The sequence below is a fragment of the Salarias fasciatus genome, chromosome 17, assembly GCF_902148845.1.
Source record: "Salarias fasciatus chromosome 17, fSalaFa1.1, whole genome shotgun sequence".
Taxonomy (NCBI): domain Eukaryota; kingdom Metazoa; phylum Chordata; class Actinopteri; order Blenniiformes; family Blenniidae; genus Salarias; species Salarias fasciatus.
Window position 1 is genome coordinate 18,986,523 of NC_043761.1, and position 264,422 is coordinate 19,250,944.

Here is a 264,422-nt window from a genome sequence, read left to right on the forward strand (position 1 = left end):
CCATCCCTGGGTTACACTGTGCTGCTTGATGTGACCGGGCACAGCGCCAACATCTTTTATTGCTCCTTAACCAGTCTGTCAGTTGGTCCTTAGTCAGCCTGGATACCGCTGCACACTGACTACGGTAGTGGTCCTCGTTATTACAGTATGAACATTGAGGTTTGGCCTTGTTAGCTTTCGAGGGCCTCCCTGGCGATGAGGTCTCAGGTCTCTTCTCACCTTCATTGGCCCCATGAAGCACAGTGGTGACCCGGACTTCAGGCTTGGCCACTGGTGACGGCGTGACATATACACCTTTGTGAACAATAACCCCGTGACAAATACATTCACTCAACACACTGTACAAACTTTGTGGCCTTTTCTACAGGTAAATTAAGATGTGCTCATCAACAAAACAAAATACACACACAAGGTATTGTCTCAGAGGATGAATAAACACTAATAACTTCATACATGCAAGTATTGGATTGTTGTTGAAATAGTTATTTTCGAGAGTAAGCAATGGAATATAGAAATATTATGGACAAATCAACAACTGTTGGTGTCAATTGTGAGCTGAGTGAACAAGCTCAGGTCGTTTGGCTTTTTGTAGAGTCTTCACATATGGCTGTTGATGTTACAGTTCTTCCAAACTGTTACTCCTGAAACACAGACATAACAAGACAAGTTCAGTGGCAACTGTTGCTCGGATTGTGGCATGGTCACATCTCAGTTGCAAGGCTGCAGGTTAGATTGCCTATCTCTCCCTGTTCACATATCAAAGTGTCCTTGAGCAAGACACTGAACCCTAAACTGCTTCCAGTGGATGAACGGAGCACCTTTCATCATTCCATTTATAATTACCATTTTACCAGAGTCGGACATGAAAATGTTGACTATGTGCAAAAAAAAGTAATAAAACCAGAATGATCTTAAAATAATCACCTCATAAAATATTGCCATTCAAAAGTTTTATTACGTATGCACTTTATTTTTGTAAAGAAACAAGAGGACTCATCATTCAACCAACTTGATCATTCTAAAATTTTCTTTGATCATCAAATGTTTATATAACCAATACAACCCCACAACTAATATCATTAGTGATTCCTCTAACGTGAAACATAGTGGATATTCAAGAGTCTTATTATAAAAAGTATACTGTCAAATGTACTTGTGCAGCAATGAACAATCCTTCTTATATTAGGAACCCAATCATATTTCATAATGAAACTGCCAGCTATGCGATAATGTTTATACTCCTTGCAAGGGGCAGGCACAAAGAATCAAACAAAAATATAACAGAAAAAGGTTACATAAAGTTATAAAGATGGCAGAGCATGAATCTTAGTGGTTTGGTCTGACCTCTGAAGAACTAAAAGCCCACATCATGTTGCTTCATCTTCATAAGTGAACATTCATACAACACTCAGTAAGTTGTGATACTGTTGACACTGACAACAACAAGCTTCAGTTCTGTTTTCAGGTGTTAAATGTCAGTGTTTTTATTATCGCTATTTTCAGTCAAGCTCCATGTTGTGATTAAGGGCAAATTCCTGAATGCTATCATCTACTGAAGGAGAGTTGTTTTTCAGACCAGTGAGGAGCCGTCCCCCCACCCCATGCAAAACTCAGTGAAACTAGTGTGAACTGTTTGTCCTGCGTGGGTGCTGGTTTTTTACTGGTAAAAATATATTGTTTGTGCTGCTTTACTTTTTACGATTTTAAGAAATATTTTAAAGATCAATGTAAGTCAGTGGCAGAACTCTCGGATCCAGTTCCCAGCAAATGCATTTTGATGTATGGAAAGTGCTAAACTGTAAATAAAGATTGGTTCCCAGATAGTAAAATTATTCTGGCCCACATTTAGTATGGAATAATGGCACTTAGGTGGTCGACTCTCGTTTGCCAGGAGTAGGAGTGAGCCACAACCAAGCCATCGCATTGCCAGATGTAAACCAAAAGTGACCCAGCACTCAGCCAGACATGGACCAAATGTGCTACCTAATATGTGGGCCACATTAGACTCACATCTAGGAGACCAATGTCAAAAGTGGCAGTTTTTCAGCTAAAGGTGGGCCGTATTTGTTTTGTGATATTTTGTTCAAATGCATCATTCAGCACATGGGTTGGCTTAGGTTCACATTTGCTTTTCTTCTGGGCCAGATGAACACCTATAGTGCCAGATTTTTGCCGGAAGTGGCCCACATTCGTATCCTTCTCAACCACTGTAACTGCAAAGAAGTTATCAAATACTAAAATGAAACATGAACAACCAATTGCCAAAATCCAACTTACTGTAATAAAATTAATAAAAAATTTTGCATGCTGACTCACATTAACCATTCTGTCTCTCTCTCTCTCTCTCTCTCTCTCTCTCTCTCTCTCTCTCTCTCTCTCTGAGACACACGTGCAGGCATGCACACACACAACACAGAAATTAACCAATCAAGCGGGTGGAGGGGTGGGGGGGAGGGGGTGTTTGCTCATGCTTCAACTCACAGACTGGGAGCAAATATATAGTATACCGGGAGGGCAGACACGCACACGGGCCATGGGAGCAGGTGGGGGCGGCCGCTTGTGGCCGCTGGTCCGAAATACACCCCACCGGCCCGGAACACACCGGCTGTTTGGGAAATCTCCCGAACCTCCCGATGGCCACCCCGCCCCTGTTCGGAGGTGTTCGAGGGAGGAACAAGCCGCTTCTGCTTCTGCGATGGTCGCTCCCGCTGCATGTCACTTCCTAAACAATGCTCTGCGCATGCGCGGCTCGAAACCAGAGCGCGCACAGAGGCAGCGACTCGACATGATACGTCATCATGCAAACGCGTTCCCACACTGATTGGCATTATGACTGCCCAATCACGAGTTGGAACCATACAATTCTGATTGGTTCTAAGGATCCTCCAGTATACCTTTCATGGTAAAACTGGCCCATGCATGGGCTGCATGGTGCTGCAGCCGGTCTTGCCTCACAGCTAGAATGTCATGGGTTCAAGTACCGGCCGGGGCTCGGGGCCTTCGTGTGTGGAGTTTGCATGTACTCCCTGTGTGTGCACGTGGGTTCCCTCCGGGTACTCCGGCTTCCTCCCACGGTCCAAGAATATGCATGTCAGGTTAATTGGTCACCCTAAGTTGCCCCTAGGAGTGAATGGTTGTTGGTCTATGAGCCAGCCACCTGTGACCTTGAAAAGGAGAAGTGGTGTAGAAAATGGATGGCTCATGCATCATACTGAGTGGTGCATCAGGTGAATTTTAAAATTGAAATGGTTTGTGAAACACTGCCGATACCCACGAGATGAGTACCAACAAGATGCAGCCACTGACATCCTGGCATTCATACTCTGTGTGTAATTTAATGGCAAATAGCCACAAATTCAGATATGGGTCCGAAAGAAAACATACAGTGGCCAACGTCTGGTTGACTGCTGGGTCATTTGGTGCACTTTTAGTTTTCTTCTGGCAATGCAATAACTTGATTGTGGCCCACTTCTGACAAACAAGAGAAGACCTTGAAAAACGAACATATACAATGAAAAAGAAATCAGATGAATTTAAAGAGATTTGGAACCCCTTTCTGGCATTTTTGGAGAACTGTGGAGTTGAAGAGAGGCTTTGGGGCCTCAAAGGTGACATGTGATGTTAAGCTGTGTGTACATATGTGTGTGTGTCTGTGTGTGTGTCAATGGTGTCAATGCCCAGGTTTTTTTGTTTTTTTTGTTGTTTTTTTTTTGGGGGGGGGAGGATTATTTTTTTTCTTCTTTTTTTCTTTTTCTTTTTCAGTTGATTGAATATGTTTTGTTTTCTCAATACAATTTGTAAACTGATAAAATTAAATAAATAAATGTTATTAAAAAACACACAAAAAAACAAGCGTAGAAAAAAAAATAAATTTACATAATTGATAATTGTCCACATCTCTCACACTTAAATAATGTCCATACACTTAAAAAACTTCATCACGCTTAAATCATGTGTATTTATCTCTAGTGTTGGACAAGTTACTTTTGAAAAGTAATTAGTTAGTAGTTTCTTCTTTTAAAAAGTGACTTAGCTAGTAACTGAGTTACATTATTTTAAACTAACTAATTACAGGCAAAGTAACTACTGCCTTCCGTCAGAGAAGAGGTGAATGGTGACTATGTTGATAAACAAAAGGATGAACTGAGTCTGAACTGTGAATGAATGACATGTTTCCAAAAACTTTGCATTTATTCATTACATCACTTCTGTGATGTGATGTTTTATTTTATAAGCAAACCACACTGAAACCAGACGTTTAATATGTTTATTTGCACTCTAAAATTTGGCATTTTGAATGGGTTCCAATGGGACTCGGGTTCTTTTTGAAACCTACATCATTGCTCCCTGCTGGACCCCTCTGAAATTACAGCTTTTTTGAATTTCTGTATAGGCTTCATTTTTGAGCACTGGAGATGGCCACCTATGGAGCACCGAAACTTTTATAATGAAAAATAAATGCAGAAATATAAAAATGGGCTCAATATATACATTTACATGCAAATAAATTATCATGAAGAAATACAGTTTTTGTCCAAGAAAAACCTATAGAATGTGACTAAAAATGATTTTTTTATTTTTTTTTAATATATTGAAGTTTGAAGTTTATTAGTGGAATGCCCCTTGAGATGTAGCAGCCCGAGCGCGATTCATCACAGGATAACATGGACGTCTCTTTCTAGCCGTTGTATCACTGTAGTCAGCCGCCAGTTTAATTTGCTGACCACAGACCAGCACTGGTGTCTTCCTGGATTCGTTCAAGATGCGGTCTCTGTCAGTAAAGCGCAGGCATTTCACAATAATCGTTCTTGGAGAAGTTGACTGACGAGGGGGACCCAGGCGATGAGCTTTATTTCTGCATTATTTTCTTTCTTCTAGATTGCAATTGTCTGTACTCTATTTTCATTTTATTTGACTCTTTATCAAATTCACTGACAGAGTTCTCTCCATTATTTCCAATCTTACATTTTCTTCCTTGTTTTTTTAAGTGTGTTTATTTATCCCTCCATTTTACATTTCTGTATGCACTTCTGCCTCATTATGTAAATGATGTGTTTCAAGGGGGTAAGCGCCAATCTTTAGTTTTGTGTCACTAGAAGTTACAAGCAGAGATGATCATGATTCAATAGAGTAAAACAACTTAATTTCACAAGCAAACAATGGAAATGCATCATTTCAGCACAGGTGCTATCACATTGTCATTTCACAGTTTATTCAGGTTGTGGTCTGTCCACACCACTCATCTTAATTATGTTTAAGTATAGGTAACTGCAGTTTCTTCCTCTTATCTCTGAAGTTTGGTCACCTGGAACTGCTCTGCCTTCATCCATGATGGTGGCAAGGTGAAATAAGCACTGCACTTCACCACATTTAAATGTGACGGGCATGGTTTGTTAAATGCTGTATTTGACTGACCTGACTGAGTTTGTTGAAATGAGGAGAAAATGAGAGTCAGTAACAGCCTGCCGAATGAACACAACTATCTTCTCACAATTCAGCTTTTCCTGAATCAAACAGGATGCCACACCTACTACTGGTGATGCAAGATGTGAGGATTTTTTTTTAATATATATATTTTAAACACAGATGATTAGATTAACCTCGAGTGGCCAAATTTACCCCTCCCTCGGAGCAAGTTGTCTGATCGTTTCATTTGATAAGAAACATCCTGGAAAAAAGGTACATATTTTAATTATATTCCTTTGTTATTTTACCTTTTGTAGCAAGGTGGTGGATTCCTATTTTAAATGTGGGGGATTTTGCCCCAGGAAATTGGTGGGTGCACAATATGTTAACAGAAAAAAAAAAGAAAACGAACACAGGTCTCACACATTCATTTCACAAAAGAAGGGCCAGAGACATGATTACCATAAAGAAAAAAATCAAAAATTTTATTGAACAAATCCTTTAAAGGAAGTTTACCATCAAGTAAAATAAACAGTGTATACAAATCATCCAAAAATGCTGTTTAATCCAAAAAATATAGAAATGTACCAGGACTGAGGCTTACCAGGCAGTTGTGCACAAAAAGGGAAATCTACACTCCATTTGGCACCACAAACAAAGAGTGCACGTCACTGCACTAAAAAAGAATCACCACCACCAAGGGAACTTAGCTGGGGTATGGGCCAAGTTCCTGGTCAACAAAACAAGACAGAAAACATAGTCAAACATTTGCATAGAAGCCCCAATATTAGAATATTTATTAAAAGAGAAAATGGAAAAAAGTTGAAAATTTCCACAAAGAACATATAAAAAAAAGATTAAAAGGGATAGCAACTAATCTATCAGACTCATACACAAAATACAATGAAGAAACAGTGCAAGGACCTGCTCAATTTTAAAGAATAATCAAATAAATTCAGCCTGGTGGTCTACGGCATGTATTCAGGGCCGCTCAGAGCTCCAGTTGAGACAGAAAGAGTCAAGCTGGTAGGCGAAGCCACCGGTAGGCCAAAGCAGGACAAAAGTCAGTCGGTGCAAAACAGCGGACAAGCATCCAGAGGAACCCAAACCAGATCACACCAACAGCTGTAAACCCAGAGACAAATCCTCTGGCCCGCCACAGCGGGGGCAAAAAACCACAAAAACAGCAGCTCTGGAGCGAGTGGCGGCTAGAGTTTATGGAGTCGCACACCGTGGCTCTCAGCCTGTGAACAACAGTTAAAATCAGCAGTAGTAAAAGTGCTATATTTTTCATGGCCTAGGAGCCAATACTCACAGGTCAGCTGAGTGAGGGAGTCACAGAGTAAAAGGCTGCACAGCCACACAGAGAGCTGGACACGGCGAGCCAAAATATGTGATGTGCTGCACTTTTCAGTGGTGCAGGGCTCTCAGAGCACATCGAAAATTTCCTAACCCAACACGCAACACCACACCGCAGCCTGATGCCGCCTGATGAATGAGGAGGTGCAGGACAGGTGTGGGCCGGCAGGTAAATGCACACCGCCCTCTCAAGACACCACCCTCAAATCACACTATCCACCGTGTGGGAGAGACGGCAGGGAGGACAGAGCAGAGCTCATCCTGCTACACTTACCTCCAGGACAACAAATGTGAAAAGTGGCTGATCTCACCACACTGCCCCCTCCATTCATGACAGAAGGTGGTTCTTGCTGCGCTGCTGTCTGGGTCTGCCTCCATTCTCTTCTTTCACTTGAAGTTCAAACAAATTCTATCAGCGCGACAAACTCTTGGACTTCAGTGTTTTGGTTTCCACCAAGTTCAGCCAAGGTAACGCACACTGTATTCTTTTTCCCTCACAGATCTTGAAAATGAGTTGTTGCGTTCAGTGCTGTAAGGTTGTACTTTTATTTTTCGTGTTTTTGCACTTGAGATGAGTTCAACAACAGATCAGTTTCTTTTCTAAAACTTGACAATGGTGTCACAGATGCAGCTTGAACGAGCAGTAAATTTGTATTAATTTCACGGGATTTCAACACACACACACACACACACACACACACACACACACACACACACACACACACACACACACACACACACACTCACTCACAAGTAAAGCATTTCCTCCCGAGTCTTCATTTCTGTAGAGAACTGTGTGGCTGATCAGATATGCGCCTCCTTATCATTCTGGCTCGTGGCCAAGGGCGCTCCAAAATATTTCAGAAATGCCCCTGAATTTGGGCGCCAAGAAACCGTAGACTGACTATGAAGAACCAACTGATCTGAGACCATGGAGAAGACCTTTTTTTCCCCTCTAGTGCGGTGTGCCACTTTGTGGCCTGGGCAACTTTTTGCCCATATTGCCCAAAGCAAAAGGGTCCGTAGTCGGGCCCTGAGTAGAGTCTGCTTATAAAACAATACATCACAGAATCTTTTAAAAACGGGTATGTACAGCTAAATTCAATACACAAAAGTAGATGTAGTGACATTCTAATTGGTAATCTAAGGCTGAAACGTACCGAACACACTGAAATCAGCTTATTCACTGAAATCAGTCTTGAATTATAAGATAAGATGGAAGAATTGAAAAATCTTAAAGGTTTTCTCTTTTCAGTAAAAAACATCATGTAAAAGGAGCTTTCGATTAGTGAACAGTGCTCTTTCTGTTCTTTGATCGTGGATGTGAAGTGTAGTAATCCACAGTGGTGGGCCGTCAGGGCCTGCAGAGCCTTCTCTGCTGGCCTAAAAAGTTTCTGAATTACAGACTGATGTAAATTATATTTTGTCCATAAAAAATTAATAAATGATTCCAAATGGTATGTTCCAGTTCCTTTCATAGTTTTCCCGTGGTTGCGCTGCTTCCAGACATGTTTTTTTCATATTAAATCATTTAACCAATCAGATTTCAGGCATCATCTGTCGCTAGAAATCTGCCTGAGGCCTTCACTGTCCGTTCTGATAGCTCAGTAAAGTAACGTGAAGTGTCAAAAAGACAGTTGCTTCAGCCAATCAGATTTCGAGTTGGCGACTCAGTGCCTTCTAGCTAGCTACACTAACAACAGCACATCCAGGCCTTCTGATTTACATTCACCAAGAGATACAGTAGGGGGCGGTATGCACCTAAGTTTTTGGTCGCCTACCGCAATTATTCCAAAGAAGAAGAAGAAGAAGAAGAAGAAGAAGAAGAAGAAGAAGAAGAAGACCTGAAGAGAATTTAAAATTTACGCCAGAAATACCACAGGGCAAGCTGGACTTTCAGCCCTGGCTTTATGGAACTGAAACGCACGGATAATTTATATGACAGAGCAAATGAACTCTTTTTGAGGAAGGAAAGGATTTTGTTTACAATTAATCAGGATTTTGGTAAGTAAAATGCTCCTCTTTTCCTAAATAATATTGCTGTTTCATTAAGTTGTTGATGCTCATTGTATGTGCACAGATGTAGTAGGAGACTTGTGCACTTCAGCAAAGGCATTTATTCTGGCTGCACAAGTATCTATCTGCTATGCAACAGCTCTTTATGTGCATATCTGCATAATTTTTTTAATAGACATAAAATAGTTATTGAGAGGTGGATTGGTTCAGGCAGATCTGTTCTGAAGGCCTTAGTGTGAAATGCACGGTCCGCCACTGGTAATCCAGCAATACTGCGAACAGGCAGTGATGGGCAGATGAGGCCTCATGAACCACTGTCTTTATTTTCTGAAGCCACTAGATGGTGCTATCTGTTCAGCAAAAGTTTGAAAGCACACTTCATTGCCAGTCCTTCAGCCTCTATTATAAAGAGAGTGCCATCACGTTGCCAATCAGTCAAGCTCATCTGAAAGTAACAACCAGACCAGCACACTCCGCTGGCCCCCGTTTTGAAGCCTTGAACAGGATTTCTCTATGTGACGATGATGATGATGATGCACCAACTGTTATTCTAAAAGATCATGCCAGCATATTTAACAGAAAGACTGGTTGATTCAATTCTGGACATGCTGTGTGCCTTTTTGAAGCAGAACTTTGTAGAAAAAAGGGAAGCAGAGGCAGACCGACCGACGTCTAAAATCGATGTGCTAACTAAAAACAAAAAAAGGCTTTGAGCAGCATTTTAACAAGTGATAGGGGAGTGGTAGGTTTCTTTCTTTTAATTTTTACTCTCTCTAAATCAGATTGGTGCTGCTGTTGGGCTAGCATATGCTTTTGGTGCTGCTTCTATGTCAAAAATTTTCTCTGTTGTTTTGCGTTGTCATATGGTATGGGCATTGTAAAGTAGGGAGTGATCCGAAGGAAGAGGATCTGGTGATGTCTTGATGCCCTGTAGTTGTTGACCAGCTGTCATGCTGGTGTTGATTAAGTACCAAAATAATGTTGCGTAATAGTGACCTGATGTCACGGGTCCAAGGTGGAAGGACCCACACACAGCAGCACAGGTTGATCAAAAAAACCAAACAAACCTTTATTTCCAGAACATGAGGATCAGAAGAACAAGCAGGGTTGAGCAGGCACAGGAAACAGGAACACACAGACAGACCCACAAGGAGCTGACAAGACACACCACGGGAACAGGACTTAAATAGGGTGTACACACACACACACACACACACACACACACACACACACACACACACAGTACTACAATCAGGTTTTCTCAGTTTTTTTCTTTTCACAGTCGCACTCCTGATAGTCATCGTGTTATTGGAGCCCTATTAATGAGACATAGGGTTTTAATTCCATTTTGATCCTGACTTCTTTTCTGCACATCAGCTTCAGGATGATGTAAAAATTTTGTCAGCCCTAAATTTGCTCTCTACAGAAGAACTTGTTCTCAGGTAAGACTGTTGTCATTTTAGTCTAATGTTGTAGTCAACAAGACATTTTGCAAATCCTTTTTTTTTTTTCATGAACTCTGGAGAGATTACGTGTTTTATTTAGAGCAGGGTTCTGAAACTCCAGTCCTCGAGGGCCGCAGACCTGCATGTTTTCCATATCTCCCAGCTTCAACACACCTGAATCTCATGAAGATTCGTCACCAAGTTCAGCACAAAGCCTGATAACGAGCCTCATTGCAATCAGCTGTGTTGAAGCAGGGAGACATGGAAAACATGCAGGTTTGTGGCCCTTGAGGACTGGAGTTTGAGAACCCTGATTTAGAGTATTTTGAGCATCACTTAGTTCAAAATGTCACTTTTGAATGAAGGAAAAAAAAGTCAAGTAATCCTCTGCCAAAGCCCAGCAAACGACAGCACTGCCGTCTGCTGATTGGTAGTAACAAACGTCACTCTGGATAAATCGGGCATTTTTAAACAGTCCAACGGCTGTTTTCCAATCTGTATCACAGAGAATGGAGGCTCACGGCTTTGCCTTGGGCTGAGCAGGGCTACTGAGCAGTGACACTCAGAGAGTCGACAGGCCACAGATATATATGATATCTATCTATATCTACTAGTATGTCTTTATGGCCAGAAGAGCTGGAGTTGCAGCCGTGCTTCCTGTAGTGAAGACAAGCAACAGATACGCTGTGCGCGTACTGTACTGTTCATGACAAACCTTTACCGCACCACCAAAAGAGGTGCTATGGAAACACTTTTGTTTGGCTCATTGGATCCAGCCTTTGAAAACATTGCAGAATGTTGTCCTTGGTTGCTAAAACTTCAAATAGTCCAAATAATTCAAATATTGTCATTGCCTTGTATAGAGTGCTTGTCTTGGTTGTCATATGATTCGTGAAAGACATTCCAGGTTGACAAAATTATGGTTTTTACTTGAACTAAAAAGTCTTTTTCACTTTTTTGTACTGTGAGGATTTACCCCTTTCTTTTGTTTGCATTTTCTAGTCCTGCATCAGCTGAAGCGGTCGCAGTACTCCACTCTTCACCGAAGCCACCTATCATGGAGGTCAGACCTTTGAAAAGTCACAAAGTCAGCAGATTTTTTTACCATAAGTATGGGCGCATCTTCCTGTTCTTGATTGTTTTTGTTCTGATCTTCGTGCTGTTCTGCACCGACATCACAGAGGTGAGAGTTCGCTTCAGCATGAAAACAAGCATAAGATCAAATGTGAACCGTTCAATGTCTCTTTAACCAGAGTGTGATAAACTGAGTGGGGTGGAAGGGATATTTTCCAATATTCTAATTCGTGACAATTGATTCATTTGCAGAGGGAGACGAAAACATTTATCTGCTTCCTGCATAATATTTAAAGGAGCTATATCATACAAAATCCACCTTTTTAAGGTTTTAAGCATGGCACAAAGTTGATTTCCCTTTAAAACCACCCCCAAAAAGTTATTTGACTTCTACCATGTCTGAGTAATCTTTCTCAGTCTGCTGCTATTTACAGCAGCCCCTCCCTTTGGGTAGAAAACAGCTCGTTTGAAAGTCTTGAAACTCCTCCCCACCACTCTTCTCCCACCCCACCCCCATGCAGACAACACGTGCACTCTCCTCTGACCAGCACGTAGCATTTTCCACTGAGGCGACACCCCCCCCCCATCTCCAATTACGGAGATAAACTTTAACCATCGTCTGAAAGCAACAATCAAGCAAGAGCAAGAGTCTGAAGAGTCTGCTTTTGCGTGTCTTTGCGTTTAGAGAAGCTAAAGCTAAAGAGCTAGAGCTAACCTTTAGAGACACTAACGCATGACGATTTGTTTTGAAGCTCTGATTGGTTGAAGTAGCTGTCAGTCAAAGTCCACAGGGGGAGAGGCGGGATTTTCAGTGAAACGGAGCGTTTTCTCTTCCGGGTTTCAGAATTAGCCCCCGAAAATCTTTTATTTAACACAAAATGACTTTTCCTTAGCACCAAAAATAAACTATTACCATGTTAATGCCAATAATAGGGTTTGGACGAGCTAAAAAAGCAGGATACGGCCCCTGTAAAGCTACCTCACCAGCACACCAAGCAAAACCTTATAAACAAATATACAAAGGAATCAGGGTAAAGCACATCTATTGCCTCTTAACTATAGAGTTCTTAAGAAAGCAATGCATTTTAATTTATTGAAAATTGATTGTGATTTAAAAAGCAAGTGCAAGAAATTTGCTTCATAGAAGTTAGTGTTGCTCCGATACCGATACCAATATCAGCAGTGGCCCCAATATTGCTCTAAAACGCTGGTATCGGTATCGACGAATACTAACAAATACCACGCCGATGCCATTTACCCATTCTCATATTGCAGCGCTGTGTGTTTTCTCCTAGTATTCTCTCGCTGAAATTCATTGCTGTGTGATCTCTGTGCTCAGCTAATCACAGCAATGAATTTACATCCCAGTTAGGATGCAGGTCCTGTTACGGAGCTGGACCTGAGGCTCAAGTGCTGAAAAAGAGTTTCATTAGTAAAATGAGTCTTTATGAGTTGAAGCTGCACTCCAGCGGTGTCAATACAGTATGTCATAAATAGGGAGAAAATCAGCTGTCAGTGCAGCAGCCAGTAAACACCACCTCAACACCACCTGAGGAGAACAGAAAGGGAGTTGAAAGGAGGAAAAATGGGAACACTGCCCCTATGTGGTGGCCGAGGTGCAGGATGTGACAGTTCGGGAGAATTAGAAGAAAAAATGCTTTTCTGTTTTGTTTTTTCATACTGCGTGTTATGGTATCGGCATCGGCTGATACTACACACTACCTACAAGGGCTACACCAGGAAGGACCGAGAGAGAGTTTCATGTGGAGAGTTTCATGGACAGGAGACTACAGACGTCAGTGTGTTGTGTTGCCGAGATTGAAGCCGTAGAGGCTCTCCAGGCAGTGTGCTTTTTGTTTTGTTGGAACTCACAGTACTGAGAAACTCTGACCAGGCTGCATTGTCATGCTGCAGAACCCACAGTCATTGAGTGAGCTGTCACACCTCCCAATAATATTTCTCATAAAGAATCCATGCTCATGAGAGAGAACTCTCATGTTGGCAGGGTGCTCCTGCAGCCAATTGGCATTTTCCCAGCAAAGCAGAACTCCTCACTGTGCCGCTGTTGTTGTTGGCTCTGTCGATCTCGAGAGATCATGGACAAGTCAGGGCGAAGTTATGGAGGATCTGAGATGTCCTGTTGACAGATCCCCCTTCTCAGCCTCGCTGGGACCGGGCCATACGGTTGGTACCAACTTGGCTACAGCAGCTGTGGGGAGGTGCCGCAATGTGAGGACCAACCGCCTTCGGGGCTCCACTCCGGATTTTTCTGTAGGGGGATCTCCCTTAGCTTTTGTCACTCCCATGACAACCACAAGGCAGTGGTGCTATTTTACCCATAGCTGGGGGTTGCGACACGCAGACAGGGGGAGGCAGGAATCAAACCCACAACCTCTCATTTGCGAGATGACTGCTCTCCCCACTAATCCACTGTAACTCTTTAAAATCATAGCACTCTGGATGTCTTTGGCTCAGTGGTGGACTCCTCACACCCCGCTAGCATCCCACCTTGGCTGGTGTCCCTCTGTTGTCCCCCTCCTCTCTTGTGGGTAGCTTTTCATCATGTCTTGCCATCTCACACAGCGTGGGTGTTGAATGAGTTCACCTCTGAGACCTCAGAGCGTTCTTGGAAGAGCGTTCTTGGGAGCCTGCTCAGAACATCTAGGGTCCCTGCCTCTTCACCAGTTTTACTCATCACACCCTAACCTGCCTCCTGCTCTCTGGACCTTCTTACACTCGCCATGTCAAGCCACCGGTCATGTAGGCCTCTGGCAGCAGTGCTCCAGAGCTTGTCGGTGCCTGTCCGTTGCACTCCGGCAGCCTCTGCCACAACCACATCGGCCGTGTCTGTCAGCACCCCTCAGGGGACCCTACTGGCTGGAGAGTTAGAGAATGTTATCCTTGGACATGTTGTCACTGCGCCACTGAACAGGTGGTTGGACAGATTCTGCTTGGATGCCCAATGGCACCATTGCCGAAAACTCAGGGTGTTGTAGCAGTGCCTCCTGGCCCCGGCTCATGGAGGGACAGGACTTCCTGTCAAGGGGCATCCCATTGGGTGTGGCCCTGACTCACCAAGAGACTGTCACCACGGATGCTTGTCTCTCAAGGTGGGTTGACGTCTGGTGACACAGAGCAGTTCGGGGACAGCAGTCTGTATGGGGCAGCACAGATCACATCAGTGCACTGGAGCTGCAAGCAATACACTTGGCCCTTAAATATTTCTTACCATACCTGTGGGGAAGGCATGTACTCATCAGACAACACCTCGGCCATCTTCCACATCAAGCACCAGGACGGCATTAGGTCCACCTAGTTGTTATGGGCCTCCCAGCAACTTCTCAGCTGGGCTGTGACCTGTCTAGCCAGCCTATGGGCCAGGCATCTGCCAGACGCCTTAACCTGCTCCAGTGGTACTCCACCAGTGGGTGGGCTCTTTTTGGCAGAGTGGGAGTCACCTCAGAGGAACCAATCCACCGTCCTGAGGGAAACCACCAACCTCTGGACGAAGACACGCTAGCGCGCCCCTGGCCAGAGAGCCTCCGTTACGGAATGAATCAGGATTCATAGAATGTAGTTACATTCATAACTTTCATTTTAAATTACAGGAGATACTATGCTAAGTGAAAGGGAACATTGCTGAAGCTTTATTTCAACTCTTTGCAAGCCTTTCTGCCTGATTGACACCTCTGCCAGCTTCCAATATCACAGCCAATCTTCTCCTGGGACTTAGTAGTTTAATAGCTGAGATTCATGTGGAGCAGCAAACCAGCTTGGTTAACTGACCATACAAATGTTTTCACCATGACAAAAACAACCCACAGCAACTACTAGTGGCCCAACATGAAAACTGTATTGGTGTCAGGGTTTCTGCCATTTCAGTGGAAATGGAAATCTATTTCAAAGTGTTGCCACATGAATGTGAAATTTTGCTGAAATGCCAAATAACGATGCATTTTCACTTCAAATGTTATTGTGTAATAAGGTTGTCAATTTAGCAAGTTCAGAAAAAGATATTCTATTACTACAGTTCTCTGATGGTATTTCACACATTTCTGTGTCTGAGCCAAATGTGTTTTCAAAGAAATTGCATGAAATGTTCTGAAAAAAATTCAATGAACACAGTTTATAGCATTTTCTTGTTGTGTTTTTCTTTGAAGGTTCTTCAATTGTATCACACTGAGTTAGGACATGTTTATCAGTACCAGAATAAATCCAAGCCCAGTGTCAACATCTCAAGTGTCACTAGCCACCAAAGCTTCTGCAGCTTTCGACCTATTTCCCCTGAAGAGGCTGTCGAGGAAGAATTCATACTTGAGTCCATTGCTTGGCCAACATACCCATCAAAGAAACATTTTTATCCCTTGGCAAATATGAGTTACCCAGCCTGTGGCAAGTTCTCCATTCTCCCAAGAAGAGGAGGAGGAAGCTGGCGTATTGGGGATCAGCTTGAAGTCTTGATCCAAATACAGGACTACCACTGCCGCCCCAAGAAGTATGGGGGGGATGTCTTACTGGCTAGTCTTCACAATTCACCTCTTCAAGCTGGCGTGGTAGGACAAGTGGTGGATCATCTCAATGGAACGTACTCTGCTGTGTTCACCCTACTCTGGAAAGGAAGTGCAAAGATTGAGGTAAATCTGATGGAATGTAGATGTTGTCGTCCCTTACTAATGTAGTAGCTACACTTACACCAAAGCTCGTCAACAAATAAAGTTAAGCAACAAAATCACATATTTGGATCAGGCTGTGACTATGGTGTGGTTTCATTCCAGGAGAATGCACAAGAAATCACAGCAGGGTTCTCGTGGGGTCTTAAAAAGTCCTAAAAATGTTGAATTTACAAATGGGAATCTTATACCTTAAAAAAGTCTTAAAAGGTCTTAAATTTGATATTGTAAGTCTCAAATTATTTTGCCATAAATTTGTGGCAGTGGAACTACATCAATTTCATTATATAGAAGGGAAAACTTTGGACCTATGGGGAGAAAGAAAAAGTAAGGCTTTGGATCGTGTGGACAGGGAGAAGGAGGAAAAGATTTTAAACAAAGTAATTGGTCATGTGAGTGGATCAGTATCAGATAGTCTGGAACTCCTGGCATCACAACGTGAGACTGATTCTGGATGGGTGGAGGTGGTGTAGAGGGGGTTGTTGGTGTGTTGGGGTGATGTGGGTAGGTGGTGAATGTGGAAAAATACACTGAATGTCTACATCTGGGACACACCAATGATTACACATTTACATAGGACACTTAATGCAGAATTTACATTTTTGGCAACTAAATGTTGATTTTGGCTCCTAAAAATGTCTAAATTAATGAATATTGGAGCCTAAAAAAACCAATTGGGCCACCAGACCTCTCAGCCTTAAATCAAATGCTGGGAAGTGTAAATTTAAAAGGGCCTGGTTGGAGAAAAGCTCATAATGCAGCTGGTTCACACCAGTGGACACAAATGTGTTTGAAGGTCATTGTACCTTGTGCAAGAAATCAGTTCTGCTCTGAACAGTGGGAATAGAGTATACTTCTCATAGTGGAGAAAGTTACAGGTGCAAGAGGCTTGTACAACACAGGGGGATGCAAAAAATAATGTAAGGTGCAAATAAAGAGCAAGTAATGGTGTGAATAATAATAGAAAACTAAAACAAGGAAGATCTAACTGTATGTACAACATAAATCTTCAGCTATAACAGGAACTATAATATATGTACAATATGTTTTTAGTGCAGCAGAGTGAATTGGTTTCTAAAGTGTCATCAATTTCTTATTGGGGTTAAAGTGACCGTGGTTGTGGGGAAATATAGTGTCCATGGTTATTGCACAAAAAAAAAATCTATACATTGGAGTTGTAATGGAGGAAGGAGTTGTAAGGAGTTGAGTGTCATGAGAAATCATGGAAACACACAGCAGCCCAAGTATAACCCAGACAGCAAACTCCTGACGTCTGTGTTCATGCCTGCTTCAGGATTATCAGGTAACTGCAATTTTCTGATCCTTAAGAGACTAAACAGTATCAACATCCACAATGAAGCAGTGTTAGAGAAGCAGATCCTCACACTGTATACATTTTCCTACAGTCCAGGAGTTAATCATTTTGGCTGTCACACCTCCTGTGAAATAGGCTGTGCAATGGGCATTAAATTCAGTTCTAAATAGTCTTAAATTTGACTTGTAGGAACCTGTAGGAACCCTGCTCAGAGATCATTGAAAATCATATAGAATTCACAGATATTTTGTTGACATTTTTGTAAATGTTTTATACTACATTCAATTTGACAAACTCTTCAGCTGATTTCATCGGATCCCAAAATCCATTACGTTTCCCTATATCATCTTAATATCTGATTACTCTAATGAAAATATTTAGAACTTAGTTACATTAGGTATACTTTACAAGCACTTGTTACTTTTGTCATTCATGGAATTAAAGATGTAACAAGTAAGAAATTCAGTATGAAATTAGCTGAAATCATTCCCAATTTTCACCTTTAAATGAGGAAACATTCCCTTAAAACAGTCTGTTGTCTCAATCAACATCTCAATTGGTGTGGGACGGTGATTTGAGTTGGAACTCAAAGCATCTGATGTAACTTCAGATGGTCTTAAGGAGTGAATCAGACACTTTTTGGGGCTGGTTGTGTCTTTGAGATTAGAGAAGCAGACTTGGGATCAAAAGTTCGAATCCCATTGGGGAGAGTTCACTGCTGTGATTCCCTGAGCCTCACCCTTGACCCCAGTCAGCTCCATGGAGAACCCTAATGTGAGTGCCCACTGCATCCTACAAATAAGATAGGAAAATGCAGACAAAGAAATTTCACTAAAGGGATCAGTATGATTAGTTAGTTTTAATTAAACCAGACAATACAAAGTAACAAAAAATAGTTATAGATTTTCTAACATTTTTCCCATCATCAGATATAATTATTCATTATTTGGTTTTATACGGACTACGAAATGGTTTTTCAACTAAGTAAAGTGAAACAAAGGTCTGCATGTGGCCTGTTAGCTGTTATGAATATTCCATATTTCACCTTCTGTAGAATTTTCAATATTTTGCTGTTGTGCAGATTACCTCATGCTGAATGATTTTACCCGCCAGGTGACTCTGGTTCATTCCAGTGAGGCAGTTGAAGTGCTGCGCAGGCTGACCAGTGAACAGCCTGATAGGATATACTTTAAGAGCCTCTTCCGCTCGGGCTCCTACGCTGTCTTCGCCAACTGCAGCATCTGCCTGCGGCCGAGCCAGGCGCCATTGTGCAACTACACCGACATTCACACGGGTGAGCCGTGGTTCTGCTACAAGCCAAAGAACCTTAGCTGTGATGCCAGAATCAATCACTCCAAGGGAGGATTTGCACAAAATCTCAGGCCGAACGAAGTCAAACTCTTTGAAAGGTAAGTAATATTGTTGTATTTGTCTCAAAAGCAATTCTAATCAAAGAGAAGAGCACTAAATGCAGCTGTGAACTCAAAAACATATGTAGGTCATGAACATAAACTGGTAACTGTATGTAATTTACCTGCTTTTTCAGCTCAGTTATTTTGTATTAGGATGCAGCTGGTGGAGGGATCTGCTGTCTCAGCACGCAGACTGGCTGGGGCACCCCGCCCTCACCTTCTCTGTCTTTGTGCCTGGTAACTGAGGGGCCCGACTCGCTGCTGAGCAGCTGTCTGGAGCAGACCACCTTGACTGCTAGGGCGCTGTTGTCACGCCCTGTGCTCCTCCAGACATGTGGGGGCACTCTGGGCCGGTTTTGGTTTCGTTTTCCCATTTTTTGCATGCTCTGTCTCACCTTCTTGTCTGTTCCTCATGTTCTCCTGCCGGGTCTCCGCCTTTCAGTTCAGGAACCTTTTGAGTTTGTATCCCCCTGAGAGACTGGAGTTCCTGTTTCCCGTCCCACCCGTTGCTGTGCCGCGCTGGCTGCTGGGAGTGCAGCACACTTGTTCCTGTTTGGTCTGTTCGCCGTCTGCTCCTGAGTCCTGCGTCTGGTGTTCCCCGTCTGCTCCTGGGTCTGCCCCCGCCCGGGATGGTTGCCCTGTGGTGCACCCATTGAGAGGGGGGCTACTGTCACGCCCTGTGCCCCTCTGGCCATGTAGGGGCACTCTGGGCTGGTTTTGGTTCCGTTTTCCCATTTTTTGCGTGCCCTGTCTCACCTGCTTCTCTGTTCCTCATGTTGTCCTGCCTGGTCTCCGCCTCATTAGTGCCCTAATGTGCCCTAATGTGCCTCACCTGTGTCTACCCTATTTAAGCCTGCTTCCCTCACTTGTCTTGGTCGGTGCGTTGTGGGTTGTCCACGTCCTTCTGTGTCCCTGCCTGCACCTCAGCTCAGGTTGTCCTGCAATGAACAAGCTCAACTCTGCCTGGCTGCCTGAGTGTGGGTCCATCCTCGCACCCATGACAGCTGTCTACCGAGCTGCTGTATGATAATAGGTCGAGGCTGGTTGCACAGTAGTGCATTGGCCGTGGGGAGGACCCGGTGCTCTGCCCGGTCCCCGTGGTCCTGGACTCCTGGGTTCTGGACACCATTCCTATGTTATTGGTCTAGTTCAGGGCCATCGAGGTTCCAGTGTTATCCAGGGCGTGCATGTCAAACTGCCTGATACCTGAGATAAAAAAACAAACACAACTGATTAAACAGGAGTCAAAATTATACGACAGAGGCCCCATAACTACTATATTTATATATTTATATATTGATTTTATTTCAAAAACAAGCAACAGCAACAAGTCATGACTCAACAGGAAAACTACCATTCCTATCAGGCCACAGGCTGGTCTCTGCCCGAGGGTGTGCATTACCATTCCACCAGGGAGGTGTCCATGTCATGGGTCGCCCTGAAGGGGTTGCTCCTGGATGAACTATATCCTGCCGCTGTCTGGACAATGCCTGGCACCGCCTCTGGCGGTGAGTAAAGGCCACCACACATTGCAGGATGATTTTGCCCCGATCTTCTCCTCTCGATCGAAGCCGACAGGGTCCGATTGTCAGGAGTAGGCAAAAGAGTTTGAGTCCGATCTTCGTGTAGTGTGCGATGTGTTCCGAGAGATTTTTTCCGGTCTGAGCCGCTCGGGAGGCATCGGAAGGGGAGATCGTAGATAATGAACATGTTTAATATTTCCAATTGCAAATCCTGTACGTAGTGTGTAGTGCGCTCCGAGAGGAGCCGATCAGCTGAGAGCTGACCTGTCCAAACCCTCGGAATAAAGCTCCCTGATTGGCTGAACAGCTCCGTCTCACCAAGCTACTGCTTAAAAAAAATCCCCTCTCAGCTGTCAGAGCTGGGGACATGAATATATGTCAGAGAAATATATTCACTATATGACAGTGAAACAGAAAGCCAGAGCTCCTAAACTCAGTAATGCAGAAAGTGAGAGATTATTCCTCAATATCGCTCCTGAGTAAACTGTATTTCCTCCATTCAGACCCAAACTCCGATCTAATACATTCATCTGCATATCCGCCAGTCCTGCAATTATCCCAATGTTTTAATTTATCTCCATTATTAACCATCACGAAAGAATGGAGAAAAAAAATAGATAATGAAAAAAAACTTTTCGCTGACTCCTTGCCTTCAGAGAGCGGACATATATTGAAACTTACCTAATCAAAGCCCATTGAGTTTGTATTCTGGTTTAAAATATCAAATCTGGGGACATAAAGAATGATTTTAGATATTTGGTGGTTTAAAAAAGTACCTTTTATTTGTCATTTGTCTTCTAATTCTACTAGTACTAATTCTACTGCTCCACTTGGAGTCAAAAGTAAAAATAAAAAAGAAAAACACACATTAATAAACTGAATTATTAGCAAACTTACAGTTCCTGGGTCACCCAGGAGTCACGAGTGACATTGTAAGTATACATACTCACACTGCACATGCGCTAAGGGACCGTTCCAGTGCTTTAAGCACCGCCTCTGGTGGTAATCCAGGATTCATTGAACCATAGTTACATTTGTAACTTTCGTTTTTGTGGAAGCTAACATTGTTTTCAAAACAGTTTTTGGACACTCAAAAGAAAAGTAAAGAAAAAATCATAAACTATGGGCTCTATTTTAGTAGGTCAAGCACAACTCTGTGTTGCACCACATAATTTGAGCACTATGTGTTTTCACTCAAAAGCCCCGTCTTCACAGTGCCTCTTTTGGTGGTGCAGCATGGTACAGTAGGATTGCCGTATACAGTTAGCAACAAATATGTGTGTTTTCCTTCAGTGAGGTCAACATGAAAGTCCCCATTCGGACTTCAGGACCATCTGATGTCTTTGTGACGCCAAAAATACAAGGTAAAAACCAGACTTTAATCTATGTGTCTGATGTCTATGTTCGCGTTTCAAACTTGGAGTCACTCGCCACTAATGAATAGAAAAGGCAGGGTACACCGTGGACAGATTGATTCATTTAAGTGTAATATATTTTTCTATTTTTAATCTTTTATAGATGGACCCAATTCGGCAATAAGCAGTGGGAGGTGGAAACCTTCTGGTTTTTACTACAAAGGTGTGTGGAGGTCACTTGGTGGAGACGCAGTTCGGAAGTTCAACCCTAAGCAGATGACTCAGTGTCTTAAAGGCAAGCAGGTCCACATGTATGGAGACTCCACCATCCGGCAGTGGTTTGAGTACCTGAATGAAGTGTTGCCAGGTGAGATAAACATAGTGTTGTTTTTGGCGGCCTGTTTTTATTTTAGTTTCAGTGTAGTCTTTTTGTCAAACTGTCATTTTAGTTTTTAATCACCTTCATACTGTTTTTTTTTGTCTAGTCAAGATTTATTCGTCTAAAAATCGGAGCCTTTCAGTCTTATTTCAGTCAGAACAACCCAGGACTACTTCATATTCAGATATTTTAGTCTAGCTTCAATAAATGAAAATTGAATTTTCATCTCTTTTTTAGGAAAGTAATCCTATTTAATCAAATCAATATAGTACAATTTTAATAGTATATACAGAGCCATTTTTTTCTTTTAATCAAACCCATTTCACACGTCAAACATGTTCAACTTTCTATTACATTATTTTTACCTTCTAAACTCAAGAATACACCCATTCCAGTCATGGAAGGTGCTCTGGTCAGCATATTATTTTACCAACCAAACCTGTAGGTACTCGCACATAAATTTAAATAAAATGTATGCATAAAGTATCATCACAACTAAGAGAAAAAAAGGTAACATCTTCAAGTTTGAGCTACAGAGAAACAAAGTGCATTAATGCAATTATCACCACAAACATAAAATGTGCTCATGCGTGCGAGCATGTTCTTGTCTTGCTTGTAAACTGGAACTGATAAGAACAACACACAACAGATGAAACTGACTCCATATAACAGCAGCAACTATAAAAACTGTGACCTCCTGGTCCTCTTTTGAAACTGGTTACCACACATCCCAAAAATCGATAGAGTATCTCAATTACTGTCAAAATACAATGCAACATTATTCCATAAAACCCACATTTGTCAAGCTGTTGGGGCGGAGTGACCCTGGTTCTACCTGTGCGACAGAGATGCAATCCCCTTGTGACCAAAGTGAAGCTGCTCTGTGATTATCTCATTGTAAGAGGCCTCCAGCTGAAGCAGATGATTAAACTAGTCCATATCCATAACGAGTAAGTTTAAAATGCTCTGCTTGGCCACCCCGCTCTCCCCCACCCCGCCACCCACCCGCTGACTGCCCATGCTCCGCCGCCCCCTGCACCGCTGCCCATTTACATTTCGGCTCGTCTCACTTTTGCCACATGGCAAAGACTCGTTGACGAGGATATTTTTTTCATAATTGCATGGACAAAAACAACATTAGTTGCACAATTAATATTTAGCCCTGTTTACACAATGTTTTAAGGGAAAATGCATCTTTCTTGCATATGCTTTTCAGAAACATTATACATTTACATGGTAATGTTTTGAAAACGATGTCCATTAACATGTAAACAGAAATATGAAAACCGTGTAGTTTTCCTGTCATGACTTGTTGCTGTTGCTTGTTTTTGTAATGAAAACACACACACGCACGCACACACACACACACACACGCACACACACACACACACACACACACACACACACACACACACACACACACACACACACAGAGAACAATACTCTATCAACACTAATAATTGGAGGACATAGCCATTTGCACGGACAAACGATCAAGTTGGATGCTATTGCTGTTTATTCTCAACTATAAAACTCCCAAGTCCTTGAACATACCCTGGGAGTCATGCCACTGGAAGCTGCCAATGCTGTTATGTTGTTATTGTCCATCTATGATGGAGACACATGGAGACACATGTAGAAGAACTTTTCATGACAGTCATGATGTGCATGAGCAGTAGCAGCGTTTCCACCACCTAAACGGAAATGCAGTGTGAGCATTTTCTGAAAGTTCTACCTTGGAAATTGTTCTCAGAAAGTTGTGTTTTCAGTGGTTATGGGGCCTCTGTGGTATCATTTTGACTCCTGTCTTTTTTTTGTAATCTCAGGTATCAGGCCGTTTGGCCTATACACCTCGAAGCAGACTGGACCCTTGATGGCCCTGGACTACACCAACAAGATCATGGTGACGTACCGCTGTCACGGCCCTCCGATCCGTTTTAACAAGGTCTTGATCGGTGGACTGAGTTACATAGCCAACGAGCTGGAGAGTGTTATCGGAGGCCGTGACACCATCATAGTTCTTGGCATATGGTCGCACTTCAGCACTTTTCCAATGGAGGTCTACATCCGGCGGTTGATGAGCATCCGCAGGGCGGTTGTAAAGCTGCTGGCCAGAGCTCCGGAGACTCTGGTCATCGTCCGAACTGCAAACCTCAAGAATTTGACGCTCTACGAGACGCTAACCAACAGCGACTGGTACTCAATGCAGCGCGACAAGGCGCTCCGAGCCGTATTCAAAGGTACGAAGGTTCATCTAGTGGACGCCTGGGAGATGACACTCGCTCACAACCTGCCACACAAACTCCACCCCGATCGTCCCATCATTAAAAACATGATCAATGTGCTTTTATCATATGTCTGTCCAGCAAAAGGCGGCTAAATGCAGACACAATTAATAATAGTTAACAGTAATAATTATTAGTAACCAAAACTCTTTGGTGAAGAACACAGGGAAGGATTATACAAAAACTGTGATTTTTATTTTCTTCTTCAAAGGTCTTTTTTATTGGACATAGCATCAAAGAAAATATATTATATATAGAGTGAAAAGTGGCATTGTTATGCTTGCTGTATTTATAGTAAAAAAAAAACACAAAAACAAAAGAAAAACACACAAAAACAAAACAAAACAAAAAAAAGAAACAAAGACAAAGTGCAGCCAGCCAACTATCAAAGGGAGGGAAAAAGAAAATAACTACACATAACATGTTAATTTATAGAAATAATAATTTTAAAATAGAGGGGTGGGGTTGGGGGGGGGGGGGGGGGGGGGGGGGGGTAAGGGGGTCTAAGCTACTCAGAAGTTATAGTTGTAGATCTTTCAAAGTGGTTTAAAAAAGGTTGCCATACTTTACAAAATGTATTTTCAGAGCCACGAACTGTGTATCAAATTTTTTCCAGATCCATCTAAGACATGATGTCTTTAATCATTGTGAATGTGAAGGGGCCACATCATCCTTCCATTTAAGCAAGATGACTCGCCTGGCTAAAAAAAGGGAGAACGGTAACATTCCAAGCTTGGAATTGGGCAAGTTAAGGTCCGGAGCCACTCCAAACAGAGCACAAAGAGGGTCTGGTTTAACCTTATGTTGCAGAACTTCGGAAACTGTATGAAAGACAGAGTTCCAAAAAAGAACTAATGAAGGACAGGACCAGTACATGTGAAGCAATGTGCCAGGTGCGCTTCCACACTTGCTACAAGTCGGATCAACCCCTGGATATATGCATGACAAGATTGTACATCTTGGACAAATGTACACGATGTACAATCTTCAACTGAATAAGTGCATGTCGAGCACACATTGAAGTTGTGTGAACGAGACCTAGAATAGATTCCCACAGTTGATCTGTAATGGTAAAATTACGATCTTGTTCCCATTTAGACTTTATAACGTCAATAGGCGGACAATGCAGATTTGAGATTAAATTGTATAATACTGTTATTACTCCCTTAGAGGTTGGATTGACTAATAAAATTTGATCTAATGGATTGTATGAAGGTTTTTGAGGAAAATTTGTCACTATAGTTTGAACACAATGTCTGACTTGTAAAAAACGCAAAAACTGTGTAGAGGCAAAACCAAATTTGTCAGACAGCTCGGAAAAACTTGCAAATTGTCCATTCAAGTATAAATCAGCAAAACATTTCAGACCACTCCTGTGCCATGCATGAAAAGCGTTACCTGTTATTGAGGGAGCAAAAAGGTGATTTGCAGCAAGTGGACTCTGAAGTGAGAAAGACTGCAGACCGAATTTTTTCCTGAATTGGCACCATATTCTTAGAGATTACTTGGATTTTTATTTTCTAAATCAAACAAAGGCTAGGTATTTTTACTGAAAAATGGGACAAAAAGTACAAGACTCATTTCAACTAAAGTGAAAACACCTCTCATTGCTCACATAAAACATAATCACTAAGGCTATACTGAGCATCAACCCTCGTTTTTGCAGACACCAAAGATTTGGAATTTAAATAAAGGTTAGTCTTTGTTTAAATTCAAAACAATGGGACAATGAAAATCTCTACAATTAAGGTTAAGAAGTTTGTGCTTTATTGTCACAGCGAGTGTTGTGAGCTGTGAGATGTTTGAACACTATTCAAGCAGATAAAAATACACTGCTAGGCGCTGAGGACTGCTGACTGCAAAGCTAAAGATCAGAACATGAAAATTCCGTGAGAGCCCCTACATGCACATGTCACATATATGTCATACGTTTGGGAGGATGCCGCTCCAGCCGGGGCCCTCATATACGAGGATTGAAAGTGGATCACTTTTGGGTTTAATAATTGTTTTCAATCAGACTGAAAAAAAAAAAAAAACTCCATGTAACCTGGGCCAGTGGCAGCCATACAAATGGAAAAATGTCTTGCAAGTCTTGGCGTGTGGCGATATTTCTGTTGATGCATGACAGATATTTATCTATCACACACATGTCATCTTTCTTTCTCACCAGAGAAAACACAGCTGGTGATGTTTGTGATGTTGATGAGGTCCTGTTGCGCCATGTCATAAAGCTCGAATCATCTCAGACAGGTTTCTTGAACATGGCAATGAGTTCACTGTACTCAAATGGCCTCCACAGTCACCAGATCTCAATGTAATAGAGCACCTTTAGGATGTGGTGGAATGGGAGATTCGCATCATGGATGTGCAGCCGACAAATCTGCAGCAACTGCATAATTCCATCATGTCAGTATGGACCAAACTCTCTGAGGAATGTTTCCAGTACCTTGTTGAATCTATGCCACGAAGGATTAAGGCAGCTCTGAAGGCAAAAGGGGGTCCAACCCGGTACTAGCAAGGTGTACCTAATAAAGTGGCCCGTGAGTGTATAATCCCATGCATGCTGCTAGTTATTGTCTGACCAATATGGTATTGTTATGGTTGTAATCAGACATTATCAGCTTTTGCTAATAAGATTGCTTTTCTGCACATAAAGTTGAACAGGTTGTGGTGGGTTCGCTGCAGGTGGTGAACCAAATGTAACCTCGCGAGTTGATATCTTCTCCTGATGGTTGGTCTGAAGAGCTCACTTGCGATCCCACGTGGGCTGAAAGCATAAGGTTTCTTCAATATGTGTGTGTGTTTTTTTTTTTGAGAACTGAGGCTGAGGTTGGTTCCCTTGGTAACGAGACAGGAGCACGTGCGTCAGACCAGATAACGGATTGGAGAATATAAAAGCCCTGTTTTCCGGTGGGTGGCGTGCACACTCTCTTCCAAGAGGCTGTCGGAGCTTTGTGAACTTCCAATCTGACAAAGAAAAAGATTTTTGAACATTTCTGAAGCTAGAAAGAGTCAACCTTTGAGGTTAATGTAAATTAGACACCCAAATTTAGATTAAAAACAGATAATCAGGAGTGGCAAATTCTAAGCACTGCTCACCCAAATTACTCAGATCCAAATTTATACATGTCTGAAATTTAAGACGTGTAGGAACCAGCACAAAATGAGTTCTCTTTGGTTTTTTGTTAATTTATTCTGGTGTTTTACCTTATTACAAAAATGTTTGAAACCTGTAATCCTTTGACTCAATAAAAACTCATAAAAAGTTAAAAGGGCTCCAGTGGAGTGGTATTGTTCCTCTGAGTAAGACCTAGATAGGTATATGGGACAAGGTTTTTTCAGAAGCGATAGATGTTTCGGCCCCTGAGAGGGATAACCCTCACCACGGCACATGACTGACCGCATATACACACCTCATTAACAGGATAGGGAAAGCTTGAGGAAAACCCCTCACCGGGACCGACCAAGGGGATCAAGTGTTCTGGGAGAAGTTTTATGTCTAATTGGACAATCTCAGAGGAGATAAGATTCTTTAGTGACGAAGTTTGGTGGTACAGGTACTCATGCCCCTCCCCGGTCTCTTCAAAACTAGAATTTTACCGAAATAAGTGACCGTTGTTTTCTTAATAGTATACTTAAATTCTTTCTCAAGAGAAAATAAATTAATAAATAGATAAATATCGGTAACACTTTATTTGAAGCCCCCCTGTATAACACATTATAAGTACATTTATAAAGCATTATAATGTCATTATAACATGTGTAGCTGTAGTTATAAACATTCAAAGATGATCACAATGCCAGGACCTAAACCTAATCCTATGCTGTATAGTGCTGTATAGAGTTATAAAGCATTGTGATCATGTATGAGTGTTTATAACTACTTATAATGTGTTATACCGGGTGCTTAAAGTAAAGTGTTACCAAATATTGTTTAGGATTGAAATAGGTTACCTAAGATGGAACAAGTTCTACAAGAGCAGGTTGTAGTATGCGGTTGTTAAAGGGGGGGGCGGTCTCCCACGATAGGTTAAGAAAGTGACAGAAGCCATCGCAGTCACGTGGTAAGCCATTGGTTAGAATCATGTCAGAGAATCCTGTATGTCTGTCAGTTCCGCTTCTCTCCCCCTTTTCTGAGAGAGGTCCACAGTAGTGACTGAACACTTGTCCAACTGAACTGTGCTGCTGTCACCAGTGCAGCCTCAGTTCAGACTCGTCTGAGAAACAGCTGATGTAAAACCACAAGCAAGAGCTCAAGCTCGCTCCCTCCGGTCGGTTTGTAGACGAGCAGTGTTAGTGCTGAGCGACAGACAGTCTGGGTTCTCAGAGCAGTGAGTGAGGGACACACACACTGTCATAACAATTAGAAATTAAAATCCACTTTGGGCATCAATGATGCCCACCAGGGGACACACACACACACACACACACACACACACACACACACACACACACACACACACACACACACACACACCTGCTGTGTACACTGTTTTTGTCTGACATTGTATTTTGTAATGCAGTCAGGCAGTGCAATGCCCCTTATTATCATCCTTTTTGAGGACTGTATCGTTTTTTCAAGCTTCATGTGAAAACACAGTGAAGGAAAAGTGTTTTAAATCATCACTGCAGTGTCCTACTTTCATTTAGTGTCTTTGTGCTTTTTGAAAACAAATTTCTGATTTCAAAGTTCAAAGTGTGCAGTGTTGAAGTGTGAAATGGGCTGCAGTGTTTGGGGAAATGTGTGCTATTTTGCAGGGATAGTAAACCATTTCAGAAAAACTGTAAATTAAATAGTTCTGTAGTGTTAAATACATCATATTGAGGAATAATTTCATGTTGTGCTCCAGTGTAGAGATTATTCTGAAATGGGCTGTGGACAAATATGTTTCCATAGTTGAAGAACACTTTAAAAAATTTCATGACGCAGCTCTGTGGCATGTGTGGAATGTTTGATAGCAGATATCATCTCTGGCTGCTGCACTTGCAAACCTTGACCAGATCAGTCTGGATCAGATTAGACTCCTTTTTTTAGAGGTAGATGGACTCAGATGTTATGTCAAGCAAAAGGTTTGCAGGAGCTGAAGCTTGTAAAAGGTCATATAAGGTAAAGTTGAAACAGTTTGCAGATCCACCGTCCTAATAAGTATGTCTGTGAATTGTGGGAGCTCACTACAGCGTCTAAGAAAACTTCATGGACCAGTGCCTGGGTTTCTTACTTCAGTTATTCTAAAGTACATGTTTTCAGTCCGCAGGTAGCTGGTAAAAAATCTCTGCAGCATAGAGAATGACATTACCCACCGACTCAAACTGGGGATTTCATTGTTACAAAATGATTCATAGCTAAAATAATAAAATAGACCGATTTGATCTGATCATTCTGGTTTTGTAACATCATTACACTACAGTTAATATGAGTTTTTTTTTTTTTTAATTAAAATAAGTTAAATGATTTATATTAATCATTTAACAAATGTTACTCACACATTTCGCCCTTGGGATCAAGTTGACCCCAAATAAAGGAAAATGAACTGAAGACTGCATGCACCTTTGTGATTTGATTTGAACTTTTAAAATTTTAGTTTTAGATTTTTTTAGTTTAGTTTTAGATTTTTTTGATATTTTTATTTTTTAGAGTTTTTAGAGTTTTTTTTAGATTTAGATTTTAATTCGATAGTGCATAATAAACAGAAAAGTACAAAGACTTTGCCACATTTATTTGATTCTTCCTCTTTATCAGTGAACATTAATAAAATAGTCTTGTTTAAATTCTGACATTTAAAATGTGTTTGTCCTGATGTCAGGTGCTAAATTTTTTTCCTGTTTGAAAAAAAACATACAGGTTGCTCCGGTTGTTCAGGTTCCTTGGTGCCCATTGTAGGTACAATGTCATTCAGGAAGTCATCTCTGTAGTCAGTGATCTTTCTCATTGTGTTCATCCTCATCAGTTTTGACTTCTTTACTGTAGTTCTGTACTGCAAGGATGCAGTTAACAGGAAACCCCAGAGTCACACTCAGATGTTCCATCTAAGTTCCCCCAAAATAAATAAGTAGATAAATAACATTGAAGGTAAACCATGGCTAAGTGATAATGAGATACTGTATTCTTTGGCATTGAAAATGAGAAAGACTTAATGAATTTTTATTGAAATTATTGAAAAGCATCCTATCATGTCTTTGACTCCAAAGCGTCTGACACATCTTCAACCTTTTCCTTGTTTTTGTGCAAAGCAATGTTGTTTCTGTCTTGAACTTGACATGCAAGGCATGCAGGGAGGGGCAGGGAGAGCATGTAGGGAGGGGCGAGACTGGCAGTACAATTGCTCAGAGTGAGAAAGGCAGCATGCAGACAAGAAATAGTGAAACTTGGTGATTCTTGAAACTAATATCTAAATGCAAAAAGCCATATTAATAGAAATTACTATAGCTGGGCCGTTAACGGCATTAATGTGCTGCGTTATCGCGTGACAAAAAAAATGTCGCCGCTAATCTATGCGTTTCAAAGTTGGGTCTGGGAGCTGGGTCTACACATGCAGGCTATGAAATTCACTTTGATATATTTTAGTGTGGATGTACGCCTGGCCCAGCCTGGCTGAATAACGCTGTGGGGGGCGTGAACAAGCCGAACCTGTCCTGCGCCCCAGTCCCACACCGCGCTCCAGCTGACCGTCAAAAAAGCACACGCGCTTTTTGCGGTGAAACACGGTCCTTTCCTCATTATTTGATATACTGAACTTGGCCAAATTATCAGAAAAATCATGAGGAAAAGGCTGGTATAAGGCACAAACTGAAATAACGAGCGCCAATATGAAAAAAAATGAAAGTAAAACTTAAATCGCGTGTTTTGCTGGCGCAACGTTTCGGCCCGCTACGCCTTTTTCAGGTGCTGAAAACACGCAAAATAAAGTACATTTCCCTTCAACACACAATCTGGCTTAATAAAAGGTAAGTATGACGCACAATTTGGCGTGACTGAATTTAGTCTGTCTTCTCTGTCTGAGGGTTGGAGATAGAATGAAGTTTGAGGAAGTGAGCGCTCATTAGAAACTTCCATTTTTCATCTTCTATGCTCTTGGTGGTGTGTGTGTGTGTGTGTGTTGGGGGTGCAATCTTGGTAAAGACTTGGTATTTTAAGTTATTATAAATCATATTTCACGAATTGTAAAATTATCATGTAACACACACATTTTGAATGGCGTCAGCAGACTTCAAATGAGCCATTTTAATCGTGATTAACTCCTTGGATTGGGGTGCGGTTAATCGCAATTAAGAAATGTAATCGTTGCCCAGCTCCAGAAATTACATTATATTTTTCCGTATCAAATTTTTAGAAAATGTTGATCAATCATGCATTTTTGATATCTCGCCCAACCCTGTGTCAAACATACTGAAACTGTCAAACATTCAAAACATTCACAGAGTCCTACCTCCCACTAGATCGGTTCCCATGTGTCTTCTAACTGTGCATCAGAGATCACATTTCTAAAACAGTTGTAAAGACTCATTTAAAGCCTCGGCTTCGTCTTTGATCTCCTTTACCTGGGAAACAACCTCATCGTCCATCAGGTTTGTTGTGTTGACTTCAACAACACAAACCAGAACATAACTGTGGTCATTTCTGGTCAGAGTTTGATTGCAGTCGGATCAAGATGGGGTACTGCCAGGAAGGAGCCGAAAAATATAAAAGAGACATTTTCAAAATCACAATAACTCTTGCATAATTCCATACAGAGTTGTTCACTGTTATTGGCATCAAGTTATTTTTTAAATAACCTGTACAATATCTTCAGAAGAAAAGTTAAAGTATATCAATATTATATCATCAAGATCTTCTAAATGGAGGTCCAATCTCAGAAAATCAGTTTTTCAACGTCAATAGAGTAATTTCAAAGATGAAACAACAAAAACAGTTTGTGCATCAATAACAGCTCCCATCTTTCTTATTTGTTTACACAACCTTTGGCAATGATGACAGCCTCCAAATGTTTCTTGTAGCCATCTCAAAGCATCTATTATTTACTTTTCAATAATTTTTGTGTGTTTTTGGACCTTTATCTTGTTCGAGGACCCATGTTCTTCAACTCCAACCAAGTTTTCTTACCCTGAGTAGGACATTTCACTCTAACACCTCTTGATAATTCTCTGATTTTTGAGGACCATGGCCTCAGATTTGGAGATGCTGATTGCTTCACACCTGGGTGCAAACCGTCCCATTGCATGGTGGTGCAGATCCGATAAAGCCAACAGGACAACATCGTCTGCAAAAAGCAGAATGAAATCCTATGGCTACCAAACCGGACTCCCTCTGGCCCCTGGGAACCGGTGACAAAGGGCAGCCCTGCCGGAGTCCAACATGCACCGGGAACAGATCCAACTCACTATCGGCAATGCAGACCGAACTCCTGCTTCGGTCATACAGAGACCCGACAAAAGTTTTAAAAACTTTTTTTCCCCCAACATTCTTCAGCAAATATCGAAGAATTTTCTCTACTTTTCTCCTCGTCCAAGGAGGATCTTGAAAGTTATGTGCTTAACGAATTTCTAGACAAGTTTGAACACTGTTGAAACATGTTGAAAGAGGGATACCAAGTGCATATCATATTTTAGGGGAAAATCTGATAAAGTCTGGAGGTCTTGTGTATGCTAATAATATCTTTTCTGATGTGCTGACAACTTCTGTCTTCACCATATTCACAACGGAACAGTTAATAACTTTAGCTTTTTAAAACACATCATTTCACCATTCATTAGCTCATCCATGTCACATGGGCATAGATCATTCATCACAGATGAGCAGGGATCTCAACGCTCATGCACTGAGCGTGAGACTTTAAGGCGCCAGCCCCATCGAGCTGAGAGCCATGGGCCCAAGAGCCCAAGAGCTGACCCCACTCACTCAGACAGAGGGCAATGGCCATACCCAGGAGAACCAGCCCACACGAGGGGCTACCCGCCCCAGGCCAGCGCCCCCCCCCCAGCGCTCCAGCCGTGCTCCAAAACCTACCTGTCCCCCTCCCTCCCCGCTCATCCCAGCAACGCGCGGCCCACCCCCTCCCCCCTAACCCCCCCGAATTTGATACCTGGATCCTAAGCTTGCACGTCCCAGATAACTACCAGCTATGTTCTCTAGCAAAAGTCCGTAGAATGCTCTCTGTCATACGTATCTTTATGCAGTTGTAGAAGCCGACGGTCTGGAGTGTCGATACTAATTAGAGGATCGTCATATCTCGTCGCTCTCATCCTTCTCTTTACTCTTTTTTGTTCACTTGTTTGTTTCATTCAGTCTCTGCCTCTGTACCTGTCTTTCGGTTCCCCTTAGATCAGCGAGACCTCCATTCTGCTGCTTTGATGGTGGACTGGACAGGTTAAAATGAAATTAATAAAGAAAAAAAAGTCCATCAAGTTTCATTCTTTCTCACCTTTCGGGAACACTTTACTTGAAACACTGCAGTGTAATTTTCCTGAACATATGCTTTTACTGTACAACCTTGACATGCTACTTCCTGTTAAGAATCACCATGGACCTCTACAGATTGTGTAGACCAGGGGTCGGCAACCCTTGGCACGCGTGGCACGCGTGGCACTAACACTGGGCACGTTTACATGCCACCCATATAATGGCTTATAAGGCAGAGCGGATGTGTCATGTAGACGTCCGAGTGGATCTGCTTCACTCTGAGCGGATTGTATTTCGGAGCCGATTGTAGGAGGTGGTGTAGACCGATCGATAACCCGCTCCGTGTCTCATATAAAAGCTGCCTGACAGCGGAGCGAAAAAAACAGGGGATTATTTGTTCCGCGTGCGCGCCCCCGTACGTAGTGACGTGACGACGTGCGCAGTAAACGGGAAACAGGACTGTCAAAAACAAGCAGAAAAACATTGTTTTAATAAAAACCCCGAGAGAAAAAACACTGGAGAGAAGAAATGGAAGCAAATCGCGCAACAGCGAGTTGTTTAAAGAGCTCCATAGCAAAAAACGAGCGATCGCCCCGCCGGTGTTATGGATTAACTGGTTCCCGTGTTAACGAGTGACGGCGGACTTCTGTGTAAACACATGCTGATAACAGCAGCTGTTAAAGTAAGACTCATAAAAGACTTTAAACTTATAAATTCACTGTAACTGTAGAAAACCGACGTTTGCTAGATCGACTTCAAGTCTCATTCATCTATTGGTCACAAGTTAACACGGGCACCAGTTAATTCGAAACATGAGCATGCAGAGCACAAAACACAAAGTTTATGAAAGCACTTTTTGGAGTAACAGAAAAAATATCTTTAAAGATATGTTTGTATCTGCTTTATCTGAAAGGAATACATTTTTGTATTTTGTGTTAACTTGCGTTTTAGTTGATAATGGCACACACATTGATGAGAAAATTTTAAACTGGCACTCCATGACAAAAAGGTTGCCGACCCCTGGTGTAGACCAACGATAAACTGAAAAACTGTAACGTATTGCTGAGTATGTGTTTCACATAATAATGACAAGACATGCAGATGAACAAAACAACTTTTTTTATTTAATATCCTTATTTTTCAGAGACACCAATTCACCTTTCAAAGTTATCCAGCCCTTAAAGGGGCACAGCACAGTTTTAAATATTAAATTATCAATTATTCACACCCACACATGTTTTCACCTTTGCCTGATGGGCAGCAAGAGCTATTTTTGCAAGATCGCAGTTGCTCCTATTTTCCTGTGCAGGGCACTGAAGGCACAGCAGTATGAGTGATTCGGGTACAAATCGCTCTGAGCTTGACGTAATGCACGCTCCCACTGGCCTGGTAATCCTTAAAGGACCTGTATCATGCTTTTTTAGCTCGTCCAAACCCTATTATTGGCATTAACATGGTAATAGTTTATTTTTGGCGCTAAGGAAACGTGATTTTGTGTTAAATAAAAGATTTTCGGAGGTTAATTCTGAAACCCGGAAGAGAAAACGCTCTGTTTCACTGAAAATCCCGCCTCTCCCCCTGTGGACTTTGACTGACAGCATACTTCAGCCAATCGGAGCTTCAATACGTCATGCATTATCTTCTCTAAGGGTTAGCTTTAGCTCTTTAGCTCTAGCTTCTCTACACACAAAGACACGTGAAAACGTCTTTTCCTGTTAGAAACTCACCAAGCGCAGACCCTTCAGACTCTTGCTCTTGCTTGATTGTTGCTTTCAGACGATGGTTAAAGTTTATATCTGTAATCTGAGATATAAAAAGCGGCAACGCTGATTGAGGGCCTGCAGTGGTGTGGGGTGGGGGTGGGGGTTGGGGGGCTCCTCAGTGGAAAATGCAAATCAGCTGCTGCTGGTCAGAGGAGAGTGCAAGTTGTCTGCGCGGGGGTGGGGTGGGAGAAGAGTGGTGGGGAGGAGTTCAACTTTTGTGACGTACTTCTGTTTGAAGAGTTTCAAACAAGCTGTTTTCTACCCGAAGGGAGGGGCTGCTGTAGAGAGCAGCAGACTGAAAAAGATTACTCAGACATGCGTGGATGAAGGCAAATAACATTTTGGGGTGGTTTTAAAGGGAAATCAACTTTCTGGCATGCTGAAAACCTTAAAAAATTGGATTTTGCATGATATAGGTCCTTTAAGTGTCGTTTTGTCCGCCATCACTCCGCCAGATGCTTAGCAGCAACATCTGAGCAGTACTAAAGATGGAGCTTCCAGAAAGTAAGAACAGACCGGCTTCTAGCACTGCCACAACTCCAGCACAGACCCCACCAGGCAAAAGAAACTTACATTTTACTCGAGCGCTGCTAAAAGAGCGAAGAAGGAGTTCCCCTCTTCTGTGCACGTACATGGGCACTAGCCACAGACACGAGCTTTTCACTAAGCTACAGTTGCAGCCTAAGGCCTGCAGGGGTCGGTGTTTCGCATAAAACGAGCAAACTGCGCTGTGCTCCTTTAAGATCACCCTTGTCTTTCCTTACTGTCTAACTATACAGTACTTCCACTGCAACAACCCAGCACTTTACCTGCAACTACTGGTCAACAACTGGGAACTGGGCCGTATTCTAAAGTGAACCCTTGTGGGCTTTACTTACTGTGCAACTACTGAGTACTTCACCTGTAACTACCTTCTCTACCTATGCAGGTACCGGTAATTAGACTGTAAGTACCCCAGGCTTACCTGTAAGTACAATGGATTCTGTAATATTGTTTTTCATTATTGAAGACATTTATTTTGAAAGCAACCAAGTCACAGACCAGAAAAAAAAGAAATGCCACACAAACTCCACTAAAAGATAGAAAATTGCAACTCTAAACAATATGTTTTTCATTCACATGTTTTTCATTCACATAGTCTACTTTTTAGACTTCTTCTTTTATGATTGCTGCTTCTTCTTCTTTTTCTTGGGCCTCTTCTTCTTCTTCTTCTTCTTCTTCTTCTTCTTCTTCTTCCAATCATCCTCTGATGAGGAACTTGTTGACGATGACCTAGTTGAGAGGTCTTGCAGTTTTGCTGTTGTCAGTAGAAAAAAACAATACATTTTAATTAATGTCATTCATGTATTACAGCTTGATAAATGACCACATCAGATGTTCAAGGCTTACAAGTATATATGCTTCCAAATAGAGATTTGGCATGCTGAACTGTCAGTTTGCTCTGTCATAACTTAACAAGTAAAACAAAAAAAATGTTGCCTTCACAATAGCATCTTTTGTTTCTTGATTTTCCTTTTTACATCAGGCTGTTGCAACTCCAATAACACAGAAAACACAGGAGTGACTGTTACAAATCTAAAATACATTGTTGTGAATTCCCTTTTCGTTTTGCTACATAGACCTGTTCATATTAGTTAGGCACCTAGGTGCATCTTAGAGAATTCATACATATGTATGTAGGTAGGTTTTTGGTGATCCCGACAATTCCATCTATGCAGAAAAAGCATTAATGAAGACAATGACTTGTCAACACAGGGCAGAACATATAGTGGTTGATTGATGAAAAGGCATTTTTCTATTGGTGTGACTGGCTGTTAACCTTTATTAATATGAAATGTTGCTGCAGTTCTGACAGCTTATAGCCTTGATTAGACTACCTCAATCAATGAACTAATGCCAGTCCTTTGAATGAGAAACAATATAAATGTTTTCATCATGGCAGTTGATGAATCGTTACACCCTTAATGCACACACATGCAGAATGCACCAACCTAAGTGAACTGCTACTACAGCTGAATAAGATATTTGTCCACTTGCTGTTTTAGAAACTCACATTCCTCCTTCACATATGCAATCTCCACTTTCAGTTTCTCAACTTCGATTTTAGCTGGGGAAAAAAAGCAGTAAAGTAACATCAGTATATCTCAACAGTCACTACAAATTGTAATTGTACTCACAAATTGGCTTCTTTTCCACACTGAATGTAAAAGGCAACAGCAACAACCCAAAATCCAACATGCTAATAAAGATGTTTCTATTTCCATTTTCAATTTTCATTTTTGGAGTAAATAATTATATATAATGCTATTAATATTCTGTGATTTGAGTATGAATGACCACACCGTTTTTTTTTTAACCTCCGATCCTAAATAAAACGTGACATCTATTATTACAATGAAATAATTAAAAACAATTACGTAATTATCAATAATTAATGTAACATTCAGTAAGATATATATTAAGGAAACTCTGACTGTCTGTCCCCAGACCTCTTTCCGTGTCCTTTGAGGAACTGGATTCGGCCACATTGCTGTACTTTTGGGGAATACATTGTTTTCATTTTGGTCTTGACATAACTATGGACACAAATACAGAAAACAGAACAAACCCTGTTGTGGAATTTTTGGTGAATCAGAGGCAAAGATGACGAGTCAAGGTGTTGACGCTGCACAAGGAGGATTTATTGACGACTGCAGTGGAAGGACACACAAATCAGCTGATAGAGAGCAAGGCTGTTGCTCCGAGGAGAATCCAACCCGACTCTGGCATGACTTCCGGCCACGCCCTCTCATAAAGCTAGATCTCACGAGACTAGCAGACGCTGTTTCCAAGTGACTTCAGACAAAACAGAGCGGCCTTCACACTGTGTTCCTGAGAACGTTGAAAACAAAGCATTATTCCACATCAATCCCTCCTGTTGTTAAATTTCCATTTAAACAAAACCAAACACAAAATAAATTCGAATTTTAACAATAATCTAACTCACTATCAGAGACAGTAAAGCCAGACAAAGTAAAACCACTTTTCATTTGCATCACACGTCAATATTAATGTTTTCCATAAGCATCAATAAGATCAGTTCCTCCAAGTGCATTGTCATTTTTTATTCTATATGTCCTAAGTTAAATATATTTCAACGACCATTTCCAACTGATCCACTGTCACAAAAACACCAAGCAGCTCTCAGTCATGGATGCACAATTTAAACAAATCAGCACCATGGGACAGTGACAGCTGGAAATACCTTCATGCCAAACAACAATCCTGGTCCAGGCCGATCAACCAGGAAGGCAAAAGACAATCAGTGGTCGCGATGTGTCCAATCAAGCTAAACTAAGACTAAGCTAAGAAAAATCATTAAAATCAGCCACACATTGAACACAATAAAACACTGAACATCTGGTCGTTCTCAACGTCAGTCATCAATGTCAATATTAGTATGTTAGTAAGTTAGTTTGTCAGTCGTAACACAGTCATAGTCACATTCACCTATATTCAATTGAGCAGATATTTCCAAGGTAAAAGTAAAAACACAGAGCAATGGCTTCATAACCCGACCCCCCTGCTGACAGGCACTCTGTGCTTTATTCACCAGCAGCAGAATGTGACACATGTACCATGCATCTGCCGTCCTACACCAAAACCTGCTGCAGTGATAATCTCTGCTGGAGCATCAGCTGCTCACAGACTATTTAGGAGCCCAGGAACCCAGTCAGGAGTCTGCAAGAGAAATAAGCATCAGGGTGAAACCGTGATCCATGTGTCCGAACCGGAACACCTGTAGAGAACCGTCCTTTCTCTTGGAATAGAGGTGACAGGGCAGTCTGTAGCCAGGTAATCCCAGACCAGAGGCTGATGTTCAGTCTTCCTTCAGATGTTGACCCTCCTGTGACCTGGTCTCTGTTCACTCCAGTCCTGCAGAAACATCCTTGTGTGGTTGTTCCTAACACAGAGTCTACAGCTGAAACCAAAAATCCAGTGACAACAGCATTCTGCCAGACCTAGAAAAGACAAGGTCTCTTCTTTTAGCCTGTAGTGGCAGATTAGACCACAGTTCAGGTCTTCCTGAAGACAGGACCAGTTCTTCTCTTCAGAACATGAACAAGGAGCGTCACTTTCAGCTGCAGCTGGGCTCAGGATGCTCGACGGCCTCCCTCAGGAAAACGGTTCAGGAGTAGAACAGTGCCAGGCTCTTCAAGCTTCCTTCAACTTTTTGGTGTGAAAACATCATCCTCATACTGTATCAGATTTCCACCTGACAGGTCCAGATCCAGATCCCCTCACCGCCGATGCATAAACTCCCAGACCAGAGACAAAGTCCTGGGCCAAATGTGAAACATTATTTACCTTTTTAAGTGAATGCAGCAAATATTGCCTTTCAGGATCCAATCTGAGTGAAAATGATGCAGCAGACAGGTCAGACAGGTCAGCGACTGGACAGCAGCATGAGTCAGAGGTCCAAAAGACAAAATGATTTTAAAATCAGCAGATTTTGAAGTAGAAGATAGAACAGTTCAGTTGATTTCTATAAAATCTTGGAAAAATGTCCACCCATCTGGTCTTCCTCGTCTTGGTGTAGAAAGAGTTGGTATTAAACATCACTGAATCATTCATTGACTTCATAAGACATTCAATACCTCCCATGACTTCTGGACAAACATTCTATTGTCTCTCTGTAGCAGCTCGACATTTAGCTCCAGTGTGATTCTGTGAGGTTTAGCCGATGCTAAATCTGAGTAATCTCTTTATAGTTAGCTCACAAATACTCCAACTAAATCAAATAAAGGTGAAAATGTAATTCATTTCAGTAGATTTCAAAGTTAAGAATGTAGATTCATAGACAGTAGCAAATTCTTGTAGCACAGTCATGTAAAAACATTGTCGTGCTAGTTTTGTTATGTCGAAGGGGAATGTTGTGAATTCCCTGCTGTGAGGAGGACACGTCACAGCGAGCTGCTTCACGCAGCAGACTGAGGGACTGTTTGCGCATGCGCAGTGTTCTGCAACCCTTCGTGCAGTCAACAATCTGGACTGATCTGCCATCGTCAATGTTCATTCATCCTGTAAAACAGTGTGCGTCGGTGATGATGTAAGTTGCATTACGAGAAGCTGTTGTTTATATTTGTACGTGACGAGAGCTAATATTTCCGAGTCATTGGATTGTTTCGCTTGTTAGCTTAGCGCGTTAGCATGCCTTACTGATCCCCATAGAATATGGACGGCTCGGCTTGTAACTTCATTTATTAACACACGATTTATTTTCCCTGTCTCTGTTCAGTTAGTTTCATAGCTGTTGTTTCAATGAGGCTATTATGTCGCTGTTAAAGTGTGAGACTGACCAGATCGGTAGCCGACTGAGCCGTCCTCGTTTGGCTTGGTCACGTGATCAGCCATTACGTCAGGCTGTATGCCCAAGCTGTTTAATGATCCTGCACTGACACCTACTGGCGATTTTCAGTATGACATGTCACTAATTTCTATTGTGTCATGTTATTGTTATTGATGTCACTGTAGATTGTTTATTATTTTTATTATTGTTGTCTTCTGCAGACATCACAAACCACACACACACACGTGTACTCATACTGCAGTGAATGAATGCCCTGTTCAGTTGGAGGAGTTCAATTAAATTCATCTGCATCTGAAGCACAGAAGTTGCTGCGTCTTCTCTGACCGGAGGATTAGGCCAGTTATACACAGCCAGCATATCATCACCGCTACTGTTCCGTTACAAATGGTCCTTCGAGCCGGATCCTGTGTATAACTGCGTCATGGCAACTTCCAGTGACCAAGCAGATGAACAGCCTCCAGTCGTGTCCCGTCCAAGCCGGTCTCATCAACTCCCCAGGCACCTACATGACTTTGTCATGGATTACCCCGGCTATATGCATAGACGAGATGCAACACACCAACTGGCAGAAACGCACCAGGAAGAGCCTCCAGACCATACAGTGCTCACCGGGTCAGAAGAGTTGAAGCTGGAAGGAATGGAAGCCCGCATGAAAGACATCACTAGGCAGATGAGACAGCTACAGTCACAAATGGACAGTGTTAAAGGTAAAGCTCACCCTCATCAGCACTCATTCAACTCATCATATCCTCTCCGGAGCTCCAGCCTTCCCCATATCCATCACAGTGGAGTGACAGGGCCCAGAGCATCTCCCCTCATGGATAATCTGATGAGTTTGAAATCAGCTGATGGCGGCTATGGTCAGCTCGTAGACAGCAGCGAGCCTGACCCACCTACAACACAGCCTATACAGCAGGGAGCATTCAGCTCGATAACTCAGGCCACCACAGCTCTGCAGCCATCTGTCCAGGTAGCAGCACAACTGCTACACCCCAGCGAGTCTGCTCATCATTCAGCTACCCTAACAGGACCAGCATCAGAGTTTCTACCGCAGCCTGCAGTTCAGCCTGCTCACCGCACCTTGCCTGCCCAGCGAATGCACTCACCTTCTCTGGCCATCCAGGACGCAGGTCAGCATGTCCAGCTGGAACACCAACAAGCTCAACCAGCCCCGCCGACAGTATTTCTGTCATCTCGGCCTGCACCTTCACGGTCTCAAGGTATGTCACAGCCTTTCCTCACTACTGCACAACAGCATAATTACCCTCAGTACATCCAGCATCAGGGCACTCCTCAACCTGGACCACCACCAGGATTTCAGCCTGCTTCCCTCAACCTACAAGAGGTAAGAGCAAACTCTCGTTCTACCCCTGCACATCAGCCAGCTACTGGTTTAGGAGCAGCTTATGCACATCCACAGACTGGATATCCCCCTGTAGCTCAGCCACAGTTCTACCAGCCTGAGCTACTGTCAGCTGCTCACTACCCACAGTTCACACCCATGGCTGCTCCACCTACAGCACCAAGATACACCTCTCCCTACAGCAACCCTGCAACGCTCACCATGACAGAAATGGCTATTGCAGCCTCATATGGTATTCCAAAGCCCAAACTGCCCCTGTTCAGTTCTGGACGGGAGAGTGACTTCATCATGCTGAAAAGGGGGCTAGACAGTTTACTTGGTCCACACAGACACTTAACTGAAGATTACAAATACCAAGTATTACTTGATCATCTCAAACTGCCTAGCGCTTATCAGATGGCAAAGAGATACATCCATGATCCCACACCATACACCAGTGCAATGGATGCGCTGCAGCAACGCTATGGGCAACCAAGACAGCTGGTCCAGGGAGAGTTAAAGACCATACTGAACTCTCCTCCTGTGAAACCTGGTGATGTGAAGGGCTTTGAAGACTTCTCCTCAGCCGTAAACACACTAGTGGGGATGCTGAGTCGCATGGATGGTCCCGCCCAGTCTGAATTACAGTGCGGTTCCCATGTAGACACCCTTCTTGGAAAGCTGCCTGTCAACTACAGGGATAGCTTTGCTGAATTCTGCATTAAAAGAGGCATCATCCGCAGTGGGAGCGACCAGACATACACATTACCTGATTTCGCTGAATGGCTGGATATGAAGGTTCAGGTGCTCCAGGTGTCTCGACGTGCAGCAGAATTCAACCCAGCTGAGTCCAGTCGCATCACACAGCGAGAGAATAAAGCGGGTAAATCACAGTGGGCTAAGCCAGCCTCTGTTTACTTCAGCAGCGACTCCACAGCAGTCAAACATCAGCAGACGTCTTCACAGCGCCAATGGACCAATACCCAGTCAAGCCCAAATAAAGACCAGCCCACTGGCAAAAAGAGGGAGCGTTTTAAGCCCTATTGTCCATATTGCACTACCACCCAGGATCATTACCTCAACAGCTGCTCTGAGTTTGAGAAAATTACTACTGAGGAAAAAGCTGCCTGGATTAGAGACAAAGGGAAATGTTGGAGATGTGGGCGTGGCCACCCACCAGATAGCTGCACCCTAAAGAAACTGTGTGCCACGTGTAACAAACAGCACCTGTTGATACTCCACGATGTTGTGGCCCAAGATCCGCAGCTAAACATCCTCACCGTCAGCACCCCAACTAATGCAGTGTACCCGGATCATGCCAGCCACTCAGGGCGTGTCATGCTGAAGGTGGTACCAGTACTGCTCCGCCACGGCAAGAGAACTCTAAACACACATGCGGTGTTAGATGACGGCTCCGAGCGCACCGTTATTCTGGCTGCTGCGGTCAAACACCTGGGGTTGAGCGGAGATGTGGAGTCACTTAAGCTGAAGACCATCAGACAGGATGTACTAAAGCTCCAGGGAATGGCAGTGTCATTTGAGGTGTCCGCTAACACACAGCCACGCTCCTACCACTCCATCAGTCGAGCTTTCACAGCAACCGAACTCCAGCTGGCTGAGCAGACATGCCCTGGAGACAAACTGGCAAGGAAATACAACCACCTGAAAGGAGTTCCCCTTCACACTTTCATTAAGGTGCAGCCAATGCTACTGATCGGATCTGATCACCCTCACTTAATAACTCCAATCCACCCAGTACGTGCAGGACCCATCGGAGCACCAGTAGCAGTCCACACTCGACTCGGGTGGGCAGTGCAAGGACCTACTAACTTCCTTCAACATCCACCCGATGAGAGCTCCGTCCTTCACATGTCGGTGGATACACCTTGCTCCAACCTTCACAAAGATGTTCAACGCTTGTGGCAGCTTGACACTCTGCCGTATAAAACTGAAAGGGAGGTGACGCGATCCAAGCAAGACAAAGCAGCCCTCAACATGCTGGAAGAGAAGAGCACCACAGTAACAGTGGACGGTGTCCTGAGATACGCCACACCCCTCCTTTGGAAGCGAAAAGCGGCGCTGCCCTGCGCATCACCTGCTGCTGTGATGCCCCTCCTCCGCTCCACAGAACGCCGCCTATCTGCCAACCCTGAGCTTGCTAAAGTCTACAACCAGGAAATACACAAGCTGGTGGAGGCGGGCTATGCTGAGCGGATTACCAGTGAAGAAGCTAGCCGTTCTGCTGACTCCTGGTACATCCCGCATCACCTGGTACATCATAATGGAAAGGCAAGGGTGGTGTTCAACTGCTCCTTTCGTTACCAGGAGAGTGCGCTGAATGACGACCTACTACCAGGGCCCCCTCTTGGGCCATCACTACTGGGGGTTCTGCTCAGGTTCCGGGAACATGTGGTCGCCATCAGCGGGGACATACGAGCCATGTTCCACCAGATCAGACTTCTTCCTGAGGACCGCCCACTGGTCCGCTTCATCTGGCGCGATATGGACAGAGACAGACCTCCCGACATCTATGAATGGCGCGTCTTGCCATTTGGCACAGTTTGTAGCCCATGCTGCGCCATTTACGCTGTGCAGCGTCATGTCCGTGATCACCAGCATGGCAATGAGGACCTGTTGGAGGCAGTAACTACCTCATTCTATGTGGACAACTGTCTGAAATCACTCCACTCACCACAGCAGGCAAAGGATCTTCTCGACCGCCTGAGAGCGCTCCTAGCCAAGGGTGGATTTGAGATAAGGCTGTGGGCATCCAACAAGACAGAGGTAATCTCTCACCTCCCACCTGACGCACGATCGACGACATCTGAACTGTGGCTAACTGCTGATGGAGTCGACCCAAAGGAGTCCACTCTCGGCCTGGTTTGGCATTGCATGACAGACACACTGGGCTATAAATGTCAGCCTGTGTCATCAATACAGCCCACCATGAGGAACGTGTACAGGGTGCTTGCCTCACAATACGATCCGCTCGGATACATAATCCCCTTCACTACCCGGGCCAAGGTCCTGGTCCAGGCCTTGTGGGCAACAGGAAGACAGTGGGATGAGCCTATCGCAGATGAGCTACTTCCAGCGTGGCAGGCATGGGAAGGTGAGCTCCCTCTGTTGCAGAACATAGTTCTACCCCGTTGCTATGTTCCAGCAGCCGCTGACAATGATTCATCAGTGAGACAGATCCACATTTTTTGTGATGCCTCGGAGAAGGCGTACGGATCTATCGCTTATCTGCGAGTCGAGGATCCAGAGGGATGCATCACCGTGTCATTCATTATGGCCAGGTCGCGGGTTGCACCTAAACGACAACAGACGATGCCCCGACTGGAGTTATGTGCTGCACTCACAGGAGCTCAGCTGGCCAAGGTGCTACAGACTGAACTGACTCTGCCCATCCAATCCGTGGTGCTGTGGTCTGACTCAACGACTGTACTGAGCTGGATACAGTCAGAGTCTAACCAGTACAAAGTATTTGTCGGTACAAGAGTTACTGAGATACTGGACCTTACCAAGCCTGAGTCATGGAGATATGTCAACACAGACTCAAATCCTGCCGATGATATCACTCGCGGGAAGACTCTCCTCGAGCTGTCCCAACCATGCCGTTGGGGTCAGGGGCCCTCATTCCTGTACCAGTCCCCAGATCACTGGCCAGTGAACCCCTCAGTGTACGTTGAGGAACCCAATGAGTTGAGAGTCCAAACCTTCTGTGGTCACATCTCCGCTGTCAGCAGTGATGAGCCTGATCCTGCTAAATACAACACATGGGCTGAACTACTGACGGCCACATATCAGTCCCTTCATGGGGCGGCTGCTCCAGCTATGTCTGCTGCCGACCACATCGAGATGGAGACTGCTCTGCTGAGAAGGATACAATCCGACAGTTTCCCAGAAGAGCTTAAGGCACTTAAACAAGGCAAACCAGTCCATTCAGGCAGCCGTCTAAGCGCTCTCAGCCCCGAATACGACCAAGTATTAGGCCTCATTCGAGTCGGTGGTAGACTACGCAAAGCAGAGAGTCTAAGTGCCGACAGCCTTCATCCTGTTGTCATCAGCCCAGAACATCCAATCACACCGCTCCTGGTGAAGGATTATGACAACCGTCTGCACCATGCTGGCCCTGAGAGAATCTTCGCAGAGATCCGAAGAAACTACTGGATCCTACGTGGTCGACAGGTAATTAAGAAGCACCAGAACCACTGTGCAGATTGTCGTTTGTGGCGGGCCACCCCCGTGGCGCCAATGATGGCCGACCTGCCTGCCGCGCGGCTCCGGATCAACAAACCTCCATTCTGGTCCACTGGGGTTGACTGTTTTGGACCCTATACAGTGAAAGTTGGAAGAAGGCACGAGAAACGGTGGGGCATTATATTTAAATGCCTTACTTCAAGATGCGTCCACCTTGATCTGTTGCCACACATGGACACCGACTCATTCCTACTCGCCCTGCGCCGGTTTATCTCAAGACGAGGCAAGCCATACGAGATCTTATGCGACCGAGGCACCAACTTCCGGGGCGGAGACCGGGAGCTCAGAGAATCTCTGGAAAGACTCGAGCCATCATTAAAGCAACAGCTGGCTGGTCAGAGCATCACATTCAAGTTCAATCCTCCTCTTTCACCCCATTTCGGTGGTGCGTGGGAGAGAGAGGTAAGGTCAGTTAAAGCCTCCCTCCAGGTCGTGTTGCGAGATCAAGTTGTTTCAGAGGAGGTGCTGTCGACGGTCCTCGCAGAAGTAGAGGGTATTCTTAATTCTAAGCCCCTGGGATACTCCTCTTCGGACCTGGCTGACCCCGACCCTGTCACGCCAAACTTGCTGCTGATGGGGCGGCACGACGCATCGCTTCCCCAAGTTGCATATGGTTCCAGTGATCTTCTAGGCCGCCGTCATTGGAGGCATAGCCAGGTTCTGGCAGACCGATTCTGGAGTCATTTCACTCGCCAGTACCTTCCCGATCTTCAGCGCCGCCAGAAGTGGAGGAATCCTACTGCTGACCTTGCTACAGACCAAGTGGTTATGGTAGTGGATTCCCAGCTTCCTAGGGCACTCTGGCCCATAGGAAAGGTCACCAAAGTTCACCCCAGCGATGATGGGACAGTTCGCTCGGCGGACATTAACATCAAGGGGACTGTTTACACTCGTCTGGTCACCAAGTTGGTACTTCTCCCCAAGATGCCTGAGGACAACGCGGGCATTGGGGACTCTTCATAACAGCAGGGACTTGTGCTTCTTATACACATTCATGAATGAATGTGGGGGCGGCTGTTGTGAATTCCCTGCTGTGAGGAGGACACGTCACAGCGAGCTGCTTCACGCAGCAGACTGAGGGACTGTTTGCGCATGCGCAGTGTTCTGCAACCCTTCGTGCAGTCAACAATCTGGACTGATCTGCCATCGTCAATGTTCATTCATCCTGTAAAACAGTGTGCGTCGGTGATGATGTAAGTTGCATTACGAGAAGCTGTTGTTTATATTTGTACGTGACGAGAGCTAATATTTCCGAGTCATTGGATTGTTTCGCTTGTTAGCTTAGCGCGTTAGCATGCCTTACTGATCCCCATAGAATATGGACGGCTCGGCTTGTAACTTCATTTATTAACACACGATTTATTTTCCCTGTCTCTGTTCAGTTAGTTTCATAGCTGTTGTTTCAATGAGGCTATTATGTCGCTGTTAAAGTGTGAGACTGACCAGATCGGTAGCCGACTGAGCCGTCCTCGTTTGGCTTGGTCACGTGATCAGCCATTACGTCAGGCTGTATGCCCAAGCTGTTTAATGATCCTGCACTGACACCTACTGGCGATTTTCAGTATGACATGTCACTAATTTCTATTGTGTCATGTTATTGTTATTGATGTCACTGTAGATTGTTTATTATTTTTATTATTGTTGTCTTCTGCAGACATCACAAACCACACACACACACGTGTACTCATACTGCAGTGAATGAATGCCCTGTTCAGTTGGAGGAGTTCAATTAAATTCATCTGCATCTGAAGCACAGAAGTTGCTGCGTCTTCTCTGACCGGAGGATTAGGCCAGTTATACACAGCCAGCATATCATCACCGCTACTGTTCCGTTACAGGGAAGGTCAAGATAAACCTCTCGCTTCTGTCTCCCCCCTTCACTCAGTTTGAAACCCGGAATGTGACCTCCAAGTCATTTCATTGAAACTGTATTGAAACAAATTCATTTAATTAATTCACTTCAATTCTTCACCCAACTAAGCAATTGGTCGATAATTAAAACCACTAAAACTGGAAGCCCCGCCCCCTGTGTTCAGGTTACAGTGATGTGGGGGAGAAGTGACCATCATGGAGGATCCTGCTGCCTCTGGTTCAGCCTGATCAGGACTGTTCAGCTCGTCGACCCACTGATATCTTCCTAGTGACTTATAAAACAAACAAAAACACATAATTCATTCAAGAGTTCATAAAATAAGGAATTTAAAGCTTTTTAAAGTCTAATCTCTCTTCCCCCCAGTGTGCGTGTGTGTGTGTTCATGGCCCGACCTTGTCGCGGTCATGCTGCCTCATATTTTTCATCATGTTGCGGTACGCCGTTATCACGTCCGATGTTTTCACGTCCGATGTTTTCACGTCCGATGTTTTCACGTCGTAATCAAACCCACCGCCTCCACAGCCTCCTCCCAGCAGCCACCCAGCCACCAGGAGCAGCCGTCTCCAAGAATGCATCCACCGCTTCCACAGTCACAACACTCTCTCCTCTCCTGTATGGAAAGTCTCAGCAGAACAGAAGAACAGAGAATCGCCACACATGTCATCATCATAGAAAAACCAGTTTTCTTGCTAAAATCTGAGTTTCGTCACTCCTGTGTGTGTGTGTGTGTGTGTGTGTGTGTGTGTGTGTGTGTGTGTGTGTTCTCGTATTTCTATCCTTGTTGGGGCCAAATGTCCCCACAAGGATAGCAAAACGTGGAACGACGTGCCTTGTGGGGACCTTTTTCCGGTCCTAAGTAGGAGAAACAGTGTTTTCTTGACCATGTTGTTGTTACTGAAAAAAGTAAAAGTGCAAAAACATTTCTTTAGGGTTAGGCTTTGTTGTGGTGTGGGTTAGGGTTAGGGTAAGGGTCAGGGTTAGGGGCTAGACATGAATGGGAGTCAATGGAAGGTCCCCACGAGGATAGAAATACGAGACTGTGTGTGTGTGTGTGTGTGTGTGTGTGTGTGTGTGTGTGTGTGTGTGTGTGTGTGTGTGTGTGTCTGTACTTCCCGCTGCTGACAGAGCCTCTCCCTCCCGGTTGGCCGGTGCAGTGTAGCTGGCCGTGAGGATCGGGGCTGTGGATCGGAGCGGCGAGCACCTGCACAGGACTTTATAACAAAACAAACACTCAAGAGAGAAAAACACATTAGTATATGATCATATTTGTCTATCAAACAATGTGACTGGTGGACCTTCGTCTCCATTCTCTCACTAGTGCTGATATTTTCTCTGGATTGTTTTCTGTTCAGTGTCCTCGGCTCCTCAGCAGTCTGATAAGGAGAAACCACTGAAGAAACTGCTTTCTTCAGCTCACTTTGGAGAGTTTAAAATAGTTTGGAAATGCATGGGTTTTTCAAGTTGCAATCCCAACAAGTTGAACTCCAGTTTAAAAAAAAAAAACCAGACGCTTTTCGGGTTAACATTTTGTCAAAAAAAATTAGACTGCCTCTCAATTCCAGGTTGTCTTTTCTCTTTAACACAATCATGAACAATCATCCTGAGAGTTTGTCTTCAGGGAACCATCCTCAAACCTGTCAATAGCTCAAGCAGTGACCTCTGACCCTGCACACAGCTGGCAGTCTTGGAGAAATTAGTTTTCTCTCAAACAGGCCTGAATCACATGCTTTACAGCATTTTCCAGGAAATGATTCACAGGTGGCTCTCCTGGCCTCTGCCCACCTACTGAAGATGGAAAAAAAGAAATTTATTTTGACAAATTTCCAGAGGTGGAGGTTTCTGAAAATGTAGCACTGAAGTACAAATACTGCTACACTGATTAATGCTCAATTACACGTAAAAGTACTGGTGTCAGAAAAATACTCATGAGTACAAAGCATGTCTCTAAACAAACTGCTCACAGTATTATTACTTTTAACCAATGGATGTTTTATGTTGTCAGTAGCAGACATCTTATTTGATTCATCTGATAAAATACTGCATTTAAAGCTCTTTTCTCAGATGAACAATGAAAAACTATGCCAGACAGCTTGTCTTGTGACCACATGTAGATATAAGCAGGAATTTATTTCTATTAAATGAATTCCCTCTCTTTAGAAAAAGGTTACTTTTTTCCTTTATTTTGGTTATAATCTGCAGATCTATTTAAGTTTTAGATTAATCAAATTTTTAAGATTGCAGAGTGAATCTCTCTCAGAGAACCAATCATCAATCACATCATAGATTAATCAACCCCGTCATGATCAGACAGGCTATTAGATTGAAAGATGCAGATTGAAAGATTTGAATATAAATTCAAATCGTGGGTGTCCTCAGTAGATTTCAGGTTAAAAATAGTGGAGCAGATTACATGTTGTAAATTGTATTGAAGTATGAGTAAAATCACAAACTTGTAAAAATAAAGGTACAAAACTCACTTAATAACATTAACATGAGTATTTGTAATTTGTTACTTCCACCCCTGCAAATCTCCCGCTCAACGAGCAACTTTGTTGACTCGTTGATGGATTCCTTATTTGAAACATGTAAAAAACACGAAACAAAACAAACAGGTTGAAAACCTTTCCCTTTGGTTAAAACCCTGCTTATTTTTCTTAACTCCCTGTTCTTCTTCCCTGTCTGCTTCTCTCTCTCTCTGCCTGCTCTCTCTCTCTCTCTCTCTCTCTCTCTGCCTCTCTCTCTATTCTGTCTGTCTCTCTCTCTCTCTGCCTCTCTCTGTCTCTCTGCCTCTTCAGCATTTCTATCCTCACGCTTCTTTCAACAACCGGTTTTGTGGCACCACTGAGGAGTCACAATCAGTGTTTAACAGAGAACCAGCAAATCAAAACCACCATGCATTAAAGTAAACTTTAATCCTCTCGGTGTTCTCAGATCACTCAGTTGTCCGCGTACCCGCTTTAAGACCAGAGGAGCCCGATCATTCCAGGCCGTTGCTCCCAGGCTCTGGAACGATCTCCCGCTCTCTCTTCGATCAGTTGTGACTGTTGACACTTTTAAGTCACAACTTAAAACTTTTTTATTCTCTCAAGCATTTGCTTAGTTTTTCGGGCCTGTTTTTGATCACATTTTTAGTGCTGCTTATTTATGTATGTGTATTTAATTGTTGTCTTATTTATGTATGCTGTGAAGCACTTTGTGGCTTTTTGTCTGTGAAAGGTGCTATATAAATAAACTTTACTTACTTACTTACTTACTTACCCAGCCAAAAATCATCGCTCGGGCCGTAGATTGTGACTCTTCTAAACATTTCAATATCTTGGCCTGCCAACCACCCCGACCGGTGTGAACTTCTCAAATAGTTTCTGAAAACTCTCAACAGGATCAGACCACGCTGTGCTGTTCTACTTCCTGTCTCTTCTTTTCCTATGTTTAACACTTTGGTGTTCACCAAACAGATTAGCACAAACAATAACCGCACACAAAACAGCAACACAAACAGCAACACATGTCCTCTACAAACCTAAACAACCTCCCAGCATCATGACCTTCTTCTCTATTTACCCCTTTTTTATCGTGAAAGAGAGAGTCAGAGCCGTGAGGTGGCCTGCAGAATCACACTCACCAGGTTTTCAAAAAGTTTCACCAGTAGAAACTTCCACACGCGACGCCACCCACAGTTGCAACAGTGCAGGTCGGGACGTTAGGGAAATCATCAACCCTTCTGTCACATGCACCAGGCCCGCCCTGGTGAAGAGGCTATATTAAGATACCCCCCAAGCTCTGCGGAGCGTCAATCTCGGATCCAATCTGAGTGAAAACAAAGTCGCTTCAGGGACTCAGCCCTTCCACGCCAGTGGCCCCCAGGGCCGTCCAGACTCCAAGTCTAGAAACTCTTCCTAAGCTCTCTCAGCCACAGTTCCAAGTTAGAATTAAATTATTATTACAACCCAGTTGTTACTAATCAATGATTAGCAATTGATTGATAAGAATCAATCAAAAATTTAGGGACATCTTTGGCTCTTCATGTTTACAAATTTGCTTTTACAATTCCAATCAACTATGAAATAGTTCTTTTATCTAGTCAAACATCCCCACAGGTAAGGCATTACTTCCTGTGTTAAATATTTAACAGAGGAAACATTGGCACTCACCTCGTTTATGTTGTATTTAGATCTCGGACGAGCCCCCAAACTGTTGAGGAATTTTTGGTGAATCAGAGCCAAAGATGACGAGTCAAGGTGTTGACGCTGCACAAGGAGGATTCATTGAGGATTGCAGAGGAAGCACACACAAATCAGCTGATTGAGAGCAAGGCTGTTGCTCCGGGGAGAATCCAACCTGACTCTGGCATGACTTCCGGCCATGCCATAGCCAGATCTCACGAGACGAGCAGACGCTGTTTCCAAGTGACTTCAGACAAAACAGAGCGGCCTTCACACTGTGTTCCTGAGAACTTTGAAAACAAAGCTTTATTCCACATCAAACCATTTCAGCATGAGCAAGTGACATAACTTTAACGCTTACACAGCTACATATTCATACTAAAGCTACACATAGTTCATTTATGTCATAATTAACACGTTAGCATTAATGTTGGATAAGCTACCTCGTTGTTGTTGCTGCTGCTCAACGCAGACCTCAAACTCTTCTTCGCTTGAAACATGACATGGAATGGCGCCGACTACTGGACTGGAACCAACATTTCTTTCAGTAGTTTAAAGGTTAGATCACATTGACGTTATTTGGGGTATGAAATACCGTAAATCCTCTAATAATGATCTGTATTCCATTAAAAGCCCGTCTCCTTTAGTGAGCGGGTGCGTCTTTGAAGAAAGCTCCCATAATTGTAGCATGACATGATTTTTTCTGTCTTTTCTTTTTTTCTGTGAAGCGCTACGGCGCTGTACTGACAGTAGTCTGTGCTACAGTGCCAGTCCTCCTGGTATGGCCACTGTGTGTATTGCACGCGTCCGATAAAAATGGCGGAGGGACAGAAAACTTTAAACTCGATGTCGAGATCTAATTACATTCCATCAGAATCAAATTTGCTAATATCTGCACCAGTGTTCTCTTGATAGTAAAATATTTAACTCAATGTCAATATTGGGGAAAAAAAAATCATGACTCCATACCGAGATGCTTCCTCAACACTGTATATAAAGAATCGTGAACTATCTGAAAGTGTTCCAAAAATACTGTAAACAGAATTATTTTGAAACACCATTTCACACAAGCTTTTACAATGTAAAAGTTTAACCAATAGTGAACAGCTGCTCTGGAGACTGTTCGCTCTGGGGGCCAGCCACTCGCCGGAGAAAACAATGCGGTTCTCTTGTCAGTTTTAATCTTTTTAATGTATTCTTAATCTGCATCATTCTGTAGTATAGTAAAAGCCTGCTCTCCCATGCAGAATAATAAAAAAAAGACTTTAGCAATCACTTCTGGGGTGACGCTAGTTCACAATTTTTGTGGACAGAATTTCTAGGTGCAGCCAGGGATTGGAGTCGCCAGTTTGGGACCAGAAAATGTGGGGTGGTTTATTATTGCAACAACACATCATCAGTAGGGTAAAACTAACCTGTCTCACGACGGTCCGAACCCAGCTCACGTTCCCTATTAGAGAGTGTACTGTGTAGGGTGTACCAGCCCGTCCTGGCCCAGAGGGCTGGTGGGTTTCCCCAAGAAGAAACAAAGTGGATCTTGGTTTAAATCCTCTGAGGTGAAGTTATTGACCTCTGCCCTGCCGAAAAGACCCCGAATTGCGTGTACCACCTCTGGGTGGACATGCCACTGTCATGGTGGAGGACTTCAATGGGAGAGGGAGTCTGTGAGCTGGTTCAGATCCCCCAGAAGATACATGGCCTGCAGGCTGGCCATACAGGAGTCAGCCCACTTGAGAAGTTGCTGAGAGCTCTGTAGCAGCTAGACGGACTGGGGTTGATGTGGAAGACAGCCAAGGCGCCTTGTGACAATATGAGTAGGTACCTTCCCATCAGGCATGGCAAGAAAGATTGGTAGACCAGGTGTAGTGAAAAGTGTGAGGAGGTGAAGAACATCGTCCACCCTGTAAGAGGATAGCAGCTCTCATGGTCATTGGCTAATCGTACTGACTGTCAAAAAACATGGACAAATACAATCTATCATAAGTTTATCAGCCATGTTTCATACGCTCATTGAAGAAAATGTATTTCATATGTATCTTTGCTGTTTTTTATCACCCATGCCAACGTCCTTCCAGATCAGATCCCATTTTTCATCCAGCTGTGCATCAAAGATCAAATGGACATTTCAAAAACAGCTGTGATGACTCACTTAAGGTTTGATCTTTGATCTTCTTCCTTGATCTCCTTTATCTTGTTAACCACCTCATTCTCCATCAGGTTTATTCAGGGGTGAAAGTAAGATAAGATTCTTGCAGGAACTGTGCAACTCAAAAAAATGTTTTAGTTTGCGCGCAAAGCGTGTGAGCGTCGTACAAAACAGATATTGATAAAGCCTGCTTTTTCTGACATCCTTGAAAGCATAATGTCTTCTTTTTAACTGTTTTAATTTTATTTTGAATGTGTAAATATAATACATATTGTGATGGCGGCCTCTTCATGAATGAGGCAACAGTTGACGAGGACTGTTGCCCTGCTGCTCAACCAAGGCTTTTGTTATTGTAACAACAAGTATATACCGGGAGTGTATTGCTCACACCAAATAATGTCTGCACAGAGGCCAGGTCACTCTCACACCGACACTCACTGTTGGTCCAACATAACGTAAATGAAACTTAACATAAAAAGACCGGAAAAACTGCATCAACACATAGAAAAACAATAACTTAACACACCTACAACAAAACGAGGTACATTTTAACACATTTTAACACAAAATACATCTTGAAACGGCCCGAACAATCCCCTCCCATGATGCTTTGCGGCACCAAACAGTATGGTGGCCCCCTGCGGTGCCTGCCGCCACAACAATAATATTTATATACTGTATATATATGTATATGTATATATATATATATATATATATATGTTGTTTTTAGTTAAAAATTTTTTCTTTTCATTTTTGACCTGTCCTAGTTGTATCTTAAGACGGGGACGGGGGGAGTGTCCTTACATCACCTCGGCAACCAGCCATCCAATGAAAAGAACGCATTGAGTTTACCTCACTTCCACGTGTGCTTGTTTGCGGAAGGAGTGATGCTGCTCGCATGACAGAGAGACGACGCGTGAACCCTCACAATTTATTACTTGTGGATTTATATTTTTTTATTTTGCAAAAATGACTTCCCTGTTGTCTGCAAAAAACACACAACAGTGGACATTGGATTAACGTTACGCTGCAGCGAGAGACTGCCTCTACAAGCTGCAACCTGTCACGGTAAGCGAGTGCTCCAGTGCTCGTCAGGCGCATTAACCTTGTTCAACACGTCACAGAAGATGTAGTCTGGAGATGAGTTTTATGTATTCATCAATTTTACACTTATTTCGGTAAAATTTGCTTGGAAAAAAAAGGCCTCACTTTGTATGCATGAGGGAAAGTTGCTTTTCAGAGGCGTTCCGGGGCGTTCCTGGAGAAGAGGCCAGGATATTTCTTACCGGCACGGCATTCGGGTGCGTTCTGGCTTACTTTCACCTATGGGTTTATTATGTTGACTTTAACAACACAAACCAGGACATGAACTTTGTCCTTTATGGTTGGAGTTTAATTGTAGTTGGATCTGGCAGGGGTACTGCCAGGAACGAGCTGAAAAATCAAAAAAGGCCAACATTTTAAAAAATCACATCAACACAAATAATGTTATTTGTATAATTCGATACTGTGCTGCTCGCCATTATTGGCACATCTTCATTTTTTTAAAGACCTGTACAGTATCTTCAGAAATAAATGAAAATGTACAAATATCAAATCAAAAGACTCTTCAAATTGGCGGTTCTCTGTAAGAAAATAGGTTTTTCATCTATCATATCGGTATTTCAACGATAAAACAAGAAAACCATTTTTTTCAAAATTTAAATCCAAAATTAAATAACACATTTATGACTGTATTTATGACTAAATACAAGGTGAGAATTTGAATTGAAGCTGTTCATATTTGTTTTGATGTTCAGTACAACTATTTAAAAACACAATTCATGCTTTCTGTTTCTTTCAGGTTGCAAAATAACTTCTCGTTAGCATTCTGAAAATGCTGCTTGAGCTCTTCTCAGTTCTGCTGGCTGAGACTCAGCACCACTTGATGAAGCAACAAGTCCTCCAACTCAAACGACCACAGTGGTCGTTAATTATACCTAAATTACGACCATGGGTTACGTTTTAAAATCAAGCGCCCACTAGTGACCATGTAAATACTTTTTTTTTTATCTGTCTCTGTGTCTGTCCTGTCTCTCTGTCTCTGTCCCCTCACTCCAACCGAAATAGCAGAAAGCTGCCACCTCTGGGTCTGGTTCTACTTAGGTTTGTTCTTTTTAAAAGGGACTCTTTCCTTTCCACAGTCATCTGTGCTTGCTTATGTGGATCTGTTGGGTTCTCTCTGTAAAAGTGTCTAGAAATGACAATGATGCAATTGGTGCTTTATAAATAAAGCTGAATTGAATTGAATTCAATAGATATACATATATCCTAAAGCTCTGGCTCTCTAACTACTGGGGGTAAAGGGACCCCAGTTTGAGAACTGCAGCTGTAAACACACTGTTACTCTGCAAAGCTTTATTTGTAGTTGTGCTATGCTCATATTCACATCGTGTGCATCTCCTAAGGGCTAAGCCCCCCCCCCCCAACAAAAACCACCTGATGATGGACTGTTATGAAGGACCTGAAAGAGACAGTCTGTCATGGGACGGATCACAAGCCAAAGTTCAGTACAGGGATGGGTGGTGAAACATTTGTGTCTGATGTACCACATGGAACGAAGAGCTTGAGTGAGTGAATGATTTCATTCCAATGCAACAATCTCAACTGCACTAGATAAAAGTAATAAACCACCACACATTCGACAACAATGGCTTGTCTGCTGCCATGACGGCTCGCCAAAGTTCAACACATCAGCTCCTCTCCCAGAGCCCTTCTCAATACCCATAGTGTCGTTGAAGACAAGAGGATTAAAAAAAATACAGCATTTGCTTTCTGGATTTTATAAATTCTGTATTGCAAGTAAAAAAACAAAGTGATGACAGTGTTGACAATGTTAGCATTTCCTTTTAGCAGTAGGTAGTATTTCAATTGATCACTTTGTCTGTTTGACTCTCTGTTATTAATTTGTTGCAGTAAAAAGTAACTGTCCTGTGTTTAATTTGAAGAAAATACTGGAGGAAGTCCTGAATGTGTTTTGAACTGTACCTTTATTTAAATAATGAACAGTATCCAAGTTATAAGTTCTTCACACTTTTTTAGTGAATCACTGTCAGCAAAATTGGCGGCTGCTGAAGGTTGACTTTAAATTTTTCCTCATAGAGCACTGTCGACAGTTGATGAAGCTGGACTTTCCAGAGCCTGGTGGTCCAAACAGCAGAATCCTGAGACGCTGGGCTTCTGAAAGAGGTTTAAAGCCCTTCACATAATCAAAGTCTCCCTCTTTCTCTCTGTTCAAATAGATTGAATCGGATGAACAATAAACCTCTGGGCCACCTTTCAAAAGGAATAAATATTTCTTATTGTTGAGACATTAAGAAAGTGTCTCAACCAGGTATGGTCTCAACCCATGGCACATCTCAATGAACCACTGAAACAAGAGGTTCAAATTTCAAATGAAATCATTTTTTCAATAATTTACACAAACAAAAACATATCTTGATCATTACCCGCAACATTTTTTTTTTTTTAAACACGGTTAATAATAAAATGCAATGGTGTAGAATAATCCTACCTTATGCTTTGACGTCAAGAATTGTCTTTATTGAAGTAAATCCAAGTTGAAAGTTTCAAGTAATGCTGTGAAACGCATTTCATGTGACTGGTTACATTTGAAGTCAATGCTCGATACAACCATTCAGTCACTTGCTGGCATTTAAAAATAGTTTTCATGCTTTCAGTTAATTTCAGGTTACATGATTTATAGTTTAGAATTTCAAGGAATTATTTCTCTTTCCCGTTCGGGTGTGCATCATATGAAAAGATTGCCAGTAGATGCTGCTTGGTTTTTTTATTGACAGACTGAAACTTTGTTGTCTGTTCTTTACTCTGAACAGAAAATTGTCTTTAACACTGTTCAATCACACATGAAAAAAAAACAAAACAAAAAAAAACACTTATTTAAACAAACACAACCACAGAGAACAGTACATCTTATTTTCACCTGTTCAAAACAGTTATTACAGAGGGGATGAATGATTTCTTGCACAGTATAAATGTTTGTGTGTGTTGATGTATTTTCTTGCTCGGCTCTCGGAGGAGGCGGACACTTTTTCTGTCGCTCCTACTTTGATTCTCTCTTCCTGTTGTCTCTGCTTGCTGCTTCACTTTTGTCTCCTCTGTTTGACTGGAGCAATCACTTGACTTGGTTTCTTCGAACAAACCAAAATATCAACCATGGAATTGATCAGCTGGTCTCTCAAGCAATTGATACGATCATTTCAACAACGAGCACAGGAGCGGGGGATCCTTCCCGGACGGGACTCGGCATGCTGAGTATGTGATCGACACCCGGGGCAAGTGGAGGGGGGTTGCATCCCAGGCACCTGTCCGTGGAAGATGTCGAAGATGGGTATATTTTTGTATTTATGATAACTGGTCTGCTGCTGATTGGCTGGTGCTGCGGCCTGATCTTCTGGAAATTTAACAAGACTTCTAATCATGACTCCCCTCGGAACCGTGATCTGAATTGATGTGCCTTTATTTTTTGGGAGCGTGTTACAGCTCAACTTCATCCTACAAATAACAGATGAAATTTAAGGAAATAAAATCACCTCACAATTAAGAAGTCTGTTCATCTTAATTATTTTTTTCCTTGAGGAAACAACATGCCTACTCTTACTTTGAAGGGCAAATATACGACAAAACAACATCAATCATATTCTTAATGATTGGACGTTGAGGGTGGAGCTCATGCTTGAGGTAGTGAGCCAAAGTCATCTCCCAGGCATCCACGAAATAAACATTTATTCCTTTAAACATGGTCCTGAGTATCTTGTCACGTTGCAGTGAAGGCCAGTCACCACTGAGCTGTGCTAGAAAGCGTGTTGGAAATTGCTTCAGGTTTGCTGTCCGGATAATAATTCTCGTATCTGGAGCTCTGGCTAGCAGTCGAACAACTGCCTTGCGGATGCTCATAATCCGACGGATATAGACCTTGATGGGAAATGAGGTAAGATGTGCCCAGACACCGATAACTACAACTGTGTTCTTCCCTCCAGCTATTCCATTTAGTTCATTGGCAACATAATGTAGCTCTGTAACTGGTGAAGTGCCAGCACAAACTGGAAGGCCATGGCAGCGAAATGTCACATAGATGTTATTGACATGGTCCAGCGCCACAAATGGTCCAAACTGTGTCGTAATGTGCAGGTTATATACCCTGAGATCTGAAAGAATTAAAACAGAGAAAATTAAACTTAAGATAAACTGTTAAATTGAAATTGTGAAAAGTTATTTCAGGTGAATTACCTGCAAGCTCTTCTGAGAGGAAATCTAACCACTGCCTGATTGTAGAGTCTCCATACATGAGGACCACCTTGTCTTTGAGGCACTGGCTGATGGCAGAGGCGTTATTGAATTGTTGAACTCTGGTGCCACTCAGTGAACTCCACAGACCTTTGTAATAGTAACCAGCAGTTCCGGGTATGTCCTTGTTGCTCCTTGCTGCAAGTTGACCTGTCAAAAGGTTACATTGTGTTGACATATGGTTTTATCTTCATATTTTATTTCATTTCATCATTCAATCATTTCCAGGTGTTTTCATCAGCACCTGCATAAATTTTCCTCATGCCTCACGTGTCTTCAAGGAAAACTACCCTACATTTCTCTGTATAGGAATGATTAACTTTTAAAGGTTGTTATGACCCGGAGAGTCAAACATGTTTCTCAAGGACACAGGACAAACAGGATGAGGGTCCAGTCATTTATTTCACACTTTCTCCAGAGTCGGCGTCTTGAAGCTGGAACCTGACGAGGCTCTGGAGGAAAGAGAACCCTCATCACCCGTGCCCCAAAACTGTATTAAAAAAAAAAGAACAAAGTAGCAAACCAAGGAAGGCCCAGATGTGCCAGCCAAACTTAAGAAAAAGACGAGTTCACAGCCCAGCTGCTATGCAGCCGTCGAAGTTGATCCCTCGTCCAAACTAAAGACAAAACCCCACCTAAACCCGATCAAAAGAAAGGCAAAAACGGGATGGCTGGTCACACCTGGACAGAAAAAGACAGCGATCCAAAAGAAGGAAAAAATCGGAAAAAAGAGAACACAAAGCCGGCTAGTGGGCGAGCATGCCCTGCAGCAACATGCCTGCCTGTCGGAGCCGGAGTCCAAGGCGAGCCGGCGAGCGCACCTGGCGACAGGTGTAACGAGGTGAGTGAGCGAGCGAGAGAGAGAGACCGAACGACCCGACCAAGAGCGCCGCCTCCATGCTGCTATTTATAGCGCGGCGGCGCGTCTCGCTCCAATCAAAACCGAACAAAAAAAGAAGAAGATAATTACTTCAAAAAAAGTAACAAAACACAAAACAGGATAAATATTCCCTAAATATCTGAAGGGAAAAAAAAAACGAGAAACTGTCCGTAAAAAAAAACCACGATGTGCCCGCAGCACATCACAAAGGTGCAATAAGTAACATTACGTCACATAATGTTCTCCCCCCTCTCCCTTCTCCCCTTCATAGAGTGTTACGTGCGTTGCCATTTTTGGAGACTTTAAAGGGCAACTCTGGTTTTTTTTACACCTGGACCTTATTTCTAGGTGTGTGCATGCTCATATACTCACTCAGACAAACATCGTGCAGCTCGGAGTCCTTCAGAAGTTGTTTGGGTAGGGTGTCCCAATTGTCATTATAACGGAGGGGTAGGGCTAAGGGGGAGGGCTATACACCCGAGGCACACTCCAAATGGAGGGGTATGACAGATTTTCCAGAAAGCCTTGGAAGATCGGCAAGATGGCGGCGTCCGCAATGAAAGAAGTTCATAAATCTAAGTATTTTCTCAATGAATAAAGTTTTAAAATGTAAGAAAAACCTTCTTCGGCAAACTTCAGCCGAAGAAGGCCGAATACACCTGATCAATGAGGACTTCGGCAAATTGTCGCATCTGCCTACGTCATCGGCAGTGGCGACTACTGATGACGTATGCGATTGTCGAAGGGGTGTCCCAATTCGGAGGGATTTACTTTCGGCCCTACCCCTTAGCACTCCATTCCAAAGGGGTAGGTGCAATAGGTAGGGCTAAGGGGTAGGGACAGAAAGAGAAATGGGATTGGGTCTTAATGTGCAACTTAAGATGGAAAAGGCAAGACTAATTGTTGTTGTACATGGAATGAATGTAAATAGGATATCTTAATTGTAAATAGCACAAATGAAATAACTGATAAAGTAATTGAGCACAACCCTCTGCATTTCACATGGGTAGTTTGGTCCTATTTGGTTCCCTATTTAAGGGAAGTGGGTAGACACACCTGTGTCGCCTGTGGAAGGGAGATCCTGCCACTGTATCTTGGTGTGATACATGGAAGAACTGTGGAAAGACTTTGGGCTGTTTGTTTTCCATTCTGTGATGTGCTGGCCATCCTGGGCTTATAAGAGCCATCTTAACAACTGAAAGTCTTACACCATCACTCTGTCATGAAATGATGACCAGTACATAGAGAATTTGTTACTGCTGAACTCCTGACTGAAGCATCACTGCATGCTACTGATGACCAGCAAACAGAAAACTTTGCTTTACAGCTCAGCTCCCTCTTCATCATATCAGTGTGTTACGGTGGATTTATTACTAATAAATTAAATTAAATTAGAGACAACAAATTAGAGACAGTAAATGGGAAAACATTCAGGTTCTCTCTCCTCTGAAAGATTTTCTTCAGCATTAAAGGGTGCAGCAAATACATGACACATTGTCAGTTTTTGATATTGTTGACAGAGTGCCCAATACACATTTTGCAAAACATCAGGGGCCTGCTGCACAAAACCAAGACAAGGTATTAAGCCGGGATATCTTGGTTATCCTGGATGAATTAATTCATGATGCGATTGTTCTAAAGTAGGATAGGGTACGGTGAGATATGTTCTGACATAAGTTAGATTAGAGATTTATTCTGTGGAGCTGGTCTGTTCCAGAGCAGGAAAAGTTCCAGAATTTGTTAAATCTCATCATTTTTTTCAGTCAGAAGTCCACAAATGGAAACCAACATTTATTCTGTTGCTCACTATACATTGTTATCTCCGCCAGGAGGTTATGGAATCACGTCCGTTTGTTGGTTGGTTTGTTGGTTGGTTGGTTGATTGGTTGGTCTGTTAGCAAGATCCCGGAAAATGTAATGGACAGATTGCAATGAAACTTTGTGGAAAGGTGGGTCTTGGGCTAACTTAGAATCTATTACATTTTGGTGAAGATCCGCATCACTGTCTGGATCTAGGAATTTTTTAAAGGATTCTTTATCATTGACAGACACGGAGTCTTTCACATAGTTGAGGAGGCCCGCCGACAGGGGGCGACAAACGCCTGGTTCGCACAGGACGTGCCGCTTTCGACGCGGAAGTGGAAGCACCGCGCACCGACTGTCAGATCGGCGCCCCTGTTAACCTATCTGACGGTTCATACAGGAGGCGCGGGGAAGTGCCGCGTGCATAGCGACTTGCGCCGTGGACCACGGCCGCTCCGCTCTTCTCTATTTTCTCCGCGAGCCGCGTGCACCACCAGTTGTAAAGCTGGACAAAGCAGATCGCACCACACAGGAAGTCGGGAACAGAAAATACGAGAGAATCTGGTAAATTTTCAAATTTAAATGAAGTTAAATAACATAAACTTTGTGGCTTTTCGGTTTTCCTTTTCAGATAAACACACACACAGGGAGAGAGGGCGAGAGGGCGAGAGAGAGAGGCACCGCACGCCGTAGTGCTCCGCTCCGATCACACCCCTGATCACAATGTTTGATTACAAAAGGTGTTCTTATTGTTGTTGGTGACTGATCTGAGCTGTGGCGGAGGTCTGCACTCTCTGAGTGCCAATTTCTAGTTATCACATTCAACCAGACCCACTGTCAGGATTTAAACATTTCTGATCAGTAATTCAGTCATTTAAGATACATTATGAGCTTAGATTCTTTGTAATCATTAGGCAAGAGTTATATATACTATATATAGATGCACATTCCATATAACATAAAAAAAAGCACCATGACGTTCCTCAATTAAATAATAAATCAGGCTATTGGGTCTGTTGTCCGTGGTCCAGGTTGGGGGGTGAGGATGCTGGGATAGCCAAAGCATCTCCAAGAAATATGATTAAAAAAAACCCCAACAAAACAAAACAGTGGTTTGTTTTACGTTTTTTTACGTGCGTCGATATAATTAATTGCTGACTGGTAACCAGACTCCGGTTAATTAATAAATATATAAATCAAACTTGGATGTATTAATTAATTTTTTTTAAATGAAAAACCAGTGTTTTCTGAGTCAGCCTGTAGGGAAAGGTCATACAGTGACCTTTGAACTTGCCACTTTTGTCTGCTGCCTGCTGCACTTACTGACAGTAATGAAACATGGATGATTTTTGATCAAATATCCGCATATTGGAAAGTGATTGATGCCTTTAAATAACAGAGGAAACAAGAGCTCAACTGTCCTCATCTGCCTCCATGGGAACTTCCTGTTCTGGCGGAGAGAAGGACACCACTCTGGTTGTTATGGTGAATCAGTGATTCTGTGATCGGTGGAGGGGTCTCTTTAAGGAGTCACGTGCACGTGCTGATCCTGGATTGGTTTCACCTGACTTGATGAATCCATGTGTTCTCATCCTGGAATGGTCTTTTGTGCAACCAAGCAAGCCTGAACCCTCTTGTTTTGGATTGGATGAACCAGGCTCAGTCATTGATTCAAGATGTCTGAATCCTACTTTTGCACAATAGGCCAAAGGTCCAGAGCGATCCTGGCCAAATGAAAAAAACAAACAAACAAACCAAAAAAAACATCTTTCCGGACTTGTTTGGGATGGCCCTGGATGAAAATACATTGATTCTGCCTGTTTGGGTTGTCCTGGACCAACAGGAGAGATTTGTAGCGCAATGATCGGGAGTGACGTGCATGAAGCAGCTAACTGACGTGAGTAGCACAAAATGGACTGACAGGAGTGGCAACGCTAATATGCCAATAGCAGAATGATGTGACTGTAAATAGTCGGTAAGGTAAAATTACTTCTCATCAAAACAACATTTATGATACTATCATGGATGATATATGAATACACCTTTACTTAAAGGGCAACTCCGTTTTTTTTTATACCTGGACCTTATTTCTAGGTGTGTGCATGCTCATATACTCACTCAGACAAACATCGTGCAGCTCGGAGTCCTTCGGAAGTTATTTAGATCCAACCGGATTTAGCGGGGACCACGACAAGGGAGTTTCAGCGCGGGACATAATCTCTGCAAAATCGCTCATTTCTGCTATATTTTTTCATCCATCGCCAGTGTCATCATAAAGTCAGCTCATCTACCATCTTCAGGTGGGTCAGCTGACAGTTTTCGCTAACTTAGCCACAATTAGCTTGGATGGGAACATTGGCGCTCCTCTCCCCAGCAGAGAAGCACTTTGAGTCAGCCTCGGCTGTCACGGCGCCTGGGTGCCTGACTTCCAGGGGCCGAGTTGGGGCCGATTGGGTAAACAGCCCGGAGCTGCTCCACGGAGGCGACGGAAGAGCTCCAGCAGCCGCACCAGTTTCACGCGCCTCCGTGGTTATGCGGCGGGTCCCCGCGAACTCCACAACCGGCACGGAGTGCGTCTCCACCCGGGAGCGGAGATCCGGAGCTGCCGCGCCAGGGCTTGCTCCACGGGGGCACGTGAAGCAGGCCGCGGCTTCCAGGGGCCAATTCGGGGCCGATTGGGTAAACGGCCCAGAGCTGCTCCACGGAGGCTGACGGGAGAGCTCCGGATCTCTGCACCCGGGTGGAGACGCGCTCCGTGCCGGCCGTGGAGCGCGCGGGCACCCGTCGCATAACCACGGAGGCGAGCTAATTGTGGCTAAGTTAGCACGGTGTCAGAGAAGAGTGAAGCACAGCAAATCCCATCAGAGCAGAGCAGAGCAGAGCTTTGAGCATCCAACCCCGGGGCGCTCCTGGAAGTCTCTCCTCACTGAGAGTCTTTGGAGGTCTCCAAGCCGGGCGAGGTGCACTGTGCGCTCACCGTGGGGCAGCTGACAGGAGAGGCTCCAGCATCCGAGCTAATTGTGGCTAAGTTAGCACGGTGTCAGAGAAGAGCTATGTGCAGCAGATCCCATCAGAGCAGAGCAGAGCTTTGAGCATCCAACCCTAGACCGAAAGGCAACCCGGGGCGCCACGGGGGCCCCTCGCCCAGCACGGCGCCCAGTGGCCACTGCCGTTTGGACGGTTCCCCCGACCCAGCGGCCTCGCCTCCAGGCCCGGCTCCACAGGTAGGTGACCGGACACACGGCCCGGCTGCCCCTGGCCATCTGACCGTCTTCAGGTGGGTCAGCTGACCCACCTGAAGATGGTAGACAAGCTGACTTTACGATAACACTGGCGATGGATGAAAAAATATAGCCGATATAATCCCGTGCTGAAGCTCCCTTGCCGTGGCCCCCACTAAATCCGGATGGATCTAAATAACTTCTGAAGGACTCCGAGCTGCACGATGTTAGTCTGAGTGAGTATATGAGCATGCCCACACGTAGAAATAAGGTCCAGGTGTCAAAAACAGACACTCAAGTATTTAGCATTGATTGCTTCTGTGATTCAGTCTTTTTTGTTTTTAGGCATCAGATTGCATGTTGGTGGAAGTACATATTTGAATTTACCTTTCTTTTTCAGAAACGCGGTGACATGAGCAGGTCCTGAAGCCGGAATACGAACGTTCATGGTGACCCCACTGAAGCAAAGAAAACAAATGTAAAAATGTGGCAGCACAATATCAAAAACATTTTCCAACCACCTGTTCATTTTCGACTTTTTATCCAGGATCTGGTGATGGTGGTATAAGCAGGGATTTCCAGACTTCCCTGTCCCCACACACTTTGCCCAGCTCTTCAGAACGGATCCTGACGCATTCCCAGGCCAGCTAAGAGAGCAGCAGGTCTACACCCAACTCCTTCCTGGTAACTGAGCTCCTCACCCTGTCTTTAAGGAATGGTAAATGGTAAATGGACAACACTTATATAGCGCTTTTACACTGCATTGACAGAGTCCAAAGTGCTTTACACTGTATTATCACATTCACCCATTCACACACACATTCAAACACCAGTGGAGGTGGCTGCCATGCAAGGCGCTCAGTACATTCACTGGGGGCAATTTGGGGTTCAGTGTCTTGCCTCAGGAGACTTTGACATGCAGACAGGGGGAAACAGGAATCGAACTAACAACATCCCGATTGTAAGACAACTGCTCTCCCCACTGAACCACAGCCGCCCGAAGCACCTACCCACCCTGTGGAGGAAGTTCATTTCAGCCACTTGTATTTGGGATCTGGCTTTTTGGTCATGGCCCAAAGCCCATGACCATAGATGAGGGTGGGAACATAAACTATCCAGCAAATTCAGAGCTTCACCTTTCTTCTCAGCTCCTTTTTCATGATGACGGGCCAATACAACTATAGAACTGCCTAAGAAATACAGCAAGCTGTCCACAGCCGAGGCACTGGAGACTGCTAAGCAAAGACTCACAGCCCCAGCTACCCACTTAAAGAGATATACAAGAGAAGCGGAAGCCAGGAGAATAAGCACAACATTCTCCAAAAAACTTGGAAAGGTATACTCTCAATGGCAGACCACAGCAGGTCCACCCAGGGCAGAGGCTGAGCAATACTGGAAGAGTATCTGGGAGAAAGAGGTGCCACACAACGGCTAGCAGATCTGCAAACAGAACCCTGAAAACTCCCAGAACAAGAACCAGTAGTCATCAATACAGCAGACATCCAGAAAAGAGTGGCAAAAATGAAGAACTGGACAGTTCCAGGTCCTGATAGGATTCACACGTACTGGCTAACTGCACTCCATGAATGCCCTGCCAATGCAAATGACCCACCTGAAGGAAGAGAAGAGAACCACCCACAGTGGTTAACCCATGGTCAAACAGTGCTCATCATGAAGGATCTCCAGAAGGGAACAAAACCATCCAGCTACCGACCCAAAACCTGCCTCAGGACTACATGGAAGCTCCTACCTGGCATCATAGCTGCTAAGATGAACAGGCACATGGAGGTGCTAACATGAGCAGAGCCCAGGAAGGAATTGGCAATAAAAGCAGAGGAGCTAAGCACCAGTTACTGGTCGACAGGGTGATTGTACAAGACTGTAAGACCAGACACGCCAACCTTTGCACTGCTTGGATTGTTTTCAAGAAAGCCTTTGACTCAATGTCACACTCGTGCATACTGAAATGTCTGAAACTGTTCAACATCAAGTAACTGGGAACCTTGTTGGGAAACTCAATGAGGCTATGGAAGACAATTCTGGAAGCTAACTGAAAGCCAGTGGCAGAGGTGAGCATCAAATGTGGCACATACGAAGAAGACGCTCTGTGGCCCCTGCTGTTCTGTATAGGCCTGAGCCCCCTCAGCAAGATCATCACCAAGAGCGGATACGGGTACCAATTCTGCAGTGGAACAATCTTCAGCCACCTCCTATACATGGATGACATCAGGCTGTATGTCAGGAGTGCACGAGACATGAACTCCCTGATTCATGTCACCAGGATATACAGCAATGCCATTGTGATGTCATTTGGACTAAATCGGTCACTGAGACAGCGCAGGAGCACTGAGATGGCACAGCACTGATGCTTCTGGTCCTGAATGGAGCGGCAGCACCGAGGCGGAGCAGCGGGTACGAGTGGGGAGCCGGTAGCGGTAAACCAGGAGCGTCAAGGCAGCAAGATGGCGGCACGGTTACACCGGTACCCACGGGCACACACCTCTGGTGCCCGGTCCCTGGTGCCCGGTTTCACTACCGGTGTAACTTTGCCACCAGCCCAACATGGCCGCAGCTTTGCACCGCGGACCTCGCTTGCACCCCCTGGTCATTAAGGCAGACAGGATCGTCTCCGACCTGAGGGAGGACATCCGTCGGCTGTCGGAGGTAAAAGACGATCTACTGGAGCAGGCCCGGATGCTGGCCAAAGGACAATCTATGATCATCTCGTCCTACATGAACACCACCACCGCTCCAGCACCCTGGGCTCACTCCTGTTAGACACCGGACCATCAGCGCTCATGGGCAGAGGTGGTAATGCGGGGCCACAAGCCCAAGCCCACCATGGCTTCGCCTCCACTACCCCTCTCTAACCACTTCCATGCCCTGATGCAGTACGACAATGCCAGCTCAGCGGGTGGTGAGGGTCCCTGGCCTGCTGCAGCCTCTGCTGCCCCCGCATCCTCTGGCGGGTCCACCGTTCGCCGCCACAACAACCTGGAATTCATGCTGCCAGACACCACCAGGCCATGTCGTCGCTCCGCCACAGCCCTGGACTACAACACCTTAGCCCCGGAGATGGCCCTCTCCGCTGCGGTCCCGGCCGACTCCATCCAGGCCCCGGAGACGGATCTCTCCCCTGCAGCCCTGGATCAATCCGCCGCAGCCCTGGAGCCGGACCACTCCCCGCCGGTCCCGGAGCAGCGGCAATCGCCACGGACCTCGACCTCGCTGCCCGCTGATCAAGGAGGCGGTGAGGAGGCACACCAGGAGCCACCACTACCGCCGCGGGGAGAACCGGGACCACCACTCCGGGGAGAACCGGAACATGGACCGGGGCCAGGACCACCGCTCCAGCAGCGAGGTTGCTGCCGGTGGACGATGGTCACTACTGAAGGGGTTGAACTACCTGAAGGCAACAATAGAGATGTGGAAAACAGCGACAAATACCTGGGGATACCGCAAATGGCAACCACGATGAAGCAACCGAGTGGTGAAGTACAGCCAAATACCTACAGAGGGTGAGACAGGTCCTGAACAGTCAGCGGAATGGCAAGAATAAAATCCAGGCCATGAACATGTATGCCTAGCAGTAATCAGATATCCATGTGGAATAAAATCAGGACCACTGGAAGAGATGCAGGCCACCAATCTCAAGACAAGGAAACTCCTCACAATACACGGTATCCCGCCATGGAATCAGTTGCCCTGGGTCCATATTCTATGGGAGTGCATTTACAATCTTACACCAACAATGCAGAACAGAGTCCTAATGGGTCATCAAACTAAATTTCAGTTCGATTCACTTTTATTTATGTAACACAAAATACAACACAATCATTTATAGGCACTTTCAAAGAGAAATACAGAGATGGACGGCCCTTAACAAGGGGTCCCAGACTCTGTACTCCCAAAGAACTCCTGATAAGATACCTTATAGGATGCAGTCAAAGGCCTTCCCAAATGCCAAAAACACATGTGGACTGGTAGGGCTAACTCCCATGAACCCTCGAGCACCCGATGGAGGGAAGAGAACTGGTCCAGTATTTGAGGACCAGGACAAAAACTGCATTGTCCCTTCTCAATCCAAGGTTCAGCTATTACTGCAATTTTCCTCTCCACTATCCTGGAAGAGAGTTTCCCGGGGAGGCTGAAGAATGTGATTCCCCTGTAGTTGGAAAATACCCTCCAGGGACTTGAAGTTTGACATTTCAGGAGACTCTTGCCCAAAACTTTTAAATAGGGGGACCACCACCCCAGTCTGCAAATCCAGAGGTACTGTCTTCGACCGCCACGCAATGTTACAGAGACATGTTAACCGAGACAGTACACCTCAGTGACTTCAGCTTGTGTCATGGATGAGTCCACTTCTGAGACCTCAGCCTCTTCTTCCTCCAAGGATGACGTGCTGGGGCATTGGGGAAATCCAAGAAGCATTATTTCCACCGTTTGATAATATAGTCAAAGTCAGTAGCTTTGGTCTTCCAATGTAACCAGTGTTGGTGGAGACCTGCTCTTCCTTATTGAGGAATCGGATGGTTTGCCAGTACTTCTCCAAAGCTGACCAACAGTCCTCCTCCATGCCCTCTCCGAACTCCTTCCCAGACCTGAGTTTTTGTTGGTACCTGTCAGCTGCTTCGGGAGTCCCACGAGCCAGCAAGACTCAATAGGATTTCTTCTCCAGCTTGACGGCAGTCGTTATTTCCAGTGTCCACCACTGGGTTTGGGGGTTTCCAGATTTAGGATTGGGAGACACCACAGACCTTGCAACCCCAGTGCCAAACAGCTGCTTCAAACATTGGGGTGAGCTCGATGATATTTAGCTGGTACTTCTCAAGCTGTCTCACAAGCTCAGGTAACATTCCATGTCCCAAGAGCCAGCCTCTGTGTCCATGGATCTGGTCACTGGGCACCCTGCTTTTGGCTGCCACCCAATCTACACTGCACTCTGTGGGAGGTTGGGTTCAGCAGAAGTTGGGCCCACGTCATCAGTTTGAGCTGACTCCTGTGGATAAAGGCCTGGCCACTAGGTGCTCATATGTGAGCCCAAACCCCAGGCCTGCCTACAGGGTGGGGCCCCGACTACACCATACCAAGTGGTCCCTGATGTCTCTTTTCTAATGGGGGCTTACGATTTGCTCCTCGTCTGGCCCTATTTGCCATTTGAAACCCTACGAGGGGTATAAAGCCCCAGACAATATATATTGGCTACTGGGATCATGCAGGCCCTCACACTCTTCCACCATGTAAAGGTGGCAATTCAGTGGGGAGTAAAAAACAAAACTAAAATCACCTCAAAGGTTAGAATACTACTGTATTTAGCATGGAGCAGCTGTACATTGGTTGAGACAAATGCTGCAAAAATATAAAGTGAGATTTGACCTTTCAGGAGACTCCTGCCCAAAACTTTTTTGATTGTTCATTCATCTATTTTCAGTAATGGTACTAGCAGTTTAGCTTAAGAGTCATAGCCATGGTAACCACTTACGTTTAAAGAGTATGTCCTCCTCGGCCTTGATGGGTTTTCGGATTTTGTGGAAGTGTTTTATCCTGGTATCACAGCTCAGATTCTGTGGCTTGTAGCAGAACCAAAGTTCACCTGTATTGAGATCAGTGTAGTTGCACTGTGGCTGCTGGGTTGGAGGCAGGCATACATTGCACAGGGTAGTGTCTGTCAGTGAGCCTGATTGAAAAGTGCTGTAGTAGTCCATTCCATTAGGCCTTTCGCCAGAAAACCTTTGCAGGAATGGGATTGCTTCACTGGGATGTACCAATGTTACCTGATTGAACAAAGAACCAAAAAAAGGCCATTAAGAAACAATCACTGAGCTTTTGCTCTATAAGTGAAGCAATAAGCAATGAATGTTGCTTGAAATATTGCTTCCTGTCCCAGACCTGAATAAATAATAGTTGTGGTGTAATCTGACTAATACAACCACATCACCATATAACGACCACTTTTTCAATTTTTTCATTGCACATTTCTGCTACTACTCGCCTCAACTCAGCCTTGCTCATTTTCCATCACAATAGATTGTCATCTCTGCATGGGTGGAATCGTCATAGCGAGGTGAACCATAGGTTCTGAACACAGAACACACTGGATGCTTAAAATATAGGTGTAAACTACTTTCTTTTCTAAAAGCTTAGTTTATTTCATATATTGCAAAAATAAATATAATTCACAAATAATAATTGACAAAATAATTTGCCAATGCTGGAAATGACTTTTTTTTTGGGATCTGGTGTAAGATTAGAGAGATTTTCATTTCTCACGATTTACTATTGAGTGTCAATCATTCTGTGGTGAGTGCTGAAGAAGTGACCAGATCATAGCTCAATACCCATGGTCAGAGCTCACGAACTTGAGTTTCTGTTGTGTCAGGTTGCCAAGCAACTGGATCAAATGTCAGAATTTAATGCACCACTAAAGAAGGGTTTGTTACTCCTGGTCAGGTTGCATGACCTTGAGGTTGTGGGAAACTTACTCTCTCCCAACAAACCGAGCTGAGAGAATTTATTTATTATTTTTTTAAATTAATTAATTAATTATTTATTTATTTATTTATTTATTTGTTTATTTATTTTCGTATCTGCTGTAGGAGATGTTCTCACTATTTATCTGAAGGCTGAGTATTTAAGCGACCAGATGGCGGTTCATTACTCTCGGTCAGCTCTCACAACCCCAGAGGTTCGGTATTTGAGGTTCTGACGATCTGTCACCATGACATATTCACAGATGTCTTGATGTAGTCTCGTTTTCTTATGTAAACAGTCATAAACAGGGATGGTGTATGTGTGTGTGTGTGTGTGTGTGTGTGTGTGTGTGTGTGTGTGCATGCATGTGGCGAGGCAGGATTTCTTTTTTTTTTCATTTTTTCAATTAATTGAAATTTAATAATTTTGTATCTTATTATTCTCTCTGTTGGTGTTATTACAAATGCTATACGTGCGGTCACTAAAGTAGAACTAACCTCAAAATAGATTAAAGACCAGACTGAAGTTATTACCTCAACCTCTGACTTTCCTTCCCAGGGTAAGAAGAACACAGCAGAGTAGGTCCCATTGAGATGATCCACCACTTGACCTGCCACACCTGCTTGAAGAGCCCGGTTGTGCAGCCGAGCCAGGAAGAAATCTCCCCCATGATTCTTCGGATGACCCTTAAAGTCAAACATCTTGATCATGACCTCCAGCTGATCCCCCACGAGCCACGATCCACCTCCTGGCCTTGGGAGAATGACAAATTTGCTGCGGGCTGCATTGCTGGTGCCTTCCAGGGAAACAGGAGCTGGCACAGATGGAGTATTTGGCCAAGCTATGGAATCTAAAAGGATGTTTTCCTCATGGATCTCTTTGGGAGACAACCATCGGAAGGTGCAGGAGTTCTGATTTGAGCCTGGATCACTGGAGACACTCATGTTCTTGAATGGAGGCTTCGGTGTTTTCTGAAACTGGCAGAACCAAAGTGGGTATTCTCAGTTAATTGAGGTTTTTCCCTTTCTGCTTGATTTATGCACATTTTATCCAATGGTGTTGCTCTTAGATTCAGTAATATCACAGTGCAACATATCAAACAGGATCCTCAGTGCTTACTCAGTTCTCACCTCCAGAAAGTTGATGTGATAAAATATGTAGACAAACGAGCTCAAGAACAGAAGGATGATGCCAGACTTCAAAAATCCTTTCCAAGCTGTGTCCATGATGGATCGTATTTTCCTAGTTCATCTGATGAAAAGAAAAGAACAAATTTAAAGAAGACAAAACATGGGTGTACAAGGTGAAAATGAAAAGAAAAAAGTAAAATATATTTCAGAAAAGAAAGGGAACAGCTTCAACTGATTCCACATGATTTTCTTTTGAAATACAGTGCAGACCAATGTGTTTAGTACAGTTGAGGTAGGTCACTCACCTGTAACTACCTTTGTGGTTTCATGCTCGTTTTTAATTTGAATGGAAAAAAATCCAACTGAAAAACCTGTTCTCATACAAATGAGTTTCTCACTACTTCTGATTACTTCATTGAGTCAAGATGTAGCATGATTTCACTCTTCTTCATTTTTTGATACTGCTAAAATAATTCACAATAATTCACTTAAAAAGATGTGTTTTTTGAAGTGTCAGATAACAATTAACAATCCTCGAAAAAGCAAAACATACAACTTGAATCAACAAAATGAGAGTTCATGCATTCATGGTTTTTTATTATTAATATTAGGTTGTTAATATTAGTTTTTTTATTATTAATATTAGGTTGTGTGTGTGTGTGTGTGTGTGTGTGCGCACGGATGCTGCAAGGTTGAGTTTGGGTGTATGTATGTATATATATGTATAGGTATTTGTATATGTGTATGTGTATGTGTATGTGTATGTGTATGTGTATGGGCATATATATGTACATAGGAATGTACATACACATTCTTGTTTTTATTTTTTTTTTATCTTGTTTTTTGATAGTTTCGTTGGCACTTAGTGTGGGGACTCAACGTGCAATTTCGTTGTAGGGCTGCAACTATTACTCGAGTCACTCGAGTACAAAAAATGATTGAGGCAAATTTTATACCTCGAGGCTTCGTTTAATTAACATCACGTGGCGATGAGGTGTGCGCACACGTTTGTGTGTGAGGGAGAGAGAGAGAGAGAGAGATGTGGTGTGTGTGTGTCACCCAGATTGTTGTGACTGACAGACATATCCAAGCGATGCCGGACCGGGTACTGACACCTGTCCCGTCACAAATTTCTTTCTGCTGAGGTCCACGCGGATCGATCTGCGTGTGAACGCGTTGCGTGTACGTGCCGGTCGCGCCGGTATACACTTGCGTCAGAGCGCCACAGCAAACAAACCGTGCAGTAAAGTGACTCCGAAGCCATCAGGCTCTTGCTCCGTCGACAGAAACTTCCAGAGAATGGAAAACTGGTGGACGGAGAGAGCAGCCTCTGTCGGGAGGGACGAGAAGGTCTGCTGATAGAAATGAAAGTGAAAGTGCAATCGCTCGGGTGCTGCCCCACGATTCAGAAACAGAAAAGGCTAAATAAACTCTAATACTAAATGATAATAGACTAACAATGTATGAGCTTCATTTTCTATAAATATTCTGTAATAAAAGAGCAGATAAACAGTCTGGAGCAACAGAAAAGCTCCCCAAGGATGCGTGGATCAGTGTGCATGCGTGGAATGTGCACCACGTGACCCAAAATGTAGAGTACTGGAGTACTGGAAATAATCAACAGAGTACTCGATTCCAAAAATACTCGATAGTTGCAGCTCTATTTCGTTGTACTCGTTACAATGACAATAAAGACAATCTATTCTATTCTATTCTATTCTATTCTATTCTATTCTATTCTATTCTCAGACCAAGCTGATTTAAAGAGTTTCCAATGATCAGACATGACTCTGTTTAGCTAAATTTAACTCAGTTTAGCGTCATTTATCATCTGATTCAATGCAGTCCCTGCCTTCTGTGCCCTAGCGCGTGGAGCTGGGACCACAACCCAGAAGTCCTGCCAGGCTTCGTTGGTGGGCTTTGTTGTTGAATTCAACATAAAACACTCTCTTTAAGGCCCTTCAAAGGCTTCCCTCCTGTTAACAAAACCTGCAGTCTGCCAGGCTCCATGAAGACCTGCAGACCGTCCGTCATCTGCCTCAGTCTGTCTGTCCTCTTAGCATGAAAACAAGTTCCAGGAGTGATTCTACAAGAGAAGCCTCATCCCAAAATGAGCAAACAATGCACCCTGCAACCTCATCACATTTGAATGCAACTCCACAGAAAAAACAAGCCCAAATGTGTTGAGAATATCTTGACCTTGAAACATCATCCACACCTAATGCTCAGTTACCTCGTTGTTCGGATCAGTAAACATAAAACACACCTATACAGGTAGATAAAAACTAAAGCCCCGCCATCATTAACAGCATATCTGGCATTTAGAGAAGGATAATAAACATCTCTGTGTTACATACAAATATCAATAGTATGAGCAGTTTTTAACTTAATAGAAACTCTAAACCACAAGAACACAAAATACATACAGTCCCAATTAAAATCAACAGTTCATTTCAAGATCTATGAAGTGGGAAAAGAATGCAGTGTGTGTTACCTTGGCTGAACGTAGTGGAAAACAAAACAATGAAATCCAAGGGTTTATGGTGCTGATTGAATTTGAAGTTCAGGTGAAACAAGCCAGATGTAGAAATGGAGGCAGACACAGGAAGCAGGGCCGCAGGAGCCACCCTATGTCATTAAAGTCCTCCTCTTAGAGATAAAGGAGATGATCAAGAACTCCCAGGCATATAAATATAAAATACAAAATACAGTTGTTGTAAAAGCTCATGTTCAACAGTTTAATTTGTCCCACATATCAACCTCTATATTTATTCTCATGTATGATATGATTGTTGTTGATCATATTTTAAACGTTGATTGCTACATCATGCTTCGGTCTTATCTGATCATGTTCACATGGGTTCATGATGAGAACAAACCTGATAACATCAGATATGTTACACTAAACACAGAGGTCATCAAAGGTCAAAAAAGAGTAAGTGAAAGTATAAATTGATTAAATCTTTCTTCTGTGCAGTCAGCCTGTTTGCATCCTGTGATTTTTTTTCTCACCCAGATAACTGATAGATTTACTCCAGCTGTGCAGGAGAGCCCTCTTGTGGCTGGTACCCTTTAATGAAGAACTGACAAGGCAGGAGTTTAATTTGTTTATGAGCAGTTCTCCACAGTTGCCCTGTTGCTTGCTGCACATTCAGATATGTTGCACTGTAGGGATGTAGGGAGGCTGATGCGACTGCAGTCACTGCACATTTCTTGGCAATTCTGAATCCAGAGCTGAAGCTCCCGACAGCATCACTCCAGTTCACATTCACACAATGTTCTCCACCACCTCAAGGTGGCAATCCATGGACATCCGAAACCAATAAAACTGACTCAGTTCTGCATTACCTGCTACTTTTCTATGCGGCCACCAGTGAGACACCTTACCTCTTTGTATACTGTCGAGGACGGAGTTTTCTTCCCTCCGGTGCCGGGCTGGGCTCCCCTCCGATTGCTCCTCGTACCCTACAGATTCTTTCTTGGATCCCAAATAGAGTGCAGAAATAAAGAGTCCCAATGCAGATTTCCAACGCTGATTACAATTTATTTGTGCGAAGCCTCTAGACAGAATTCTGGTCCTCTGTGTCGAGTCTGTCCGCGAGCAGCCCTCACTGACAGAGTCAGAGCAAAAGGCGATGTCTAATCTAATGTGTGCGTTTTTATGAAGTCTTTCGCTCACAGGCGGGGTGATATTTTCATTCTTCTGGGTCACACATCCCTGGAGCTGGTTTGAGCTGGTTGGGCCTCTGCCTCGCTCACACTGATGTGGATAAGGTGTTCCTTCTGCTGTCCCAGCACAGCCGCTCTGCCTGATAAGGAGTTGTCTTTCTGCAGAGAGATACTCAAAGATTCCTTGCATGAACATTAGCGTATGTCTGATTAGGCGAGCAAGATTATGAGTCACAAGCTGCATTTCTCCATAATATTAAATAGGTCAGAAGACAGTAGAATATTAATAGAAGTTGTAAATTTCCACAATACACAGATATACACCTGGGGGATCCTTTGACCAAAGGGTTTACTTTGACAGTATTTGAGTTTTTAAAGGTGTACTGGATTAATTCAAAGCCGGTTTGAATCAATCATCCTTGAGACAACCATAAATTAAAATGTTGACTGGATAAAATGTTGATTGGAGACAACCATAAAATAAAATGTTGATTGGATAAATTCAAATTTATTAGAACCAGCAGAGATTTGTAAATTATTCCCAACATGATATTACAGGGTTAACTGAACAATTAGATACTACATCCCTCAATGTTTGGCAGAATAGGATCGTGCTTCTCTTGTAATGAATAGGAAAAGAGGGGTGGGTGTGAAAATAACTGTCACTATTGTTCTTTCATCTCCAGCAACATGGTTCAGATGGGTGTGTTCCTTGCTCTCTGGGAGGATTAACTTCTCTTGCTGATGAGCTTACAAAAAAACAAATCGATGACCGCTCAGTTGTATATCATCACCTGTCTGGTCCTCAATCCTTTTGATGAGGCTCAATTAAACAAACTTCTTTCCAGTCAGTAGACAGATATGTCAACAGGCTCATGCCACTGGGCTTTGGACACAGACAGAGTAGCAAAGTGAGAAAGTTGCTGAGGACAAACATCAATGGCAGCTGTTATTAACACAACTTGACCACCACTGAGGGCACTACAGGGACACCATTGATGATCTAAGAATGAAGATGAGCTCTGGGAGTTGCAGGCATCAACCTTGGCATTTGGTGAGAACTCCCTACTGCGCTTCTGTCGCAACAGACTGCAGCAACAAATGGTGGCACAGGATGTTCTAAATGGCCTCTCCACATAGTTCACATGCAGATTCATTCTCCGCCCCAATCATGGTCAAAGGGACAACCAATGATGTTCGCAATACCATGCAGTAAAAGCTCCTGGACACAGTAACCAAATGGTTTGGACTGAAATGAAGGAATATAGAAGTATATGACGTATGGTGGCACCCATTGCAATCTTGGTGACCTGAACTAACCTGTTGGGACCTGTGTATTTGCCATTTAGATGATATTGATATCTGCCTTTACTAATCCCATATTTGTTCAACTGAATATTTCTGCATATCCCTGGTTAATCAATACCCACATATCCAGGTGTGTATCCAAAAACCTGTCCTATATCTGAAACCACAATCTTCTGTCTGAGGTAGGACTCTCATGTGAATTAATGTGTGCTTAACATTCAGTTTTACATTCTGTATTTTTTTTCTTTTTTTATATTTATTAGCCATCGCCGCAACACGTAGTGTAACGGCGAAGGGTATTGTTCTTGCTCAGTTTCTTCTGTGTTATTATTATTATTCTTTGTCCCACAAGAATGCATTTTTGACCCCCTGAACATAGCTGAATGTGGGGTTTTTTGGTATCTATGCGACCGGCCCAGCAAAAAATTAGATAAAATTTATACCTCCACAGTAACAGATCAACACTGGCTCAACAGCGCCACCTACAATCAAACCCCTATGGCCCACAGAGTGGGCATATTTTGAAGTAGGAACACGAAATTCACACCAGTGACAGAGCATGAGGGGACAAACAGAAAACTCTCTTGGCTCAAATCTGTGGGACCAACAGGAAGGCTTCAAAACAGCTACAAATACCTGAGGATACCTAAATTAGGTATGGGAATTGTTAAGAATTAGCGATTTCGATTCCATTGTCGATACTGCTTAGCGATACGATTCCTTATCAATTCTCTTATCGATTCTCATTGAGTGAGAAATGAAACAACACAAATGGGGTGTTTGCATTAACTCTTTAATATCCTCATCCTGAACAGAAGAAAAAATATCCATGTCATGAAACACTTTGCAAGCTGCAAGTAGCCCCAGTTCATCTTTTCGTGTGAAATCCAGCCAAACTCTGGAGCTTCTTCCTGACGCCAGGCTGGAAAGCTCAAAACTAAATTACACTCGGATGCCTGTGCATGTCTGGTCCAGCTCCACAGCTCTGTCACTCACACAGTCTCGGTGTGTCTGCTGTCAGCTGATGGAGGTTGCCAGATCTGCCCTAAATATAATATTAAAACTGTCCAACAATAGAAAGCAATCCAAACCTCCATCTCTGTACAAAATGCATGTTAAAACGTAAAAAAACGGATTTTCATTTATAAAAGCACGTCACAAACACATAACCATTTCATCAACCCACCTCGGGTTCAAAAGAAGCTTGATTGTGCAGAAACCCGCCCAATCTGGCAACACAGCCGCTCCGGTCATAGAGCTTTGTTTTGTGCAATTTGGTGTCGTTTGACTTTCTACAGTGAGTAAGTACGACATCGTTCATTCTTCTAATGCAGCTAATGATTAGATCGCGTTGTTTGTTATATATTCTACCAGAAGAAGTACAAATGTTACTGCAAAAACGCGACACAGATTTTATTTGAAATCACAGATTTTGGAACACGTAACTAGTTTTACATCTGGCACCGACTTGTTTCTGTTTAGATTGAAGCAGCAGGGCTCCGGAGTGAGGAAAATAAGATTCTTGCTGGAGTTTCTGGTCCGCGACTCTGTAGCTGCAGTAGAGCAGACCACAGCTGCGCTGTGTGAGTGCATGCGCGCCGTGCATGATACGTCGTCACGCACACAGCGGAATCAATAGTGGAACCGTTAAGGAGACAGCCAAACGATTCCTTGGAATCGAGACATGAGGAACCGGTTCTACAAAAGAATCGGTTCTCGATTCCCATCCCTACCGAAAATGGCAACCATGATGAAGCAGCCTGGAGGTCAGCCACAGCCAAATACCTACAGAGGTTGAGACAGGTCCTGAATAGTCAGCTGAGTGGCAAGAATAAAATCCATGCATGAACATGTACAGCTAACAGCAATCAGATACCCAGCTAGTTTGAAATCATGACCACTGGAAGAGATGCAATCTACTGATATCAAGACAAGGAAACTCAAGGAAATAAAGAGACTGGACTGCCCTTAAGAAGGGGTCCCAGACTTCATACTCCCGAAGAACCCCTGATTAGACACCTTATGGGATGCAGTCGAAGGCCTTCCCAAATCCCAAAAACACATGTGAACTGGGAAGGCTAACTTCCATCAACCCTCGAGCACCCTATGGAGGGAGGAGAGCTGGTCCAGTGTTCGAGGACTAGGACAAAAACTGTATTGTTCCTTCTCGATCAAAGATTCTACTGTCGGTTGAATTCTCCTCTCCAGTATCCTGGAAGAGACTTCCCGGGGAGGCTGAAGAGTGTGCTTCCCCTACAGTTGGAGAACACCCTCCGGGGACTGGAAATTTGACTTTTCGTGAGACTCTTGCCCAAAACTTTTTAAAAAGGGAGACCACCTCACCAGTCTACCAATCCAAAGGTACTGTCTCCAACTGCCACGCAGTGTTACAAAGACATGTCAACCGAGACAGTCCCTGCACATCCAAAGATTTAAGGTACTCAAGGCAAATCTCATCCACCGGTTGGATTTGCACCCACCGGTGCAAATCTCATTCTCTGTGCCTTGCCACCGAGGAGCTTAACAACCACCTCAGTGACTTCAGCTTGGGTGATGGATGAGTGCACCTCTGAGACCTCAGCCTCTGCTTCCTCCAAGGATGACGTGGTGACAGATTGGAAAGATCCAAGAAGTATTCTTTCCACCGTTTGATAATATAGTAAAGGTCAGCATTTTTTGTCCTCCACTGTAACCAGTGTTGGTGGAGACGTGCTCTTCCCTACTGAGGTACTGAATGGCTTGCCAGTACTTCTTCGAGGCTGACCAATAGTCCTCCTCCATGCCCTCTCCGAACTCCTTCCCAGACCCGATTTTTTGTCGGTACCTATCAGCTGCTTCGGGAGTGCAACGAGCCAGCAAGACTCAATAGGACTTCTTCTCCAGCTTGACGGCAGTCCTAAATTCCAGTGTCCACCACAGGGTTTGGGGGTTTCCAGATTTGGGTTTTCGGGGGGCACCAGAGACCTTGCAATCACAGTGCCAAACAGCTGCTTAAAACATGGGGGTGAGCTCGATTATGTTTAGCTCGTACCCCTCAACCTCTTTCACCAGCTCAGGCTCCTTCCGCCTCAATGAGGTGACATTCCATGTCCCAGAGAGCCAGTCGCTGTGTCCATGGATCAATCCTTTCATGGCCTGCAACTGCAGAGGCATGAGGGGAACAGCCTCCACAACTCGGGTGAAAACCGTTGACAAGAGAGAAAAGCCCAAAGAGACAGGGTGTGGCATCAGAACTACCGCCTGTGCCCCTGGGTCAAAGTATAGCCACTCAGAGGCCTAGAGCATGGGCAGCCAAGACACTGGCATATCATAAGTCTATCAGCCATGTTTCATACGCCCATTGAGGGAAATTTATTTCATAATATGTATGCGTTGTTTTTTTTTTTTATCACCCATGCAAACCTCCTTCTAGATCAGATCCCATTGTTCATCCAGCTGCATCAAAGATCAAATGGACATTTCTAAAACAGCTGTAACGACTCACTTAAGGTTTGATCTTTGATCTCCTTTACCTTGTTAACCACCTCATCCTCCAAGCAGGTTTATTGTGTTGACTTTAACAACACAAACCAGGACATGAACTTTGTCCCTTATGGTTGGAGTATAATTGTAGTTGGACCTGGCAGGGGTACTGCCAGGAAGGAGTTGAAAAATTAAAAAAAAGGTCACCATTTACAAAATCACATCAACACTTGTAGTAAAATAATGGCATTTGTATAATTCCATACAGTGCTGCTCGCCATTATTGGAACATCTTCATTTTTTGAATGACCTGAAAAGTATCTTCAGAAATAAATGAAAATGTACAAATATCAAATCAACAGACTCTTTGAATTGGTGGTTCACTGTAAGAAAATAGGTTTTTCATCTTCCATAACGGTATTCCAATGGTGAAACAAGAAAATCATTTTTTTTCAAAATTTAAAGGGGAACGGTCGTTTTTACAATCTGGACCTTATTTCATATTCATAACAACAATATTTACTTACCCGTTTCACTTTCGTGTGATTTGCAGTTGGTTCGGAGATAATTAGATACTCTCATATTCATATAACGGCAGCGGGCAGGGCACCGACATGCAGCCGTTACAGACGCTCTTTTCTCTTATGTTTGTTGTGGTGTTGTACACCACAACAAACATTTAAGTCAGCATCACTTAAGCATCACTTAAGCATCACTTAATGCTATTGGGAATCCTGTAAACCGGCGAGATTGAGCAACTCTCCGGGAGCGCTGAAGTGATGATGTCATCACACTGTGCTGCGGCGCACATTCATTCTGTTTGTTTACATGGAAGTTGCTAGGTTAAACTGTTAGCAGAGTGATATGGGAGATTCGGAAGATTCAGACTTCGAGATTGAAGATATTTTCGAATATGATGGGCGTCCACATCGATTTGAACCCGAGTACACTGAAGAGGAGATTTTGGAAAGGAGATTACAGAGACAGGCAGAAGAACAGCGGGCAAGAGAAAGCAACGCATGTGCCTGTCCATGAACAGACAGTACCTGGTGGTGTGAATGTGGTCACTGTGCCAGTATGCCCATCGAGGAGGAATGCATATGTTGTCCAGTGGGATTTAAGCCCAGGAGTTGAACGACTGGGTGATTCTTCCAGCAATCGTTGTCTCTCAACTCTGGAGGATACGTGCCATGATCAACAGGGCAGTAATAGAAACTTTTTTCCGTGTACCGAAAAGGAATTGGAGCCAAAGCCTGCTGGACCAAATGGGCAACTTTCGAACGAGTAAGTAGTCTATACACACATATATTTGCAGTTCAAAGTTTGAACTTTGATGCTAGGGTCCATGTTGAGTGCGATTAGCCATAGCTTCAATAAATTCCGGTCACGAAGTGGGAGCCTGTGAAAGCTCAATGACGTCCAGCTTGTCATTTTACTTTCACAACCAGGATATATGCACACTCGAACCATTGTACCAAAGTTACAAACATTCATTTTCTGCCACTGGTCCCTTTCGGGGTCGCGGGTGGCTGGAGCTGATCCCAGCTGCTGTGGGCGAAGGCGGGGTACACCCTGGACAGGTTGCCAGTCTGTCGCAGGGCTGACATATAGAGACAGACAACCATTCACTCACGCATTCATACCTAGGGGTAATTTTCGGGTGACCAATTAACCTACCATGCATGTTTTTGGACCGTGGGAGGAAGCCGGAGTACCCGGAGAGAACCCACGCACACACGGGGAGAACATGCAAACTCCACACAGAAAGGCCCCAAGCCCCGGCCGGTATTTGAACCAAGTTACAAACAGCTGAAAATAAACTGTGACTGCCTAAAAAAGTCAATCGAGATGCCGTGGTCTGACTGCAGAGCAGAGACGCTATGACCTGTATCCTCTGATCTGTGACTTCCCTTGGCAGGGACTATGTTGTCATTGCCACTATCCCATCTCCACAATTGTATACAGGCACTTGAATGACCTTTCAGTAGGGCCTGATAAACTTTTATGATTTGAGAAGTGATCAGGTCCGAGTTATTTGGTAGAAACTTCCATGTAAACAAACAGAATGAATGTGCGCCACAGCGCAGTGTGATAACATCATCACTTCAGAGCTCCCGGACAGTTGCTCAATCTTGCCAGTTTACAGACTTCCCAATAGCATTAAGTGATGTTGACTTACTAAATTTAGATATATCTACCACACCACAACAAACATAAGAGAAATGAGCGTCTGTAATGGCTGCATGTCGGTGCCCCGCCCGCTGCCGTTATATGGATATGGGAGTATGTAATTGTCTCCGAACCAACTGCAACTCACACGAAAGTGAAACAGGTGAGTAAATGTTGTTGTTATGAATGTGAAATAAGGTCCAGATTGTAAAAACAACCGTTCCCCTTTAAATCCAAAATTAAACAACACATTTATGACTGTATTTATGACTAAATACAAGGTGAAAATTTGATTTGAAGCTGTTCATATTTGTTTTGATGTGCAGTACAACTATTTAAAAACACAATTCATGCTTTCGTTTTCTTTCAGGTTGCAAAATAACTTCTCGTTAGCATTCTGAAAATGCTGCTTGATCTCTTCTCAGTTCTGCTGGCTGAGACTCAGCACCACTTGATGAAGCAACAATCCTCCAACTCAAACAACCACAGTGGTTGTTAATTCATACCTAATATTACACCCATGGGGTACATTTTAAAATCAAACACCACTAGTGACCAACCAAAATAGCAGAAAGCTGCCACCTCTGGGTCTGGTTCTGCTTAGGTTTCTTCCTTTTAAAATGGACTCTTTCCTTTCCACAGTCATCTGTGCTTGCTCATGTGGATCTGTTGGGTTTTCTCTGTAAAAGTGTCTAGAAATGACCATGATGCAATTGGCGATATATAAATAAAGCTGAATTGAATTGAATTTAATAGATATACACCCCGAAGCTCTGGCTCGCTAACTACTGGAGGTAAAGGGACCCCAGTTTGAGAACTGCAGCTGCAAACACACTGTTACTCTGCAAAGCTTTATTTGTAGTTGTACTGCATTGAAAAATGAACTGAAATAACAATGAATAATATCTCAGTCTTTGTTAGCTGTTCGTGGAGTTTTGTCCTGGTGCGCTACATTCATATTCACATCCTGTGCATCTCCTAAGGGCTACTTACATTTTATGAAATGTAAGTAATATCAATTTTTTTTTTTTTTGCAGTTCTTGAGGTTGAAATGGAGAGCATTTTAGACCATTGAGACCATTTAGTTCAGGGGTGGGGAATCCTGGTCCTGGAGGGCCGCAGACCTGCATGTTTTCCATGTCTCCCTGCTTCAACACAGCTGACTGCAATGAGGCTCGTTATCTGGCTTTCTGCTGGACTTGGCCATGAATCTTGATTCGATTCAGGTGTTGAAGCAGGGAGACATGGAAAACATGCAGGTCTGCGGCCCTCCAGGACCAGGATTCCCCACCCCTGATTTAGTTGCTAGCGAAGTAATTATAAAGAAAGGGCTGCTGCACACTGTTTTGATGAAAATGAATTACCCTTTGTCAGCATGTTTTCAAGGTTTCGAACATGGCACAGACATTCCTTGCTCCAACATGGCCTCATGTCCAATCTCCCAACCTGGAGAGCCAGTTTCTGCTGTTCTGCCATCTGTCCTCGTCTCCCCTGTAACTGTTTGGTCCGGTTGAATCTGCCAGTAACTGAAGACCCTTATACATGACAGGATACCCAAAGTTTCCAAGGGATAGAAAAGAGCCTGTCATGGGACGGATCACAAGCCAAAGTTCAGTACAGGGATGGGTGGTGAAACATTTGTGTCTGATGTACCACATGGAATGAAGAGCTTGAGTGAGTGAATGGTTTTATTCCAAGCCAACAATCTCACCAGCACTAGATAAAAGTAATAAACCACCACACATTCGCCAACAATGGCTTGTCTGCTGCCATAACGGCTGACCAAAGTTCAACACATCAACTCCTCTCCCAGAGCCCTTCTCAATACCCATGGTGTTGTTGAAGACAAGAGGATTAAAAAAAAAAATCCAGCATTTGCTTTCTGGATTTTATAAAATCTGTATTGCAAGTTAAAAAAAAGTGATGACAATGTTGACAATGTTAGCATTTCCTTTTAGCAGTAGGTAGTATTTCAGCTGATCACTTTGTCTGTTTGACACTCTGTTATTAATTGGTTGCAGTAAAAAGTAGCTGTACTGTCTATAAGTTGAAGAAAATACTGGAGGAAGTCCTGAATAAGTTTTGATCTGTATCTTTATGTAAATAATGAACAGTATCCAAGTTATAAGTTCTCCACACTTCCTTAGTGAATCGCTGTCAGCATAATTGGCGGCTGCTGAAGCTTGAGTTTAAATTTTTCCTCATCAAGCGCTGTCGACAGTTGATGAAGCTGGATTTTCCAGAGCCTGGTGGTCCAAACAGCAGAATCCTGTGCCGCTGAGCTTCTGAAAGAGCACTTTTGTCTCCTCTGTTTGACTGGAACAGTCATTTGACTTGGTTTTTTCGAACAAACCAAAATATCAACCATGGAATTGATCAGCTGGTTCTCAATGCAATACGATCATTTCAACAAAGAGCACAGGAGTGGGGGATCCCATGTACCACAGACAAGCTGAGGCGCAGGGTTGATTAGAGTCACCTGGTGTGATACATGGTCAGAGCAAAAACATGGCATGGAGATGACTTGATCAGCTCCAATCTCCCACCCCTGCCGTGATCTGAATTGACGGGCCTTTATTTGTTGGGAGCGTTACAGCTCAAATTTATCCTACAAACAACAGATAAAATTTAAGGAAATAAAATCTTCTCACAATTAATAAGACTGCTCATTACAATTATTCTTTTCCTCGAGAAAACAACAGGCCACCTTTACTTTGAAGGGCAAATATATGACAAAACGACGTCAATCATATTCTTAATGATTGGACGTTGTGGGTGGAGATCATGCTGCAGGTAGTGAGCCAAAGTCATCTCCCAGGCATCAACGAAATAAACATTCATTCCTTTAAACATAGTCCTGAGTATCTTGTCACGTTGCAGTGAAGGCCAGTCACCACTGAGCTGTGCTAGAATGGGTGTTGGAGAATGTTTCAGGTTTGCTGTTCGGATAATAATTCTCGTATCTGGAGCTCTGGCTAGCAGTCGAACAACTGCTTTGCGGATGCTCATAATCCGACGGATATAGACCTTGATGGGGAATGAGGTAAGATGTGCCCAGACACCAATAACTACTATTGTGTTCTTCCCTCCAGCTATTCCATTTAGTTCATTGGCAACATAATGTAGCTCTGTAACTGGTGAAATGCCAATACGAATTGGAAGGCCATGGCTGCGAAATGTCACATAGATGTTATTGACATGGTCCAGTGCCACAAACGGTCCAAAGCGAGATGTGGTGTGCAGGTTATATACCTGGAGATCTAAAACAATTAGAAAAGAGAAAATTAAACTTGAGCTCAACTGTTAAATTGAAGTTATGACAAGTTCTTTCAGGTAAATTACCTGTGAGTTCTTCAGAGAGGAATTCTAACCACTGCCTGACTGTAGAGTCTCCATACATGAGGACCACCTTATTTTTGAGGCACTGGCTGATGGCAGAGGCGTTACTGAATCGTTGAACTGTGGTGCCACTCAGTGAACTCCACAGACCTTTGTAATAGTAACCAGCAGGTCCGGGTATGTCCTTGTTGCTCCTTGCTGCAAGTTGACCTGTCAGGTTACATTGTGTTGACATATGGTTTTATCTTCATATTTATTTTCATTGATCATTCAATCATTTTCAGGCATTTTCATCAGCACATACATCAATTTTCTCATGTCTCATGTGTTTTCAGGGGAAAACTATCCTATATTTTTCTGTACAGGAATGATTAAATTTTAGAGGTGCAATAAGTAACACTAAGCCACCCTCCCCCTCCTCCCCTTTAGAGAGTGTTATGCATGTTGCCATTTGGGAGACTTTAAGTGAGTTTAGATAGTTCAAGTGCATTGCATTAGCTGTGCACGATGTGCATGCTCATGGCTGGTGTCGCATGCACAGGTACTTTGGAGGTACTGATCGACATCCCAACTTTAACACACTCAATAACAAATTGTTCCAGTGAACTCCTGCCATTGTCTGCCAAACAAAGATGTCACCCTCCAGTCCCCCCATGTGATGCCCTCCTGGCCTTGGCTGCAGTTTGACACCCTTCTCGTCTAAATCATGAACAGAAGGGTGAAAAAAGTATGACCTTAGTGCCGTACCATTCCCACCTTGAACAAATCAGGCCTAATGCTGAGTATCAGGATGCAGCTCTCACAATGTAAGTACAAAGAAAGAGAGTCTGCGGCAGCAAGTTTCAGTCTTCTACACTCCCTGATCACCTCCCACAAGACATCTTAGGGGACATGGTCATTAGCATTCTTCAAGTCGACAAAGCACATGTACTTTTCATAATCTGTTAGAGAGTGAAGAGATGGTCTGTCGTTTTATGGTCCAGAAAAGATTCCATGCAGTTGGGTGAGGTTTGGTAGTGGGTCATAATTTCGGAAAATGAATTCATAATTTCAAAACACACACTCCTGTACAGTATTGATTGCTGCTATGATTCAGTCATTTTCATTTTTATGCATCAGATTACATGTTGGTGGAAGTAAAAATGTGAATTTACCTTTCTTTTTTCAGAAACACAGTGACATGAGCAGGTCTGTAGCTGGGATGCGAACATTCATGGTGACACCACTGAAAGCAAAGAAAACAAATTTAAAATGTGCCAGCACAATATTAAAAGCATTTTCCATCCATCCATCCATCCATTTTCGACTGTTTAGCCACGATCTGGTCATTGTGGTCTAAGCAGGGATTCCCAGACTTCCCTGCCCCCAGACACTTCCTCCAGCTCTTCCAGAAAGATCTCGAAGCATTCCCAGGCCAACTGACAGAGCAGCAGGTCTACTCCAAACCCTCCTGGTAACTGAGCTCCTCACCAATCTTTAAGGAAGTACCCTACCCACCCTGTGGAGGAAGCTCATTTCAGCCCTTTTTATTCAGGATCTTGTCTTTTTGGTCATGGCCCAAAGCCAATGACCATAGATGAGGGTCAGAACGTTCACTGAGCAGTAAATTTAGAGCTTCACCTCTTGTCTCAGCTCCTTTTTCATGATGACGGACCAATATAACTATAGAACTGCCGAAGAAATACAGCAAGCTGTCCACAGCCGAGGCGTGGAAACTGCGAAGCAAAAACTCACAGCCCCAGCTACTCACCTAAAGAGATATACAAGAGAAGTGGAAGGCAGGAGAATAAACACAACATTCTCCAAAAACCCAGCAAAGGTAATCTCTCAATGAGAGACCACAGCAGACCCACACAGGGCAGAGAATCCTGGAGCAATACTGGAAGAGTATCTGGGAGAAAGCGGTGCCACACAAAACTAATGCACAGTGGCTAGCCAGACCTGCAAGCAGAACAATGTAACCTCCCAGAACAAGAATTAGTATTCATCACTATAGCAGACATCCAGAAAAGAATGGTAAAAATGAACAAAAGGACAGCTCCAGATCCTGATAGGTTTCACACCTAATGGCTAACTGCACTCCATGAGCACCTGGCAGCCCAAAGACCCAGCTGCTAAGAGAAGGGAACCACCCACAGTGGTTAACCCATGGTCAAACAGTGCTCATCATGAAGGACCCCCATAAGGGAACAATACCATCCAGCTACCGGCCAATAACCTGCCTCAGAACTACTTGGAAACTCCTATCTGGCATCATAGCAGCTAAGATGAACAGCCACACAGAGCAATACATGAGCAGAGCCTAGGAAGGAATTGGCAATAACAGCAGAAGGAGCCAAGCACCAGTTACTGGTCGACAGGGTGATTGTACAAGACTGTAAGACCAGAAACACTAACCTGTGCACTGTCTGGATAGATCTCAAGAAAGCCTTTGACTTAATGCCACACTCATGCACACTGGAATGCCAGAAACAGAAACTGAGATCCTTCTTGGGAAACTCAATGAGGCTATGGAAGACAACTCTGGAAGCTAACTGAAAGCCAGTGGGCAGAGTGTGAGCATCAAATGTGGCACATACCAAGAAGACGCTCTGTGGCCCCTGCTGTTCTGTATAGACCTGAGCCCCCTCAGCCAGATCATCACCAAGAGTGGACACGGGTACCGATTCCACAGGTGGAAACAATTGACAGCCATCGCTACATGGATGACATCAAGTTGTATGGCAAGACTGTGAGCGGGACATCGACTCCTTCATTCACCTCACCGTGATATACAGCCCGACATTGGGATGTCATTCTGAATAAATAACTGTTGGTGGATTGTATCAAGGAGAGGGACTGAAGGGGTTGAACTACCTGGAGGCAACAATAGAGATATGGAAAACAGCTACAAATACCTGAGGATACCGAAAATGGCAACCACGATGAAGCAGCCTGGGGGTCAGCCACAGCCAAATACCGACAGAGGGTGACACAGGTCCTGAATAGTCAGCTGAGTGGCAAGAATAAAATCCAGGCATGAACATGTACAGTCAACATGTTGGACTCTGGCAGGGGTGCCCTTTGTCACCGGTTCTGTTCATAATCTTTATGGACAGAATTTCTAGGTGCAGCCAGCGGCCAGAGGGGGTTCGGTCCGGGGACCACATGATTTCATCTCTGCTTTTTGCAGATGATGTTGTCATGTTGGCCCTCATCGAACCGGGACCTACAGCATGCACTGGGGCGGTTTGCAGCCGAGTGTGAAGCGGCAGGGATGAGGATCAGCACCTCTAAATCTGAGGCCATGGTCCTCAACTGGAGAAAGGTGGCTTGCCCCCCTCCAGGTCGGTGGAGAGACTCTGGATCAAGTGGAGGAGTTTAAGTATCTTGGGGTCTTCTTCACGAGTGGGGGATGGATGGAGCGTGAGATTGACAGGCGGATCGGTGCAGCGGCTGCAGTGATGCGGTCGTTGTATTGGTCCGTTGTGGTGAAGAGGGAGCTGTGCTGAAAGGCCAAGCTCTCGATTTACCGGTCAATCTACGTTCCCACCCTCATCTATGGTCATGAGCTTTGGGTCATGACCAAAAGGACAAGATCCCGGATACAAGCGGCCGAAATGAGTTTCCTTCGTAGATAGATAGATAGATAAAACTTTATTAATCTCCCAAGGGAGAAATTCCGGTGTCCAGCAGCGCACAACATCATTCACACGCAAATGACAACAGAACAATAATAAAAGTGCTCGTAGTGTACTTAGTTTGCCTCAGGCACATCTGTTATACAGCCTGATTGCTGAGGGGATGACGACCTCTTGAAGCGCTCAGTTCTGCAGCGCAATGACAGGAGCCTGTTACTCCGCTCACTTTTTTGAGCTGCAACTGTGTCGTGCAGTGGATGTTTGGAGTTCCTCAAGATACTCTGAATTAGGGCCCTCATCCTCCTCTCCAAGACTGCTCCAACAGAGTCCACCTTCCTCCCCATCACAGACAACACCTCCCTGATCAGTCTGTCCAGCCGATTGCTGTCTCTTTTTGTCATACTGCCACCCCAACAGACAACCCCAAAGAAAACAGCACTTGCAACAACAGACTGGTAGAAAATGTACAGCATGTCACCACACACGTCAAAGGATTTAAGTCTCCTCAGGAAAAACAGCCTGCCTCTGTCCTTTCTTATACAGGGCCCGAGCCTGCTCCGACCAGTCCAGTTTGTAGAGTGGCTGGGCACTCCCTTAGAGATAGGGTGAGGAGCTCAGCCACCAGGGAGGAGCTCGGAGCCGCTACTCCTCCACATCGAGAGGAGCCAGCTGAGGTGACTCGGGCATCTGTTCAGAACGCCTCCTGGACGCCTCCCTTGAGAGGTGTTCCGGGCATGTCCCACCGGGAGGAGACCCGGGGAAGACCCAGGAACATGCTGGAGAGGACTATATCTCACGGCTGGCCTGGGAACGCCTTGGGATCCTCCCAGAGGAGCTGGAGGAAGTGTCTGGGGACAGGGAAGTCTGGGCATCCCTGCTGAGACTGCTGCCCCCGCAACCCTGGCCCCGGATAAGCGGGTAGAAAATGGATGGATGATGGATGGATGGAGGCTCCTTCCGCCTCAATGAGGTGATATTCCATGTCCCAAAGAGCCAGTCTCTGTGACAATGGATCAATTCACACTGCACTCTGTGGGAGTTTGGGTCCACCAGAAGTCGAGTCCACGTCATCCCCCTTGAGCTCAAAACCCAGGCCTGGCTACAGGGTGGCCCCCCAACTGCACCATACCAAGCAGACCCTGATGTCTCTTCTCTCATGGGAGCTTATGACTTGCTCTCCGTCTGGCCCTGTTTGCCATTTCAAAGCCCGGACAATATACAGTAGCGACTGGGATCATGCGGGACCTCACACTCCTCCACCACATTGAGGTGGCAGCTCAGGGGGGAGTAAAAAACAAAATTAAAATCAGTTCAAAAGTGTTGAATACTACTGCATTTAGCAAGGTGTAGCTGTACCTTGATTGAGACAAATGCTGCAAAAATATGAAGTGAAATTTGACCTTTCAAGAGTATCTTGCCCAAAACTTTTTTGATGTCCATTCATCCATTTTCATTAATAGTACTAGCAGTTTAGCTTAAGAGTCGTAGCCATGGCAACCACTTACATTTTAAAGAGTATGTCCTCCTTGGCCTTGATGGGTTTTTGGTTTTTGTGGAAGTGTTTGATCCTGGTATCACAGCTCAGATTCTGTGGCTTGTAGCAGAACCAAAGTTCACCTGTATTGAGGTCGGTGTAGTTGCACTGTGGCTGCTGGGTTGGAGGCAGGCATACATTGCACAGGGTAGTGTCAGTCAGTGAGCCTGATTGAAAAGTGCTGTAGAAGTCAATCCCATTAGGCTTTTCACCAGCAAACTTTTGCAGGAATGGGATTGCCTCACTGGGATGTACCAATGTTACCTGATTGACCAAAGAACCAAAAAGGCCATTAAGAAACAATGATAATAATAATAATAATAATGATAATAATAATAAACTTTATTTGTATAGCACCTTTCTAGATTATCGTGTCACAAAGTGCTTTACACACATAAGCAACAAGGGATAAAAACACTGAGCAGAAAACACAAAAACAGGAAAGAAAACAGAATCAGAGAAAGCAAGACGAAAGAGATGTGTCTGAAGCTGCTTTTTGAAGGAGTCAACAGAGTCCGCTGATCTCAGATTGATTGGGAGGGAGTTCCATAGAGTGGGTGCCACTTCCTCAAACGCGCGGTCACCTTTAGTTTTCAGTCTGGAGCGAGGGACTACCAGCAGGCCCTGATCGGAGGACCTCAGGGACCTGCTGGTAATGTAGGGCTGTAACAGATCTATGATGTACGCTGGTGCCTGGCCATGCAGAGCTCTGTACGTGACCACAAGGACTTTATATTGTATTCGGAACTTAATGGGGAGCCAGTGAAGAGCAAATGAGATTGGAGTTATGTGGGACCTCCTAGGGGTCCTGGTCAGCAGTCTAGCAGCGGCGTTTTGGATCACTTGCAGGCGATCCAGGGACGCTTTGCTAAGGGAGGTAAACAGCAAGTTGCAGTAATCCAGGCGTGATGATACAAATACATGGATTAGCATCTCCATCTCAGCTTGAGAGACAATGGGCTTGAGTCTGGCTTTGTTCCTCAACTGAAAAAAGCAAGAGAGAAACAGAAGTTTCACATGCTGATCCAGAGTCAGAGCCTGATCTACAGTGACACCTAGAATTTAACAGAAGATTTAATCACGGAGGTATGGAGACCTAAACCATTTATGATCCTAGGGACAAGACTTGGAGGAGCAGAGATAAAAATTAAGTTTTATCAGAATTTAGCTGTAGAAAGTTACTAGCCATCCAGTTTTTTATCGCTGTCACACAGTCACTTAGAACTGCCAGTGAGGCAATGTTGCGGGGTGTGAAAGAAAAATAAAGCTGGATATCATCAGCATAGCAGTGATAAGAGACACCTTTAAACTGATTAATTATATGCCCAAGAGGAAGCAAATACAAGGCAAACAGAACTGGACCAAGGACTGAGCCTTGGGGCACACCACAGCAGACAGGTTCAGATGAGGAGGCGAAGTTGCCAACTGAAACAGCACAGCTCCTGTCAGAAAGGTAGGAGGAGAACCACTGCAGGGCTGTCCCTGTCACACCCACACACTGATCAAGTCTCTCTATCAGTATGCTGTGGTCCACTGTATTAAATGCTGAGCTGAGATCCAACAGCACCACCACCGAACAGTCTCCTGCGTCACTACGCATCAGGAGGTCATTTGAGACTCTCAGAAGGCCCGTTTCAGTAGAGTGCAGTCTTTGAAAACCTGACTGAACTTATCAAAGATACCGTGCTCATCTAGAGCAGTTGTGAGCTGGATCGCGACCACTTTCTCCAAGATTTTTGACAAAAAAGGCAGCTTGGAGATGGGCCTGTAGTTTTGAGGCAGAGAAGAGGCCAGATTTGATTTCTTGAGCAGGGGTTGAATAACTGCATGTTTGAAACTAGCAGGAACACAACCAGATAACAGAGAGGTGTTGATTATAGAGAGCACCGCAGGACCAATTGACCCAAGAACATCTTTAAACAAAGATGTTGGAAGGACATCGAGAGAGCAGGAAGAGGTTTTTCATGTGATTAACCACGTCAGAGAATTGATGCAGGGTTACAGGGGAAAAACTCTCCAGGATGGACCGCCGAGAGAAACAACAGCCAGAGGGGGCCGGAGAGGGGACGATATCTGATCTAATATCATTAATCTTGCCCAAGAAAAAAGAAAGAAAATTGTCACAATCCTCATCAGAGAATATTGGTACCGAGGGTAGAGCTGGGGTAACAATATTACCAATAGTCTCAAATAACACTTTGGGATTACGCCGGTTATTTGACACAAGCCTGGAGAAATACGCAGCTCTGGCTTCCTTCACAGCATTATTAAAAGACATGAAAAGTTCTTTTAGAGAAAGATAGTGAACATGCAGTTGAGTGGATTTCCATAGGCGCTCAACCCTTTGACAGTCTCTCTTCAGCGAGCAAATACTGTCATTAATCCAGGGGGCGGGCTTGGTTGTGGGGGACCGTCTTGTTTTGAACGGGGCCACGTGATCCAGAACAGTATGACAATATTCATTAAAAGAGTGTACCAAGGTGTCAGCATCACAGTTCACATATGAATCAAACAAAATGCAGCAGCAAATTTTCCTGCAGAGAGGTGATTAAGGATGCGAGAGCGTAAGGTAGGTCGGTAGGGTAGGGAATCCAGATTAAAAGACAGATCAAATAAAATACAGCTATGATCAGTAATACAAAGATCCTCAAGAATTAAAGAATCAATATTCAACCCAAAGTAAAAACAAGGTCCAGAGTGTGCCCTGCATTATGTGTAGGGCATAAAACATGCTGTGTAAGGTTAAAAGACTATGTGATGTTAATAAAACTAGTGGCAAAATTATTTGAGACATCATCAACATGTATGTTAAAATCACAGAGAATGAGAACTCTGGATAGTTCGAGAATAGAAGATAAAAAGTCAGGCAAACAACCACAAACCTTTTGCTAAATAGGTGAAGCAATAAGCAACAATACTTGCTTCCCGTCCCAGACCGGAATCCATAATGGTTGTGGTGTAATCTAACCAATACAACCACATCAGCATATAACAATCATCTCTGTGTGGGTGGAGTCATTGCGAGGTGAACTGAATATCAAGTCATGTCTTAGGTTCTGCAGCACAGAACCTATGTGGTTCACTCTGTGTAGCTTCCACTGAATACGTCATCGGTCCTTGTGCCACAGAGTTGATTTCTGTGCACCAAGCTCTGATTATGAATGTTGAAGTTGATTGTATTTTAAAAATAGCGAGGTCGACTGTTATGGATGAGGCACTCTCCCAACACATGTCCTGACATCATGTCGTGGTGGATCAGTGGCCGTCAATCTGCCAACCTCACATTTTCAGCTCAACTCAGCTTGCCAAGTTGGAACCACAGCCAAGTAGGTCCTGGAGAAGCATGTGGTGTCAGGTGACAACACCCAGTGAAAATGCCCAAAAACGAGTCGATTCAAGCCAGGTAGAATCTAGTGGAAATGGGCTTACATGATCGCAGGCATTATTACGAATGTTATGTTTACGGTCACTAAAGTAAAGCTAACCTCAAAATAGATTAAAGACCAGACTGAACTTATTACCTCAACCAGTGACTTTCCTTCCCAGGGTAAGAAGAACACAGCAGAGTAGGTCCCATTGAGATGATCCACCACTTGACCTACCACACCTGCTCCAAGTGTCTGGTTGTGCAGCCGAGTCAGTAAGAGATCTCCCCCATGAGTCTTGGGACGACCCTTAAAGTCAAACATCTTGATCTGAAGACTGAGTATTTAAGCGACCAGATTGCGGTTCATTACTCCCGGTCAGCTCTCACAACCCCAGAGGTTCGGTATCTGAGGTTCTGACGATCTGTCACAATGACTGCCGGTCTGGGGGCGGGTGGAGTTGCTGCACATTGTTGTGTAGCGACTTCATCAATACACAGATGTCTTGATGTAGTCTCATTTTCCTATGTAAACAGTCATAAACAGGGATGGGATGTGTGTGTGTGTGTGTGTGTGTGTGTGTGTGTGTGTGTGTGTGTGTGTGTGTGTGTGTGTGTGTGTGTGTGCTTCTCCATGCATGTAGCGAGGCAGTATTTTTTTTTTCAGGGGGATGTTGACTCATTGACATTTTGTCATTTCTTATCTTATTATTCTCTCTGCTGGTGTTATTACAAATGTTATACGTACGGTCACTGAAATAAAGCTAACCTCAAAATAGATTAAAGACCAGACTGAAGTTATTACCTCAACCTGAATGAATGAATGAATGAATGAATGAATGAATGAATGAAGTTTATTGAATACATGTTTCCGTATTGGTACAGCCACTCTGTTGCACAATTGACATACATATAAAAATATATTCAAAAGGAATGGGAAGAAGTATAAACTTATAAGCCCCATCCCTTTCATATTTCATATTACATTTGTATACATCCAGTTCCGTTTTTTTTTTCTTTTCCCTTCACTGCTATATATACTTACATACATGAAGATATAAATACACAAGCATATCTATTACTGTTATTAATACCATGACTACCATTATTATTATTAATATTATTATCATTATAATTATTATATTTTTCTTCTTTATTGACGTATACTTACTAAGTAAGACATTGCATTGGTGTGGTCTGACTTTCCTTCCCAGGGTAAGAAGAACACAGCAGAGTAGGTCCCATTGAGATGATCCACCACTTGACCTGCCACACCTGCATGAAGAGCCTGGTTGTGCAGCCGAGCCAGGAAGAAATCTCCTCCATGATTCTTTGGATGACCCTTAAAGTCAAACATCTTGATCATGACCTCCAGCTGATCCCCCACGAGCCACGATCCACCTCCTGGCCTTGGGAGAATGACACATTTGCTGCGGGCTGCATTGCTGGTGCCTTCCAGGGAAACAGAAGTTGACACAGATGGAGTATTTGGCCAAGCTATGGAATCTAAAAGGATGTTTTCCTCTTGGATCTCTTTGGGGAGACAACCATCGGAAGGTGCAGGAGTTCTGATTCGAGCCTGGATCACTGGAGACACTTATGTTCTTGAATGGAGGCGCGGTGTTTTCTGAAACTGGCAAACCAAAGTGGGTATTCTCAGTTAATTGAGGCTTTTCCCTTTCTGCTTGATTTAAACACATTCAAACAGGATCCTCAATGCTTACTCGGTTCTCACCTCCAGAAAGTCGATATAATAAAATATGTAGACAAACAGACTCAAGAACAGAAGGATGATGCCAGACATCAAAAATCCTTTCCAAGCTCTGCCATGATGGATTGTATTTTCCTAGTGCATCTGATGAAAAGAAAAGAACAAATTTAAAGCAGACAAAACACGGGTATACAAGGTGAAAATGAAAAAAGTGTGAGTGTGAGCACAGGAAATCTGCAGGAGCAGCATCGTACCGAGTGCGAGGACACAGTTGAGCACGGACAGAGCAAATTTGAGTGCGAGAGCAGAGTTCTGAGAGACAATGTCACGAAATCCGAGAATGAAATAGATAAATGCTGCTCTCAAATCAATTTAAATGCTCTTGAATTTTGATAGGGATTTCATTCCATAGACCTGTGCCCTATGTTGTTGTCAGGTTCCTTTGCAGGTGATCCAGTATGCAGACCAAGCTGATTTAAAGAGTTTCCTATGATCTGACATGACTCTTTCAGCCCTCACTTTTATTAAATTTGCCTGCAGTTTAGCGTCATTCATCATCTGATTCAATGCAGTCCCTGGTCTGCTGCGCCCTACCGCATGGAGCTGGGACCGAAGGAATCACTTCTGGGGTGATGCCAGTGGGGACGGGGACCCTAACTGCCCATCTCTGCTGGGCTGTGGTCTGTCCTGCTCTCTTTCAGGACATCCTCTGCCAGCTGCCACTGCTCACCCGTTCCGTTTCCCCTCGGTGCTGCTGTCATAGTGGGGCGGACACTATATTGAAGTTGTATTGCTGACATTTATTTATTTATTTTTTTTTATTATTATTTTTTTTTTTTGCATTTTCGTGAAGAGAATATGTACGGGTCGGAACTGACCCATAACACTATAGATGTAGTGATTAATTTTTGATTGAAAAAATAAATCAAGCAAATTAATGTCAGAGATGTGTTCTGTATTCCTCAGTAATAATCAGGTAACAAAACAACCTTTTATTTAATTACATGATTCCCTTGAGTAAATTTTTTGTTTTTATTGAAATCGAGAGGTATTCTGATTTTACAAAAATGGCCCAGAAACCCACACCAAAACTATTAAACCCAACATTTTCATGGACAAGGAAGCCTATCAAGGTAACAAACAGATGACAAACATAACTGGATGATAGGTTGTTAGTGTATTTTAAAGCTGATTTAAGACACGGGTCGAAACTAACCCGTACACACCGGGGATGGTAACAGAAAGCTAACACAGGAGGAGGATTAAAGACCTGCAGACCGTCGGTCGTCTGCCTCTGTCTGTCTGTCCTCTTAACATGAAAACAAGTTCCAGGAGTGATTCTAAAAGAGAAGCCTCTTCCCAAAATGAGCAAACAACACACCCTGCAACCTCGTGACATTTGAATGCAACTCCACAGAAAAAACAAGCCCAAATGTGTTGAGAATATCTTGACCTTGAAACATCATCCAGACCTAATATTTCATTCAGTTACCTCATTGTTCTGATAAGTAAACATAAAACACACCTACACAGGCAGATAAAAAACTAAAGCCCCGCCATCATTAACACCATATCCGGTATTTACAGAAGGATAATGAAAAATCTCTAATAAAGTTTTCACTGTTATATAAAAAATATCAATGATATCAAAAGTCTTTAACTTGTTACATTGTTTGATTAGTACAATAGGTTAATCTTGATTATTTTAATGTCTGATTGTCCTTTGGACTGTGTTATATTAATCTGGCTTTTCATCAAGTTTAACACGGTTCATCTTTAGATTGCCATCAATAATGTTGCTATTTCTACTTTTCTGTATAGAAGACATCTGTACAAACTGTTTTTTTTAACAGATGATTCACTTCTGTGATGCTTAAATTTATACGCAAGTTTTGTACTTGTCCACCGACCAGCTTTTTTTTTCAGAAGGCATAAGAATCACACTTCAAATCCTGTAAAATTAATACAAATTTACTGTTTATTCAACCTACTTCTGCAACACTAGTGTCAAGTTTTAGAATAGAAACTCATCCAAACCACAAATTTCTTACAGGAAGAGGAAAAATTCACCAGGTCTTTCCAAAGTGATCTTGTCACTATGCTTTTATAAGGTCATGGGTGGATATACACCCACAAGCAGGGATGATTACCAGACAGACAAGAAACAGAAAAACTGAGCCTAAAAACTGTGTTTTATTCGAACATAAAAATACTCTCAAACAAAATACCAGCCACTCCTTCGAGCCCTCCTTGCAATACATTTAAAGAAAACGCCGCACAATGTGGTATGCCAAGCAACAAACCTAAAATGCTCGCTGGATGTCCAAATTCCCCCCCAAAGTTCCCCAAATCAGAGGCGCACATCCCCACAGGTGACCGACTGAGTGGGCCGGCGGTAGATCATTACTCACAATCCCAAATAATCCACAGTCCTCTGGTCCCTGATGTGTCTCCTCACCAGCCCAGCAGCTCTTTGGCAGATTGATCCAGTGGACCAAAATGGGCAACAAAGTTATAAATCCAAATGGCACAGCTCCCACTGGCAACAACTCCACGGCTTCATTCTTCCGACTGACGTCTTAAAGGTTGGCGTGTGACGTCACTACTCTCTGCCCCCCCAGGGCGTGTGCTGCACCCCCTTCTATAGCGTCCCCGAACTGGATACTAGGGTCCAAAGATCAAATATTGTTTTTTTTTTTTTTTTTTTTCAGTCACAACAACGTGACTTCAGATTACTTTAACCCAGTGACCCAAGTTTGACATCCAAAATGACAGCGAACAACAATAATTAATCACCCCTGCTGGGCAAAAAGAATGTAGGGACCTACCTGGTCTTTACAGCACAGTGAAAAGCAACAATTTCAGGATCTATGAAGTGGAAAAAGAATACAGTGTGTGTTGCCTTGGCTGAACCTGGTTAAAAACAAAACAATGAAATCCAAGAGTTTATCATGCTGATTGAATTTGAAGTTCAGTTGAAAGAAGCCATATATAGAATGGAGGCAGACACAGAAAGCAGTGCTGCAGGAACCACCCTCTGTCATTAAAGTCCTCCTCTCACTGATACAGCAGTAGGTCAACAACTCCCAGGCAATGAAACACACTCCGACAACTACATTCTCATAATATATAGTTGTTGCAACAGCTCATGTTCAGCAGTTTAACTGGTCCCACATATCACCCTCTACATGTATTCTCATGTATGATATGATTGTTGTTTGTCATATTTTTAAATTTTGATTGACATATCGCGCTTCAGTCTTATCTGATCATGTTCACCTGGGTTCATCAGGACACACCTGATAACATCAGATATGTCAGGGTAAGAACCAAGGTAATCGAAGGTCAAAAGGAGTAAGAGGAAGTATAAGCTGATTAAATCCTCCTCCTCTGCAGCCAGCATGTTTGCATCTTGTGATTTTTCTCACCTACATTACATACTCTCAAACTTTCCTAAATGGAAATAACCAAAATGCAAAGAAACAACCAATGAGTGAATTAAAAAGAAAAAAAAAAGCTGAACATCTTGTGCATATTTTCACATGTTTCACAAACATGTTTCTCATGTTCTGAAACTGGGTGATTTATATGTTTATTTGCACTCTGGAAATCAACATTTTTGAATGGGTTCCAAAGATACCTGGGCTTTTTTTGAAACATTATCTCCCCCTGCTGGAATGTGCCTGGAATGACAGATTTTTTTGCACTTCTGCAATATCTTCATTTTAAGAGTGGAGGTTGCCGCTTGGGTAAAACCCATTGTAATATTGGTGACCGGAACTAACCTGTTGGGGCCTGTGTTTTTGCTAAAATCAAATGCAGTGAAATTCTACCTTTACAAATCCCATATGTGTTCAACTGAATATTTCTCTATATCCAAGTTTGATCAATACCTGCATTTCCAGGTGTGGATCCATAGCGCAGTTCTTTATCCGATACCACAATTTCCTGTCTCATGTGAATCAATGTGTGCTTAACATTCAGTTTTACATTATTATGTTTTTTTTTCAATATATATCCAATGAGTTTTATAAAGTGTGTTTTAAATTTAGTTCAGTCGATCAGCAAAATGAATAAACACTGACATGCCACACGATGTATTAAAAGGATAACTAAGATAGGCAAGACAGAAGCATAAATGATGTGTTATTTCTGTTTTGATGCACCTAATAGCCCAGAAGAACGCTTAACTTTTTCTTCTATCCACTTACGAGTTTTTACTTCTCCCAGTGATCACATGGGGGCATACTTGAACCAAGACACTATCATGCACGCACGCTGTCCTGTTCTTATGTATGACAGAGACTCTCTCGCTCTCACAGACAGTCCCTAATGGAGTGGTGAAGCTACGTTTTGATGTGTCATTTACATATCTTTAATTGTCAAGCAGAGCCAGCTCTGCCCGATGTGGCCCTCGAAGCAACTTCATAAATGGTCCCTCCCTCATCAGCAATTTCCATACGCCAACAAAACAATGAATAGCATTATTTATAATTTATAATCTAACATGTTACCCACTGTTTAGATTGATCCCCCTAAATCTGAAATAAAATATACTGTTACCACAAAATGAAAATGCAGTAAATAGTTGAAAATAACAAACCCAATAGTAATGAACTATGCATAGAACAATCAGCATCAAACATCAAAGTTAAATAACCACACAGTTTACACAGAGTAAGTATCGTGTTGACTTCTGTTCCAAGATGTTTAAAAACTTTAACTTGCTGGACAGATAGACCCTGAATACTGAGGGATGTAAAACTGGATGTGAGAGATCCACCTGTGCTCCCACAGCACACTTCCCTTGTTTCTGAGATGTTAATCTCAATCGAATTTCTCATCAGAAACTTTGAGCAGGTTGTTGATTGTCTGCTGGTAACAGGCCAGAGCAGTACTGTCCAGCAGGTGAGCAACTGGAGTCATGTTGACGGCATGTTTTAAAAGAGTCATTCCTTCACTGTTACAGGAGATTTGTGTACACAGACAGAATGGGGGGTAAAATACAACCTTGAGGGATGTCTGTTTAAAGTTGTTCAAAAACATCTGCTGTGGTCAGTCATGTTGCCTATCATGAGACTATTAGAGAGAGAGAGAGAGAGAGAGAGAGAGAGACAGACAGACAGACAGACAGAGAGACAGAGAGAGAGAGAGAGAGCATAGACCAGGAGAGAGACAAAGGTCAGATGCACATAATCATGAAAAATAGTGAGTGAGAAAGGAAAGAAGCTCAGTGTAGGTACCCCAGCAGTCATTGTCCAATGGTAATGTGGACCTCGGGTCAACTTGATGGCAACTCCCTTGACCAATCGCAATTGAAGCAATTGAAGCATTTACTAATGGTTTCCTTCTTTCTCATGTCTATATTCTTGCTTGTGTTGTACGTCGCTTTGGACAAAAGCGTCTGCTAAATGAAATTGTAGAATTGTAGAATTGTAGAATATTCCATAGCAGAGTGTGAACTTGGGGATCCAATTTCTATAGAGGGGTGTTCATATTCCATAGTGGAATATGGACCTGGAGGCTCGGGATGAGCGAGTACACCACTATCTGTATCTGTTTACCCATCCAAATGATCTGTATTCGTATCTATACTCGGAGGGGGCGTGGCCGAAAACGGAAGTGGGCGTGGTTTAACCGGAAATGGGGTGGGGCAGAAATTGGCACACTATTTTCAGTCTGAAATTGATATGGATTGCTCAGAAGTTGCTATATGTGTTCTTTATTTGAAAACTATTTACAGAACCGTTTCAATGATACAATGTACAAGTTTTTATTTTAGTCAGAACATGAACATTTTTAAAGTTATATAAATTATTATTCATTCACACAACAGCGTCAGAATAAAGGTTGAATTTTTTTTTTTTTGTCACAATAGTAAAAGAACTATTTACAGAACAAGTATTTTTATTGAGGCAGAACATGAATATTCTTAAGTGTATGAATGAATTTACATAACAGCTTCTCTATAATTGTTGTCTGGACTCCAGCTGGAGTCCAAGGAAAGGAACAGGCCTTCCTGGGTTAGGACTGCCTCCCCCCACGGTCCCCGCCGGAATCTCCCCGGTGTCCCGGAAAATCTCTGATCCCCCCTGCTGAGCTTCCTGGTCATGTCCGCGGCTGCAGCACCGATCGTAGTGAACCTCGGTCCAGTTATCATCTCTCTCCCACAGATCACAGCCTCCCGGTGGAGCACAAGCCCAAATTAATATGAAAAATAAGAGAAAAAAGGAAAAACAAAACTGCGAGGGAAAACGAAACTTAAAACCCCCCGAAAAAAAAAAAAAAAAAAAACGAGCATGAACAGTCGTGCGACATTTTGACTTTAAAAGGTTTTCCTCAGGCAAAATGCATGCTACAACGAAATAAAAAAAACCTAATTTTTAATTTACCAGCACTGATTGGCTTCTCTGACAAGGATCCTGTCGTCTCAGTCGAGCATGGAGCAGAATGAAAGACCAATGAGGATCTCCGCATCAGCACGAGTACGAATAATGACTGACAATGCTCGGGTCATACTCGGATTCGAAAAAAATGCATTATCCATAACGAGTACTCGTTTAAAACGAGTGTTCGGCTCACCCCTACTTTAGGCCCACATTCCATAATTTAATTTGGACACTGGGCATATTCCAGAGGGCCCATTTACAATCTTACATCGACAGCAAGTCCAACCTGATTGCGGTGTTGGACTCTGGCAGGGCTGGCCTTTTTCATCAGCTCTGTTCACAATTTTCGTGGACAGAATTTCTAGGTGCAGTCAGGGGCTAGAGTCGTCCAGATCGGGACCACAAAATGTGGGGCGGATTATTATTGCAACAACAGATTATAGGTAGGGTAAAACTAACCTGTCTCGCAACGGTCTAAACCCAGCTCAAATTCCTTATTAGAGTGTATGGTGTCTCCCTGCTTCAACACAGCTGATTGCAATGAGGCTCATTATCTGGCTTTCTGCTGGACTTGGCCATGAATCATCATGAGATTCAGGTGTGTTGAAGCAGTGAGACTTGGAAAACATGCAGGACTGTGGCCCTCGAGGACCGACTTTGGACACCCCTGGTGTAGGGTGTACCAGCCTGTCCTGGCTGGTGGGTTCCCCCATGAAGAAACAAAGTGGATCTTGGGTTGAATTCCTCTGAGGGGAAGTTATTGACCTCTGCCCTGCCGAAAAGACCCCAAATTGCGTGTACCACCTCTGGGTGGACGTGCCACTGTCATGGTGGAGTACTTCAATGGGAGAGGGAGTCTGTGAGCTGGTTCAGGTCCCCCAGAAGATACATGGGCTGCAGGCTGGCCAGACAGGAGTCAGCCCACTTGAGAAGTTGCTGAGAGCTCTGTAGCAGCTGGGCGGACTGGGGACCACCCCGGTGTTTGATGTGGAAGACAGCCAAGGTGTTGTGTAACAAAATGAATAGGTACCTTCCCGTCAGGCATGGCAAGTAAGGTTGATCGACCAGGTGTACTGAAAAGTGTGAGGAGGTGAAGAACATCGTCCACCCTGCAAGAGGATAGCCGGGCTCCATGGGATGGCTTTGGACACCTCTTGTTGTCCAAAGTCATCCCAGTAAGGGATTCAGACAAGACCTCTGTGGATTGACTCTGAGGCCTAACTGAGCCACATAGGCAAGGAGCGGGAGGTATCCCAGATAATCTGAGCTTGTGATGGTGCACAAACCAGTCAGTTGTCCAGGTACAGCAGCACTTTCATGGCCTGCAACTGCAGAGGCATGAGGGGAACAGCCTCCACAACCCGGGTGAAAATCCTTGGTAAGAGAGAGAGAGCCCAAAGAGACAGGGTGTGGCATCACAACTACTGCCTGCACCCTTGGGTCAAAGTTGAGCCTCCCAGAGGCCTGGCGCATGGGTAGACAAGACACTGGGCTGCTGGTGGAAAAAATACCAACAACTGGATCACGCACCTCAGTCTCTGGCCCGTTGGCCCCTAGGGGCCCCAGAGAAAACCCTGACCGGACCTACAGCTCATCTCTGCCTGGGGAGTGGTAGACTACCATCCAGGCAAATGGGACTGTACCTCTGCCAAGTCTGTGATAAGACGAAGGAAGGGGGCACAGACAACGCCTACCCAGCAAATGCAAGACAGAGCACAGTAAAGTTTAGCTGAAGCTCCGTCCAAGAGAGGGAAAAAGCATTACAACGCTCTCTCTTCCTTCCACCCTTTCAATAGAGATGCCATGTGCTTAGAAAAGGGGGGTGCAAATGTCGCCTTCACCAGTCACTCGTCACCAAACAATGCTGATTACCGTAAATCCTCTTATAGTAACCGGGGCTTTTATTTCTCTCAACTGCAGCTGGCACCAGGCTTTTAATGGAAGGAGGCATGTATAAGAGAGAGGCTTGTATTTTAAAATTTTAAAAAAGAGCAGGAAGATCTTTTGTGTAATTTTGAACCCAGTAAAATGTACTGACCTAATTTATTCTTTTCAATTGATGTGAAAAATTAAATCTCAACATCCAGTTTAATGTTTTCTGTCCCTCCACCATTTTTACCGGATGTGTGTAATACACACAGTCGCCATACCAGGAGGACTGGCGCTGTAGCACAGACTACTGTCAGAACAGCACCATGCAGCTTCACAGAGAAAAAGAAAAGAAAAAAAAAACGGCTTGTATTTGGAGGCGGCTTTTACGAACTTTCTTCAAAGACACACCCGGTCATTAAAGGAGACGGGCTTTCAATGGAATACAGGTCATTATTAGAGGATTTACGGTATGTCATCAAACAGACAGGGTTGGTACCAATTCGCCGGGGGAAGAGCTTTCAAACACTGCCTTCACTAGCAGCGGCTACAAGGTAACCTAATTGCTGCCTTACAGGATTGGTACCCATAAACCAGGGGAAGAGCGTAAATTTGGTCTTCACCAACCATGGTCATGTCACCAACACAAAGGATAAGCACCAATAAGTCGGGAAAAGTCAGTGAACGCCCTTTTCCTCGGCAACAGCTACAGGCTAATGCTAATCACATTGCTAACAGCCACAGTTGGTATCAACAGGCCAGGCGGAGAGGGCACAAATGCTGTTTGACCTGGTAGGGAAAGCTTGGACTCAGTACATAACTGAGATGCCATGGAGAGTGTGGGCACGAATGCAGCCTCTACCAGTCACAGGCCCCAAGCTGACACTAAAGCCTTGTTTCCACAGCACCTCTTCTGGTGGTGCGGTACAGTACAAGTTGGTCGTGAACAGTACAGGTTCATGTACATGTTATCTGTAGCCTGTCCCCACTGCAGTTGGCATGGTTTGAATGTAGGTAGGGTTGTGAGCGGTCGCGTAAGGATGCAGGTACGTGACGTCATTACGCGACTGCAAACATGTCACTTCACTCTCCGGCAGTCACTCGTCAGTGGCTCTGCTCAGCCCAAAGTGAAGTTGTGAGCCTCCATTCTCTGTGATAAAGCTTGGAAAACTTTCTCATCCTGAACAGCACAGCCTAAAATTCTCCTCTCCTGTTCTGGAAAGAACTGTTTGCATGTCATCAGGAGACAAAAAAAAAAAAAAAAGAAAGAGCAAATAACTAGTGTGCCAGTGTGTGTAAAGCAGCCAACAATCTCGAGTGATGAACTATTCAAACCAAGCGGGTTCATCCAGAGTGATGATCGTTACCAACATCAGCAGGCGGCAGTGTTGTAGTTCCTACCTGTGATCAAATGGACATTTCTAAAACGGCTGTCACGACTCACTGAAGGCCCAGGCTTCCTCTTTGATCTCCTTTATCTTGTTAACCACTTCATCCTCCATCAGGTTTATTGTGTTGACTTTAACAACACAAACCAGGACATGAACTTTGTCCTTTATGGTTGGAGTTTAATTGTGGTTGGGTCTGGCACAGGTGCTGCCAGGGAGAAGCTGAAAATTAAAAAAGGTCAGCATTTACAAAACACATCAACACTTGTAGTAAAATAATGTTATTTGTATAATTCCATACAGTGCTGTTCACCATTATTGGCACATCTTCATTTTTTTAAAGACCTGTACAGTATCTTCAGAAATAAATGAAAATGTACAAATATCAAATCAACAGACTCTTCGAATTGGTGGTTCACTGAAAGAAAATAGGTTTTTCTATCTTCCCTATCGGTATTTCAAAGATGAAACAAGAAAACCATTTTTTTTCAAAATTTAAATCCAAAATTAAACAACATATTTATGACTAAATACAAGGTGAGAATTTGAATTGAAGCTGTTCATATTGGTTTTGATGTTCAGTACAACTATTTAAAAAGCACAATTCATGCTTTCGGTTTCTTTCAGGTTACAAAATAACTTCTCGTTAGCATTCTGAAAATGCTGCTTGAGCTCTTCTCAGTTCTGCTGGCTGAGACTCAGCACCACTTGATGAAGCAACAAGTCCTCCAACTCAAACAACCACAGTGGTCGTTAATTCATACCTAAATTACGACCATGGGGTACGTTTTAAAATCAAGCGCCCACTAGTGACCATGTAAATACTTTTTTTTTTTTAAATCTGTCTCTGTGTCTGTCTGTCCTGTCTCTCTGTCTTTGTCCCCTCACTCCAACCGAAATAGCAGAAAGCTGCCACCTCTGGGTCTGGTTCTGCTTAGGTTTGTTCTTTTTAAAAGGGACTCTTTCCTTTCCACAGTCATCTGTGCTTGCTCATGTGGATCTGTTGGGTTCTCTCTGTAAAAATGTCTAGAAATGACAATGATGCAATTGGCGCTTTATGAATAAAGCTGAATTGAATTGAATTCAATAGATATACATACATCCTAAAGCTCTGGCTCTCTAACTACTGGGGGTAAAGGGACCCCAGTTTGAGAACTGCAGCTGTAAACACATTGTTATTCTGCAAAGCTTTATTTGTAGTTGTACTGTATCAAAAAATGAATTGAAATAACAATGAGTAATATCTCAGTCTTTGCTAGCTGTTAATGGAGTTTTGTCCCGGGGCGCTATGCTCATATTCACATCCTGTACATCTCCTGGGGGCTTATCTCATATGTCCAATCTCCCAACCTGGAGAGCCAGGTTCTGCTGTTTTGCCATCTGTCCTAGTCTCCCCTGTAACCTGTTTGGTCTGGTTGAGTCTGCCAGTAACTGAAGCCCCTGTATACATGACAGGATACCCAAAGTTTCCATGGGAAAGAAAAGAGGCCAAAAACCACCTGATGATGGACTGTGATGAAGGACCTGAAAGAGACAGTCTGTCATGGGCAGTGGCGGCGCCAGAGTATTTTTTCTTGTGGGGCTGAGGTGGGGCTGACCCATATTGTGGCAGGGCTCCAAAAAATGCCAGAACTTCAATGTGAATGTATATTTAAAATAAAACAACATCCCGGCTCGATCTAGATGCAGTGAGAACACGGTCGCTCCCCGGGTTGAGCCAACTTTCCTCGTTTGCCGCACTTTTGTCCATGTGAGACTTCCGTAGCGCATGACACGACACGAACGAGCACGCACATCAAGCATGGCGGAGAGCTTGTCTTCCTTCTGAAAGTGAGCGATTTGTATGGCCTGCAGAAAAATCATAGACAACAGAACAACCGTTCTGGCTGCGTTCCGTCTCCGGTCCGGAATCACCGCAGCACCGCCTGCAGTGCCTCTGCAGTCTGCTGGAAGAGGTTGCCAGATCTATCATGAAACCTGTTTAACTCAATAGAAAGCAGCCCAAGCCGCCATCTCGGTTGAAAATACACGTTAAAACCGTATTTGTAAAATAAAAAAAAAACACGTCATAAACACATGATCATTTCATCAACCCGTCTGACATGTTCAATAAAGAAGCTTGATTTGGCAGAAACCCCACCCAATCTGGCAACACAGAGCCGCTCCACAGCCAAGAATCTAAACACAGCTCCAAAAAATTAAGAATGCAGGCAGCAAGAGCGCATCAAGGAGGCAAACCAAACGCAGCAGTCAGGAAAATAATATACAATATTAAACTCACCAGGCTGATTTTCACAGAAGTTCAATCCTCCGGTTTTTCTGACTGTAGGCAAAAATCACAGGTGCACAGGTCCGCTGCTCTGTCCCAAATCTCACTCCACGACTCTTCTGTTTGTCTGATAATGTCGCTGTGACTGACTCTGATAATTCTATTGTGGATGAAAGCTCAAGAGCGGGAGATTGGAGCTGGTCAGACATGAATTTTGTGACCCAGAAAAGCTCCTTGAAAACCATGAGAAGCAGGACAAACTGTTCATCAAAATGATGGACCATCCGGCGACGCTCAAAAACGAATCTGTCCATGTTTTGACCAGCTTACTCCCATTAACTTAATCACGGGTGACTATGGGCCAGGTTAGCTAAGTACCCCATTTATCCCAGGACCCCGATGAGTGACAGCTCAGCTGTCATTGCAGATGCCTGTCTTAATGTCGTTACATGCACCGCAGTGGCGCTGTTGGATTTAAAAGTTTATTTTTTCTTGGTTGGCTTTTGGTAGGGCTAATACAATTCTTGGTGGGGCTTTAGCCCAACCAAGCTCCACCCTGGCGCCGCCTATGGTCATGGGACAGATCATAAGCCAAAGTTCAGTACAGGGATGGGTGGTGAAATATTTGTGTCTGATGTACCACATGGAACGAAGAGCTTGAGTGAGTGAATGATTTCATTCCAATGCAACAATCTCACCAGCACTAGATAAAAGTAATAAACCACCACACATTCGCCAACAATGGCTTGTCTGCCGCCATAACGGCTGACCAAAGTTCAACACATCAACTCCTCTCCCAGAGCCCTTCTCAATACCCATAGTGTCGTTGAAGACAAGAGGATTAAAAAAATCCAGCATTTGTTTTCTGGATTTTCTAAATTCTGTATTGCAAGTAAAAAAAAAAAAAGTGATGACAATGTTAGCATTTCCTTTTAGCAGTAGGTAGTATTTCAATTGATCACTTTGTCTGTTTGACTCTCTGTTATTAATTGGTTGCAGTAAAAAGTAACTGTCCTGCCTTTAAGTTGAAGAAAATACTGGAGAAAGTCCTGAATGTGTTTTGATCTGTACCTTTATGTAAATAATGAACAGTATCCAAGTTATAAGTTCTTCACACTTTTTTAGTGAATCGCTGTCAGCATAATTGGCGGCTGCTGAAGGTTGACTTTAAATTTTCCTCGTAGAGCGCTGTCGACAGTTGATGAAGCTGGACTTTCCAGAGCCTGGTGGTCCAAACAGCAGAATCCTGAGACGCTGGGCTTCTGAAAGAGGTTTAAAGCCCTTCACATAATCAAAGTCTCTCTCTTTCTCTCTGTTCAAATAGATTGAATCGGATGAAGAATAAACCTCTGGGCCACCTTTCAAATGGAATAAATATTTCTTATTGTTGAGACATTAAGAAAGTGTCTCAACCAGGTACCCCCATGGCACATCTCAATGAACCACTGAAACAAGAGGTTCAAATCTCAAATGAAATCATTTTTTTCAATAGTTTACACAAACAAAAACATATCTTGATCATTACCCGCAACATTTTTTTTTTTTTTTAAACACGGTTAATAATAAAATGCAATGGTGTAGAATAATCCTACCTTATGCTTTGACGTCAAGAATTGTCTTTATTGAAGTAAATCCAAGGTGAAAGTTTCAAGTAATGCTGTGAGACGCATTTCATGTGTCTGGTTACATTTGAAGTCAATGCTCGATACAACCATTCAGTCACTTGCTGGCATTAAAAAATAGTTTTCATGCTTTCAGTTAATTTCAGGTTACATGATTTATAGTTTAGAATTTCAAGGAATTATTTCTCTTTCCCGTTAGGGTGTGCATCATATGAAAAGATTACCAGTAGATGCTGCTTGGTTTTTTTTATCATTGATACATTGATAGACTGAAACTTTGTTGTCTGTTCTTTACTCTGAACAGAAAATTGTCTTTAACCCTGTTCAATCACACATGAAAAAAAAACCAAAAAACAAAAACACTTATTTAAACAAACACAACCACAGAGAACAGTACATCTTATTTTGGCCTGTTCAAAACAGTTATTACAGAGGGGATGAATGATTTCTTGCACAGTATAAATGTTTGTGTGTGTTGATGTATTTTCTTGCTCGGCTCTCGGAGGAGGCGGACACTTTTTCTGTCACTCCTATTCTCCCTTCCTGTTGTCTCTGCTTGCTGCTGCACTTTTGTCTCCTCTGTTTGACTGGAGCAATCACTTGACTTGGTTTCTTCGAACAAACCAAAATATCAACCATGGAATTGATCAGCTGGTCTCTCAAGCAATTGATACGATCATTTCAGCCACGAGCACAGGAGCGAGGGATCCTTCCCGGACGGGACTCAGCATGCTGAGTATGTGATCGACACCCGGGGCAAGTGGAGGGGGGTTGCATCCCAGGCACCCGTCCGTGGAAGATGTCGAAGATGGGTATATTTTTAGATTTATGATGACTGGTCTGCTGCTGATTGGCTGGTGCTGCGGCTTGATTTTCTGGAGAATTAAGAAGACTTCTAATCATGACTCCCCTTGGAACCGTGATCTGAATTGATGCGCCTTTATTTTTTGGGAGCGTGTTACAGCTCAACTTCATCCTACAAATAACAGATAAAGTTTAAGGAAATAAAATCACCTCACAATTAAGAAGTCTGTTCATCTTAATTATTTTTTTCCTCGAGAAAACATCATGCCTACCCTTACTTTGAAGGGCAAATATATGACAAAACAACATCAATCATATTCTTAATGATTGGACGTTGCGGGTGGAGGTCATGCTTGAGGTAGTGAGCCAAAGTCATCTCCCAGGCATCCACGAAATAAACATTTATTCCTTTAAACATGGTCCTGAGTATCTTGTCACGTTGCAGTGAAGGCCAGTCACCACTGAGCTGTGCTAGAAAGCGTGTTGGAAATTGCTTCAGGTTTGCTGTCCGGATAATAATTTTAGTATCTGGAGCTCTGGCTAGCAGTCGAACAACTGCCTTGCGGATGCTCATTAACCGACGGATATAGACCTTGATGGGGAATGAGGTAAGATGTGCCCAGACACCGATAACTACAACTGTATTCTTCCCTCCAGCTACTCCATTTAGTTCATTGGCAACATAATGTAGCTCTGTAACTGGTGAAGTGCCAGCACAAACTGGAAGGCCATGGCAGCGAAATGTCACATAGATGTTATTGACATGGTCCAGCGCCACAAATGGTCCAAACTGCGCCGTGATGTGCAGGTTATGTACCCTGAGATCTGAAAGAATTAAAACAGAGAAAATTAAACTTAAGATCAACTGTTAAATGGAAATTGTGAAAAGTTATTTCAGGTGAATTACCTGCAAGCTCTTCTGAGAGGAAATCTAACCACTGCCTGATTGTAGAGTCTCCATACATGAGGACCACCTTGTTTTTGAGGCACTGGCTGATGGCAGAGGCGTTATTGAATTGTTTAACTGTGGAGCCTCTCAATGAATTCCACAGACCTTTGTAATAGTAACCAGCAGGTCCGGGTATGTCCTTGTTGCTCCTTGTTGCAATTTGACCTGTCAAAAGGTTACATTGTGTTGACATATGGTTTGTATCTTTGTATTTATTTTCATTTCATCATTCAATCATTTTCAGGTGTTTTCATCAGCACATGCATCAATTTTCCTCATGTCTCATGTGTCTTCAAGGAAAACTACCCCATATATCTCTGTATAGGAATGATTAAAATTTAAAGGTGGGATAAGTCACATTGTGTCACATAATGTTCTTCCCCCTCTCCCTCCTCTCCTTCAGAGAGTGATACATACGTTGCCATTTTGGAAGACTTTAAGTGAGTTTAGATAGTTCAAGTGCATTGCATTAGCAATAGCGAAAAAACAATATTTTGATATTTTTTTTAAAATATACGTAAGTTTGATAATGACATTCTCAAGAAATCCTTTAGAATGTGACCCCCCCCCAAAACAAAACAAAACAAAACAAAACAAAACAAAACAAAACAAAACAAAACAAAACAAATAAAGCTCTTAAAGTTCCCCTTGATCACCAGGACTTCCATGACTAAATGTTTCAGAACAGTAGCTCTTGTTTATTTTCTTTCAAAAAATGCATCCAGGAGACTCAACCTCCAAATTAGAGACAAAACATTCAGATTCTCTCTCCTCTGAAAGATTTTTACAGCATAAAAGGGTGCAGCAAATACATGACACAATGGCCCAGTTTGCATGGGTGTTTTTTCAATCCGATCAATCGTATTAAAGGTATACTAGAGGATTCTCTGCCGATTTCGTTTCGGGGGCGGGGGGCGCATGTGGCAGCCGGCCCGGAACACACCGGCCGTTCAGGAAACCTCCCGAACCTCCCGGTGGCCACCCTACCCCTGTTCAGAGGTGTTCACGGGAGGAACAAGCCGCTGCGGCTTCTGCTTCTGCGATGGGCATTCCCGCTGCATGTCACTTCCTAAACAATGCTCTGCGCATGCGCGGCTCGAAACAAGAGCGCGCATAGAGGCGGCAACTCGACATGATATGTCATCACGCAAACGCGTTCCCACATTGATTGACATTATGACTGGCCAATTACGAGTTGGAACCATCTAATTCTGATTGGTTCTAAGGATCCTCCAGTACACCTTTAAATGCCTGTGTATACATGGACAGCATACAAAGTGATCCACGATGAATCCTCGTTTACAAGGATCCTGGGTGAAGCGTATTATACAGCATTCTGACATGCGTACAAAGTCTCTCGACGAACTTTTAGGTCTTCCTCTCTGCAGCAGCAGTCCTCAGTGCCGAGCAGAGTGTTTTTATCTGCTGATATCTGCTCAAAAAATGTCCCAACATCTCCATGATGCAGTGCTCAAGGAGCGGGAGCTCCCCTGGCCGGAGCACTGTCCCGCTGAGCGACACATCTCGGTGTGTGCACCGGGGGGCTGTTCCGCATGCAGATGTTTCGAATTAACTGGTGCCCGTGGTAACTTGTGACCAATAGATGACTGAAACCTGTCGTTCTAGCGAACGTTGGTTATCTACAGTTACAGTAAATGTATAAGTTTGAAGTCTTTTGTGAGTCTTACTTTAACAACTGCTGCAGTCAGCATGTGTTTACACAGAATTCCGCCGTTATTCGTTAACACGGGAACCAGCTAAACCATAACACCGGCTGGGTGATAGCTCGTATTCTGCAACTCGCTGTTGCACGATGTGCTTCCATTTCACCTGTCCAGTGTTTTTTCTCTCCGGGTTTTTATTAAAAACGTGTTTTTTAACCACCGTTGTGTTTCTTCTGCTTGATTTTGACTGTCCTGCTTCCCGTTTAGTGCGTACATCATCACGTCACTACGTACCAGGGAACGCATGATGGAATAAATAATCTCCCGTTTCATCCGCTCAGGTCACCGGTACTTTGGAGCTATCTAGCAGTGCGAATGTGTAACGACAATCTAGTCTTCGATTATAGTACGACCCCATTTTTGAGAATACAATTTCTGGAAAAAAAATAGCGTTTTATATTCGGGCCAATACGGTACTATACATAAATGCAAATTCCATATAACTTTTAAAAAAAAATCAAAGAGCACCATCATGACGTTCCTCAATTAAATAATAATAAATCAAGCTATTGGGTCTGTTGTCCTGGGACCGGGGTGGGGGGTGAGGATGCTGGGATAGCCAAAGCACCCCCAAGAAATATGATTTAAAAAACAACAAAACAAAACAGTGGATTATGTAATAAATTGCTGTCTGGCAACCAGACCCCGCTTAATTAAAACAAATATAAATCAAACTTGGATACATTAAAATTAAAAACCAGTGTGTTCAGAGTCAGCTTGTAGGAGAAGGTCATACAGTGACTTTTGAACTTCCCATTTTGTCTGCTGCCTGCTTCACTAACTGACAGTGATGAAACATGGAGGATTTTTGATCAAATATCCACATATTGGAAAGTGATTGATGCCTTTGAAGAACCAAAGAAATGAGAGCTCAACTGTCCTCATCTGCCTCCATGAGAACTTCCTGTTCTGGCGGAAAGAGGGACACGACTCTGGTTGTTATGGTGAATCAGTGATTCTGTGATCGGTGGAGGGGGTCTCTTTAAGGAATCGCGTGCACATGCTGATCCTGGATTGGTTTCACCTGGCTTGATGAATCCATGTGTTCTCATCCTGGAATGGTCTTTTGTGCAACCAAGCAAGCCCAAACCCTCTTGTTTTGGATTGGATGAACCAGGCTCAGTCAATGGTTCAAGATGTCTGAATTCTACTTTTGCGCAATAGGCCCAAAGTCCAGAGTGATCCTGGCCATATTGAAAAAAAAAAAAAAGGGATGGCCCTGGGTAAAAATACATTGATCCTGTCTGTTTGAGCTCTCCTGGACCAGCAGGAGAGATTTGTAGCTCAATGACCAGGAGTAAGGTGCATGAAGCAGCTAACTGATGCAAGTAGCATACATGCTAACAATGGACTGACACGAGTAGCGATGCTAATATGCCAATAGCAGAATGATGTGACTGTAAATAGTAAGGTAAAATTACTCATCACCAAAACAACATTTACAATACTAGCATGGATGATATATGTATACACCTCTGCTTAAATTCCTCCACATGGAGAAGCGCCTCCTCCCTATCTGGAAAAGGCATGTCATCCTTTTCTATGAGAGAACCACAGATTTGGAGGTACTGATACATATCCCAACTTTAACACACTGAGCAACAAACTGTCCCAGTGAACACCTGCCCCATAAAGACAACATATCCACCAAAACAAAGATGTCCCCTTCCAGTGCCCCCCGTGTGATATTCTCCTGGCCTTGACTGCAGTTTGACACCAAATGCGTGTAAATCATGAGCAGAAGGATGAAAAGTGCAGTACTATTCCTACCTTAAACAAATCAGGCCTAATGCCGAGTATCAGGATGCAGCTCTCACAATGTAGGTACAAAGAAAGAGAGTCTACAGCAGAAGTTTTGGTCTTCTACACTCCCTGATCACCTCCCAAAAGATATCTTGGGGGACATGGTCATTGGCATTCTCCAAGTCTACAAAGTACATGTACTTTTCATAATCTGTGAGAGAGTGAAGACCTGGTCTGAAGTGTCAGAAAAGATTCCATGCTGTTGGGTGAGGTTTGGTCATGGGTCACGTTTTTGAAAAATGAATTTACAATCTCAAAACAGACACTCAAGTATTCAGCACTGATTGCTTCTGTGATTTTCTTTTTCAGTTTTAGGCATCAGATTGCATGTTGGTGGAAGTACATATTTGAATTTACCTTTCTTTTTTGGAAACACAGTGACATGAGCAGGTCCTGAAGATGGAATGCGAACATTCATGGTGACACCACTAAAGCAAAGAAAACAAATGTAAAAATGTGCCAGCACAATATTAAAAGCATTTTCCAACCATCCGTCCATTTTTGACTGTTTATCCAGGATCTGGTGGTCTTAGCAGGGATTCCCAGACTTCCCTGTCCCCAGACACTTCCTCCAGCTTTTCAGGACGGATCCTGAGGCATTCCCAGGCCAGTTAAGAAAGCAGCAGGTGTACTCCCAACTCCTACCTGGTAACTGAGCTCCTCACCCTATCTTTAAGGAAGCACCTACCTACCCTGTGGAGGAAGTTGATTTCAGCCACTTGTATTTGGGGTCTTGTCTTTTTGGTCATGGCCTAAAATCCATGACTATAGATGAGGGTCGGAACATAAATTGTCTTTAGAGCTTCATCGTTCGTCTCAGCTCCTTTTTCATGATGAAGGACCAATACAACTATAGAACTGCCGAAGAAATACAGCAAGCTGTCCACAGCCGAGCCACTGGAGACTGCTAAGCAAAGACTCACAGCCCCAACTACCCATCTAAAGAGATATACAAGAGAAGTGGAAGGCAGGAGAATAAGCACAACATTCTCCAAAAAACTAGCAAAGGTACACTCTCAATGGCAGACCACAGCAGGCCCGCCCAGGGCAGGGACTGAGCAATAGGCTACTAGAGGAGTGTGGAGAAAGAGGTGCCACATAACACTAACGCACAACGGCTAGCAGATCTGCAGGCAGAACCCTGCAACCTCCCAGAACAAGTACCAGTAGTCATCAATACAGCAGACATCCAGAAAAGAGTGGCAAAAATGAAGAACTGGACAGCTCCAGGTCCTGATAGGATTCACAACTACTGGCTAACTGCACTCCATGAATGCCTGCCAATGCAAATGACCCAGCTGAAGGAAGACAAAAGAACCACCCACAGTGGTTAACCCAAGGTAAAACAGTGGTCATCATGAAGGACCCCCAGAAGGGAACAACATCATCCAGTTACCGGCCTATAACCTGCCTCAGGACTACATGGAAGCTCCTACCTGGCATCATAGCTGCTAAGATGAACGGTCACATGGAAGTGCTAACATGACCAGAGCCCAGGAAGGAATTGGCAATAACAGAAGAGGAACCAAGCACCAGTTACTGGTCGACAGGGTGATTGCACAAGGCTGTAAGACCAGAAACACCAACCTTTGCCCTGCCTGGATTGTTTTCAAGAAAGCCTTTGACTCAACGTCATACTCATGCACACTGGAATGCTATCAACAAGGAACTGAGAACCTTGCTGGGAAACTCAATGAGGCTATGGAAGACAACTCTGGAAGCTAACTGAAAGCCAGCGGCAGAGGTGAGCATCAAATGTGGCATATACCAAGAAGACGCTCTGTGGCCCCCGCTGTTCTGTATAGACCTGAGCCCCCTCAGCCAGATCATCACCAAGAGTGGATACGGGTACCGATTCCACAGTGGAAGAATCGACAACCACCTCCTATACATGGATGGCATCAAGCTGTATGCCAGGAGTGCTCGAGACATGGACTCCCTGATTCATCTCATCAGGATATATAGCAATGCCATTGGGATATCATTTGGACTAAAGTGTGGGTGGATGGTATCAAGGAGAGGCAAGATGGTCACTACTGAAGGGGTTGAACTACCTGAAGGCAACAATATAGATGTGGAAAACAGCTACAAATACCTGGGGACCTGAAGCGCGGACATCTGGCCCTTCTTAAACCACCCGAACCACTCATGGACCTGAGTCTTCCCCAGAGCATCGTCCTTGTAGGCTTGCTGCAACAAGCTGAGTGTTTCTGCTGCTGTTTTTCCCAGCAACAAGCAGAAATTAATGGTTGCGCGCTGCTCTAACAATGTCACCATTTTGGAAAAATCACAGACGGGACAGGCGCCAACCTCCGCTCATAAATCATGAAGATAATGCGGAAGTGCAAAATAGCTGTAATTACAGAGAGATTCCAGCTGGGGGTGATGATGCTGGTTTCAAAAAGAGCCCCGGTCTCACTAGAACCCATTCAAAAATGCCGATTTTCAGAGTGCAAATAAATATGTAAAGCGCCCGGTTTCAGGACATATTTTGGTCTCTATCACTAGTTTCTACAACCGTGTTGGCTTCACCAGACTCTGATTTTCACATAAATCATCTGTTGATTTTATATTACGAGTTAAAGTTTTGCATAAATCGCACTATCACAGCGCCTCCTCTGTCCACGTGATGCGGTCACGTGACGGGCTGCACCAATCACATTTACATCCGGTTCACTTTACATCACACCATTCACTGTGGAGGCGTCCTGCTGGACTCGCTTGTAGTCTTCAGAACGGCAGTTGAGAACTCTATGGGTGACGTCACGAAAGGTCTGTCCATTTATTTACTGTCTATGAGACGGGAGCTGCACTCTGTTACTTTAAATAGCGCGTGACAGACGTCAGTGTCAGTCTGGGAGCTCAGATTTTTCACAGATATGCATGAGGCTTACCTGTAGCCCATCTGATGGCCAGAAGTCGGAACTCATTATTATTATTATTTTCTGACCAAATTCCAGTTTCTTTTGGGTACCCCCTCGTATAACACAAAATACAACACAATCATTTGTAGGCACTTTCAAAGAGAAATACAGAGACGGACGGCCCTTAACAAGGGGCCCCAGACTCCGTACTCCCAAAGAACTCCTGATAAGATACCTTATAGGATGCAGTCGAAGGTTTTCCCAAATGCCAAAAACATATGTGGACTGGTCGGACAAACTCCCACAAACCCCTGAGCACCCTATATAAGGTAGAGAGCTGGTCCAGGACAAAAACTGAATCATTCTTTCTCGATCCAAGGTTCGGCTGAGGATTGTGATTTCCCTATAGTTGGAGAATACCCTCCAGGGACTGGAAATTTGACATTTCAGGAGACTCTTGCCCAACATTTTTAAAAAAGGGGGACCACCACCTCAGTCTGCCAATCCAGAAGTACTGTTTCCGACTGCCACACAATGTTACAAAGACATGTTAACCGAGACAATACCACCTCATTGACTTCAGCTTGGGTAATGGATGAGTCCACTCTGAGACCTCATCCTCTGCTTCCTCCAAGGGTGACATGCTGACGGGTTGGGGGAATCTAAGATGTATTCTTTCCACCATTTGATAATATAGTCAAGGTTAGCAGCTTTAGTCTTCCACTGTAACCAGTGTTGGAGACCTGCTCTTCCTTATTGAGGCATAGGATGGTTTGCTAGTACTTCTTCAAGGCTAACCAATAGTCCTCCTCCATGCCAACTCCGAACTCCTTCCCAGACCCGAGTTTTCGTCTGTAGCTGTCAGCTGCTTCGGGAGTCCCACGAACCAGCAAGACTCGATAGGACTTCTTCTCCAGCTAGACGGCAGTTGTTATTTCCAGTGTCCACCACTGGGTTTAGGGGTTTCCAGATTTAGGATTGGGAGACACCACAGACCTTGCAACCACAGCTTCGAACAGCTGCTTCAAAAATGAGGGTAGGCATGATTATGTTTAACTGGTACCTCTCAAGCTGTCTTCCAAGCTCAGACTACTTCCGCCTCAATGAGGTGACATTCCATTTCCCAAGAGCCAGCCTCTGTGTCCATGGATCAGATCATTGGGCACCCTGCTTTTGGTTGCCACCCAATCCACACTGCACTCTGTGGGAGGTTAGGTCGTGCAGAAGTTGGGCCGATGTCATTCGCTTGAGCTGAGCCCTGTGGATAAAGGCCTGGCCACTAGGTGCTCGTATGTGAGCCCAAATCCCAGGCCTGCCTACAGGGTGGGGCCCCGACTACACCATACCAAGTGGTCCCTGATATCTCTTTTCTCAAGGGGGCTTATGAATTGCTCTTTGTCAGGCCCTATTTGCCATTTGAAACCCTACGAGGGGCATAAAGCCCCTGCCCAAAACTTTTTTGATTGTTCATTCATCTATTTTCAGTAATGGTACTAGCAGTTTAGCTTAAGAGTCATAGCCATGGTAACCACTTACGTTTTAAAGAGTATGTCCTCCTCGGCCTTGATGGGTTTTCGGATTTTGTGGAAGTGTTTTATCCTGGTATCACAGCTCAGATTCTGTGGCTTGTAGCAGAACCAAAGTTCTCCTGTATTGAGATCAGTGTAGTTACACTGTGGCTGCTGGGTTGAAGGCAGGCATACATTGCACAGGGTAGTGTCTGTCAGTGAGCCTGATTGAAAAGTGCTGTAGTAGTCCACTCCATTAGGCCTTTCACCAGAAAAACTTTGCAGGAATGGGATTGCTTCACTGGGATGTACCAATGTTACCTGATTGAACAAAGAACCAAAAAAAGGCCATTAAGAAACAATCACTAAGCTTTTGCTCAATAAGTGAAGCAATAGGCAATGAATGTTGCTTGAAATATTGCTTTCTGTCCCAGACCTGAATAAATAATAGTTGTGGTGTAATCTAACCAATACACACATCACCATATAACGATCACTTTTTCTATTTTTCCATTGCACATTTCTGGTACTGCTCGCCTCAACTCAGCCTTGCTCATTTTCCATCACACTAGATTGTCAGCTCTGCATGGGTAGAATCATCATAGTGAGGTGAACCAAATGTCAAGGGATGTCATAGATTCTGCAACACAGAACACACTGGATGCTTAAAATATAGGTGTAAACTACTTGTTTGTTTTTTTTTTAAGCTTAGTTTTTTTTTCATATATTGTAAAAAATAAAAACAATTCACAAAATAATTTGCCAATGCTGGAAATGACTTTTTTTTTTGGATTTGGTGTAGGAGATTTTCATTTCTCACGATTTACTATTGAGTGTCAATCGTTCTGTGGTGAGTGCTGACTAAAGGTGTTTTCACACCTACCCACTTTAGCTCGACCTAACAGAGTTTCTGGACCGAACACGGCGCAACTGGGTTGGTGTGAAAGCGCCACTCGCTCTAGTTGTCGCTCTAACTCGCCTGCTCCGAGAGCGGCTGAATGGGGGGATCTCGGAGCGGCTTGGGTTGACCTGGGATGCGGCGTGGCAGATGTATGAAAGCACACCGGCTTTATCTCGACCCAAAGTCTCGACACTGTGCTTTTTAGAACTACACAGGTATCCGTAACCAGCTCAGTCCCGGGAAAAATGATCACCTGTCAAAATGGCAGAAAGAATAAAGTGTCTGCTGCTCACTCTCTGGCAGACTGGCGTGATAACAATGCTTATTTTTCCACTGGTTGTAGCGCGATTTTAGCCCCGCCCCTTTCTTTGTTTGATTGACAAGTAAATGACAGGCTTGCACACATGTTTGATTCTCTGCAGATCCATAGCAGCAGCGCACCATACTAATTTAGTAGGGGTGGGACGAGACACAAATTTCACGGGACGAGATGTCTCGCGAGATTGAGTCCACGAGATTGAGACGACACGAGACCGGGGGGGGGGGGGGGGGGGGGGGGGGGTGCTGAGGTTGTGGGGGGTCAGCGCGGTACTCACATGCAGCATCGGAGCATGGAGTGTCGGGTCGGAGCGCCCCTTGTACGGCCACGTTGCCCTCCGCTCTACACTGCGCCCGAGGCGGCCGCCGAGTTCGCCTATTCCCGTTCAAACTGCGGCGCACAGACGACGCCATGACTGCATTTGCACTTCATGCCACTAGGTGCGCTGTTTGCATGTTCAACCTTATTTTACACAGACACCACAGAGGAAGAAGGGCGCCGCAGCCGCTGCAGGCTCTCTCTGCATGCTGTTAGAAACAGAGTGTGAGCCGGTAAGACGTGGTAAAATGTTCATTGATGTGATGCACCGTTTTTTCAATAAAAGAGAAGGACTGAACGACCGTTTCCGCACATTTTCTTTACGTCGTATCAATTAAACTGTATCACAAGTAGTTTGTGTACTCAAAAGACCAAGATTCCTTGCAGATAGAACATGCGCAGAACAGTATTTCATGTCCTTTTCGACCGGGTTTTTAAATATGAATATGAGCATATTCAGGGTTTTGCACGTGCTTATATGGCTGTGCGCCATGTAATGTATCATTCTGTCAATATTCCAGTTAATAAAGAGTTTTTGTCTTTATATAAACGTACTTAATCTCGCGGCATTCGATCTCGCGAGATCTCGTGACACGAGATCTCGTCCCATCCCTATAATTTAGCAGTATTTTTTTTTCAGCGTGAAAAATCTAATGTGTGGCGTGAGTGCGTGACAAAAGACCGAAATGCACGAGCCCTGAGCAAGACTGCTGTTTTGGTTTTACACCAACTTCTGCCTGGTTGTCACGGATACCCCACACTTCCCTTGTTTAGAGCGGCTACTCTGCATGGTCATGAAAAGCATATTTGAAAATTGAAAATTGAAAATTTTTTTCTTTTTTACTGGTGCGGCTGCCTTTGGCTCGACCCATATATGTGAAAACAGCCTCTGTGACCAGATCATAGTTCAATACCCATGGTTATGGGGGTAAATTTGTTTCTTTATTTCCAATCGAAAAAAAAAAAAGTTGCTCCAATCGCCAAATACGTTTTCAATCAGAAAAAAACTTCACTTCGATAAAAAAACAACAACAAAAAAATGTTTTCAATCAAAGACAATACTTGTTCAAACCCATAAACAATATTTGGTACCCCAGAAAATTGCATATAAACATGTTTTTTTATTATTTAAATTTTTCTCATGATTGAATTCAGTTTTTATTTGATTGAAAATATATTTTCTGATTGAAGTCTTATTTTTGGATTTAAGCCATAAAATGAAAAGGACGTTTGTTTCTTTATTACTAAATCAAAGATATAACTTCAATCAAAAAAAAATTTTTCAATCAAAGCAAAAAAAAAAAAATGTTCAGAGTGGTTCGACTTTGTTTTGACATTCAAACACCTTTTTTTCCGATGGAAGCGAAAAAAGTTTTGAAGCCTGTTTTTTGAAGCGTCTTTTTTGAAGCCTGTTTTTTGAATGAATCATTTTGACACAAACGTCTGCAGTGGGCGGATTCTAAACTCACTTACTTGCCTTTATGAAAATGGCGAGAGCAAACAAGCATGTTGTCAGATATGGAGTTGAAAGTGATGCTCTTCCTTCATGTCGCTGCTGCGAACCACGCCATCTGACGCCTCTTTCTCAGTCTGCTCTCCGTAACTTCTTTTCCACTTGGGAAACTGGAAAAAACATAGATTGTCGTCTGTCCTGCTCCCATTCCATCGATGTGACCGATTGTGGCCGCCTTTCACGCAACAGGATCTTCCCGTTTTGAAGAAATACTGCCGCACTCAGAAACGTGGATCACAGAAAGTAGCTCGCAAGTGAGACCTGGCCATGGAAATGGTGATTCAATCCCTCAATGCAACAGCGTGACGTCTTCTGCAAAGGACCAAAATAGAAACTGACTTCCCCACACACACACAAGCAGCTAGCTTCCAGCTTCTACCTTCTTCTGGAGAGATTCGTCATGGGTGTGGACACCTGTCACTCAAACATGCCCGACCAATGGAGAAGCATCTGCCCACTGCAGGACGCTTGTGTCAAAATGATTCAATCAAAAAACAGGCCTCAAAACTTATTTCCCTTCGATCGGAAAAAAAGGTGTTTGAATGTCAAAACAAGGTCAAAACTACGGTGGCCCTGAGGTGCAAAACACAACGGCAAATGAGAAAACACAACAGCAAAAGAGAAAACGCAACACAAAAAGACAAAACACAACAGCAAAAGAGAAAACGCAACACAAACACAGAAAACACAACAGCAAATCAAAAAACACAACACAAAAACAAAACACAACGCCAAATCAGAAAACACAACACGAAAAGAGAAAACACAACGGCAAAGAGAAAACAGAAATCGGGTGATATCAGTCTTCTTCTTCTACTGATTTCCGGCAGGCTGTACGCTTGTTTAGCGCAATGCTGCCCCTTCAGGTTAAGTAGTGGGTGACATCAGTCGTCGCTGATTGGACGAAAGAACTGGTCCGTCCTTTGAACCGGAGAGAGTCACAATTCGCCACTAATCCAATGCTTCGGATTCGCAGTAAAAAACGCCTGTTTTTAAAGTGCCGTAAAAAACGTGCGTTTTAAACCAGCAAGACGCGCGATTTTTTCGGCGTTTGATAAGATGTTAATGAGCTCTGCCCTCTGAAAAACACAGCCAATAAGTCTAATTTTTCTGAAGCCAATCAGCAGAGAGCACAGCGACGCCAAAACAATGGATCCAAGACATTGCCAGCTCCTCTGCTGGAATAAATGACTGAAATTCAGAGGGTTAAAATATCGATTTGCACGAATTATAATCACCATGGCTGAAAACGCTGTGCTGAAAACGTGTAGATAGTACAAAAAAAAACAAAAAAAAAACAACCCTTGATCATCACATTTTCAAAATGTATTAAGTCCATATCTGTACATATTTCTATATATTATAGCTCCAGTTATATTTTAGTAGTAGTAGTGTTATATTTTAGATCTGTTGTATATCAAGTTCAATGTTTTCTTTTTGATTTCGATTACTTATTCTTTATTTGCAAATGTCCTCATTTATTTGCACCAGTTTGTACTACGAGCCTCCATAACTAAATGTCTTCGTGGTGAGATAAATACAGTCTATTCTGTTCTTTATGAGGCACAGATCTGCTCATAACTGGGTAAAATTCGTAATTTTTTTTCTGACAGACAAAACAGTTTGCTGTTAAAGGTTTAGTTTCAAACCAGTCTTAGGAATTGTGCAGAGACTACATGCTTGTCAACATGAGGCCAGCTCAGAAGAGTTGGTTGATGACAGGAGAATTGTTTTATAAGGCTGTATTTAGTGAGTGTTGTTTAAAGCTGTGACAGGGTAATATTAAATCAGTACTGGCTTCTCCCTACATGTAGATGATACTGGCTCCACCTTACCTTTCGCTCTTCAACTGCAGTCAGACTGAAGTGTGTTTCCATAAAGCACCCTGTTACTGTAACGTGTCGCAGTGCAGAATTGTCTGGATTGAAGTTCATGATAATCACCATGTAAAATATTCAAAACACCACCATGTACATCCCTTACAAATGGAGTTATTTCATTTCCATTCAGCACCACTACTTAGAAAGAAATGCAAAATGCAAAAACACTGCTGTGCTTGTGTTGAGCAAGAACCAGTGAATTCAGACACATATGGGTGTGAAAACGGTTTTTATTGGAAAGGACATCAACACCACCAGTTGTTGAGTTACTCCTGTGGGTTCTCGGGGTCTGGACCTGCAGAGAGACCCGCTGCAGGGACATCTGAAGGCCTGGCTCTGCTGCTGCTGAGAGGCCAAATCAGCCTGATTCAGCCTCACTGCCCTGCTTCATCTTCAAGGAACTGCAGGTTCAGACGCTGCTCCTCCTGATGGACATGCCGTTCGTCACGCTGCAGCTCCCAGCTCACCTAAAGCCTGAATTTCTCTCAGGGGCTCCGTCAGGTCTGGGTGGTGCTCCAGCCTCCTCCTGGGTAAAAAGCAAAGGGGGAAAGAGAGCAGTTCAGTAAGACACTACCAGCCACACCCTGCCTCCACCCATCAGACCCTGTGGTGCAGCTGGTGGAGACGATTTTGGACAGTAACATTGCGGGATATAATTCCCAGGGTGTAAATGCAGAGTGTGACCGATCAGCTGACTGCTCTGCACTTCTGTAATGGTTTGTCCAGCAGTTTTTGCTACTTCACCAGTTTGTGTTCACTGTAACACTGGACGAGGAGAGCTGTTCAGTGTAAACATCCACAGTTCACAGAGCAAACTGGAGCTGCAGAAACAGCAGCATAGATTTATTTCACTACTCTGCATCAACAGTACTGCACACTGGGCCCTGTATCCAGCTGGAGCAGCAGTGGTGAACGTATCAATGTGATACTTGACAGAATTCTACTTGATAGAATACCAGTATAGATGCTGAATCGTTTCCTGCATTATCTACAGCATGAACAAGGCTGCTGCTCACCTCCCAGCTGCTGGAGCTTCATAACACAGGAGTCCGGCTGGAGGTGGATGCTCCATCTTGATGACGCTACATCTCTCTCCTCCACCCCTGGGCCCAGAGGAGGACGACTCCTGTCCTCCTGCAGAAACGTTACACAAACCACATGCAACACCACAATGCTACATGGCTGGGTGCAAAGCTATCTAGCCTAGCCACGTGCTAATGCTAACCAGCTAGCGCGCTGCCTGGATAAACTTTTAAGACAAAAACCTCAGATTTCAGTGGTGATAACGGCATGGTAACACTGGTGGTTGTACAGTTCAGAGTATTAAAACTTACCATCAGCTCCACCTCGGCCAAAGTCCACACAGCCTCTCCTCAGTTTCTTGCATTTTGCGCGGTGCTGACCGGGTCTGGAGCCGATAGAGAGCAGCCGCTCGGAGACGACAGTGTTTTTTTCCCATTTGCGGTGATTTCCCCCCCCTTTTTTCCATTTCTAACGGCACCGTTCGGTTCCGTTGAACCTCCTCTGCAGTGATGGAAAGCAGCCGCTGCTCCTCCGGTGAAGACCGGTGTTCAGTAGACTTTTTGGAAAGGTTTGCGTTGCCGTCGCGGTGAGACCGGTGGAACAGATCGTCACAGATGGCTGGCTGCTTCGCAGGCTAGAACACTGCATATCCGATCCGAACTGAGCAGACCTGAACCGTACCGAAACTGTGGCGAATTGTGACTCTTTCCGGTTCAAAGGACGGACCAGTTCTTTCGTCCAATCAGCGACGACTGATGTCACCCACTACTTAACCTGAAGGGGCAGCATTGCGCTAAACAAGCGTACAGCCTGCCGGAAATCAGTAGAAGAAGAAGACTGATGTCACCCGATTTCCGTTTTCTCTTTTGCCGTTGTGTTTTCTCTTTTTGTGTTGTGTTTTCTGATTTGGCGTTGTGTTTTCTCTTTTTGTGTTGTGTTTTCTCTTTTGCTGTTGTGTTTTCTGTTTTTGTGTTGTGTTTTCTGATTTGCCGTTGTGTTATCTCTTTTTGTGTTGTGTTTTCTCTTTTTGTGTTGTGTTTTCTGTTTTTGTGTTGTGTTTTCTGATTTGCCGCTGTGTTTTCTCTTTTTGTGTTGTGTTTTCTCTTTTGCTGTTGTGTTTTGCTTTTTGTGTTGTGTTTCTTATTTGCATTCGTGTTTTCTCTTTTGCCGTTGTGTTTTGCACCTCAGGGCCACCGTACAAAACACTCCAAACCTTTTTTTTTTTTTTTTTTTGCTTTGATTGAAAACATTTTTTTTTTTTTTTTAATTGAAGTTATATCTTTGATTAATAATAAAGAAACAAACGTCCTACTCATTTTATGGCTCAAATCCAAAAATATGACTTCAATCAGAAAATATATTTTCAATCAAATAAAAACTGAATTCAATCATGAAAAAATTTCAATGAAAAAAAAAACGTGTTTATATGCATTTTTTGGGGGGTATCAAATATTGTTTTGGGGTTTGAACAAGTTTTTTCTTTGATTGCAACATTTTTTCGATTGAAAAATAAAGAAACAAATTTACCTCCATAGATGGTCAGATCTCACGACCTTGAGTTTCTGTTGTACCAGGTTGCCAAGAAATTGGATCAAATATGAGAACTTAATGCACCATTAAAGAAGGGTTTGTTACTCTTGGTCAGGTTGCATGACCTTGAGGTTGTGGGAAACTTACTCTCTACCAACAAACCGAGCTGAGAGAATTTATTTATTTATTTATTTTCATATCTGCTGTAGGAGATGTTCTCACTATTTATCTGAAGGCTGAGTATTTAAGTGACCAGATTGCGGTTCATTACTCTCGGTCAGCTCTCACAACCCCAGAGGTTCGGTATTTGAGGTTCTGACGATCTGTCACAATGACTGCCGGTCTGGGGTCGGGTGGAGTTGCTGCACATTGTTGTGTAGCGACTTCATCAATACACAGATGTCTTGATGTAGTCTCATTTTCCTATGTAAACAGTCATAAACAGGGATGGCGTGTATGTGTGTGTATGTGTGTGTGTGTGTGTGTGTGTGTGTGTGTGTGTGTGTGTGTGTGTGTGTGTGTGTGTGTGTGTGTGTGTGTGTGTGTGCTTCTCCATGCATGGAGCGAGGCAGTATTTTTTTTCAGTGGGATGTTGACTCATTGACATTTTGTCATTTTGTATCTTATTATTCTCTCTGTTGGTGTTATTACGAATGTTATGTTTACGGTCACTAAAGTAAAGCTAACCTCAAAATAGATTAAAGACCAGACTGAACTTATTACCTCAACCTCTGACTTTCCTTCCCAGGGTAAGAAGAACACAGCAGAGTAGGTCCCATTGAGATGATCCACCACTTGACCTGCCACACCTGCTTGAAGAGCCTGGTTGTGCAGCCGAGTCAGGAAGAAATCACCTCCATGATTCTTTGGATGACCCTTAAAGTCAAACATCTTGATCATGACCTCCAGCTGATCCCCCACGAGCCACGATCCACCTCCTGGCCTTGGGAGAATGACACATTTGCTGCGGGCTGCATTGCTGGTGCCTTCCAGGGAAACAGGAGCTGGCACAGATGGAGTATTTGGCCAAGCTATGGAATCTAAAAGGATGTTTTCCTCATGGATCTCTTTGGGAGACAACCATCGGAAAGCGCAGGAGTTCTGATTTGAGCCTGGATCACTGGAGACACTTATGTTCGTGAATGGAGGCGTCGGTGTTTTCTGAAACTGGCAGAACCAAAGTGGGCATTCTCAGTTAATTGAGGCTTTTCCCTTTCTGCTTGGTTTAAACACATTTTATCCAGTGGTGTTGCTCTTAGATTCAGTAATATCACAGTGCAACATATCAAACAGGATCCTCAATGCTTACTCAGTTCTCACCTCCAGAAAGTCGATGTGATAAAATATGTAGACAAACGGACTCAAGAACAGAAGGATGATGCCAGACTTCAAAAATCCTTTCCAAGCTCTGCCCATGATGGATTGTATTTTCCTAGTTCATCTGATGAAAAGAAAAGAACAAATTTAAAGAAGACAAAACATGGGTGTCCAAGGTGAAAATTAAAAAAAAGTAAAATATATTTCAGAAAAGAAAGGGAACAGCTTCAACTGATTCCAAATGATTTTCTTTTGAAATACAGTGCAGACCAATGTGTTTAGTACAGTTGAGGTAGGTCACTCACCTGTAACTACCTTTGTGGTTTCATGCTCGTTTTTAATTTGAATGGAAAAAAATCCAAATGCAAAACCTGTTCTCATACAAATGAGTTTCTCAGTACTTCTGATTACTTTACTTCATTGAGTCCCAATAACAATTATTGGGTCCTTGAAAAAGCAAAACAAAAAACTTTAATTCACATAATGACAGTTTGTGAATTCATGATTTTTTATCATTATTATTATTAGGTTTTGTGTGTGTGTGTGTGTGTGTGTGTGTGTGTGTGTGTGTGTGTGTGTGTGTGTGTGTGTGTGTGTGTGCGTTCTCGTATTTCTATCCTTGTTGGGGCCAAATATCCCCACAAGGATAGCAAAACGTGAAACGACGTGCCTTGTGGGGACCTTCTTCCGGTCCTAAGTAGGAGAAACAGTGTTTTCTTGACCATGTTGTTGTTACTGAAAAAAGTAAAAGTGCAAAAACATTTCTTTAGGGTTAGGCTTTGTTGTGGTGTGGGTTAGGGTTAGGGTAAGGGTTAGGGTTAGGGGCTAGACATGAATGGGAGTCAATGGACGGTCCCCACAAGGATAGAAATACGAGACTGTGCGTGTGTGTGTGTGTGTGTGTGTGTGTGTGTGCGCACGCATGCTACAAGGTTGAGTTTGGGTGTGTGTATGTATATATATTTATAGGTATTTGTATATGTGTATGTGTATGTGTATGTGTATGTGTATGTGTATGTGTATGGGCGTATGCATGTACATAGGGATGTACATACACATTCTTGTTTTTATTTTTTTTTATCTTGTTTTTTGATAGTTTCGTTGGCACTTAGCGGGGGACTCAACGTGCAATTTCGTTGTACTAGCTCCAATGACAATAAAGACAATCTATTCTATTCTATTCTATTCTATTCTATTCTATTCTATTCTGTTCTGTTCTGTTCTGTTCTCAGACCAAGCTGATTTAAAGAGTTTCCTATGATCTGACATGACTCTTTGAGCCTTCACTTTTATCAAATTTGCCTGCAGTTTAGCGTCATTCATCATCTGATTCAATGCAGTCCCTGCCTTCCGTGCCCTACAGCATGGAACTGGGATGTGACGTTAGTGGGAACAGGGACCCCACCTGCTGGTGGCTGCTGTGTATTGGTCTGCCTTGCTCTCCTGCAGGAAATTCTCTGCCAGCTGCCACTGCTCACCCATAACGCTCACCCTCGGTGCTGCTGTCATAGTGGGGCGGGCACTCTTGGACACAGCGGTTGTAGTCCTCCCGGAAGCCACCAAGCCTCCCCAGGACAGCAGCTTTCACAACCTGGAAGTCCTGCTGGGCTTCGTTGGTGGACTTTGTTGTTGAATTCAACGTAAAACACTCTCTTTATGGCCCTTCGAAGGCTTCCCTCCTGTTAACAAAACCTGCAATCTGACAGGCTCCATGAAGACCTGCAGACCGTCCGTCATCTGCCTCAGTCTGTCTGTCCTCTTAGCATGAAAACAAGTTCCAGGAATGATTCTAAAAGAGAAGTCTCATCCCAAAATGAGCAAACAATGCACCCTGCAACCTTGTGACATTTGAATGCAACTCCACAGAAAAAACAAGCCCAAATGTGTTGAGAATATCTTGACCTTGAAACATCATCCACACCTAATGCTCAGTTACCTCGTTGTTCGGATCAGTAAACATAAAACACACCTATACAGGTAGATAAAAAACTAAAGCCCCGCCATCATTAACACCATATCTGGCATTTAGAGAAGGATAATAAAACATCTATCATAAAGATCTCTTTGTGACATACAAAATATCAATATTATGAGCAGTTTTAACTTGTTATATTGTTTGATTACTATAATATGTTAATCTTTATTACTCATTGAATTCTAACATCTAATTGTCCTTCAGACTGTGTTACATTATTCAGACTTTTCATCAAGTTCAATATGGTTCATCTTTAGATTACCAAAAATATTGTTGCTATTTCTACTTGTCTGTGTAGAAGACATCTGTGCATGCTGTTTTTTTTTTTTTTTGACAGACAATTCACTTTTATAATGCTTTTATTTATAAGCACGTTTTATACTTGTGCACAAACCAGCATTTCTTTTTCAGAAGGTATTTGAATCGGACTTTAAATCCTGTAAAATTAACACAAATTCACCGGTTATTCAACGTTCTGTTTTTGTGACAGTAGTGTTAAGTTTTAGAATAGAAACTCATCTAAACCACAAGAACACAAAATTTATACAGTCCCAATTAAAATCAACAGTTCATTTCAAGATCTATGAAGTGGAAAAAGAATGCAGTGTGTGTTACCTTGGCTGAACGTAGTGGAAAACAAAACAATGAAATCCAAGGGTTTATGGTGCTGATTGAATTTGAAGTTCAGGTGAAACAAGCCAGATGTAGAATGGAGGCAGACACAGGAAGCAGGGCTGCAGCAACCACCCTCTGTCATTAAAGTCCTCCTCTTAGAGATAAAGGAGATGATCAACAACTCCCAGGCATATAAATATAAAATGTAAAATGCAGTTGTTGTAAAAGCTCATGTTCAACAGTTTAATTTGTCCCACATATCAACCTCTATATGTATTCTCATGTATGATATGATTGTTACTTATCATATTTTAAACTTTGATTGACATATCATGCTTCGGTCTTATCTGATCATGTTCACATGGGTTCATCATGAGAACAAACCTGATAACATCAGATATGTTACACTAAACAACGAGGTAATCAAAGGTCAAAAAAGAGTAAGAGGAAGTAAACTGATTAAATCTTCTGTGCAGTCAGCCTGTTTGCAGCCTTTGATTTTTTTTTCTCACCCAGATAACTGATAGATTTACTCCAGCTGTGCAAGAGAGCCCTCTTGTGGCTGATACCCTTTAATGAAGAACTGACAAGGCAGGAGTTTAATTTGTTTCTGAGCAGTTCTCCACAGTTGCCCTGTTGCTTGCTGCACATTCAGGTATGTTGCACTGTGGAGACGTAGGGAGGCTGTTGGGACTGCAGCCACTGCACATTTCTTGGCAATTCTGAATCCAGTAGCATTGAATCCATGATGCCTGGGGACCACCCCCTGTTGCAGCCTTCATCTGCCTTCAGTCCTGCTGTAACTTGTGTCATTCTCCACCACTTCCGCTGTTGAGGTGTTTGTCTGGAACTTCCCCCTTGACCTCACTGCCTTGGATGACCCTATGGGGAGCTGAAGCTCCAGACAGCATCACTCCAGTTCACTGGAACACACAATGTCCTCCACCACCGCAAGGTGGCAAACCATGGACAGCCTAAACCAATAAATGAGACCCAGTTCTGCATCACTTGCCACTTTTCCATGCAGCCACCAGTGAGGCACCTTACCTCATTGTATACACAGATCTACACCTGGGGGATCCTTTCACCAGAGGGTTACGCCGGGCTCACACTGGATGCGTTCCGGCTGCGGAACGGACACCGCAGCTAACCCGTAGTCATTAAAATCAATGCTGTGGCTCACACCGGCCAGGGTCCAGCTGTGGTATGGCTACGGAGCCTATGCGGAGCGCTGGAAACTTTCCGCTAGCTTCCTATTTTTCCGGACACCGGAGCCCTACCGCGTCAATCAAGACAGTTGAGACAATCAAGACTGCTGAGGACAAACATCAATGGCAGTTGCCATTAACACAACTGATCCACCACTGAGAGCACTGCAGGACACTGTTGATGAACGAAGAACTAAAAATGAGGCTTGGGAGTGACATGCTTCAACCTTGGTGTTTGTTCAGAACTCCCTACTGCGCTTCTGTCACAACAGACCGCAGCAACAAATGGTGGCACTGGATGTTCTAAATGGCCTCTCCAGAGAGTTCACGTGCAGACTAATTATCCGTCCCAATCATGGTCAAAGAGACAACCAATGGTGTTCGCAATAACATGCAGTTAAAGGGCAACTCTGGTTTTTTGACACCTGGACCTTATTTATAGGTGTGTGCATGCTCATATACTCACTCAGACAAACATCGTGCAGCTCGGAGTCCTTCAGAAGTTATTTAGATCCAACCGATGTAGCCGCACTAGCGGGGGTGCCACAGCAATGGAGCGTTAGCGCGGGACATAATCTCTGCAAAATCGCTCATTTCGGCTGTATTTCTTCATCCATCGCCAGTGTTATCATAAAGTCAGCTCGTCTACCATCTTCAGGTGGGTCAGCTGAAGAGCTGACAGTTTTCTCTAAATTAGCCACAATTAGCTCGGATGGGAACGTTGCGGCGCTCCTCTCCCCAGCAGAGAGGCACTTTGAGTCGGCCTCGGCTGTCACGGTGCCCCGGCGTCTGACTTCCAGGGGCCGAGTTGGAAAACGGCCCTCAGCTGCTCCACGGAGGCTCCGGACACCCACGAAGACGCACGGCTCACGCGTGGCCGCTGGATGTCTCTCCTCGCCGGGAGGAAGCGTATCTCTGCTCCCCGGCGGATGCACGCTCCACGCCGGCTGCGGGACGCGGGACGGCCCGCCACGGGACGGCCGGAGCTCTCTTCTCGCCGGGAGAATCCAGATCTCCGCCGCCCGGCGGATGCGTGCTCCAAGCCAGGCCGCGGGACACCGCTGGAGTCCCCCCTTCCGACCGAAAGGCAACCCAGCGCCGATGGAGGAAAAATACAGCCGAAATGAGCGACTTTGCAGAGATTATGTCCCGCGCTAACGCTCTATTGCTGTGGCACCCCCGCTAGTGCGGCTACATCGTTTGGATCTAAATAACTTCTGAAGGACTCCGAGCTGCACGATGTTTGTCTGAGTGAGTATATGAGCATGCACACACCTAGAAATAAGGTCCAGGTGTCAAAAAACCGGAGTTGCCCTTTAAAGCTCCTGGATACAGTAACTAAATGGTTTGGGCTGAATTGGAATAAAGATGTATATGACGTATGGTGGCACCCATTGCAATCTTGGTGACCTGAACTAACCTGCCAGGACAGATATTCTTGCCATATTCAGATGCTGTTAAATTCTACCTTTACTAATCCCATATTTGTTCAACTGAATATTTCTGCATATTCCTATTTGATCAATACCCACATATACAGGTGTGTATCCAAAAACCTGTCCTATTTCTGAAACCACAATTTTCTGTCTGAGGTACGACTCATTCAGTTTTTTTTTTTTTTTTTTTTTTTAATTTCCTATGCATTTTGCATAGTGTGCTTTATATTTAGTTCAGTAGAAGAAGCAGCAGCAGAATGAATAAATGCCGACCTGCCACATGATGTATGAAAAAGCACAGATAAGATAGCCAAGACAGAATAGTGTGTTATTTCTATTTTGATGCACCTAAGAACACTGAACTTTTTCCTCTATCCACTTTCAAGTTTTTACTTCTACCAGTGATCACATGGGGGCATACTTGAACCAAGACACTATCTCACACACACACACACACACACACACACACACACATACACACATACACACAGACGCACACACACGCACACACGCACACACGCACACACACACACACACTCTCAGAGAGTATTTGGTTCCTTTGGCCAGTGTTAGCAGGGAGACACTCTGCAGTCCTAATTTGGATAAACAGAGTCTGGAATATGTATCGATGAACCAACAGTGTACCTTATACTGACAGCTCAACTTATTCTGCTTTACACAACTGACCAGATTAGTTTAAAACAGTGTTCGTATTCTGAGAGAAGCAACCCTGGCTAACGAAAGACATTCTTTTTAGAAGGGAAGGGCTTACATAACTAAAATAGAAGCAAACTCCTTTGTTTTCACTTTTGTTGTGGCATGTGTTTTTAATTATCAACCTAAAAAACAGGTTCTACATGCTGTGAACACCTGAAGGTAATACAAAGGAGGGGGAGCAAATTACACCTAAGCATCAATCTTTGTAGGCCTACTGGCTGTGTGTGCCCAAGAACTGACTTCAAAATCTGATTTCTCGTCTGTAAAGCTTTGATGATATCTTAAGCTTTGTTCCAACTGCACAGTTTGTGCTGGTGCAGGACGTATCCAAACAGGTCAGAATGGTACCAATAGGCATTTTGCTAATCTGCATTGCATTTCCACAACAGGGAGCACCGTTGGAATGTAGGCAGGGTTGTGACTAGCCGTGTAACATTGCAGGTCATTACATAACTGGAAATGCGGGGTTCTACTCTGGCTGTTGTTCCTCAGCAGCACTGCTCAAGCCTCAAGTGAGGCTGTGAGACAACCAGTGAAAACAACCAGTGGCTGTATTGTGGCACATGCAAAAAACAACAGAGGGTTTATAAAGCCAATGACCTGTTTAAACATGGGGCTCTATATTCGTAGACTGCGCCTGGTCTAAGCACAGTCTAGGCCCAGTGTCTGCAATAGGTGGGCCACCTCTTTGTGAACCCAGGGAGAAAACAAAACACAGCGCGCTGCTCTGACTGACTGTGAGACAGGCCGAGGGAGAGAGAGAGAGAGAGAGAGAGAGAGAGAGAGACAGAAAGAGAGAGGGAGAGTGAGAGAGATTGCAGTGATACAGTGTGTCAGACTCTAAAAATCATTCAGATCAAAAAATGTGCAAAATGATTGAAAATTGTTGTCCTTACAGCACAGAATGTTCTTAAAACACCAGACCTCCTTAAAAACATTTAAATCTTTGTTTTGTTTAAAAAAACCGGTATTCGAGCCAGAGTCTGGATTTGACATTGACCTGCCACACTTCTTTGACGTCTTGTCCTTCTCTGCCCTCAACCTTGTTCCTCCTGCTGATGTAAATCGCCATCTTGGCTTCTCCTGAGATAAAATTGAGGAGCTGCCACTTGTTTTTTTCTTTTTGTCTGTAGCCAGCTCCCGTGACAAAAGTTCTCTCAGTAAAAGCAACACTAAAAAGACTAAAAACTGCCGTTAAAAGAGTGAAGAAGCCTGTGAGCCTCTTACACTCGGTAAAAACTTGGTAGACAGTCTCTCTCTGATGGCAGAAGGGACATGTGTTTAAAACAGCAGGGTTGAGGACAGAGATAAAACCATTGGAGGCGATGGCACCGTGTAAAATCCTCCACTGAAGGTCTCCAGTCCGTTTTCTCAAGGGGGGCTTGTATAAAATCCTCCACTGTGGGCCGGGTCCAGGTCCAGCCTGTCCCAGTCTCTGTGACCACACAGTGGGGGGTCTGTTGCTCAGTCCACCCTTGTGGATGCTCTTCACACAGTTCCTGTAAAATATTTTTTTGTCTGCTTTGTGCAAAGAAAGTCTCTCAGGCTGTGTGGTTTTCAGGAGGGGGCCGGACAGATCCCCCAGCTCCAGGCTCAGCAGGACCTCGGGGACGGGGTCTGGACAGGTCCAGCTCCAGGCTCAGCAGGACCTCGGGGAAGGGGTCGTCAGCATCCGTGGAGAGTTCTCCTTGACTGTATCTCCTCAGTAGGCTCCTGTCTCTGGGCGTCAGCGCACTCCTCCACTTCTCCAGGAGCCCCTGGGACACCCGGATGGACTGCATCCCCAGCAGAGAGCCCAGAGCCTGGGCGTCGTTCGGCCCCACAGCATCCACAAGCTGACCCACAGTGAGGGTCCCAGACTGGACCAGCCTTCCGGTCAGGCCGGGGGTCGAGGCTCCGCTGATGTCCAGTCTGGCTCCGAGGATCAGGGGTTCTTTCAACAGCCAGTGCAAACAGTTGGCTTTCATGCACCTTCTGAGTGAAAATAAGGCCCAGCATTTAAATAATCTTTGGTAAAATGAGGCAGCCCCTTGAGATTTAGAAATTTGGGATCAGTCAAAAACAGAACATTATCCAACCCCAACTTATTGGCATGCCTCAGGATGCAGCTGGCCATGCCTCTCCACACCAGATCCGCCGGTCCTGTGAGGTACCTCTGTAGGAACTGGAGTCTAAAAGTGGTGCCAAGAGGAGTACCAATAGCAAAGCCCGTAGGCGGGCTAAGCATATCACGACGTAGAACCATGGTTTTTGACATATCTATGTGTGAGGGACCTTGAATGCTTTGGCTAGAATTTACTTTGAGCTATCATTGTATTCCAACTTTAAGATAATCTGAGCTTAGCGGCTGTGGGCACTCATGGGAGTCTTCCTGTTGTCCAGCTTATGGCTGGGGGTGGTAAAGGATGCTGTGGGTGTATGTGGCACAGACTGGTAGTTATTAAAAACTTGCATGCTCCTATGAGGGTAGAACTCACCTGTTATTCTCATGACTGTGTGATTTCTCAGCTGTGTAGCTTAATAAACTCAAAGAAACCACAAACAACTCACGGCTAGATGCATTTTATTAACGTGAAATTCACCTGACAAGAAACAATCATTGAGTCACAGTTTCAAATTTGAAACACCAGCATAAACTGTGAAAAAATGACTGACTGCATTGGGTTTTTTTCTCTTTCCTTGCAGGGATCCTCCAAATAGCTATCCTCACCAGAGTTGATGAAGCCTGTCCTCAGGTCCAAAAATATATCAGGAATGCCTACATAAGCAAGAGCCTGAAAAGGAAGGTAAGTGAACTTTTTTTGAAGACTGCAAACATTAATGCAACGTGAACTGAAGTGTTCTAGTAAATTAGAAATCTATATAACTCTTGATGCAAAGTTTTTCTTCAATGTTCATTTGCTGCTGAGTGTGACCCTGGGGATTCCAACGAACTGCATCTTCCTGGTGAAGAACTACAGTGAAGAAACCAAAACAGACCAGAACACTGACACACTATACTGGACACAATGAGAAAGATCATCAGCTGCAGAGAAGACTTCCTGAATAACACCTTAACTCCAGTGGACTCTGCTAAACCTGTCTGTGGTTTGGAATTCAGACCAAAAGACTAAAATTCATGCACTATCCTCTTCATAACTTCGATTAATTAATGGAGTTTTTTCTTTTCTTTTTTTTTTTTTCCCTTGTCCTGTTCGGCAGCTGGGGCATGCAATATTGTATGATTGGAGCCTTTTACTGTCCGAACAGATTTTACTGTTAGCAGCAGGAGGGGACTGAATCTCTCCCTGCTGCTGCCTTTATTAGAAACTGGCATCTGGCATGGCTGCTGGACAGGAGCGGGGCGGAAATGCTCAGAGAGCAAGAGTGAGAGAAAAAGAGAAAGCTAAAGAGAGGGGGAATGGGGTGGGGGGATGGGGGGGGGGGGGTGTAACATAGCATATATATTTATACATTCCCAATAAGACATATCACATGTGATATGCAGCCCAAATCTCCATCTCTGCAGAAAATCCTTGTTAAAATTGTGAAACTCTTATTTGTATCATAAAAAAACACGTCAAAAACCTGCCGACATGTTCAAAAGAAGCCAATCTGGCAACAAAGCACACAGCACACAACACACGGGAGCCGCTCCTGTCATACAGCTGTTGTAGCTCCACAGTTCCATCGCTCTTCAGCATTTTTTTTTTTTTGTGTAATTGTGGTATCGTTTCACTTTACTGCAACGACCAAGTACAAAACAGTTTATTCTTCTAATAGGTATAATGTTGCTGCAAAAAAGAAAAAAAAAAATTCTGCCAGCAGAGGCCTGGCAGGAGGTGGAGGGTCATCCTGATTTGGGCTGATCCTCAATGGACATCTGGCCCTTCTGAAACCACCTGAACCACTCATGGACCTGAGTCTTCCCCAGAGCATCATCCTTGTAGGCTTGCTGCAACAAGGTGAGTGTTTCTGTTGCTGTTTTTCCGATCAAAAAGCAAAATTTGATGTTCGTGCGCTGCTCTAGCTTTCCAGTCACTGTCGCAATTTTGGAAAAATCACAGAGGGGGCCGGCACTCTGTTACAATAAATAGCGCATGACAGATGTCAGTGTCACTCTGGGATCTCATATTTTTCACAGATAATAATAATGCATTGGTTTTCAGGACACACAAAGACACTTTACATTGCATTATTCATTCACACCGTACTGGGTGGTGGTAAGCTACTACTGTAGCCACAGCTGCCCAGGGGGGAGACTGACGGAAGCGAGGCTGCCAATCTGTGCCATCAGCCCCTCCGACCACCACCAACCATTCACTCTCACAACTTTCATACTAGGCAATGTGGGTGAAGTATCTTGCCGAAGGACACAACGACAGATTTACGACTGCGGGAGCAGGGATCGAACCACCAACCTTCCGGTTATGAGACGACCTGCTCTACCAACTGAGGTACTGTCGCCCCGATATGCATGAGGCTTACCTGTAGCACATCTGACGGCCAAAAGTCGAAACTCATTATTATTACACTGCATAAACTGCAAAAATTCAAAATCTTACCAAGTTCAAAAGTCTTGTTTTCAGTCAAAATGTCTCATCTCACTTGATTTAGGATAAATTTCAGATACAGAGACTTATTTCTTGGTTCAATATTCTTATATCAAGATCTCGTTTTAAGTAAAATTCACTTGCTGCATGGACAGATAATTTCACTAGTTTTAAGAGTATTTTTCTTTAATTTAGTGTTGATATCCTGTATTTAGGTTATCCTTTTTTGCAGTGTAGTATTTTATGACCAAATTCCGGTTTCTTTTGGGTCCCCCCGAGTATTTACATTTAAATAAAAAGTGGGGCCATACGGTGGTGCAGTGGTTAGCGCTCGTGCCTCACAGCAAGAAGAAGGTCCTGGGTTCAAATACCGGCCGGGGCTCGGGGCCTTTCTGTGTGGAGTTTGCATGTTCTCCAGGTGTGTGCCTGGGTTCTCTTCGGATACTCCAGCTTCCTCCGACGGTCTAAAAACATGCTTGTCAGGTTGATTGGTCACCCTAAATTGCCCCTAGGTATGAATGTGTGAGTGAATGATTGTATGTCTGTGTATGTCAGCCCTGCGACAGACTGGCGACCTGTCCAGGGTGACCCCACCTTCGCCCATAGCAGCTGGGATCAGCTCCAGCCACCCGCAACCCCGGAAGGGTGAAGTGGCAGAAAATGAATGAATAGAAAGTGGCATGTCCAAAATTATTTACACCCTTCCCAATAATCAGTAGTAAAACCTTCATTAGCTATTACAGCAATCAAACTCTTCCTATACTTACTGAACAGCTTTTTTCATGTCTCCACCGGTATTTTTGACCATTCATGTTCAGCATTGAGCTCCAATTTGTTTGTTTTCAAGATGTCCTCCATTTAGTCCTCATAGCATGTCCCTCTAAACAGAGGCGGGGCGTGCCAACAGGCAAACCAGTCAATTGCCTGGGGCCCTGGCTTTTAGGGGGACCCCCGCAAGGAGGCCCCTGAGAGACCGGGTACCCCAAGTGCTAATACATGTACTGCACAGAAACGACAACAATCGGCATTTATGATGCAATTATGAAACGACAACGTAGCAAACCCCCTTGGGGGGCCCCACACGGCCCAATCAGCGCGAGCCACAAGGTTTATTGTACAATATAATTATTGACAAGCCAGGGCTTTCAAGGACTTCTGTTGGTTCCTGGATCTAATAGAAGAGATTAGGGGTTCTCAAAGTTTTTCAGTATACATATTATAGCCGGGCCGTTAACGGCGGTAACGTGCTGCGTTACAGCGAGACGTACGAGAAAAAAAAATGTCGCCGTTATCTATGCTTTTCAAAGTTGGGTCTGGGAGCTATGTCTACACATGCAAGCTATGCAATTCACTTAGATATATTTTTTGTGTGGATGTCTGCCTGGCCCAGCCTGGCTGAATAACGCTGTTGGGTGGGGGGGTGAACTAGCCGAATCTGTCCTGCACCGCGAGAGTCACACACTTGCGCTTTTAGCGGTGAAACGTGGTCCATTCCTCATTATTTACCATATTGAACTCAGCCAAATTATCAGAAAAATCACGAGGAAAAGCCAGGTATAAGGCACAAACTGAAACCAGGAGCTCAAATATGAAAAAAAAAATGAAAATCAAACTTAAATTACGTGTTTTGCCAGTGCACCGTGTCTCCCGCTGGGCTTTCTTCAGGCGCTGAAAACACGCAAAATAAAGTACATTTCCCTTCAACACACAATCTAGCTTAATAAAGGTAAGGATGAGGTGCAATTCGGCATGACTGAATTTATCCTGTCTTCTCTGTCTGAGAGTCGGAGATATGATGAAGTTTGAGGAAGTGTGCATTCATAAGAAAATTCCATTTTTCATCTGTTTATGACTTGGTTGATAACACATGGACACGGCACTGTGTCAAATTACCTGTTGGTTTCCTGTGATGCTGCTGATTATTCATGTCTAATTGAATAAACAGAATCTCGTTCTTGATTACTTATTTCTTATTTATGTAACACACACATTTTGAATGGCCTTGGCAGATGTCAAATGAGCCATTTTAATCGCGATTAATCACAATTAACTCCAGGATTGGGGTGCAATTACTTGCGATTAAGGAATTTAATCATTGCCCAGATCTAATACATATCAAATGTCCCAAAAATTGTGTGCAAAAACTTTTTTTTTTTTCGGTGTGCACGGATGGGGTGGAGGCCTGATGAATGTTTTTGCTTGGAGCCCTCAAGGAGCCTTGCCCCACCACTGCCTATAAAGAGGAGACACCTTTCTCCAGGGGACACAACTGTTTGGATTTTAGGGTTTTAGGGTGTCCCCTCATCAGAGGGTTTACTCCATACAATTGCAGAAGAACAATGGACAGTGCCAATAGCGGAACAGGCGGGGGGCAGAGGGGGCGGCTGCCCCGGGCCCACTGCTGCGTGGGGACCCATCCTGAAGGTGGGGGGGGGGAAAGTGTGCTGAAGAAAATGGTAAGGAACGAAAGCTCGACTCTATAACAGTCGTGTTCATGGGGATGAAGTTGTTAAAAAAAAAAAAAAAAAAAGAAAAAAATGCTCGCCCATGTTGTCTGTTGTTTAGTTTTCCCGGAGGTGTCGCCTGTAATCCTCTCGGTTTCGCTTTTATCGTAATGCGTAGAATATTTGCGCACCGTTAAATAACGTGTTGCTTAGCACGTTTACTGCAGTCAAGCCAGCCGGCGCTCTGACAAACACAGTCAAGTGAGCCGACACGTTATTTAGCGGTGCGCACATATTTTATACATTACGGTAAAAGCGAAACGAGAGGATTGCAAAACAAACAATGGTCACAACCTTATTCATAATTCATACAAGACGCATGAATAATGTTGACAAAAAACTAAACTGAGCAACAAAATAAATTAAGGAAAGCTTGTCCTAGTGCTGCTTTTCGCAGCTGCATTTTCTCAAGATTCAAATCAACTTTTAAAATATTTTATTCATGAATATTTCACCAGTCAGGTTTTAACCAATTTTACTGTTATGGCTCTGCCCAAAATAACCATAACATTGTCATTTGAGTTTGTTTTTTTTAACATAAAAGAAAACAAAACAGCAAAAACCAAGCAACAATGTAAAATACAGCAATCATTAAAACACAGACACAATACCATCAAGAAAAATAATAAAAACATTGAACATAATAATAAGAGCTCTCATGTGCGTGTTTTAAATAAGACCTAAACACCCCCAAAACCTCTTCATATTGCTCTTTCGGGTTCTGTAATTTGGCAACTGACAACCTTTAAATAATTTATATTAATGTAGTGTTTCTTGTTTGTAATTTAATCTGTAAAGTGTCCATTCATTTCATTAATCATATGTTAAGCTTTAAATAATCAAATTGTTCAATACTTGAACATGATCTTAAAGTTCCATTACTGTAAGAGGGGATCCAAATTATTTGATATATTTAAACACATTTTTCTAAAATAATGCAATAATAATAATAATGATTAGTTAATTTTAAAATTATATAATTAAATAGTAATTTAAATGTAGCTCAGTTACTGACTCAGTAACTAGTGACTGTAACTTTTTTCAAAAGTAACTTGCTCTCGAGACCGAGACAGGACCAAGACCACAAATAAATGGTCTCGAGATGGGTCTTGAGAACTACAAGTCTACTCCTGTAATATAACTGTCTGTGGTTGAGGCTGTACTTTACATCTCTTTGTGTGTTGCTAAAATAATTGTGACAATAAATTCATTAGAAAGACCACAGTCTATTTAGCCAATCAAATTAAAATCTAGGTCAGGAAAGAGTTTTCATTGAAGATCAAATATTCATCTGGGAAATATAATAGCAGACCCCATGTCATTAAAATTTACAATCAACACCATAACTGACTCATAACGTGAAAAATGGGAGCAAATTAAGAGTCTAAATTCATCACAAGCAAACTGTACATCTTAAGAACCTGAACTATTTTTTGTTGCTGAGTTTTTAACCATTCTCGTCCTGAGTCACATAACATTGTGCACAGGTAAGACACATTTTAATCTATGAACACAAAAAAAATGGGATCAAAGTAATAAAGAGCACAGTACATGCATCTTATTGTTTTGGTCTGAACTTCATGTCAAGAACTGATTGCTTAGTGTCCTTTTGTAGTTGCGATGTCATTCAGGAAGTCTTCTCCGTAGTCGATGATCTGTCTCACTGTACTCAGTATCAGTGTGTCGGTATCCTTATCCGTTTTGGTTTCTTCACTGTAGTTCTTTACTGGGAAGATGCAGTTCATTGGAATCCCCAGGGTCGCACTCAGTTGTTCCATCTAGTTTGAAAAAATAAGAGAGAGAGAATATTTCTTCTTCTTTTTTTTTTCTTTTTTTTTTTTAACAATTTATTCATTTGTGTTTTTTCAAATACAAATCTGACCCATTAACAATAATGGAGCAAGTATATAAACCCACATCCACCCCCCACCCAAATCAAACCCTCTAAGCCAACTCTAACCCTCACAAAACAAAATAAAATAAAACAAAAATAAAACAGAAAATAAATTAGAAGGAAAAAAAAAGAAGCGAAACAGTATATTTCCATAAGCATAATCTTGTGTGTCTACACATCTATTTTCATATATGCATAGGCAAGCCATAATAATACGGATAGTGAAGAAATGAGATAAGTAATAACAGTCATAATAGTAACACTAGGCCTTGAGTGGCCTGAGATAGCCTCAAAGCCTAGCAAAGGTCAACAGTTGGCTGTAGAGGAGCAAACACAGGACTATTGGCTTGCCACATCCAGCACCCACCCACATCTCTTCTTTTTTTAATGTACTAAAAGCAGAGGTGTCAAGAAAGTACTTTCCCATGCCATGTTTTTGTTGTGCCCGGTCAGTTAACAAAGGGCTGGGCTGATTTGAATCACCTGCAACAAACAGTTCTGGGCCCAGGTGATCACAATCAGCTCAGCTCTTGGAGAACTGACTGGGTACATGGAAAACATAGCATGGGAAAGTACTTTCTTGACACCTCTGAGTAAAAGCGTAATATGGTTGGGACTGGAACAGTTCAGTGGATGTTGCATCAATGTTTGTACTCTTCAAAAAAAGAACAACTTACCTGCTCTTTCAAGTACTTGCTCTTGTAGACATTCCTGATATCTTTATTGACCTCAGGACAGGCTTCATCGATTTTAGTGAGGATTGCAATTTGAGGAATCTCTGCAAAGAAAGAGAAAAAAACTCAATGCACTCAGTTTTGACTCAAGTTTGAAACACTCACTCAATGACCATGTCTAAAGTTGGATAGAACTTTTTCTTTTTTTTTTGTTCGTGTAGTGTAACATGTATATCATAGTGATGATGGTTTCCAACCATTTAAATCATAGGAACCATTGTTATGTCAATGTCACTGAATGAAACTGTCTAGAGCAGCAAAGCTGTATTTTTTTTTAGTATGATTCATTTAATTTTTTTTTTTTAACTTGAAAAGGATCCTATGAATCTGGTTTACAGTCATGGAATATACTGTATGTCTCTTCCAGTGCTCGCTGTCGTGGTGGTTGTGGCTCTTTGTAGCAGTTTTGGCAGCAGACGGTGTGTTGGCACTGCCGTCCTGCGTTTGCAGCTGTGGGCAGCTCCCCCCCCACCTTGTTGTCACAGTAAGTGACTTCTATGTTATGTTTGCAGTGGCTGCTTTACAGCTGCACTGCCTCCATACACCACTATCACCTCTCCCAAAACGAAAGTTACAAATGTAACTACGTTTCTTAGGGCTGTCACGCTATCAGATTTTCTCTTCATGATTATCATGGGCAAAAAATATCATGATAACGATGTTATCACGATATCAGCAAAAATGTAACTAATAATGGTACAAATATTCAGATTCATCTTTAATTTTATTTTTGTTTGTTTTCTGTTTTCCCAGATGAAAAACATTCAGAATACCTGTCAAATGAGGTGCTGAAACAATATGAGAACAGTAATTGTACAACTGCATACCAAAAGTGAAGTAACACTCAACTAATTAAAATCTGATGAACTGTGACGCTCGCTAACTGGGAGCCACGCTAGCTAGGAGCCATGCTGCTCCTGCTGCTCCTGCTGTGTTTGCATGTTGGGGGGGGGGGGGGGGGGGGGCTGCTGCAGGAGGGAGACGAAGCAGGGAGGAAGAACAGGAGTGGATTTTGAAAATACACTTCAACACGTTTCAAGTGGCACTAGATCCTCTATGCGATATTATCATGTGCGCATTTTGAACACGATATTGAAATTTCATTTTTTTAATACCAAGATTATCGTCAATACCGGTTTACCGCGACAGCCCCAGTTTCTATGAATCCCGGATGACCACCAGAGGCGGTGCTTAAAGCACTGGAATGTTCCTTTTGCGCATGTGCAGTTCGAGTATGTATACCAACATCACTCAGGACCCCTGGGTGACCCAGGAACTGTGTAAGTTTGGGTCTCTGCCCAGGTTCGGCTCCTACGGAATCTTCTCGCATGACCACGAGGATTCTGAGTGACAGAGCGCTCTGGCAATCATCCGCGATTCATAGAACCGTAGCTACATTTGTAACTTTCGTTCTATTTCATCCCTACTGACCACCAGAGGCGGTGCTTAAAGCACTGGAATGACGTATGCCAACTTGGTCACGAGGAATCCCAGAGACCAACCTCACTGAGAAGCATTTGCAGGGCCCAGTGCCACCCGCAGTGGATGTGGAGGCACAATGGCCAACCTGTAGAACCTGGAGAAGGTGCCATGCGACGTCCAGATGGCAGCACATAGCTTGCCCAGGCCCTGCCCGTCCCCCCCGGGTTGTCCAACGGATGGGTAACAATGAGCAAGTCGTAGAGGCTAGTTGGCTCGCAGCCATGACAACACGTTAGGAAGGAAAGCGGCACTCACAGCGTAATGCGCGCCTCATTCAGATGCCACCTGAGGCATGCCAGGTGAATAGACAGAGCTTGTAGCTCCCCACACACTTCGCTGTGGTAATGATCACCAGCTAAAGGCTCCGGGCCAACACTAAGAGGGCGTAAAATACGGTAAATACCTCAACATGCAATCCTTAGAGAGCCTTTTTTTTTTTTTTTGAGCAGTTTCTGATGCCACAAAGTGGTAAAAGTGGCATTTTATCCTCTAATAATATTAATAACTAGAAATTGGCACTCAGAGAGCGCAGACCTCCGCCACAGCTCAAATCAGTCACCAACAATAAGAACACCATATATAATCAAACATTGTGATCGGCGGTGTGATTGGAGCGGAGCGCTGCAGCATGCGGTGCCTCTGTCTGTCGCCCTGTTGCCCTCTCTCCCTGTGTGTGTGTGTGTGTGTTCATCTGAAAAGGCAAACCAAAAAGCAACATAATTTATGTTATTTTACTTCATTTTAATTTGAAAATTGACCGGATTCTCTCGTATTTTCCGTTCCCGACTTCCTGTGTGGTGTGATCTGCTCGGTCCAGCTTTCCAACTGGCGGTGTACGGCGTGCGGCTCGCGGAGAAGCGGAGCGGCCGCGGTAAACGACGCGAGCTGCTACGCATGCGGCGCTGTCCCGCACCTCTTGTATGAACCGTCGGATACGTTAACAGGGGCGCCGATCTGACAGTCGGTGAACGGCGCTTCCCACTTCCGCGTCGGAAGCGGCACGTCCTGTGTGAACCAGGCGTTTGTCGCCCCTTGTCGGCGGGCCTGCCCAACTATGTGAAAGACTCCCTATCTCTCAATGATAAAGAATCCTTTAAAAAGATTCCTGGATCCAGACAGTGATCCAGATCTTCACCAAAATTTAATCAATTCTAAGTTAGCCCAAGACCCACCTTTCCACAAAGTTTCATTGCAATCTGTCCATTACTTTTTCCAGGATCTTGCTAACAAACCAACAAACCAACAAACCGACATGATTACATAGCCTCCTGGCAGAGGTAATCATATATATATATATATATATATATATATAGTATTGTTTACAGTCGGATTGAAAAAACACCATGTAAACTGGGCCAATAATGTGTCGCATGGGAAAGCTTGGGGAAAATGTTCTGGTACATTTGTGAGCTTTTTCTACTTTTTCCCCACTGTACCGAAAAACGTACCAAACCGTGACCCTTACACCGAGGTACGTACCGTACCGTGGCTTTTGTGTACCGTTACACCCCCCCACCCTTCATTCATTTTCCGCCGCTTTATCCCTTTCGGGGTCGCGGGTGGCTGGAGCCGATCCCAGCTGCTGTGGGCGAAGGCGGGGTACACCCTGGACAGTTCGCCAGTCTGTCGCAGGGCTGACATATAGAGACAAACAACCATTCACTCACACATTCATACCTAGGGGCAATTTAGGGTGATCAATTAACCTACCATGCATGTTTTTGGACTGCGGGAGGAAGCCGGAGTACCCGGAGGGAACCCACGCACACACGGGGAGAACATGCAAACTCCACACAGAAAGGCCCCAAGCCCCGGCCGGTATTTGAACCCAGGACCTTCTTGCTGTGAGGCAAGAGCGCATATATATATATATATATATTTTTTTTTTTTTTTTTTTTTTTGTCCAATGATGACTTCACCCTATTTCTTCAATCTATTTAGCGAGTCATTAAACTGAGTATCATTATTTTAAGATGGGGCATGTTCCACGTGATAGTCTCAGAGAGAACCAATTAAATGTCATATGATGAAGTGGGTCATGTTGGTAGAGGAATTTGCAAAGTATAGACAAGCATGACAGTGAATATTAGTGCTGTGAAAGATAAACCGATGCGACCGGATATCTGGTTTGACAAGAGAGCGATGCGGCTGCATCGGTATCAGCCTCATCAATCGATACAAATCTTCCATGAATCCTTGGATGAATCGATTGTGCAGACATAAGCCGGGTATCGCGAGACTGGCAGTCGGTTAACACTGTGTGTCTTTAAAACAACGCGAGAGCTGCCTCTGCTTCATGCAGTGGCTCCACCGCCCCGTTAGGGGGAGCTAGTGAGCTGGACAGAGTGTAAGCCTACAGCAGTGTGAGAAGAAGACTGAGCAGTGTGGCTGCTGTTTGTTTTTCTAGGGTTCATTTCAAACAGCGCATCGAAAATATCTGCCTGTAAGTACTCGAGTATACTTAGTTGATGTTCAGGAAGGAGGTGAAACTGATACTTGTGAGTTTGGCCGTTTGTTTTGAAGTTTCAACGCAGATGCTAATTCCGCTAGCATGGTCATGGCGTTTCCATTAATAGTTAGCATTGAGCTAGCGGCTTTGATTTTAAATACTGACTTGTTTTTTTTTTTCTAGACAGTGATGTATGTTGTGATACATCTTGTGTATATGTTCACTTCTATGTATATCTGGTTTGTTTCAGTTTTACAGCCTTCAGGAGAAAGTAATAAAAGCTCAGAGCAGCTGAAATCTTCTGCTTTCTTTCTGAAGAACTGTTCTCTACAGGCCAGACTGAACCCAACATTCACAGAGGGCTGAATTATTAATGTTCATGAAGTTGAATCGAACTTCAATTTGATGGTCATAAAGTTATTTAGATCATTAATGCAGTTATTGAACCTTTGAGGTACTTAATTGTTGCTTACTTTGAGAAAGAGAATATATTTTTTATTTAATACTGCAGTAATATTTTTTTTTTATCTTAAATCACTTGAAATGTTATCTCTGTTGTGAGTTTTTGAGTTTAGAATAATTGTACAATAAAAAGTTATTTTATGAGTAACCTTGTTGTCTTCAACATATTTTTATTTTCTCAAAATTATATTTGAAAAATAGGGGTCGTGTTATAAACAGAGCCGTACTGTATTCGGGCCAATACGGTACTTACCAGTGCCTTACAGCATCCGCGGGGATATATGTGGTCTTTTACAAATTTGAAAATACTTTAAAAAAGGTTATTTTCATATAATTCTTGAATTTATAAAATAAGATGTATGTATACATCAACAAGTGTTACAGTTGTATGTAATCGAATCGAATCGAATCGTCCCTACACTGTATCAAATTACATCGAATCGTTCTGATTTTAAATATATCGTTTTTGAATCGGATCGTAACCTGTGTATCTAGATGTGTATCGAATCGTCTTTCTTAAAGAGATTTACAACCCCAGTGAATATATTTGAATATGGCACAAAAAATAATAAAGTCACCTGGAAGCTGGTCACAAAGTTCAAGTTTGGTATGCAATACAGAGTTTATCATGAATGCAGTCAGAAAATAAATGTTCTGTGGCAACTCAGGAAATTAATCTTAACACAATAAAATATCTACACAATATCTACTGAAGATTGAGTAGATTTGTTCCTCCTTTGAGATGCATGAAATACAGATTCAATCATAAGCAGATGTTTTCAGATTTTGTGATGTATTAACATCTTAACCTCCCAGTAGACCAGGTCCCAAATGTCTTCTAATTGGGCACACAAAATCAAATGAACATCTCAAACAGCTGAATATACTCACCTAAATCACTGGCTTTCTCTCTGACCTCCCTGAACTTGCGAAGAGAATCCTCATCCATCAGGTTTAATGTGGAGGCAGGAACAACACAAACCACAACATGAACTTTGTCATTGATGGTCGGAGTGTCAATGTAGTAGGATCCAAGTGGGATACTGCCAGGAAGGAACTAAAATAAAGTAACAGTACACACACACACACACACACACACACACACACACACACACACACACACACACACACACACACACACACACACACACAATTTCAGAGTATTTAGAGAGCTGTGTTCACTATTCTAGCTCAAAAAAGTAGCAGGAAACGCACCTTGAACCCTTCTTTGACATGTCCTTTCAGGATCTTTTTCATAATTTTCACATCAGCTCCTCTCCGATCATTCTTCTCAATACCCATGGTGTCACTGAAGACAAAAGGATAAAAGCTTCCAGGCTTCCCCGTCTGGATTTTATAAGTTCTGTACTGCAAATTGAAACAAGTGATGACAATATTAGCTTGTGCCTTTTTTCTGATTTTAGATTTCAATTGTTCAGTTTCTCTATATGACATTCTTTTTGTTAAGTGCATGCTTCAAAGAAATAGTGGTTGTGTCTTTAGGTTGAAGAAAGGTCTGGACACTTTGCTCTATGTATTTGTATGAGTGATTAACAGTGTATACACAACTCATACTTTGCTGGTGAAGCTGTGCTCATAGTTGCTGGCTGCCAAAGCTCGAACTGAAATTCTTCCTCGCAGAGCGCTGTCAACAGAGTTGATGAAGCTGGACTTTCCCGCGCCTGGTGGTCCAAACAGCAGAACTCTGACGTGTTCAGCTTCTGACTGAGGTTTATAGCACGTCACATAATCAAAGTCTTCTTTTTTATTCCTGTTCAAAATAAACTAGATTAGAATGAAGTATAAACCTCATGCCCACGTGTTTCAAAGGCTAAAAATATTTATTGCTGTTGTATTACATAAGTGTTACACTCCCAAATAATTATTGCTGTTGTATTACATAAGTGTTACACTCCCCTAAATACTCACGGCCATGGTTCGTCTCTCCATGGTTTATCAAAGGCTGTCAAGACAATCATATTTGCATCAATCACATTTTCTACCAATATTGTGTAATAATCACTTGTTTAAAGGGACTTAAGGCAAGATTTGTGAAAAACTACACATGCATTTCCACTTTATTCAGTGCTAATGGGTCGTGAAGCATTAAAAACCTAAATAATAGGCCAATCGGCGTATCTGTCTGTTGCCTTATACAGGCTGTGTGCCAAATAATTTGTTGCTGTTCGGGGTCCGAATTTCCCGCGCAGTCGTGGGGATGTGATGTAGATTGACGCTGTATGCGCGTTGCCGAACAGGAAGAACATGGCCGCCGTGGACACAGACTCAAACACTGCTGGGATCAGGGGCGGGCAGTGTTGCCATCTTGGTGACTTTCGCGCTAAATCTGGTGACTTTAAAAAAAATCTCTTGGCGACTTTTTTTTTGTGAAAAGTGACTCGCGACAAATTTACCAACTTTTTCTGGTGCTGTGGAGACGTGACAGGACGTCTCCGCTGTCTTCAATGAGCAGCGGGTGTTGCTGTGAGCCCCTCCCCCGTCCCAAAGCACTCACAGGCGGCCAGTCTCACGCAGCGCTCCCTGCTGCAGTCAGAGCAGAGGAGACCCACACTACTCTGCGTCCACATTTCAAATGAATCGCGCGTGCGCAAATACACCGCTGCTCACTTGCTGTCAAACCAAGAATCAACAGAAGAAGTTAATTTGTAGTTCTATTTGTAGTTTCATTTGTCCGATCTCCCGGTAATATTATATATTTGCTCCCGGTCTGTGAATCGCAGCACGAGCACCCCGCACTACCCCCCCCCCCCCCCCCCCCCCCCCCCCCCCCACGCCGCCGCCGCCGCCAACCCCACCCCCCCCGCTCTTCATACAATCGGATAACTGCATCCACTCAAAGCCCACAAAAAACACCACGAAGAAAAAAGGACTTTATCAGCGTTATCTCGCGAGTCAAAAAAAAAAAAAAAAATGACCGAAGCCGGGAAGGCACCCGAATAAAAATTGGATATGCGTTTGATTCATGGAGGGAACTTCAGCTGCATTTGGGAGTGAAAACGGATGCTGACAAAAATCACATAATATGCACTGTGGTCTTGCAGTAAACCGCGATGTAGTAAACAGCATGAGCATCCCTGGTGCAGCGCTGTGAAGCCGGACATTCTGTAAAATGTTTGTGCGCGCTCCCGTGCCGCCTTGGCTGGTGGCTGCAGTTACCCGCAGCACCTATCACGGCAGCACTGAGGTAAATTTTGTAAACTTGCCTTAAGTCCCTTTACTGTACTAATTTGAATGTTGGAAAGTCTGAAAAATAAATTAAACGTACTTGTGGAACTTGGGGGCTCTTTACGGTGTTTCTTGAATGAATAGATAATTTAGATAAATAATTGTTTTCACAAACAAACTCATTTCTTTCAGTATTCAAAACATTTGAACATAAAACATATACTGAACACATTTAAATGAATCATCACAAAACAGAAAGGCATAAAAACTTATCTTACCCAAAAAGGACTCATGTTGATGAAAAGTACTTTTAGTTACTTTAAAAGAAAAAAGTGGCCATTAAAGCTGTGAAGCTGTTGATGTCTGGTTACATCTGAGGACAGTGCTCAATGTGCCCATCCAAATATACCTGGTGTTTCAAAACAGTGTTCATGCTTTCGTTTTCTTTTAGGTCACATGATATCAAAGAAATGTTCTAGGTGTGTATGAATGAAGGGTGTGTTCTGTAGCATCAGAATCTAAACTGAAGCTCATCAGAAAAACAAAAGAATGACTGGAAGAATAAATTATCACCAGATACTGTTTGATTTGCATTATGGGCTGGATTAGATCAGAGGTCTTTACAAATAATATTACATTACCAACACTTCTATCCTGTCCTTCACCTAATGCCGGGCGGACACTGTGCGATTTCGAGGGGATTTCACCACGATTTTGCTGTCGCAGACCACGCTGCGTCATTGTGGAAACATCGTAGCGTCGAGACGTCCGGTCAGGAGGTCGTGAGCCGTACAGTGTGAGAACACTCACGAGGAAGGATTAATTGCTGCTCCGTTCTAACGATAAAGCTGTGACCTCCCGATCAAACTTCTGGCATGTCAGAAATTCTCGCCGCAGCCCATACAGTGTGAGTGGCGCTACGTCACGATTCTACGTTCGCACCTGCGCAGAAGACACCAGCGGAGCTAACGATATTTATCATAACGTTATGGGCTACAGATGAGGAATTCGCCGGGGCAGTATAGTGTTTAAAGCAACATTGGCTGGCTCAGTGCGGCTCCATGCTAATGCTAATTGATAATGCTAACGTGAAACTATCATAGCTACAGTAAACAATGTATAGTTTACATTAACGTTACCTCAAGCTCCTGATGAAGGATGGACATCCCATAACGACCACGTCTCCTCAGCCATTCACGTACCCAAATCTTTTTCTTTTTTTTTTTGTTTCAGCACAGAAGACAGCGCACACAACTGCAACAACTTGCGGACTGCTCGCCATCTTGTTGTCATGCACACTGTGGTTGTCATAGGAACGCGGAACCTTGGTCTTTCGTTGTTTACACTCGAGCACGTCGTGCCGTCACACGCCGACTGACACCATGGTTGTCAATAATCTTGACCGACAGCAGTCGCACAGTATGAGTGCACATGTCACAGGGTCAAATAGAGTACGAGTGACAAACCCAATCGTGCAGTGGGAGCATTTCCCCGACAGTCAGATTTATAAAATCGCACAGTGTCCGCCTGGCATAATGTTAGCCATGAAAGACTCAGAGAGTCCAACCTTTACTGAGATGAAGTGGGCATAGAACATTGATGAAAGAAATTATCAGGACAAAATACCAATTCATTTCAGGTAAAAATAAATTAATAAATTAATTAAAGGTGCTGTAGGCACGATTTGGCATCTCCGCCATCTTGCTTAGGTTTACCTAAGCAAGATGGCGATTTGACCCATCTAAGATGGCCATTTGAAACCCAGCACAGCCAATCCTGTCCTGTTTTCTCTGACATCATGCCTTTACGCAAGTTAAGCCCCTCCCACAAGAACGGTTAGAGCCTCAGGGGCTCTTCTGATTGGTCAAAGATACCAGGAGCGGTCGAGATTCCTTTTCAGCTCAGAACAGAGACAGATGGAAACGCTGCGCCCTCGCGGTAGTGCAATTATGCCACACTCCTAAAAGATTATCAATGGATACTCTAACATTTAATCCAAAGAAAACACAGAAAATTTAGCATTGGCTAGCAAAATCCTGCCTACAGCAGCTTTAATTAATTAATTGATTAAATAATTGATTAATTCATTAAGTAAGTAAGTAAGTAAGTAAATAATCAAACTCACCCATCAAAGTCAGAGAGCAGATCTTTACACCTGATGGTTACCCTGCACATGAAGTCAATACAGATCAATCCCAGATAATGGATTGATGCAGCTCCAATAGACATACTTCAAAATACTAAGTGGCGCTGTTCTTACCACTGTACCTACTTTGTGTCATGTTCTCAGTGGAAACAAACGCACTGTGTCTGTGTGTGAGGGAACACAAAAGTATCTATCATAAAGAACACAATGACAGACAAATAATGTGCCTGAATCTGTTACCTTCCCTGGAGAAAACAAAGTGTACTTTATTGTAAGTGTATGCATATTGACAGTCATATCTTGAAAATGCACTTCCACAAATTGCATTTTTTGTAAATATATAGCAAGTATGCTTACATCACACTTTAATGGTCCCACTTTTGACAAACTTTAAAATATACACAATATTACAATTTAGAGAAATACATAAATTAAAATATACTCTAAGTAAAATTCATGTGTAATTTCAAAAGTATGCTTTTCGATATTAGTTTTCACACATATTTGTCAGTATATATATTTCAAAATACATGATCAAAAATGTCATTGTAGCACACATTGAAAGCATATTTCAAAAGTACCCATTTTAAAATAAACATTAATTTTGAGAGCATAAGTTACATGCGTCTAATTATGAAGTATAGTTATTTACACTTGTACTTCAGAAATTTTCAATAGTATTACAACGAAAATCCCCCTAAACCCACTTATGAAATGGGTGCAGACAGTCACAAATCCTGACATTCTGCATTGTGATTGGTTAATTCACAATGCTGGCACACAATGTCACGCGAAAGAACTGCAGGGGAACAACAGAGAAAAAAAAACACAGGACGAAAAACAAGGTAAGCTAGATCTTTGTCAAATGTAATTTGGATGATAGTTTGCAAAAGTTAATGAAGCAAGTGTTTAGATTTTAAAGAAAATGGTGGTCATATGTTGCAAATACTGAAATTAGCGAGTGAGGCTAGCAGCACCACATGTGGCCATGAACTTGCTAGCTCGCTCATTTTAAGATGCAGGAGGATCCAGGATGATTACTATTGCAACAACACATCATCAATAGGGTAGAACTAACCTGTTTCATGATGATCTAAACCCAGCTCACGTTCTCTATTAGTGGGTGAACAATTCAACACTTGGTGAATTCTGGCTCACAATGATAGAAGGATCAAAAAGCGACGTCGCTGTGAACGGTTAACCGGCTGCCACAAGCCAGTTATCCATGTGATAACTTTTCTGATGTCTGGTGGATTTTAGGTCATATGTGCAGTTCCTGAGTGGTCTGATAAGGTTAAATTTGCAAAATGTGCAGTGTGCCTCACCTCATGTCACCTCAATCTTTCAGTCATCCCATTTACCTATCATGTCTGGTCTCTGCCGCCTCTTTATGGTACTTTCCCACTAGTCCTCACTTGGCCCTAAAACTGCACTAATCAGAAGTGTGAAATGTTCTTTGTTGTTGAATAAATGCCGGCTATGTATTTTCACTGTTCTAAATAGATGTGGTCTTTCACTTACCCTCCTCATTGAAAAGAATCTCTGACATCAAATACTGTACGAAGTATAAGTGTACGAAGGAAAGCTTACATCATTTCTTGCCGAGCTAGCCAGGAGGAGTAGGTAGGAAAAGCAAAGCTAAATCTCTCTTTTGCTGGTTAAGCCTGTAGCCATATTGTGTGATAATTTTCCTTTTGCCAGTATTTTGTGAATGCACATTTTCTGCCAATATGGACACTGAATGTTGTGGAATTTTTGGTGAATCAGAGCCAAAGATGACGAGTCAAGGAGTTGACGCTGCACAAGGAGGATTTATTGAGGATTGCAGAGGAAGCACACACAAATCAGCTGATTGAGAGCAAGGCTGTTGCTCCGGGGAGAATCCAACCCTACTCTGGCATGACTTCCAGCCATGCCATCTCATATAGCTAGATCTCACGAGACTAGCAGACGCTGTTTCCAAGTGACTTCAGACAAAACAGAGCGGCCTTCACACTGTGTTCCTGAGAACTTTGAAAACAAAGCATTATTCCACATCAATCCCTCCTGTTGTTAAATTTCAATTTAAACAAAACCAGACACAAAATAAATTCGAATTTTAACAATAATCTAACTCACTATCGGAAACAGTAAAGCCAGACAAAGTAAAACCAGCATTCATTTGCATCACTTGTCAATATTAATGTTCTCCATAAACATCAATAAGATCAGTTCCTCCAAGTGCATTGTCATTTTTTTATTTTATATGTCCTAAGTTACCTATGTTTCAACGACCATTTCCAACTGATCCACTGTCACAAAAACACCAAGCAGCTCCCAGTCATGGATGCACAATTTAAACAAATCAGCAACCCATGGGACAGTGACAGCTGAAAATACCTTCATGCCAAACAACAATCCTGGTCCAGGCTGATCAACCAGGAAGACAAAAGACAATCAGTGGTCGCGATGTGTCCAATCAAGCTAAACTAAGAAAAGAAAGAAAAACCATTAAAATCAGCAAAAACATTGAACACAACATTAAAACACTGAACATCTGGTCGTTCTCAAAGTCAGTCATCAATGTCAATGTTAGTTTGTTAGTAAGTTAGTTTGTCAGCCGTAACCCAGTCATAGTCACATTCACACATATTCAATTGAGCAGATATTTCAAAGGTAAAATTAAAACCACAGAACATGGCTTCATAACCCGACCTCCCTGCTGACAGGCACTCTGTACTTTATTCACCAGCAGCAGAATGTGACACATGTACCACGCATCCGTCGCCCCGAACCAAAACCTGCTGCAGTGATAATCTCTGCTGGAGCATCAGCTGCTCACAGACTATTTAGGAGCCCAGGAACCCAGTCAGGAGTCTGCAAGAGAAATAAGCATCAGGGTGAAACCATGATCCATGTGTCCAAACTAGAATACCTGTAGAGAACCGTCCTTTCTCTTGGAATAGAGATGACATGGCAGTCTGTAGCCAGGTAATCCCAGACCAGAGGCTGACGTTTAGTCTTCCTCCAGATGTTGACCCTCCTGTGACATTGTCTCTGTTCACTCCAGTCCTGCAGAAACATCCTTGTGTGGTTGTTTCGAACACAGAGTCTACAGCTGCAAACCAAAAATCCAGTGACGACAGCATTCTGCCAGACCCAGAAAAGACAACGTCTCCTCCCTTAGTCTGTAGCGGCAGATTAGACCACAGTCCAGTCCTTCCCGAAGACCAGGACCGGTTCTTCTGCTCCAGATCCTCTCCTCCAGAACATGTCCAAGGAACGTCACTTTCAGCTGCAGCTGGGCTCAGGATGCTCGACGGCCTCCCTCAGGAAGACGGTTCAGGAGTAGAACAGTGTCAGGCTCTTCAAGCTTCCTTCAACCTTTTGGTGCGAAAACATCAACCTCATCCTGTATCAGAGTTCCCACCTGACAGGTCCAGATCCAGATCCCCTCACTGCCGATGCACAAACTCCCAGACCAGAGACAAAGTCCTGGGCCAAATGTGAAGCATTATTTACCTCTTTAGGTGAATGCAGGTAAATATTGCCTTTCAGGATCCAATCTGAGTTAAAATAATGCAGCAGACAGGTCAGACAGGTCAACGACTGGACAGTAGCATGAATCAGAGGTCCAAAAGACAAAATGATTTTAAAATCAGTAGATTTTGAAGTAGCAGATAGTACAGTTCAGTTGATTTCTATAAAATCTTGGAAAAATGTCCACCCATCAGGTCTTCCTTGTCTTGGTGCAGAAAAAGTCGGTACTAAACATCATTGAATCATTCAATGACTTCATAAGACATTCATAAGACATTCAATACCTCCCATGACTTCTGGACAAACATTCTATTGTCTATCTGTATCAGTTTGACATTTAGCTCCCGTGTGATTCTTCGAGGTTTAGCCGATGCTAAATCTGAGTAATCTCTTTATAGTTAGCTCACAAATACTCCAACTAAATCAAATAAGGGTGCAAATGTAATTCATTTCAGTAGATTTCTGAGTTAAGAATGTAGATTCATAGACAGTAACAAATTCTTGTAGCACAGTCATGTAAAAACATTGTCATGCTAGTTTTGTTATGTCGAAGGAGAAGGCCAAGATAAACCTGTTGCTTCTGTCTCCCCCTTCCCTCAGTTTGAAAACCCGGAATGTGACCTCCAAGTTATTTCATTCGAAACTGTATTGAAACAAATTAATTTAATTAATTCACTTTAATTCTTCACCCATCTAAGCAATTGGTCGATAATTAAAACATTTCACTAAAGCCCCACACCCTGTGTTCAGGTTACAGTGATGTGGGGAAAGAAGTGACCATCATGGAGGCTTCCTGCTGCCTCTGGTTCAGTCTGATCAGGACTGTTCAGCCCGTCGACCCACTGATATCTTCCTGGTGACTTATAAAACAAACAAAACACATAATTCATTCAAAAGCTAAAAAAGTAAGGAATTTAAAACTCTTTAAAGTCTAATCTCTCTTCCCCCCAGTGTGTGTGTTCATGGCCTGACCTTGTCGCGGTCATGCTGCCTCATAGTTTTCATCACGTCGCAGTACGCCATTATCACGTCCGATGTTTTCACGTCCGATGTTTTCACGTCCGATGTTTTCACGTCGTAATCAAACCCACCGCCTCCACAGCCTCCTCCCACCCAGCCACCAGGAGCAGCCGTCTCCAAGAATGCGTCCACTGCTTTCGCAGTCACAACATCTCCCCTCCTGTATGGAAAGTCTCAGCAGAACAGAAGAACAGAGAATCACTACACATGTCATCATCATAGAAAAACTGATTTTCTCGCTAAAATCTGAGTTTCATCACTCCTGTGCCCGTGTGTCTGTACTTCCCGCTGCTGACAGAGCCTCTCCCTCCCGGTTGGCCGGTGCAGTGTAGCTGGCCGTGGGGATCGGGGCTGTGGATCGGAGCGGCGAGTGCCTGTACAGGACTTTATAACAAAACAAACACTCAAAAGAGAAAAACATATTAGTACATTATCATATTTGTCTATCAAACAGTGTGACTGGTGGACCTTCGTCTCCATTCTCTCACTAGTGCTGATATTTTCTCTGGATTGTTTTCTGTTCAGTGTCCTCGGCTCCTCAGCAGTCTGATAAGGAGGAACCACTGAAAGGTCTGCTTTCCAGAGTTCACTTTGGAGGGTTTAAAATAGTGAATTCAATAGAAAATCATGAATAATCATCCTGAGGGTTTGACCTCAGGGAACCATCCTCAAACCTGTCAATGACTCAAGCAGTGACCTCTGACCCTGCATGCAGCTGGCAGTCTTGGAGAAATCAGTTTTCTCTCGAACAGGCCTGAATCACTGCTCTACAGCATTATCCAGGAAACGGTTCACAGGTGGCTCTCCTGGCCTCTGCCCACCTACTGAAGATGGAAAAAAAGAAATTTATTTTGACAAATTTCCAGAGGCAGAGGTTTCTGAAAATTTAGTACTGAAGTACAAATACTGCTACATTGATTAATGCTCAATGACCCGTAAAAGTACCAGTGTCAGAAAATACTTATGAGTACAAAGCATGTCTCTAGACAAACTGCTCAAAGTATTGTTACTTTTAACCAATGGATGTTTTGTGTTGTCAGTAGCAGACATCTTATTTGATTCATCTGATAAAATACTGCATTCAAAGTTTATTCCTCAGAGGAATAATGAAAAACTATGTCAAGACAGCTTGTCTTGTGTGTAGATATAAGCAGGAATTTATTTCTATTAAATGAATTCCCTCTCATTAGAAAACAGTTACTGTTTTTCTTTATTTTGGTTTAAGCTGAAAATGAATTCAATTTTTAGATTGATCAAATTTTTAAGATTGCAGAGTGAATCTCTCTCAGAGAACCAATCATCAATCACATCATAGATTAATCAACCCCGTCGTGATCAGACAGGCTGTTAGATTCAAAGATTTGAATATAAATTCAAATTTTGGGTGTCCTCAGTAGACTTCAGGTTAAAAATAGTGGAGTAGATTACATGTTCAACAACATGTTACATGTTATCTTAAACATGTAAAAAACAGGAAACAAAACAAACAGGTTGAAAACATTTCCCTTTGGTTAAAACCCTGCTTATTTTTCTTAACTTCCTGTTCTTCCTCCCTGTTCATCAAACCCTTCATCTCTTCACTTCACTCTGCCGCTCTCTCTCTGCCTCTCTCTCTCTCTCTGTTCTGTCTCTCTCTTTCTGTCTCCCTGCTCTCTCTCTCTGTCTCCCTGCTCTCTCTATCTCTCTATCTCTCTCTCACTCTCTCTCTTCTGTCTGTCTCTCTCTCTCTGTTCCGTCTCTCTCTCTCTCTCTTCTGTCTCTCTCTCTCTCTGTCTCTCTCACCCTGCCTGTCTCTCTCTCTGTCTCTCTGTTCTGTCTCTCTGCTCTCTCTCTCTGTCTCCCTGCTCTCTCTATCTCTCTATCTCTCTCTCACTTCTCTTCAACAACCGGTTTTGTGGCTCGAGTGAGGAGTCGCAATCCGTGTTTTACACAGAACCAGCAAATCAAAACCACCATGCATTAAAGTAAACTTTAATTCTCTCGGTGTTCTCAGATCACTCGGTTGTCTGCGTAACCAGCCAAAAATCATCGCTCGGGCCGTAGATTGTGACTCTTCTAAACATTCCAATATCTTGGTCCTGCCGACCACCCCGACCGGTGTGAACTTATCGAATAGTTGCTGAAAACTTTCAACTGGATCAGACCACGCCGTGCTGTTCTACTTCCTGTCTCTTCTTTTCCTATGTTCAACACTTTGGTGTTTACCAAACGTTTAGCACAAACAATAACTGCACACAAAACAGCAACACAAACAGCAACACATGTCCTCTACAAACCTAAACAACCTCCCAGCATCATGACCTTCTTCTCTATTTACCCCTTTTTTAACGTGAAAGAGAGAGTCAGAGTCGTGAGGTGGCCTGCAGAATCACACTCACCAGGTTTTCAAAAAGTTTCACCAGTAGAAACTTCCACACGCGACGCCACCCACAGTTGCAACAGTGCAGGTTGGGACGTTAGGGAGATCATCAACCCTTCTGTCACATGCACCAGGCCCGCCCTGGTGAAGAGGCTATATTAAGATACCCCCCAAGCTCTGCGGTGCGTCAATCTCGGATCGGATCCAATCCGAGTGAAAACAAAGTCGCTTCAGGGGCTCAGCCCTTCCACGCCAGTGGCCCCCAGGGCCGTCCAGACTCCAAGTCTAGAAACTCTTCCTAAGCTCTCTCAGCCACAGTTCCAAGTTAGAATTAAATTATTATTACAACCCAATTGTTACTAATCATTAGCAATTGATTGATAAGAATCAATCAAAAATTTAGGGACATCTTTGGCTCTTTATGTTTAGAAATTTGCTTTTACAATTCCAATCAACTATGAAATAGTTCTTTTATCTAGTCAAACATCCCCACAGGTAAGGCATTACTTCCTGAGTTAAATATTTAACAGAGGAAACATTTGCACTTACCTCGTTTATGTTGTATTTAGATCCCGGAGGAGCCCCCAAACTGTTGTGGAATTTTTGGTGAATCAGAGCCAAAGATGACGAGTCAAGGAGTTGACGCTGCACAAGGAGGATTTATTGAGGATTGCAGAGGAAGCACACACAAATCAGCTGATTGAGAGCAAGGCTGTTGCTCCGGGGAGAATCCAACCCGACTCTGGCATGACTTCCAGCCACGCCATCTCATATAGCTAGATCTCACGAGACCAGCAGACGCTGTTTCCAAGTGACTTCAGACAAAACAGAGCGGCCTTCACACTGTGTTCCTGAGAACTTTGAAAACAAAGCATTATTCCACATCACTGAACAAGAATACAGTAAGGATATTAAGAAGTCTGTGTACATTGAGGGCATTGCAGCACATGATACTGATGAACACAGCTGAACTGTGTTTACCATTTGGTCTTGTGAACAAAGTATAGAGGGTGAGGCAGATAGGGTAAAGCAGTGCTGTTGAAGCTCCAGTGGAGTTTGAAGAGTCTTTACTTACAAAATAAACTTACACAGCTAGTCTCCCCAAGTATTTTCCGAGTGTCAGAAACCCTAACATTATATGGCATGTCGACATTGCTTCCAAACCAAACCACCACTCACCAAAAGTACGAGTTGACCTCCTTAAGTGGCTGCTCAAAGTGAGATAGACTCTGATGACAGCAGGACGCCCTTAATTAATACACAGATCCCAACCAATTTCAGTCATAGTCAACATGCTTCTCCTGAACTTACCTCAGAACCCAAAGACCTGGCAGGAATGGAACACTGAACTGATTTGATCACCCATGGAGGTGCAGGCAATGACATTCTTAATCCTCAAGTCCAGAGGATCATTGTGGAGCATATCATTAAAAACTAGAATTTAGCACTCAGAGAGCGCAGACCTCCGCCACAGGTCAAATCAGTCACCAAGCCGCATGCTGCACGCCCCCTGTCGGCGGGCCTGCCCAACTATGTGAAAGACTGCCTTATCTCTCAATAATAAAGAATCCTTAAAAAAAGTGATCTGGATCATCACCAAAATTTAATGGATTCTAAGTTAGCCCAAGACCCACCTTTCCACAAAGTTTCATTGCAATCCGTCCATTACTTTTTCCATAATGTTGCTAGCAAACCAACCAACCAACCAACCAACCAACAAACCGACGAGATTACATAACCTCCTGGCGGAGGTAATGATGGTCCCAGTGCATCATGCCAAGTAACCAAATGACTTCGACCCTTTTCAGGGAGAGTCCCCAAGCCTCCAAAAAGAGTGGATTTCGAGACATGGTGTCTCCATGTGGAGCTGATGGTTCAAGATTATCTTCCTGGCAATGGCAGCGACCTCAGATTTTGGAAAACCCTGCTTCCACCAGCTTCCAATCTAGTGAGGCAGTTAGGCCCACATGCACCTCCTTGTGATTATGTGGAACTTCTGAGTTCAGCATATGGTTTAGTTGATGATGGGATGATGATGGATGATGATGGGATGATGATGATACTGGAACTGCCACAGAGGGGCCATTTGGCCCAAAGAAAGGTGTGAAGAAATGCTTTTATCATGAAAACAAGGCACTTCAGCAGGGAATATGCAGAGCCACTGCAAGGCAACTTGTTTCACATTCACTATGCTGTGAAGTATTAATGCAAAATTAGGAGATTGAGTTGTTTATGCGAAGATTGCTAAGACGGAACTACTTGTCTGGGCGTAGTGATTTCAAAAGAAAAAGTAGTTCCCAGTATTTGCTTCAGTGTCGTAACGCTACAATATTATTTGTTGGTGTTCCACAGCGTAGTGAATGTGCGGATTATAATTTGCCCACCAAAGTGTTTTGGGGTTGTTGGATTGTGTATTTGATGAGTTTGACGAGGGGGAACCAAAATACCATCCACTTCCATTGTGTCCGTCCTGAAAACCTTCCCCGACTCACCTCTGAATAAACAACAGCTCGCCCTCTCAAAAAAGTAAGTATGCTGTTCGAAATGACTAAATAATTGCGCTAAATGGGCCAATTTGCCAAAATGTTGAAGTATCGCTTTAATTTATTCTTCCAGTCATTCTTCTTTTGTTCTGTTCTATTCTGATGAGCGGATAATTAAATTCTGACGCAAATGAACACACCCTTCATTCATACACACCTGGAACATTCCTTCATCTTTACATAACTAAAAAGAAACCGAAAGCATGATGGGTGTTTCTTAACACCATGTATTTGTTGAATGGTTTTATTGAGCATTGACTTCAAGCATAACCAGACATCTAAAACTTCACAGCTTTACTGAACACTTGTTTCTTCAGATTTACTTCAGTTAAAAACAATTCATTGCTTCCCAGTGACAGCTTTATTTTTATTCACCATGGCTTGGATGGTAAGACTGTTTTATACCTTTCTACTTTTTCATGAGTGATTTAAATGTGTTGAGGATTTTTTTTTAAATGTTCAAATGTGATTACTGATTAATAAGATTAGCTTCTGTTCTACCACAGTTTCACAAATCTCCAAGTAAGTCAATTATTTTTTCAAACTCTGAAATTCATATTAGTAAATAAAATATGTACTAATTACACAATATTAGTATAAAATGTGAATTATGAATTTGTGTTTGTCTTGACAGCTTTTGATAAACCATGGAGAGACGTACCATGGGGGTGAGTATTTAGCGGAGTGTGTTCTGTTAAAACCTCAAGTTGAAGAAATATTTGTCGATTTTGAAATGTGTCACAAAGTTCTTATTTATATCCTATTCAATCATCTTTTCGAACAGGAATAAAAAGGAAGACTTTGATTATGTGAGTAAGTTTAAGCCTTGTTCAGAAGCTCAACATCTCAGAGTTCTGCTGCATGGACCACCAGGCTCTGGAAAGTCCAGCTTCATCAACTCTGTTGACAGCGCTCTGCGAGGAAGAATTGGAACTCGAGCTTTGGCAGCGACTAACCATGATGACAGCTTCTCTAAGGAAGTATGAAGAACTTATCGTAATCATTCACATAAAGACACACAGAATGAAATGTTAAGACTTTTTTTTCAACTTAAAGACAGAACAGCTACTTTTACTCCAATTAACAGAGTGTCAACTAGAGAAACAGAAATCTGACCTCAGGCTAACAGCACATGCTAACATTGTCATCACTTGTTTCAACTTGTAGTACAAAGGTTTTAAAATCCAGACAGAAAAGCCTGGAACCTATTATCCCCTTGTCTTCTGTGACACCATGGGTATTGAGAAGGGCTCTGCGAAAGGTGTTGATGTGGAAAATATCGAACTGATCATGAAAGGACACGTCAAAGATGGATGCAAGGTACGAAAATGATGTTGGCTCTCTTTACTGCTACTTTATTTTTCAAGAACAGTGAGCACAACTCGATTAAATTATAAAATGATTTCACGAGAAAAAAAACTTCCCAATATATAATTACACAAACATGTGAAAAATGTATTCCAAATGCTTGCATAAGTTTGCCAATTTTAACTTTTTTGTTGTAGCTCCTTCCTGGCAGTACCCCAACTGGATCCGACTACATTGAATCTCCGACCATCAATGACAAAGTTCATGTTCTGGTTTGCGTTGTTCCTGCCACCACATTGAACCTGATGGATGAAGAGCCTGTGATAAAGATAAAGAAGGTCAGAGAAGAAGCCCGGGTTTTAGGTAAGTGCATATCTGTTATGGGCATTTTACACTGAACCGGATCCACAGTGCAACCTTTACATCTTGCAATAGTAGTTGCACTGCAGGTCTTTATGGTCAATTCTGATGTCTTGCTGAGATCCAACTTGTTTGTGTGATCATTCACATTATATTTAAATGCTACCTATATGAGATTACTGTGTGAATGTGATACGACCGGGCAGTGAACAGCATCTTCCGAAAAAAGCATGTCTGCACTGTTTTTGTTAGTAAATATGGACGCTATAAAGGCCAGGGTGTGTTTACGCAATTTCAAGTGGTGATGTTGTAGGAGCCAATATAGCTTTGAGAAGTAATGATGGAAAAAAAAAAAAGAGGGAGGTTAACAACAAAGACAGTTTCATGAAGTGAAAGTCGCATGCATGAAATTTGACTGTTCAGTTTGCAGTCTTCTTGATAAATATCAGATACTTATCAGATTTGTTACTACATATGAACAACCTGAAACTGGTGTAAAAAAAATCGGAATTAAAATGTTTACATTGTCACAAAACAGATTGGATATTAGTCACTTGTGAGAAGAAAATTTAGAATGGGTCACATTTTCCTCTTGTGTGAATGGAGCCAAGATGTGTTCTCTGTCATCCTGCAGCCTTGTGTGCTTTGAATCCATGAGAAGATCATTTTTAAACTTTTCATTTTCCATTGCACTTGTATATCGTACATTTAGTGTCAAAATGACATGTCATCTCTACCAGTTATGATAAAATATCATATCATATTCTTTTCAATTTGAGACACGGTCATTAAGCCACATTTCCAAATTTGAAACACCAGCATAATTTCTGAGGAAAACTGACTGCACTGGGTGTTTTCTCTTTCCTTCCAGGAATCCCCCAAATAGCAGTCCTCACCAAAATTGATGAAGCCTGTCCCGAGGTCCAAAAAGATATCAGGAATGTCTATAAGAGCAAGTACCTGAAAGAACAGGTTCATAATTCTTTTTTTTTTTTCACATTCCAAACATGAGCCAAACATTAAAGGTATAATGGACGATGTTTTAGCTAATGAATTGCGTGATGCGAATATCAACTATTGGTCCTTCAACATGTCAATCATGCTGGAGAAATGCTTGCGTAATACCATCAAGCGCGCTCGTTCCCGTGATCTGCGCATGCGCATTCAGAGTGTTTATGTGGCCCGTGAGCTTCGGTTTCAGCCAGTGCTTACCGATGGCGAGTCTGACATAAAGAAACTGTAACTGTTTCGGAAAATAAGCTTTATGAACGAGGCCGATTGCAGAAACTGTAAACAGAGCCGTGCACGCCCGGGGAAGATGAGCTCACGCTCACACGCTTCCAACATTGATAGGCGTTTCCTCGGGAGGAGCAGTAGAGCTGGTAGGATGGTATGGCGCGTGCGCGTTTTTCAAGACGCGAGGAACAGACGTTTGGCTTCGTCTTTTTGAGAAAATCATCCATTATACCTTTAATAATGTGATATATGTATATGTGTGTGTGTATATATTATATATATATATATATATATATATATATATATATATATATATATATATATATATATATATATATATTTATATATATATATGAAAAAAACATTTATATTTTATCTTGTTGAAAACTCAGATGGAAAAACTCAGTGTGATCCTGGGGATTCCAAGAAACTGCATTTTCCTGGCTAAGAACTACAGCGAAGAAACCAAAACAGACGAGGACACGGACACACTGATACTGGACACCATGAGAAAGATCATCGACTACGGAGAAGACTTCCTCAATGACACCTTACAGACAGCAGACACCAAGTAACCTGTTGGTGATTTGACATTCAGGCCAAAACACGAAGATGCATGTGCTGTCTCTATATAGCTTTCATTAGTTTATGCTCTTTTTTTTCCATTATGTTTTTGTTCATGAATTTGTATTACATTTGCAAAACGTGGATCAGGACAAGAATAGTTCACAGCTGCAATGTAAAACAAAACAAAAAGATATTTTGGGTTGGAATTCTACATTTTATACTTTGCTTTTGATTCAGACTTTTAAAATGCTGCCATTTTTTCCTTTGATGAATCACATATTGCGTTGATTAAGATGTAATCGTTCATGCTGTTGTATTCACAACATTGCCATTATCTTAATTTACAATACATCTTCATTGTCTATTTTAAATCATACTGTTTCCTCTGTTATAGAAAAATGTTTGAATATTATCCTGTAATAAATCATTCTTTGCTTCATTAATTATTTGGAAAGTTTTGGAGTAACAGTTTTACTGTGGTAAACGAGCTGGAAAAGATGGTCCATCATGGAATGAATAGCAAGTCAAAACTCAGAACAGGGTTTAGTGGTGAAACATAATTGCAGCCTGACATCCCAGATGGGGTGGTGTATTGGGATTGATGCATTGTTCCAATCCACCAAGCAAGAACTCTAAAACTAAGGAGGACAACACAGACGGGTTAGAGAAACTAGTCTGACAGGCTGCAATCGAAAACAAAAGTGGCTCACAACATTTTGTTGCCATGCCAGGATGTACAAAAATTATGGTGAGAACAGGGAAATATTGATAAAACATTGGAAATGAGCCCAAATGGCATGCCTGATACAAAGTTTGCCACATTTTCTACAGAAATGGTGAGTCTGCAAGGCTGAGAGCTTTCAACAGCATGGAGATACCTGAAACCAGGCGTGGTGAAGACGAAGTGGGTAGATCAGAATGTGCTCATCAACAAAACAAAAAGACATGTTCTTAATGTCCTTTGGAATTACACTTGTCATAAACTTTTCAATATGGCACAGACTTTTTAAATGCAAATCTGAGAGTCTCCGCTCAGACTGTAACTTTTCATTGTTTCCCAAAACAATTTTTGAGAATTCTGTGGTAACAAGTTATTCCTTGCTCTGTTTATTACCTGAGCAGTTTTAAACTCCACAAGATCCATACATGTTAAAGATTTTGTCTCAGAGGACTTCATGAATTTAATTTTCACAGTTTTGGATTTTTTTTTCTCCTGAGTAAGCAATGCTGCTATGTTGTTCTATACAGTGTATACTAGTCTATTTAATAGTTATTGCATGCCTTTGTTGCATTTTATGTTTATTTATTACCTTATTCTTTTATTTTTTTGCTAGTTTATGTTTAATGTCACAACGTTTGCACCGGATAAAATTCCTAGGTTGTGAACTTGTTCATGGACAATGGCAATAAAGCTCTTTCTGATTCTGATTCTGAAGAGTTGATGTATCTTTTTGTATATGATAAACTTACGTAGCGCTTTTCCAACTTCTGAACAGCCCCCAAAGCACTTTATAATGTTCATGTATTGTGTCTGACATAGCTGTCTGCCTCATCCAACATCAGGTACTTCAGTCCTGTGTGTTAATGCTTGAGTTGGGATGACACAATATCAAGTTTTTGAGACATTATCATTGAGAGGGAAAACATTGTAATTTTACAGTTATTCATGTTTTTTTTAATTATTTATTTATTTATTTATTTTTCGAACATGTATAAAGTGAAGAAAGAAAAAAGATAAAAAGAAAGTTAATGCAAATCAAAGAAAAAAGAAGAAAACAACAACATAACAGCATAGTTCGAAAAAAAGGAGTAGGAAGAAGTAAAAACTATTATTGACATAATGGAAGAGACAAAGGAATATAGTGATATTTCATCTAAAAAAAGACACAAAGTGAACACTTGGAAGACAGAATCCATTTTCAGGTAAAACTTTTGAATTTCAAACACGTGTATATAATCTGTGATCAATGGGTTTCTGCTCTTTCTTGGCAGGAATCCCACAAATTGCTGTTCTCACCAAAATCGATGAAGCCTGTCCTGAAGTCAACAAAGACCTGAAGAATGTCTACAAGAGCAAACACATCAAAAAGCAGGTATGGTGAGATTTCATGAGCTGGTGACGACCAGTACAGCATCAGATCTGCACAGAGGGGACGATCATGATTATAGTCATTAAAGTACATTAGAATAATCTGACCATGATAATCTTTAAAACTGTTCAATTTCTTTTTGTTCAAACTTAGATGGAAGCAGTGAGTGCTGTGCTGGGAATTCCGCTGAACTGCATCTTCCCAGTGAAGAACTACAGCTCAGAAATCGATACAGACGATGAGATGGATTCACTGATACTGAGCACAATGAGAAAGATCCTTGACTACGGAGAAGACTTCCTGAATGACCAGTCTGCCCCAGATGATGATGGCATTTAGGAAATCACCCTCAATCACAACATGGAACATGATGGAAAACGGTGATATTAAAACCACTGACATTTAACACCTGAAAACAGAACGGAAGCATGTTATCAATGTCAGCAGTATCACAATTTGCTTAGTTCTGTATGAATATTCATGAATCAATCAATCAATCAATCAATCAATTTATTTTTGTATAGCCCAGTATCACAACAGTTGCCTCAGAGGGCTTCAAGATGTTACATTGGTTGGTAAAAATAAAAACAGTGAATAAGCAAAATGGTAATATGTCAGATTCACAGTAACGAGACAAAACGAAGCAACCACCGCCTTAGACCCTCACATCCGGCAAGAAAAAACTCCAAAAACCCAGTGGGAAAAGAAGAAATCTTGGGGAGAAGCACAGTATGGAGGGATCCCTCTCCCAGGGACGGACAGCTTTGGCAACAGCTAGCATGAGACAATAAGAAGTAAAGCCTAGGACTATGCTGAGTATGAATGAAGTTAAACAAGCAGTGTGGTGTGAGCTCTCAGTTCCTCAGAGGTCAGAGCAAAACACAAACATTCATGCAATATTCTCTTTGTAACTTTGGTGCCTTTGTGGGTTTTTTTCTTCAATGTTTTAGTTTTTTTATTAATTGAAATTTCTCTCCAGATATAAGATGGATTATTATTGCTGCACAAGTGAATTTCACAGTTGATTTAACGTTGATTAGTATCTTGAATAGCAAATATGTGTCATGTTTGAGGAATCACTAATGATGTTGATTGTGGGGTCAAATGTAATGAGTCTTGCTGTTGAATTATTTATATAAATATTTATTGAAAGAAAATGTTAAAGTGATTGAATTGGTTGAATTTGAATGGCAAGACTTCCTGGTTTTGAGACTGTGGTGTAAATTTCTTATGAGTGCATGTTTAGTCTATTTTGTGTAACCGTGATTTTTCGTATATCTAAAATGTGTGAGGGACTGTGTATAGGAGCCAAAGCATGAGACAAGGCTTACAATGGACTTTTGGACATATTAGCTTAATTTATCTCATTAAGGATCAGTTTCATACTTTCAGAATCTATATTTAGAGGTGTAAGATCAGTATGCTGTTATTTCGTTAATTGGATTAATGTTTGTTTACATTGCATACTGCAGAGAGTATTGAGAGAGTATTAACAATGTTTTTGCTATGATAAGTTAAGTTGAGAAAAGTTTTATTTACTTCAGATAGTTGTGATTGAAACCTGTGTGATGACGTTTAGTGGAACCTCCCTCCGAGAGACACACAGACGGGTTATAGGAGTGGACTGATGTCCAGTGACGGGTTTGGGTGTGTGTCGACGTATGCGGGGACGGAGGCTTCACAGTTTTCTTATTGCAGCTGAAGCATGAGAATCAAGTTTTCAGTTGGTGATACTTACCAGATAACCCCTGTATGACGATCAGCCTGGGGAATCGGAATAAATTTTCTTTTGATTTCTTCCCTACACCGTGGAGGTTTTATTGCCACTGGCAGCAGCCATGACAGTGCGAGTAAAGTAAACATTGCCCTGCGGACAGTCGGGTCTCACACCGTGAATGCTTTGGCTAGAATTTACTGTGAGCTATCACTGGTGCATCAGATTTCAAACTGTGACTCGATTGTGTCTTGTCATGTAAATTTCACATTCATAAAATGCGTCCAGCCGTGAGTTTTTTGTGGGTTCTTTGAGTGTATTAAATTGCACAGCTTAGAAATCACACAGTCACGAGAGTAACAGGGTGAGTTCTGCCCTGGCAGGGGTGTGCAAGTTTCTAATAACTACCTATCTGTACAGCATAAACCCACAGCATCCTTTACTGTCACCATCCATAAGCTGGATAACAGGAAGACTCCCAAGAGTGTCCGCAGCTGCTAAACTCAGATTATCTAAAAAGTAGGAATATCAGGGACAAAAGTTGCCAATGAGCAATAGCTGTCAAGGTTCTGCCTCCTCCTTATCTTGACTCCCTTCCTCATGTTTCTTCTCCTCACCTCACCCCTGCAGTTATTCCATTATCCTATCATATTGTGTCTCCGCCCTCCCATGTGTTTGCCGAGGAATTTTTTTTTCTCTTCCACTCATATTTGTTGGGATTTCCAATTAGTAAATGTGAAGATCAGTAATAATGAATGATTATTAGTGCTAGGCAACGATTAAATTTCTTAATCACAATTAATCGTATAATTTTTCTGCGATTAATCGCGATTAATCACATTATGTGCAAAATACAATAATTAATTAAAAAGTACTCTGTAATGATCATCCTACCCCTAGCTGAGGACAGGGACATTTTTTTTTTCTTTGCAAGAATTTTGCAAGAAGCATAATTTTACAATAATAATATTACAATTCATCAAATATGATTTATAAACTTAAAATACCAAGTCTTTACCAAGATTGAAACCCCTGACCTCCCCAACGCGCGCACACACACACACACACACACACACATTTTGTCCCCACAAACATAGGAAAACCAGGCCACACACACACACACACACACCAGCAAGCGCAGAGCAGATAAAAAATGAAGTTTCTTATGAGGGCACACTTTCTCAAACTTAATTCTATCTCTGACCCTCAGACAGAGAAGACAGGATAAATTCAGTCACGCTGAACAGTGTCCCATTAAGCCAGATTGTGTGTTGAAGGGAAATTTACTTTATTTTGCATATTTTCAGCACCTGAATACTGCCCAGCGGGCCAAAAGCAGGCAAAAGACGCTTATACCAGCCTTTGCTTCGTGATTTTTCTCATAATTCGGCCAAGTTCATTATGACAATTAATGAAGAATGAACCGTGTTTCACTGCAGAAAGCGCCGCAGCTGTGTGTGATTTTTTTTACTCTCAGCTGGAGCGCAATGTGTGTGTGTGGGGAGGAGGGGGGCGTGGGGGGTGTTAACGCCTGATGAAAATATTTGTCGGCGTTAAGGAAGCAGTGCGTTAACCCGTTAACATACCCAGCCCTAATGATTATCAAAGATAATTTTTATCAAATAACCTTGGGGCCAACACCTGTATAGACAGGAAAAGATAGTCAGTTCATTGTAATAAGTCTCATAAAATAGGTGCAACTATTAATTTACAATATGGATTAATAATTAAATTAATAACTACCAAACTTTAACAGTAAAACATGAACGATTCAGCAGTTCTTGAACAGAAGTGGATGACATTTCATTCATAATTGTGGCACAAGCTGGAGGATCAAGGAATGAAACCACAGATCAAAATGGCAGCCAGCCAAAGATCGCAATCAAAATGGTGGATCAGAGGAACGTGCTCGGTAACAAAGGAGAGCCTGAGAGGGAGTGAGGCATGTTTTGTCTCTCAGTGAAACTGTGAATGATGTGGAATAATGCTTTGTTTTCAAAGTTCTCAGGAACACAGTGTGAAGGCCGCTCTGTTTTGTCTGAAGTCACTTGGAAACAGCGTCTGCTAGTCTCGTGAGATCTAGCTATATGAGATGGCGTGGCGGGAAGTCATGCCAGAGTCGGGTTGGATTCTCCCCGGAGCAACAGCCTTGCTCTCAATCAGCTGATTTGTGTGTGCTTCCTCTGCAATCCTCAATAAATCCTCCTTGTGCAGCGTCAACACCTGGACTCGTCATCTTTGGCTCTGATTCATCAAAAATTCCACAACAGTGAAGCCAATTCAAAATGAGTCTGTGATCTGTTTCATTACTTCAGATCATGTGGAAGATGTTGAATTACACATGTGATGTTTTAGTGTGATGCTGTAGGATTTCTGTGTTCCCACTTAGCAGGTCACTGCTAATGTTGTCTGTGGATGCAGCAGAAGATGAAGAAGTTGAAAACTTGAAGAACCATCCTTACTGTGGTTACTTGTTACTTAAAGGGATTACTTTATGGCAGTGGTTCCCAAACAGTGTGTCATGAAGCAAGTGATTGCAATTTTGTGACAACCACAGATTATTATTACAAATTCAAGTCCAATTGGACATTGAAATGACCAAAATGCAGTCAATGTATATGAACTTTTCAAGTCCGTCTCCCAGTGTCTGACAGGAACTCCTGATTTGGTTTAATCAGGCGACCGCTTCGAGCTTTGTGTTTGTTTACAGAGTGCAGTAGACTTCAGAGCATAGACATCATAAAATAACTAGATGCCTTAAAAGAATACTCCGAAGATTTTGGACCCACGCCCTATCCCTATCATTTACAAAGTGAGATAAGCTCATAAATACCTTTTTTGTGCCCGTTCATCCAGTGCCTGGCTAACAGCTGTTAGCATCGTAGTTAGCTTAGCTCAACTATGGCAGGTGAAGAGGAGACAGAGCCAGACTGAGAAAGTGGACAAAATACTCCTTCCAGTGGTCCAGGGGACGGCGTATTAGCACGTGAAGTAAATCCGAATGGTTATAAAACTTTTTAAAAGATGTGTTTTCTTTTCAATCCCTTAAAATAGCGTTTTGATACACAAGCTAGCAATCAAGAGGAAGAGAGAGTCAGCCACAGTCGCTGGTGCCTTCGTGGATGCTGCCTCCCAACGGCGACTGAGATAGAGAGCGTCTGCTGCAAAGAGCTCAATTTTCTTTCTGTCGCTGTTCATGGTACTTATTTACTTTAACTCATCACGATTAGTATAATTAACACAAAAAACACAGAGATGGCTGCTCTCTCTACTTTACCATAGATCTCCCCTGTATCACAGCACATCAAAACTTTCAGGCTGTCTGCATAAACCCGGACGTGTTGTGGGCCGCCCTGGTCAGCCTTCATGACCGATTCAGTACCGGTCTACCCAACAGGAGTCTAATCAGCAACAGGCAAGTCTTTTACCTAACCAAAAGTAAAATATCCTTACTCAGTGCTTTATTTGTAAATCATAAGGTACCGGAACGCATACAGAAAACAGTGTTGAAAAAAAAACAAAAAACAAAACAAAACAGAAAACAGTGCTGACAAAAAAAAAAAAAAAAACATAAAACAGTGCTGAAAACAACACGCAAATGCCCACGTACCACGCTGTGGGACTTACAAACCTAAATTTCAAATAGCAACCATGGTATAAATGTTCTGGCAATTATTTACCTTATCATTATTATTGTAGGTCAGGGGTCCGCAACATGATTTGGCGTTGGGCCAATGTTTGTTTGGGTTTTTTTGCGACTGTCAGCTACAGCTCCCTCAGTCCTGAGAGCTACACAATGATCCCTGAACAACAAGATGAAGATGAAACACCAACAGAACAGTAAACAGCCAGGCTAAACCCAGAAATTAACCTACCAGAACAATGTTTCCCTCGTTCTCTCCAAGCCGCCGCTACGCTGCTCAGATCCTTCCTCTCAGAACTGAACTGTCCATCAATAACAACTTCTCCTGTTCTGTCCGTGCATCAGCAGATCTGCGGCTCTTTTAAATGACTTTTATTTATTATTTTTTTACTTTTAATTGTATTAAACAATGTGAAATTATTAAAATTTGTTCTGTGAATTAATATGTTAGAATATGTATTATTTTATGCAATTAACATGATTTTGAGCGCAGGTGGATAGTTGGGGAGCTGAACTATCCCACAGGCATCTCCCCACTTTTTTCTTAATTTTCTCTCCTTAGGAAAGCTGTGGATGCTCACCACGCTGCTTTTATTTCCCTTGTTTTCAAAATTACATCCAAAAGCGATGCAATGTGGCATTTTGTTCGGTTGTAGCTGACGACAGAAGTACTTTGTGAGTGGTTTGTGGCTTTGCTCGGTGAACAGACAACTACCTGTCATAAACACTCCCAGAATGCATTGCACGGCCAAAACATGGCTGCAACCATGTAAACAATAATCTTATAAATGAGTGACATTTTATATAACTTACGCATTATGTTTATACTTTTCTAACAGCGTATTATAAGTGTAGACATCAGTGACAAGACTTGTAGAGCTAATAGTCGTTTTAACCGGGGTTCCCTTCAATCAACAGTCCAAATTAATAGTTTAACCAAGTTTATGAGACTGATTGCAACGAATTGTCTGTTTTGTCTACTAAAACATATGTGGTATCCCGAGGTTATCTGATGAAAATTAGATCTCAGCTTCTTTAATTAATAGTTTTTTTTGATCATCATTAATTATTATTGATAGCCAAACAGAGGAGGAAAAGGAGCTGGAAGAGATGGTCTATCATGGGGTGCATCACAAGCCAAAAGTCAAGAGAGGGTTAGGTGGTGAAATAATATTGCAGTCTGATGTCCTAGATGGGATGAAGAGGTTGAGTGAGAGAGTGAGCGATTTTATTTAAAATGGCACGATCAAACAAGAACGAGACAAAGATGATAAACTATCAGAGATTAGCCAAGAATGGCATGTCTGATGTGATAACTGGTGACGCCAGACGCCAACATAAATATGGGAAGAACAATTGAGACAACAAGGCTGACAGCTGTTATCAGCATGGAGATACCTGAAAGCAGGTGTGCCAAACACAAAACAGGTAGATCAGAATGTGCTTATCAACAAAACAAAAGAGAAACTTCATCTATCGTCTCAGAAGATTGCTGGTGAAAGATCTTATTTTTTCCTTAATAATCAATGGAATGTGGAAATATTATCAACATACCAACAACTGTTGGTATTTATTGTGAGTTGAGAGGAACAAGTTCAGGCTGACTTTCTGTAGAGCCTCCATATGACTGTTCATGTTACAGTTCTTCCAAAATGTTACTCCTGAAGCGCACACACACACACACACACACACACACACACACACACACACACACCAAGACAAGTTTGTTGGCAGCTGTGGCTCCGATGGCAGAGTGGTCATCTCTCTGTTGTCGGGTTGCAAATCAGATTCCCCATCCCCACCCAAATGTCCTTAAACAAGATGATGAACTCCAAACTGCTTGCACTGGACGAACCGAGCACCTTGCATTAAAACTACGTGTTTGTGAATGGATGAATGTGATTAACAGTGTAAAGTGCGAGAGTGTGTCTATAGTGCTGAGCTAGGTACACACATTTTTGTGAACTCTTGGCAATTCCAGACCAAATTCCTGGAAACTGTACTCTGTCAGCATTTAAATGGAAAAAAAAGTAGAGTTCACAGAGGATACACTCCATGAAAAGCCAGATATTCGGGCCTGTACACTGATGGAAATGTGCCTCGTTTCCAACAGTATATGGACGTTTCCAGTTTGTACTCGCCACGTATGCCTGTCCAATATATTGGCAGCAACTTACCTCATTGTGTGGAGGAGAGGGAGGGGGCCATGAATGACGAGCTTTGCTGCCACAGCCTAAAGACAGAGGACAGGAAGCTTATTTCTGTTTCCTCGTGCTTTTGTAAATTTGTGATTTAGAGTTATGATCCTCAAAAAAAAGACTGTCTTGTACCTTGGAAGAACACTCACTGCTGACTCGATTGTATACGTGTATGTATAGATTACTCATTGATTAAACATGATCTGCTGCGGGCCCCCCCTCCGCCCCACAAGAAAAACAAAAAAGGCTCTTCATTCTAAATAATGATAAACCAACAATGTATATGCTTTGTTTTCTCCAAATAAGCTGCAATGAAAGAGCAGATAAACAGCTGTTGGAGCTGAAATAAATGACATGAAAATATATAGAATAGTAAAACTACTACTAGTATTACTACTCCGTGGTAACAGAGATGTATAAAGGGGTGCTAGTCGATGGTATTGGTACTGAGCAGGATTACTATTGCAACAACACATCATCAGTAGGGTAAAACTAAACTGTCTCACGACGGTCCAATCCCAGCTCACTTTCCATCGCTAGTCGATGGTATTCTATAAAAGTTTCCCGTTTTATTGCTTCTATCAAAATGGTTTGTGTCACTGACAGCACACTCCATGCGTTTGCATGGGACTTTTTATTCCTGTATAAATTCAAATGAAGGCTTTTTCCACTATAAAATAACCATGTAAACACCCGAAAACTTTGCTTGGAATTAAGTTTGAATCAGAATGGACCGGCAGTTTCATTTTCCTTTGGAAGCGGAATTGTATGTAAACTAGGCGGCTTCAATCTGGTCGTTCTGCTTTGTCATGATGACACAGTATTCCAAGATGCAGTCCGCATTTTGACTTGTGTGGAGGCGATTTATTTAATGGCAGTTCTGGAAGAACTGGATATAATGAAACGAGAGGATCGTGTGTGTGTGTGCGTGCGTGCGTGCGTGCGTGCGTGCGTGTGTGCGTGGTTGTATGTGTGTGTTATAAATAACAATGCCAGTGTGAAAACTCAATAATCCCCCCACTCCCTAGCCCCACTCCCATTCATTGATATGGACTCAATCCCCCTATACCTCTCTGATTCCATTTGTATTGCTCACAGCATTTTCATTGTCTCTGGAAGGTCTCCCCCCGTATTGGGGACTGAGAGATCAGCCATCCACACCAATATTCAGTAGTTTTCGGTGTTGACTGCAAGTCCCCACTTACAGTTGTTTACTTGAAATTTCATGACCATTTACAGTGCTGTTTCATGGCGAAAATCCCTCTTTTCATGCAGTGATATCTTTGACAGCATGTTGCCTAAAAAGTCAAAGAAAACACTCTCAAATGTAGAATTTGAACCATCCAACACTTTAAAGTTGAGATGCTCAAGGGAAGGTCAGTCCCATTTTCTTTTTTAATGTTGAGCAGTCCAGAATTATAGATGGCCACGGGAGGGTATCTCTAACAATTTTGAGCTTCAAATTACATTACCTGGTAAAAAAAAAAAAATTAATTGTGGCCACGAAATAATAAATTGTGCGCACAAATTACTAATTCGTTCCCTGGAAATAATAAATTGTGTGCATGAATTACTAATTCGTTCCCACGAATTAGTTATATCATTCATATACTTGAACAGTCCAGTAAAGTTGGCAGCATATTGACAGATACGGACTTCCGGTCTCAATAAAACATCAGTAACTTACAAAGGGCGCCTGCATCCCATCATTGTGAGGTGGATTATATGCTACAAGCTCATTTTTATTAAAAGTATCTGTCTATCAAGCAGCAGAAACAATTTTGATTTCTATAAGCAGCTGGTAATTTTGTGATTAATCACATTTAAAAAAAAAATTGACAGCAATTAAAAGATTAAAAGATTATCAGACTATATTAGTCATCGTGATTACTAACATTAAAACTGAAAGCACTAAAAAGAACAATGGAAAAACAAATTAATCTCTTACTATCAATGCCGCACCTCCGCAATCTGTTTACTATCGTGCAAACCTGCAGGCAGGTTTTACAGAAAGGATTCGGTCAATTTACAGTAAAAATGCTGTAAAAACTCCAAAAACTTGTTACAGTGCAGAGTCCATTTTAATTCAAAACCAAACTCAAAAGAAAAAAAAATTCTTACAAGAACTCAGTAACTTTGTGATACTGCTGACATGGATAACATATTTCAGTTCTGTTTTCAGGTGTTAAATGTCTGTTTTCATTATCGCTATTTTCAGTCATGCTCCATGTTGTTATTCGGGGCAAATTCCTGAGTGCCATCATCCCCTGAAGCAGACTGGTCATTCAGGAAGTCTTCTCTGTAGACAATGATCTTTCTCATTGTGCTCAGTATCAGTGAGTCAGTGTCATCGTCTGTTTTCATTTCTGAGCTGTAGTTCTTGACTGGAAAGATGCAGTTCATTGGAATTCCCAGCACAGCACTCACTGCTTCCATCGACGTTTGAACAAAATTAAAACCAAAACTTGAAGAAGAGATAGACCACCTGGTTTCCTGGTGCAGGCTGAACAACCTGGAGCTCAACACTCTAAAGACAGTGGAGATGATCGTGGACTTTAGGAGGAACACAGCCCCACCCACCCCAACCCCCCTGAGAGACTCCCCAGTGGACACTGTGGAGTCCTTCTGCTTCCTGGGCTCCATCATCACCCGGAACCTCATCAGAAAAGGCCAGCAGAGGATGTACTTCCTGTGGCAGCTAAAGAAGTTCAGCCTGCCAACGAAGATGATGGTGCAGTTCTACTCCTGCATCATCGAGTCCATTCTCACCTCTTCCATCACCTTCTGGTACGCTGCAGCCACGGCAAGAAACAAGGACAGACTGCAGCAAGTCATCCGCTCTGCAGAAAGGATCATTGACTGCATGACCTGTACACCTCCAGGACCCTGTGGCATTCAGGCAAGATGGTGGCCGACCCCTCCCACCCTTGTCACCCACTCTTCCAAACTCTCCACTCTGAAGGAAGGTTATGGTTCACCAGGACCCCCCCCACACACACACACACACACACACACACACACACACACGTGACAGTAACTGACTACACACTTCAGGCAATCTTCAGCCCCCATGAAGATCACTCTAAATACCTTTGACCTCTGTAATTTTGTAATTTTTGTAAATTTTGTTAAGTCTGTAAATTGTAGCCATATTTATTGTTGTTGCTATTGCTATGGGGTTATTTGTTTGTGTCTTAATTTCTTCTATTTATATGTTATACTTGTGCCTTTTAAAATATGTCTATCTTTCTCTTCTTTTGTTTATGTTTGCACCTCCACCAAAACAAATTCCTCATATAAGCAACAGTACTTGGCAATAAACCCGCTTCTGATTCTGAAAGTGTTTAAAAGATTATCAGACTATATTAATTATGTTTAATAATGAATTGCTATAATAATTAAATACAGCATATTATTTACTTTAATGACTACAATCATGATTGTCCCCTCTCTACAGATCTGATGTTGCATTGGTCATCACCAGCGTGTGAAATCGCACCATACCTACTTGTCGATGTACTTGCTCTTGTAGACATTCTTCAGATCTTCTTTGACTTCAGGACAGGCTTTATCACTTTTGGTGAAAACAGCAATTTGAGGGATTCCTGCCAAGAAAGAGCAGAAATTCAAAAGTTTGACCTGAAAACTGTTTCTAAACTTTGTGTCTTTTTTTTGAGTAGAATCCAGACCTGTACAGTGGCAAGTTGATTCACGGCTCTTGGGCTCCCGGGACCCCAGGACCCGATGCTGGGCATCCATTGTCCAGCAGGATCAATGGCACATCAAGTCATATTAAACACACCCTGAAAAAAGAAAACTCTAATAGCTATTGTAAGCCATAATTATGCATTATGTGATGTCCAGGTTTCATTTCCTTGATAAATGGTAAAATTAGTGATTATTACTGTTCTAATACGCCGTATTAGAAATACGGTCATTCAATCCACAGTAGTGTTAGCATTTATACTTTCATACAATAAAAACTTGAAATTTTAATTTTGTGAAGACTTTCATTTGAACAATAGTGTCAAATGCACTAACACACAGAGTGACTCCTAAATTCCCAATGAAGCAGGAACACACACAGCAAATTTTCCAGTGTTGAATTAACTCTGAAAGTGTTAAAGAGCGGTCTCATATATACACTTTTGTAGTGTTAAAATCTCAACACTGACCAGTGTTAATTTTCTAATGCTGACACTCTGTAGAGTTATATTAATATTCCTCTCTGTTGACCAGTGTTCCTATTTAACTCTATGCAGTGTTAATTCTTAGAATGAACACTTTAAAGTGTATATTTTAACACTTACATTTAACACTACAACAGTGTATATATGAGACCACTCTCAACACTTTCAGAGTTAATTCAACACTGGAAAATTTGCTGTGCAGGCTGAGGTAATCCAAAGACAGGTCAAAAAGCAGAGAGGTCAGAGCCATGAGAAAGTCCAAACATAAAAAGAACGCAGGGAGGCAGAGCACCGAGCACCAGACACATGGGGTAAGAAGGCTTATGAAAAGAATCAGCGATAGAGAGAAGCAGCGACAGAGGGACACAAACACAGAGGGACAGGCACACGGAGGGACAGGTACACTCGGTAAGCATCAACTATTTAAGTGCAAATATTTTTTTCAGTAAGTAACCAGAAGAAATAATGAAAAAAAAGTAATAGTTGAATCATTCACGGAAACTTCAGACCTACAAAGAGATATCTTGTCAATCCATGTGAGAAACATCCTGTAAAGCAACAGCAACACAATCAGGCTGAAAAGGCTATGTCACACTGCAGTGTTTTGAAGGCCACGGCAGCCATGTTTGCGGCTTGCAGAAGTTGTCAATTCTGCAGCTTCTATGCAACATGCCATGAGAGACGCTACATTGGCTAATTACAAGAAAATGGACCGTACTGAGTAAAGCTGGATCCTGTTCCCAAGGCTCAGTAGCTACCTGGAAATAATAAGTGGGGTCAGTGGAATAGATCCTTATGAACACCTTCACTGGGCCACAGATTTAAATGACTTACCTCCACTCTCTGAAGCTGAGCTCATCTTGTATTTGCTTAACAGACTTAGTTATGATACTGTCAAGGAATTTATGAATGCAGAATATTTAAGTTCTCACTCTATTACTTTGTTTGTAGTTTCATCTGGGGATATTTTGCACAGCAGTCATATTATCAATGGTATCTGTAAGCACGTTTGGCTGTCGGCAATTTATCTGCACTGTCACTGAAAGAGTACAATATCGTTGCACTGTACAGCACTTTTCTAATGATCAGAAGAGAATTAAGTGGTCACACTTCATTATTGTGTGAGAAAATTGATATGTGGCAACTGAACTATCAATGAGTATGAAGAATAATGTAGAAAATCAGCTGCAGGAAGATTTAAAGTTGTGATTTTTTTTTAATTAAAAAGAAGTGAAATTAAAAACACAAGAATAAGAAAAAACAAGCAGCTGTGATGTGAATTTACACTCATTTCAACATGAGTTGTGATAATAAAGATGCTTTCAGTGTTTTTTTGTTGTTGTTGTTGTTGTCTGAAGCAGTTGTGTTAACAGCTGTTGCATTTAGCAACGCCGAACGCTTGAATCATGTTTTTAAGTAGGTGGAAGTGAAAAAAAGTGCAAAGCGGAACAGTGGAGTGTAGTCAGCCAATGTAAAAAATATCGCAGTGGTCCACCAATCCCATGATGCACTGCAGCGTGACGTCAGCCTTTTGAACCCTATGAACACTTTATTTTTTATTATTATAATCCAAACCAAACAGCATCTTATGTTTCTTTATTATTCCAATCATTCGTCTCATTGTTTTGATGAGCTGTTGTTTTTAACCTGACGCAACTGAACACACCTTTCACACACTCTGAGCATTTCTTTGACATTATTTGAACAGACAGAAACTGAAAGCATGAACAGTGTTTTTAAACACAGCTATTTGAAGAATGAGCAAACTGAGCATTGGCGTCAAACCTGACCAGACATCAACAGCTTCACAGCTATACTTGACACATAACAACACACCTTGGATTTACTTATGGAAAAAAATTAATTGCTTTCCAGTGACAGCTTTTTTTTTCCACCATGGGTTCTTCATCAGTAAGACTGTTTTATACCTTCCTTTTTTATATATATATTTAAAGTGTGTTAAGTATTTCTTTTAATGTTCACATATTTTGAATACTGATAAAGATGTGTTTCTGTTTGTGTCAACTTTTATTCATTTAAATAATGTATTTATTGAAGACACACAATGAAGAGCCTTCGACAAGTAAGTCCATTTCTATTTTACAGACTATTCAAGGTTTATAGAAGTACATAAAACAGGTGCTAATTGCCCAGTGTTATTAGAAAATATGATTTATGCAGATGTGCTTGTCTTGACAGCTTTTGATGAACCATAGAGAAACATACCATGGAAGTGAGTGTTTAGGAGAGTTGTAACACTTCTGTAATACTAATAATTTTTTAATGTGGGCATGATGTTTACAATTAATCCTGATCTGATCTTATTTTGAACAGGAATAGAAATGATGACCTTGATTATGTGAAGAACTTCAAGCCTCATTCAGCAGCTCAACATCTCAGAGTTCTGCTGCATGGACCACCAGACTCTGGAAAGTCCAGCTTCATCAACTCTGTTGACAGCGCTCTACGAGGAAGGATTTCAACTCGAGCTTTGGCAGACACTGGCTTTGAAGAGAGCTTCACAAAGGAAGTATGAAGAACTTGTCATAAAATATATACTGCTGATAAGTCACAGAAAGAAACACAGGATAAAATGTTAATAGTTTTCTTCAACGTAAAGACAGAACAGCAACTTTTACTGCAGTTACCAGAGTGTCAAATATATAAACTGAGCAACTGAAACCTGACCTCAGGCTAACGGCACATGCTAACATTGTCATCACTTGCAGTACAGAAGTTACAAAATCCAGACAGAAACACCTGGAACCTTTTATCCTCTTGTCTTCTGTGACACCATGGGTATTGAGAAGGGCTCTGGGAGAGGAGTTGATCTGGAAAATATCAAACTGATCCTGAAAGGACACGTCAGAGAGGGATGCAAGGTACGAAAATGATAGCGATTGTCTGTATTCTCAATATTAGGTCATAAATATTTAGCATGCATGTTTTCACACAATTTCACAGTTTTTATTTGTAAATGAAGTTTTGCTATTCTACAAAAAAAATTTAAAAATAAAAAAATATGCAAGAAAAATTCAAAAATTGCTGAATGTGCAGGGGCGGCGCCAGGCAATTTTTTTTGCAGGTGCTATGAGGTGCTGGCCCAACCGCTGATGGTGCTTTTAAATTCACGATGAAATGCCATTAAATGCCATATCAATAACCATGACACACAAAATAGTCTACATACGTGTGTAAATGCACACGTTTGTATTTAACTCCCATTCAGCACGATTTAAAGGTTCTAAATTATGCTAGCTTCATCTAATCTTACCTTAATACAACACTGAAGAAATAAGCAACAGCCTGCAGCAACGCCGCAAAAGTGCTGCATTTTCGCATGCACACTACAGCTTTGGTTACAAAATCCAGCAAATTCTAAATAACATGCAGCTTAGAAATCAACAGACCTTCTTATATCACATCCAGAATATAGAACCCATATACAAACAAGCACTCAAATTAAATGCAATATCCTCATAATACATTTAATCAATACTGCCGCCACAAAACACACTGTTACCTGTTAATGTCTTCATAACAAAAAAATCCTCCTGTTGTGGTGGTTTAGGGCAAAGACATGCTCTTTTCATGGTCCAAGGCTCGGGTTCTGTCTGAGTTTATTGCCAGCAGTGCCAGGTTGCTGGTTAGAGAATCTCAGCTGGAGTTTCTCAAATAGTTCTTTAATCAATCAATCAATCAATCAATTTATTTTTGTATAGCCCAGTATCACAACAACAGTTGCCTCAGAGGGCTTCAAGATGTTACATTTGTCGGTAAAAGTAAAAACAGTGAATAAGCATAATGGTAATATGTCAATATTTACAGTAACGAGACAGAACGAAGCAACCACCGCCTTCGACCCTCACATCCGGCAAGAAAAAACTCCAAAAACCCAGTGGGAAAAGAAGAAATCTTGGGGAGAACCACAGTATGGAGGGATCCCTCTCCCAGGGACGGACAGCTTTGGCAACAGCTAGCATGAGACAATAAGAAGTAAAGCCTAGGACTATGTTGAGGACAGTTCGTTGGACGGTCCAGCACAAGAACCACGGATCCCAGCAGTAGAACCGAAGCCAGTCCACGGGCAGGACCGACAGGGGTGTCCTCCCGGTCCGGACGGAGCTTGTTCATAGGCCTTCGTAATAGTGGAGTCAGCAACTGAAACTGGAGAAGACTCCCCCTCGAAGGGGGGGACAACAGGTGAAAAGCAATGAACGGACTAAAGGGAATAACATTCAGACATTAGAGGAGGACAGGGCTCAGTGCACCGTACTTCCCACAGCATTCTAGCTCCTGGGGCAGCTTTGTGGATACTTAACTGTTTAAACTAGTATTTAGTTAGTATAGTTTAGTTTAGTTTAATTTGGTTTGGTTTAGTTTAATTTTGTTTAGTGTAATTTGGTTTGGTTTGGTTTAGTTTAATTTAATTTAATTTAGTTTAATTTAATTTAGTTTAGTTTAGTTTAGTTTAGTTTAGTTTTGTTTAGTTTAGTTTGGTTTACTGTAGTTTGGTTTGGTTTACTTTAGTTTGGTTTGGTTTGTTTTAGTTTAGTTTAGTTTAGTTTAGTTTAGTTTGGTTTACTGTAGTTTGGTTTGGTTTGTTTTAGTTTAGTTTAGTTTAGTTTGGTTTACTTTAGTTTGGTTTGGTTTGTTTTAGTTTAGTTTCTCAAATAGTTCTTTAAACGACGCAGACATAAGGAACTGCGCTCACAGCTCACTTGACGAAAAAGCGGGCAGCTGCTCTTCCTCATCTCTTGGTCCTGTTCTGGTTCTGGCATCTCTAGATGTTCATCAACAAAGCAAGCCTAACTTGTTTCCCCACCATCAGAAGTTTTTTTTGTCCATCCATGGACGTTTTTGAAAAACAAAGCGATTCATCTCTGCACCGTTCACCTTGCAAGCTACGAAGCTAACATGCCTCACTCGCCAAAAGCGGAGGATTTGGCGAGTGAGGCCAAAAACGCCAAAAACGGAGGATTTGGGTCTAAGGTTATTTGCGTAATCTAGTGCATATTTCTGCTTTTTTATAGTTTTATTTTTTCTGATTTAAAATTACTTTGAATGTGTACTGCACAGCTGCAAATAAAATTAAATAAAAAAATAAAATCTTTGAATTTTTTTGGGGGGTGCTATGGGGTTGCTTTGAAAAACCCAAAGGTAGCTGAAGCACCCCCAAGCCCCTCCCTGGCGCCTCCTATGCAAATGTGTAGAAAAGGATTTTCATGGTTGTAAAAAAAAAAATTGCATTTGTGAAAAGAAAGAAAAGTCCGTTTGCAGACCTCCTCTTTAGAGATGCAAACATAATAACTGCCTGTAAGTCTGTGAATTTGCAGTTGTAAATTTTGTCCCCATCTTGACACCTCAGTCTGATTGGACAGCAGCAAATGAGACAGTCCAATCAGGGAGCAGGTAGTTTTCAGTTGCAGTGAGCTGTCAGTCAAAGGAGCAACCAACCTCCCCTGCACCGAGTTTGTATTGGCTTGTCCCCAGACCCTCCCCAGCTCCAAAATCCAAATGTGGATGTGGAGTGGGCAGGGCTGGTTTACGAGGCTACCGTAGCGGAGCTTCTTTCCCCACAGGATGTGTCAGCTGCTGAGTCTCTGCGGAGCAGTAGCTGCAAGGTCCATCGAGATTTCACACGCTGAGAGAAAGCTCTCCATAAAACACATCAACATAACAACATCAAAATACAGTGTTTTCTTAACTTCTACAATAAGAAGAACATTGTCCATGGTTAAAAAAAAATTCTTTGGTAACCCGCAAACAGTTGGGAGAGGAGAAGACGTAGCGGTATGACCGGAAGAAAACTTTTATTTTGGAGGACGAACACACGGTTTTCTGTGGTGTCCCAAATCTGTCTTTTTCCCTCCAGTCCTTCGAGTGTTTGCTGCAGCATGCGGGCAAAATAGACTCACTGTCTACCATCTGCAGCTGCATTGCGTCTTGTCACTGTTAAACTGCATCCAGTGTAAATACAGCCATTTATTACAATGAGGGCTAATACTTGTGTAAAATGAGGGTGATGGGGAATGGAATTTCAAGATGTATTGAAAGCAAGTTGGCCAGAAAGGCAATTGCACCAGTCAGTAAACCTGTGACACTAAATTTTAACTTTAATCCGAACAATGACCTACCTGAGTCACAATTGGACTCCCGCCTCCATCCGTTAAAAAAAAAAACAAAAAAACAACAACAACATAAAAATACATAATTATACAAACATACCAAAACTGTATTACAAGTTCTATTATGATTTAGTAAATCTTCATTTTTGGGGGGGGGGGGTTTCAGCTCCTTCCTGGCAGTGCCCCAACTGGATCCTACTACAATGAAACTCCAACCATCAATGACAAAGTTCATGTTCTGGTTTATGTTGTTAAAGCCAACACATTCAACCTGATGGAGGATGGGCCTGTTAACAAGATGAGGGAGGTCAGAGAAGAAGCCCGCAAATTAGGTGAGTGTATACAGCAGTTTTAGAATTCAGTTTTTAATATTCATTTGATTTTTTTATGCACAGTTAGAAGACACATGGGACCTGGGAGATTAATATTCAACCAGCAATGTAATTCACAACATTTGAAAACAACTGTTGTATTGTTGTGTCTGTATTTATTGTTTCTTTAAGGAGGAGCAAATCTGCTCAACCTTCAGTATTTTAACTGTTGTTATCATGATGAGATTCATTTCCTCAGCTGCTACGTGACTTTCACTTCCTGAATGCAGTGATTCTCTGTGCTGTACACTAAACTTTGACAATGTCCCCAATCAGCTGACAGATTACTTAAGCTATATGTTGTTATGACAAATTCAAATATATTTTCTGTTATGTTTGTCCAAACTCATCCCACTATGCATTGATACGATGTATTATATTTTAATATTTGCTGGTGGGAGCTCAATGCTCTATCCTGTCACTCCAGTGAAAGCAAGAGACACAGTAATTGAATCTGACTTTCAAATTTAAAACTGCAGCATAAACTCTGATGAAGACTGACTGCATTGAGTTGTTGCACTTTCCTTGCAGGAATCCCCCAAATAGCTGTCCTCACCAAAGTTGATGAAGCCTGTCATATGGTCCAAAAAGATATCAGGAATGTCTACAAGAGCAAGAGCCTGAAAAAGAAGGTAAGTAGTCATTTTTTTAGGAGTGCAAACATTAATGCATCATCAGCTTAACTGTTCCAGTCCTTTAGGAAACTATAGTACACTTGTTAATCCGTGTATCATTCGTTCAATTGATATTCAATTAAGAATCAAAAAACAAAATATTGAAAAATGAGTCGTTTTTCCTTTTTTCATTTTTAAAATAAAATCAAATAAATGAAAATTGGTTTGTTTTTCAATATCCCGTTTGTTAAGGCAGATCAAATACAGGAAATTTGAAATACGGCCACAGAGCAGACTTTGACGTGATTTTTCAATTTCTTCAATCTCCGTGACCCGGAAGTTCTATAGTCTGTGTTTTGGTTTCTGTCGGCGGGAAAGTGGGCGGGTCACGTCAACCTGTGGGTTAGTTTAAGTCCAGAACACACTACAGGACAATCAGGCCGAATTTTGCCGCGATCTTCTCCTCCCGACCGAAGTCCGACTGTCGGGAGTTCGGGTCCGATCTTCGTGTAGTGTGCGGTGTGTTTAGAGAGATTTTTTTCCAGTCGGAGCCTCTCAGGAGGCGTCGGAAGGGGAGATCATCGATAATGAACATGTTTAATATTTCTGATCGCAAATCCTGTGGTGTGTGGAGCTCTGAGAGGCGCTGATCAGCTCCGAGTAGAGCTGTCCACACCCTCGAAATAGAGCTTCCTGATTGGCTGGTGCTGCTGCTTAAAAAAATATAGTGAATATATTCACTATATTCACTATATTCACCCCCCCCCCCCATTTGTCAGAAAATGTAAATGTTCTAGTAGGCTACTGAAGAGGGAATAAAGTAGAAGTAGCAGTCTGTGGTACCTTTTTGAATCACCAAATATCTTAAATCATTTGCTTTGTCCCCAGATTGGATAGTTTACACCAGAATAAAATCTCATTGAGCTTTGGTAAATTTCATTATGTTTCGCTCTGTGCTCTGAAGGCACGGAGTCAGGAAGTTTTTTTTTTCCATGTATTTTTTTCCTCATTCTTCCGTGATGGTTAATAATGGAGATGAATTATTACTTTTGAATTATTGCAGGACTGGCGATACAGATAAATGAATCAGATCGGAGTTTGGGTCTGAATGGAGGAAATCCAGTTTATCCAGGAGGATCCAGTTATTGAGGATTAACCACTCACTTTCTGCACTGCTAAATTTAGGAGTTCTGACTTTTCTCTTTCACTGTCACGTCGAGAATATATTTCACATACGTCTCCATCTCTGACAGCTGAGAGGGGATTTTTTTAAGCAGCAGCACCAGCCAATCAGGAAGCTTTATTTCGAGGGTGTGGACAGCTCTACTCGGAGCTGATCAGCGCCTCTCAGAGCTCCACACACCACAGGATTTGCGATCAGAAATATTAAACATGTTCATTATCGATGATCTCCCCTTCCGACGCCTCCCGAGAGGCTCCGACTGGAAAAAATCTCTCTGAACACACCGCACACTACACGAAGATCGGACCCGAACTCCCGACAGTCTGACCTTGTCGGCTTCGGCCGGGAGGAGAAGATCGGGATTCTGTAGTGTGTGCTGGCCTTAAACTGGCCCACAGGTTGACGTGACCCGCCCACTTTCTCGCCGACAGAAACCAAAACACAGACGATAGAACTTCCGGGTCACGGAGATTGAAGAAATTGAAAAATCACATTAAAGTCTGCTCTGTGGCCGTATTTCAAATTTCCTGTATTTGATCTGTCTTAACAAACGGGACATTGAAAAACAAACCAATTTTCATTTATTTGTTTTTATTTTAAAAACAAAAAAAGGAAAAACGACTCATTTTTCAATATTTTGTTTTTTGATTCTTAATTGAATATCAATTGAACGAATGATACACGGATTACTTGTAGTGAAAGAATGTCTTTTTTTTGTTTTGTCAGTTTTTCTTCAATGTTGTTTTATTGAAATGTAGGTGGAACAGCTGAGTGGCTTCCTGGGGATTCCTATAAACTGCATCTTCCTGGTAAAGAACTACAGCACAGAAGATGAAACAGATGACAAGACTGACTCTCTGATACTGAGAGCAATGAGAAAGATCATCGACTACGGAGAAGACTTTCTGAATGACACCTTTTCTCCTATGAGTAACACTGAAAACACCAACTAACCTGTCAGTGATTACAAGTTCAGTTTCCTTTTGCAACCAGTCAGCTGTACTCGACTTTGTTTGTTGTGAGATTGGAAATATTAGACTGAGTTGCTAAATATTGTGTTTTACCCTTTTTCTCTTGTTGAAGTTAGAGAGAATAGTGTGGATTTTTGTTTTGTTTTATAGTAGTTCTCACTCACGCTTTGATTTTTTTTAATTGTCCACTTATTTGATCATGAATTACTGTAAATAAAATATTCCCTTTGTCTGTGAAAACATTTTAGCATGATTGTGTTACTTAAAGTGGATCAGTGGTTTCCAATCTTTTTTCACTGAGACACACCCTGTGAACAATTTTTTTCATTCATGTACCAGTTCATCGGGCCTGTGTGGTTGAGGATAAAAAGAGAGGTAAAGAAATAAAATATAGTGCCATGTCATCCGTTTCTGATTTCATAAATTTTTATGTAAGTATTTTTTTATTCATTGTTTAATTTTGCAGGATTTATGGACTGACGCCAGTGTGCTGATATCATTGTGCATTCCTAGCGTTGATTCTTCTCGTGTAAGTGGAGGCTGACTGGGTGTCTTCTTCCCAGGCCATCCAAAGGGTTCAAGATTTGGCAAGAGACACAGGAGGGAGAGGTGTTTAAACTCATGGAGGAAGGGAGTCAACTCAGTCAGACACACAGATGGAAATTAGACAGGAAGGAAGTGTGTAGAGACAGATAAGACAGGCAAGGCCCACTGAGGATAAGACCTTTATATTTTTCCATTGTGCTAATGTATTATGGCTTTTTGTTTGTGTTTTGTGGCCCTTAAAAGAAGAAGATAGGAAGAAGTCGTTGTAATTTAGCGGTTGAAATTTGAAAATAAATAAATAAATAAATAAGTTGTCCAAATCAGGATCTTTGCACTGAAAACTGGGAAGTTTTTGTTGAATAATTTTATAATATTCTTTACATCATGCTTATTGTATTATGTTATTTACTATTATTCATATCATGCATGTCTCTGTTAGTTATAGTGTGCTAGTGGACACAGGCGTGGAAAAAACAATGTATTCTTTCAGGTTTGCCTGCCTGCCATTTTTCATTTTTACGGCAGCCTCTTGGCAGCTGGACAGTTTGTTTTTTCTAAAGCTAAGACGACAGGTCAATTGTCTCTCTGTCTCCCTCTGGCGCAAATGAGGCTCATTGGACAAGGAATGTGACACTATGATTTGTTGCACAACACCTGGCATTTGGAGACTTGATGGAGGCTGATAGGGCCTCCCATTGACCTTTGTAAGGGGGGTGGGGGCGGAGTCAATTGAGAAGCAACGAATGGTTTTGAGCAATTGTGTCTTGACGAAGAGTCAATTGAGAAGCAACGAACTCCCAAAAAATAGTATAAATAGATGGAGCGGAGAGCAATCGGGGGCATCAGTTCTTTGGTCTGCCTGACTGCAAGAGGGTTTTTTGGAAATAAAGTCCTCTTTTTGCATTCTGACTTCGACTCTGCCTGATTGTTCCGAGGAGAACTACGATTGAAGACTTCAAGAACCAAGAGTGGATATACTTGAAGATTTTGAGATTTTTCCGGAAATTATGTTTGTGGGTTTTTTTGCACCGTGACTGGCCTAGGATACTTTTTAAATAAAAATCCACAACATTTTGCAAGCTCAAGGTGAACTCACTTGTCCAAATGTACCAGCTTGCAAGAATGTATTATTATTATTATTATTATTATTATTATTATTATTATTATTATTTTTACTGCAAAGAGAATATTTTTCCAAACATGTTTCAATCAAAAGTTTATTCAAACAACCGCACACTGAATTCAGCAGATACTCCTCTATATAAACTGAAAACTCCAGAAAACTTTGAACTTGAACGTGTTGGTCTCGTGTTGATCACTCTGATTGATCTGTATTTTTTTTACCTCGTTTGAATTGTATTTTATGCTCCTCTGCACTGTCTGTTCTAAAACATCAAACAAGCTGCTGTTTTAAGCTGCTGTCTTGCTCAGGCTTCCCTTGAAACAAGACATCATTGTGTCTCAACAGGTCTGACCTGCTTAAATAAAGGCTAAATAAAATTTAAAAATAATTGTCCATTAATTTTTCAAAATAAATTAATCATAGTCATGACTACACATCATAACACATTCAAATAAGAGATGCATTGAACTAGAGATGCGCAGATGGCTAATTTTTCCATCCGCAACCGCTTCTTAAAATCTCTATCCGCTCGCTATCCACCCGCATGAACGATTCTTTATCAATTTTCAAAACCGAACCCGCCCACCACCCGCAGAATAGTTTTTAGGTGTGTTAAAGATGCCTCGGCTATTAAAATGTTGCTTTTTTTTAATTTGAGTGCTTCAACCGCAACCCGCCCGAATGTAATTAAAATCTTAATTTTTCGACACGTCGTCCGCCCGAACGGTTATCCACGGACTCCGCGGGTGCAACCGCAATCCGCGCACCTCTACATTGAACTGAGAATCGTTTGACATTCATGACGTCTTTCAAAATTCCTGCCTCATGAATGTTGGATTAATCATTGTTAACTTCCATTTTTTTGAGTTTTAACTAAGATTTAGACACTACACATCCATATATATTATTTTTAGTGAGTAATGCAACTTTTAGCCCGTTCAGGAGACCACTGTACTCTGATTGCTGTCGTTACACTCTTGTCCAGCAGGTGGCGGTGCTAAATTCTACATAATCTATGCAGACTATGTGCTGGACTCATCCAGTGTCTCTGTCCTGTTTAAAAGTTGCATCTCTGCTTCTGTGCCTGAAGCTGATTTCACTAATGTTTCTTTTCTTTTTTTTAATAACATATTTTTATTTTGGTTTTCAATGCTTTATCAATATATATATATATTATACACACATATATACAAACACATATATACAGTACATACACTGTACTTTCACTGATGTTTCTGAATCACCAATTGGCAAAGTGCACCTAAAGCCATCTGTCTTTAAGAACAATTGTAGGATCACTGCTCTTTTCCAAAATAATGTAGTTTGTACCTGAAACTATCATGCAAATACGAGGGGGGAACCAAAAAAACCCGGAATTTGGTCAGAAAACAATAATAATAATGAGTTCTGACTCCTGGCCGTCAGATGTGCTGCAGGTAAGCCTCATGCACATCTGTGAGAAATTTGAGCCCCGAGAGTTACACACACGCCTGTCAGGCGCTATTTATAGTAACAGAGTGTAGGTGGGGTCTGCGATTTTTCCAAAATGGCGACAGTGAGCGGAAAGACAGAGCAGCGCGCAAGCATCAAATTTTGCTTCTTACTGGGAAAAACAGCAGCAGAAACACTTACCTTGTTGCAGCAAGCCTACAAGGATGAAGCGCTGGGGAAGAATCAGGTCTATGAGTGGTTCGGGCGGTTCCAGAAAGGCCAGATGTCCATTGAGGATCAGCCGAGACCAGGACGACCCTCCACCTCCCACACGGCCGCAATTGTCGGGGAAATTGAAGCGGCTGTGATGGAAGATCGACGCAGGAGCATTCAAGAGGTAGCTGATCTGACGGGGGTCTCCTGGAGTTCCTGCCAGAGGATTATAAACCACGATTTGGGGCTGCGCCGCATCTCTGCCTAAATGGTGCCGCGCCTGCTCACACCGGAGCAGAAGGAGTCCCGCGTGGACGTGTGCCGGCAGATCAAACAGCAGCTGGAGGACGATGCCGGGCTGTTGTCGAAGGTCATCACCGGGGACGAGACGTGGTGCTACGGGTATGATCCCGAGACCAAGCAGCAGTCCAGCCAGTGGAAACACCATGGATCCCCTCGGCCAAAGAAAGCGCGTCAGGTCCGCTCAGCCGTGAAGACAATGCTGATCTGCTTCTTCGATGTGCAGGGTATCGTCCACAGCGAGTTTGTCCCTCCAGGTCAGACTGTAAATCAGGCTTTCTACATCGAAGTCCTACGACGCCTCCGTGAGGATGTGAGGAGGAAGCGGCCCGCGTTGTGGGCGAGTGGAGAATGGTGGATCCACCACGACAATGCGCCCGCGCACAAAGCTCTGCGCGTCACGCAGTTCTTGGCGAAACATGGGATGAATCTCCTCCCCCATCCGCCTTATTCGCCGGATCTTGCCCCCTGTGACTTTTTCTTGTTCCCCAAATTGAAGAAGGGGCTGAAGGGACGGCGTTTTGCAGACGTGGAGGAGGTGCAAGAAAAATCGCAGGACGTCCTGAAGGTGATCATTACGCACGACTTTGCTGACGCATTCGTCAAATGGGAGACACGCCTGGAGCGCTGTATTAATGCAGATGGGGATTATTTTGAAGGCGACGGTGGTGTTTTACTTTGAAATGTCATAAATAAAAAGTTATAATCAAATTCCGTTTTTTTTTTGCATACCCCCTCGTATGTGTTGGCAAAAAAACAGGATTCTGCCTCAAAAATACTTTATAATGAAGAAGTTCTGACCACTGTGGCAAGTTATCAGTAGGTTTACCTTGGATTGTCTCTTCAGCAACTTTGGGCTTATGCTACATAATTTACTTCTTGGCTTTGTACAGTGTGACATTTCAGCCCAAAAATAATACCATATATTTAATTTCATTATCTTTTGTGTGAAGTTTTATATTCCAAAATTTTATTTATTATTTTTTTTAATCAAAGAATTCAAAGAATTGGAAAGTTATCAATTTCTGCTGCTAAAAACAAAACAGTTGTCCAAACTTTGAGACTCTGCACTACCCTCAGTGTCTTTGATTTACTTTAATTTTTCCTTAATAGATTGCTTTATTTTGGGATTACGCTGTCGTTCCACAAAGTTTAATTATGAGGTGAAAAATTATGGTTGGATATCATTTTCCAAACTGAAGGAATTTAGATAAACCCACCAGTGTTTTGCTGATTACAAAATCACAACATAATATAAAAAAAAAAAAAAAAAAAAATCATGTTAACAAGAGGAGCTTTATACTTCTAAGTTCCTCTTGGAAGAGCAAATCTGTTGGACACATACTAGCAGCCAGACTTCCATTCTGCTGCTTCTGTGCTGGACAGGACAGTATTTTTTTCTTTAACAAAAAAAAAAAAAAAAATCACTACTCAATCAAAATTCTCTTCCTGTGAGTTGTTTCAATAATGCATCATGTGGAACCACGTGGAGTTTTTATTTCTTATACAGGCTTTTATAACATTGTGCTCTGACAAAAAAGATGAAAAACAGCATGTAGTGTGCTGTCCATCCGTTGGTTCTGCTTTGGTTCCATCAGAAAATATTGTCCCCTGGAAACAAAGTCTGTTTTTCTGATCACTGAGCACTTCTGTTTTGATGCTTTGAATTTTACTGTTACGTTAGCTGTTGTCAAAACTGTTTTGACCAGCAGGTGGTGGTGATAAATCTTTGAGAGAAGACAAAAGAAACAAGAAATCCTTTTGAAAGACAAAAACAAAAAACACTGAAAGTTCACACATTTCAATATCAAAACAGAATCATTTTAAAGGACACCTCCAATATGAATAGTCCTTATTTGTGTACTACGGGTGAGTCAAAATAAAACAGGAAGTCACAAACAGGTAAGAGAAACTTACTGAGACACAGAAGGGGACACAGAGGGAGACATAACAGTACCAGGGGCCTATAGCACAAAAGAAGGATTCAGGCTCATCCAATCCAAAACCAGAGGGTTCAAGCTTACTGGGTTGCACAAAAGACCAATCCAGCATATGAGAACACCTGGACTCATCAAGCCAGGTGAAAGCAATCCTGGATCAACGCGCCCCGGCTTCAGCCCCCTGAAATAGGCCTAACGCCGCCACTGGAGGTAGATCAGAATGTGCTTATCAGCAGAACAAAGGAGACTTTATTCAAAGCAGAATCTTAATTCATAAACAAACAAAAAACGGTAGAGGAAAATAGAAAAAAAAAAAAGATATCAAACCTCTGAAGAGGAAAATGCATGAAGCTTACAGCTTTGGTCTGACCTCTGAAGAAGTAAAAACCCAGGGGTTAAATGTCAGTTTTTATGATCGCTGCTGTCAAGCATGTTCCATGTTTTGATTCAGGGCAATTTCCTGAGTGCCATCATCGCCTGCAGCAGACTGATCATTCAGGAAGTCTTCTCCGTAGTCAATGATCTTCCTCATTGCGCTCAGTATCAGTGAATCCATGTCATCATCTGTTTCGATTTCTGAGCTGTAGTTCCTCACTGGGAAGATGCAGTGCATTGGAATTCCTGTCATCACACTCACTTTTTCCATCTAATTTTCAATGAGATAAGAAAGAAAATCATTGATTGTAGTTTATTTATAAAAAGTAATACACATTTCAAAATCACTGAGACTGCGGTCGCATGTCAGCACAGTTCAGCTGATCAGTTATCAGTTGATCACTCACCTGCTTTTTCAGCCACTTGCTCCTGTAGACATACTTCAAACTGTATTGGACAACATTACAGGCTTCATCAATTTTGGTGAGGATCGCGACTTGGGGAATTCCTGCCAAGAAAGAGTACAAACCAGAAACCAGAAATTTATTCTTATAGCTTTTTAACAAACATCTGTATGTGTCATATGACACTGATATAATATTTTTTCTGGTTGATGGTGACACATCCTGAGAGAAGATGCAAGACAGACAAGACAAGTGTGAAGTGAAAGGCAAACATTAACCATTACCCAGTCCTCACTGTGGTCCAGTGGCTACTGACTGATAACCCGAAATGCTGAACGTCATTCTGAGGGAAACTATTTTAAGAAAGGAACGGACAGTCAGCAGCTAAAGAGTTGGTGTGGAGGGCTTGACATTGTTTAAATCTATTGTTGGTGTTCAAAAGCTGAGAGCGCGACCTCTGACCTCGTAGTACAGAAAGTTTTACAATTATTGGCAAATATTAAAGTTTGGGTAATGACTGATAGGAATGCTTTATTACTATTGCAACCACAAGAAGTAGTTTTGCTCCCTTCTCTCAGTTAGATCTGCTGCTGTAAAAATTACTTAGCTGGGCCGTTAACGGCGGTAACGTGCTGTGTTATCGCCACACTCTTATCGCGCAAGAAAAAAATGTTGCCGTCTATGTTTTTCAAAGTTGGGTCTGGGAGCTGGGTCTACACATGCAAGTTATGAATTTCACTTTGATATATTTTAGTGTGGACGTGCGCCTGGCCCAGCCTGGCTGAATCACGCTGTGGGAGTTGTGAACAAGCCGAACCTGTCCTGCGACACCTCGCTGAGTGAAACCGCGCTCCAGCTGAATGTCAAAAAAGCACACGCGCTTTTAGCGGTGAAACACGGTCCATTTCTCATTATTTGCCATATTGAACTCGGCCGAATTATCAGAAAAATCATGAGAAAAAGGCTGGTATAACACATAAACTGAAATCAGGAGCACAAATATGAAAAAAAAAAAATGAAAATGAATCTTAAATTGCGTGTTTTGCTGGTGCAACGTTTCATCCCTCTGGGCTTTCTTCAGGCGCTGAAAACACACAATATAGAGTACATTTCCAATCAACACACAATCTGGCTTAATAAAGGTAAGTATGAGGCACAATGCAGCATGACTGAATTTATCCTGTCTTCTCTGTCTGAGGGTCGGATATATAATGAAGTTTGAGGAAGTGTGCGCTTATATGAAACTTCCATTTTTCATCTGTTTATTACTTGGATGTGACTTGGTTTATGACACATGAATAAACAGAAACTCGTTCTTGAGGACTTATCGTATGTAACACACACACATTTTGAATGGCCTCAGCAGATTTCAAATGAGCCATTTTAATCGTGATTAATCGCGATTAACTCCAGGATTGGGGTGCGATTAATCGTGATTAAGAAATTTAATCGTTGCCCAGCTCTACTTATTTCACATCCAAAACTGTGATGACACAACTGAATAACTTTAAAATATGATTGGGATTGTATTAGTGTTATTGCATTTATGAAATTAAAGAATGTTCAAAAAGAGTGACATCAATTTTGTAAAAATTCCCAGTGTTCTTTTTTCTCTTCTTCTTCTTTTTTTATACATTGGCTCTTACACTGCAACTTCATTATTGTGGCGGTGGGGTGTGGTTAGGCTCAGCTGTGGGGGAGAGTTTGCACTAAGTGGCTCAAGGACAGCACTACTGGGGACACCAGTCTCTAAACATGACTGATTATTTTTCCCTCTCTCACAGTAGACATAAAAAGGGGCCTCTCCAGTGAAGGAGGGGCCTGAAAAGGCACTTCAGTTCCTTCCTCACCAACGATTAAAGGTTAAACATCAACAGACTGCATGCATTCTGTGCCTGGAGAACTCACTTCCCAAGAGAGAGAGAGAGAGAGAGAGAGACAGCACAATAATCATGAACATAAAGGCAAACCAGTATTGTGGTTTACTGATAAGTGGATTCACAGTGGAGCTGAAAGTTATGAAGGTTCTGAAGGTTCTTCCCTTATCACATCCACAATAAATGGACTTTGTTACTTTCAGTGTCTGTTGTTCTTTTCTCCCCTTCTAACCCTTAACTCTAACTGGAACAGCATGAATTCTGCACTTCACAGTCTGTTTCTGTAGAAAACCTCCACCCCTGGGTCATTTTCTGTCGAACGTCTTCACCTCTGAGTCTGGTTCTGCAGGTTTCTTCCTGTTAAAAATGAGTTTTTCCTTTGAACTTGTTCTTGTACATGCTCATATGGAATGGACATGATTTTTGTATTTGGTGCTATGAAAATAAAATTTAATAGCATGTAATTGGAACAAATTTAACTTCATGAGACTTTCATTTCCGCTTCTGTTCATTGTCTGCAGTAAAAATTGCTGAGCAGGGCCCACGGTAGGGTATAATCCATATTATTGTTGACAATATTTCATGTGTTACATGAGCTTGAACCTGATATCTCGGTCTTTTTCGCTCTCACCGAGGTGAAAATAAAATGAAATGAGACACACAGGTTCTCTTCCTCTGAACAGGTGCGTTCCCAATTTAAACATTTAAGTGGTATTGTTTTTATGATTTTGTTTGGGCTGGGGATTGGTGGTACTTACAATATTTAGAATTTTATCAACTTTAGGTTTTGCTTTCCTTATGATAATTTTGTGGAAGACATCAGAAACCATGGCCCACCATAAGGTCGGTTCAATCAAAATTTCATTTCAACATTATAATGGGCACACCATCAGCACACTAGAAATCAAATGGTCTGTTATAAAACAGCTAAACTCACCTAACTCACTGGCTTCGTCCCTGACATCTTTTATCTTGCGAAATGACCTTTCATCCATCAGGTGTATTGTGGAGGCAGGAATGGCACAAACCAGAACATGAACTTTGTCGTTTATGGTGGGATTTGCATTGCAGAATTGAGCACTTGGTGGACTGCTGGAATTAAACTGGAAAAAAGGAAAAAAAAATCTCAGTCACAGTTTTAGTCACAGTAATAGAGATGTTTAAGAGCTTAAAAAAGTCAGAGATTACATAATATAGATTTCGTACCTTGAATCCTTCTCTGATGCGTCCTTCCAGGATCAGTTTGATTTCATTCACTTCAGCTCCTGTCCCAGAGCCCCTCTCAATACCCATGGTGTCACTGAAGACAAGGGGATAATGGGATCCAGGCCTGTCTCCATAGATCCTAAAACTTTTGTACTGTAAATACAATTTTTTTCTTTAGAAAATATCTGGGAAATCTCTGAACATTTGTTGTTCAAGCTCTTCATACTGTGTTGGTGAAGCTGCCATCATAGGCAGTGGCTGCCAAAGCTCGAGATGTGATTTTTCCTCGCAGAGCGCTGTCAACAGAGTTGATGAAGCTGGACTTTCCAGAGCCTGGTGGTCCATGGAGAAGAACTCTGAGATGTTGAGCTTCTGAATGTGGTTTGTAGTCCTTCACCTTCTGAAGGTTTTCTCTTCTGCGACTGTTTCAAAGAAAAATCAGGGGTTGAAGTTTGAAGTTAGTGCCCACAATACATTCTGCTAAACAGCAACATATATTTTATGTTGATGAGGTACTGCCAATGATTTAGATACACCCTGATTACTAACCTCCATGGCACATCTCTCCATGGTTGCTTCAATGCTGAAAGGTCAAACGCATAGACATCACTCATATTTACAACAATTATTATGGATTTATAACTTATTTTATGTACTAATGTGAATTGAAGGCATGTCATATTATTTGACTCACGAGAATTTCCAAACCATCGAACGTATTCCCAGGCACTCTTGGTAAAGGCAATAAGAGAAGACAATATATGAATAACTTCAATTTTCTTTCAACAGTTTGAATTGTTCATTGTTGTCAGATAAACCACTCAAACAAGATGCTTACAGGTTAACATGTATGAAATCTTTTTGGAAAGTTGGGAGCGCAAAAGCTAATCTCTATCAGTATTTACACTGGTTTGTGAATGTGTGTGTGTGTGAATTGGTTTTAATCTGATAATGCAGTGTCTGTCACGGGTGCGGGGTGGAAGGACCCAGGCGCAGGCAGTAGGCAGAGTTCAGGTGGTTTATTGAAGGATTCCAGAGACATGCACGAGAGCTGAGGTGCAGGCAGGGACATGGAACACGCGGACGACACACACAATGAACCGACAAGGACAAGTGAGGGCTACGGGCTTTAAATAAGGTGGACACAGGTGAAGCACATTAGGGCGCTAACGAGGAAGGAGACCGGGCAGGAGAACATGAGGAACAGACAAGCAGGAGAGACAGGGCATGTAAAAATGGAGAAAACAAAACCAAAACCAGTCCAGAGCGCCCCCACAAGGCTGGAGGTGCACAGGGCGTGACAGTACCCCCCTCTCCATGTGCGCCTCCTGGCGCACAAGGCAGAGGAGGGCAGGCCCAGACTGGGACAAGACTCGGACTGGAACGGGGACAAGACTCGGACTGGAACGGGGACAAGACTCGGACTGGAACGGGGACAAGACTCGGACTGGAACGGGGACAAGACTCGGACTGGAACGGGGACAAGACTCGGACTGGAACGGGGACAAGACTCGGACTGGAACGGGGACAAGACTCGGACTGGAACGGGGACAAGACTCGGACTGGAACGGGGACAAGACTCGGACTGGAACGGGGTGTGCTGCGCTCCTCGGCAGCCAGCACGGAACGGGGTGTGCTGCGCTCCTCGGCAGCCAGCACGGAACGGGGTGTGCTGCGCTCCTCGGCAGCCAGCACGGAACGGGGTGTGCTGCGCTCCTCGGCAGCCAGCACGGAACGGGGTGTGCTGCGCTCCTCGGCAGCCAGCACGGAACGGGGTGTGCTGCGCTCCTCGGCAGCCAGCACGGAACGGGGTGTGCTGCGCTCCTCGGCAGCCAGCACGGAACGGGGTGTGCTGCGCTCCTCGGCAGCCAGCACGGACAGGAACAGGACGGGTCGGGGCTGCACCTCGGCGGACAGGACGGACAGAAACAGGACGGGGCTGCACCTCGGCAGACGGGACGGGACGGGACAGGAACCAGGGCTGCACCTCTTCAGCCAGGACGGGTCGCCGGCAGCAAACAGGAACTCCGGCAGCAAACAGGAACTGGAACGCCGGCAGCAAACAGGAACTGGAACGCCGGCAGCAAACAGGAACTGGAACGCCGGCAGCAAACAGGAACTGGAACGCCGGCAGCAAACAGGAACAGGACGGGTCGGGACTGCATGGCGGCACACCATGGGGGGGGTGAGCCTCTTTCGCCAGCGGGGGGGGCCATAGGCACACGGTCCGGGGGCGAGCAGCCTTGCCGGCACACGCCCAGTGGGCGCGGGCTTCTATCGCCGGGGCGAGCAGCCTTGCCGGCACACGCCCTGGAGGGGCGCGGGCTTCTATCGCCGGCGGGGGGCCATAGGCACATAGTCCGGGGGCAAGCAGCTTTGCTGGCAGCTGCCACAGGCAGACAATCCGGGGGCGCGAGCTGCGCCGGCAGCGGCCCGAGGCAGACAATCCGGGGGCGCGAGCTGCGCCGGCGGCGGCCAGAGGCAGACGGTCCGGGGGCGCGAGCTGCGCTGGTGGCGGCCAGAGACAGAGGATCCGGGGGGTAGGACTTACTGCCTGCTGGGTCCAGACGTGGTCGGTTCATTCTGTCACGGGTGCGGGGTGGAAGGACCCAGGCGCAGGCAGTAGGCAGAGTTCAGGTGGTTTATTGAAGGATTCCAGAGACATGCACGAGAGCTGAGGTGCAGGCAGGGACATGGAACACGCGGACGACACACACAATGAACCGACAAGGACAAGTGAGGGCTACGGGCTTTAAATAAGGTGGACACAGGTGAAGCACATTAGGGCGCTAACGAGGAAGGAGACCGGGCAGGAGAACATGAGGAACAGACAAGCAGGAGAGACAGGGCATGTAAAAATGGAGAAAACAAAACCAAAACCAGTCCAGAGCGCCCCCACAAGGCTGGAGGTGCACAGGGCGTGACAGTGTCAAGCACTTTGGTCAAACAGTGTAAAAAAACAAAAACAAAATATAAGTGAAGTCCATTTAACATTTCGTGAATTTATATAATTTTTAAATGCCACAGCACATTTGAATTCATAACAGAAAAAAATATAAAGGTTTCAAAGAGTCTTACCCAAAGATAATCCATCCTGATGAACAATAAACGTTGAAAAGCAATTAATTCCTTTGACTGAAGTAAATCTGAGGTGAAAAGTGTTCAGTGAAGCTGTGAAGCTGTTGAATCCTGGTTACACCCAAAGCCAATGATCAGTATGTTCTTTATGCTTTCAGTTTCTTTTAGGTCATGTGATTTAAAGAAAATGCTCAAGCTGTATAGAAGTGCTGGTTGATGATTAAGTGATGGGTGTTTTTGCACTTGACTTTGTAGGATATCATAATATTGATTGTATTGACAGAAATGATAATTATAAAGATTTCTTGCTTTGTCCATTATGATAACAGCGATGATGTGAAGGGGTAGGATTAAATAAGTCTTATTTTTCATACTCGTTTTCGTTCAATTGAAAGGCACTCTTTGAAATTGCCTATTTAATTGGATGTCTGTTTTTTCCCTTTATTTTTCTGATTGTTCACATGTATTTATTTTTTTTACATGTTTGGAATAAAGTTTTCAAATCAAAAATCAAATCAAACTGAAAGGGAGTGTCACTGCAAATTCACCAGTGTCAAAGTGCCTCTGAGAGTATTAAAGAGTGGACTAAAATATACACTTTTCTAGTGTACTTAAACACGCAAGTCAAGCAGGAGAGTCATATTGTGGTGTGGTCACTCACAGAAGACCACTTCCTACATTATACACATTAAAGGTAGAATACAACATTTTCTCGTAAAGACGAAGCCCCACGTCTGTTACTCACTTTTTGAACAACGCGCATGCGCCAGACCATCCGCCCGGCTCTCCTGCTTCTCCCAGAAAATGCGGAAGTGTACGAGCGCGATCTCCTCTTCTCCGGCGTGCACGGCTCTGTACAGTTTCTGCGATCCGCCTCACTCATAAATAAAGCTTTTTTTTCCCGAAACAGCTACAGTTTCATTATGTCAGACTCGCCATCGGTAAGTACAAGCTCAGAAGCTCACCGGCTACATAAACACTGAATGCGCATGCGCAAAAGGGAGAAGCTGATTGGGCGCAAGCACGGAGAACCGCCTTACGAAAGCAGCTCGTCAGAATGATTGACAAACAGACCCACCAATTATTTAGGTGATCCACCCGGAAATCAAAATGTTGTATTACACCTTTAAGTGAACTGTACAATCAGAAGTTGTGTGAATGAATAATGCAATGCTATGTAAAGCGTCTTTGAGTGTCCTGAAAAGCGCTATATAAAACCAATGCATTATTATTATATATGCATGATCACTATCACCATCACTATCACTATCATATTTGCACGATGACGCTGATCTTTAATCACTCTTCACATACTCGGTTACCTTGTCTTCTTGTGGTGGTTAGAATAATGGTGATATGTAGTAGCCCTCTCTTGATGCACGCCCTGAGTTTACTACTCGTTACTAGTCTGTTCACTACTATGGTTCATCAGGGGGGGAAAAAAAAAAAGTATATTTGAGGGGCAGTAACCACACCGTGCCGCGACTGAGGCCAAACGAGCAGTCCCATCTACCTGAACAGCCCCACCCCCGACAAGGCGCACCAAGACCCCCCGACATGTGCGTTTGTATGTATTTGGTCGTGTTAAATGACTAAGTGCAATTAAGACTGAGAGGCGAGCCACTGAAGGGTGCAGTGATTGAGGCCACTTAGACGGCCCCCTCCACCACACCCTACCTGATAAGCCCGCCTCCCAAAGCCCTACGTGTGTGTGCATGAGAGCGGGAGGAGATGGGGGTCCAGAGATGCCCAGGAGCCAGGAGCCCCCGGATGAAGGACTGGGCCAGGGGCGCCACCCCCCAGGACCAGGGCGGACAGCGACCATAGCCAGAGAGCCACCGACCCAAGAAGCACACACCCATCATGCATCAGAAGGAGTGGGGGTGAGGACAGACAGTGGGCAGCGGAAGGACCCAGACCCAGGGCCCACCGCCCCCAGACCCACCGGGGGCCCCCCCCCACAGGGCACCACACTCTCTCCTCACATACATACCTCCAATTGCCCACACATATACACCCACACATACAGACATACATACTTACAGATACACACACATACATACATGCTCACAGAAACATACCCACACATACATACACACTTACACATACACAGTCACACACATATACATACAAATCCAGATACACACCCACACACTCACATACACATATATACATACCCACTCATACAAAAACATACATACATACTCACACATACACACCCACACACATACGAGGGGGTACCCAAAAATTCCCGGAATTTGGTCAGAAAACGATAATAATAATGAGTTCCGACTTCTGGCCGTCAGATGTGCTGCAGGTAAGCCTCATGCACATCTGTGAGAAATCTGAGCGTTACACTGACGCCTGTCAGGTGCTATTTATTGCAACAGAGTGCAGAGGAGGTCTGCGATTTTTTCCAAAATGGCGACATTGACTGGGAAGCCAGAGCAGTGCGTAAACATTAAATTCTGCTTTTTGCTGGGAAAAAACAGCAGCAGAAACACTCACCTTGTTGCAGCAAGCCTACAAGGATGATGTCCGCGCGTCAGGTGCGCTCAGCCGTGAAAACAATGCTGAGCTGCTTTTCCGCTGTCCAGGGTATCGTCCACAGTGAGTTTGTCCCTCCAGGTCAGACGGTAAATCAGGACAACTACATGGAAGTCCTCAGATGGCTCCGTGAGGATGTGAGGAGGAAGCGGCCCGCGGAGTGGCGGAGTGAGCCCGGTTGATCCACCACGACAGAGCGCCAGCGGACACGGCGCTGCGCCCCCCCCCCCCACCCCCAATCCAAACAAAACACGAAGACAGCCCCCAGCGAAGCAGCCCAGATCCCGACCCCAACATGGCGCCAACCACCCGCAGCCATCAGGCCCCCCCCACCAACAACCGACCCTCAAAGAGGAGAGGCCCTCATCTTCCCCTTACATTAAGTGATGGAGCTGATCACAGGGGATCAGAGGGAACCAGATTCAGCTGATTGGTCCTTTGAACAGACAGACATTGTCTCCAAGCTAATATGATCTAATAAAAGACTCTTAAACTGCCTGTTACTCAGATTACTTCTGGATTTCCAATTTACAAGGATAGTTTTCTTTGCGATGCACAAGATGGTGAGAACCATGTAGACTGAGTTTATTGACATGTTAATTTCACCCAGATCACCTAAAAGGCACAGTGTGGGAGTCGCAGGGATATTGCATGTGAACCATGTTGACAAGTCGTCACACACCTGCTGCCAGAACCTCTGCACTGGTGTGCAGGACCACAAGGCATGGAGGTAGCTGTCAGTCATGTTATCATTGCAATGTGAACAGATATCAGATTGCGATAGACCCATCTGGAACATCCTTCATCCTGTATAATGAATTCTATGCAGAATTTTGAATTGTATTAGTTGTATATTTGAATTCTTTGTCATTTTGAAACTATTTAAACATATTTGTGACCACGCATTTTGGTCAAAGTTGTTAGATAAGTCAACCTCCCATTTTAAGGTCGGAAGGAAGATTTCATCTTCTACCTTTGATAATATTTTATATATCTTTGATAGCAACTTTGGGGAACTGAGGTTTAAGAATTCTTCGACCCCGAGAGGTAGCTGTCCCTGCAATTGATTAAAGGTATACTTTTTACCTATGATAGATTTAAGTTGATGATATTCTAAAAATGCTGTGCTGCTGATTCCATATTGTGAGATGAGAGTATTGAATGATAGAAAGTTGCCATTTTCAATGATATGTTCAAGCTGGCTGATTCCTTTATTTCTCCACTGAGTGAAGTTTATCATCTTTTTGTTTTGCAGGATGTCCGGGTTGTTCCAGATGGGTGTGAGTTTACACGGGATCAGAGAAGATTTGGTTAGCTTTAGAAAGTCCCACCAAGCCATTAAAGAGGAACTGATGTTAATACTTTTAAAACACCAATGGGATTTGATGGTGGGACTGATGAATGGCAGGTCAGAGATGACTAGATCCTCACATAATGCTTGCTCTACATCCAGCCATGGCTCATCTAAATTGTTGCGTTTAAGGCATTTGGAGATATATTGCAGCTTGCTGGCTATAAAGTAATTACTGAAGTTAGGCAAGTCCAGTCCACCTCTGTCTTTCGTCTGTGGTAGCGTCTTTCAACTGATACGTGAAGGTTTATTTTTCCAGAGAAATTTAGATATGTATGAGTCCAGTGATTTAAACCAGCCAGACGATGGTTTGGTTGGTATCATTGAAAATAAATAGTTAACCTTAGGTAAAGTCATCATTTTAATGGTGGCAACCCTCCCCATAAGAGATATAGGTAAGCGTCTCCACCGTAAGAGGTCATCCTCTATTGATTTCAGTAACGGAACATAATTTAGTTTTGAAAGTTCTGATATCCTTGGAGAAATGTTTATGCCTAAATATCTAATGTTTCCAGACTGGATTGTAGCATTGGGTATACTTTGTAAATCACAGTTTATAGGCTCGCCCCATATTGATGCACCTGCCTTTCTATTCATCCCAAACGGACAATGAAGAGTGAGGGTCCGGGACCCTCTTTTGCGGCCCCCGTTGCCCTCCACCTCCCCCCCGGTGAGGGTCCCGGTGGGGGGGAAGCATGTCAATTACAGATAACTTTTTGTCATTCATGGTCAACCGTTTGTCCCTCGTCCCATGTTGAGGCGCCTGCCTTGCTGTTCATCCCAAATTGACATCGAAGAGCAGGGGTTCGGGACCATCTTTTGCCCACCCCCCCCCCCCCCCCCCCCACCCCCCCCCCCACTCCGGTGAGGGTTTCAGCGGGGGGAAGCATGTCAATTACAGATAACTTTTTGTCCGTTTCGGAGTACCAATTCTTTATCCCAGAAGGATGTCCATATTGGATGAACAAAGGCCTTGCTCCCTTATGGACCTATGCCCAAAATGACCCTAAACTATGCCCAAATTGACATCGCGCAATGCATTATGGGCGATGTCATTCATAGATAACCTGTTGTCTGTTTCGGAGTACCAATTCTTTATCCCAGAAGGATGTCCATATAGGATGAAGAAAGGCCTTGCTCCCTTATGAACCTATGTCCAAAATGACACCTCACTATGCCCAAATTGACATCGCGCAATGCATTATGGGCGATGTCATTCATGGATGACCTGTTGTCCGTTTCGGAGTACCAATTCTTTATCCCAGAAGGATGTCCATATAGGATGAAGAAAGGCCTTGCTCCCTTATGGACCTATGTCCAAAATGACACCTCACTATGCCCAAATGGACATCGTGTAACATGACATACCCTTTGATGTCCATATAGGATAAAGAAAGGCCTTGCTCCCTTATGGACCTATGCCCAAAATGACACTTCACTATACCCAAACGGACATCATGTAACATGACATACCCTATTATGTCCATATAGGGTGAAGAAAGGCCTTGCTCCTTTATGGACCTATGCCCAAAATGACACTTCACTATGCCTAAACGGACATCATGTAACACGACATACCCTTTGATGTCCATATAGGATGAAGAAAGGCCTTGCTCCCTTATGGACCTATGCCCAAAATGACACTTCACTATGCCCAAACGGACATCGCCCATAAAGCATTGCGCAATGTCATTCACGGATAACCTGTTGTCCGTTTCGGAGTACCTATTCTTCATCCCAGAAGGACGTCCATATAGGATGAAGAAAGGCCTTGCTCCTTTATGGACCTATGCCCAAAATGACACTTCAATTTCAATCAATCAATCATTTTTTTTTTTGTATAGCCCAGTATCACAACAACAGTTGCCTCAGAGGGCTTCAAGTTGTTACATTGGTCGGTAAAAGTAACAACAGTGAATAAGCATAATGGTAATATGTCAATATTTACAGTAACGACACAAAACGAAGCAACCACCGCCTTAGACCCTCACATCCAGCAAGAAAAAACTCCAAAAACCCAGTGGGAAAAGAAGAAATCTTGGGGAGAACCACAGTATGGAGGGATCCCTCTCCCAGGGACGGACAGCTTTGGCAACAGCTAGCATGAGACAATAAGAAGTAAAGCCACGGACAATGTTGAGTACAGTCCGTTGGACGGTCCAGCACAAGAACCATGGATCCCAGCAGTAGAACCGAAACCAGTCCACGGGCAGGACCGACAGGAGTGTCCTCCCCGTCCGGCCAGAGCTTGTTCGCAGGCCCTCACTATGCCCAAACGGACATCATGTAACATGACATACCCTTTTATGTCCATATAGGGTGAAGAAAGGCCTTGCTCCCTTATGGACCTATGCCCAAAATGACACTTCACTATGCCTAAACGGACATCATGTAACACGACATACCCTTTGATGTCCATATAGGATGAAGAAAGGCCTTGCTCCCTTATGGACCTATGCCCAAAATGACACTTCAATATGCCCAAACGGACATCGCCCATAATGCATTGCCCAATGTCATTCACGGATAACCTGCTGTCCGTTTCGGAGTACCTATTCTTCATCCCAGAAGGACATCATTCTTCATCCCAGAAGGACGTCCATATAGGATGAAGAAAGGCCTTGCTCCGTTTTGGACCTATGCCCAAAATGACACTGAACTATTCCCAGATGGACATCGCATACCAATACACCCCATTTGATGGGGGGCAACGGGGGCCGCCGTCGACGGGGTCCCCGACACCCCCCCCCCCCCCCCCCCCCCCCCCCTTCAATGTCAATTAGGGATGAATCGAAAAGCAGGTGTGTCTACATTTTCATTTCATTTAGCAGACGCTTTTGTCCAAAGCGACGTACAACACAAGCAAGAATACAGACATAAGAAAGAAAGAAACCATTAGTAAATGCTTCCAGTGCGATTGGTCAAGGGAGTTGCCATCAAGTTGCAGAAGAAGAGCCACTACCCCCCTTTCTTTTTTTTTTGTGTGTATCAACTTAGTCAGTGGTCCATAAGTGCTGGGTTTTAGAACACCTGACCTATTCTTCCCCGAACATGGGGTCGGAATAAAACCCTAGGTGTTCTCTGAACAATTGAGTCTTCAATTGTCTCTTGAAAGTAGAAAGAGACTCGCCGGAACGCACAGAGTTAGGAAGTTCGTTCCACCATTTGGGAACAACAGAGGAGAAGAGTCTGGCAAGAGATTTAGAGCCGTGCTGGGCTGGAAGCACCAGACGTCTCTCACATGCAGAGCGAAGAGGGCGTGAGGGAGAGTAGACCTGGATCAGGGAATCCAGGTAGGCGGGAGCCGTTCTTGTAAGCGTTTTGTAAGCCAGGAGGAGAGATTTGAATTTGATCCTGGCTGCAACTGGAAGCCAGTGAAGGGAGATGAACAGAGGAGTGACATGAGCTCTTTTGGGCTGGTTGAAGACCAGACGTGCTGCTGCATTCTGGATCATCTGTAGAGGTTTGACTGTACATGCAGGGAGACCCGCCAGAAGAGAGTTGCAGTAGTCAATGTGTGACATCACGAGAGCCTGAACCAGAAGCTGTGTGGCCTGTTGGGTCAGGAAGGGTCTGATCTTCCTGATGTTGTAGAGGGCATAACGACAAGACCAAGAAACTGAGGCCACATGAACCTTAAAGGTCAGCTGGTCATCAATCATGACACCCAGGTTTCTGGTTGAGTTAGTGGGCACAAGTAGGCTCGAGTGAAGTTGGACACTGATCTGAGGCTGGACAGATGGACAAGCTGGAAAGACCATGAGTTCAGTCTTAGACAGATTTAGCTGAAGGTGGCGTTGCTTTATCCAGGTGGAGAGATCAGCCAGACATGCTGATATCCAGCTGAGACTGTCATGTCGTCAGGTGGAAAAGAGAGGAAGAGCTGAGTGTCGTCAGCATAACAGTGGTAGGAGAAGCCATGGGAGCGAATCACTGCACCAAGTGAAGTGGTGTACAGAGAGAAGAGTAAGGGGCCAAGCACCAACCCCTGAGGAACCCCTGTTGATAGGCCATGTGACCTTGACACCTCCCCTCGCCATAACACTCTGAAAGATCTGCCTGTGAGGTAGGACTTGAACCACAACAGGACGGAACCTGAGATGCCAAGGTCAGAGAGTGAGGAGAGGAGGATTTGATGGTTCATGGTGCCAAAGGCAGCAGACAAGTCCAGCAGCAGTAGGATAGAGGACTGACCAGCAGCTCTTGCTAGCCGCAGAGATTCTGTGACTGAAAGGAGTGCAGTCTCGGTGGAGTGGATGCATCTGAAGCCTGACTGAAAAGGGTCAAGTAGGCTGTTGTTCCGCAGGTATTTTCGACAGGAATGGTAGAAGTGAGACTGGCCTGTAGTTTTCAACCTGGGCTGGGTTGAGATGAGGCTTTTTTAGCAGTGGGGTGACGCGGGCTTGTTTAAAAGTAACAGGAAAAATGCCGGTTTCCAGGGAGGAATTGACAATGTGCGTGACTGCAGGTTTGATTATGGGCAAGATGGTCTGCAGAATGCTGGTGGGTATTGGATCGAGAAGACATATTGTTGGTTTTGAGCTCAGAAGAAGTCTGGAGACCTCATCCTCACTCAGAGGAGCAAAAGAGCAGAGAGAAGGCGCAGTAGTGGGTTTGAGCTGACTGGGCTGGTCAGGCTCAGAGAACTGGTTGCTGATTGCAGCCACCTTTTCAGTGAAAAAGGAGGCAAACAAATCAGGAGTCAGCTTAATGGACGGCTGAGCAGCTGGAGGAGAAAGCAGGGAGTGTTGAATAATTATATTGTATTCTTCATATTATGTTTATCTAGTATCCATTATCTCATGTTATTTAGTATTATTCATATTATGCATGTTTTTGGTAGTGTGTGTACTCATGTGTGGAAAAAAACAATGTATTCTTTCAGGTTTGCATGCCTGTCATTTTTCATTTTTACAGCAGCCTCTTGGCAGCTGGACAGTTTGCTTTTTTCTAAAGCTAAGACTACAGGTCAATTGCCTCTCTGTCTCCCTCTTGCGCAAATGAGGCTCATTGGACAAGGAATGTGACACTATGTGAATTGTTGCACAACACCTGGCATTTGGGAAGGATGGATGGAGACTTGATGGAGACTTGATGGAGGCTGATAGGGCCTCCCAAGGGGTCACGACATTGACCTTTGTAGGGAGGGGGGAAAAGTGTCCATTGAGAGTCAACGAATGGTTTAGAGCAATTGTGTCTTGACGAAGAGTCCATTGAGAGTCAACAAATGGTTTAGAGCAATTGTGTCTTGACAAAGAGTCCATTGAGAGTCAACGAACTCCAAAAAAATAGTATAAATAGATGGAGCGGAGAGCGATCGGGGCGTCAGTTCTTTTTGGTCTGCCTGACTGCCGGAGGGTTTTTTGGAAAACAAGTCCTCTTTTTGCATTCTGATGCCGACTCTGCCTGATTGTTCCGAGCAGAACTACGATTGAAGACTTCAAGAACCAAGTGGATATAATTGAGGATTTTACGTTTTTTCTGGAATATATGTTTGGGGTTTTTCTTTTGTGTCGCAGCTGGCCTAGGATACTTTTGAAATAAAAATCCACAACATATTATTGGCAAGCCAGCCAGGAGGAATAACCGGAGAGTGATTTTTACCTGTGGACGGGGACCAACTCAGCATATGTGGCCACAACAATTGGATTAAGGTAAGCAGATTATTTTATTCTGCTTCTAAATTTTTGTGTGCTTGATGTCTGGTCTCAGCCCAGGTGAAGTCTAAAACCGGATTAAATTAATCCAAAAGAACCTAGTTAAAGTTAAAAACTGATTTTAAAGATAGAAAAGTTGATTTAAAAGAAATTCAGAGTGGGAGTTCGGAGTCAGAATGCAACTTGACCAAACTGCATGAGTAACGACCATGGTGCGGAAAGGGTGAAAGGGGTCTGCTTGCATGCGCTGACTGTCTTCTGGCTCCTGTGTGTCTTATCTCTTTGGTAACGGCATAGCGGATAGAGAAGGGTCGGCATACGTATAAGGGCAGGATCTGCTTAAGGATAATTCTCCTAAGACGGGAGTAGGCGCCAGTGCGGAGGTGCGGATACCGTTAAGGGTTTGTTAGATGAGAACAACTGTAAATCAATACTTTAGACAATGTTCTAAATTTTACATGGAGTAAAATGCATGCAGATTTGCTTGTTTGAATATTTTAAATACAAAATGCTGTTTAACATACATTATTTACTCAACTAAATTAAAGAAAAATAATTAGACAATTTCAAAAAATTAAGTACTTTAAAGTCTTAGTGATCTTTAAAAAAAAAGAGAGAATTTTGCAGTTAAGTGATGTTTATATGGAGATAGCTAAGATAACAATTACTCATAATTTTTATGTGTGGATGGTTGCCGAGGTTGTTGTAAGTAAATAGCACTCCATACTTTTTTGGATGCGAGTGTGTTGTTTCTGTGTAATTCAACCTTAGGGCCGAACGGGTAATCTCTGCTATAAATTATCCTCCCAAGGGGGAGTGCGTGTACACAGGGGACTCCAGGAGAGAGTCCTCACGGACAGCCGTCCCAACCTACGATTATCGCTAGAGGTCAATTTGTCCACTCAGCTGAGAGACTGGGCTGTCAAAGCGAACTCTGGGTCTGAAGGGTCGGTTGTAAACCATAAAGCCTTCTAACGTGGAGGAGGTAATTGTGTGACTGTGCGTGCGTGTGAGAATCTGTATGTGAGAGTTTGAAGGTGAGTAGACGGTAAAGGAGTAGAAACTTTGGCTGGAAAATTACTTATGTACATAAAATGTGCATGTAATTATAGGGTATCTTAGCATAATCATATAAATAGTGTAAATAGACAAGAAAGGAAGACTGACTAATTGTGAAGGTGGAAAATGTACAGCAGATTCGCCTTCAAACGAGACGAGGTAATAGTATTTTACATGCTGTTGCCTGTGTGGTGTTAATACTTCTGGTCATAGGACTGGACCGTCGGGAGGGTGCTAGGGGCTCGCGCGACGCTTCTTTGGACCGTCCGAAGGAGAGAGAGAGCGCACACGCGTGGAGCGCTGTTTTTTTTCTGTCTCTCTCCGTAATAATTTTGTAATAATTTTGGTCAATGATCCATAACAACGCCCTTTATAACTGTAAAGGCCCGTCCATGCTTCACATGTACGCGTTTCCGCGTCCGCTTTGGAAGGTCCGCGCACCACCGATGCGGACGCGCTTTCTACCATGCTACATTTTGAGCTCAACTGTGCGCGTCTCATGCAGGCGCGGTGATTCACGCAGCCTCGACAAGCTTTTCCGGCTCTACAGACTGTTTATCTGCTCCTTTATTACGGATTATTTAGAGAAAATTAAGCACATACATTGCCAGTACATTATCTTTAAGTATTAAAGTTTATTTAGCCTTTTTTTTCTGTTTCTGAATCGCGGGGCGGCGCCGGAGCGATTAGTTAACTTTTTCACTTCTGTCTGCAGACCTTCTCCTCCCTCCAGACAGTCTCTCTCTCTTTCCACGAGTTTTTCACTCTTTTGGTGTCTTTAAGTGCAGCCATCAGGCTGTATCTCCGTCTACTTTCACTTTCACCGTCATGTTTTGTTTGCTATGGCGCTCTGGCGCAGGCGCACACTTCCGCGACCTGCGCGCAATGCACAACGCGGTCTCAATTTCTGGCTGCTGCGCGGACGTCCGCGGACCGGTCCGCGCGGACCCTAGCGGACAGGAATTCATGACGATTTTTACGTCACGCGGACCAACGCGCAACGCGCACCCACGCGGACATGTGAAGCATGGACGGGCCTTAAGTAATGTGCCCTGCATTAGAAATGTTTAACAATTTGCATGTGTGACCTTGTTAATAAATGCATTCAAATTAATTTTCTTGATTTCTTTCTAATAGCCTTTGTAAATATTATCTGTGATAGAAAGTCAATACAATTACTCCCAAAGTAATATACAAGATTTTTTATTAATAAAATAACAGCAAAACGAACTATTTAACAAGCATTCTGGATTATCCTTAACTCCAAGGTAGGTCTTGTAGAATCTCAAAATTAAGGGAGATAACGCTCCTTAGTCTCGCTCCTTTCCTCAACTTGTTAAGGAATGGGACAGCACTTAACTTCACAGGAGCGCGTATTTTGAGGAATGAGGAGTAAGATTGAGGATTAAGCAGAGAATTGGGATTCGCCCTTAATTTAACAGAATTACTGGGGGATTCCCTGACGCACCTGGACATCGGTGAGACGAGGCTGCTGGAGTACAAAAGGGTCCTGTAGGTTTTATTGCAACTGAGTGAAGTGTCGTCACGGCGAGCCTCTTATCTGCTAAGTAATTTATTACGGCACGGAGTGGCAGTAAAATCCACGGCTGGATGGTCCGGTCATTTTACAGAAAGGGAGGTGAGAGTTAGGTAAATCTTCCTGACTGGTAAGAAAGTCATACGGATACGGGAGCAAAGTGTTACTGTATGATTATATTATAGAACTAGTATTGAGAACGGTAGTTCTAAGAGAAAATAAAATAAAACAAATCATTAATATAAACTACCCATATAGATACAGAAGTGGAGCTGACAGAAGAGTCAGCTGTGTGGGGAAAGTATAATGGGAGCAAAAATGGGTAAGGTGGACAACAGGAGTCCGGTACAGGTAATAATAAGACAGCACCCAAAATTTGAAAAACAAATTCTAAAATGTATGAAAAAATGGAACAACAGAACTCCCAAAGAGGCAAAGTGGCCCATACAAGGAGCTTTTGATCACAAATGTTGTGAGGAAATGGCATTGAATGTTAAATATTACAAGGCCAATAACCTCAGTAACAGTTGGAGAGGAAAACAGCTGAGAGAACAGGAAATTTTGCAATGGTTTTGGTTGGAAGGAGGGAGACAAAGAGAGCTGAAACCAGCCAGGCCCACGGCTCCCTGCAGCCCCTCCCGCCTGTCAACCCCCGACAAGGGGGATGTCAAGAGAGGCTTTATGGCTAGTCGCCAGGCAAAGGGAAACGGTTCTGATGCTTTGGCACCACCATGGTTCGGGGAGCAACCTCCACCCTATAAATATCCCAGAGACTTGAATCCATTCAAAGACAATCCAAGTCAATTCTCTTCATCAGACGTCAATCCATTTGTGGGACAGTATCCACTGTTTCACATGAGGATTATGACGTGTGCTGGGAGGAAATGATTAACAAGAAACCATATTACATAACCAGTCAAGACATCTATGTGGGACCTCAAGGGGCTGCAGCAGCAGTGACCCTTCCTGAAAGTCTACAAGGATGCTTTCAGGTATCATCCTCCACTCCTCATGTTGTGCTCACTGTAGCTGAAGGACATGAAAGTCAAGAGTTGGGACCTATGGTAACAGTGGCGCAACGAGAAACGAACTGGCAACCTACGGAAAATAAGTACATACATGTCTCATCAGATAACCAATTCCTGAGGATATCAACACAGTGATTAGTGGATGAAGGCACAGCAGAAAAAGTCGTATTGGAACCCAGACCTAGTAAGCAGATGTTGCTCGATGAAGAAGAAGCACTTATTCTTGAACAAGTACCACCAGAAGTGTGGTCAAGACATAAGACTGATGTGGGTAGAGTCAAATCGGCACAACCCATCAGCATAAAAGTAAAACCTAATACTCGACTGCCACACAGAAATCAGTATCCATTGAAGCAACATGCAATCAAAGGCATTGAACCAACCATAATGGATTACTGGAAGCGGGAGTGCTAGTTAAAACAAAAAGTCAATGTAACACACCAATCTTTCCATTCAAAAAACCCAATTCAACAGATTACAGGTTGGTTCATGATTTAAGAGCTCTCAATGCCATTGTCGATGCTGAGACTCCTGTTGTCCTTGGTCCACATACGTTGCTATCAAATGTCCCACCAGATACTAAATGGTATACAGTAATAGACCTTTGTTCTGCATTTTTCAGTGTGCCGATAGACAAGGAGTCACAGTATCTTTTTGCTTTTACATATCAGAAACAACAATATACATATACTCGACTTCCACAAGGTTATGTAGAAAGTCCATCAGTATTTAATAGAATTTTAGCACAGGACTTACAGCATTTAGATGTTGCAAGCACAGTAATACAGTATGTAGATGACATATTAATATGCAGTTCTACTAAGGAACAATGTGTAAAAGATTCGGTAGCTGTATTGAAAGCATTGGCTGATGGAGGTCATAAGGTCAGTAGGGAAAAGTTACAATTTTGTAAGGATAAGGTAGAATATTTGGGGCGACAATTGAGTGGAGGAAAGAGAAACATAGCACCATCACAGATAGAGGCTATAACTCAAGCTCCACAGCCACAAACGGTAGGACAAATGCTTTCCCTTCTGGGCATGACTGGATTTAGTCGTCCATGGATAACTGACTATGCTGAAAAAAACGCTCCATTACGTGCTCTTATAAAGGCTGCAGGTCAATCGCACGTCACCACTACTCTACAATGGAATGAAGAGGCAGAGGTTGCGTTCCAAATGTTAAAGAAGGACCTGCAGTCAGCGCCAGCTCCAGGTAATCCTGACTACACTAAACCTTTTCATTTGTACATAGCAGAAAAATTGGGCTATGCTAATGCGGTGCTAATGCAAGATACATGGGATACAGTCAGGTCGGCACCAATCCAAGTCGGCCCTGGCCAACTCGGCACCGCCTCCGGGATACAGTCAAGTCGGCATCAAAGCCAAGTCGTCCTCGCGGTGGGGGGGGGGGCTCTCAAGTGGCCGAGTTGGTCGGTGCTGACTTGACTGTAAGCTGCTTACCAACTCGGCCAAAAGCCTCTTTTTTTTTTTTTTTTTAAATCACGATGCGGCTGCGGTGTGTCGATTTGCACAGTTTTTTTACGATGCACTCGAATGTAGGTTTTTTGTTGTTTGTTTTTTGCCGTGGCGAGAGCGCAGATTTGCATTTGCACCAACCTAGTTGATGTAAACAACAGTGAAATATAATAAAACATTTGATAAAAATTCAATAAAATTTTCATTTAAAAAATTGGAGGAGTCTGCCTTCAGAGCGGACAGAGCGGGCGTATAATGAAACTTTTCCTAATCACAGCTAAACGTGTTTTTATTCTGGTGTAAATCCAATCTGTGGACAAAAATAATGATTTAAGATATTTAGTGATTTAAATAATCAGCTTTTGTTTGTCACACTATCCACTCAAAAGAAAAAAAAAACAAACACAAAACAGAAAAAACACACATGAATAAGCTGTCTGATTATCAAATGCGGAGGTCAAATTCTAAGACATTTAACTATGTTTCCCTCCTCCGTATTGTAGAACTTATTTTTTCTGACAGGCTCATCACAGTCCTCACAGTCTGCTGCGTGCACGAGAGAGGGGTTGGGGTTCACGCTGACGGAGATGCCGGAATTAATGAATGACCTGAGGGAATGAGCTCTTCGCTTATTCAGTGGAGATGAACGTCAATATCGGAATGGAGGGAAATAATGATTAACACTAGAACTAAAATGATTAACACTAGAACTGCCAGCATTCTTACACCCCCTCCAAAGGCCGCAGGGGTCAGCCAGACCGTCATACAATTTGCGGTTTTTGCGCAGGAGCACAACAGGTTGTTTTTCTGTAATCTAATGTATTAGAAATTAAGATAAACAAAATATTAAGCCAAGAGGATCAGCAAACCTTTTAATGCCTCATGTCTGCTTTATTAATGCCTCAAATCAGGTTTTAAAATTTATTTAATTTTTACAGTGCACATTTGCGCATTGTCACCTCTCACTCACACTCCGCGCACTCGTTTCCCTGATAAACATGCACACACATACCAACACACACAAAATAGTTGTATTATTAACCATCAATAATAATCAAGAACATATTAAAATTAGCAAAATAAGTCTCCCCGGCTGCGCACCAGGACGGACACCTTCCACACGGTCCCGTCCTCACCCTGCTTGTTTGATTCTGGGACTGCAGGCTCGACAGGACAAAGGTATTCATTCAGAAAATATATTCGTTCAAAAATTAATTTTTGGAAACGAAAAATACATGGTTTGCTGTACTTTGATGGAGGATATAATATTTTACCTGAATCTGTAATTGGCACCTCTGGAGACGCTGCAGTGCTCCTGCTGTCAACTATCATGTTCACTGTTGTGTTGAGATTTATTACATTAATTTATTTATTTTTCACACCATTTATGTTATTATAATTTAGTTGTAAATTGACAGTAGCCTACAGTAATTGTCTACGACGCGTGAGCGCTTTCATGCGCCACTGCAGGCGCTGTAGAAGCAGACACTTTAAGTGCACGGCGGGGAACAGAGGACCCTTATTTAGAAAAAGGGTTCTATGTTCTCCGGTTCCATACAAAGCGGGGAACATACGACCCTTTTGGAGAAAAGCGGGGAACATACGACCCTTTTGGAGAAAAGCGGGGAACATACGACCCTTTTGGAGAAAACCGGGTAACATAGGACCCTTATGTGGAAAAAAGTCCTATGTTCCCCGGTCCATACAAAGCGGGGAAGATAGGTACGCTCCCATCTGGTCACATAACCAGACAACCGCGCGCGCTGCGCGCTCGTAGCTAAGCTACTCGTTTAAACAAGACGTCAAACATGAAGCTCCAGGTACATTATCTACCTCTAACCTGTCAGTCACCATAATCACACAGTCTGTCCTCCAGTCCCCCGCCTGCTATGTGAGGAGAAGTGGCGCAGCCAGGACGAAAAACAAAACAAAACAAAACTGTACAAATCATTGCGCCGCAGCCGCATCGTGATTAAAAAAAAAGAGGCTTTTGGCCGAGTTGGTAAGCAGCTTACAGTCAAGTCGGCACCGACCAACTCGGCCACTTGAGAGCCCCCCCCGCGAGGCCAACTTGGCTTTGATGCCGACTTGACTGTATCCCGGAGGCGGTGCCGAGTTGGCCAGGGCCGACTTGGATTGGTGCCGACCTGACTGTAATCCAAGATACACCTACAGGTAAGCAACCATTGGCTTACTATAGCACTAAATTGGATAACATTGAAAATGGCATGCCACCCTGTTATCGGGGATTAGCCGCTGCAGTATTTGCTTTTAACCCTTTAAGCTCGGGGCCATTTTCGCCTAAAAGTTCAACTAAAGACATACCCAAAGTAAACTGAATGATGTTCTTGAACTATTTGGAGTACATGCATGGTTGGGGTCTCATTTGAAAGCTGACAACCTGTATTTTCACCCAGTGCAGTCAGAATTGCTCTAGGTGCTACTGCCACAGATTTATTTATGTTGCAGCACACTGAATTAGGATGAATTTCATTCTCGCCTGAATTTTTTCCCTCTTAAAACACCTGGAAATAAGTCTGGAAGCACTGCGCGAGCTTGAAAACACAATTTTGCTAAAGCCTGGGGTCTTACATAGTTCAGGTCAAAATGTCAGAGCAGTACTTCAAGAAATGAGTGTTTCACACATGTATTTGTACTGCTATGCCCCGGCGGGGTCAATTTTGGACATCCTCTGTATACCCTCTGGATGCCCTCTGTACAATGGTATATGTTGGTTTTTGGCCCGTTTTTACATTATTTTCACTCCAAAAACTCATAAAGTACTCAAAAAATCACTTCAGATAGGCTTCAGTGTGGGATAAGGCACTCAGACTGAGAGGAGCAGGGACAGACAGCAGGTGCATCCCTCAGCAGATATCTGAGAAATCACAAAACCCCGCTAGCGGGCCAGCCAGCCATTCAGCAAGCTCATTGGCTACCAGCCCTGTCAGTCAAACGTTTCTACCGACGTGATTGGCTCAGAATACGTTGATTACGAGTGATGACGACCGATGACGTGGGTCCATCATTTTCGGCAGCGGTTGGCTGGTTAGCCATCGGAGCGAGGGATGAGTCACTTGATTGGTTGAAATATGACGAATAAGCAACGGAAACAGATCAGTCGCCATGTTGGATATCCTCAGCACGAGGGAGAGACGTCTGGATGTTTTTATCTGATAAAAAAATGGATTATTATCAGACGCGCACGCGGAGAGACGCGCCGCGTACGCGGAGAGACGCGCCGCGTGCGCGCGCGGTGGCGCGTCTAATTCTGGATTATTTGCTTATTTCAAGACATGTTTTGGACAAAAGGCTATACTTTCTAGCTTTGCCTGGATGCATACGCTTGTACTGTGGCAGTTTTTGCTGGATTATCTGGGTTATGGATCGTCTGTGATCAGTTATGAGCCTCCAAAGGTGAGTTGCGCTGTTTACTTAATTTGCTGTATGTTGGACAAATGTGTTTATATTACCCGCTGTGGTAATCACATCTGAAAGTGGTTTATACCAGCGGATTCATGAGAATATCAGCTTTCTAACGGTACATAGTACGTCTGTGGAATATGCAAAATAATTAATAAATGCATCGGGAGAAGTTGACCGGCCCGCCGGTCAACAGCGCAACTCACCTTTGGAGGCTCATAACTGATCACAGACGATCCATAATCCAGATAATCCAGCAAAAACTGCCACAGTACAAGCGTATGCATCCAGGCAAAGCTAGAAAGTATAGCCTTTTGTCCAAAACATGTCTTGAAATAAGCAAATAATCCATAATTAGACGCGCCACTGCACGCGCACGCGGCGCGTCTCTCCGCGTGCGCGTCCGATAATAATCCATTTTTTTATCAGATAAAAACATCCAGACGTCTCTCCCTCGTGCTGAGGATATCCAATATGGCGACTGATCGGTTTCCGTTGCTTATTCGTCATATTTCAACCAATCAAGTGACTCATCCCTCCCTCCGATGGCTAACCAGCCAACCGCTGCCGAAAATGATGGACCCACGTCATCGGTCGTCATCACTCGTAATCAACGTATTCTGAGCCAATCACGTCGGTAGAAACGTTTGACTGACAGGGCTGGTAGCCAATGAGCTTGCTGAATAGCTGGCTGGCCCGCCAGCGGGGTTTTGTGACTTCTCAGACAACTGCTGAGGGATGCACCTGCTGTCTGTCCCTGCTCCTCTCAGTCTGAGGGCCTTATCCCACACTGAAGCCTGTCTGAAGTGATTTTTTGAGTACTTTATGAGTTTTTGGAGTGAAAATAATGTAAAAATGGGCCAAAAACCAACATATACCATTGTACAGAGGGCATCCAGGGGGTATACAGAGGATGTCCAAAATTGACCCCGCCGGGGCATAGCAGTACAAATACATGTGTGAAACACTCATTTCTTGTAGTACTGCTCTGACATTTTGACCTGAACTATGTAAGACCCCAGGCTTTTGCAAAATTGTGTTTTCAAGCTCGCACAGTGCTTCCAGACTTATTTCCAGGTGTTTTAAGAGGGAAAAAATTCAGGCGAGAATGAAATTCATCCTAATTCAGTGTGCTGCAACATAAATAAATCTGTGGCAGTAGCACCTAGAGTAATTCTGACTGCACTGGGTGAAAATACAGGTTGTCAGCTTTCAAATGAGACCCCAACCATGCATGTACTCCAAACAGTTCAAGAACAGCATTCAGTTTACTTTGGGTACGTCTTTAGTTGAACTTTTAGGCGAAAATGGCCCCGAGCTTAAAGGGTTAAAAAGGCTTCAAGTGTGACCATGGGACATCCGGTGACATTATATACGTCCCATCAATTGCACGCATTGCGCCACGGTGAATCCTGCCACTAAAATGGTAACTCCTGATGATGGTACCCCTCATGACTGTGAGCAAGAAACAGACAACTTCATGCGGGTACGTGATGACTTACACAACCAACCAATAACGGCTGATTTTACCTTGTTTGTGGATGGATCTTGTTTTAGGGACGCCACAGGAAGTCATGCGGGTTTTGCCATAGTTGAACTACAACCAGATGGCACCTTTTTGGAATTACAAATCACTAAACTGACTCAGCCGTGCTCTGCCCAATTGGCAGAGATAAAGGCCCTTAAGGCGGCATGTGAATATGCAAAAGGCAAGAGCTTGAATGTATATACTGATTCGGCTTATGCATACGGTGTGTGCCATTTACACGGCAATACATGGAGACAACGAGGATTTATGAGAGCAGATGGTACTCCAGTTACCCATGCAGAGGATATTGCCAAACTCTTACAAGCAATGTTACTTCCAACAGCGGTTGCAGTAATGAAATGCCCTGCCCACCAAAAGCCGAACAATTTAATAGCTAAAGGTAATCGTTTAGCTGACGAAGCAGCAAAAAAGGCCGCTGGGGTAAGTGTGTGCCCCATACTGTTTGCAGCTGATTGTGAACCCTTGACTACTCTGTCTTCTCTTATAGCAGCACAGGACAAGGCAGTCCCACAGGAAAAAACGGTGTGGCTGAAGCGGGGTGCGACCATGAACACCCTGGATGGGCCACAGCGGGGTTTGTGGAGGAGTTGTACTGGACATTTTGTCTTGCCACTGTCTCTGCTACGCTATGCTATTAGGAATGTGCATGGCCAGGACCATTGCGCAAGGGGGGAAGTGCTAAGATGCTTAAGAGATGTTTGGTGGTCACCATTTCTGGCACCCACAGTAGATCGAGTGCTGCATGAATGTGAAGTATGTGCTCAGTATAATACAAGGAAATCTTTTTCGGCACCTATTGCGCATATTCCTCCACCAGACGGTCCATTTCGTCACCTGATGATAGATTTTGTAGATATGACTCAAAGAATTGGATACATGCGATATATTCTTGTGGCAATATGTCATTTCAGCAGATGGGTGGAAGCAGAACCAACCCATGCACCAGACAGTGGACCTGCAGCAAAGTTTTTGTGTCAAGAGGTTTTCCCCAGGTTTGGTTTTCCTGACAAAATCAGTTCAGACAATGGATCCCACTTTGTGGTGGAGGTAATAAAACGTATTATGAAAATGCTTGGGATCAAGCAAAAGTTTGGATGCGTATATAACCCACAGTCGCAGGGAGCAGTTGAACGAGCAAATGGAATTTTGAAATCAAAACTAGCCAAGATCATAGCAGACAGTGAGAACAAGCTAAACTGGGTGGATGCTTTGCCGTTAGCACTAATGGCTATGCGTTGTCAAACTAACAGAGTGACTCATCTAACACCGCATAAAATGTGCACAGGAAGGCCCATGCCGGTGCCGTTTCTGAGGGGGCCATACAAAGGTCCATCTCTTGAACAATTGGACCCGGAGCTGAGTGGTTATGTTCAACAATTGTCCAGTATTCATAAGGTAATCTTTCAACAGGTCAAAGGGGCCACAGAAGACCGGGAAGCTGAAATCTCACCATCTCTAGAATGAGTGCGACCTGGAAAGTGGGTATACGTAAAAGTGTTTAAAAGTATCTGACCATAAAGGTGTCCTTTGTTTGGCCACTCTTGGGAGGTTGTCTCAACGAGCTGTTAGATGGCGTTTCAATACCTCTCTGCTGAATGATGAAACTTACATTATACAGTTCATCAATGAATTTAAGGCATTTGCAGAAATTAATGTGGGCTCGGTAGAAGATCCGAGGATATTGTGGGATGCAATAAAAGGCTTTATTAGGAGTAATGCCATTCTCTATTCTTGTAATAGAATTAAGCCTAAATCTTTTCAACTGCAAAATCTTGAAGCCCAATTTATCAAGCTAGACTCATTACTGCAAGCTAACTACTCTGACCAAATAGCTTTGAAACGAGCCTCGGTTAAAAAGGAAATAGCAAATATTAGGAAACAGGAATCGGAATTCTTGATCCACAGAACACGACAGCGCTATTATTTCAATGGTTGTAGACCCAGTCATCTACTTGCCATGCGTATCAGGGCCAATTTGCAGATATACCAGCCATTAAAGCTACAGATGGCACAATCAGGACTGATCCTAAAGAGATTAATCAAACCTTTCGGAACTTCTATTCGAGCCTATATAACTCTGAAGTCTTCTTAGATAAAAGCCACTGCAATAATTGGCTGAATCATTTAAATCTACCTCAGTTATCAGTGGAAGAATCGGCTGACTTAGACAAACTGATCTCCATAGAGGAACTAAGGTTGGCAGCTCTGTCTATGCAAAGAGGGAAATCTCCAGGCTTGGACGGGATCCCCCCTGAATTCTTTGTGACTTTTTGGAATCAGCTTGGTCCCTTTCTGTGTGACATGATTGTTTTCTCTATTAAGAAGGGTAAACTCTCAAGGGATGTTAATACGGCTCTTATTTCTTTGCTTTTAAAAAAGGATAAAGATCCCTCAAATTGCTCAAGCTATAGGCCTTTAAGCCTCCTCAATTCTGATCTGAAAATATTTGCAAAACTTTTAGCTCGCCGATTGGAATCCTACATGTCTAAGTTAGTCCAACCAGATCAGTCAGGTTTTATTAAAACAAGAATGGCATCAGACAACACTAGACGTCTCTTACACATTTTGGATGCTGCAGGGGGCAGCAAGACACCAATGTCACTTCTCTCTTTAGATGCAATGAAAGCTTTTGATAGGCTTGAGTGGTCCTTTCTTTGGTCAGTCTTAGAAGTTATGGGCTTCGGTGATTCTTTCATTGGAATGATTAAAGTTTTATACTCTAGCCCTTCAGCCCGAGTCCTAACTGGACGCACCCTCTCTTCTTTATTCCCCATAACCAGATCTTCACGCCAAGGCTGCCCCCTGAGCCCTGCCCTGTTTGTCCTCTCTATGGAGCCCCTGGCTCAGGCTATCTGCCGTTCTAATGTGGTCTCTCCTATATCTATCTGCAACACGCAGCATCACATCTCGTTATTTGCGGATGACATATTGGTCTTTCTGGAAAACCCCTCCCGATCTGTTCCTCACCTGCTATCTATATGTGAAGAATACGGCAAAATGTCAGGTTTTCAAATTAATTGGACAAAATCAGCCTTGCTTCATTTAAATGAACCTGCTACTAAGTCAACCATCCCTGTGGACATTCCAGTTGTTGATCATTTTAAATATCTAGGCATCCAGATCTTTTCTTCCTTAAATCAGACTGTCAAACACAACTATTTAGCTGCTCAGAGCAATGTGTTGAAAGACATGGATAAATAGACGCTCCTTCCTATGTCGCTGCAAGCTCGTATCTCTGTGGTTAAAATGAATATCTTGCCAAGAATAAACTTTGTGAGCTCTATGCTTCCTTTGTCTCCCCCTGCTGGTTATTGGGCTAAACTACAATCAGCGGTTTCCAGATTTATTTGGAAAGGCAAGCGACAGCGGCTTAAAATTACTACCTTGCAAAGGAGAAAGGAGGATGGCGGCCTGTCAGTCCCAGATTTTAAACTCTACTTTTGGTCCTTTGTGTTAAGGCCTCTCCTCGCCTGGTTTGATTCAGACATAATATCTTCATGGCGGGTCTTGGAAAGTGCTAAAATAGAGCCATGGTCACTACATGATGTTCTCTTTGCCAATATTCCTCATAAACAGTGTCAGTTGTGCTTTGGTCCTTTTATCTCACATCTGGTAGAGTTTGGAGAGCGGCTGAATTTTTTTTTAACATATTTCTTGTGTTTGGCATACACTCTCCCCAATATTCAACAATAAATCACTTTTGATTGGCGGGAGGTCCATTACATCATCTCAGTGGGAACAAAGAGGGATTCATTATTTGAGAGATATATTTAATGAAACTGGTTTGCTATCTTTTGCTGATCTGCAGGGTGCTTTTGGCCTACCGCGTTCATCCTTTTTCTTCTATCTTCAGTTAAGATCAGCACTAAAGGCTCATGGCGTCCCGTGCCAGAGTCCCTTGGCCACCCATCCATTGAGAGAATTGTATGCTCCCCAGTCTGGTACTAAGGGCATGGTGTCTCGTCTTTACCAGTACCTAATAACACCTAGGCATCCTGGTCTTCCTATAGAGAGGATCTGGAAGCGCGACTACCCAGATCTGTGAGGTGAGTTTGATTGGCACGTTGTTTGGCCGAATATCAAAGAAGCGTCACGTAATCCAGACCACCAACAGATCCACTTTAATTTCATCCATAGAACATACCTCACTCCTGTGAAAATGCATCACATGAAAATCATTAACAACCCTTTATGTACCCTCTGTTCGTCTCAGGCCCTCGGCACTTTGCTCCAAAACTGGGAGACAGGAGGACAATCCCAGAACATATGAAAGAGTGTGGCATCCCATCTGTCCACTTTGATCAATGTCTCTATACCAGTCAATGTAACTGTTTTGATTTTTAATGATTTATCAACTCTTCATGTTTCTAAAGCATTAAAGCATATTATTTACGCTGGACTCACAGCTGCGAAGAAAATGGTGGCAACTCACTGGAAATCTCCTCATGACCTCTCTATCCGCACCTGGACTCTTTCCTTTCTGGACGTCGTATACATGGAACTCTCTACAGCTCGTATTAATGGAGCCTCAAAAAAGAAAACTTTGGACTCTTGGCTTGGGATCGCTGAATCCTTGAAACGAATGTTGCTTTCGCTCTAACTCTCCTCTACCCTGACTTAAAGATGTTCTTCATCATTCATAACTGTACCTCACCGAATGTGTCAAATAGTTGTTTGTCCTTGTGTGTGTTTGTCTTGTGTGTTTTATGTCTACCCCCTCCCTATGTCCTATATCCATGTTTGTTTGTTTGGGTTTTTTTTTTTTTTTTTTTTTGCGCTCGTTGTTTGTTCATATTTGCGCTATGCTCATTGGTGTTGTTTTGTTTGTTGTTGTTGTTGTTTTCTAATAAAATAAAACATTTGATCACAAAAAAAAAGTGTTTAAAAGAAAGTGGAACCAACCGAGATAAGAAGGCCCATTCAAAGTCATCCTAACCACACCCACTGCACTGAAAGTCGTGGGTAAGACTGTTTGGTTCCATTTGAACCACTGCTGCAGGGCTGATAGGCCACCCTTGGAGTATCAGCAGACACCACCTGAGCCGGAAGGGGAAGGTAATGCCTCCCCGCAGGGTTTAGGCCGGCCACAGGAAGGGGAAGACGACGTCTCCACTGCACATACGGCGCAACCAAAGATAAGAAGATCCCAAAGACTGATTTCCAAACAAACCAGCAAAGAAACTAGGAAAAGAGGGCTGTTGCCGGGTAGACAAGGGAGTGATTCAGACAGTAATACAGCATAAAAGTCAGGAACAAACTTTGAGATCTGGAGTCAATAGAGGAACTACTGAGATTCCAGTCTATATAAGCAATGTTACTATTAATACTATCCCTGTTAGTAGGAGGAGGAATACATCAGGACATAGGGACTGGTTCGAAGTTGCAACTTAAGAAATGTGCAACAGCAGCTGGGGTATTAGCTGCTAAACATGGAGTAATACCAGTGAACACAGATGTAACATTAACATACATTTAGTCTTTAGAACATAATGTGATGCTCACCATAGACGACGTAGAGAAAGCTGAGATAACTTATAGCGCCCAAACGACTGAATGTAGCTTAGATGGAGTAATCACTGTAACAATTAAATGTACACCAAACAATTGTATTGAAGAAGAATCTACGAGTCGGGTGTATTATGAATATGCAAACAGAATAATGCGTATGGGAACAACCAGAGTCAAAAGAAGCTCCAGATCTGCAATGGGTGTTAAAACCCCAACAGAAAGTATGTTTTATCAGTGGATGGAATACTCGGCCAAACAGGTGAGCTCACGCTCTTGTATAACTTGCTACAATGCTAAAAGGAGACCTCAAGTGTATCCATTGCCTGGGATAGATGATCCAGAGTGCACAATTATGAAGAATTGTTTCGCCTACTGTACTTTAGTTATGGCAGCAGGATTCAGAGGATGGAACGTGCCTAGGGGTATATGTCCTATTGCAGTATTGGATGAGTCCAGTATTGTGATTCCCCCTGTTGTGGACAGAGACAGAAGTATCCTTTTTGTATAACAGCGAATTCAATCACACTGGAAGCAATGAGGGGAAATGGGACTGATGATAGGATTAGATGCGAATACAAGGAGGTTACAAAGAATGGAGAAATCATCACCATTCGTCTATGTAATACCACTCACAAATCTGCCCTGCAATGTAGCCAAGTAATACCAAGTAGGGGTACTTTATATGTTATAAATGGGTCTCAATGGGTGGCGCAGCACCTTGTGCCTTATCTATATAGGGGCTTAAGGCCCTTGGCAGATATTTTTTGGTTATGTGAAACAGATATGGAAATTAAAATTAAAGTGTATCTGTCAGAATTAGACCTCTGCACACCAGTTGTGATAACTAGTAAAATAACGGTGTTGAATACACCATCATCCACACTGGAGAGGACGAAAAGGAATGCTGAATGGAGTGAAGATGCTCGAGTATACATTGCATGGAATCAGCAACCCTATGGAGTCCCCAGTGAACATAAAGCCAATGGGGAGGAATGGATCATTAGTGGCCAATTAGCAGGTTTGATACCAATATGGGGACAGGCAATAAATGCACAATACATAGCACGTAACAGCAGATGGGTAAATGCGTTATGGTATAATCAACAAAGATTCATGAATTGGACAGTTGCGGCGATAGATGCTATACGAGACCAGCTACATGCCACATCTCGTATGGTGTTACAGAATAGGTTGGTGTTAGATACCATACTAGTAGGGGAACAGGGAGTGTGTGGTTACATAGGAGATGAATGCTGCACCTTGATCAATATGCACACGGGTGATGAAGGTAATTTAACTATGGCTCTTCGTAAGCTAAAAGAACTTCCTAACGAACATGTCGTAAGCTCAAATTGGAACACTAAAACAACAAATTTGATGGATTGGATCAGTAAACTCTTGTGGCAAAAAATTCTTCAGATAATAGGAATGGTCCTGGGAGGATTTCTCCTTATTGTGGCTATACTGTTGTGTTGTGTATTCCCTCCGATAAAACTGCTGATTAAACGTACGCTTGGAGCAATAACGGGACAATTCCCTTTACAAGTACGCAATGAGATTGAGATAAATATGGATAGAGGAGAAAGTAGATATATTTACGAAAATGAAGATGAAATTGAGCTACAACCTCCCAGCGACTATGAGTTTGAATATGAAGGCATGCTAGTTTACAAGCTCTACGACATCATGGATTGAACGATAAAAGAAGGGGTAAGTTGAATTTTAGATTATAAAAATGTTTCATACAACCAATAGGTTGTTGTGACCGTAAGGTTGCTCCGCTACCTCACCCCACGATAGGTGGAGTGCTGGCTAGTTCTGGAGAATTCTGGATAGGGGTAGTATGGAAAACAATGAAGAAAAAAACCAAAAAAAATGAAAAAGGAAATAATGTGCCTATGGTGGATACCATTATAAGAATGCTTAATGGGTTATTTGTCTTTTTAGGAAAACCATGACAGAGAGCAATATTGACTGGAATGCACTCCTGTTGGACAACATGCCATCGATGACTCGAGACCAATCATGGGCGAGGACGTCGAACAGTGTCTTCCAGCTGGAGCCTGCCCCATGGCAACTGACGATTGGGGATCTACAACCAGGACTAAGCAGATCTCGTCCACAGGAGTCCACCAGCATGTATTGGGCTCCGCCTCCACGCCGCTATCAGCCGCCAGTGACTAGCTACCAGCACCCCCTTCCAACCTATGTCACCAGTTCCCGAGACCCTCTCCACACCACCCCTCCCTTCGTGCCAATGCAGGGATGCGCTCCAGCGCAGGAGCAAAGGGCGCCGACAACACACACGGGTCCTCGAACCCCGGAGGAGCCCAGGGAGACACCTCTCTCCCCAACCTATGACCCAATATCATCTGATAGCAGCAACGGCAGCGACGTCAGCGACAGCGACACCAATACTCGTGTAGGATCCTGGTATCTGAAAGGTCGTGTTTATACTCGGGAGGACCTTGCCACCATGCCTTTGAATGATGTACGAGAGATGGTGAAAGATGTACCACGTCACCTGCGTGCTGCGATGCTTGCCGCTCGTAGACAATATTTACGTAGAAAGTACAGTGCGGCTTACCGCACCCTGATATCAGATAACCGTATCATGAAGCTCCAAATAGAGTCCCTCAAAACAAGAGTGGAGATGTATCAATTTGCTCTTCGGCATTTCCGCTCCCAGCGGGATACGGTTCCCGCTGCACCCAATAATACCCCAAACCCCAGTGAGTAGTGTATCGCTGCTCATATACTTCTGTTTGGTGGTTTCAGTCAGGAGGTTGATTGATAGTGGATGGTTAACCGTTAGTAATATAATCTCTGTATTAAGTTAGTAATACAATCTTAGTATTGATCATTTATGGGAGTGTGTATCATGTCATTAATCATTCTATGTAGATGATTTAGTATATTCATACGTGTGTGCTGAAACCACATAATCTTTTGAAAAGGTGCAAGATGTGCCGCAGTTAAATACTGCCGTTACATGCTTACAGACAACTGCTTGTGTTTGCTATGAATAAATTGTTGTTGCTTAATTGTAGTGGTGTAGTATGAGACTTGTTAGTCTCAAAGGGGGGAAATATGTTGAATAATTATATTGTATTCTTCATATTATGTTTATCTAGTATCCATTATCTCATGTTATTTAGTATTATTCATATTATGCATGTTCTTGGTAGTGTGTGTACTCATGTGTGGAAAAAAACAATGTATTCTTTCAGGTTTGCATGCCTGTCATTTTTCATTTTTACGGCAGCCTCTTGTCAGCTGGACAGTTTGCTTTTTTCTAAAGCTAAGACTACAGGTCAATTGCCACTCTGTCTCCCTCTTGTGCAAATGAGGCTCATTGGACAAGGAATGTGACACTATGTGAATTGTTGCACAACACCTGGCATTTGGGAAGGATGGATGGAGACTTGATGGAGACTTGTTGGAGGCTGATAGGGCCTCCCAAGGGGTCACGACATTGACCTTTGTAGGGAGGGGGGAAAAGAGTCCATTGAGAGTCAACGAATGGTTTAGAGCAATTGTGTCTTGACGAAGAGTCCATTGAGAGTCAACAAATGGTTTAGAGCAATTGTGTCTTGACGAAGAGTCCATTGAGAGTCAACGAACTCCAAAAAAATAGTATAAATAGATAGAGCGGAGAGCGGTCAGTTCTTTTTGGTCTGCCTGACTGCTGGAGGGTTTTTTGGAAATAAAGTCCTCTTTTTGCATCCTGACTCCGACTCTGCCTGATTGTTCCGAGCAGAACTACGATTGAAGACTTCAAGAACCAAGTGGATATAGTTGAGGATTTTACGTTTTTTCTGGATTATTTGTTTAGGGTTTTTCTTTTGTATTGCAGCTGGCCTAGGATACTTTTGAAATAAAAATCCACAACAAGAGTTGAACGCCATAAACATTTTTCTGGAATCAGAAGCTGCACAGATCTTGTTCTGATAAAAAGTTTTCTTTGCGGACTGCAAGCGGGAGGTAAAGGAAGCAAGTTTCTGTTTGTATGAGGACAAATCAGCGGGCTCTTGGAATTTACGCCACTTTCTTTCTGCTGCCCTGAGTCCAGCTCTTTGTTCTCTCAGAACTTCTGAGAGCCATGGACTTGGTTGTTTTTTCTTGGCTGGGTTCGACACCCAGGGGCAGAGTTTGTCCAAAGAGGACGCCAGAGAGGAACAGAGTGTTTCTGTAGCCTCATTAACAGGTAGCGATGAGAAGTGAGAGTAGTCCGGCAGGACAGAGCTCACCTCCTCAGACAGCTGAGCTGCTGTGAGGGACTTCAGGTTTCTGCGGAAGGAGACCATCTGTGTCGGTGTCTGCAATGGCAGAAAGACAGCCGTAAATTTTACCAAGAAATGGTCAGATAGGTGTAGTGGAGTAACTGTCACCTCTGCTATGGAGCAGTTACGAGTCAGCACCAAGTCAAGGATTTTGCCAGCTTTGTGGGTGGGAGGAGACAGAGCCAGTACAAGTGCAAAGGAAGCCATCAGTGCCAAAAAGTCCTGTGCCTGAGGTTTGTCAACGTGAATGTTCATGTCTCCCATGACAATCAGTGGTGTGCCATCATCAGGGATGTCAGGGAGTAACATGTCCATTTCAGAGACAAAGCCATCCAGATTACCCCCTGGTGGGTGGTACACAACCAGAATGTATGCTTTGATGGGAGTAGTGACCATTAAAGCATGATATTCAAACGTTGTGTTGTTGTTTGATGGACGCAGTGAGGAGAAGGACCAGTTGTCCGGAATGAGAATGCCAGCACCGCCTCCTCGGCCAGTAGAGCGAGGGGTGTGGCTTAGCGCAGCAGACGCAGAGAGTGCAGCTGGTGTAGCTGAGTTTTCTGGGCGGATCCATGTCTCAGTCAGGGCTAGGACCTGAATGTCTGAGAGTTTCATCAGAGAACTGATGAATTCTGTCTTATTAACTGCGGACTGACAGTTCCAGAGACCGAAGGTAACTGAGTGTGGGCTGGGACCACTTCCAGAGAGAGCGGACAGGTTGTGTGGATTGCGTTTGCGGAGGACTACGCGTCTTTTCCGGTTGCCAACAATGACTGGGATACGAAAGAAACACATTGTGTGTTAGACTGTGACAGACAGACCTCAGTGAAGACGGTGTCCTTGCTCAGTGGACTTGCGCAGGTAGACTCGCAGGTCTTTACCCTCTGTGGTCTCCACACTATGTGGGCTGATGCTGTGGCTGACGCCAAAGCGCAGTCTGTGCTGTGAAGTACCTGACGGAGTCACAGCTGTTTCCAACTTGACTGATTGCGCCCGGCTGACCCGCCCCTGTCTGATGTCACTGGAGCCAGACAATAGAAGGTGTGACCCGCGTCAACGACCTCTCTACTGGGCAGACAGAAACCAAAACTGCAGCACAAGCACCTAACCACCCTCAAACACAGCAACAACAACACAATAAGCAATTCAAACTCACCAAAGCTGGCTCTAACTTCTGCAGTCTAAGATTCAGTGCTTGATTACTGAAGTCACAGATTCTGCTGTCTTTATAGGCAAGGCTATCAGTGAAATCCCGCCCCTGTCTGATGTCACTGGAGCCTCCTTCAAACCTCCTTCAAACCTTCCTCGGTATCTCACAATGGGAAACGCCTCCTGGCGTGACCGATCATGGAAGCTACAATGACACCATGTCTGTCATGTGATAGACCACGCGTCTCAAGATGCGTGGTCTGTCACATGACAGGTGGGACTAATACGGGGTGGGGCAGGGTGAGGGAGGGGGGCGGTCATGGGGTGGTGCTGGTCGAGGCAGGAGGAGGCGTCATGGGTGGTGCTGGTCATGTGGTCGGGGGGGCGGGGGGGGGGGGGTCAGAGGTCACCTGTCAGTTTGATTAAAGGGGGTGTTTCACTTCTCTCTTATGTTTACTTGGTTTGATGTGAAATATGAAATTGTGATTTTAATGCACCTTGTGATAGCACCGCAAAGAAACGGGTTGTGCAGTTAAGTCAGTTAAGTGAACAGGCACTGTATGGGGCAGCTACGGCACCAGCAGGGGTCCCCAGAACACTTGTTGTTCAGTGTAGTGGAAGCTGGTGTGTTGTAAGCATGGCGATACTCAGACTGTTCAAAAGGCCCTATTGATGTGTAATGTTTGTATGGTTCTGCCATTCAGGGTCATAGCTCAGTTGTCCACTAGAGGGCACTCCAACCTAGTATAGGTGTAGCTGTGGGGAGAAGAAGAACTTGGAGGAAAATATGCTCTGTGAAGCTAATCTTTGCCTGCTGCTATTACACCTAAGGACTGACCAAGAAGGGTTTGCGTACATAAGAAGTAAGTTGGAGACTTCTGGGGGTGTTGTTTGTGCCTTATAGAGTCAGTTTGCTGTGGGATAGTTATCTAGTTTAGCAGCCTGAGTCTGCATGCTGGTAACCCGAGCTAAGTTAATGCTACATGCTAGGGTCTGTGCAGGCCTGTGTTATTGCTTTGTAGATGTGTATAAATGTGTGTGTTAGAGATATGTGTGCATTGTCAAGATATACTTCAGCTGGTGATTTTGTTACTGTTATACTGCATGTATGGGTACTGAGTACACCTTGTTTGTAATTTGCAGAAAACCAAACCTAAACCTGAACCAAACAAACCTTTAATACAAAGACTTAAACTTCAGTCTGCCTCATCATTGACCTCAGTCCTGATTGGTGTCCCAAGTTCCACCTGAATATTCATCCTGGCCTTAAAGCAGTGTTCTGGCCGACACTCCAGGGTAGTGGCAGCTGTAAATACGTTCCATCACCATATAGTTTTTTCCAGCCCACCGAGATCGAGCTATCTCACCAACATTAAAGGTCCTTCGAGCCGGATGAGCTGTCTCTGCCCTATCAAGATGGATGATATTCAGAACTTCTCAGCGCTTGGTGCACGCCCTCGACGTAACACACGTCGACCTATTCGCTATGAAGATTATGAGACTGATCTACCCGGGCGTGGTGTGCACTACATGGAGGCTGAGGAAACTGCACCACTGGCTGACGCTACCTATGACCCTTCCCCCTTTTTTGAGCGTTACAGAGAGCCCTCCCCAAGCTATGCTATACCTATAAGAGCAGAGCTAAAAGAGATAAAACGTGAGCGGCTTCCGCTTCAGCAGTCCCAGGAGAATATGAGGGCAGGACTAGCTGATATCCAAGCCCTTCATGCCAGTATGCAGCAGATGCTGAACCGAGTTGAGAATCTACAGCTCACCCCTGCACCAGCAGTTGCTGCCATCCACCACTACCCAGATCCTGTTGAAGAAGAAGAGGATTGGCCTCCACCCCCACCCCCAGTTGTGTTCATAGAGGAACCAGTTTCCAGTCATCACCTAAAGAGGGAGTCTTTGGCCACACAGCAGAGTCATCCTAACCTACCGTATCCGGCGGTCACACCCCAGTCCAAGGCTCATCCCTCAGTGCCACCTCCCCGAGCACACCCCACACCGGTTGCATCATTGCCACCTCCTCCACCCCCTCCTGACTCATCATGGAGGCCACCACCAGTCCAGACACTCCCCAGCCCAGTTGTAACTCCAGAGTTCACCTACAGGGGGCCTCGTCCGAGCATTCCTAAGCTCACTCACAGGGATCCTGGGGAATTTGCCCACCTGAAGATGGCACTGGATAACTTACTGCCCCCTGAGAGCTCAGAGTTATTCAAATATCAAGTCTTATTAGACCACCTGGACCTGGAGGAGGCAAAGTTAATCGCGGATGCCTATCTTCACTCTTCCACACCCTACAGTGACACTATGCAGGCTCTCAATGAGAAGCTGGGCCAGCCCCACCAGCTTGCCCTAAAAAGAATCGCAGCCGTGATGAACTCACCTGACATCCGCAGAGGGGATGTGGCAGCATTTGAGCGGTTTTCTCTCCAGATACAGTCACTGGTGGGCATGTTAAAGACTTTGGGCCCCCATGGCGAGGCGGAACTTCAGTGTGGCTCCCACGTGGCTCGACTCCTGAGCAAGCTTCCCCCTGAGCAGAGAGCTGAGTTCCGTCGCTGCATGTTCAACTACTCCAGCCAGGTTTACACCCTTGAGGACCTGGCCACATGGCTGAAGTATGAGTCATGGTGTCAGGATTTCGACGCCCTGTCCACTCCAAGAGCTACTAAAGAAAAGCCTGATGCAAGACTCTTCAAGCGCTCCACCACTGTGCTCCATGGTGCGGAAAGTACACCCAAGCCACCAGGTCACAGCCCTACCAAACCAAAGCAGCAGCCCTACTGTGCTTACTGTGACAACCGTGCCCACCACCTCAGTCAGTGTCCAGACATCATCAAGCTAAGCCAAGAACAACTGACTGACTGGATCAAGGTAAACAAGAGGTGCTGGCGCTGCGCCCGGTCTCATCAGGCAGCACAGTGCACCCTCAAGAAGCCCTGTAATCTGTGTCAAGGTCGCCACCTGCAGGTCCTTCACCAAGTAAACTCCAAGTCTCATAGGCCACCTGGATCAGCTCCTGCCTCTGCTGCCCAGGAAGGTGAGAATTCCACCGGGGTGCTGTACCTCGACCGTCCCACAGAGAGCAGCAGAGTCCTGTTGAAGGTTGTACCAGTCATCCTTCACCACAATGGTAAAGCTCTGAGCACTCATGCTGTATTAGACGATGGATCAGAGAGAACCATGCTGCTGCATGCTGCCGCCCAGAAGCTCAACCTCCAGGGTATCCCAGAGACACTTCCCCTGCGCACCATCAGACAAGATGTGCAAACTCTCCATGGTGCTTGTGTTTCATTTGATGTCTCCCCGGGTGGCAGCTCCAAACTGAAGTTCAGGGTCAGCAACGCCTTTACCGCTACCCACATCGACCTGGCAGAGCACAGCTACCCAACCAAGTTGCTTCAACAGAGGTACAAGCATCTCCGGGGCCTCCCCCTCCAGTCATTCAAGAAGGTCAAACCCCTGTTACTCATTGGCAGTGACCACCCTCACCTCATCACCCCAACTGAAGCCGTACGGCTCGGTCCCCCAGGTGGCCCCGCAGCAATGCACACCAGGTTAGGTTGGACCCTACAGGGCCCCTCCAGTCTCATCTGCTCATCATCTTCATCACAGCAGTGCCTTTTCACCACCACCACCACCCCTCAGGTCAGTGAGCTACTGAAACATGTTGAGAAGTTATGGCAGGCAGATGTTATTCCCGCCAAGGAAGGCAAGGTAGTTACACGCTCGCGAGAAGATAACTACGCTGTTGACCTGCTTGACCTGAAGACAGTTCGTGTTGAAGTGGAAGGTGTCCACCGCTATGCTACCCCTCTTCTCCGCCGCAAGAACATGCCAACCCTTAAGGCTCCCCCCGCCGCAGTCCTGCCTAGTCTGAGAGGTATCGAGAGACGCCTCCAGAAAGATCCAGAACGAGCTCAGATCTACAGCGCTGAGATAGAGAAGTTGGTCCAGGCTGGCTCTGTGGTGAAGTTGTCCCCCTCCGAGGTCACTGACGCAAATGAGTCATGGTACATCCCACACCACCTTGTCAGCCATAATGGAAAACATCGTCTTGTGTTTAACTGTTCATTCCAGTTTCAGGGCCAGACCCTCAATGAACAGCTTCTCCCTGGGCCAACCTTGGGAGCATCCCTCCTTGGTGTCCTCCTCAGATTCCGGGAGCATGCGGTGGCAGTCAGCGGTGACATAAAGGGCATGTTCCACCAGATTCGTCTTCTCCCTGAGGATCGATCCCTCCTGCGCTTGGTGTGGCGTGACCTGCACCCCAAAGAACTTGTTTCAATCTATGAGTGGCAAGTTTTCCCCTTCGGCACGACTTGTAGCCCATGTTGTGCAACCTATGCTCTACAGCGTCACACCAGAGACAACGTTCAAGGTGACGAACAGCTCCGCCACTCTGTGGAACAATGCTTCTACGTGGATAACCTACTCCAGAGTGTGCCCACCCCAGAAGAAGCACAGGACCTGGTGGACAAGCTGAGAGCCCTCTTATCATCTGCTGGATTCATCCTTCGTCAGTGGGCCAGCAACGAATCCAGCGCTATCAGTCACCTCCCTGCAGACCTCCGATCCACCAGTACAGAACTTTGGCTTACTCAAGACCAAACTGATGCTGCTGAATCCACTCTGGGCCTGAGCTGGCATTTCCCTACCGACACCTTGGGATACAAGCACCGCCCCATCAGCTACAGCACTCCCACCATGCGAAACATTTACAAAGTTCTTGCAAGCCAGTATGACCCTTTAGGCTTCATCCTGCCATACACCACCCAGGCCAAGATGCTGGTGAGACACCTTTGGGACCAACAGAGAGGCTGGGATGACCCTCAGCTACCCCCAGAGCTATTACAGCAGTGGAAAACCTGGGAAGAAGAGTTGCAGTTTCTCCCTCAAGTCCTGCTGCCCCGTCCTTACCTGCCGCCACACCTCACGGAGTTCGTCAGAGAAAGGGAGATACACATATTTTGTGACGCATCTGAACAAGCCTACGGTGCAGTGGCCTACCTGCGAACAGTGATGAATGATGGCAGCTCATATCTGGCATTCCTGATGGCTCGTTCAAGAGTTTCTCCCAAGCGTGTGCTCTCCATGCCCAGACTCGAGCTGTGTGGCGCCCTCTCAGGAGCTCAACTCTCCAGTGTCCTCGCTAAGGAGCTCACCCTCACCATCAAGAGAACTGTGCTATGGTGTGATTCTACCACGGTACTTACCTGGCTGAGCTCTGAATCGTGCCGCTTCAAAGTTTTTGTTGGCACCCGCATAGCTGAGATCCAGGAACTGACCCATCTTCACACCTGGCGCTATGTGGACTCAGCTCAGAACCCAGCTGATGACATAACCAGGGGAAAGTCGCTTCTGGAATTGAGCAGACCCAACAGGTGGAGTCAAGGTCCCCCTTTCCTGATCCAATCACCAGACCAGTGGCCTGAAGAGCCGAGTGGTGCCAGAACTGAGCCTCCAGACCCTACTGAGCTCCGCAAAGACACCTTCTGTGGAGTTTCTACCACAACCAACTCTGCCACCCCAAACACCAGTGATTACAACACCTGGGCACAGCTGTTGGACGCAACTATCTCACAGTTGCATGGGGCGGCCACCAGAGGTGAAACCTTCTCTGCTGAGGACTACCGTCAAGCGTCAAGCCCTGAGAAGAGCTCAGCAGGAGAGTTTTCCTGAGGAATACCGTCTCCTCAAGGCCAACAGACCCATCAGCCGCAGCAGTCGTCTCATTGCACTCGCCCCTGAGTTCGACTCAGAGAATGAGGTCATCCGAGTAGGAGGGCGTCTTCGTCGCTCAGAAGATCTCCCCTATTCCAGCCTCCATCCATTGGTCTTGGATCCAGCACACCCAGTCACTCGTCTGCTCATACAGGACATCGACAGTCGTCTCTGTCACCCAGGACCAGAAAGAGTCTTCGCGGAGATCCGACGTTCCTATTGGGTCCTGAGAGGCAGGGAAGCAGTTCGGCGCTTCCAGAGAACCTGTCCTGAGTGTCGCCGATGGAGATCAAAACCCACAGTTCCCAAGATGGCCGACCTGCCAATTGCTCGTCTCCGCCTTTACAAGCCTGCCTTTTATTCAACGGGTATAGACTGCTTCGGACCCTTTGAAGTCAAGTTAGGACGCCGTGTGGAGAAGAGGTGGGGCATCATCTTTAAGTGCCTTACCATCCGAGCTGTCCACCTTGATGTCCTCACCTCCCTCGATGCCGACGCTTTCCTCATGGCGTTCCGACGGTTCATTGCTCGGAGAGGAACCCCTGCAGAGCTGTATTCGGACCAAGGCACCAACTTCCGTGGTGGAGAGAATGAACTTCAGGCAGCTTTTACATCCATGACCTCTGACCTCCAAAGGATCCTTGCTCCACAGAAGATCCTCTTCCGTTTTAATCCTCCAGCAGCTCCTCATTTTGGGGGAGTGTGGGAGCGGGAGATTCGATCAGTCAAGACAGCACTGTACACCACAGTTGGAGCCCAACCCCTGCAAGAAGAAGTCCTTCGCACTGTCCTCGTGGAGGTGGAGGGCATCTTGAACTCGAAGCCACTGGGTTACATCCCATCTGACATCAGTGATCCTGATCCAGTAACCCCCAACTGCCTCTTGATGGGGCGGCCAGATGGATCACTTCCCCAAGTGGTCTACCTAAAGAATGAACTCCTGAGTCGCCGGAGGTGGAAGCACTCCCAGGTGCTCGCTGACCACTTCTGGTCGAGTTTCATCCGGCTGTATCTTCCTGGTTTGCAGTCCCGACAGAAGTGGCAGACAGCCTCTGCTGACATCACTGAAGATTCTGTGGCGATGATCGTGGATCCACAGCTGCCTCGGGCTTCCTGGCTCATCGGTCGGATTTCCAAGGTCCACCTCAGTCCTGATGGCCACATCAGGTCTGCTGACATCAAAGTGAAGGACAGAACTTTCACCCGACCTGTGGCACGGCTGGTGATCCTGCCGGCCCTCCCGGATGAAGACGAAGGACAGTCACCTTAAGTTGTTGATACAGTTGCCTTTTGTTTGAGCAAATGTACTTCATACATTTGGGGGCGGCTGTTCAAAAGGCCCTATTGATGTGTAATGTTTGTATGGTTCTGCCATTCAGGGTCATAGCTCAGTTGTCCACTAGAGGGCACTCCAACCTAGTATAGGTGTAGCTGTGGGGAGAAGAAGAACTTGGAGGAAAATATGCTCTGTGAAGCTAATCTTTGCCTGCTGCTATTACACCTAAGGACTGACCAAGAAGGGTTTGCGTACATAAGAAGTAAGTTGGAGACTTCTGGGGGTGTTGTTTGTGCCTTATAGAGTCAGTTTGCTGTGGGATAGTTATCTAGTTTAGCAGCCTGAGTCTGCATGCTGGTAACCCGAGCTAAGTTAATGCTACATGCTAGGGTCTGTGCAGGCCTGTGTTATTGCTTTGTAGATGTGTATAAATGTGTGTGTTAGAGATATGTGTGCATTGTCAAGATATACTTCAGCTGGTGATTTTGTTACTGTTATACTGCATGTATGGGTACTGAGTACACCTTGTTTGTAATTTGCAGAAAACCAAACCTAAACCTGAACCAAACGAACCTTTAATACAAAGACTTAAACTTCAGTCTGCCTCATCATTGACCTCAGTCCTGATCGGTGTCCCAAGTTCCACCTGAATATTCATCCTGGCCTTAAAGCAGTGTTCTGGCCGACACTCCAGGGTAGTGGCAGCTGTAAATACGTTCCATCACCATATAGTTTTTTCCAGCCCACCGAGATCGAGCTATCTCACCAACACAGACGTTCTGTATTCTGTTGCAGGTGAGTGGTGAAAATGAGTGATTTACAGTACACTGTGATCAATGAATATGTGTGTGCCTGTAAGAGAGGATGCCATCAGTAGAATCCCGACAGTAATTGTTGTGTAAAATGTACAATATGGACCCGCGATGGTACGGCTTGTGTCAGAGGTTCAGAATGAATGGCTGCGGGCAGCCGACATATTGAAGTGTGTGCTGATCAAGTGTGCGAGTGTGTCAAACTGTGTAAATAGATGTTAAGATGGTGAAAATGCAATATTAAGTGATATTTACACATGTTGTTCAGTGTAGCGGAAGCTGCTGTGTTGTAAGCATGGTGATACTCAGACGTTCTGTATTCTGTTGCAGATGTGATTAAAACAACTTATTTGGAATCCCCTCTGCACGCCTGGACATTTTGAATATGTCTGCACGGGTGTGCAACAGTCAGCGCAAGTGCCAGCTTTCAGTGCCCAGTACAGTGAACTTTCCATTGGCAGTGCGACCCGCTGCTCAGCCCAGTACCATGCACGGCGTGTCCCGTCCTGGGAGCCTGGGAGTCAGCTGGCAGCGTGACATGATTTCTTACATGTTTTGTTTATGAGCCCAACATGCCTGGCACCCAGATTTTAGGGATGCCACTTTAAGACCGAACCTTGCCCTTTTCCCACAGGTGCTGTCAGGTATACAGTCTTTTCAGCCTATGAGACCGGGCGGAACTTGTGTGCCCAATAAGACCCTTGGGCTGCTATATTGACGCTACCTTGGGCATTCGTTCCTCCAAACAGCGTTGGCTCTGCTGTCTCCAAGCAGTGAATGCCTTTCACTTTCATTCTTAGCAGGAGGCGAACCACCTTCTACCATCGGGTGTGTGCTGCCACTCCACCACAGCGGTGCCCACACCTTGGGCCACCCTGAGGGTAGTAGCCTGGGCGACATTCATGCCGCTGCCTCCTAGGCGATGCCGGCACCTTTTTTCTAAGCGGTACAAGATGAACGCTGCCACTCCCCATTCAGTAGGTGTGGTCCTTGGCTCTGTAGAGGTTTCTCAGTGAGGTTGGTCTCTGGAATTCCTCATGACTAAGTTGGCATCCATCATTCCAGCGCTTTCAGCACCGCCTCTGGCCGTCATTCGGGATTCATAGAACCGCAGTTACATTCGTAACTTTCGATTTGAAGAATTATGCAACCGACCACAACCACACCTTTAGGAGTACACATTCAGTGTACTGGAAAGTGAAACTGAAAAATTAAATACGTGAAATACTTTCAGACACACCTTTTTTCCACAGTGCTGGTTATATTGAGGGTTCATTTAAAATACAAGCAGACAGCAACAGCTTCACAGCATCAACTGCAGACTCTTCACTCTTAACTTCGGGTTCACTTCAGAGAAGGAAATTCACACTTGATTAATTCCGTTCATCATCATGTTGAGCTTGTTGGTAAGATTTTGTTTTAAACAAAGATTGTACAATTGTCTACTAAAACAGGAAAATAATTAGACTTTTTTTTGTTTTATTTTGAGAATTTTGTTTGTGTTTTGCCCATCAGTGAAAGAGTTTCCATGACCCTTTGGCTTTTAATGCAGACATGATAGGTTGACAATTTTATTCTTGTGGAATCATTCGAACAAAATCGAATCCAACTTTTTTTTTTCACGCAGTTGTGTGTTTTTTTCCATTTAGTGTAAAATGTTAGGTATTCATGTTTTGTGAGGCAATCTGCCCAAAAAACTTTTTAGTATTATTAAATTGTGAGCTGCGCACATTCCGTATACATGGTTAATTATTTTTAGACAATACACGGTGGAGGTCATACGATCACTCGATAGCTGGTGTTGGTTACTCCTCTGAATATCACATTTTCTGTACAAAGGTTTGGCTTTTCGGGTCTCGCAATCCTCCATCACCTCCAGCACCTTCTCCATCACCTCCATCTCCCAGTAAGATAAATGTTTGAACTCAAAGGAGAAAATGATGAAGTAGAAATGACATAAAATTCAGTTGAAATGTGAATACTGTTAAACGACTTAATTTGCTTCTGAAACTTAATTTGCTTCTGGCTTTTCAGTTTCTCGGGATCCATGGAGAAAGATCCGATTTGAGTGAGCATTTAATTCATAACATACTGCCTCTAATGTTCTCTGTAAGACTGTTGTATAATGTCTCATCAAATTGTGGAACCTTTGCAGAGTACATTTGTGGATCATAATTTTGTAATTTAACCTAATCAAACTTTTATAGTGACAGAGCCCGCCGTGAGTTTGTTCAGAACTATCAGCCAAGACAACAAGGCCGACATCTCAGAGTTCTGCTCCATGGACCACCAGGCTCTGGGAAATCCAGCTTCATCAACTCTATTGACAGCGCTCTGCGAGGCAAAATTACAACTCGAGCGCTGGCAGCCACGACCTATGATCACAGCTTTACTAAAAAGGTATGGAAAGACTTTGTAATACATCTTATTTTCTACTTACTCCATCTTCTTTCCTGTGTGGTGCTGTATTGCAAGAACTGTATCAATCTCCTGTTGTATTTTGTTTTGTTCTTTATTGAAATGTTAGAGTGTATTCATTCATTTTATTATCTTGTACAGTTAGGCATATGTGTGAATATGTAGATTTTTTTCAGTTAATTTCCAAGAAACGGTCTTGAGTTGGAGGAGAGCACATCTGCTGATTACAGATAAAAAAAGAAAAGAAAAAAAAAGAAAAGGTACACAGGAGAAAAACTAGTGTGGATGTGAGAAGCTGAATGGACCGGAGAGCAGATGGTAACATTGTCATGAAATTATGACTTTTTAACTTGCAGTACAAAAGTTATAAAATTGAGAAAAAAGATCCTGGAAGCTTTTATCCCTTCATCTTTAATGACACCATGGGCATTGAGAAGGACGTCAAAGGAAGGGTAAATATTGAAGAGCTCAAACTGATCTTGAAAGGAAACGTGAGAGAAGGATACAAGGTAAGATAACTGCATCAATTAATTTCACTCAGACTTTTCAATAAAAACAGTCACCGCAGCCCTGCAATAAATGGATGAAATCCTGACCAAAAATGACAATAGAAATAGAATACAAATAACAAAAACAACCTTGAAGAGTCGCAAGAATGAGTGAGATGTGACTTTTTTTTTTCAGTTCAACCCTGTTTCTTCCCTGTCTGAGAGTGACCCCTCCTACAACAATACACCAACTATGGATGATAAAGTTAGTGTTCTGGTTTGTGTTGTTCCTGCCAACACACAAATGGATGATGAAGTAATTCAGAAGATACGGGATGTCAGAGATGCAGCCAGTGAGTTAGGTAAGAGTAAATGTATATATTTGTAAATGATAAACTAATGTAGCGCTTTTCCAACTCTTGAGCAGTCCCCAAAGCACTTTACAATGTTCATGTAATGTTCTTGAAATAGCTGTGTGCCTCATCCTGTGTCAGGTACTTCAATCCTGTGTGTTAATGCTTCTATCACAATATCACAATATCACATTTTGGAGACATTATCATTGAGAGGTTGAAATAATACAGTGGTATGAAAAAGTATCTCAACCTTTTGGAATTTCTCACATTTCTGCATAAAATCACCATCAAATGTGATCCGATCTTTGTCAAAATTACACAGACGAAAAAACAGTGTCTGCTTTAACTGAAACCACCCAAACATTTATAGGTTTTCATATTTTAATGAGGATAGCATGCAAACAATGACAGAAGGGGGAGGAATAAGTAACTGAACCCTCTGCCTAAGGAGACTTAAGGCCAATCCCAATTCTACCACTTACCCCTACCCCTCTGCTCTTGGCCCTATCCCTATCATTCTCCTACCCCTTTTAGAATAGGGCTGAGGGGGGCTATCTTTGCAGCACTATGAATTGGGATACCCCTTGGCCCTTTAAGCCCCGCCGCGCTGTTATGAATCAGAAGTCGGGTTTCATCGGGGGTCCCTGTGTCAAACATATTACGTCAAAAACATGATTAAAGATGACGGTAATACAGTGAAAAAAAGCAAGCTCACATTTGTGCCACTCCTTGGTGGACACCATGTTGTTTTTTCTTCTGGCCAATGCGAAACTCCGCCTACCCCTACTGAGAATAGGGAGCATCGATGCAGACTTCTCTGAAAGGGGTGAAATAGCCCTCCCCCTCTCCCCTACCCCTATTCAAAAATTAGAATTGGGATAGCCCTTAAGCCTCGTGAACGCGCATATCATAGGGGTAGGGGCCGAGGGGGAGGGGAAAGGAGTAGAATTGGGATTGGCCCTTAAAGAGCAAATGAAACCAATTTTTACCAAACAATTTAAAGCTCGTGTCTGGAGTTTCCGTTCGTTTCCAATGTATGTGTGACCGGGTAAAAATGACAATCCGCAGGACACAACTTAATTTTGTGGGATCTTTAATCTTGACTACTCAGCCAAAAAGGAATCAAATATGACATGAGCAGCGTTAAATGAATCTAAAGATGCAGAGTGGTCTTTCTTCCGTTTCCTCTGACTGATGCCAACAAATACATTCACAGGTGGGCATCCCCATCCACCATTGAACCCATATCTTTTAAGCATTAATTTCCTATCGCAGAAATGATCACCAGGAGAGGAAAACTTAAAATGCACTGAGTGAAGAATAACAAAACAGATGGTACATGAACAACTGAAGCAGTCTCTCTTTACAAAGGCGAAACAACAAACAACTGCATATCAGTTCCACTTCACATTGACACAATACATTGATAAAGAAACTACAAGAACATATTTTAAAAATACTCACTCTCCAAGAAGTTCACAAAGACGCAGAGTCAACAGAATACAGTGGCGAACTGCCACATGATGCGTCATGCAGCTCTGCGGAGCAGAAAAAAATAACATCACATAATGCAATAGATCATAAACGTTTCACACTTGGAACAGGGACAAAATAAATACAGTTAAACCCAACTTACAGTGAACTTGTGTCCCAAAACTCCTGCTCAAATCAATCCGAGGTTCAACACCCACGGCGGCGGTCTGACACGGCCGAAGTTACCCCGCGTGTTGGTGAAGCTTCTTCCTCTTCCGGGTTCTACACTACCGTTTCTTAACATACAGAGCCACCTACTGGCAAATGTGAGGACCTGATTCTCCACCCGGCTACATATGTATCATTTTTTAACAGAGCTTAAATGTGTCAGTCTGGTTCGATACAATAATATAATATTAGCATAAAGCAATATAAAAATTTATTTATGAGCCCCGCCTTCATCTCATAGACCCCCATGTTATCCAAAAAAGTGCCAGTCAGCTTCAGCCAATAGATTTTGAGCTTCCACCTTGTTGTGCTGTCAATCAAAGTGTGGAGCAGCCAGAGAGCACGGCCGCTCGCCCAGGCAGAGGTGAGTTAGCTCTGCAGCAGCCGCCGCCCTCACCTCGGATATATCCACTGTCTGCTGAACATCCACCGTAAACAGCTAAACATGTAGGATGTCTTGGGGACTCGGAGGCTCTCATTTTCACCCGACAGATAATTCGCGTGCACAATTAAAGGGGCGTGGCTTGTTTGCTCATGAAAGCAGAGGGAGGGTGGAACCTCGAGACATTGGATTAAAAAAACATCTCTCTTTCAAAACTCCGGACACGAGCTTTAAGTCAGGCGTGTGCCCAATCACTGATGAGTGGCTTAAAGCTGCCCTGCCCACTATAAAACACACACCTGATAAGAATTGTCTTGATTGAGAAGCATTGTCTGATGTGCACTATGGCTCACTTAAAAGAGCTGTCTGAAGATCTGCGATCAATAATTGTTGATTGTTGATTGTTGATCTAGACGTAACCACAGTCATACGAGTGTGTGCGTGCCCACCTACGGGCCTCGCTATTGGAGACCTCCAGCCAGACACTGAGACAGATCAATAGAGTTGCTGCACCAGTCGTGCCCGGGTGCTTTGGCACGCCCCGCCCCGGGCCCGGCCTATATGCCCCACTCCATGGGCATATAGGCCGGGCGGTCTCCTCAATCTCTCTTCTTCAAATCAGCTCACAGGAGAGAGGCAGTCCAGCTGGACTTGCGGGTAGGTGGGCACGCACACACTTGTAGAACTGTAGTTACGTCAAGTAACTATTATTTCTACTTCGTGTGATGTTTAGCTCAACTCTGGGCTTTGCTATTGGTAACATATCAAGGCGGAGGCCGTAGGGATAAATGTACCCCCAGCTGGACAGGCTGACAAGATTGGCGCAGAAGAAGGAGCAAAGCAGCCCCCAAGACACTGACGCCAAGCGCCCTCGCACCGAGGCGCTGACCGTACATGTGTCAGAGTAAACCCGTCACATAACATCAACAACCACACACCAGTTAAGACTCCCCAGAGTAACACCGGCATGCAACAAGGACTTACGCCGCAGCCTGAATTCCCAAGGGAAAACAGCAGCTCGCCAGACCAACACACCGTCCACTTAGGCCACAGGACCCCTGTCCCCGCTTAAGACCGACAAAGCCACTGAATCCATGCACATAACCACAGGATAGGAGCGCAAAAAAGTGGACACAGAAGACCAGGAGGCAGCCTGGCAGATGTCACCCACAGTGACTCCACTGCACAGAGCCACCGAAGCGGAGACACCTCGTGTGGAGTGGGCCCGAACTACCACCAGTGGCGGGCAGTTCCGTGCCTCATAAGCCGCCGTAATAGCAACACCAACCCAGTGGGCAAGGACCTGGGACGACAGCAGGGCTCCACGCCCCCTGGCTCCAAACCCCACAAACAGCTGGTCCACAGTGCGGAAGCTAGCCGTACGCTCGATGTAGTAACGCAGAGCCCTGACTAGACACAACACCGAAGCTGCGCCTTGCCCTCGGCGGAGGAGAGAGGGTGAAAGATGAGGGAGAAGAATGCTCAGCGCTCCTGACCTGAGAGTGTGCAGGCAGCGCGAACAGGAGGGGTCAGTCACCCCAGCAGGAGTCAGCCTGGGGCGCTTATGAGCAGCCGCAGCATCCTCACTCATCCCCCTCTTCCGCATTCTGCAAATGTCGGCGATCAGATGTAGAGCTGAAAGAGATGAGAGGGCACCTACGCTGACGTCACTACGTCTCTGCGTAGTGACGCGCAGCGCCGTCGGGGAGAGACGCTCAGCGCTCCTGGCCAGGAAAACCCAGGGCGCATGAGCGGGGGCGTGTCACCTGTCATCACCTCGGCAAACGCGGGGTGTCTGGCCGCATGCCAGAACATGCCCAGCCGCCTCTGTCCGCTGCTTCTCCCTTCTCTCTGTCTTTGTCTTTGGTTCGCATCGATCTAGATCTCAGGAACTGAGAAAGAAGAAGAGATATTGAGGGGACCATCCGGCCTATATGGCCATAGAGCGGGGCCGAGTGTGTGCCAGCGCCCGGGCACGAATGGCGCGGCAACTCTTTTGATCTGTCTCAGTGTCCACTGGGTATTGGTATTGGGTTACCAATAACGAAGCCCGTAGGTGGGCTAAGCATCACACGAAGTAGAATATTGCGATTTTTACAATTATTCGATTATTATGATTATTGACATAATGGAAAGACACAAAGGACTAGAGCCATCTTTTATTTAAAAAAGACAAAGTGAACTGTGGGAAGAGATCTGAAACACCTTACTAGTCAAACCTCTGAATTTTAAACACTCATAAATTCTGTGATCAACTATGTGCCATGGTTTCTGCTCTTTCTTGGCAGAGATCCCACAAATTGCTGTTCTCACCAAAATCGATGAAGCCTGTCCTGAAGTCAACAAAGATGTGAAGAATGTCTACAAGAGCAAGTACATCAAAAAGCAGGTATGGTGCGTTTTCACAAGCTGTTGAAGACCAATGCAGCATCAGATCCGTACAGAGGGGACGACCATGATTATTGTCATTAAAGTATATTACAATAGTCTGACCGTGATAATCTTTTAAACTGTTCATTTTTTTGGTTCAAACTTAGATGGAAGCAGTGAGTGCTGTGCTGGGAATTCCACTGAACTGCATCTTCCCAGTGAAGAACTACAGCTCAGAAATCGAAACAGACATTGAGATGGATTCAGTGATACTGAGCGCAATGAGAAAGATCATTGACTACGGAGATGACTTCCTGAATGACCAGTCTGCTTCAGATGACAATTGCACTTAGGAAATCACCCTCAATCACAACATGGAACATTATTGAAAACAGCGATGATAAAATCACTGACATTTAACACCTGAAAACAGAACTGAAATTTTATCAACTTTAGCAGTATCACAGTTTACTGCGCTCTGTATCAATGTTCATGAATCAAGTTAAACAAGAAGTAGAGTGTGAGCTTAGAGTTCCTCAAAAGTCAGACCAAAACACAAAGATTCATGCACTGTTGTCTTTATAACTTTGGTGTCTTTGTGGGTTTTTTTTCTTCAATGTTTTTGTTTGGTTATGAATTAACATTTCTCTCCAAATATAAGATGGATTATTATTGCTGCATAAGTGAAATTTACAGTAAATTTAAAATTGATTACACTCTTGAATTGCAAATATTTGTCATGTTTGAGGAATCACTAATGATGTTGATTGTGGGGTCAAATGTAATGAGTCCTGTTGTTGAATTGTTGATATAAATATTAATTAAATATAAATATTAAAGTGATTAAGTCGGTTGAACTGAATGCCAAGACTTCCTGGTTGTCAGACTGTGGTGTAAATTTGTTATGAGTGCATGCTTGGTCGATTTTGGCTAACCGTGGTTTTTGACATGTCTATGTGTGAGGGACCTTGAATGCTTTGGCTAGAATTTACTGTGAGCTATCATTGTATTCCTACTTTAAGATAATCTGAGCTTAGCGGCTGTGGGCACTCATAGGAGTCTTCCTGTTATCCAGCTTATGGCTGGGGGTGGTAAAGGATGCTGTGGGTGTTTGTGGCACAGACTGGTAGTTATTAGAAACGTGCACACCCCTGCGAGGGCAGAACTCTCCCTGTTACTCACATGACTGTGTGATTTCTCAGTTGTTAAGCTTAATAAACTCAAAGAACCCACAAAGAACTCATGGCTGGATGCATTTTATTAACGTGTAATTTACCTGACAAGACACAATCATTGAGTCACAGTTTCAAACTTGAAACACCAGCATAAACTCTGAGAAAAACTGACTGACTGCATTGGGCTTTTTCTCTTTCCTTGCAGGGATCCTCCGAATAGCTATCCTCACCAGAGTTGATGAAGCCTGTCCTCAGGTCCAAAAAGATATCAGGAATGCCTACATAAGCAAGAGCCTGAAAAAGAAGGTAAGTAGTCTTTTTTTTGAAGAGTGCAAACATCAATGTAACGTGAACTGAAGTGTTCCAGTTAATTAGAAATCTGTATAACTCTTTAGGCAAAGTTATTCTTCAATGTTCTTTTTCTGCTGAGTGTGACCCTGGGGATTCCAACGAACTGCATCTTCCTGGTGAAGAACTACAGTGAAAAAACCAAAACAGACAAGGACACTGATACACTATACTGGACACAATGAGAAAGATCATCAGCTGCGGAGAAGGCTTCGTGAATGACACCTTAACTCCAGTGGACTCTGCTAAACCTGTTTGTGGTTTGGAGTTCAGACCAAAAGACTAAAATTCATGCACTATCCTCTTCATAACTTTAAATAATTAATTGAGTTTTTTCTTCTTCTTTTTGTTCAAGAATGGTTCAAAGCCATAGAATAAAAATATGTATAGGCCTATATAAGTTTAGAAAAGTAAATTTTATGGTTTGATTTTGATTTAGCCTCTTGAATTGCTGACATTTTTCACCTTTGATGAATCACTTATGGTGTTGATAGTAGATTGTGACGGAATGTTTCTGCTGTTGCATGTAAATCTTTGATCTGCAGAAAAATGTGTAGTTGGCAGAACAGACAGTATCCTCACTGAATTTATCATTGCAGTTTTAATACCAATATCTAAACAGACAATACCTTCACACAAGGTGTGTAAAAAAACAAAAAAAAAAAACTGTCATAAACACGAACAGCATTTGTCAGATGTAGAAGTAGAGAAATAATGAATGATGAGCAAAGAAATTAAAAACTACAACATTTGTGAGAGCAGTGACGGGAACTAAACTGTATGAGGCATTTTTGACAGTTGGACAACATTTGTGGGTGTGTATGTGTATCACATAAAGGTGTGGCTTTCTATTCAATGCCAGAAGAATGTCATTCCATTGTTGAAATAGGGTTCAGATGTGGCTTAAAATAATCTATTTAAAATAAAGCCCATGCAATTTGTTTAAAAAATAAATAAAAGAAACAAAAACGGGTTAAGAACCATGGGGAATTTAAAAAATGTAGCAGTTGGGATGTCTTGAAATGAGCACCACCAGTCAGTCGTGTCCTGTATAAAACCCTTCAGAAGTCCTTGCACAAGGTGTCTGAGTGAGAAGAGGAAGTGTACACTGAGTGTCTCTCTCAGCCGAAGGATAGCAGTGGGTCAGTCCTGATCAGCTGACCATCTGCTGTTTGTTGCAGTCTTGGTGTCACTTCCATGTCTGTGCTGCTCCTACTCTCAGAGACTCAGGCTGCCACTGTGAAAAGAAAGAGGACACGCCCTTAATTGCGAGTTCTCACAGACAGGAGAGGTTCACACGCACGCAGGCAGCTCACGTTTTACACTTTCCTGTACTTATCTTACTGTAAGCAAAAGTTGAAAGTGTTTGCTGCTTTCTGTCCACACGTTGGTCCCGGGCCTCGACTTGGATTCCCAATGCGCTACTTTCCGTCCGTGCAGCGAATCAGTCAGATAGCTCCCTGCCTCGCATCCACATCCCTCTTCTGGGTTTTATTGCATGTGCTATTTGCAGTCCTAATTTGTTCAAGGCATTGTGCAAAAGGATAAAAAAGAAATACACCCTTATTTACAGCAAACAAGCTCTTTTGGTTAAAGGGATACTTCAACATTTTGGCAATTTGGCCCATTTAGCGCAATTAATTAGTCATTTAGAACAGCATACTTACTTTTTTTGTGAGGGTGAGCTGTTGTTTATTCAGAGGTGAGTCGGGGAAGGTTTTCGGGACGGACACAATGGAAGTGGATGGTATTTTTGGTTCCCCTCGTCAAACTCATCAAATACAAAATCCAACAACCCCAAAACACTTTGGTGGACACGTTATAATTCGCACATTCACCACGCTGTGAAATATTAATGCAAAATTACCAGATTGAGCTGTTTATGAACAGATTGCTAAGACGAAACTACTTATTAAACATGGCGTCTGGGCGTAGTGATTTCAAAAGAAAAAGTAGTTCCCAGAATTTGCTTCAGTGTCGTAACGCTGCAATATTATTTGTTGGTGTTCCACAGTGTAGTGAATGTGCGGATTATAACGTGTCCACCAAAGTGTTTTGGGGTTGTTGGATTTTGTATTTGATGAGTTTGACGAGGGGAACCAAAAATACCATTCACTTCCATTGTGTCCGTCCCGAAAACCTTCCCCGACTCACCTCTGAATAAACAACAGCTCACCCTCACAAAAAAGTAAGTATGCTGTTCGAAATGACTAAGGAATTGTGCTAAATGGGCCAATTTGCCAAAATGTTGAAGTATCCCTTTAAAATGTGGACATTTGTAGACAATATTAAAGTAAATGTCAGAACTGAACATATAAACTACACAGTAGTATCATCAATCATGTACATCCACACATTCTGGTCTGTCTGGATACGTGCTTTAATCTGTCACAGCAAATATCATCTCCTGCAATTTAGTGAGCAATGTCTCTCCTGGAGTGACGAATCCACCTGCTGCAGAACTCTTGCTTGACAGATTCAGTTCAACATTTATGTCTGTCATGACTTAAGAAATGAATTGAGGATGATTACTTTTATAGAGAACGACTGTTGAGTAGAGTTCATTTTGACTGACATAACCCAGCTGCTCACAGGCTGTGATGAAGATGGCATGACTGTTACCTTCAAGATGTTACCCTGTGGCTGAGCCCTCCTGATTTTCTTTCATCTGTCTGCGACATGGAGAAGACATTTGAGAAGACGTTTTTTGCACAAACTGTGGGTGCTATAGTGTCTCAGCTTGCGGTGTCTCAAATGTGTTAGACTATATGTACATCGGAGTGGCAATTGTTAAATAGTTAGTTCGCACAGGAGGCAGCTCAAGAGATGTCAGCCCGGAATAGCAGGGTGTGCCACTGGCTCATTACGGTGCTTGTTGATGCACATTTTCTTTATTTAGCTGCAGTTCTCTTTTCTTTTCTTTTTTTTTTTTTTTTTTGACAGGAGCTGACCTAATGATACTTTAAATATAAAAGTTCTGTTTAGGAAAAACATTGACAATGAGCAATAGCTGTCAGGGTTCCTTCTCCTTATCTTGACTCCCTTCCTCATGTTTCTTCTTCTCACCTCACTCCTGCTCCCCACAATCATTTCATTGTCCTATCATATCGTGTCTCAGTCCTCCCCTGTGTGTTTATGCCAAAGATATTTTTTTCTTTTTTTTCCAAAAAAACTTAAAAATCACAATTTAACTGATTATTTAATAGTCTGGTGTTGCAGCGCTTCATGAATTTTCTTTGACTGTCAAACTCACCCATCAAAGTCAGAGAGCGGATCTTTACACCTGATGGTTACCCTACATGTGAAGTCAAGACAGATCAATCCCAGATAATGGATTGATGCAGCTCCAATAAACATACTTCAAAATACTAAGAAATAACACAATGGGCCCTAACTTGGTAGACTACGCCGAATCCGCCGGCTGTCAGCGGAGCGCAAAGCGCGCCATCGGCGGATAAAGTCAACGGGGCGTGTCCAGAAAATTGTCCTAATTTCGTGAACCAGGCGCAGTCACGCCTCCATCCCGCCCACCGGCGCAGGTGGCGCAAGAGAGAGGAGAAAAAGTGGGTTTAACCCAGCTGAGCGCAATTTGACCAATCAAATGAACACCTCTCCTTTTTTTCAAAGAAGGACACTGCTACATTAACATGATGAAATACATTTTATTTCCTGGCCTCAATACTAAACCATAGTGAAGCAACAATGTATATGACTGCATTTTGAAATAAATAATCTCTTGTAGAGCTTGGGGAGCCAGACAAATGAAATAAAAATGCAGACACCCTGCATTTAGCGGCTACATACAGACTTTGTAGGGAAAGGGAAAATCTGTTTTTATTTGTGTGCATCATAACTCTTAAAGATACATTTGGGAAAGCACAAAGAATTACAGGTGTCTGCGCGCCAATCACTCAGCGCAGCTGCACAGCGGAGCTGGGTGAGTAGGACTGCTGGTTCAGTTGTCATCAGATCGATGTCCTCTGAAATGATTCCCTATAATTCCTATCACACACATGGCATTCCGGCCATCCCAGACGAAGGATAATCATTTATGAGAGAATGGTGGCGACATCTGCTATCTGCTCCGTCCTCCGCTCTGCTTCACGTGTTGCCAGCATTCTTACCCCCCTCCAAAGGCCGCTATGGTCAGCCAGACTGTCATATGCAGTGTTTTTGCGCAGGAGCACACCAACAGGTTGCTTTTCTGTAATCTAATGCATTAGAAATTAAGGTAAAGAAACAAAATATTAAATCAAGTGGATCAGCAAAACTTCTGCCTCATATCTGCTTTATTAATGCCTCAAATCAGGTTTTAAAATGTATTGAACTTTTTACAGTGCGCATTTGCGCAGCGTACCTCTCACTCACACTCCGCGCACTCGTTTCCCTGATACACACGCACACACACGCCAACACACACAAAATAGTTGTATTATTAACTGTCAATAATAATCAAGAACATATTAAAATTAGTAAAATAAGTCTCCCCGGCTGCGCACCAGGACGGACACCTTCCCACACCGACCCGTCCTCACCCTGCTCATTTTATTCTGGGACTGCAGGCTCCACAGGACAAAGGTATTTATTCAGAAAATATGTTCGTTCTAAAATTAATTTTTGGAAACGAAAAATACATGGTTTGCTGTACTTTAATGGAGGATATAATATTTCACCTGAATCTGTAACTGGCACATCTGGACACGCTGCAGTGCCCCTGCTGTCAATACCGTGTTCACTGTTGTGCTCAGATTTATTACATTAGTTTAAATAATAATAATAATGATAATAATAATTTTAAAACATTTTATGTTGTTATTATTTAGTTGTAAACTGACAGTAGCCTACAGTAATTCTCTACCTGGAGGTGACGCGTGAGCGCTTCATGCGCCACTGCAGGTTCTACACTGGACTGTACAGCAGCTGGAGGTCGGTCGGGTATTTTTGGGGCAGCAGCATTATATTTGTTTCGCTGTTTGGCCCGCGACTGTTCTGACTCTGATTCAGAACATTCCTCCTCTTCACTCCAGTCAAGATCGCTGATGTCCGACACGTCTCCGCCATCCGATTCCCCCTCACTGACCTCCTGTATCATTGCTAAAGCTTCTTCCACCTTATATCTCTTATTTATGCCTGTTTTTACTATCTTTCTTTTGGGATTTGCTTGATATTTTTGGCCATCTGTCTGATTGTCTGCTGTCAGAGCTAGCCCCGTTCAGATGCGCGCATGAACCAAAACAAATCAATCACAGAAGAAAAAAAAAAGCCCCGTTAAGTGCATCTTTTTAATCAGTCTAATAATAATAATAATAATAATAATAGTAATAAATAAATAAATAAATAATAAGTCTCACAGACCACTGTTGGCCTTTGGAGGTATAAATGCTTTGTAATATTATCTGTGTTATTGTTAGGACCTTATTTGCTTCAGAAAAACATACAAGACACATATTTAGGAAAAGTCAAAGAACTAGAGGACAGGGGAATTATTTTTAACAGATTTATTTGAATTCTAAAAACCCAAATGGTCTGTCAGATCGTCTTGGATGTTCTAGTGCTAAAGATGATAATAAAAACAATTATGTGGTTCATGAGTGATTTTGTGTATCTTTCATGACACTGACAAGCTGAAACCCTGCCTCTGAGGTTTTCTCAGACAAATTATCATCAGATCCTCCTCCCCAGCCTGCTCACACCTTCTGCAATAAACTCTCACTGCGCCCAGCTGATTCTGTCGAGCCCTCCCCCTGGTGCGCCGCCTTGCCCATCTCGGCGCAAGTGCAGCAGACCGGTCAGAAACCCTCTTCTGCGCCTGTCGAAAATAGGAATGCGCTGCCTCCGCCGCTGATCATCGCCAAGTTGCGCCGTCAAATTAGAGCCTAATGACAGACAAATAATGTGCCTGAATCTGTTACCTTCCCTGGAGAAAACAAAGTGTACTTTATTGTAAGTGTATGCATATTGACAGTCATATCTTAAAAATGCACTTCCACAATTGCACTTATTGTTAAATATATAGCAAATATGCTAACATCACACTTTAATGGACCCACTTTTGACAAACTTTAAAATAAATACACTACATTGCAATTTAGAGAAATATGTTAAATTAAAATATACTCTAAATAAAATTCATGTATAATTTCGAAAGTATGCTTTTCGATATCAGTTTTCCACACTTAAGTTTTTATATATATATTTGAAAATACATGATCAAAAATGTCATTGTAGCACACATTGAAAGCATATTTCAAAAGTACCCATTTTAAAATAAACATTAATTTTGAGAGCATAAGTTACATGTGTCTAATTATGAAGTTAAGTTATTTACACTTGTACATCAGAAATTTTCAACAGAATTACAATGAAAATCCATCTAAACCCACTTATGAAATGCACACAGGCAGTCTCAAATCCTGACATTCTGCATTGTGATTGGTTAATTCACAATGCTGGCACACAATGTCACGTGAAAGAGTTGCAGGGGGGAGCATCAGAGAAAAAAACACAGGACGAAAAAAGAAGGTAAGCTAGATCTTTGTCAAACGTAATTTGGATGATAGTTTGCAAAAGTTAATGAAGCGAGTGTTTAGATTTTAAAGAAAATTATGGGCATATGTGGCTAGCAGCACCACATGTGGCCATGAACTTGCTAGCTAGCTAATTTTAAGACGCAGGAGGATCCAGGATAGTTACTATTGCAACAACACATCATCAATAGGGTAAAACTAACCTGTTTCATGATGATCTAAACCCAGCTCACGTTCTCTATTCGTGGGTGAATAATTCAACACTTGGTGAATTCTGGCTCACAATGATAGAAGGATCAAAAAACGACGCCGCTGTGAACGGTTGGCCGCCACAAGCCAGTTACCCATGTGATAACTTTTCTGATGTCTGGTGGATTTTAGGTCATATGTGCAGTTCCTGAGTGGTCTGATAAGGTTAAATTTGCAAAATGTGCAGTGTGCCTCACCTCATGTCACCTCAATCTTTCAGTCATCCCATTTACCTATCATGTCTGGTATCTGCCCCTACCCAAGCCAATTTATGGTACTTTTCCACTAGTCCTCGCTTGGCCCTAAAACTGCACAAATCAGAAGTGTGAAATGTTCGTTGCTGTTGAATAAATGCCGGCTATGTATTTTCACTGTTCTAAATAGTTGTGTTCTTTCACTTACCCTCCTCATTGAAATGAATCTCTGACATCTAATACTGTACGAAGTATAAGTGTACGAAGGAAAGCTTACATCATTTCTTGCCGAGCTAGCCAGGAGGAGTAGGTAGAAAAAGCAAAGCTAAATCTCTATTTTGCTGGTTAAGCCTGTAGCCATATTGTGTGATAATTAATTTTCCTTTTGCCAGTATTTTGTGAATGCAAATTTTCTGCCAATATGGACACTGAACAAGAGTACAGTAAGGATATTAAGAAGTTTGTGTACACTGAGGGCATTGCAGCACATGATACTGATGAAAACAGCTGAACTGTGTTTACCATTTGGTCTTGTGAACAAAGTATAGAGGGTGAGGCAGATGGGGTAAAGCAGTGCTATTGAAGCTCCAGTGGAGTTTGAAGAGTCTTTACTTACAAAATAAACTTAAACAGCTAGTCTCCCCAAGTATTTTCCGAGTGTCAGAAACCCTAACATTATATGGCATGTCGACATCGCTTCCAAACCAAACCACCACTCACCAAAAGTACGAGTTGACCTCCTTAAGTGGCTGCTCAAAGTGAGATAGACTCTGATGACAGCAGGACGCCCTTAAAGGTCCCATATTATGCTAAGTTTCAGCAAGTTCCAATGGGTCTCAGAGGTCCAATACCAGTCTATTTGATGTTTTTTGCCAAAAAATCCAGTTTTTTCCTGGACTTCAGCCAGCCTGAAGTCCCCTCTCCTGAGCTCTGCTGAGAACAGGCTGTTTCTGGTCTGTAGCTTTACGTTCTAATGAGCTTCTCTGACCACGCCTCCTCCACACCATATATGGGAGAGGGCGTGGCTCTCGCTCTGGTATCACGCTGTAATGTTGACACACGCAGAGCCGGCATGTCTGCTACGAACTCTGTGGTTCAGCCGTACCAGTTTGAGCCAGAGTCTGACCCAGAAGGAGAGGCCCCTGAAGAAATTCAAACTCTGCGGCTGCAGCAGGACGTTTCTGAATGGTAAATTCTCGATAGTATGTGTCCCTGATATTTTTATTTTTATTTTTTTTGTGTGTGTTGTTGCAAAGTAACTTATGCAGCTAGGTTACGTTAGCTCCTGCTAACGGTTACATCTCCGCTGTCGTCTCGTTACTTGGAGCTCTTTTGTTTAATGAGCACGATTGTGAAAAGCTGATAGTTATCTCTCATGACTGTATTCTTGCAGTCTACGGAGAAAAGGTATGTCGTCAGAGGACTGTTATAAGCCTCCGCTGTCTGTTGACAAAGAAGGCCAGAAAAAATCTTGTTTTGTGATGTTTAGAGCAGAGTCATTTGTCATAACAGCTCCCTGCCATTTCTTTTTCACATTATGTACTAATTCAGCGTAAATATGACTGTATCAATAATCTTTTAGTCAGTTTTCATAATTGGAGTCGGTGCACAGTGTTCTGGAAGCTACACTGTTCTCCATGTCCACATTAGTCACATGCTATAAATTAGATATTTCTTGCACCTGAAGTGGCTATTAGGCTAAGGTTACTTCTGATCCACCTTTGTTTGTCCACTCATTTTTTGTTGAAATGTTCACTTTTCTCATTGGATAGGTGCACCTGTGGAAACTGTGCTACCATGCCCACAGAAGCTGAGAATATCTGCTGTTTGGAGATACCACAGGTAGCTTCATCTATACCCAAAATGAAAATAATTTGTCTTGATTAGGCTACATGTTACATTTACAGTATAAATACAGTACATACATTTACCTTCTGTAATTCCCTGTAGGTTACCAGATGGCTGCGGGAGGTGGAGGAGCAGCCGTCCTGTATGGTGGACCATCCTGGGTTGGAGCCTGTTTGCCTCAATGTGTACTCTCTGCAGAATGCCTGCCAAATATGTGGTGCTGACTATGGTCCTTTACAGCTGAGAGGAATACACCAGTATGTTATGCTTTGTATCTAAATCAAAAATGTAGTCTTACTTTGCTTCAGTGAGCATAATCTTACAATTGTAACAAAACGTGATGAATGTGAATTGATTTTGCTTTTTTTAAAACTGCATTTTTCTTCCAAAAGCCGTTGATCTGTGCATCATTCATGTAATCACAGAGTCACTTCTGTAGACAAGCATTTATTGACATCACACACTTTACATATAACCCATAACATGGGGCCAGCCTATGACTGGCAATGACCTCCTCTGTGTCAGGCCGCTGAACTGTGCAGTCAGGTCCTCTGGAATGGGGATGGCCAGGACTGCCTCTGTGTATGGAGCCGGATCCTTGAAGATTTCTTCAAAAATGAGGTCCATCATCTCAGCAACATACCCTGTTTTAGAAAAGACATGCACAAAGAAACTGTTGTTTTTGTTTTGTTTTTTTAATTTTACAATGACAGAGTTCTTTCCTAAATACGTCCTGGTGTTTGACATAGTAGCCTGGACACCTGTGAAAAAATACAATTTTTACTAAAGGAAGTCTTTCCATGACACATAAAGACAGTAACACATTACATTATCGGTGAATAGTATTTTAACAGGTGAATTAATTACTAACTTCATCAACAGTAAATGAACTACACTTGGCCACAGACCTTTACTTCTGACATGAGGCTGTAGAGTCCTCCAGGACAGCTGAGTGCCTCCAGAACGGGTCTCCACTGGGTCAGTCTGGCATGCAGCATCCCTCGATGCAGGAACATCTGTGGCTGCAGTTGATGTGCTGGCCTGTATACAGGAAACAGAGGTTACACCTGCATCTTCTCAAATACATAGTTACAACAGCAACAAATACTGCAAAAATGACATGTGCACAGCTCCATTACTTCCTGGAGTTCTGACAGCACCTTTGTTTACTGTCTTTCATGATAGGATGAACTGATTCATCCAGGTGTGTCTGACCAGCTCATCCTATCATGAAAGACTGGAAATAAAGGTTCTGTCAGAACTTCAGGGAGTAGTGGAGCTGTGCATCTTGACCACTGTATCCCCCCTTTCACTTATTCCCTGTAACTCAACTACTACTACTATCAGGGAACAAAAACTATCGTTAGCATCTTGGTGCTAAGTAAAGGCTAATGCCTGATGAGGTGTACATTATCACCGTCCGCATCGTCCATACATTATCCCTTACGTATATAATGCTCGTTTTACATGAAATATATGTTCATATGGCAGTGTTTCCTGCAAGGAAAGAAGTTTGGCCGGGGGGGCGGGGGCGTGTGGTGTCGCCGCTAACACTGCTAACGGCTAACGCTGCTAACACTGCCGTGTTCGACTGTCGGAGAGTTTTTTTTTTTTTTTTGTTCTCCAGTGGAAACCCTGATACGTCTTGACTTCAACGTCCCCTGATATTATTTACCGTTGTGTGTTAAAGTAATATGAGGAGAGGACTCTATGTTAGCAACAGTAACTTACGTTGCCATGCTAAAACCACTTTCAACAGACTATAACACTCGGAAGGACGATATAGTAAAGCAACATAACATGGTAAAACTTACAGCTTCCACGTTTGTAGCTTGGTCACGAACAGTTGGAACCGATCCAGGCTTTAGCTTCAGCTTCTTGGCGAATCCTGATGTAAACTGGCCCTCGTTGTGAAAGCAGTCCGGAGTGAAATGGTGAGCACACACATACAACTTCTTAGGCGTTCTTGCGGGTGCATCTCCCTCGAAAATGAAATGAATCCACTGGGCCCTCAAACCCTCAGATGAAGGAGGCAAAAACAGACTGCGGTGCTGGCCAGTGCAGCCGACAACAGAGCAGCTGCCGGGCTTCGCATGTTCCTTCGCCATGTTTACTGAACCAGCAGCGTTTTCCGGGGTGCTGAATAAACATTAGTATGGGCGGTGTTACCAACCCCGAGGAGGAGCGCTTTGGGTTTATGACGTCATAAACCAGGGAATTTCAAAACGGAGCGTTTGAGCCCACATTTTCAGAAAGGTGGAGCAAGCAAGAGAAGGAGAGAATAGATTTTTCTCATTTTGGGAGGGTTTTTGCACAGGCTCAGGACGCATATTACTGTTACAAAACCATTGTAAAGTGGATTTTGCATAATATGGGACCTTTAATACACAGATCCCAACCAATTTCAGTCATAGTCAACACGCTTCTCCTGAACTTACCTCAAAACCCAAAAACCTGGCAGGAATGGAACACTCAACTGATTTGATTACCCATGGAGGTGCAGGCAATGACATTCTCGATCCTCAAGTCCAAAGGATCATTGTGGAGCATATCATTAAAAACTAGAATTTAGCACTCAGAGAGCGCAGACCTCCGCCACAGGTCAAATCAGTCACCAAGCCGCATGCCGCACGCCCCCTGTCGGCGGGCCTGCCCAACTTTGTGAAAGACTGCACTATCTCTCAATAATAAAGAATCCTTTAAAAAAAAATTCCTGGATCCAGACAGTCATCCAGATCATTACCAAAATTCTAAGTTAGCCCAAGACCCACCTTTCCACAAAGTTTCAATGCAATCCGTCCATTACTTTTTCCGTAATGTTGCTAACAGACCAACCAACCAACCAACCAACCAACAAATCGACGAGATTACATAACCTCCTGACGGAGGTAATGATGGTCCCAGTGCATCATACCAAGTATCCAAATGACTTTGACCCTTTTCAGGGAGAGTCCCCAAGCCTCCAAAAAAAGTGGATTTCGAGACATGGTCTCTCCATGTGGAGCTGATGATTCAAGATTATCTTCCTGGCAATGGCAGCGACCTCAGATTTTGGAAAACCCTGCTTCCACCAGCTTCCAATCTAGTGTGGCAGTTAGGCCCACATGCACCTCCTTGTGATTATGTGGAACTTCTGAGTGCAGCATATGGTTTAGTTGATGATGGGGAAGAGATTTTTGCTCAGTTTCTTAACTTCCATCAAAACACAAGAGAGAAAGCCTATCTGTCTCTGCAACGACTGAAGGTGCTACTAACCACTGCTATTCAGAGAGCCATTGCAAATATTGATGCTAACAAACACTTTCTGAGGCCATAGCATCATTCGCTCCATCACATCTATTGGCCTAAGGTGGCAAAGAAGGATGCAGAGGAGACAGAATCGGCCAAAGATTAACACTGAGTTGTTGGGCAACCTTAATACTAGAACTACCGCAGAGGGGTCATTTGGCCCAAAGAAGGGTGTGAAGAAATGCTTTTGTCATGAATACAAGGCACTTCAGCAGGGAATATGCAGAACCACTGCAAGGCAACTTGTTTTGTTAGATTTACTGACCAGAGCGTGTGGGGGAGGCAGGCAAACGTCTCTCCCCGCTCTACTACGCATGTTGTCCACAGAAAGTTAGGAGGAAGAACAGCGATCCTATGTGTCACTGAGTGTGGTTACACTGAGCCGGCTGGAGAGTGAGCACGAGGGTGATGATCTCTGGGTAGAGGCAGACTCACGTGATAACAATGCTTTTTTTCATTGGTTGTTCCGCTATTTTAGCCCGCCCCTTTCCTTTTTTGATTGACAGGCAAGTGAGAGACTTGCAGACATGTTTGATCCCACCCGGTTATTTACCAGTATTTTTTTTTTTTCAGCGTGAGAAATACAATGTATGGCGCGATTGCGTGACAAAAGAGGCTTGGGGCCGAGTTGGTAAACAGCTTACAGTCAAGTCGGCCCCCGACCAACTCGGCCCTTGGAGAGCTCCGCGCGAGTTTGCATGGGGCCGACTTGACTGTATCCCCCCAGGACTTGGCTCCAGTGCCAGCGCCCGGCCCTGCTGCACAGGATGATGAAGCGACATTCTCCCCCTCATCTTCCTCCGAGGTTGATGATTGGACAGTCCGGGGACTGACCTACACTGTGGAAAAGCTTCCAAGCATGCATTATTTGTAGTCAGGGAGCTTCTGTGGAAGGTCCCTCCAGAGGCATGAAGAAAGTTACTGACAGCCAGGTCAAGATAAGAAGTGGCTGGCCAACATGATGAGGTGGCACAGGCACCAAGCCACCCTTAAAGCCACAATGATGGATAATCAGAATATGGTGGAGAAAATCAATGATCCGGAGAAGCAGGTGGCCTACTATGAGGGCGTCCTTTTTTTTCTTTTTTTTTCAGTCATTTCAGGCGATTTATAACAATGCAAAAACAAAAATTCCAATATGATAACATAAGCATAGAATGCCTGAAAACGGAGTAGGAGGAAGAAAACTTGTTTAATCCTACCCCCAAGCTCATCTATGGAAACACTATAAACATCCTATCGTGCCCTACGTGGGTTTCCTCTGCAGAATCTCAGGACACAGCCA

At 43.3% G+C, this 264,422-nt stretch overlaps 8 protein-coding genes and 3 long non-coding RNA genes across 30 annotated transcripts; 5 read left to right on the forward strand and 6 right to left on the reverse strand.

Annotated features, from left to right (window-relative positions):
- The first annotated feature begins 6,986 nt into the window (after positions 1-6,986).
- LOC115403852 (NXPE family member 3-like) lies at positions 6,987-26,328 on the forward strand. Of its 7 annotated transcripts, none has more exons than XM_030112861.1 (8): positions 6,987-7,233; positions 10,159-10,223; positions 11,229-11,409; positions 15,461-15,934; positions 18,399-18,694; positions 21,514-21,584; positions 21,739-21,942; positions 23,781-26,328. In XM_030112861.1, exons 1-8 carry the CDS (start codon positions 7,096-7,098, stop codon positions 24,332-24,334), a joined length of 1,983 nt encoding a protein of 660 aa, XP_029968721.1. In that variant the 5' UTR covers positions 6,987-7,095; the 3' UTR covers positions 24,335-26,328. The 7 variants fall into 7 exon arrangements, with proteins under 7 accessions (XP_029968721.1, XP_029968722.1, XP_029968723.1 ...); XM_030112862.1 differs by having other exon boundaries at positions 11,229-11,289; XM_030112863.1 differs by lacking the exon at positions 10,159-10,223.
- A 32,022-nt stretch (positions 26,329-58,350) lies between these two features.
- Positions 58,351-79,090, reverse strand: LOC115403863 (NXPE family member 3-like). 4 transcript variants are annotated; one of them, XM_030112892.1, is made up of 7 exons: positions 76,778-79,087; positions 73,391-73,511; positions 72,794-73,237; positions 71,268-71,563; positions 66,174-66,244; positions 59,826-60,020; positions 58,351-59,743 (listed from the first exon to the last, which is right to left on the reverse strand). In XM_030112892.1, exons 2-7 carry the CDS (start codon positions 73,484-73,486, stop codon positions 59,193-59,195), a joined length of 1,653 nt encoding a protein of 550 aa, XP_029968752.1. In that variant the 5' UTR covers positions 73,487-73,511; positions 76,778-79,087; the 3' UTR covers positions 58,351-59,192. The 4 variants fall into 4 exon arrangements, 1 of the variants encoding a protein (XP_029968752.1); XR_003933252.1 differs by lacking the exon at positions 58,351-59,743 and having other exon boundaries at positions 59,973-60,032; positions 66,174-66,492; positions 71,272-71,563; positions 76,778-79,090; XR_003933254.1 differs by lacking the exons at positions 58,351-59,743; positions 76,778-79,087 and adding an exon at positions 74,628-75,606 and having other exon boundaries at positions 59,973-60,032; positions 66,174-66,492; positions 71,272-71,563.
- Positions 65,972-76,711, forward strand: LOC115403893 (uncharacterized). Its single transcript, XR_003933262.1, has 3 exons — positions 65,972-66,235; positions 66,334-66,511; positions 72,819-76,711. It is a non-coding gene; the product is annotated as an uncharacterized LOC115403893 (long non-coding RNA).
- Positions 79,091-85,404: 6,314 nt separating the features above from the next.
- On the reverse strand, positions 85,405-132,309 carry LOC115403856 (NXPE family member 3-like). Of its 7 annotated transcripts, XM_030112876.1 has the most exons (7): positions 132,147-132,309; positions 129,560-129,680; positions 128,963-129,406; positions 120,784-121,076; positions 116,741-116,811; positions 87,341-87,547; positions 85,405-87,258 (listed from the first exon to the last, which is right to left on the reverse strand). In XM_030112876.1, the coding sequence occupies exons 2-7, from the start codon at positions 129,653-129,655 to the stop codon at positions 86,708-86,710; spliced, it is 1,662 nt and encodes a 553-aa protein (XP_029968736.1). In that variant the 5' UTR covers positions 129,656-129,680; positions 132,147-132,309; the 3' UTR covers positions 85,405-86,707. The 7 variants fall into 7 exon arrangements, 6 of the variants coding, with proteins under 6 accessions (XP_029968736.1, XP_029968737.1, XP_029968740.1 ...); XR_003933251.1 differs by lacking the exon at positions 116,741-116,811 and having other exon boundaries at positions 87,121-87,258; positions 132,147-132,299; XM_030112877.1 differs by lacking the exons at positions 85,405-87,258; positions 116,741-116,811 and adding an exon at positions 119,483-119,567 and having other exon boundaries at positions 87,357-87,547; positions 132,147-132,299.
- Positions 96,873-100,664, reverse strand: LOC115403890 (uncharacterized). Its single transcript, XR_003933259.1, has 3 exons — positions 99,978-100,664; positions 97,591-97,710; positions 96,873-97,488 (listed from the first exon to the last, which is right to left on the reverse strand). It is a non-coding gene; the product is annotated as an uncharacterized LOC115403890 (long non-coding RNA).
- On the reverse strand, positions 112,027-113,425 carry LOC115403875 (NXPE family member 3-like). The gene is made up of 2 exons (XM_030112912.1): positions 112,815-113,425; positions 112,027-112,732 (listed from the first exon to the last, which is right to left on the reverse strand). The coding sequence occupies exons 1-2, from the start codon at positions 113,047-113,049 to the stop codon at positions 112,182-112,184; spliced, it is 786 nt and encodes a 261-aa protein (XP_029968772.1). The 5' UTR covers positions 113,050-113,425; the 3' UTR covers positions 112,027-112,181.
- Positions 132,310-142,943: 10,634 nt separating the features above from the next.
- On the reverse strand, positions 142,944-153,162 carry LOC115403868 (interferon-induced protein 44-like). Its single transcript, XM_030112897.1, has 8 exons — positions 153,029-153,162; positions 152,851-152,881; positions 151,494-151,527; positions 151,140-151,335; positions 150,780-150,932; positions 150,456-150,621; positions 145,115-145,215; positions 142,944-144,321 (listed from the first exon to the last, which is right to left on the reverse strand). Exons 1-8 carry the CDS (start codon positions 153,041-153,043, stop codon positions 144,142-144,144), a joined length of 876 nt encoding a protein of 291 aa, XP_029968757.1. The 5' UTR covers positions 153,044-153,162; the 3' UTR covers positions 142,944-144,141.
- Positions 153,163-164,552: 11,390 nt separating this feature from the next.
- On the forward strand, positions 164,553-191,314 carry LOC115403869 (interferon-induced protein 44-like). Of its 5 annotated transcripts, none has more exons than XM_030112901.1 (8): positions 164,553-164,725; positions 164,844-164,859; positions 164,972-165,005; positions 165,122-165,317; positions 165,505-165,657; positions 187,938-188,103; positions 188,674-188,774; positions 190,698-191,314. In XM_030112901.1, exons 1-8 carry the CDS (start codon positions 164,714-164,716, stop codon positions 190,890-190,892), a joined length of 873 nt encoding a protein of 290 aa, XP_029968761.1. In that variant the 5' UTR covers positions 164,553-164,713; the 3' UTR covers positions 190,893-191,314. The 5 variants fall into 5 exon arrangements, with proteins under 5 accessions (XP_029968761.1, XP_029968762.1, XP_029968764.1 ...); XM_030112902.1 differs by lacking the exons at positions 187,938-188,103; positions 188,674-188,774; positions 190,698-191,314 and adding exons at positions 165,843-166,008; positions 166,877-166,977; positions 167,634-169,236; XM_030112900.1 differs by lacking the exons at positions 165,122-165,317; positions 165,505-165,657 and adding exons at positions 183,978-184,173; positions 184,373-184,525 and having other exon boundaries at positions 164,560-164,725.
- Positions 169,687-170,493, forward strand: LOC115403885 (interferon-induced protein 44-like). The gene is made up of 2 exons (XM_030112923.1): positions 169,687-169,901; positions 170,052-170,493. The coding sequence occupies exons 1-2, from the start codon at positions 169,776-169,778 to the stop codon at positions 170,235-170,237; spliced, it is 312 nt and encodes a 103-aa protein (XP_029968783.1). The 5' UTR covers positions 169,687-169,775; the 3' UTR covers positions 170,238-170,493.
- A 4,823-nt stretch (positions 191,315-196,137) lies between the features above and the next one.
- Positions 196,138-200,119, reverse strand: LOC115403891 (uncharacterized). Its single transcript, XR_003933260.1, has 3 exons — positions 200,057-200,119; positions 197,246-197,346; positions 196,138-197,109 (listed from the first exon to the last, which is right to left on the reverse strand). It is a non-coding gene; the product is annotated as an uncharacterized LOC115403891 (long non-coding RNA).
- Positions 200,120-243,081: 42,962 nt separating this feature from the next.
- Positions 243,082-249,890, forward strand: LOC115403870 (interferon-induced protein 44-like). Its single transcript, XM_030112905.1, has 8 exons — positions 243,082-243,192; positions 243,635-243,699; positions 243,828-243,861; positions 244,001-244,193; positions 244,568-244,720; positions 244,896-245,061; positions 249,427-249,527; positions 249,676-249,890. The coding sequence occupies exons 1-8, from the start codon at positions 243,185-243,187 to the stop codon at positions 249,859-249,861; spliced, it is 906 nt and encodes a 301-aa protein (XP_029968765.1). The 5' UTR covers positions 243,082-243,184; the 3' UTR covers positions 249,862-249,890.
- Positions 249,891-264,422: the final 14,532 nt, after the last annotated feature.

Excerpts from the sequence above, each read along its gene's own strand:
- LOC115403856 (XM_030112876.1), bottom strand. The coding sequence starts at position 129,655 with ATGGGCAGAGCTTGGAAAGGATTTTTGAAGTCTGGCATCATCCTTCTG. Across the intron at positions 129,407-129,559 it reads ATCACATCGACTTTCTGGAG|TTTCAGAAAACACCGACGCC; the intron begins GTGAGAACTGAG and ends TGGTTCTGCCAG. Across the intron at positions 87,548-116,740 it reads TGTGTTTCCAAAAAAGAAAG|GTCAACTTGCAGCAAGGAGC; the intron begins GTAAATTCAAAT and ends GTAACCTGACAG.
- LOC115403875 (XM_030112912.1), bottom strand. The coding sequence starts at position 113,049 with ATGTCAACACAATGTAACCTTTTGACAGGTCAAATTGCAACAAGGAGC. Across the intron at positions 112,733-112,814 it reads CCTCTCAGAAGAGCTTGCAG|ATCTCAGGGTACATAACCTG; the intron begins GTAATTCACCTG and ends TAATTCTTTCAG.
- LOC115403869 (XM_030112901.1), top strand. Across the intron at positions 165,006-165,121 it reads TGGAGAGACGTACCATGGGG|GAATAAAAAGGAAGACTTTG; the intron begins GTGAGTATTTAG and ends CTTTTCGAACAG. Across the intron at positions 188,104-188,673 it reads AGAAGAAGCCCGCAAATTAG|GAATCCCCCAAATAGCTGTC; the intron begins GTGAGTGTATAC and ends CTTTCCTTGCAG.
- LOC115403868 (XM_030112897.1), bottom strand. Across the intron at positions 150,933-151,139 it reads AGCACAGCTTCACCAGCAAA|TACAGAACTTATAAAATCCA; the intron begins GTATGAGTTGTG and ends TTCAATTTGCAG. Across the intron at positions 145,216-150,455 it reads AGAGAAAGCCAGTGATTTAG|AGATTCCTCAAATTGCAATC; the intron begins GTGAGTATATTC and ends CTTTCTTTGCAG.
- LOC115403870 (XM_030112905.1), top strand. Across the intron at positions 243,862-244,000 it reads TGGAGAAAGATCCGATTTGA|TGACAGAGCCCGCCGTGAGT; the intron begins GTGAGCATTTAA and ends AAACTTTTATAG. Across the intron at positions 244,721-244,895 it reads ACGTGAGAGAAGGATACAAG|TTCAACCCTGTTTCTTCCCT; the intron begins GTAAGATAACTG and ends TTTTTTTTTCAG.
- LOC115403852 (XM_030112861.1), top strand. The coding sequence starts at position 7,096 with ATGACAGAAGGTGGTTCTTGCTGCGCTGCTGTCTGGGTCTGCCTCCAT. Across the intron at positions 15,935-18,398 it reads AAGGAAGTGCAAAGATTGAG|GTGACTCTGGTTCATTCCAG; the intron begins GTAAATCTGATG and ends TTTACCCGCCAG. Across the intron at positions 18,695-21,513 it reads GAAGTCAAACTCTTTGAAAG|TGAGGTCAACATGAAAGTCC; the intron begins GTAAGTAATATT and ends GTTTTCCTTCAG.
- LOC115403863 (XM_030112892.1), bottom strand. The coding sequence starts at position 73,486 with ATGGACACAGCTTGGAAAGGATTTTTGAAGTCTGGCATCATCCTTCTG. Across the intron at positions 73,238-73,390 it reads ATCACATCAACTTTCTGGAG|TTTCAGAAAACACCGAAGCC; the intron begins GTGAGAACTGAG and ends TGGTTCTGCCAG. Across the intron at positions 71,564-72,793 it reads AAGGAAAGTCAGAGGTTGAG|GTAACATTGGTACATCCCAG; the intron begins GTAATAACTTCA and ends TTGTTCAATCAG.
- LOC115403885 (XM_030112923.1), top strand. The coding sequence starts at position 169,776 with ATGGGTTTCTGCTCTTTCTTGGCAGGAATCCCACAAATTGCTGTTCTC. Across the intron at positions 169,902-170,051 it reads GCAAACACATCAAAAAGCAG|ATGGAAGCAGTGAGTGCTGT; the intron begins GTATGGTGAGAT and ends GTTCAAACTTAG.